At 43.9% G+C, this 258,434-nt stretch overlaps 1 protein-coding gene across 2 annotated transcripts; it reads left to right on the top strand.

Moving 5' to 3' along the window:
* The first annotated feature begins 49,812 nt into the window (after positions 1-49,812).
* Positions 49,813-219,251, top strand: XYLT1 (xylosyltransferase 1). Of its 2 annotated transcripts, XM_069029691.1 has the most exons (12): positions 49,813-50,180; positions 92,618-92,656; positions 128,633-129,158; positions 158,692-158,864; positions 159,499-159,701; positions 180,478-180,558; positions 191,466-191,682; positions 193,746-193,922; positions 195,853-196,115; positions 199,453-199,648; positions 204,804-205,137; positions 212,721-219,251. In XM_069029691.1, the coding sequence occupies exons 1-12, from the start codon at positions 49,959-49,961 to the stop codon at positions 213,041-213,043; spliced, it is 2,754 nt and encodes a 917-aa protein (XP_068885792.1). In that variant the 5' UTR covers positions 49,813-49,958; the 3' UTR covers positions 213,044-219,251. The 2 variants fall into 2 exon arrangements, with proteins under 2 accessions (XP_068885792.1, XP_068885793.1); XM_069029692.1 differs by lacking the exon at positions 92,618-92,656 and having other exon boundaries at positions 49,814-50,180.
* The last annotated feature ends 39,183 nt before the right edge of the window (positions 219,252-258,434 follow it).

The raw sequence follows: 258,434 nt of genomic DNA, 5'->3' as shown, positions 1-258,434 counted from the left end.
ATGCCAGGGTGCTGCTTGCTCCAGAAGGTAAGAGACAGACTCTGCTCTTGCTCTTTAGCAGTTTCCAGAAATTTAAGACAAATTTCATTTAACTTGAGATCCATATGTTCATCATAGCATGATCAATGATAAGTAGTTTTGAGTTATGACTGGTGTTTTGAACATATGACATTCCTCATTGAATTCTTTCGGACACTCTTATTCCAGGCAATGGAGCAGTTTTGATTCAAGGCAAACTACATCAGTCACCAAAATTAGGTGGTTATTGGTAGAGGAAGAAATTCCTTCTTCTTCCCCTAGAAGTCAGCAGTGTATGCCAGAATGTATTTTTACAATATTGGTTTTATAAGAACAGTTTCTCACTTTTACTCATTTGAGAATTGAATTAGTTTTTGCTGCTGCTTCACTGACTTCACAGAACATTTCCCCACAATCATTTAACATGCTATTAAATTCTAGAGTATGTTGTCTGAACATCTGATAATTTGATTTTGAATGATGTTTGTGTCATTACAAAGTATTTTAGTCAGCAACAACAGTGTTGGTAATATGAAGTGATGCTTTTAACAATGAGCTCAAAAAGAGAGGCAGAAGCCCTGGTGTAAAGCTGGCAGCAGCCAGAATGGATGACTCCTGAAGCCATTATCTTCCAACAGCTTCTGAGGTTCAATGCACTTAAACTTGCTGCTTTTGCATTTTCATCAGCTTCTTCATTTCCTTCCATTTAGTCAAACCTGTGCAACACTGGATTTCATAAAGCTATTTTTAAACAGTTTGGAGCTTCCAATCTACAAAACATGAAGTACTCTGAGGATTGCATTTCTCTCTAAATGTCTTTATGTTGCATGTTGTTATTCAGGGGCTACCAAAGCCAGAGAAGACCTAACAGATTATTAACTGTGGCCAGCTATTGGTTCTCCAGTTCTGGGCCTTGTTGCACAGTGCAGCCCATTGCACTGGAAATGAATCCTGTTGAAGCTGTGCCAGTTTGAAAGTACCAAGCATGAGAGAATATTTGGTGTGTCCAAGTACCACATTTGCCAGAGCAGTTACCTTGGCTTAAGCAATTGGTCATGTGGAGGATTTGTACCAAAGGGAAGAAAAAGGAAAATCCTGGTTGCTCAACAGTGCAGATTTATCTTTTTTGCCCATAAACATCCATGTTAAGGCAAAATGTGTTTGTGTTTTGCTCCAGCCTGAAGGGATGGGAACATGGAGTAGCTGGTGCCTCTTCTACCATTTGGTCTTCAGGCCCAGGATCACTCCCTGGCACTCTTCCTTAGCAGGAAGCAGCTAATAGAGACTGTATCATTTGCTTTGCTTTCTCTTGGGGTTCTGGGGATGGCTTGATTGTTTTTCTGGGGATGGGAGAAGTGATACACTGTGATTAGTACAAAACCTCTTAATTTGCTGCTTATTGGGGTTTATGTGTTTTTGGTTTTTCCCTAAAAGTCTTGTCCTAGAGAATTCTCCTGCGGCTTGTGAATGTTTTGCTTTGTGAACATTTAATCCAGCGTGGGCTTCAGCAGTAATTAGTAACATGGATATTTATGGAGACATTCTAACCTGCTTTGTTCATGAATATTCCACCATGGTGGAAATTTCACACCCAATAAATCACTAATGAAAATGTCTTTTCCCAGCTGCATTTACCTGATGTGCTGTTAATCTTGCTGTACCCACTGGAGGCAGAATTACTGTCAGATTTGCAACACAGAAAGGAATTGATTTTTAATTAGTGACCCCAATAGTGTAGGTTAAAAATTATTTTTTAAATGGTGATTTAATAGCCCTTTTCATATAATGGCATCAGCTTCATTGCCTGTACTGATGTTTTCTAGGCTGCCATTCGAGCAGATGCTTTGAAGGACAGCATAACAACCATTGGGATCAAAGGGATCCAGGAGAGCAATGGTGTGGGGAAGGTGGCTCTGAAAGCACAAAGTGTCAGAGAAACCCCATGAAACCCAGCACCCTGTGTATTGACAAATCTCACAAGCCAGAAGTGTCAGTCTGCTTGCATTTGGTCTCTTCCCAAAGCGGTCCTGAACTGGGCCATCCAACTCTTGGATGACATTTCATGAAGGAAATTATTACAAGATAAATCATTGTGTTTGGAAAGATCATAAATTATTTTGCCTGATTGATGAGCTTTACCCATTTTCCCAAAGTAATTTACATCATGGCCAGCATTCCTGTGGTCAGACATCTCTAATTTAAGGGAAAGCAGAATGGCACAGCACAAAAAGAGTGTGGCTTCCCTGAGATTGTCACTGCAGGTTAATTGACTAAATGAAGAATGTTAATGAAATACTAGAATAGGAAGGTCACTATTAAAAATTATCAGGGAAAAGATATGGATCGTGCCATAGGAGGGAGCTATAGCATTCTCCTTTCCTGAAAGTCAGGCTGCATTTTATTATCCTGCATATTGCTGACTGCAGGTGCTCACAATCAAAAAAAAATTATTAAGCACTGGTCAGTGTCAGTGAAGCTGTCAGCTCATTAGATTCTGTCAAAATCTGGATTTGCAGAAATCAAGCCCTGCTTCTGAACTTGCAGGTCTGTGTGCCCCTGTGTAAATGTTACAGTGAGACCTCTGCAGAGAGGCTGGGACTGGGGAACAACACCACCTTGGGATTTTCACCTGGGTTCTGAATGCTGCAGAAGTAAGGCTTGTCTGCATCTGTGTTGATTAAGCTCTTGATAAGGCCATATGTTTCTCATGTGTCTACTGCTGTGACTTTTCCTTCAGGAAGGATAACCCAGACTATCTGTGGGCTAAATTTTGAGGTCTCTTTGTCTTGAATGTTGAACACACAAGTTGAGCAAATATCCAATACGTCTGAAATAAAGCTTTTTTTAATAACTGTTGCTAAAATAGGAATTTTGAACCACTCAGAGTCCACCAAAATCAAACCCAGTTTTTCTATCCACATTGCTAGGTTTTGGAGCAAATCTTAATTCCTGAATTTAGAGCACTTACTGTCTTTCATGACTAACAACTGCATCATGTTGGAGACCATGGAGCTGTGGCATGACTGAACACTCCTCTCCCAGACTGCAGGCTCCTTTATATTTTATAGAGGCTCATAACCATGGCATTGAGATAACTCCTCTCTCTGAGGTGCTTTGTCTGAATCAACACTCCTGCAGCAACTGACTCTCACACGAGTTGTCCTTGCCTTCAGCAGAAACACAGGGCCCTCTGCATTGAGAAGGGAAGGCAAGAGTCTCTTTGAGAAACAGATTAACCATAAGTTACTATGGATGTCTTGAACTGGGTGTAGGGTGGGGGCTGTAAGCTCTCTCAGAGGGAATGCACCAAGTAAGAAAAGCAGCCTCCTCTCTACATCAAATCATGCCACAGGGAGTTGTAGGGTAACATAAAAATGATACAATGCCTCTTTGAGGGCTTGTTCATTTGTATTCTGTCTTAGTGTGCGTTTGCACCGTGGTTTGGTGTTTGCAAAAGCAGTGCTGATTCGGGACTATGTGCTTTCCAAGTCCCCATGCTCCCATGCTGGTGGGACAAACCCACCAGTTCCTTCCTGCTTCCCACAACTTTGAAGGGCACCCCTGCTGTACCTCTGCTTTTAGCCCACTTTTTTTAAAACTAGAGTTAACTATTCTGTGTTGGTGCAGTTTGCCAGCAGATTTGTTCCCCCTGTGCTGATGAGAGAGCTCCGAGCAGCCTGTCTGTGAACTCACCTGAGCAGGCCCTGCAAGGCAAGTGGGGTCTGCAGGAATGGATCCCCAAGCTCACATTGTCAAATGCTTGACAAAATGGCAGATGAAATTCATTGTTGATAAATGTGCAGTGATGCACATGGGAGGAAAAACACACTCGGTGATGGTCTCTGAACTAGCTATTAACTCCAAGATCTCTTTCCTGAGTGGTTTTATAGGACTATCCATTATATTGTCAATTCAGCAGCAAAGCAAAACAAAACAAACCAAAGCCCCACTAGAATGGGAGTAATTACTAGGAAAAGGCTGGAGAATAAAACAGAAAGCATTGCTGTGCAGCTGTATAAATCTGTTGTGTGCCCACATTTTAAACACTTTATCCAGTTTTGATATCCTACAGACCTCCCTCTCCCCTTTCAGAAAGGGATGATACAGCTGGGAACAAGCCACCTTCAGGTAAGATGGTCACATGTAAGATTTACATCAACCAAAAGGAGGTGCTTCTTCACACAGCTGTTCTGAGCTGTGAATCTGCCATTTATCGTCGTGGAGATGGAAGGAGCAGGTAGGTAAATTCTCAGAGCAATGAATTCATGGAAGAGGTCTGTGTGTGCTGCCTCTGGCTCTGCAAGGATCTGAGCTGCTGCTCAGCCCCGAGGTACAGCAGGGAGCCCTGCCTGTATGTGATATATCAGGCACTCTACCCTTGGCACAGGAACCTGGACCTTTGAATGATCCCATATGACTTGTTTTTTGTCTCTGTCAAGCCTAAATCCTTGCTGGACTCTTGAGCAGTGTGGGAGAGATCATCAGCAGGCATTCCTAGAAAGAAGTCTCAGTAATGTCATTCACCCAGGTTTAAGGAGACTGCGTAGCCTGACATCTGTCAGATGCCCTCAGAGCTCAGTACAGGAGCTCATTCTCCAAATATGTCTGCTTTTTAAAAGTTATGAACACAGGGGACTTGGAGCCCAGCGTAATTCGAAGTTTCAGGAAGATATGACTGGTTCCAAGACAAGTATTTGCAAAGACTGTTCCTTTGGAAGCAAGATGGCTTGCTGCTTCACCTTCCCAAGCTGTGAGCTCTCAGCAGTTACTGCTGGAGCATTAATTTTTTACTGTGAAATGCAGTGTCTCATCTTTCATTAATAAATTTTCTCAGGAGAAGAGGTGATGGCATTTAACTGTCAGGACAAACAAGGAAAGCCTTGTGGAAGCTGAAGATTCTGCATGTTCACCACCAAAGACACTGCAAGGGCAACTGAGCTCTCAGATCCCTGTAGAGGTGCAGTCAAATTCAAAAGATCTTTCCCTGAAGGTCTGAACCTTTTCAGAGAACAAAACCAAACCAACAACCAGAGCACTCTGCTTGTGAAAGTTCCTCTGGGATCCCCAGCTGTCCTGGCTCTGCACTGAAACTTCCAGAAGGAAACAAAACAGGCACATCACCTAGTTTGAACTGAAATTGTTGCCTCTCATCTTCAAAACTTTCTACTCTAAAGCCACAGAAAAAAGCTTCTGTGAACCTGAAGTGTCCTCCAAGTCCTGCTCACTTCATAGCTGGGTCTGAGTATGATGGGCTGGGAAATACCCTTGGCCAGGTCATGCTGTCTCCCTGGCTGGGAGACATCTGCATTTGATCCAGAGGGAACCTGGTCCAGGTGCTGGGGCTGGGGGACGTGGGAGGTCTCTCTGACACTGCACACTGCCATGGCTGATGCTCTTCATGTGGGAGAACAGTCAGTTACAGAGAGAGAAGGACTGATCCTAAAATACAGCTTTGCAAATAAAAAGCCTTGAGACACCTGTTTAAGTCTTGGTTATATCACAAGCTAATACAGATATCCTAGACAGAAATCAGATTTTCTGTCTGCTGAGTTAATGAATTATTTTTAAAACAATGTTACTCTTTCAAAAGGGCAGAAGGACACTGTTTTTAAAAGCTATCTTGCATACTAAGAAAAAAAACAAACCAAACCAGACCTTGAAAATAAACTCATTGGCCAAAGTCAATAATGAACTAGAGGTAAAAGGGTTGTTAGGTTGTACACAAGAGGAACTTTCTCACACGGCTGTGCAAGGACTTCTTTGAAAAATTGCAGAGTTTTATTCTTAACTGAGAACTTGGGTGACAGCAATAGGAAGAAAAGATGGCAGTGGCTCCACTGCACGAGGGGCTGAGAACAGCACACAGATTATAATGAATTTTTCCAAGATACTTTTCTTCACACCTCATTGCAGACAGATCTCTGAAAGTTCAGTGGACCAGCCAGTCTCAGCCAGTACTGAGAGAAAAGCAAAATCTTCAGAAAAACAATCTGAGGTTTAAAACTGACGTCAGGGGGTATTTAGCCCTACTTCAACACAAGTGATTCACTGTGCTGCTGCTTGGTTTGTAAGTCCTTACACTGCCCAGAGGAGCTGTGGCTGCCCCAGCCTGGAAGTGTTGGGGGCTGGACGGGGCTTGGAGCAGCCTGGGATAGCGGGAGGTGTCCCTGCCATGGCAGGGGTGGAACAAGATGACCTTTAAGGTCCCTTCCAACCCAAACCATGCTGTGATCCATGATTTTCTACCCTTCTATCTAAATTATTACCTGTCTGGAAGCCACAGTTTTTTCATCTCAGCTTGTGCCCTCTTCTACAGCCAGTCCCACCTTGACTCCAGAGACACACACCTTTGTCCAGGAGGGCAAATCCTCCATCCCTGCCCACAGGATGGCTGCTGCAGCATTTTGCCATTTTTGTAGAGGAAAGTGTTATCTTAAATGTGATCTGGTTTTCTCAGGCATTGACCAGTTTTATTCTATGCTTTTTCCCAAGTCTGATGCAGAGAATTCTGCAGAAGTTTAGCTGTGGGCTAAGCATTTGATCCCTGCCTAAAACAGAATGGAGAAACTGTTGCAGGCATTACCCTTGGTCTTGGTAATCTGAGCTGAGCTTAATTTGTCAGCAAAACAAGCAGGGGAAATGCAGTGTGCCTGAACTGCATGAATGGAGCAGGAGAAAATCACGGCCTTGTGATTTAAATTAATATTGATCCCACTAATAGGAATCAGAGGACCAAAATGAATTACATAAATGGAGTAATCAAGACGAAAAATTTCTAAAGAGTAACCTTGTGTTAATGGAGCTGATTTTTCTGATGTCAGGTAAAGACATAGAGAAGGATAACACACCATTTGTTTGGAAAGATAGTGGGCACTGCTGTCTCCTGCTCTGACTGCCCAGGACTGCTGACATAGGAAATTATTTCTGAGGACCCAAGACAGACTTGAAAAAACTATTTTTTCCTGTTTTGCCTGACTCTCTGTGAAAATACCCAAAAGCCTGAGGCTGCCAACACGTTTTCTGTGTCTGACTGACAGCCCTATTTCCCTTCATTTGGGGAGTGTCCCCAGCTGGCAGGTGTAAGTAACCTTTGCTGGCAGTGCCTGGGAGCTCTGTGCTCCTACAGAGGGGCAGAGCAGCAGTGCAGGTGGAGATGAGCGGGAGCTGGGGCCGAGGGAATCGGTTCAAAGCTTCTTGGCAATGGATGGACAGAGCAGGTAACATTGAAATGCTGCTACTGCTGTGCTCCTCCACCAGCCCTTGCTGCACGAGACAGTGCCAAGCAGATGTTGCTTAACCTGTAACTCCAGCTGCTGAGCTTCAATCCACTGGGGAGGAAGGAAGGGAATGATTGTGGGGAGCACATCCTGGGCACCCTGGCCTGGGACAGGGTCTTCTCACAAGGACCTCATGGACATGTTTTGCCTCAGGGTGTTCTGCAGGTAGCACAGAACAGCAGTGTCTCTCGTAGGATTTGTGCAGGACAGTTTGTGAGCATCTTTGCTCTCTGTGGGCAGCCTCCTACAGAAATAGGGCCCTGTCACTTGTAGGCAGGGCCGAGGAGACAGCTGGTCAGGTCTCTGTTTGCCAGGTGCTGTCTGCTTTGGGAGTCTTTCAGGAAACTTCTCTTGCTGAGGAACTGATCTGCAGAGTGGAAGTGGGACTCAGGCAAACCTGGTCTGCTGTGGGAGAAAATATCATGGTAGAAACACTCAGTCCTGCCCATGCTCACCCCGACGTCTAACACAGCCAGGCACCAGAAGCACTTGGCATATTGTACCCCAGGGTGTTCAGAGTGGGTGTGGCAAGCCCAGGGTTCAAAATGGCAATGGTGCCTAATGAGGTGCTTATTTCAAACTGCTCAAAGCCTGGTTGGAGATGTTCTGTCCCTTCTCCAGCTCAGCAGATCAAGAATTTGTTCCCACTCTGTCACCTGGAGTTCAGAGGTTCACTCGAGGGCTTTCAGTGATATGCTCATCCAGTGTATGTCACTGGGGTTTGCCCAAGAGCAAAGTGGGAATATGGCATCTCCACCTCACCCGTCTGATCTGTGCCCTTCCTTACTGAAATGTTCTGTCACCTTCTCCCACTGCTGTTACCTCTGACAGCAACCATGGTGAAAAACTTTCAGAAAGAGATTGTGGTAAGAAAAAACTTTTAAACAAAGTTTGACATTCACTTAAGTTGCTTCTGGAGACTTTGAAAAAGCTCAGGGAATTTGGATGTGTCATTTTCATTCTTTCTGGTTCTGTTCAATTTTTATTATATAGACTTTATTTAAATGTCTCAGACTGCATCAAACATTGTTATTACTGGATGTGGAACTGTGCTGAATTGTGTCAAATGTATTACACACTGCTGCTTGTTTTTGAAATTTAACATTTTTTCTTGACATTTTTTTGACATTGTAACTTTAGTCATTCAAACTCATGTTACATTAGTACTTTCTTGCATATTTAATACATTTCAGTTCTATCTCTGCAGCAGTTGCCAAAGTTTTCAGACAAAGCTTTCAAAAAATATAGTAAGTATAAATCTTCATTAAAAAGTTTTAAGAAGATTATTCCAGCTATTTTCCCATGGAGATGATCTCCGTGTGTTTGGTAGAGAGCTCGTGTGCTGTGGTGCTCTAGGATGCTGCACACACAAATTCAAGGGACATAAAAGAAAGACTGAGCCAGTGAATCTTTAAAACAATATGGCTTCATAATAGCTGAAAAGCTGCATTATGCCAAATACTCAGAAAATAATCTTTCCTATCCATTAACTGTATTGTTACTAGAAGAATATTTGCTATCAAAAAGAAATACAAACAGTCAATATGGAAAAATATTAGCTGGAGGAATGCCAGGGAGTGCAGAGTGTGCACATATGCAATGTGCAGATGTTCTCTGCTGCATTATGTGGCCAACAGAAGTGTGCAAAGACAGTTCTGTTTATCATCCCATCAAGTCAGTAATTTGCACTTAACACTCAGCAGATCTTCCATCATCCTTCTCTTCCTTCCTCATTTCCATGGAAAACCCTTCCAACCTGAAAATAATTCCTTCCAGCTTTGAAGTAATGTATGTGCCAAATGCCTGCTTGAGGGCAGTGCAAAACGCCACCACCCAATAAAGAAATGAAGTCTCCAGCAGAAGGAATCCGTGTTGCCTGCTCTGAGGGGCCTCTGCCTGTGCATGTGCTGGGAAAACCTCTGCTCTCTGCCACTGCAAAGGCCCTGGTGCTGCTGCACCTCTGTCTCCTTTTGGTGCACGGATGCTTGATCTGTGTGCAACTCCAGCACTGCAGTGCCCCTGTCACTGAGCTCAGCTGAGGGGTAAATATAAAGTGTTTATTGTTTGTGTGTCACAGAGGGCAGCAGCAGGAGGAGGACAGACACATTTGATCAGCAAATTATGTCTTCTGAATTTTAAGTTCTAGAAAATCATTTGGGCTGTCCTAAGAGCTCAGACACTTGAGAAACTCACACAGTAAAAGCAGAATGGATATCTGATCATTCCCCTTCACAGTAAAATCAAGAATTACCAGTTGGAAGAAGAAGACCAGGGTAATTTTTTAGAACTTGACAAAGGAAAACAAAGAAGGGAAAAAAAGGAGAAATATCACAGGTATTTCTTGGGTTTTTAATTACAGAGGAAATCTTTGTGTTCCAGTATTTATGCTTTTGTCCCTCCAGATGAGGCAATCAATTGATCCAGGTTTGTGAGAGGAAGGAGTGTAGAAATTTCTGAGTGAAAGGCAAAGTGAACAGGAACACATTTAGGCTTTGATGTATAATCAGTGGTCCTCACTCTTTGCTGGCACATCTTGTGCCAGCCTTTTTTACCAGTATAAAGAAAGGACAAAATACATTTCTCCTTTGACTCAGAACCTCTTCTGATGCAGCAGCAGAAGGCGAGTGAGAATCAGGATCATCACAAAAACACAGAACATTTAAAATTCTGGCTGTGTCTTACATCCCCTTGTACCAGACCAGCTCAAAGTCTCAGTTATCACAACACTGCCAAGTCTGGAGCCTCTGGTTTTGAGCAGGGACGTGTGGCAGAGCTTTGCCTCCAGTCCTGCAGGCACCAGGTGGCTGCAACAGGACTGGGACCCCAGATCCCTGAGCTCTGGGCCCCTTCTCCTGCCAGACCAGCTCTCTTCCCTTCTTTTTTTATAGGAGGCAGCAGAATAGCTTGACTGAAAGGATGATGTATGAATGTGGGGAGTATTGAGCACATGGCATGAAAAAATAATGTTTCTAGAATTGCTAAATTGACTTAACTGAAACTGTGCCTATAGAATTGCCAGAATATGGAATATTGTAATTAATTGCAATTAATAATTAATGGCAGACATTTAATGAATTGTCATTTGTAGTGAAGTACAGAACAACGATCCACAGCGTCAGAGGCTTGTTAGTTTGGCCAGCTCTTTTAGCCAACTGTGTCACTGTCACAAGGGCTCCAACATACAACAGGCAGGGTCATTACGTGGCAGATACCTGGCAGAGGGTGTGTGGAGGTGTCTGACAGCCAGAAAAAACTTCCTTCAGCTCACTTCACCCTTCCTTTTCACACAGAAAAAGCTAATTATACGAAATTCAAGTATTTGACTTGGCAAGTATTTGAAATGCCTAATCACCTGACATTATGGGGGAGGAAGGAATGATAGAAGTTTCTCCAGACCTGATGTGTTCATGGATATGGACTTGCTGGTCTGAATTTCCACACTAAATATCATAGAAAACTTGACTACAGAAAGGCAAGAAAACATTAATGTTGAAAGCCAAGCCATTCAAAGGGTTATAAAACCTTTCCTTAACCCATAAGTAGGAAGGAACAGTACCCAATGACCTCAGAGCTCACAGCTGCCATGTCCTTCATTTCATTCATACCCTTCACTCTTTTTGGAATCATTTCTATGAGCAGAGGGTTTTTGCTGAATTGAAGATTAGGCTTCTCTTAATTGTATCCCATTATTGTGCATTCAGCACGTGCCTGCCTCGTGTTTGCACGAGCACATCCAGGGAATGCTGCACCAGGGATGCTGATTAGCACCCTGAGCAGCACCTTCTTCCTGCCTCCTGTCACTGCCTGTGTGATGCTGCTGGTGGGAGAAGTGGAATGCAGGGGAGGATTTCATGCCTGAATTTTGAGCTGTGTCAAAGATGAGCTGCCTGCGGTCTGAGGCATCGTTTTCCAGCTATCTGAGCTTTGCTTGACTGAGTGTGGGACTGGCCTAAGCCCCCTTTAGCACTCCCAGCTCTGGTTAAAGGAAAGCTGGCCTGCACTCCCTTCCTTGTTCGTGTGTGTTTGCTGACCAAGGCGTGTTTCCTGGGATGCTGGATGGCAGGGCCAAAGCAGGAAAGTGGGAAGTCAGCACAAAGTCATGGGAAAATTGTGCAAAAATGTGTGGACACATGGGGAAGGAGGTGTGAAGGAAACCAGGATGCTCTGGTGGAGAAGAGGGAATGCAGGGATGGAGCAGCTGGGAGGATCTGGAGGGTGGCCACTGTTGGGAGACAGCGACTGGACATCTGGGTAGGGTCTAAAGAGTTTGCAGAGGTAGAGATGGGCCTGAGGGATATTGAGGGAGATGGAGAAAGCATAAAGGGCAAGAAGCAGTAAGTCCTATGAAAATCTTTACAGAAATATTTGAATATCTTATATAGGAGTCTGTGTGAAAGTCTATATTGCCTGTAACAATAATATATTCATCCTGGGGCCAATAATAATGTTTTAAGGAAAATAAACTCACACTGATTTAATTTCTTCTTCATGCTTCTTAAGGGCAAGTATTCTTTGGTAAATTTTCTGAACAGGTTTTAGAGCTGGACTGCAATTGCTCAATAGTTTGTATTAAAGCTATTGCTAAAATTCAGAATCAATTAATGAGAATGGTGTTAGCTCACTGAATGTTGGAAAAGCAAAAAGGGAGCACAGATAGAAACTGCCTTGCTGTCCTTTTCACTGAGTTTGTGTCTTTTATGTCATAAAGCTGAAAGGCCAAAGCAGCACTGGGGAAATTCTCTGGTGAAGGAGGAAGTCGTTCTTCCCTCCTTAATTAAAGATAATGAACAATTTAAACTCACAGTTGATTGTTAGAGAACCAAAGCCAGACTCATGAACTTTCCAAATGTACTGAAGTTCCCTAAAGTCTGCATCAGGGAACTGGCAGTGGCTCCATGTGTAATTGCTCAGCTGGATTATTTGGTCTATTTTTCTTTCCTCTTCATGTCTGACTCTGGCAAATAACCTCCAGCAGAAGGACCTATTTTTGCTTTTTCTGAGCATGGTCCTATGGCTCAGCAACAATTTCAGTACCCCAGGCAGCACACGCAGCCTGTGCTGGGATTGAGGTGGCACTGGGGCAGCATCAGCATCAGCCCTGGGGTCTGTCCCTGGGGAGGGGCCCCATCCCATGACTGCAGTGAAAGAGTCCTTTGCTGCAGTGTCTCCTGCCTCCCACAGCAAGGGTGGAAAGCTCCTGCAGTCTTTAGCCCTGCTGCCAGCCAGGCTGTTGCACAGCTCTGTGGCCCAGCTGCTCACAAGGAGAACACCACCAGACTGTCAGCAGTGACTGTCAGCAGTGACTGTCAGCAGGGGAAACCCCTCGTGGTCTTGTGAGCCCCAGGTGCTGTGTTAAGGGATACCAGAGACATTTTAGGTATTTCTGATGGGACTGTAATGATTGGAAAATGCCCCAGACCCAAGGAACTCTGTTGTTCTGAGCCATTCTTTAGCTCACATGAGTTCTTCTTTAAAAAAAAAGTAATATTTTAAAAGCTCCCTGACATGCAGTGGAGCTGAATTCAGCAGGTTCAGATTTACTGACTTGAATTCACTGTGCCAGCTTTTGCTGGAGAACAAAGTTGTGTGTTTTTAAATAAAGTTTTTGTGCAAATGCTGTTTAGAAGACCTTTAAATAAATAATAAATATCTTCTATTTAATCTGTGCATATAAATTTACATTAATCTGCAGCTAAGTTAACAAATGCTACTTTTTGCTTTAAATACTGAGTTTGATGAAAACAGTATTTTGTGCCAAACTGGTTATAATGATCGTGTAATTGGGGAAATATATGAGACATTAAAACTCTGTGACATCTCTTTCCCATGCTAAAGACTGTAAGAGGGATTGATGGGACCAATCAATCCTTTCCCATAGGGAAGAATGTAGAAAAAACAGGAAGCAGTACAAAATATAGCCCACCTGGTAGTTTTATGGCCCTATCTGAATGCTGTAATCATTTTAAAGAGATGTTGATTAGTACCAGCAACAGGAGTTGAATTGGCAGCATCAGAAGCATCAATTTCAACAGCAGTACTGGAGGTCCTTAAGTTCCCATTTTGTGGCTTGGATGCAAATGATTCATCCAGTCAGCAGGTGCTGTTCAATCCATACTAAATATATGGAGCTAACAGATGAAGGAATGCCGAATTTGCACTTAGAGAAATAATTGAATGCCTCAAATGTCACTAAAATTCATTTATTTGAGAAGACATTTTACAGTGCAGACAGAAAAGATACGGGCCCAGCTCTTCACAAGAGTGAATGTGGACAGGCCAGTTTATCCTAACCAGGAGTCTGGCATGGAGATGGTTCTTTCCCTTTTGTCATGAGTTTCCATAGTGTTCACATCTGAACCTCTTCCTGCTAAAACCCAGTCAAGCAGCAGTGGTTGGCTCCAGCCAGATCATCAGGATTCATCTGGCTGAGCCTGAAGGAGGAGAGGCAAACCACTGCAACTCAGAGAATTGGGAACACCTTTCCAGAGCTGCATAAATGCTCTTCGTGAACCTGAAAACCAGCAAGATGGCATGATGCCATCGGCAACAAGCGTCAGTGATTATGTTTCGCAAGCAGTTCCTGTCTTTCCATTCAAATCTTGTTGTTGGGGTTTATGTGTTTCAGTTTCTTCCTGCTTGTGGTGTCTGAGGCACACAATTAGAATGAGAATTGGAAGTACACAAGCAGCAGAGTGTGCAGTGTTGTTAATCCAAGGTTCCCTGTTGGTGTTTCGCTTTCCTGCTGGTAAAGGGCTGGCAGATGAACTGCACTGAGGCTCGTTGTCCCCAGCATTTTGACATTCAAGCTGTCCATCAACATTTTTTAAAATGTCAGTTCTATCACATATGAGAAGTAAATTGAGTCTGTAAGCGTTGTGCAGGGCCATCTCTGAACAGTGGGTGTGGAATTCAGAGGGCTCAGCAGCATTTGCAACCACCCTCACCTGGGACAGGCAGGGAAGGTGTGGCCCTTGGACTGAACCAGCCACATTTTCACCTGCAGCAGGCGAAACGAGAGCTGCTGGTCTGCCAGTGTGCACAGGGTCCCAGCACAGTGAAATCCACTTATCCACAGAGTATAAAACATATATTTTTCTCCTCAAAGCCCTTTGATGCTCCAGTGATGTTGTACCATGAATACAACTTTTGCTGTACCTATTAGCCTGGCGCTTTCTTTTTGCACTCTTTTCCGTGGAACCAGTTTCTGCAGAATTTAATGACAAATTGGACTTAGATCAGCAAAGCCTTGAGCGAGCTGGCCATTGATCTTGTGGCAGAATATATCGCTCTGTTATTCCTGGTGGTTCAGTTCCTATCACCATTTCTTTGTTTTGTTTCCTTGTTAATAAAAGAAGGGTGGCAAATACCTACTGTGCTCATTATCTTTTCTACACCCCAATTTTTTCGGCTAATTTCCTGATATATTAATTTCTTTCTTTCTTATTTTAGTACATTTTCCTTTAAGGCATTGTAATTAATAGACTGTACTAATTTCCTTCGAGACAACATTCTTAATTGCTGTAATTCTCACTTATGTCTTTTAGGCATCCCTGCTGGCATTGATTCATTTCAATTTGCATTCCCAAATGCTGTAACTATAAATACCCAATACATGTAGGAGCTAGTCTCTCGTCCTCTGAATGTTATATAGGTTTTTCTTTGCTTTTTTTTTGGTAGCAAAACTAAATGGTGAAGTATGGTGTAGCCTTATCTTGAAAGCTGTCATGTGTGTGCCTTTATCATGTTTGTGCTTTTGGGTTGGTGGCAAAATGCCAGGGTGATGTGTTCCACTATGCACACCTGCCATTTTTGAGTTATTTTGAGAATTATAACCTTTAGGGGTTTTTTAATACCAAATTGTCCAAACAAATGAGTTTTCCAGGGATAGAAGTGACAAGTTATGAATAGGACTTGCAAATCTAGAAAAAAATAACATCTGCTGGTGACACAAGATTTCTTTGTATAGGAGAAGTGTGAACGAGATCATCTGAAGCTGAAGGTCTCCAGCTTGGTGAGGGCAGCAGGAGCAGCAGGAGCAGGCCCCTATGCAGGAACATTTTACCTCTGTGCTCACCCCAGTGCCAGGGATGATCCTGCCCCAGGTCCAGGCTCTCCTGCCACTGCCCCCACCTCACGCTGGCTTTGAACCGAACTCTGGGTAGATATTTTGCTACTTTCTACTCATTTCTTGCAGGCCATCAGAAAAGCCACAGGGAAAGAGATGTTAGTCTGAGCTGTAAATAAAATAGAGCAAAGCAAAGCAGCTCTGTGTCCTGTTCCCAAACTCTGCCTCACTTGGACCTCCAGGTTTCTCATTTGACTTGCACTCTGGTACTTCTTGCAGGCACAGAACTTCAAAATTTGATGAAAATTACTTGGTTACACTTTAGAATAAGTGTATCGAGATTGCTCCAAATGCAGTAAAAATATCCTCCACAGAGAAGTCCTATTTATAGATCAAAGAAATGCAACAAATAATCCACTACTTTGTTAGTATCCCTACAAACACCTTCCCATGGAAGGGAACATGAAATGTGGCTCTGCAATCAGCTGAAGCAGTTGAAGTTTCTGTATTGATGGCAGAGAGTTGCAATGGGAAAAGATTGCTGGATTGCAGGAAAATGGGAAAGGATTAAATAATTGTCTTCTCACCAATTAAGATGATTAATCAATGAATTATGACAAGAATTGAAAGCCTAATGCACTAAAATAACATTGATACTGGTGATTTAAACTGCTTTTATAGATTACTTCTGTTTAAATTTGTGTCCACTGCACATCATCCACAAACAGGTGACGGGCAGCACACGGAGCAGGCAGGAGGCAGAAAGGAGAGAGATTCTCCACTGAAAGGGTGGCCAGGCACTGGAAGGGGCTCCCCAGGGAGGCAGGGGGGTCACCACCCCTGGAAGTGTTCAAGGAATGGCTCAATGTGGCATTTAGGGCCACGGTTCAGCTGATATGGTGGTGTTTTATCAAAGGCTGGACTCAATGGTCTTGGAGGTCTTTTCCAGCCTTAATGATTCTATGATTCTTTGATTTGTGCTAATGTGCAGTTCCAGGGCAACCACTGGCAAATATTTGTTGCATCTTTTTCTTTTTCCACATGTGTTTATTTGGAAGTTTTAACTTGTTTTTCAGTACTCTAATGTCTTTTTATTTAACAGGAAGTATTTCTGAACTGTCATCATGTTCAGCAGAGAATCCCATTTTCCCCTCCCTCATTTGTTATTGTTGTAAATTTTCCATTCACTGACAAAAATGAGTTCTGTTTCCCTTGTTCTTTATGAAGTATAGAGTAAAGGGGTTTCATTGCAATGTCTTCAATGCCAATTAGAATGAAATGCAGCATTGGCTGGCAGGAAGGCTCACCAGCCAGGCAGCCTTAGAGTCCAGATAAGGCTGTAATGTGAGCTGAGAACAGGTTGTGCTGCTTTCACACCTTTTGTTGTCATTGCTCCTAAATGATGGGCTTTTACACTGCCCTGGGCTCCTGGTGCACAGCACCTTTCCCAAGAGGGCTGTCCCTGTGCAGAACTTTGTGTCCCCAGGTCACTTACCTTCAAGTCAGTATTAGCACCAAGCTGGGCACACTGTGATGTGCTGAGTGGACCAGGCTTTCTCTGCACATTTGGTTTGGTTTTAAGTAATAATAACTTGGCTCATTCTCTTTGTGTCTGGGTTTAAAACAGAGATAGATGATTTAAGATGAGAGTGAATTAAAATTCAAGATGTGTTGGGAGCTTGAACAGGCTGGGCTGGGTTCCAGGCTGCTTCACGAAGAGACAAAGACAGGAGGGGAGACAGCAGAAGTGGTGAGAGCAGACAAGAAAAAGTAAAGTGGTGGCTGGCAAGGAGCAGGGAGGGAGTGATTCCCCCCATGCTGAATGGGAAGTGATGTGAAGGAGGTGCTGCTGGGCCTGTGCTCTGTGTAGAGCCAACTTTTGCTTTAAATTGTTTTTAAGTTAATCAAACAAGGAGGAAAATGGTTTAAAAACATTGCCCCTTTTCCCTTTCACTCCTTCTTCCTACAGCTGATGCTACTTCTGTCTTTGCCATTTTCTAATTTTTCTCGTTTCTGCTGGCTCTGTGCAAAATGAAGGAAAATACTCCTTTTTCCTTGATTCCTTCTCCTCCCAAGCAGTCCTCTCTAGGACAAAAATCTGAAAACAGCTGTACATCCCTGGAAGTGTTCAAGGCCAGGTTGGATGGGGCTCTGAGCAACCTGTTCTCATGGAAGGAGAACCTGCCCGAGGCAGGGGGTTGGAACAAGATGATCTTTCAGGTCCCTTCCAACCCAACCCATTCTGTGATTCTGTGACATGGAAAAGGATGCTTCCCTCAGGACAAGCCCAATGTCAGGGAGGTTACTGATGGCCTGTGGGAGCCCTGAGGGCTCACAGCCAGCATGAGGAGCAGGCTGAAAAAGTATCTTTTTTCCCAATTATCTTTTTTTAAAAAGTGTCAATTCTTTTTTTTTTTTTTCTTTATTCCTTCTTTTGTAATTAGTTGGCATTCATTGGTATTTTCTTATGGAGAAAATGATGAATGGCTCTTAGGTTAACACTACTTTGCTTGCAAATGAACTTAAAATAAGTCCATTTAATAAATGATAACAAATGTAATAGAGCTGAAGGGAGGACCAAGTTATGCATAGATCTTTTTTTCCAAATTAATACATAAAATAAATTTGAGCAATATAATTTTCAACTGGCTTCATAAAAATAAATAAGCATATTTTGCAAAGCACTACTAAAGCAGGAAGAGATGTAAACAAGACAACATTGTGCTCTGACTGGGATTCCATTTTTGCAAAAGAATGGTGTACTTTGTCAAGGAAAATTAATAATTAATGATCTCATCCTCTGAAATGTCGAGAGATATGAAAGATGTTCTGTTATTATGCAGGATTTCCATTGGGGAAAGCCTGTGCAAAAGGTAGCCAACCTGCTGCAGCACTGCTCCTCCAGCAGCTCTTGTCTATAAGTTCACAGGACTAACTGTAGTCTGCTGTGCTCCTCGTACCCTGTTAATGCGAACTCGTGTGCCTCAGTTTGTGCCCTGCACTCCGGGAGCCCTGTGAGCTCATTGCTGGATTTGCATGGTGCTGTTGAACAGACCAGAAGCCAGTCTGACCCAGAGGTGGAGGGTGGTTACACTGCTGTCCTCAAGGAACACAAAGAATTAAACCAAATATTGACAACTGCATCCTGGGCTGCATCTCTGGCAGGAGAAATCCACCTCTTCTTCCTTTCCTGAATTCAGCATCTGCCTCATAAATTCTCCTTCCTGGGACTGCCTGACATAGGAGCACACTTATTTAAGGTCAGAGCTAGCTTTTTGATAGCTTCCATAATGGTGACTGCCATTCCTAAGAATATATACTGTAAGAAATATAAATCGACTGGCCTTTGCTGCCTGCTGCTGTTTGTCAGAGTTCTCAGCTCTAAGGAATAAATATGATTGTGCTCCTGCCATCGCTGACTGGAGCTGTGGGCTGAGCAGGGAGTGGGAAATGGGTCTGTTCTGAGCAGCCTGGCTGCTGCCAGGGGGCTGCTGAAGCCATTTGCTTGGGAAGGGAGCTGCTGTCACTTGAGTCTCAGCAAGCACCAGCTTTCCTCAGAAATAGCTGGAAATCTGTATTAAAATCACACAGTAGTTTGCACCAAAGTAACACTGTGGAGCTTTACTGGGCTCTAGAAACCTGCTCCTTCCCCAGCTCTGCTTCTGCCTGGGTATTCTCTTCATGTTAACCTGCACAAGTGGGAGAAGTTAAATAGGGCTTTCTAGATTACACTTCACCAAGGGAAAAAGAAAGCCAGAACCAGTAACTTCAGCAGCTTTTGAGAGCAGCTGAAGAGTCTGAGAGAGTGATGTAATGTGCAAAACACAGTAGAAGTCCACCACGGAGAAAATCATCTGAAGTGCTGGCAAGGAGATCACCCTGTTCTTATGCTAAAGCACCATAGAGATCCACAAAGGTATTTATATGGCTGACAAAATTCAGCCTTCTGTGGGGATATTCCTTCCTTGGCCTTCAGGAGCTGCAGCAAAGATGATGACTGAGACTTGCTCGGGTTCCCTGGAGTGCAGAGCACAGGGTCCTTCCTCTGGCAGCATGGACCTCTCTGGACATGCCACTTCTTCAGCACTTGTTTTTTTGTCCTTTGTGCCCAAACTCTACTCCTGGAATAAGACCAGGATTATAGTAAAGGATGCTGATGCTATGCAGTAAGTGTTCTCGTGTGCTGTGCAAAGTTACTTCTCCAGAAGATTTAGCTGTGCTGGCACAGCAAAACTCTGGATATCTGTGCATGTCCCTCTTGTCCCAGCTGAGTGTAAAGACCAAACTCTGAGATGTGCTGTTGATCCTTACAGACTGATAAAAATGCCTAAGTGACTCATGGATCTTGATTCAGTTGTTCAGAGAAAATTGTTACAGCAAAGGTTGAGATGTACAGATAGTTTAGTCATGTCTTAAATGCAGATGCAGCACCACAGTTAGACATAGCCTGTAGCATTTAAGATTCATCCATGATATGCAGAGCAGCTCAGTAACACATCTCCAGCCCTTGTTCTCCTAAGGAACAGTGAAGATAAGCTTGTGGAAATATCTGTGGGGGGAAAAGCAAAAAATCTGCACATCTGGTCCAAAATTCAAAGTGAATTCAAATTAAAACATCTGGGGCATTTTGGAAAGGTTTGTTAACTTCTGTAAAAATTATTTTCAGGTTTGAAGTTATCTTACATGTAGCTCTTGACAGAAATCTACTCAAGTTGCAGTCTGGATCACTTCGGTCTTCTCACATTCCTCCATCCATACTTGTGTGACACCATGTTCAGATCTGTTGAAGACTCTGCAACTTGGCCACTGATTGCATGAGTAGGTTTTTCTCGAAGTCTCTAGGACAGCTGCCATGCAGAGAGCTCAGCTGTAAAATTCAGTGGCTGAAAGGTGAACTTGGAAACACACCAGTGTGAGGAACACTCCACATCTTTCTGCTGTTGCATTTTATGGTGTACACTTCGTATTCAGCTCCTCAGTGTAGAAGATCGTATGAGGACAAAGCTGTGGGTTTTTTCTATCACAGCTCTTCAGCATGACAACACCCTTATTTTCTTCAAAGCTTCTGACTGCAGCTTAACATAAAGGTTAAGTGAGCTCCGCTGACGGTGTTCCCGTGCCTCCACTCAGAGATGCCGCCCCGTCCCACCGTTCAGGTGTGACTTTTCCCCGGCCGGGCACAGGGTTTGGCTGGGCAGAGAGTGCTGAGATGATGCTGTAGGCAAACTCCAGCTCTGCTGCCGCAGCCGAGGGCGGCTTCAGGAGAGGTTCTTCTCGCGGAAATAGCGCCATGGCTTGTAGGTGTTATAACTACAGCCTGTCTTTTTCGGAGCACCAGGCTCTCCAAGCTCGAGTGGCAGCTCCGTGCTCCCTTCGCGGTCCGTGCCGGAGCCTGCGAGCGGGGCCGCGCCGCCAGCGGGGCTCGCTGCCGAGTGCGCTGAGCTGGGATCCTGCTGGCTGCTGTCCCAGCTGCTGGCCGGGAGGAAGAAACAGGAGGAGGAGGAGGAGGAGGCTGCAGCCAGCAAAGGCGTTTCTGAGCAGCACGGCGGGTGTGAAGCAGGAGCACCGAGGGTGGCTCTCAGCAAGCTGCTCTGGAGCTGGTGGCTTCCCACAGCAAGGCTCCCTGTCTAGCACCAGGTCTGACACCACACCCCGGGTTTCAGGCGCCAGCAGCTTCAGCTGCCCCTCATGGGGACAGATTCCTTTAGTGGGAATGAGGAGGGGCTTTGCTCTTTGCTGGGGTACGGGGCAGTTTCAGGAAAAAATCCCTAATGGGGAAGGAAGCAGTTTATTTCTTGAAGTGAAGAATACAGGGAAGTCTCAGACAGCAAGGTGAGAGCTCTACAAAGACAAGAGGAGCTCTCTGTCAAACTCAATGCAACATCCTCTTGTGAAGACCAGCAGGTGTAAACTCTGCACACTGCAAACCACTGGGAAAGTATTCTTTCCAATTCTGTTGAAAATTTGGAAAGGTTTCAGCTCATGCCTCCATTGCACTCTTATTCATGCAACACACATTGCATTAAAATCACAGTGAAAACACTTAAAGACAAAGAGCAGAGAGAGGAAGGAAGAAAAATCTTGGTGAAGGCTGAAACAGATTTGCTGCATCTGCCCCTCGTTACCCTGTCACCAAGGGGTGCTTTTTGACAGCCTTTATCTGCTTGCATTTCTGCCAAGATGCTTGAGGAAATGCATCTTATTCTGTCCTTTCCTGTGCATCTCTTTGCCTTTATGGTTTCTCAGTATCAGGTGATTGTCAAGGAAACACAAACCCACTCTATTTAGGAAGGAGGGTTTTTAACCTTAGTGTAGGTAAAGCACTGCTTTTGTTAACAGCCAATGGGAAGATCCCAAACCTTTAGAATATTTGTGAAACTTCACAAGTTTTTTCCTAATGACTTAAAATATTTTTTGAGAACTAAAGCTTATTTCTGTCCTCCTTGCTTTGATGTCTTTATAAATGCTGGAAGACTGTCTCCCTGTCTGCTGTGGCTCTACATTTATAGCATGCTTACAGCAAAATCCTGTTTCTGTTTGTAGTTGTAAGAACTCCCAAGCTGATCCTTAAGTAAATCTGATTGCTCTGTAGTCCTTACTGCCTCAATTTGCCTAAAAATATTGGTCTATTCTTTCTAGTTAATAAATGTGTGCCCCTCTGTCTGCCACCAAGGATTTCATTGGTGTAAGTAGTGCAGAATATTTCATATTTTCCACACATGGATTAGAACAGGCTTAATGAGATGTATTTTTATTATTTGAATAAACCAGTTTCTGCTTTTTTTTCTGCTTGTTAATTTTGCTTTTTAATTTTGCTTATTTATTTTGAGTGTTTTGTTCTGCCTAACAGACCTGCCACAGGGATCAGTGAGACCTGACATCAATAATTGCTGGGAGCAAAAGGCTAGAGGCAAGCTGTGGCTACAACAGGTTTTCCAGATCTGATTGGGAATGCTGAAGGGCAGTGCTGGCCTCTTATGTGACAGCTTTTCCTGACATCCTTTGCAGCTCAGGGGAGGTTTCCCTGCTGGAAGGGTCAATGTCACATCTCTGTCACTCCTGCAGGGATGAACCATGAGCTGTAATCGCTTTGGTGCCATTATAAGGTACATTAAATGTACCTTCTCTTCCTTTGTGGTGCAAATTATTACTAATAGGTGTGTTTGGAAAACGGTATTTATACTAAAGAAATTGTTGGCACTTTTCTGCTACTTAAAGCTTTCTTGGTTACTTTCCTTGTGCTCTTTATACTTCTCTCTTAACTCACACTTAGGGCTGAGTGGTTGGGAAAAGGCTCTGGCAGAGTGAACTGAGATCTTTGGGATTACTGGGGAGTTTTGTGTCAGCAAATTATTCAGAATAAAGCTTAAGGAGTACATCTGTCAGATGACTTGAAGAAACTTGAAAGAGTGGAGGGTGCTGGTGAGAAATCAGGTGCTGTTGCAGATAAGACATTTTATTCAAACAAGGACAAATAATCAGGTGTTGAGATCTGTTTTTGTAGAGGCTTTTCTGTCTCGAAGAGAAGAGGGATGCATCTGAGGCCCTGTATTGCTGTGGACTTTACAGATCTGGCCAGGGGAAGCATTGTTTTAGGAGCTGTCACTGTAGATCTTGTGGCCCCTCCAAAGACATCCCCAAAATGTGAGCCCTCCTTCACGAGCAAACCCTGTGGCACCTGCAGTGGCAGCCATTGGGAGTGTGTGTCACCTTTGATACATCTGTTTATGTCACAAACCCCACTGGTTTTTAATAGAAATGCTGTGTGGAATAAAACTCATTAGTTTCTTCTTTTTTAGCTTTTTAATCAGAAATTCTGATTAAAAGGGAGCAATTTGATCCCTGCAGGGTCTCTAGTTGAGGTTCAGTGTCACAGCCCAGGGACGGCTGCAGTTCTCCCAGTACAAGAGCTCCCAGATTATCCAAGGTAGTTCACACCTTGTGTATAACCTTCACCTCTCCCTCTTAAAGAAACAGCTGAAAATATATTTGCATTCACATTTTCTTCCTCTGAGATATTTAAAGCTCAAGCCCTGTGCAGTGTTTTAATATAATTGTTATGTACAGTTTTCCCTGCATACTTGCTCACTTCAGCAAACAAAGAATTGCACATCATTGATGTTCAGAGTCTGCAAAATTTATTCCCCAGGGTTGTTTATGTACTATGCTTGTTTTATTTTTCTCTCCCGATGCTCCTATCTGCCAGATGACAGCTGGGAAATTCAAGATGTGGCTATATGAGATGAGAAACCATTTTCTGTTGGTTTAGTAGACAAGGCAGCAGTTCTAGGAAGGAGGCACCACCTTAAGGCCTGAAAATACACAAATATTTATTTCCTGCTCTGCCCTGAAGTGAGGTTCCTGTGCAGGCAGCAGTGGGATCAGTCCTGGGAGCCCAGGTGGAGCGAGGCCAGTGCCCAGAGGTTTTAGGTAGCAAGCAGAATAATTGTGACACTGAGTGTCTGCTGAAGGCTGGCTCTGAGCCCTGCACCGAACCAGGGACCACATGGAAGATATTTCACACCTGTGCAGGTGATAATGACACACGTGAAGGGTAACACTGTTTTCTGCCAGTCAAGCTGGGTAGGAAATGCTCGGGTCTGCATCCGTGCTGCCCATTCCTGGAGTCGCTAAGGCTGCAGTTCCAGGGCCTGGGCTGTTCCTTATGTGCAGAGGGAATCACTCACACGGTGCACACCACACACCGCCCACGGCACAAGCCACGCACCGACACAGAGTGTGCTCCCATCCGGGGTGACTGCTTCACATGCAGGGCAAACAGAGAGGAGTAAGGCCCATGCAGTGGGCAGCAGCCCAGGAGCCTGGCTGTGCTCTTCTACAAGGCTGTCCTCTCGCTGAGGAAACCCTCCTGGCATGGCCAGAGCTGGCCCCAAGCACAGGGTGTCCCTTTGCCAGCCTGCTTTTGCCTCTTGCATTGTGCTCTTGGGCAATGCAGAGATGTGGCACTGAAACATCCTCATCTGCAGAGGAAAGATAACAACACTTTTCTTCCAAACAGGGATTTTGCTAGGATTAGGCAGTTAATATTGCTGTGTGTCCTTAAAGTGTAAAGTGATGAATGTCCCCGTTAAACACCAGGGACATCAGTTTATTGTATAAATAGCAAGCGATAATAAAAATATTAAATTGAGTAGGCTTCTTAAGTAGTTATTTCTCCAGGCTGCCAGTAACTTCATTTTTAAATCACTCAGAAGCAAATTAGCATGCAAATGTTTCTGCCTCCATTAACAGATGATTTTGACAGTTTTAAGTTTAAAAGACAAACAATGCAAGATGAGAAGTTAGAACCTGTTGTTCTCTGGCTGACAATGGAAAGCAGCTGTCAGAATCATGAGATTTCTGCTTCTAGTTAAAAAATGCCACTGTTGCTTAAAGGAAGTATAAAGGAAAGGGGGAATGTCATCCGGGATCTGGTAACATCAAAGGTGGAAATAGCTAAATACAGAATTGTGTAAAAGCTCACCTACACCCATCATGGGGAGGCAGAGTATCTGGTCATTTCTTTGCATCTGATCTGCCTTTTGAATTTTGCAAGGTTATGTGTGTTCGATCTCACACAAGCACAAAAGTCAATGAAACCCAGCAGAGTTTTTGGGTGGGCTATGAGATTTTGAACAAATCCTAACCAAGTTCAGAACAATGTGAGTGAGGCAGACAGATTTTGCTTGATATGAGCTAAAGGAAAATCAGATTTTTTGCTTGGAATCAGAGTGTATTAATGGATCTCTCTGCTATTTTGAATGCCTTTTCCTGCTTATCTCCAATTTTCACTCTCTTCCTCAGGATTGTTTCTGACTTTCAGATGATATAAACAAACATCCTGTCTGTCCCCATAAGGTGTAGTCTGGTGTTACACCTACTTAATGACAGCTGCTGACAGAAACGCTCCCAGCTCTACTCTTGGCTGTGTGTTCCTGCTGTCCCTTCTGCACTGAATCTTTCAGAGGTGGTTGGCCAAATTTTGTGGAAAACTATCTCAGGAAAAACCCCCACAAAATCCCATACCCTGCCTGTTCCCTCTGACAGCCCAGTTATTGGTTTCAGCATGGGCAAGGGGACAGGGCCCTGGAGCAGGGACAGACTGCGGCAGGGAATGCAAACTGCTGGTTCTGACAGCAGCACCAGGAAAAATATAAGGTGAAGTTCCTGTGGTGACACTCCTTGAGTGGGAAAGGTGTGATGTGAACATGGGTTCAGGCAGATAAACTCACACTTTGACTGAGAGAACACAGCCCCTGCCCTCTCTCAAGTGGAAGATCTCACAGATGTTTTCATTTGTAGTGTCTTAGAGATGTCCTGATTAAAAAATAATCTGTTGATATGAGTTTTTACTTTTGTTAATATTGGGAACTGAGCTCTTGTGTAATATGACTCCTGAAGTTTTCTAAGGTGTACAAAATGCTAGTACTCCTCTAGTAACAGCTACTAACAGCTTGATTGACTGAAGAAGAGCTGTGCAACTTTGTCTTGCAGCAAAGTGTTGGGACTCTCTATGCACTATGTGGTTTCTGTAAATGGCATCAGAGGAAGGAATGAGTTAATCTTTTCCAGTTGAAACCTCTGATACCTGCAAATTGAATGGAGTTTGATGTACTTTTAATTCTTGGCTCCACACAGAGACAAGGTTTGGGATGGTCAGTGGGTGAGAAAGGGATACTATTTTTGAGCTTAGCATAAATCATTCTATTTGCCTTTTTTTCCTGTCAGACTTAAAACTTTACTATTTTCTGCATGCTTTTCATGTCACTTCCTGCACCAGGATGAAATAAAATAATTTCATGCATGATAATGAAATCCCTGGTCAGTTCTGTTCTGCAAGACCACTGTTGGAAGCTTTAGAGTGAGATATGTAAAAGGACAACGTAACTTTTCAATATCTATTTCAAAGACTTTTTTTCCCTGCTTAATCTTCAAAGGCTTTTATTCTGTCACAGCTGACATAGTTTGATCACTAATGTATCCACAGTGCTCTCTGTACAGACTGTGGGCATTCCAAGATGATGGGGGTGGTGTCTGCCGTCACTGACTGGGTTGGAGGCCCCGGGCTCCTGCAAGGAAAACTGTCATCTCTGGTAATTGCAACATCCTCTTATGCACAGGTAAAGCAACAGGAGCTTGGCATTCAGCATAAGCCTGACAACAGTCAGCAAAAAAATCCATACAAGTAACCCCTTCCAACTCCTCAGGAGGCATTAGACTGAAAGCAACTGGTTTGGAGATGAATTTCTTAGAAATTTCTAAATGCAGAAAAATCTTCATGCCTTTCAGTACTAATTGGATGCAAAGCTCACGATTTATGCATTTGTGACCGGCAGTGAGTGACTGCTGAAGGATGTGCCTGGCTGCCGTGTGCCCTCTGGGCTGGCTCTGGGCTCAGGAGATGGGTTTGGTGTCTGCTGGCTGCTCACCCCTCCTGGGCACGGTGCTGGCTCTGGCTGCAGGTCACTGGGACTGTGCCACACTGTCCTGCTCTGGCTGGTGTTTCAGGAACTCCTGTTACACCTGCCAGCAGAGAATTGCAGTGCTTCCCTGAGCTGTGTCTACACAAGTTTCCCAGTCCCATGACACAGGGGGATTCCCAGTGCTCAAATCCTGCCCAGCCTCGGCCCGTGTGTGGCCTGCGGCCGGGAAGGCACGCGCTGGTGCAGGACACCAGGAGCACTGGGCACACCAAGTGACCCCACTGCTCTCTCTCGGAGGTTGATCATTCTCTGCCATAAGCAAGCTCAGGTTCAATCTGTCTTTGAGAGTGAGCAGAGCCTACTCAGCCTTCCTTACAGCTATCCATCAAAACCTCAGCTAGTAATGTTTCCCTGCAAAGTAGGGGCACAGCCTGGCCTCTCCTTTTCCCTTCCTATGTAAAGCAGTAAATCTTCATTTTCTCAGAGCTCTAGGAGCAATTTCTCATCTCCATATATCCCTGTTTATAAAGATGTTACTTATGCAGACATTTCTTCTGCAAAATGTTTTCTGCCTCAAAACACTGAGTACCCTTCGAGCATTCCATTCCCCTTTTAACACACATCTTGTTTCCAGCCCAGCACCCTGCCCAGCCTTCTGCTGTGGCTTTGGCCTTCTACTGACAGCAGGTAATTTGCAACTCATCCCCCTCCATGTGAAAGCAAAGCTGATCATCAGCTTCTTCCAACCCAGCGCCTCTTCCCTGAGATAAAAGGCTGTCCTTCCTCACAAGGCAGCAGGGGAAGCGAGTCAGGAGAGCAGAGGATCACATAGCCACGCTTGTCACATTAGAGGGGAGTCTGGTCCCCTCCTTGGGGACCTGTCATCCCCTGTTACAGACCACCCGAGCAGCTCCAGGACTCTCTCATTAGCATTCCCTGTACTTAATGTGGAATTGTAAAACACTGAACTCAAGGAAAACAGCCTGCCTTAAGCCCGTGGCCAACTGCAAGCTATCATAGCAAGCCATGCTCTTCCTGGGGTGCTGGGGCAGCATTAGGCCAAATCTAAATGCCTGTGCCAACCCCATCTGGGTTTTATTCAGAGATAATTTGGCACTACTCATGGCACTGCAGAAATGAATATCCATGTACCCGCTGGTGTTTGCTGTGGGTATTTTTGGCACACTCTGAAGAGGCTGCTCCAGGACACAGTGGGACAGAGGAGAGAGCTCGGGGTGCCGAGTGCTCCTGGGGTCTGAGTGCCCTCAGCCCCACAGCTCTGCCGGGCGCCTGCTGACCTGCTGTGACTCCACCTTGCACCAGTCTGAGTTCAGTGGCTTCACCAAGGAGGTTTCTTAAGTTACAAAGGTAAGGAAGAGGAAGATTTGAGCCCAGCCATGATCACAGAAGGAATAGCAGAGCAATAAGCCGGCTGCTTACGGGCGGGAGCAGAGCAAGGCCTGCCAGCCGTGCTGTTTGCAGGCTGGCCCTGGTAGCTCCAGTGCTGGCCAAGCCAGGCAGGAAGGAGCTGGAGCTGGCTCAGAGCTGGAGCCCTCCCGGCAGCAGGGAGGCACCGCAGGACGTGCTGGACTCTGCTGGGCTCACCTTGCCCACTGTGTGCTTTCCTGGGGCACGGCGCCTTTGTGTCCCTGCCCTGCCACTCTGCAGAGCCCAGCGGCCCAAGGGAAGCAGAGCAGAGCCACTCCAGCCCCAGCTCAGGGCACAGGCAAGGCTGTGTGGGACTGAGCTTTGCTCTCCCTGCTCAGCTCCTGCTGTGACACCTCCAGCTTTGCAGAGCCTGCCAGCATCCCCAGCTCCTGGACACATTAAACGCCACCACGCTGCAAGTGCACCGAGTTCCCTGGGGCTCAGCTACGCCTGTGAATGGCACGGCTGGTAATTCATCCTGTCGACAAGTGGGTGTGTTAATCAAGGGGAAAATTTGTGCAATTGGCTGATCCTGATTCCAATTAATTTCCCATTAACAGATTTCCGAAATCACTAGCAGAATGCCTAGTTACAGATGATGCCAATAACTCTTGGCACATATGGCCTTCTTGCCATTGTGGGAGGGAGTGGGCTGGTGCAGTCAAAAGGAAGAACTTGGAGCATCCTGGCACCTTTCTTAAAGTAAGGATTGTTACCTGAATATTTTTATAAAGGGGCTTCCTGCTGAAAGATGTGTGTCTTGGTCAAGATTGATCCCTTTGTAAAGTGAAATTAGTTTTGTGTGATAAGAAGCAAAGTTTGCAATAGCATGTGTACTGTGAATTTTGATAATTTTGATTTCTGTCCCAAATGATCACGGCTCTGAGTTAAGATTGTGGCTTCTGATTTAGAAGGCTTTTTACAGGCTCTGATCACTAAAACATGCAGTATTGTGTGTTAGAGAAGGAAGAAACAATTAGCATACGTGGGTATTGTAGAGGGTTTGTAGTGCTTCAGGTTCCTGCTGCTTTGCACTGCTCCACTGTTAAGAGCTGCCTTAACATCACTCTACCAAGGGGACTCTTCCAGCAGAGTGCAAGTTTAGGGAGCTGGGACTTTCTGGATGGGAGCTGCGTGTTTAGACCCTGAGCAGGCTGGTGTAGTAAAAAAGTTAATTTTCATAGAGATCTTTAAGTAGTTCTGGATATTTTTTTAAATCCCTTCTTTAGTACGCTAGGTTTCAGTTGGCAGAAAGAAGGCATTTTTTTCTTCCATGAGGGAGTTCCTGGTGCCTCTGAAGTCAGTGGGAGTCCTGCTGTGACTATAGCTGCTGACCTGTGATTTTATCCTTCAGCTCTGTGGTTTGCAGTGAGCCACCTGAGTTGCCCTCGCTCCTGGACAGTGTGATTTGGGCTGCTCTTGGCTTCTGGCTGTGCCATCGACCCTTGAGTAAGGGCTCTGCTATTGGAAAAGATCCTTAGGGCGAACTCAGTGGAGTTAACAAAGGTATCTTCAGTGGTGGGCACTTCATTCAGTGCTGGTCTCAAAGGAGCTTGATGTCATCTCTCATTTAGGGTTGGCTCTGGCAAGAGTTACTACCCCTATTTGCTACAGGTTTGTTGTTCCTTTCTCCCTGGAAATGTCTGAGCTTTCCTGCTTTTTGGGTATATGGCAGCCCCCACTGTGCTGTACAGGGGCTGGGTGTACACAGAACACCACCAGTCAGCATGCAGTAACTGAAATAATCCTTTGCCTCTGTTAGGAATGGCAGGCCTTAGCTTGGACATGGTTGTCAGCCCCTCTCAGCCCCAGGTGGGGACAAGTGCAGTTTAGGACCATGCAGAGCCTGCGTCCCCTAAGGGACGCTGCGTTACCCACCAGCCCTGGGAGCAGCCACTGAAGTAGGACCCAGAGGATCAGTTACTCAGCCCTGGAATTTAAACAGCAGCATGGGGAAGGAAAAAAAAAAGAAAAATGCAGAGCAAATAGTCTGGCTGGGGGGAAGGAAAATAATTTTATTTTATAATTAAGCTACAAAGCAGGATGACAGACTTCATAAACTGAGTTCTGTTTCCCCAGACAAGCCAATTAATGTACATGGTTGGAATGATATGTGTTTTAACAAGCAGCATGAAGAATAGTGTGTTTCAAGTTAGGAAAGTCACAGTTGAAGCCTTTAACATGCACAGTCAGCTAGATACAAAACACCAACAAATCTATCTTAACAAGCTTTTAAAATGTATTTGGAGTAATGAGGAGAAAATATAGGAAGACTTATAAACACACATGAAAGTAATTTCAGCAGTTATAGATTGCATAGCATAGTGAAAGCATTTTAGTTACTGAGCAGCAGTAAAATGTGTTGACTGTTTAATTTGTACACAGTTTTTTTAATAGCATTTTAAAAGTTGCCTTTTGGCAGAGAGAATACATAAGGATGTCGACTTATTGTAAGGCAGATGGCTGACAAGAGAGCTCAAGCTATGCTCAAGGTTAGAACAATTGTGTGAGAATACTGCTCCCAAGGATCTGGGATGTACGTGGCTGTGGCTGGGATCCCACCAGCAAAGGCAGTCTTGGATTAGCAGCTGGATTTCACATGTTCTGCCAGGGCCTGGTCCTGGCCTCATGCTGGTCAACCTGCTCTTCATTCCATGGCCCATAGAAAGGGCCTAATGAGAAACTGTCTTTTCACCAATGGTGATAATCAAAGAGAACAGGGCCCTCATCACTGTTTGTGAAATGACTGAGATTTCCTGCACATTCTTCTTTTATCCAACAACCATGCAGGAGTCCTACCATCGTTATGAGGCCTGGAAACTTCATCACAGATATTTTTACAGTTGGTATTTTCCGTCATAATTCAGTTTAAAAGTGCTGCACTTTGAATAGTAAGTCTATAGTAGTTCTTCACCCTGGCCAAGAGGTTTGGTTTCTGTGCTTCCATCTGAGAGTCAAATGCTTTCCAGTCCTAAGGGCAGTAGTTAGCATGACAAGAACAAATCGTCCATACGTCTTGGCCATGTACAGAGTCCCCGTAGCAGGGTGGGCAGCAGTTACACCTACTGCACACCAGCAAAGGGAAAGGCAGCGGCAACGCTGGAGCAACTGCAAGTCCCAGGAGAGAAGGAATTGGTCTGTAAGGACTAAACAGCAACATGAATGTGCAAGAGCAGACCCTGCACTGAGCATGGTGCTCTCTCTGCGTGCTGCAAGGCTCCTTCCTGATGATCTGTCTCCTCCCCTACCCTGGCAGTGCCTGAGGAGCATATCTGACTGTAAGGCAGCCTGGCTCAGGCTGAGGGCGGAGCTGAGCTCCTCTGACTCCAGCTGCCCTGGAAGTGCTGTGCTGTACAAGTGCCTCTGACTGTTGTTTTCCCTAAGGAATGCACAGCGGTTTGGACTGATGTCAACTGAATACAGCCATAGGTGTTTGAGTTTGGAAATTGTTAGTTCAGGAGTCACAAATCTCATGCCCTTGTTCCTTGTGTTAGGCTGTTGTTTCTTGACTGCCCATCAATGTGTTTGAATGCACAGGATCAGCAGCAGTGATTTTTATGCTGCTTGGGTGGGGTTCATGTGTGACTCCCAGATTCTGTAGGCACAAGCCAAGGAGTCCTGGAGGAGCTCTGTACTACCAAACCCATGAAAGAATCCATTCAGTTGTGTCATTGCTGCTGAGCTGAGGGCTGGTGAAAAGCTCTGCTACGCTGAAGGCTAATAAGACCTCTCAAAAGAAAGCCCAAAATTTACCTCTTTGTGGCTTGGTGCAATATCCAGTGAATCAGCGGCGGTCAAGGCTTGTTTCCATCTATTTTTTCCCCTCTGTGAGATGAAAGAGCAGGGCCCCACCCTTGACTAATAAAGTTTCACCAGCAGTTCCTGCTGCTCGTGGATGGCCCAACTGCCTTCCCTGAGCAGAGAGCCAGCTCCAGCCGTGTCTGGGCCAAGTTACACTGCACCATCTGCTTGGCATTACACAGGAGCGACTAGCCCTGGTTTTCCATCTCTCTTACACATTAATATAGTACTGCTGCACTCCAAAGTGTGGAGGGAGGCTCTTTGCAGAGGTGGATTGTGCACAGTGCAGCTGAGGAAGTGGCATCAGCGCTCCCGTTCCTCCCAGGGGTTAACCTGCTGCTGCAGCCATAAGCCTGCCTTGGACCCCACAGAAAACACTCCACTGTTACTGTTTGCACGGAGCAGCAGCAGCCTTTCAGGAAAACTACTGAGGAGGAGAGCCACTGCCATGGAGCTGCTCACCCTCATCCCCTGGTCTCTGGGTGTGCAGTGTCCTGAACCTCCTGCAACACAGCTCAGAGGCTTCCCCGCAGCACAGGTGCCCCTCTTTGTCCATGTCATGCCTCGTTTGCTTTCTCCACGGCCTCAAGTATCAAAGAAGCACCAAACCAAACTGCCACAGCCTCCATTCTGTTCTCCTTAAGCCCTAATCCCATAAAACAGCTCTGCATGTGTTTAATGCTCAGCATGGTCTGGTCATCTCACTGGACTCAAAAACCTGCTGTTCAGCCTTGTGCAGGGCTTGTATGGGAATATCAGCATGGAGAGAGTGGTGTAGGCACAAGTGCCACCCACAAAGCCAAATCCAGGAGCTGTCCTCTCTCTTCCCAGCACTTAGCATCCATTGACATCTCCTGCCTATGTCGCTTTTGGAACCACAATGCATTGTGTGCTTTCCGTTACATGAAAGGTAAAATATGGATGTGAGCTCAACTTCCAGGATACAGAGCAGCCTTAAATGTAACCTGGCATCCCTTGACAACAGTCCCTTAAATGCACCCTGAAAAACGAATAGTTTAGATTAAGCTGTAGCTTCATTGCTCTTACTTTCCATGTGTTTAATTTATCTCTACGTTCAGAATCCTTCATGAAAATTATCACTGACTGTTTAACTCTGCTTAACTAATTGGTACTTGTATATGCAAGATTGGTGATCACCTATACTAATATTATTGGCCCCTGTTTGCCCTTTAGTGCTGTTTTTCCCAGGTGAATGCAATTAGAGTGTAATTAATTATCAAATAGCTATGTTCCTTTTATTCCGAACACTGTAACAATTACTGAGATCGGCACAAAATCCTGAATGCATAACACATTGTTTTGTGCCTTCCCTATAGAATCCATTGGAGCGTTCCTGGACAGCAAGCACAAGTAGCGGATACATAATGTATTTGAAGACCTATAAAAGTTTCATACTTGATGGCCCACTGGGAGGAGGATGCTTGAATTTAACTTTTAATTGTAGAGCTGAGAAATGAAATACAGATAAGGGATGGTTACTGTAACTGGCACCAGACCAAAACAAATGTTGGAGCCAGCTATCCGTATCCATGAATACATAAGTAACTTTATGCTCTTGGGTTGTTTAATTGGATTCTGTGGGGCTGTGAATTTGAGTAAACTTATTCATGCGTGGGTGTTTTCTGAGGATGAGGCTGTTGCGAGTACTTTCGGCTGTGGCACAGAGGAAGGATGTCGCGGTGACCGTAGCTGGGGCGGTGGCCGGCCCTGGCGGTGCGGCTCTGCGCACCGCGGCCGCGCTCCCGCACACAGCCCCGCACACAGCCCCGCACACAGCCCCGCACACAGCCCCGCACACAGCCCCGGGCAGCGCTGGGCACTGCGGCCCCGGCAGCGCGAGCAATCGCTTCCCAAGGAAACCGCGGCGCTGCGCCCCGACGGGCGGGCGGGCGGGCTGCGGGCCCTGGGCGGCTCCCCGATCCCGCTCCCGGTCCCCGCTCCCCGGTCCCCGCTCCCCGGTCCCGCTCCCGCTCCCGGTCCCGCTCCCGGTCCCGCTCCCGGTCCCGCTCCCGGTCCCGCTCCCGGTCCCGCTCCCGGTCCCGCTCCCGGTCCCGCTCCCGGTCCCGCTCCCGGGGCTCCGCGCGCCCCCTGAGCCGGTGCTGCGGCGCCACCTGGCGGCGGGCGGGGGCGGAGGCGCGGCAGGAGCTCAGGTGAGCTCCGGCGGCCTCGGGTGGGTTTAGACGAGCTCAGGTGGGCACCGGCCGCCCCTCAGGCCCGGCGCACCCGCACGTGCTGTGGCCGGGGCACCGCCCTCGCCCGCCCACCCCGTGCCTTTGCCCGCCCCGTGCCTTTGCCCACCCCGTGCCTTTGCCCACCCCGTGCCTTTGCCCGCCCCACGCCTTTGCCCGCCCTTCTGGTCTCGGTTAAACACCAGCCGGGAGCGCTGCCCCTCCACAGCACGGGCCCTCCCTGCGCTCCGGCCACAGCATTCTGTCCGTTCGTACTCTCCTGGTATTCCTAACAGCCGGGAATTGGTATTCAAGAGAGAAGAGTGCTACGTGTTTTAATAATTTTCCAAGAGATTTTCCAAGAGCGGTGCTCTAATGCTGAGCTCAGCTTTCCATGGCAGGTTTTACTGGTTTGAGATGGAAAATAGCTGTTAAAAATGAGAAGGTGGAGAGGGAGGAAAAAGAAAACACCCCAAAGTCTAGTGATGACAGGTTAGAATACAATTAGCTGAGCTTCTCCTGGCTGGAAAGCCCTGAAATACTGAGGGCTGCAGGAGACTCTGGTAACGATATTGCAAGAAGCTTGAAAAATACGTTATGTATTGTCCCTCAGTTTTAAGTGGCAGGATGAAAAAACCAAATTTCATTGGTAGAACACATCAGGGAGTTCCTTATGTAATTCTCCTCTCTCATCATGGTATTTTTATGTATGTTTTCTAACAGAAGCACTTACCTGATTATGCCATGGGCATTCTAAAGTATCGCCGTGTACCTGTGGGGGTGCCTGACACAAATTAGGCCAGAGGATTTCAAAACTTCCTTAGGTTACCACTCTTCTTGCCAGCTTATGCAGCTCAGAAATGCTGAACCATGAAGTCCAGCTTTCTAATATCCACAAATGTATCCTGGGGCAGAGAGGCTCATTCCATGTCCATCAGCTGTGAGTCTGGCTTTAATGATTCCTATCAGTTTCCTCTGTCAGAACCTCGACTGAGCAGAGCAAAGAGCCAGTCCATTTTTAACTCCTCCCTCTGATTAACAAAAATAGTAGCATGTGAAGGTAAAGCTTCTTCCCCTAAATCAGGATTTACTCCTTGGCTGCTATGTAAAAATAACTCCAGAACAATATCTGGAGACACCAGACCTCTCCTCTTTCAGTTGTATCACTTGGAAATGGCTCATTTGCTAAATGAAGGTTGTTCCAAATCTTAGTTTGATGCAAGGCTTGGATTACACAGGCTGCTTTTCAGTGAGATTTACATGAGAAAAGACAACGTTCTCCACCCTCACATACTTTCATTTCTGCTTTTCAGAGCTTTTCTTAGCCTCCTGCAATACGGAGAATTGCTTTTCTCTTCATTGAGGGAAGGCTGGTGACTTTGACAGCTGCTGGGGTATCCGTAGTCTGTCACTCACAACAGCAAGTCACAAGAGCTGAAATTCTGCCTGCATCTCTCAAAATAGGTTAGGTAGTTAGCAGAAACATTAACAGAGCCATTCCTTATACATTATGATTAATTGAGCATGAATTATGAATTATAGTTCACATTTGGTGCTCAGCATGCTGCTTAGGAACACTTGTCACATGTGGTACTCTTCCATTTTCCAGAAAGAATTAAAGGATGTTTATAGAGGAGAAGGAAGTATTTTGTTGTTACTGTGGCATAAATTGGAATAGCTTCACTGTTCAGTGATTTTAGTCTGGATTTCATCCAGCATTACTCAAGGGATAATTTTACCCAATTTTTATTGCATTTCTGTCTTCAGATGTTTTGTTGTTTGTGGGTTGTGTGCTCTCTCTCCACACCCATTTCAAAGGAGTTCCCGATACTCTGGTTTGTGACTTCACCTTTGTTCCTGGTCCAGGTGCTGAAGGGCAGGCCAACAATAGCCTGCCTTTGGGGCAAAAATCAGATTGCAGGCTTTTCATCCGCTTGGAGTTTTTTTTAACAAGGCAGAAAATGAGTTTTAAAATCAATGTTCTTTCACTACATCATTAACATGATAGTGGGGATGAAAGAGCTGTACTGAGCACAGAAGAAATATTAAAAATTTAATACACTGCATTACATGTAAATCCAGACAGGTATTTATTGAAAAAGCAGGAAAACATAACTACATACTGGGACTGAAGAGGTTGCTCTGTTCTGGTATTATGCTAACATTAGATTTTTCAGTTGAGTTCTAAACAGAACAATTCTGGTTAAACGCCCCAAAATTGTGGTCATTTCACCAAATTCACCCCAGCCTCTGAATCTTCTAATCCCCCCCAGTTTGTCCTTCCAGCACATTTCTCTGTCATACCTCTTTTCTCTCTGCCCCACCTGTGACCTTCTGCTCCCAAGGAAGCTCCTTATTGCATGTAGAATCCTGGCGGCAGAAATGGGATTGTTTGGGCTGGAGAAAAAAGCAGATTTACATCCAGGGACCTTTACTGGGCAGGTCCTGGGGAGGGCTCTCAGACCAACACAAACATCTTGACTGTGACACAGCAACAGCAGCTTCTACCAGCCTGAAGAGCTCGTCCAGGCCCTTCTTTCACTCTCACAGATTTACACTGCATTGCACATTACAGACGACTTAAATCTTCTCTGGGGTTTCTTCATTTTTGTTGTTATTAAAAGAATCATCCACACTTACAGGTCCACAATGGGATGAAGTGGGGGGAAAAGAGTTCTTCAAGTCTTTGACTTCTTTTGAAAGTAATGCTGCCCTGTGCTTATTTACACAGATAAATCCATTGTTCTAAATAAACCGGCTACAACTGCATGTGCCCATGTAAATGGCTTTTTGCTTTGGCTTTGAAGGTGCTCATACACATGTCTTGAAACTTCTTTGTGAGCCTCACAGCTCTCCCATGGGATGTTCTCCCATAGGCCAACCACAACGCGGGTATTCAATTGTAAAGCACAAATTCTGGCAGTGAAACATCCATTTTTTAAATAACTGTGAAGATCAAATTGAGAAGAGGATGTAGTTTGTCCGTAGGAAACTCCCAAACAGAGAAAGTGATTATGGTTTGGAATTTAGGATTTGTTGAAAAATCTGGGTTTACCCAGTCTTAGAGACCTTATTTTTACAAGCTCTAGTATTTTTGTTTTTGAGAAAGATGTTGCAAAACAAGATCCCCCTACATGTAATCGCCGGAATTTATTTAGAGGCAAATATCTGCCAGACGAATAGAGGATGTAGACCAGAAAATGTAGAATCACAGTGAAATCTGAATGAAATGACTCTGTCAGCAATGAATATGGCATGAAGAATATGGTATCCTTCTTATTCAAGGAAGATGTAAGGAAGGGTCATCCACAGAGCCTCCTAGAGACATGCCTTGACAAGCCTACAAAACTAATGCCATTTATTATCTAATGGTCAAGGGTACTATAGCAGAGGAAACAGTACATATTACATCAAACCTAAATATTTTAGCAGTAGTTATTGTATACAGAGTACAAATATACATTAATAGAATTCCTGAATGGGTGGAACTGGATTGCTCTGAAAATTCTCAGTGTTCCCAGTTCCTACAGACTGCTAACCCATCCCACTTGGTACTCAGTGCCATGTGTTAACTTGTCCTACCTCATAGTTCAATCAATATTTGTTTCTGTAACACTAATTTTAATAGTGCAGCTTTAAGCATATGAACTAATCCAAAATTCTTTATAACTGAAGTAGAACATATCACTAAAAATGGTAATCTTTCCAGAACAACCTTTTTCCTACATTTATAAATTGGGGGGGGAAAAAAAAAATCACAGGGACCATTTTTGTAATCTTCTCTCAGCTTGCACAGACATGAATTAGTTATGTCTTGGACCTTTTAAGGGGAAATTTTTTTTTCTAAACCTGCCTTGATTTGACCTTTAAACTAGAGATGATGACTATTATTCCCTGGGAGTCCAGGGTGAGATGTTCTATCGGCGGTTTCGATCCCAGCCCTTCCTTACAGTGCCCAGCTGCGGAGTCAGCCAGCCCGTTTTGCTGACCTCTGCCGTGCTAAACAACCCAGCCTCAGTTTTTTGGTCTGAATCTTAATTCTCTTTTCTTTTAACAAACGTTTTCAACCCCTAGAGCTCCTCAGCAGAAACGGTGTTCCTCCTATCCCCTGCCCTTTCATTACTGTTTTGGTTTTGACGCCTTTCAGTTTGTTACCTCCCCCCACTGTGGATCTGGTGCTGGATTTAGTATTCTGACAATGCCTGAGACAATATAGAGTCTCTGTAGCTTATTCTTTAAATGCTGAGGCACATCAGGATTGTATTTTGGCCACGAGGAAAGAGGAAGATGCCCATGCCCACAGGATTTCTGCAGTTTCTGTGTCTACTGAGTTTGTCTGAGCCTATATTGTACCTCTGCTGCTGGTACATTTTCTTGCAGAGGGAGGATATACTACAGTACTTATCTTCTCCGTGCTTGTGCTGGCTCTCAGGGGAAATTTGGCCTTTTTAGTATGCAGTTCGAACACTGTCTGAAAAGGAGTCATGGTTTGGATAATAATTTTTCAAACAAATTTAATACACTGATTTCCTTGGGATGAAGATAAAGTACTGTTCCATCCCAGATGCCCCTAAAGGGCAAGTTGTTTGAGTTAAGTTTACTGAAACAGAAGTGACAGAATATAAATTTTTTTCCTTCATGTCATATCTGAGAATCAAATAAGCAATTACACAAGAGTAAATTGGATTTATTTCAGTATCAGATTTGCAGTTCACTTGTTGGTTTATTTGACTGAGATAAAATAGCCCTTCATTTTACAGTAAACATGCTTAAGTATTACATTTCTTTCTTGGCTCCTTCAAGAGCTTGTAGTTTTTGAGCCTAGAATTGAAAACACTCCTGATACATAACATGTGACTGACTTACTTAACACCAGAAGCCCTCCCTGTAGTAAGGTGATGAACAGTCCTAAATATCTCTTGCTTTTCAATGAGGTGACTTTTAAACTGGTGCCAATTTATTCATGTCAACTTCTTCCATCATTTGCATTTACCAAAACACAAAAATTAAGTGCAAAAATAAGACCTCATACATATGTATTTGCTCAGTCTAAGGCGTCAGCCAAGTGTATATACAGATCCAAGTTACATGACCCAAAAAGTGTACAATTTTAACTTTTGTTTTAGAAATATGGCATTTTAAGATTCTTCCTAGATTTTTCCAAGTGTTCAGATGCCTTTAAATAATCCAAATTGTCCTACTAAAAGGAAGCAGATTTCAGCAGGCTTCCCCTTTCTGTTTACCAAAGAGCTCTTACTGTAATTTGCTTTGTTACTAGTTATGATTTACACAAACGTTGCTGCTCCCTAACACCACCTAAGGCTCCCAGACAGCTCCAAGGATTACTGCAAGGAACTGTACGTGCTCACCTCTTGGCCTCCTGCTCAAGGTGTTGGAATTGCTTCCTTCCCCTGCACTCACCCACAATGTATTTTGCAAAATGTGTCAAATCAGACCCCTCCAGTTCCAGTTTCTCAATCTGAATTAATTCCCATGGTGAAGAGGCAAAGATCATGTTGCTTTTGTTTCAGTTCATCTTTTATACAGAATTATTTTGGAACATTTTATTACAAATTACTTCTGTATTAAAAAGCACATTTTTTATCTAGAATTGTAACGCCTCTCTAGGCCAAACAGAATTTCGATGAAATATGTGAAGCTCTTTGCCAAATCCCTGAGCCACTGAGAGTCATTCTATTCTACACAAATCAAATTCGTGCATTTATAGTAAGTGTTAAAGAAAATCCAAACATGACAATTGAGGTTTTACAAGCCTGAAAATTATAGCCCAGCCATGGTAAGTGACGTTCTGACAGCAATGAAACTGAAATTTGGCTGCCAAAAGCTGTATTTAGCTGTTTGCTCTAATGGTTGTGCTCACCATGAATTCTGAAGGAGAGGAGCAGTCTCGGCCCCGTAGCTGCAGTGCATGCAACGTGCAGCAGACAGGGATCTACAGCAGAATAACAACTGCCAGCCAAAGGGATGAGCTCAGTCAATTAAAAGCCATATTAGACTCTAAATGAAGGACACCGAGGAGCTGCCCACACAGGCCTCTGCTGGAGCTCACGAGCACTGCTGGACCTCGTGCTGCCGCTGCCCCTGGGGTGGGAAATGCAGCACTTGCTTCTTGGGTGCTGCCAGCCTTTCACAAACACTGCATTCACATCTCCTGTTTCTGCTGGCTAAATAATGCTCTTTGCAAACATTTCTTAAGCCATGATTGGATCTTCCTATTGCAATTGTTTCTGTAGATCCTTTCAATAAAATAATACTATATATTAATATGTATGGCTGTGTGTATTTTTCTAGCATCCTAACACGTTCATTTGTGTTTCCATGTGGAACTGGCAGGGCTCCTGCCCCTTTGGGTCACCTGCTAGTGTGGGAGGGAAGGGATCCTGAAAATTCATGTTGACCTCAGGGTAAATCAGAAGCACTTAAGCCATTCCGACAGCTTATTCATCTGAACTGTTTTTTGGAGACTTCACGACTTCCCCAAATGATCTTCTCAGTGCTTAGAAAGTTTTATTAATGTCTTTCTAAATCTTTTCCTGTTGTAATTGCAGTCAGAACATTTAATTGCTTTTCTCTTGGTGACAGTCTTATGTATATTTGAAGGCCATAAGCATATCTACTAATATTGTCCCAAGATATATAATACATATTTTCATTTACCTTTTTTTTTCCCTTAAGACACAGCACAGATAGGCTGTGTCGTAGAATTTACCGCCTCCAGTGTTACCCCATGCTGGGTTAAGGACTTGGATAAAGAGTTTGCTCATTTACTTTTAGCAGGGGGTGGTAAAGAGTACAGGGCTTTCTCCTCCACAAGGTTTTTAATCATTCCTGTGACACTTGTGCTCAGTCAAAACTAATATTTTGCAGCTTAGTCCAGAAGAGGAAGCAAATGGCAATGTGAGACCCAGAGCAGCAGAGCCAGAAGTGTTCCTCCTTGTTCAGGGTGCCCACTTTCATTTCTCCATAGTAAGACTAAGCATTTTTTAGCCCTTTTGCACAATTACTTAGAAACCCGGGGAGGGGTTGCTCTTCTCACTCCTTTCCACTTCCTTTCCAGTCCAGCTGTGTCAGAGGACAAGATCACCATGCTCAAATAGTCTTGACTACTGCTCTGAAGGAGAGCAGTGTGTGAGAGTGCTGCCTAATAGGCTTCTGACAGAGCCAGCTGGGTAAGTTTAAAGTTTATAAATGGATAGTCTGTGCTATGTCAGACAAATTTGCTTGAGGAACTGTAGGAGTGTTCCTGTAAATGTTTTCAGTAGAGTTATCTCCACCAGGGAATGGTGACAAGTACTAGCAAGCCCTGGAGGACATAAGAAAAATAAGCTGGACATGTGATTCAAAAATACTGAAGGCTCAGAGCTTGCCACAATACCATTTTTAGGGGAATGTCCAAAAGCCAAGATACTAAGAATAGGCAGCCTTGTTTTGCAAAGGAAGGGTTTGAAATGTTATGCCAGTGTGAAGTTAAGAGCTGGTGCCCCTGAAGCCAGAGACCAGGGTAGGTATGGTACAAGCTGCTGACTGCTCTGGGTCACTTGCATTGCTGTAAGCCAGGAGCCAGCATGGTGAATTCCAAAGATGTGCTGCTGTAAGAGCAAAATCAGGCATCACTTCCATGTGCTGGGATTTATTTGCTGTTCAGGATTTACAGTCATCTCTGGCAATTGCTTCTTGCAGCCACAAAACCAAGTATATCTTATACTGAAGCACAGCAATAACAAGATTTGAATGTCATTAGGGGCTGCTCCTACACATCTTGTATTAAAGCAGCTAAGTGTTTAACCCATGAATAGAACTCCTATTATCTTTGCTTTTGAAACCTCAGTATAGATCACTTAACCACTCTGCAAGAAATCCCGTGAGAGACCAACAACAGCAGGGAACAAAGTCGGGCAAGAAATAGCAGATTGTATCTGCTAGAGCTTTTTAAATACGTTTTTCATATGAGTGCAGTCAACTTGAATATTATTCCTAATATAGATTAACTTAAGACAGATTTTTGCAGAGCATGAGGCTTTGAGAATTTGGCCAGATAGTTTTTTCACTGAAAGGCTCTGCCAATTATTTACAGCACAAAGGAGAGAATAATGCATGAAATGCATAATATGCCTTCTTCTTCACTACATGGGGCTTAAAAATAAATGATACAGATCCTCTTTGCATTTTTCATCTGCGCTCAGGTAAATCTAAGTCTGAGGTAAGATTCTGTTTCAGTGGAGTTCATCTAGCAGAATGAGTGACCAAATTTGTTGGTTCAGTTTCCAGGAAAGAATGTGGCCATTTGAGAAGTTTCAGTGTTGCACAGGATCAGCTAGAGTCTCATCCACAGTTGTGTAAATCTGGAGGATCAGGAGCAGAACGTTCTCCAGGCAAACAAGTTGTCAGATGTGTGTCATACCCACAACTTAATAATAAAATAGGTGGAAAGAACCAGTAATTTCAGCACTGAGCTGTCATGGCAGGGACTGTACTATTCAGAAGGTAGAACTGCAGTCATGTAAGTATCTCCATCTCACAAGTCAGACCTGAATGAAGTAGAAGCAACAGGATTTGGTATCTCCCTCAGTGAGACCACAGAGCAAACAAGCCTCTACCTCCAGCAGCCCTCACTGGAGAGTCAGCACATCCACAGTGCTTCTATGTGAGATGAATATCAATTTTCAAAACTGATGGAGCCACGATGGTGGGCACCAAACCACGCCTTTACCTTAAAAGTGGTCGCAACAGTATGTGCTGTACTGTGGTGTAACGTGGCCATCTCCCTGCACACCTAACCTGTGCAGACAAACCACTGATCCCAAGTGTGTGCAGGTGGGCACTGCGGAGTAGCCTCTGCTCAGGCACAGTCAGCAACACAGCTCTGCAAATTGCAGGGAGCTGGTACGCTTTGTGTGAGGTTGTTGATGTGGTCAGATAGGTTTACCAGCTCTTTTTCCTCCCAGTCCTCAAGTTCATCAAAGCAGAAATCATTATGAAGCCCAAACCATACAGACCAACATTGGGATTAGCTCGGTTGGTTGGAGCATGGTGCTGATAGCATCAAGGTTGTGGCTTGGATCTCTGTATGGGTATGGGCCATTCACTTCAGAATGGACTCGATGATCCTTGTGGGTCCCTTCTAGCTCAGAAGATTCTGTGCTTCTGTGAACAACCAGATGTAGAAGAGCACTTCAAGGTACAGTTCTGTCTGCTCCTGCAAAACTGCTCTTAGTTACCTACCCCACGAGGACTCTTCTCTGGCTCCTCAGTCTCCATACAGCTTCAAGAACCTTCCTATTTGTCTTGCCAAGACAGGAACTTGTTCCTGAGAGGAGCATGTTTGCTAGATTCACATGGAATCTCACATCTTTATGGAGGATTTTCCATTGGGATGGAAGAACCAGGACATGGATAAAGTCAGCGCTGTCAAGAATGGGACTAATTCTCAAAGACTGTAAAGGAGGTGTCAGCTTTACCAAAATCTTCCCTGACTTAGTAACAGGTGTTTACAATATGTTACCACTTCTATGAATTCAAAAGCTGTTAAAATGAGAGATCACACAATGTATGACATAGCCATCTTTGTCATACATGGACTAATGCCTTACTCTTCCAAAAACTGTTTCTTTTAAGGCAAATATCTTGTCTGAAAACTTCCTTTTCTTGTAGCATTCAAATTACAGCCAAACAGGTTTTTGCACCAGCTTTTGCTAGTGACTTTCTAAATACAGAAAGATTAATGATTGTTATCAAGTTTGTTTGCTTAAATTTGTATGGTTGTCTTTGCTCTGTAATATCCTACATAGCCCATGGTGTTGGCAGACCAATGTCAGAGGGAAGCTGAGACATTCCTTTGCCAAAGCTGTTAGGAACTGCAGCAGGAAATCAGGCTACCTGGTCAGCTCCCCTCTCCCAGGGGAAAATGGCACAAATGCACTTCCCCCACTCCCTGCCCTGGGAAACTTTGTCCAAGGGTTTGGAGACTTTATGCAGAAGCTCAGGAAAATGTCACCGTCACACACTGGCAAATAGTCCCAGCTCCACCTGGCATGCTGTGCTGTGTGGGACTGCCCAGCATGGACAAGGGACACGAGTGCATCAGTGGTAGCAAATGATCTGTGAAGGCTGCCAATACTGGGTTTGGCATACCATCATAAACAATGTTTCCTGACAGAAAAGCTTGGATTAGATCAACTACCACAGAATGGCTCTGTTTATGAAGAACAGCCATGCTATTTCATCAGATATGTTTTCAGAGCAAGCTTTCATACAGATGAACTTGTATCATATCTTAGAATCGTAGAAGCTTAAAAATAAAACTTTGTCTTTAAAATATTGTATTTCCAGTGTTAGGCAAAATGAAAGACTACTGAAATCTTTAAAAAGCTGTTACTGTTCCTGCAGCAAGTGATAGTGACATCTCAGTAGAAGTTTAGACGCATAGAACATGTTGTAGGTGACTACTGGGATAAATCTCTACATATACTTTGCACTGGTATGTCATCATAGGAAATACAGTCTAAAAACTATTGGGTGTTCTGAAAAACTGGCTAATCATGTAAACACAACCTACAGTGCGACTCTTTTTTCCTTCTCTTCTCCTTTGATGACCCTTTTTTGTGTAACACTTGTCTTTTTCCATCAAGTGGACAGACAGAAAAAGAAGCAAAACCTAGAATGAAAGCCCAAGCCAAAGAAACCTTCTGCATCTAAACAAAGTGCTATTTGCAACAGGCAGTGGCTGGTTCTAATTTAGATAATCCAAAGTAGGTCACCAGCAGGAATCTTCCAGACCTTCCAACTTAGTAACTCAGATGGATAATAAAATAATTTTTAGTTAATGAGAGACCATCAGAAAAAAAGAACTGCAGGAAGCTGTGAACTGCAGTATCTCCTTACTGAAGACAGAATGACACATGGCAAGAACAGATGGGTAATGCTTCCGTGATTATCCTCGACCACTGGCTGTAAGAAAAAGCTGTCACAACACGGAGGGCTGTACACAGAGTACATATCCCCTCATTGATAGTAAAAGGTTTTATATGCTAAGAGATTATAAAGAAAAAGGGATGCTTTAATGTGATGGTGAAGGGAATAATTCTTCCATTTTCCTTTACATCCTGAAGTGGAGCATACGCCAAGGTCCTGAACTAAATTTATCTCTCAGAAGGAAGGTGTAATATGCATTTCACGTACATATTACATATTTCATACAGACTGAACATAGAACCTGCTTTTATTGTCTTTGGGTCCTGACACGGTATGTTCAGTTGATGATTTATAGACAGTGTCACCAGAATGAAATGTTGGTGTCAAAAATTTGGCTTTTGCATATTCATTGACACCAGAGTTTGCATTTGTGCATTTGTGAAGTATGAAGTGGCAAAATGAAACCAGAGTGGATTAAGAAACGTTTGCTGGGATCTCATGTTTTACAAAACCACCAGAATGAAAGGCATTTCTTGCATGCAGTGGCCACATCTCCATTGACTTTAGTTCCGCCCCCGCACATAAGAGAGAACCTGAATTTTATAACCCACTTGGAGAGTAGCCTGATGTAAAATGAGTACCTGGCAAAGAATCTTGGTTTTGTTTATGAAAAGAAAAAAATGGAAGGGTGAAAATCCATGGTACATTATACCCAAGTGGTGAAGAACATACATGTAAACCATAAAAATGATTGAATTGCAGAACATGAAGTTAATGGTGGTTCTGTGGTTCCAAAAAAATCAAAATACACTTCCTCTACCTTGTAAGTCTAGCAATATACCAGCGTTTAAAACCAAAAAGCAATGTTTTGGGAACTTGTTGCAGAGCAGACAGTGACCTGTAGTCTGAGATAGTGAAATTTTCAAGGAGTAATTCCCTACCCTGTTTTGCTCTTTCAGATTTGATGCTCAGACCAGTAAGACAGCCAGACTCCCAGGGAAAAGGTCTATGTCCTCCATATGCACTGAAATGATTAGGAGTGGTGTGTTGTTCTGCCTAGTGATGGAAGGAAAAGAAAAGAAAGAATTTGTTACTTCAGGGAAGGAGCCCAAACTTCAGAAGACATTGCTACTGCTGCTGCAGATTACTCATTGAACACTGCTCATGGCCTATTTCCAATCTTTTCTATTCCTAAGGCACATTCCTTAGGTGCTATGATTTTTTTGATTTCATAGGAATATACACAAATTCGCTATTTGTTCTGTATTCTTCACAGATTTTCCTTTAAGACTGAGTATATTAGAGATACCCATTCTTAGGCAAATCAGTTCATTCACCTTTTTCCCCTTCAACCTGATAACATATATCCGAAATCTAAATTTTGATGTGATAAGGACATGACTGTTTTTAAGAAAAATGCAAATCTTCACTCTGAAATAACTTAGTCTTCCACTGATTACAGAATGTGCTTCTAAACCGCCTATGAGTCAGGCTGTGAGTTGGAGTTCAGATAAGCCTGCAGTGTTTGTTCACCAGATGGACCATAAGCTCTGCAAAGTAGAGCAAAGGATATTGCTTATTAACACTGCTCTCAACTTCACTTATTTCTTTGTGCAGTCTGGTTACTTGATGCAATTTTAGACTGTATTTACACTGTTAGGAGGAGGAAACAATTTTTTTTTGTAACAGGATAGGTAAATCTAGCAAAGTAGATCAGACTAAAATGGAACTGAGTATGGTTCTTTTTTTACATCATTTTAAGTAGGCAAGATTGATACCCTCCATCTCTCAAACACACCCACACTGAATTTACATACCTGTGCAGTAGCAAAAAATATTTAAATCAATTATCTCTTGGGATTTTAGAGCAAATTAGCCAAGTCACAGTTGTTACCCTCTTTGACAGTTACGTGCAACCAACATAATACTTATGTAAGAACAAATCTGTTTTTTCTCTTATATACTTTGTGTTAGATACTAATTCTCACCTAACACGGGCAACATGGGGAATTTTCAGTGGTAACTCTCTTAAGTGTCCTCTGTGTAACCTGATTAGATATCTTCTGATGCAACACAGCTCAATCAAGCTGCCATTATTCATAAATGTTATAATAAGAAAATTAATTTAACGGTTTTAACTTTTATGCAATTTCTGATTTAGTTTGTTCTTTGGATTGGTACAGTTCACTTCTTCAGTTTCTGTGATTTTTTTTTCATATTCTCAAGATGCTCAGCCTTGCCCTTTTTACTTTTTTGTTTGAATCACACAAGAAAAAAAAGATGTTATTTGCTAAATTCCTTCTATCTGGCTGTTTTCTTTAGCACAGAAGATGGATGTTTTGAGCAGTTAGTGGTAACTGGTTACATCACAGTTTTAAAAGTGAATGCCATACCTACTGCACTGTCCTTTCCAGATTTTACATCTCTAAATATGGGGAAAGGAGGAGGTTGAAGGAGAAGAAGTCTGCTCCTCTGTCTGCTCTTCTTTTTCTGTCAGTGCAGAAGTGTCTCATGCTGGGGCTCCCACCCATACACAGGGCTGACTTTACACTGAAGGCTCAGATCTTTATGGCCTATAAATTATTGTGGTTTGGATACAAATCTTCACTCCAGAAGGGCTTTCAGTAGGACACGTGTGAGACTGAGCATGCACTGCTGTTCCTCACTGCCCTATCAGTCACAGTAATTATATTACAGAGATTAGCAATATCCAGAGACATTTTCCAGCATAAAAATTTCCCCATAAAATCTGGAGGAAATTTTCCAATCGGTCATAAAAATTTTAAGAACCATGGATCACAAGTTCATCACAACTACTGCTGTGCTCCTTTTATAGAAAGCAGTGTTGCCCTGTGCTAAAGTATTGCCTGCCTTGGATGTTGCTGTTAGGGCTTGTAGCCATTTTAGGGTATCCATGGGAATGTGTCTCCCATTTCCCAGTGAGGTATGCAGGATCAGAATCAGGTCCTGAGGCTCTTCAGAGCTCTTGGTCATTTGGCCTGTTCAGAGTCTGTTTCTTTTCTGGCACCATGAGCACTTCCTGCCATCTACAAGCCCAAGGGAAGGCTGCAGAGAGCAACCACTTGCTAAGACCACAACTTCCTTTTGAAGAGAAAAGCATTTAATCCCAAGTGGAAGATGCTTTTATCTTGTATTTGTCAGCAAATTTGCCTGACTGTGTTTATAATGCCCAATTATCTGACAGTTTGGAATACAAAATTATCCATCATCTTCCTGAGCTGTGCAGAGTCTGTCAGAATATTCAGGAACACTTTGAGTCTTTTTCATTTCTTTGTTCTAACAGCTCACTTCACTGTATTGTGGGACCAGCAAATCTGACGCATGTGCAACTGGTGTGGAAGCCTGACACTGTCAAAATTTGTTATCACAGGCTCTCTGCCATCACCCCAGCTGGCAAAAATGGGACACGGTTCCAGTGCATGAACAGGAGGTCAGCCAGACGATGCTCTGCTGTCACACACAGAGGAGCCTTTCCGGGCTGACTTTCCTGGAAGTTACTAAGGATGTGTTCTGACCTCTCTGTTTTAGAGACACACCTCGCAGTGAATGATAGGCAGTGTGGCACTCTTTGAAACTGACACTTTATACTTCATCTGCTTGTGAAATGTTGCAACGAAGGATAGCTCCTGTAAAATTTTATTTCTAGCCTCATTGGATCATGAGGAAAATTCCTTTAATAAAGGATGCTTTGGAATCTTACTACTTGTTTCATTTTCTTCAGATAAGAAACTAAAGCACTTCCAATGGAAACAAAATCTCCCTGGTCTGTGCAAATCCAACCTGGCTGTCATTTAAAAAAGCAACTGTTCTTACTAGGAGATAATATTTTTTTACCTTTGGATTTGGTTTTTAAAGTGGAATTAGGCTTAGAAAAAGAGGCACTGTGCAGGCAGATTAAAAAAACAAAAAACTGCCGACATCAGTCCTATCATCAGATAATGAGATCTTTCAGATTAGAAAGCCAATACCAGTATGGGAGAAAAAGGCAACTGAACTCGTCCATTATATTCAGTTTTTGAGACATTGGGCATGTAGTTACGGTCGCCTTGTGCCTGGTCCCTGCAAACCTGTGCAGGTGTTACACCTTGCTCTCGATCTCATTCCGCTGAAGAGAAATGCTGCCAGGGACCCTTTTGCTTCAGGAAAAAACCCCATCATCTCAGCCTCGGGGAATTTGGGCCCGTTCCGCCCGTGGCCGGTCCGCACGCGGGGGTCGCCGCCCGCCAGGTGCGGCCCGGCCCGGCCCGGCCGTGAGGCCGCGTTCCCTCAGAAGATGGCAGTCGCCGCCCGCCCCGCCGCCGCCGCCCCCTCCCCTCCGTTCCCCTCCTCTCCCCTCCGTTCCCCTCCTCTCCCCTTCCCTCCCCTCCTCTCCCCTCCCCTCCCCTCCCCGCTGCCTCTGCCCGCCCGCGGGAGCCGCCGCCCGCCCCGCTCCGCTCCGGCCCCTTCCCCTAGCGCAGGGCCGGGGCTCGCCCGCCCGCCCGCCGCCGGCAGCAGCCCCCGCCACCGCTCCTCCTCCGCCTCCAGCCCACCCTCCTCCTCCTCCTCCTCCTCCTCCTCCTCCTTCCTCTTCCTCCGCCAACCCCACCCTGGCCCCGGGCTGGCCCGGCCGCGGGCTGCCGCGCCGCCAGGGCTCCCCGCCGGCTTCCCCCATCCCCACGCGCCGCGAACACCTCCTCCTCCTTCCCCCCCCCCTCCTTCCCCACCTCCGCCCTCCTCCTGCTGACGTCTGGCTCTGCCCGGCTGAAAACTCGGTGCCGCGGCGGATGCGGCGGCTCTCGGGAGCGCGGCGGCGGCAGCAGCGAAGATGGTGGCGGCTCCGTGCGCCCGGCGGCTGGCGCGGCGCTCCCGCTCGGCGCTGGTGGCGGCGCTCACCGTGCTGCTCCTGCAGACCCTCCTCGTCTGGAATTTCACCTCCCTCGACGCCGGCGAGGAGCAGCGCGGCGGCCGCGAGAAGCGAGACCGCGGCGGAGAGCAGCGGGGGCAGCCGCAGCGCCGCGGACCCGCCGCCCCGCACGGCAAGGCGATGGTAGGCGGGGGAGCGGGAGCGGCGGCGTCTCACGGCGTCTGGCGGTGCCTCGCTCGTGCCGGGACTGCGGCGCGGGGAAGTTGGGGCGAGCGAGGCGCGGTCGCCCCGGGGCTCGCGTTCCCCGCGTGGGCGCCTCCCGCAGGTGCCGCGCTGCGGGGCCGGTCCTGCCCCGGTCCGGCGGGAGCGCCCGCGGTGCGCAGCCAGAAAATGCATCCGCGGCATCCTCTCCCTTCCCCGAGAGCGGCGTCTCCCGTCCCATTCCCGGCACTGCCTGCCGCGGGATCCCCTGGCATCCCAGCATCCCCGAACTTCGCGGGAGAGCCGCCTGCCCCACACTGTCCTAGGGGTTTGTTTTAGTGCTGCTTGGCTTTTTTCCACCCTGAAAAGCGCACAGGCGCTATTCTTTACTGCACAGCTCTAACAGGCCCAGGAGGTGACGGGCAGTGAAATGTAATGCAATCATTTTATTAACCGCTGACAACTCAGGAACACTGAAACTGTGCCCACACAGGATGAGGACCTTGTCTCTTACCACGTTCTTTTGCAAACTCCCCAGTTTTTATTCAAATGACTCGGGCCTGAAACCACAAGGGGTTGCAAATCTGGCTCTATTGACAGTAGAATTTTCTATTTTTGAATTTTCTATTAGGCATGTGAAAAAGCAAATTAATAGTGTTCTTGCAAACCTCAGATGTATAGCACTAGTATTTTTCAGCTCAAGAGAAGCTTCCTTTGGTTTTTACTTTATTCTTTTAGCAGTAGGCTTATGTTAAGTAAGTGATGCCTCTCAAAGTGCATACTTAGTTTTGTCAGTTTCTGTATTTTTGTTTACATCCTTGAGAGAGAAGGCAAGAACTTGGGGCTCAGAGATGACTTACCCTTGTAAATTACAGTGAGTGGTTTGGCCTCGAAAGGCTGCAAAGAGCTGAGCTCCCAGCACACAAGTACTTTGTCACTAACGTTTGGGACAGCTTGTAGTATGTACCCACCCACTGTGTGCAGATCCTGCTCTACTTTCTAGATGTGAAAATTAAAATTCTAGTTTACTGAATTCAGATTTTGTCTGTACACATAATCTTGTCTTGGTATTTGCTGTGTTCATAAATGTAGCTATTTAGGCTCCACTATTTTTCCTCCAGCACCTTGCCCTCTGCCTCTTTTCCTGTCCATCTAGTCTTTTGTTCTTTCATCTCTCAGTCTTCTCCAGCTTTTTTCCTTGATCTCTCTGCTGTGGGTTATCGAGGTTGGTGGATGCTGGTACCTGGGCAGGCAGGGGGCCGGGAGAGGGCAGGCTGCACCTGGAGCTTCAGCCCTGCTTCCCAGCTCCCCAGACTTTCTAGGAAATGATCCTGTTCTGTGGGCTCTATGCCGTGTTGGAACAGGTACCCTTAGCAGTTGTCCTGGCCGTGTATCCAGTTTGCACCCGATGTGCTGGAGCGAGTGCCGAGTTCGGGGTCGAGAGCTCATTGTTTCCATGCTGGCCACACGCAGACACAGAATATGAGTATTTTGATGCTGGCAGTTATGAATCATGCCTTTTGCATACAGTTTTGATCAAAGACCTAAAGATGGAGCACTGGGGTTCTGAATAGAAAACATGCTTTAAAACACATGCTGAGTGCACCAATTTTCCCCTCGTTATCTAAATGATTGGTATGGATCACACTGGGCTGTGCCACAATGCCTGACTTTGATATCAAAAACAAAAAAGGCAACAATGCTCAAGGCAAGTGGCAGCGTACTTAACGAAGTGCTTTGTCAAGAGGTGATTTGGCAATGCTTCTTCAAGATGACTTTGTGGTACTTGTGGCTTTGCTTGACCTGCACACTGGGAAGTGGCCGCCATCCTTAAAATTACTTTGTCAGAATACAAAACCTCACACTTAAGTATCCATCTGTTGATGGCAATGTGTGCTTGGTTGGAACAGTGATAGGGAAATTGGCTTTGTGCAGCCTTCTGCCTTAAAAACTTGGCACCTGTCCTAAATTGGTAGGTGAAGTTACCAGTCTTAATTTCAGACTGTTCACAAGGAAAATCTCTGATAAACGGAATTGTATATAATCTATATGAAAAAAGATTTATTTTTCCTGTTGCTTTGTTTCCGCATTACAGTGCAATTTATGTAATAGCCAAGCCAAGTTAGCATCCTTCTCAATCCAAGTTTCCCATAGTTTTTGTATGTCAAATTGTTTTGCAACTGTTAGAGGAGCTGGCTGGTGTGAATACAGTAGTTCCATTATACCCACATGGCTTGGGTTAAGTGCATCTGAGGGGCCCCCCAAGGATTTTTCAAAGGCTTCTCAGGCTTGCATTTTAACCAAAAAATAGTATTAATTTCAATTCATCTTTGGTCTGTGAATGGGATGGTGTGTTTTAATACATTTTGAGGAGTATATTTTTTGAAAGGTTGCTAAATGTTTTTCTGGGATGTAGTACTTGATCATGCTTTTTTCACTTTTTTTTCACTTGTCCTGCTAACTACCCTTCTAAGAACCTTTATACTAAATAGTTGTACAAACCAGATTTTGGACACTTGGCAGAAGACACCGCTTTTCAAAGCTATGTCTGAAAGTTGCCATATGAGGCTACAGTGCTTTTATTTATCTTGGTTTTAATTTGTCTCAGCCCTGTGTACAACACTGAAATGGGGGTGCCTCTTTTACTTTACTGAGTTGGACGTAAGTGGTGTGAGGATTTGGTAATTTGTGTCTGCGGGAAGAGAAACACAGTCCTTTGAACCAGGTGTTTAAAAGATATTTAGATTTTTATTAAATGGGATCAGATACATGTAATAAGCACTATCATTTGGTAGATAAAATAACATTGTACCATAGTAAAAGGGTTGCCACTGTACCTGTGCATAATTGAACGGGAATTGCCAACTTGGCAGGAAGAAACAATTTTGAATTGAGCAATTTTGCAACTGAAAACACTTACTGTGCTAGCTCCCCTGACCAGTCACATCTGGGGCTTTCATTAGTCATAAGCAGTTTCCTGCAGTTGTTCCATATTTAATTAAACCAGCTTATAGATACTTCTAAAGAAATATCAACTGTGTCATTAGCAGTGATTTCAGTGGGTACTTGCAACCGTTCTTGCAGCTGCACCCTTTGCACGAGCTTTATTCATGCAGCCTAACTCAAGTGTCAAAAGCACAGAAGAATTACCCTCCCTTCTGAGAATGGGTTGATTTTCATGCAAGGGTCTTTATCTTTGAAAAGCATGCTACAGCTTTTTGTGCAAATACTGCAAGCATACTGCTCAGTCTCGGGCTTCCTTAATGCAGCCTGCTAGCGATGCTGGAAGGGGCTTGTGGATGATGTGTGTTGGGAGCTCAAAGGGAGGAAAATGGGATGCAAATCCCTGCTTTGGGGCTGCTGAGGATGAGAGGGATGTGACAGCAAAGCATGTGCTGCTGTGGTGTTGCACTGACAGGCAGATGTGTGTGCAGGGGTGTGCTTGTGCTGCCCAGCTGCGGCCCTGCCGTGGAATTGGGTGTTGAAGGCCCTGACTGTGGGTACGTGCTGCTCCTTTGTGCCTCCTGCTAGCCTTGGGTTTTCACTGCTGCCTGTTTTGCCATAAAGCAGAAATGCCAGTGCCTGTTACTGTGTAAGTTCGGTGAAATACAGCTCTTGCCTGCTGGTGTGGGATCAAAGCGTTTCTTCAGCCTGAAATTTTGTGTGTTCTTTTAAAGAAATGGTATGTTTCTTTCAGCATGAAGCTGTCAGAGGAACCAAACATATCGACAGCTCAAAATGTTGAGAACTGTAGAATGAAAAGAAAGTCTGTTTGGGGTCAGTGAGCAGTTTTAATTCCAAGCAAAAGTTAAGCTAGGGAGGGCACTCCTGAGGATCACCAATGTTGCTCCTTAATTTCATATCTGTAGGGGGAAATGTGGTATTTCATCTTCTTCTGGCAATGTGGACAGCGAGGCTGGGTCCTCCATGGGTTGATCAGCTGAATGTACTCAAGCCCAGTTTTTCTTGCTTGTTCCTTCCTTGTCACCTCCTGGTGATGCACGCTGAGCTCCGCCAGGTTAAAGGTGCAAAAAGTAATTACAATGTGTGCCTAAACTCTGTAATCCCTGTTGGTTACTGAAGCTAGGAAAGGCATCCAGGGGCTGCTCTGCTCCGCGCTAAGGATTATAAAAACTGTGGTCAGTTGTTGTAACTAAAAGCAAAGAAGCAGCAACTCTAAAGCTGGAAAACACCAGGGGAATCATACAGCAAAGAAAACCCAGGAGGCTTTACTCCACCTCCTCTAAGGTTCATCCATCAGTTATTTCCCCCAGCGTTGTCCAAATGCTTCCCCAAACTACAACCAGTGCAGAATTCACCTTGTGTACCATATAAAAGCTTGGGATTCTTTAAGGTTTGGAAATGAGAGTTTTCTTTTGAAGTGTATTTGCCCCTGGAATGTTTAGATTCTGCAAGTGGATTCCCAGCACTGTTTTGCCAGAAGCAAACACACAGCCCAGACCTACCCTCTGCTGAACATCGTGTGGGAGGTGCAGGACAAGTGAGTTTCTGGATGGAGCACAGCTTTGAGTGCAGCACCAGCACTGCAGCACAGCTCTGCACTGGGGTGGCTGCAGGTGTGCCTCTGCCGTGGGCAAGGAGTTGTGCTGCTGCTGGACGAGTCACTGTGGTCCCTGGGAGTTCACTCTACAGAGTTGCACTTAAGTGTAAAATAAGCTGTTAAGCTCCATAAAACAAATGAGTTTTCAAGAAAAAAGGAACTATTCCACCCCTGATTTATCCTTTTGCTTGAATCAGTAAATGTATAGGTTCCGTATAGGTTCCATATAGGTAAACACAACCAAATAGTACCTATTTAAATATCTTCCCCTCCAAGCAGCTTGTTGATGTAGAACTGTGGCCTCAGCAATTTAATCTGAAGACAAGAAATGAGGGAAAACTAGTTTTCAAAAAAATTTCCAGACCTGAGAGGTGCAAAGAAGCTTAATATGAGCTAATCATTTGTGTGTTAAACTTCAGTCCAGAGTGAATCAATCTCTGGAAATTAAGTCTCTCTTGTTTTAGTACACGGGGCTTAGTGAAACACCTTAGTTAAGGTACCCTGTGTTGTGAATAAAATTATTAGCATCGAGCTACTATGTGGTCAGAAATGATATATTTGTAAGAGAATGGGTCCATAGTACTGACTTGACTGTTAAGTACAGTTCTACTTATTATCAGGAGCTTAATCGTACTGCACTACAGTTTTAATAACAATTGAGAAGGAGAATGGAGACAACTCATCATTTAGTAATGGCAAAGGGGGAGACAATACATCTGCAGCTGGAAGCTGCATAATGATTTTTACAAAGTCTTAGCACTTAACAAGGCACCCGTTAATAAAACAAACAAATCTTTGCAGTAAGAGAACTAATGTATGCATCATTTAAGGGGAGGGTTAGAGCCAGAGTAGATTGTTGGTCTCCTGCAGCAGTTCCCTTGTTCAGCATCTTCTCTGCAGGAATGTGGGAACGTATGATATGAAATGCATCGGAAGCCTTTTTCAGGCCACTGGTGTATCTTTTGTTTTTCATTCCTTAATGTGTGATGGGATTTTGCAGATGTTCCCTTTGAAATAGAAGCGTTTTAATTTTTTAGCAAGAGAAGACCAGCTGTTGTACAGGGGATGTACAAATCCCATTTACTTCCCATCAGCTATTGCAAAATGGGTACTTTTTGGTGTAAAAGGCCTTCATTACCTGCCACATGTTTTGGCTCTATGCAGAAATATTTTTCAAAATATTTCTTCTTTTAAGCATTGGAAGTCTGTGATCTGTGATATGGCATCGTATTAGTGCTTGCTGAAGGACCAGGAGTACAATGAAAGCATGAAGTGATCTTAATTTGTAGGAACAGTCAAATTTTATAACCTCAAGGATTAATTTCAATCAAATACTTCCTAATTTTTCTTTACATTGTTAAAATTAAATCTGGCACTTTCCTGAGGCTTTTGCAGTGACTCTTTAATTGGAATACAATGTCCTGTATTTTTGTCTTTTGGCTATGGCTGATGGGATGTCTGATTCGAGCAGATGCAGGAGCATCCCTGTGCAGACACTCAGAGGGCACACGGGTTCTGGTGGTTATGACTGCTCACATGACTGGAGTTTCAGGACTTGCAGTTTCAAGTGTTTGAGTCTGATTTTTAGACTGGGAACCTCAGTCCTTCAGTTTTTCTAAGTAATGGTAGGCCTTTGATGCTGTTCTACAGAGCACATGTTGAATGGGAGACTGCTCTGTGGGACCGGGGAAAGTCCTGGTTGCCTACTCTCATTAGTAACCTCTTGACATCTTTAGCAGAGTGTTTAAGGCCACATAGCTAAGGGTGACATATAGTTTTGGGTTTTTCAGTTATTGGTGCTCCATACTAGTCCTCTTTGGTCTGATAATTGTGTGTTTTATCTCTTTCCTCCAGAGGAGCCAGGCCCTGGCAGGTCCCAACTTTATTCTTTGCTTTCATATTTGGTGCTGCTGATTATGGCTGTCCCCTTTGGGGTGCTTAAGCCTGGGATCAATCTCACAAGCATGTGGGGTCTGAGGCCTTCTCATGAATAGAGATGAGTGTGTCCAGAAGGCAGTTCAGCTCTTTTGAAGTGTGCATCTGTACAAAAGCCTGCTCCTCTGGGCCGGCAAGGCAGGGGGCCGTGGCAGTGATGCTCAGGTACCTGCCATGCATGTGGGAATCCATTCCTTCAGAGGCCAAGTCTGCAAAGTGTGCTTGATTAACATCCCATCCTTCATGGAAGCAGTGTGGGTTTGAAGGAAGCTGTTCTTGTGAAGCAGTTGAGATCTTCAGCAAGGACCAGGAGCTTGTCAGCTGCCATGCATTGGTATAACTCCATTAAAGTCAGTACAGACCAGCTGGGGATTCTGGACCCACAAATGTAATTATTGTTATAATACTAGCATCAAAGAAGTAATCATTATTTTTACTCTCTCTTTTCATTTCGAAATGAGAAAATTATTTCCTCTTGGATCAGTGAAAGTAATTTACATCATGCACAATAATGGTCTACATGAAAATATAATTATTGTTCATTTGTATGGCACCATCTGGGCACTAGAAGCTTCGCAGACACGTGAGGAAAGGTCCCTGTCTTGAAGAGTTTACAGGCTGAATAGCAAGTTATAGCTGCTAGCAGTTAACAAGAGTCACAAATGGAACTTTGCAGTATCACCTGTTCAGCCCAGGACTTCCACAAACCCTTCCTCAGTGACTTCCAATCAGAATTCCTCTGTGATGGGCACTGTGCAGCCTAAGGATGGGATGAGTCTAAGGATCATTAGCGTGGATGGATCAAGAAAGAATGCAGCAAGAGGCTAGCATTATACATTGACTGCCCAGCTGGTTTTGACCAAGTATACTTGGAAGCATAAAATGGTTTTGATGCCTTGTGGACATGTGCTTCCTGTGGAGTTATTCCCAAGTTTTACATCAAATACAGCTTTATGAATGCTTTACTGAGTGTGAGTATGCACTAAAAGTGAAGAGACCAGGCTTTTATAACTGTATGGATATAAAAATTGAGCAACATTACCTAAACATATATAGTGTAACCTTGCTGAGTACTGAAAGGGTCTGTACAGTACACTGAAATCATGTGACTTCTTATTTTTAGAGATTATTAGAGAATTTCTCCAAGGGACAAACTATTTATAACATGTCTATAATTTGCTGCTTTTCTTTTTTTTTTTTTTGTGATGAAATTAAGCCAATAAATGAATAGTGGTTAATTAAAAAAGTTAGCTAAAAAAGATTTCACACTAGTGTGTGGCTGACTCTGAGGTCAGATCGTGAATGCTTCCCACATACATTTTGTTTTCAAGCTACTGTTCTGTTGCTGTTCTATTATTAGAGAGTAAGTGGGATGCTTATTTAAAACAATTCTACAAAGCTGAATGACACTGCAGACTTCAGTTTAACTTGGATTTGGTTGAATGAGTCATGGACACTCATTCCTGCTTCATGCTGCAGCCTTTGCTTGCCCTTCAGATGTGCTTTTTTGGTTCAGTTATACTGGTGGAATCTGAGTATTTTTCTTCAAGTTGATGCTGTTCACTGACTTTTTGTGGTGGTCAATTTTGGATTTTGTGCTGTCTGAATTTCTGAGAGGTCTCTCATTTTGTTCTTAAAACTCAGCCTGTTTCTAGTTATCTTTGTTCTTTATAATTGCACTCTTTCTGATTCAGGAGCACACACGGTTCAGTTAAAATGTCTTCTTTGAAAGAAAACGCGTTTGAGGTCGTGAGTGTGTTGACTAAAGTGAAGCAAGCTCCCTGAAACTACATCCAGCTGTTGACCCTTACCTGGGAGAGGGTCATGAAAAATGACATTTCCATGGGAATTTTTTTGTTCTTTAGAATTGCACAAGTGCATGTCACAGAGGCAGGTAGAGTCCTACATGCTCTACCTGTGAGCTCAGCGGGGTGACAGCTGCCCCCCACCCTTGATGAGGAGTCCCACAGCTGCCAGTGTCATTAGTTGTTTAAACTAAGGAGCTTTTTTTCTCAGTGTGGCAGTGTACCTGGAGCTGTAACTAAATAAATGGCCATCTGCTAATTATGAAAATGTAAACTGGACTTCTCTGTAGAAATGGAGCGTTACCAGAGATCTGGATTGGAGTCATCTTGAACAAGCATGTAAATAAAAAATAATCTGTTATCAAGCTAATACTGCCTTAGAGAAAAAAATACTCTCACGAAAGGTAGCAACTTGTCTGCAGAGATGCACATTTGGCTAGCTGGAGATAAATCTAGGCACCTAACTATATTGAGTTAGATGCTTACAGGCTTGCTTATGCACTTAAAACTTGCTGTGGGTGCCTGACAGCTGTTTAAATATGTAAATAAGAATTCAGGTGGCTACCTTATGGCTTCTAAGTTCAGCAACTTGGCCTACAGTGTGTAAAACCAAGCAAACAAGCAGAAGAGGAGTGAATGTAGTAAACAAAGCTGTTAGTGTGTATACACTAGGAGAATAATAATACTTTGCACAGCTACTGTGCCTCAAATTGCTTACGTTTTGGCATTCACTTGAATTGAGTTTAGTCACTCAGTGGCATAAATAGAAACTTGGAGGTGCTGCCTGCTAGCAGAGTACATGGAGCAGTACCTCAGCAATGAACTGCCTTTTTGGCAGTCTTACAACAAAAGATGTGCAAGTCTTCAGCGCAATATTTTGATAAGTCATTGGTTCTTATTAAAATAATAATTATAGCAATAATTATAACTGTAGTTGGCTCTGACTGAGCTGCTGAGTAGAGGACAGGGGGAGGAGGATTATGAAACATCTGAGCAAAGCCATCTGAGTCCTGCTCCTTCAGCTCTGTGCACACAAATGAGGTGTTTGTCTGTATTTTTGGCATGTCGTGTGCCAGTACATGGCACTGCCCATGTGCTGGGTGGCTCCCCCCAGAAGAGAGCTGGAGACTCCTGTGCAGCCTGCCCTACAGGCAGCTCATCATCCCTGTGTTCATGTCTCTTATTAGAGATGTGATCAAAATAGGTGGTAGTGTTTTACAGCAGTATGGTGATAAAATGCTGCAATGAGCTCAGGGCCATCTGGCTTTCTGTTGTTAGCTCTGACGTTTGCTGTGTCTCACCTTCATAGCAAGATCACATCATCTCATCCCCAAAGCCCAGGCCAGGTCTCAGTGGTGCTGAAACCAAAGGAAAGTTGGGTGGGTTTTGCAGGTGGCACTGTAGCTATGATGACACTGTCCTGAGCCTCTCTAATGCAATTCAGTATTAAACATTTACACTGGCCAGGCTGCCCCTGCGTGACCTGTGCTACGTGACTGCAAGTGATTAATGACTATTTATTAGGAGACGATGGTCTCAAACCTGCTCACTTCACAGACAGTGTAAACAGTGATTTCACCCTCCAGCCCCAGTTTAAAAATACAGTAGTTTTTCTCCTTGCTTTCTTTTGAAGTTTTTTTTTTTTTCATCCCTGGATGTGTAAGAAAAGCAGACTGCACTGTCCTTTTCCTGCTCCCACTGTGTGAAGCTGCAGTGGGCATCCAGAGTGTGAGTTTTGGGGTGCTTGCTCCCCTTGGTTAGGGCTCCAGTGAAATGCCTCATGAAATGCTCTAGATGCTCTCTGTTTGTGGAGCGGGTGTCACCTGGAAGGGATCAGTGAAGGGAACCCCTTGAATTTCATACTCTCCTGGGTTTGACCTCAGGGGTGTGTTTCCAGTTTAGTTACCAGAACCAGCCAGGCTTTGCTCTGAGTTCTGCCACCTCAGCTTCAGTGCTGTCAAGCCTTTGGTAGGCAATGAACGAGGTGCTGTGTGTTTTGTTTGCTTGTAAATGTTTGTATATTGTTCTTAGTTTTAACACAGTCTCGTGTACTCACTTCCTCCTCGTCCTTGAACAATTCCCTCCTGTTTCTGGGGCTTTTGTCAGTGGTTGCTCCAGCTGGAAGTCCCTGGGAGTTACGGCAGTGACTCCAGTAGCTCAGCTGGGACTGTGTTGGTTAGGAGGTAGATTAATGTAACTGGTGAGGAAAGTACTTCAGGTCTCTATCCCACACTTGGTAAATAGTAACTCCATTATGAAATACTGTTTCACTGTTGAATAAATTGGTGTGGTTTTGTTTTCCTTGCTTGCTGTCATTGGTAAGTTGCTTTCTTCCTAGCTTGTGTTGTCCAGTTTGAAATACTGTTTTCTGTTGGCTTGAAATAACCTGTTCTGCAGCATTTGCCTGTTTTATGTTGCCTACAGAGAGCAAAATATATCCTCAAATGTTTGAATCTGTTGCTAAGGTTAGGATGGTAGTTTCGTAGCAACACAGAGATACCACAGGTGTTAGAATCATTTCTTTAGTAGAGAGTTGGTGGTTTGGTGGTTTCTGTGTTTCTCCCCTTCCTGTTTACTGGAGTAAAACGTGTTCAGGACTCAGTTTTGCAACTCGCCTGCAAACAGAGGCATGCACGCATACCTGTATTCCATAGTGGTCAAATATTTGTGGTCAAATATAAGCAAGAGTTGCTCAGGATAGAATTTCCCAGACTGAGTGTTGCTTAAAAATATTTTTCTTTACAGCATGCAGTTTAAACAAGTCTAGGATGTGGCAAGTCATCACTTCATCAAGTTCGTGCTCTTTTAGTGGCAGATTCTTTTAGAAAATCTTCATGTTTAGGGTTAGTTCCACCTTTGATAATTATCCTGTGTAAGCATAACGTGTGAGAGGTTTTTGTACAGGACTGATTTTGAGACACCTTTGTCAACTAAATTTCACCTTTTTCAGTGTGCTCAGTTGTTTGCTGTAGGATGAAGATGCAGATGTGTAAGAACTCAAGTGAAACAGCACACTGAGAATAACCTGTGGCTCTTCAGAGCCACTGATTGTCTTCATTAGGACGTGGAGAGCAGACATGGGTGTAAAATCAGTCAAGAATAGTCTTACGAATATGATTGTGTTAGGGTGGGTTTTTTATACAGCCTTTGTATTTTCATCTAAATTGTTAAAGTAAAAAGGGTCTTAAAATAAAGGTTATTCTATTGTCCTAAAGTGTTCCATGTCGCTAGAAAAAAAAAGAAAAAAGAAAGTATTTGATAGCAGTACTTCTTTAAGTGGGTTTTATAAATATTGGTTCTTTAAAACTAATATATAATGTTATTTTAATTTGTGTTCTGAATGGAATTACCTGTGATAGGAGAGAGTGATGGTGCTGGGCAGTTACAGCTTGAGTCCCTGCATATTTCTCTTGGCAGTGGTAGAATTATTGAACAATCACTCTCCATTTTTAGTGTTTTTACGAGTGCAAGAACTTAAAATTCAGCTTTTTTTTTTTTTTTTTTTTTTTTTTTCTTTAAGGGCTCTTCATATTCTGCTGGCCTTCTTTGGTCTTGGTGAAATTCGTGCAGTGTTAATAATTTCATCCCATGCTGAATTACTAAGGATGCTCATGCAGGAGGACTGCACTCTTGAGTTTTGCATTATGGAAATAATATGTTGATGGCAAGTGTGTTGAATCCATCTCTGTTACGTTTTGCTTTAGCTCTGATTCTCTCAGTCAGCTTTTTAGAGGTCGTGTGTGTAACTGGTGGACTTCCTTGGGCCAGATTTGGAGGGAATGGGTGGGGTTTCTGAATGGGCTTAAAATGCCTGCTTTGTATTCAAGTGGATTACCTGTGTTAGAATTTAATTTAAATGTATTGATCCCTGCCTAAGGAGATATCCAAATTACCCATAAGTGATGATCAGCCCAGGGATCAGCCAGTGTGAGGCTAAACTGCAAACATTTATGTTGTTGTCTTGTGTTCAGATCAGCTTGTACAGTGTGCCAGCTTCAGTGGCTGGTTTATGGTGTTTTTAACAGTTGGGCTCAAAGATCCTACTGTCTTTTCCAACCTAAATGATGCTATGATTGTATGAACCTAACTTTGATGAAAAATTAAACAAAGCCTCAGGGTCTAGAAGAAAGGTGCTCTGTCTGTGGATGTAGATTCAACTCCCAGCTTTATAGAATGCTGCTTGTGTGGCCTCCTCCTGGAGGAGGAAAACACGGGGCTGGCTGTCTCCGCTTCCCAGTCAAACAGAAGCACTGAGGCACTGGATAGGGACCAGGTTTGTGTGTACCACTGCCTGGCAGACAACAAACACATGTATTGAAGCTGCACTGAGAAGCGACGTTTGCCACACGTCCATGTCTGTTTGTGGTTTGGGGATTTTTTAGTGACAGGGTGACTATCCTGGGTAGACCAGTCACCCAAAGGAGTTTGAAGGTTTAAAGGGCATTCATAACTTGGTAAGTGACTCACTGAGGAATACAGAAGAGAAGGTGTATTTGAAGAAAAGCATGAGATGTTTTTTTGCCTCAATATCTGTTGGGGAGTAAGGAGACTAAGGGGAGTTGTGACTAAGGAGATGGCGTAAATGTACTTTGCTGTGACAAATTCTTATTGCAATGGCAGTGCAAAAAGTGGCTGTTGTGTACAGCTTTTATGTGTAAGTCATGTGCCTGGCATCACCCTGTGCAGGGTTCCCAGAAGCAGGCAGCTCTTCTCTCTGTTTCTGTTTCAGAGTCTTGAATTCGTTTGAGCCCAACCTAAAACTGTCGCCTGCCAGTTCTGACAGAACAGTTGCCAGCCCTTGAGGTACCCAGGTTGGTTGTACAGGGACCTTTCCTGCTACAAGAGAAGAGACCTTCCTGCTTCAGCTGTCTGAAAGGCCGTGATTTGGTGGGATGGATGGTCCAGGTCTGGACAGTGATGGTTAGATTCTGTTACCAGTGCTATGGGCTGGGGTTGTGCCTGGCTTGCTTTGCAGCAGCTGGTTCTGTTTTGGAGCAGTTGGTGGATGGAACCTGTTCTATCTTCTTTCTGCTACATCAGTAATCGGGATAATTTTTCTGTGAGCTGCCACATCTGTGGCCCAAAACCTGTGCTCAGCCCGGGGGAAGTCAGTGAAAGGTGACGTTTCCCACAGCTCAGCGCTCGCTTGCCAGCAGTGGAAGCAGCTTATGCTGCTTCAATTCTGTGCATTTTAAGGATTTAACACAGATATTTATGAAGTCCTTTGGTTTGCATGTATCAGCATAAAGAAAAGTATCTTCTGAACATACCTAGTTGCAAGCCTAATATTTCTTTTAAGATTACCAATCTCCTTAAGTAGTCCTTCTGTGTGTGTATGAAGGGAGAAAAAAAAAACAAACCCCCAAACCTTTGGCCATTCCAGCTGCTGATTGTGAGCATAAGTCCTTGAGAAGAAGCTTTTCTATTATCTCTAATGCTCTAAAGCTTGCTGAATAAACAAAATGAACACAGATGTTTCCTTGCTGGCGATACAATTAAGAAGAAGACGTTACTCAAGGCATTGCTCAGCTGCAACTTAAACTCCTGTGTGCAGAAATCTGTGGACCAAACAACTCAGTCCTCCCCGAGGAAACTTCCTGTGAAGTTGAACAGGCTTGCTGAGTAATACCTTTTGTGTTAAGAGTTTATTAACCACTTAATGAATTACCCAGATACGTTTAAATTAGCCAAAAGCTCATTTCTTGCCATATGGAAATGCTGTGAGGATGCTGCAATGTGCTGCTGAGGACAAGTCCCATCCTTGGAGGAACGACCACGTGAACAGGCATTTGCCTGCAGTTCTGGGGGACAGTTATGTGGCTCATAGTTGGGCAAAACCAGAATCAAAATCAGTACTGTACAGAAACACTTTACAGGTGTTTTAATTCCGGGTAAATACAGGTTGTGCTAGTTTTAACAGTTTTGTAAGAAACTTTCCTCACACGATGAAAGAGGAATAACTGTGAATTGGTTGCAGTCTGTATTTAGTGACAAAGCAACTCTTTGCTATTACTCTGGTCAAGTTGCCTCTCTGCTTACTCTTCTTGCAATTCTTTCCTTGTTTAGGCAATTTCTTGTGAGACTAAGATTTTTAGGTTGATAGAGCAGAGTTTGACCATGTAGGTGTGAAGGGGAAGCCAGAAACGATGTCCAGATCTTCAGTGAAGCTGCGCCACAGCGGTGGATGTGCCCTGGGAGCAGAGGGTGCTTCCAGGATGCCCTGATCTTAGACAGCTTTCACAGCTTGCCTGCAGATGAGGTCATGGTTTGTGGAGGAGAGCAGGAGTACGTTAAGGCTTTAGAGCAAGCTTGAGGAATTTGACCACTTAGACTCTGTCTGTCACTGCAGGACCTGCTGTTGAGTTTAAAAAAAATAAAAAAAGAAAGACTTGGCATATGTTTGCAAGGACTCGTGTTTTAATAATGATTTCAGACTGCGTGTTTCATGGATTTTAGAGGTATCAGTTGCTACTGGAAGGTAACTTTAGTCACTTTGCTCATGAGAAGTTTGAAGCAATTTGTGTAGGATTAAATTATTAAATTAAATTATTAAATAAAGCTGATTTCTGTTACTATGCTACTAGCTGCTGACTTCCTGGTAACTCTGTTGCTGTGCTTATCCTCCAATCCCTTTGTGTTGAAAGCGTGCTGGTTCGTTCCCGGGCAGGCTGAGCTGCAGTGGCCGCTGGCCCCAGGCGGGCTCCGTGCTCGCCCTGCCCCGCAGCTGGCGCAGCTGTGTCGGGAATGCTGCACCTTCAGCCACCCCTCGTCCCGCACAGCGGGGCCGATTCACCTGCGGGACAGCTCATCACTGGTGCACAGATGAACTTGCTGCTTGGGTTCTCCCTTAGCATGCCATGGAAACTTGCTTTCATATCCACGTCTGTGCTCCCTCTCTGCTTGCACCTTTCTTCTTTCTAAAGAGCAGATTTTCTTGTTCTCCCTTTCATTTTTTATTCTCACTGATGTGTATCTCTACTTCTGTTCTTCCGTCCCTTTTCTGAACAGAGATAATTTATTGTTTCTGAGCATTTGAGTAAGTTTTGCCACCTTTTTGCAGAGATAGACCAACTTTGATCAATAGCAAAAGAAAGTGGTTGTAGAAATTCACACTGTGCACTTGCATACTCTGTAGTGTCTTTGTAGCTGGTGCTTAGCATATTGCCTCTGGAAACGGGTTTCTAGCATGTAGCTTTTATTTGTGCAGCAAGGGACCCTGGCAAATGCTTCATGTTTGATATGAACTCACAGTCCTTTCAGATAGTGAATAATATGAATGAGAGTTTATCAACATCGTCTCAAAGAGCACGCAGTTTGTGCCCTACAACGGTGGCACAATATGATTTGGCATAATGGGAAGGTTGCAAACAGCATTTGAAATACTATAAACTGTATTAACAGTAAAAGCAATTCAGTGGGGAAGGAATTTCTTAGGAAAATGGTGAATTTTCTGATGCTGAATTCTCTTAAATGAAGACTAGAGTCTCTAGGGGAACTGGAAGTTAGTACAGGTATCACAGGGTAATATTCTGGCCTTAGTGGGACATGTCTGTGCTTGTGATGTGTTGGAATATCAAAGGGCAGACAGGTAGTTGGAGGCTTTAGGTGAAGTACTGTTCTTGACACATTGTATGTGATTCATCCACATCACTGTGCAGGAGCTTTATATGGTGCTAATATTTCTGTTAGCTGGGCTCAGGGATGCTGTGCTTGATATTTCTAATTTCTATCTTTTCAAGATCACTTATGAATTAAAATAAAATGACAATGTCTGTTATCCTTTAATATGTAGCATCCAATATGTAGCAAATTCTCAACTCCTCTGAAGCTGGTGGAAAATTCCCAATTACAAAATCACAGAATTAACTAGGTTGGAAAGGACCTTTGAGATCATCAAGTCCAACTTATTACTTTGAAGGAGTTAAGATTTCACCTTAAGGCTTGTTTGCTCCAGCATTTGTCCTTTGAGTTATAAAGTCCTGGCACAGCTGTAAGACCTGAAATATTTAGCAGTGATTGGTAGTGACTGACTGCAGTCAAAGTCACCTGGAGCCTTTCACCAAGTTGACATTCTGTTCTCTAAGCTCAGGTTGATGTTTCCTTTAACATTTCTTGCTCGAAATCAAGTTCAGTTTTGGTTCACATCGCCAAAGAGGCAGTACAAGCTCTGCCCTGAGCTAAGGCAGTGCAGTGTGCTGTGCTGTGACATTTATACCATGGCAGATCATCCTGAGCTGATGTTTAGGCTTCTTTTGCCAATGCAAAGCATTTATGGATTTTTCTCCCTGCTTATGAAATGCACTTGTCTCCAGTATGGTATAAACAAATGCACTCAGAATAAATGCTTTTCCCCTGCACCCCATTTGCTGACAAATCAACCACCCTTACTCAAATCTGCATATCTACATATATGCATATACGTACACAGATATGCTTATGTATATATATATATATATGCATATCTGTATGGTGGAGGAGATTTCTTGACGTGTGAAAATCAGAGATCAAGGGGTGAATGCTCTCCCTGAAAGGCAGCAGGGTGCCAGCCCCTCCCAGTTGCTGTATAAAAAGATTGATGTACGACTTTGATGCTGCATGAAGCAGCTTTAGATTCCCAGTGAACATCGTTTTGTTGCACAGAGGAAGACAAGGACACTAAATCTGTGGAGAGTGAATCTTGGGGAAAAAGAACTTCAGCAAATAACAAGATGAAATTTGTATTCATACACAGCTCAGGTGTTTGGAGATACAGGCTGTGTGCAGAGCTGTGCTGCTGTGACAAACCAGCTTTTTATTCTTAACAAAACTGTTGCTATTAGTCTCTTGCAGCACATCCAACAGCTCTTGTCACATTTGATTTCAGGTTAAAACTGTGTAAAGCCTTCAGTTTTTTTTAAAGGAACTTTACATTTTCTTCTGTTAGTTGAGAAGTGGTGTCTGCCTTTTCTTTCTTTCTACTTCATTTTTTTTCCTTTTTGAAAATTTTTTCCTTGGTATTTATAACAAAAACTGCCAGCTAAGTTTTGTTTCAGGTTCACTTCATGACAAAGTATGTAATTGGCACAAATTTTTCTTTTATAGCTGAAAGAGAAAGCACAGTAAAGTAAAGATTTGGAAAGGGAAGTAGTCTGTCTTTATCTAAAACAAATGTTGGTAATCTGGTGACCTTTCTAACAGCATAAAAGTGGAGTATCTTGTATTTATTTGCAGTCTCCTTGGTTATAGAGGTTGTAGTGGGATCCTGCTCATCTCTTGCCAATTTCTGTGTTTTTCCCGCCAGTGCTTGTTTGTGTCATCAGGAGTTTGGAGGATAAACAGTTCGGTTTCTGCAAAGGAGAATGAACTTTTGCTGGTCTGCTAGAAGTTATCAGCAAAATAGATGATAAAGAGGTGAGGAATTATGGGTCTGCAGGATAGTAATGAGCAATTCCATTCCAGAGCTGCTGACAGGACACTGCTAGAGAAAGCTGTCAGAAAGTGAGCAGCAGCATCCTGCCATGACTGGGCATTGCCTGAAAGATTATAAATAAATATTAAAAATAAATTGCCCATTTTTATTGTTGCAGTGCATTTGTTGAGAGTTTCCCCTGAGGTTCTGAAATCTGGAATAAGATTGGTAGCACTTCTTAGTATCACCAAGATGATAGCTTTGTTTAAAAGCTGTTTTAAAAATCTTTGTCAGATAAACAGCTGATCCTCCTTTCTTGGCTTGCTTTTGTTGCTCTACTTTTAAGAGATACTGAAGAAGTGTTTTCCCTGTATGTATGAGTCGGTTTTCAGTAGCAGACAGGGCATGTCTTCATGAAGAAAGGATTGAGTGTGCTCTTGGTAAGGAGTGACTGGAGCATCTTATGGTTGAGTGATACTGGGCAGAACTTTGAAACCTCAGCTGAGGTTACTTACCAGAAGTACCATGTTGGATGGAGGGGGTGATGCCAGTTAAAACCTGATGCACAAAGAAACTCTTAGTTACTTTTTTGGCACCTGTATTTCCGGTTGCCTGTTGGCATCTTTCTAGCTTGAAAAAATTGAAAGGACAGATGGGACAGCAAAATGTAGCATGCAATGGCCTCTGAGCCTTCTCTCAGAAAGCAGAACATGTTTGCAGTTAGAAAAGTATGTTACTTTATGCTCCAGATTAAGTCCTGTAGTAAACTTGGAGAAATACAAGATGACATAGCAAGTGAGGTGCTGACCTTGTTAGTTTTTCTTTGTCATCTGGCAGTTTTTCAGAAACTATCACTGTATTCATTATTTGTTCTCTATTTAAATTAGTTCTTGCTGCCACGTTTCAGTTGGTAATGCCATCTTTAGAATTTTAAACCATATTTAAAATGTATCTTAGGGTAAGAATATATAATGAACCAATCACTATTCATGATAAAGCAGCCAAAGACGGATAAATTAATACTGTGTGAAGAGTCTGTAGTTTTATAATTTCAAATTAACTCATAGCCTGAATTATCTTTTGATTACGAAAGCATTGATAATTTAATAAACCTTGAATTTCTGAGTTCTAGCAAGAATTTCAAATTAATGTTACAAGTTGCACTTCAGGTCTCAGTGAAGTTGTCCAGCACCTCTGCAGTAACTTCACCTCAGTTAAATTAAATATAGAGTGATCTTTGTCTTGGTTCCTGTAGAGAAGTGAACTCGACACTTCAGCCTTGTGAGGCAGACCCTGTATGGATGAGTTTTGTTCTGCACAGTGCAAGAGTAGCTTCTCTCATTGTCCTGTGTCTCCTCCTGACTTCAGAGGATGTTACAGTTTATTACTGGGAGTGGGAGAAAGGATCAGTCGGTGCTGGGAGACCTCTTGACTCTGCAGGGGTAATATGGGATTCAAGGGGACAGAACTCAGAAGTTTTACTCTTGCTGACCTTTTTTTGTGACCTTTGGTGGCCTCTGTGCCTCATTTTCTTTCTGGATTGAGTCTTTTGTCTCTTTGGATCTTGTAAGTTTTCTTTGAAGCAGGAATGTTACTTTACTGTATGTTCAGCACAGAGAGGCCCCCACTCCCAGTGGGGTTATTCAGGGGCTTTTGTGCAACGTGTAATGATGGTGTGTATTGTAAAAAAGGCAAAGCAAACAAACCCAGAGAGGAGAATGTGCTTCTGGTTTGAAGGCAGCTTTGTGCATAAATATCTCTTTGACTTTAGGAAACTGCAGTTTGTTAGAAAAGAAATGTTTAGTTGCAGCTTTCCAAACACTTCCAGATTTTCATTTTTTCTCCCCTTCCTCCCTGTGTTTAAATGGTTCAGGAAAGTGCCTCTTCCAGATGACAGTTCTGCTGTTTTAACAAAGGTAATTGGTCCTAGGACTTTTATGGAGCTAACATCAGAGGCAGGCTGCTCGCTTTCTATTCAAACATCTTGGATTTGACTGCAAGACTCTTAGAGCTTTATTGTTACCTCCTGAAATCGTGCTTAGTGCGGTTTACCTTTACATTGCTCTACCAGTTTGTCTTCAGAGCCCTGTTACTCTATTTGCATCCATCTTTGAAGAGATATTCTACAGCATACTATTTACCAGGAGTTTTGATTCATCTAGCCCTTCTTGTCTCCCAGCAGGTTGATTTGCAGACGTGGGTTGTACATGTTGCTGTTTGCTGCTTTCAGAAATGCAGAGTCATGTTGGCAACAAAATGCTGCGGTTTCCTAACTATGGGAGTTAAACCAAGCCATGAACTGCAGGGATGGTAAACCTTTTAAAAATTGAATTTTATCTCATAGAGGCATATTACTCCGGGAGGAATAAATTACTTCTTTGTAACATTTTCTGCTAAGATGTTCTTCCTTTAGCTTTCTGATTATTCATCAGCTTGTCAAACTTTTCCCGTTGCCTTTTATCCTTTTGTTTTAAATACCTCAAAAGTTCTGATCGAGTTGCCAAATTTTCCTAGTTTGGAAGAGAACAAGTTTGGGAGCTCTGAAACAGTTGCTACAATACCATGAGAAAATGCTGTGGTTTTGAATACAGATTCAAATAAAAATTGGTTGCGAACATTAATTTTCTGTTAAATGCTGTTACATAAAATTCTCAGGGATCTCACCTAAATGCTTAATTCCTACAAACAAAGCCCCGAGAAGACACTTTATCTGACTCATTCAAAGTTAAGAAAAGAGTTAGTGCTCTCTTTGGAGTGAACCTGCAGGAGTTTGGAAAGTTGCAGTGTTAATGTGATTGATTTTTATGTCAAGGGTAAATTTTTCCTTCAACATCCAAGTGCAAAGGTTCACACGCCTGCATGGAATAACTAATAAGTGTGCGTGATTTCAAAGCCTTCAGGAGGCAAAGGAGCAGAGTGTTTCCATACAAAAATGCCTGTTTTGTTTCTCTGGAGAGCAAGATGGCTGGTGTGGACTCTGTCAGGGAGAAACTTGTGTTAGGCTTTATTTCAAGCTCCTGTCAGATGGGTTTGTGTGATGGAGCTGCACAGCTTTCCCCCTTCCAGGATCTCTGGCCTCTGTGGCCTGATCTGCATTCGGACGGTCCTTTACAGGCACTGCTTGGGATGTGCCACTTCAGTCATCGTGTAAAACCAGAGTTATCAATGTTGGCTCGCTCACAGTGTCTCAAAAGCAGCCAGCCTTGTTAAAATTGTACATTGCAAAGCCTGGCACTGCAGAGGCGTGGTGGGGAGCCCATCAGAACTCCACCTGTGTGCACCTGCCTTGGGCAGGCTGTGCCAGTGGGCTCTCAGTGCTCCCAGGGTGCTGCTCCGGGAGCTCCAGCAGCAGCAGGAGCGGGACACCCGCCCCAGAGGGCCAGGGCAGCTGAGCATCGCATCCCTCAGCAGCTCTGCTCAGGCAGGGGGCTCCTTGGAGCGTGTGCAGGCATTAAACACTGTCTCATCTGCATGTGTGTGAGCAGAGAGAACAAAAGCTTTGGAAAAACAAATAAATTTGCTTTTTTTCTGCCCAAACATTCTAGGCATGATGAACAGAAAAATAAATTAACTGGGCTTTGATAACTCTGTCTTCATCTGTGTATTTTTTCTGCCACATCTGAAGTTAACTTCATCTGAAGTTAACAGGCTGTGTGTCCTGCACACCTGCGGGTTTCATTTGTACTCTCCTGCACACGTACCCTGCTCATTGCAAGCACTTTTCTGTTTTACAGCAATGAGTTGGTATGAGCTATCATTGTATTGGTGTTGATGTCTCAGTTGCAGCAGGCTTGTATGTAAGGTGATGATCCCAAGCCCCAAATTAGGATGTACTACTCTTGCTCCTTACTTTGTTATTTGGAAATACTTTCAACATTGCTTACCTGCTTAAAACCTCTGTTTCACATGGTATGGGTTAGTGTGACAGAAGCCTTCCATGCTGCTGCTTAGGTAACAGAAAGATGAACACTTAAATGTGAGTAAATGACAAGGCAAGAGTTTTATTGGGTATAGGGGAGCTGTTCTGTGCTAGAACATTGCTGTTTCACCTGCCTGTTGAGAAAAGGATGGGTTTCTCATGCAGTTTTTCACTGCAAATCTAATTCATGCATGGCTGAAAGTCTTGTGCGGAGGGATTCTAAATGTTATGCAGAGGATTCCCTGAGGAAGTTCGATAAACAAAGCAGCAATATAGGTTATTGCATGCTCATTATGTGTTTGTACGTCTTTTTTTTAAAGGGAGTTTAGATGTGTCCTACATTGCAGATTTTGAGATTCTGATCCTTTGGATAAGGTAGCAGAGGTATTGTTAATGAGAACTGTGTTGGGTACAGCAAGGACTGTGGGTTTCCTAGTGCTCGAAATGATTGATGGAAGGAGACGAGCAGAAAAGCAAACAGCACAGGATTATGTTTCAGGGCAGAGCTTAAGCTTTCAGGAAGAGAAAGATTTTATTTTTGCTGAAGTGCCTGTCATGGAGATGATGCTAGTGTTGGGTGCCTCACTGTGTTCTGCCAGCCCCTGCAGACAGGTAGATGCTCAAGAAGACGAGCTCCCATCTGTGCTTCCTGTAAAAATCTTTCTCAGCTTCCCACTTTTAAACTTACTATCTTATGTCATAGCTCTACCTCTTCCTCCCTTTCCCTGGCTGTTAGCACTGTTCCTCGTCTTCTGACCACTCTTGGTTTTAGTTTTTCTCTTTCTCCCCGTGAATGCCAGCCGTGTGTGCTGCACTCTCGCTGCTGCAGCGCTTCCTCCTTGGGGTTTCTGTGAGGAGCCTCAGCCCAGCTTTGCTGGGTGCTCGTGGCACCCTGCCCCCGAGGCCAGGCCTTGGCTGAGCCAGTTCCTCTTTGCTCCGAGTGCTGCGTGCTGGCCACAAAACAGCACAAAATGGCCCAGCTGTGGAGCCGCCCAGCTCCGGCTCCTGTCACCTTCTGTAGCGGGGGAAATTGGACCAGCAGCACACAGAGTTGGGAGTGTTAAGGGTTAATGTGCCAGGCAAGTTACTGTTGTGGACCCCTAAATGGTCACTCTCAAAAGTGCTGCTTCTGCCTTTCAGAGGGGCAGAGTTGTCTCTGGGGAAGTTTCCTAATGTTTGTTGGCAAATAGAGTGAATTCTTGAAACTGGTAATACTTGCATAAAGTAACTGCCTGAATTTTCAGGGCAGTAAAATCAACCTTAGCCTGTGTCTCAGCCAGAGTATTGAGGAATTTCACATACAGACTGGGCTGTCAGTGTAGAATATCAGACTTACTTATTTATTAACAGAGCAGTTAACATTGGAAAATGCTGTTTTGCTGAGAATAGCACATGTTCACGTGTGAAAACTCACGGTGAGATTTTAAAGAACTCGAGACCAGAAGAGGCACTACTGCACTGCCACTATCCTGGCATTGTTGTCATCTTCTGTTCTACCCTACCACTTACAATATAGTCTGAATATACAGTACCTGGTAATGACTGTACATGTGGGATAATGTGGGCATTAGAGTAAATTCTTTATGTCCTAAAGTGAAAACACAGAAAATGTTCAAGAAATTTTATCTAGAATTTTCATAGAACTAAATTCGAATTTTTCAACTTCATTTGATATTAAGAATTATGGTTAATGTCAGAGCATCAGATTTTCTTTGTGCTGCAAGATCCATTTTCTGTCCTTGTCTGCAACAGTAGCTGAGCAGATACTTACTCGAACTCTAACAGTAGTGTCTGGAGTTTTGTTTTACTGTTTTAGTGTGTGGAAAGGTGTAAGACAATGTCTGTGTTTTTACCAAACGGAAAGAATTTCATCAGGAAATGTCTCCACTCCAAATACGTCCAGGTATTCTTTACTGCAATCAATACAGTTATTCATGGATTTCTGCTCCCCACTCTCTCGTGGCTATATTTAACATGTGTCATTGTACTGGGCGACATCGTTGTAAGAAAGCTGTGATTGTTGTAGAGATGTGTGCTGCAGTGAGGCCAGGGCTGAGCGCAGCCAGGGTGCTGTAGGAACGTCTCCTGCTCCTGTAAACATGAGTGGGGCTGCTCTGTGTGTTGGGTTTCGCTGAGGGCTGGTTTACATTCCTGTAGTGGCTGAAGTTGGCCAGCTCAGCACATCGTCCGTGGTGTACGTTCAGCACCTCACAGCTTTGCATAAATAATTGCTCAGATAATCTGTGTAGTTTGTGTAGTGCTGAAAACAATTTGCTGCTGCTTATGGCATTATGTATCTGCTTGTTGTGATGACATGTCCTCTGTTGACAGAGCAGATTTTATTTTTCAGGAATTTTGAGTATTCTGAAATGAAGTGACTTTATCTTTTAAAGGTCAGTTGTTACACAGACACAATTAGGAGCATCTTGGCTGTTTTTATTGACAGGGATGAGCCCATATCACGTGTGAGAAGCAAATAGTATATTTTATTTTATTTTTCTCTCACTCTTCTGTTGTCTCCAATTGATTTTCTGTTGAAATGTGATGCTAGGCAGTCAAGATACAAGATTTAAAGTGAAGACTGCTCCCAAGCTGAGCTTTGGGATTTTTGGGGTACATATGTGGAGCTCACTTCATTATGGGTGCAGTTACCCACAGTTTTCAAGAACTTCAGTAGAGTGCAGATCTCTGGCACCATCCAGAGGGCATTTGCCACTTTTTAGGTAAGTCCCAGCTGAATATTTGTCAACACTTGTAATTCTGAAGAGTGTTTGACACTTAAGCATACAGATGCCATTAGTTTTGAGTGAAGTTGGCTCCTTTCAAAAACCTCAGCTGTGTGTCCTTCAGTGAGATCCCTTCAGGACAGATCCCTTCACTGGGATCACCATTGCTTCCCACTTACATCATGTTGGGGATGCCCTTCATTCCCTCATGCATTTTCCCACTTAGTGGCCTGCCAGCATTACCTGCAAGAAGTTTTATTGCTCCATTCTACAAACACAGCATTTAAACAACATCAAGTCTGATGTATTGCAGATTTACTCAGGAAATGCTGCCGTGCATGGGATCTGGGGTCAATGCCTGACTTAGCAGTTTGGGTTTGGGATAGGTGTCAGTGTTGTGGTGCCTGTGTGGCTGTGCTTCCTGGGGCAAGGCAGGCGATGAGAGCATGGGCCAGGCACCCTGCAGTGGGTATCAGCTGCAGAGAGCTGGGGCTGGGACATGTCTGACAGGCAGCAGTGCTAGAGCTTGGTTATTTCCACAGTGTTGTTCTAGTAGGATGCAGTTTACTATGGCAGAGAGCAAGGGATGGCTGAAAACTGACTTCAGTTAATACAGTGAAATTTCTACCCAGCTTCAGGTATGAATTAAGTTAATTTTTTATTGCTAACTTTTATCTCCCTACATTTTTGATTTAATAGGCCAATGAGGAGTTGTGATTATATTCATTTCAGGTGTCATCCCTTTAGGGTAAAGCCATATTACATGATTTTAAAAAAGAAGATAAATCTTCTTGCAGAGATTATCACAAAAGTAATGTTTGTCATTTCAGTTGCTCTATTGCAGACAACAGATTGCAACTTGACAAGAAAATGGGGTTGCAGCCTTTTCTGAAATGCTGTCACACCTGTTTTTCTGGTAAGCATTTGAACTCTGAAAGGGCAAAAGCCCTCAGGCAAAGGAGGTACCTCTATGATATTTTGCTGAGATTGGGCTGTGATATGAATTTGAAATATCTGGGGTTTTTTTTCCCATCAAATTGTTTTAAATTGGATTAGGTTAGAGTAATCCACTTCATAGTAATGCTGGAAATCTGTAAAACTATCTGGTAAAAAGATTCCTGATTTTCTTTGACCTCACCACAAGTGTAATGCCTTGTAAATGTGTATGAATATGCTGCCACATCTGATGAGGAAACAAAAGGTATGCCCGAGGCCTCACAAAGGCTTGGTGGCAGATCTGCAATAAGAAATCAAGACCTCATCTCTTGGCTGCCTGAATCTGCCCTCATTTTTCTGGATCCATGCAAAGAGGAGCAGGCCTACTTTGTAGGAGCAACTCGGTTCCTCATGTTTTCAACTTGATCACCTAAACACTATTAACACTATTGTCTTAACCCTCCCCTCCTTTTTTTTAGATGAGCTGACTAAGCCTGAAAGTGGAAGTACAACTTTCACGCTTGAAGTGACAAGGTTATTGCAACAAGGATTTTACTAAATTCACAGCTGGCTGTGGTTTGCATAGTGAGCATAAATTAAACTCAGTGAGCTCTGCTGTGTTACCTCACTGACATAAAAGCTACGTCAGGCAGAAATACTTAAATACACCCTGCAGAAATCCCAAACAAGTCCTCTCCTGCTAAGCACTCTGTGGAGGTTGGTTTAAGTTATTAATAAGTTGCTTATCCTTGTTATTTTCTGATACGTGGGCAGGCAGTTGTGATTTTGTGAGCTACACAATTCAAATTGCTCTTGGCCACAGTTTTTAATGACAGCATGTAGAATATTTTAAGGAGCATGTGTGTGACCCTGAGCTGGCTTCATGGTTAAATGGCCATGGTGTGCCAGGTCATCTGTGACAAGTGGTACCACTGGCTTCCAGCTGTTGGCTGTTGTGGGGAAGGTATGAATAAGAACACATTAATTGATAGTCTGTGAGTGATCAACTTAGCTCTGTTATTTTTGTATGAAGCAAAGTAGAGAGCTTTTGCATTACATATTGAGGTGTAGGAGGGCTTTGCTTCTTTTTAGCTGGAGATCTTTTATCACTTTCAGATTACTCTGTGATGGCATACTTCAGACTCCTTCTCATACTGATATTCATACCTGACAGTAAAAAAGACTTGTAAATTAGGTTGCTTCTCTAACACCACAGTTTTGCTTTGCATTTGTTTATATTTTTGAGCACTAGACCAAGCAGGATGGGGTTAACTCTTGGTCTGCTGACTAGACTGGCCTTGCCTTTGGTTCCTTGGGGAGTGGAGCAGTGCAGAATGTCTCTCCTTCCCCATGCTCCTGCATTAGTGCAGATTGCTTCCACTCCTGCCCTGAGCGTGTCTAGTTACCTTCCACTGCTCTTTGCAACTTGCTCTTGATACAGAAGTTGCCCAGAGGTTTGAGATGTGGGTATCTGCATGGAATTAAGCAGTGTCTGATGTCAGCTCAGAAATAATTTAAATATACTATGGTGCAAAATTTTAGATCTGGTGTACATTGCATATGCGTCTGTTTCATATTGTGAATTTCAATGGGCTGTTTGTGTCTCTGTGTCCATTAAAAAGAACTTGGAAAATACTATTCAAAATGTTATGGTTACACTAAAACTGTTGGTGGCCTCCTAAAAACTGAAAAGCAAATACCTCCGTTGTTTCGTGTAGTGAAAAGTTGTGGCTAGTATTTTGCAAGCACTACAGACAAAATGGTGTGTAAGCAGAGACAATGTGGCAGACGTTCAGCTGGTGTCTCCGGTTAGCTCTGTCTCAGCTGCGTTTTGAGGGTTGGCTCTCTTGGGTAGCTGCTAATTTCAAGAGTCAGTCCCGGCTTCCTTTGGGGTTCAGTCAAGTAACTTTCTGTCCAAGGAAAAGAAAAGCAAGGCCCGGTAACATTCATGACTGCTTTTAAAGCCTCATAATCATCATTTGTTTAACTTGGCCGGCTCCCTGTGCGCTAATGCCGAGTGCTGGCGTCCCCGGGTGTCGCAGGCGAGAGCAGCCGGGCAGGGAGCCCCGTCCGCGCCGCTGTCCCCGCGCTGCTGCCGGGCTCCGGTGCCGCTGGCAGCCGCGGCCGGCGGCCTCCTTTCGCCGGAGCGCAGAACCTGCCTGCGAGGCGCCTTTGGAAGGACACGCTGCCTTGCTGCTGCAGAGAGAATTGCTGCTCCTCGGGGGAATAACAAAGTTAGAGCCCTGGTGCTGATGTTTTGGGATGCCGGCACAGCGAGTGCTTGCATCGTCAGAGCTCTCTGCCTTGCCATTAACAAGGACTGATTGTGCAGGACGGAAGGATTTGCCTTCAAGACCTGTTCTTGAATTGCCATTAGAGTTTATTCATTGCCTGATGCTTGTTCTTTTCCTAAGACACCATCAGCTGCCATACTTGGCTTTAAATTGGAAGGAATTAGTTTGTAGTACGTTGCTGTAAAGTGATACAACAATCTCCCTGTTCAGTAAAAGTCTGATTTATATGGCATTGTTTTCCTCCCAGGATGTACCTGTGAAAGAGCATTCTAATTGCTCTTACATCCCATGCAGTAAGAAAGTGGATTTTGGAGAAGTTAATACAAAAGGCAAAGTTACTGAATAGTTAAAGGGATTTATAAAGTGTTAAGCATTTTTAAAATTACACTTTTTTGGCTCCAAAGGTGATCAACCCACGTTACTGAATGTAGAGGTCTCTCTTAAAATTTAATTTTTAGTTTTTCATGAGAAATTTAGACTTAAGTCTTTTTTACAGCCTTAACAAAGTTATTGACGGCATAAAGGGCTTGCTCTGGTAAATTCAGAGACAGGTTTTCAAAGCTGTTGTGATGCAGAATAGGAAGGAAAATAATCCAGTCCATCTGAAGTTTTGTGAGAGCATTGGTCAAAAAAACTTTGCAGTGTGTCTCCAGGTGGGAAGGGTGTGGACATCTTTAATAGTCACTTACTGCGAGTAATGCTCTGGAGACTTTCATATCTGTGGTGAAGGATTAAAACCTCTTAATGGTAAAGAGGCATTTTGGTTGTATCAGGGTAGCGCTGAGCACATCAGTGTTTGAATGAATGAGTCCCAGTGTCCATGAAGAGTAATGCTTCCTTTCTTCTGCAGTGAAGTACTTATTAATTACATGTTTCAAACCTTACTTTATGGTACTTTTATCTCTTCATCGGTGATCTTCTTATCTGGATGTTTCATTACTTCCAGAAAAGCACGGCCAGGATTGATGTGAGCCGGACCACCCTGGCCTCTGCTCCTGTCCTCCTGAGGGCTGTCTGCAGGTTTTAGCTCTTAATTGCAGTACTCTGAGTCATCTCACTTCAGCATTGTAACTCCTTCTTTTTCGGGCTTTGTGTATTACTTTTCCTCAGCTAGCAATCAAAAATTCACAGGCTCATTTCCTTGCTTCCTTTTTCGGAAATGAGCTGTCTTTTTTAGCAGAACTTGAGGATAAGGCCCATGCATTACTATTTAAAGATCCTGATTAGCATATGTTGAAGAAGGTAATGAAGTTTCTTAACCTTCAGTCCATTAAAACTGATCAGGACATTAATTAAATTGCTGCTTACCTTAGAACAATGGTATTTCTTGCTTACTGAGAAAGCCCTGTCTGCAGATAGTATGAGCTCTGCTTCAGGGGGGGACAGGCATTCTCCTGGCCATTAAGGGATGAATGAATGGAGAGGATGTGTTTGGTTGCTTTCGAAGAGAGCTGTTTAAAAAGCCAGTGATTGCTATTTTGATGATCCTTTTTTTTTACAAACCTACCCCTTATATCCTTTCCAGAGCTGGATCTGGTGACTTGCTCTTTTTAAATTCAGATTAAAAACATAGCCAAAGTCAAATTCTGGTATGATACGTGATAGGCATGAGCAGTGTCAGCTCATACATACATACATACATGCATGATAGGGCAGGAGCAGTGTTGGCTCATATTCAAGTGGACTTATGGTTTATTTCCCCTGAAATGTCCAGTTTATTTTCAATCAGAATAGTACCAATACATGTAATGTTTTCTTTTAAAGGCTTATTAGTAGACCCTTTAAAACAAATAAAGCCATTGCCTTAGACAGAACTGAACCCTGTTGATAATCACATTGACAGATTTTGCTGTGGAAATTTTGTATTTTAAAACTTTTTACCTCTCTAAAAATATAATTACTCTAGGAGGGAGATAATGCTGAAAAATGGTGTTATTTTTCAAATATGGGAATCTTGTTATTTATAGTTTGAGAGGTGTTTGATATGCATTGACTTGACTTAAAGGAACTGTTGCTCTCGGAAGCTACCAGAAGAATGAGCTGGGGTGTGTTTCCTCTCAGATAAAACTGAATTTCCTATCTGCTGCCCAGCAGTCACCTGTCAGTTGCAGAATTGTTAGAATGAGAAATAGTTCAGATTTTTATTTTTTTTTGTCTGAAACACTTGTGTCTTGTGTAATATTGCCATTAGCAATGTAATGTTCAGTCAATTATCTGCCTCTGACAGAGCAACTGTTTATTTACGCTTTAGATCAGTGACGGTATCTTCAAGAAAAGAGATGTTGTACATGTAGCAATCTTTTTATTATTATTTTTTTTACTAAGCCTGGATGATCAGTCTGCACTCTTCTCAGAAGTGTTGGTTTGTTCCAGCAAGTAGGAAACTTTTCCTTATGCTTGGTTGAGAACTTGCCTGCAACTTCCCACTAGTTTACAGTTTCCATGTTGATTTACTTGAAGGTATCATGTCAGAAACTGAGTATGTACTTCTCAGTTTTAGTTTAAAATCAAATAAGCAAACGAACAAAACCCACAGTCATAAAGAAACAAACAATAAACCCAAACCTCTCCTCTGGGTGTTTGGGATGAACTGGCTTCATCCATTCTGCCTGTAGTTCTAGGGGAGTTTTTCTGTGCAGCTGGGGACTCAAGATGCTGGGAAGCACCCTTGAAATCTGTAAAAGTCATTCCTGTCTTGTCATATTTTTAATTTCCACCATAGTAACTCACTGTCCCAGATCTCAGCACTGACTTGCTGACAGAAGGTGCCCATGGTCCGTTTTTGTGGCCAGAGGCAGCCTGAGTGCAGGGAAGTGAGGGCTCTGAGCGATCCCACCTCAGCGATTCCTTGGTGATGGAGGAATTCCTCCCTGAGACAATGATGTGTCTGCATCCCCTCTGTCTGCATGCTCTCACGAATGCTCTGTGTTTTCTTCCACTAACTGAAAGGAAGTTGTAGTTTCACAAGGACCTACTTGGCTTTCATTGCATAAGGAAGATAATTTGCTTTGTTTTGTTCTGTTCTCTTGACAGGGTCAGCAATTATATCATAAAAAGGATACGGCAGTGATTCAAATGAATTAGTCAAAACATTTATCAAGATACTGAAGCCACAAAATCACACAATTAGTGGCGAAGCAGTAACAGCAGATGAAAGTTTGCCTTTCATCTCAATACTGTACAGGTTTTTGATTCAGAGAAGTAGAATAGAGAGTTAAATTCTTGAGCATAGGGGTAATTCTGTAACAAAAACCTCAAGTGACCTGTGTATTTGTAAAATATATATTTTACAAATACTCTGCATCTGCACAGTTGTAGTGAGATGTGCAAACGAGCGCTGTCCAGGCTTGGTAACTTTCTGCTGCAGTGCTCAGCCCAAGACAGACTTAGAAAGGAGCTTCTTCCTATGGAATGTTATGCTTGTATTGTGTTTGTATTCCACAAAGCTACAGCCCTTAAAAATGCAGTCAAGGAGTCAGTAGGAGACGAAAAAGAAATAGACTGATTTCAAATAGGAAAGTTTTAAGTGCTTCTGCTCCAGTGATGTCCCTCGGTCTCTTCTAATGTGTGTTATGCAGGAGCTCTGCGTCTTGAAGCAGGGTACTCTGAGGTCTGACTACTGTAGATTCAGGCCAAAGGCTGAGCCTTTATGGCTGAATTTAAATGCCTGTTTTTGTCTCAGCCATGACTGTTACATGGAGGTTATATGCCTCTGTGCCACAATATGTTGATATCCTTGTAGCCTGTCTTCTGCTCTAACCTGGGAACAGTGTAACTCGGGTCTCCTTAAGCAGCTATTGCACTTATTTAGATGCTTTATTACAGGTTGTACAGAGAGCCTGTATTAGCCTGTAAGTTCAGCCTTCAGCCTCCAGCAAATAAGATACTTTCGGCCCTGGGTTCTAGATGCAACAATAAGGTACTTGTTTATATGGTTTTTCAGGCTGCATTCAGAGATGCTAAAAGTGTAGACAGATTTCAAATGATGATTTAATTGTTTACAAGTGAGTGTTTTCTGCAGCATACAAAAGAGATGAACTAATCCCCAAAGGCTTTTTGATATAACTTGAACAGATGATTTCCTGACATTGTTATATATCCTGGTTTAAGGCGATGAATAATTAGCTATTTAGGTTTAAAAAAAAAAAATACCTTGAGAACTAGATGTCAGCTGAAAAGCTGTCAGTAAATTGGGAACAGCTTTGCATGTCAAGTTGATTATAGCAATGAATAAAAGGAATTACAGGAAAATGAACCATGCAGTGTGCAGTTTTTAACTTCAGTCTCCCCACAGTTTCTCCCGTCTCATTCTCCAGATTCCTAGGGTGCTTGTGATACTATCAAGCTGTGGAGTTCACTTTCACAAAATCTTTTACTGTGGGCAACTTTTTCTTATTATTTACTCCTCTTCATCAATGTGCAGAGACTTGAAACTTTACATTCGAGGATTTCCCCCTCCAGCCCCAAGTGCCATTAATAGCATCTTTTGTCTGAGTTCCTGAAATCTGGAAGGCCACTTAGAGCACAGCTTCAGTTCCAGGCAGCTGCCTGGGATCAGGCAGGCGGCTCGGCCTCCCCTGCACATCCTGCAAGCTGCCAGGTTTGTCCTGCAGTAGCAGAGATCATTTTATGTTTTCCAGAGTGGATTGGATGTAACAGAGCAGTTGCTAGGTCTGAGCTGAGTGTTTGTGAGATGGTACTGAGTGAGTTGCAGTAAAGATTTGTGGGGCCTTTTATTCACAGCCAAATCCAACCCAATGCTCTTGGTAGAAAGGGTCTATGGACATACAAGCTGATTAGGATCTTACAAATCTGTTTCATTTAAGCAGATGGGAGTGAATTAATGTTCTTTGAATTATTCAGCTTGAAAATAAAATTGTGCATCTCTATTAAGGTTATGAATTTAGATGGGCTGAAATCCTCTGACACCTCCACGTGTGGAAGCAGCACTGACTGCAGGGCAGGGAACGGAGATGCTTTGGCAGGAACTGAAGGACTTGTGTTTGTGTTCTTGCATGAGCAATTGCCACCGTGGCATGTGAAGGCCAGTGCAAAGTGAAGCTGCTGTAGGGCCATCTGGATGACAATTGCTGTTTACCAACACACAATACCCGTCTGATGAGTAGACGTGGCAGATTTTGTCTCTCTGTCATCATGGTGACTGTAGTGAACCAAAGCAGTGCTGGGAGTTCCAGGAGAGAGGGGCTTGGAGCCTCTCCTGGCAGAGGCAGATGTGCTGTTCATGCAGAGGTGGCTTATTGAAAATAGATTGCAGATGGTGTGACAGCAGTGCTGCACAGAAGAGGGGTTAGAGGGAAGGAAAAGAAGAAAAACTGGAAATTAAGGATGGGGATGAGAGGTTCCTCACTGACTGCTTTCCCATTCAAGCAATGAGCAGCAGTTGCTTTGCACTGGATATTACTGTAACCCTTTCTTTTGCCTGTGCACATTTCTGCTCATATTATCAAATGTGTGATGTGGAGCAAGGCTTGAGTAAGAATGGCTTGAAATCATGGGGATTGGGTGCTGTTACCGTGTCCCATCTCAGTACAGCGTGTGGACTTCAGCTCGTCACTTGGTCGTGTTGGAAATAAATGATGCTTTGGGGCTGCAGTGATTTTCATAGTGGTGCAACACAAATCCAGTAGCAGTGTGCACTAGTATGGGGATTCAAACCTGAGCTCCTACAGTGTATTATGGAGTACTTGGCTGTTTATGAGGGGCTTAATAGCATCACATGAATGGATTGGTAGCTAAATGAAGGATTGACGAAGCTAATCTCTGTGAGAATCCTCTTTAATGAGTTAATGAGGTGTTCTTATGGGCTCCCTACACACACAGATGCTAATGAGAGTTTTTCTAACTTACCAAGTGATGAAACTTGGATCTGCATCCAGGCTGATAATAAAAATGATGGATAGGTTCTGTTATTTGGGAAAAATATGTTTTAGTTCTGGCATGAAAACTGCAGAAGGGAGCCAAAACTGCTGTTCTATCTGCATATTCTTCATCTTTTCCTGTAGCTTATTGATAAAACTCAAAGTCTAGTGCTAAACCCTCAGTACTTCCAAAGCTGAAAATCAGCAGCTGTACTTAAAAAAAAAAAAAAAAAAGTATCTATTTCATCCTTCAGAGATCAGTGTTACTAAATTCTGTGTCTAAAAATTTCATTCAAAATTTTTCAAAAAGTTGTTTGTTTGTTTGGGGTATTTTTGTCATGTCTGTTGTTTGTCTGTTGGGAGTTTTTGTTTGTTTCTTTCTTTTCTTTTCTCCTCCCCTGTCATAAAGATTGGAATGTACTAAGTTCATGCAGAGGAAGTGTCTGGTCCTAAATGGATTTATCAGGGACTTTAATCCATAAACCCACAATTTTTTAAGCTGTATCAGGGAGATCATGAAAACACAGCTTGGTGGGATTTAAGGCATTGTGTTATTTTTAGTAGTGGGATTTTTTTTTCCTGGCTGTGCTTGAATGGGAGGTCTCAGCCTTCCTCTTGTCAGTGCACTCCTGCATTCCTGGCATGTGCCAAGGGCTGTGTTGCTGCCACACATCTCGTTTGGCTCTCGGGCAGCACAAAGTTCTGTTTATTTTCAGGGTGGCCAGTGAGGGGGAGGAGATGAGCAGTGTGTGGGGCTGTGGGTCGGGGTCAGGGCGATGGATGACAGGCAGCTGTGGCTGGAGCATCTCGGACCTGCCTGCCAAGGATCTGGGAGCAGGATCCTGGTGCTGGACGTGTCTCTTCACCTCACGGCAGCCTTGCATCCATCAGACACAATCGAGCTTTAGTGCAATCATCAGATTTTGTTGGTGTGCTCTTTAATCCTCGTTTCAGCTCATTAATGAATTTGTTCAATATGACCTCCCCTCAGCTCAATACAGTGCCGTTTATCATTATCATTTGTTTACAGTCCTGCAGCCAGCTCTCAATTCCAGAGCTGTGCTTGCCCCTTCCCAAGTCTTTCTGAATTAATTTTTCAATTAGGATTTCGTGAGACACAGATGCTGTCCTAAAATCTGGAAAATATGACCTCTGCTGTGTATCTACTCCCTCTGTAACTCTATCAAAGAACAAATAAAGCAATTAAATTTGTCTGGCAGGCTTTATTCTGTATGAAGCTATACAGGCTTCTTCTCATTCTATTACCCTCAAGATTTTTAGCTGGATTTTCTTAACAAAGCTGATTTTCCCTTGTCTTTTCCCTTTCCCTCTGGAAAGACCCAGGGCTGTGTTCCTAGCCTCTTGGTGTCCTCAGTTTTTTCTTTTGAAAGATCCTTCTCATAAGAATAGCAGGATGGAAAGGCTCAGGGCATGACCCCGGCTCTGTGCCAGGCTGTCCCTCTCTGGAAGGGCCCTGGGTGGTTGCAGAAGGGTTCAGGAGGGTGAAGACCTGAAGCTACTGCTCACAGCAGCATTTGATGACTCCCCAGTGTGGCTGCCACTGGACAGTGGTGCTTTGCTCTGCTTTGAGGGCAGGGACTGCATGGGTGTCTTTTTCTGTGTGCAGTGCAAAATCTGGTGAAAATGTGCTTCCTTTTTGTTGTTGTTATTGGGGTTATGCCAACACCAGTTAAACTGGCCCACCAGCATCTCTCTCTCTCTTTTCCAAGTGCTTTGACATGGATTTCCAGCTCGATTACCTGCGGTAGCTGCAAGTGCAGCTTGTGCTGACCGGCTGACTTCTGCTCACAGCCTAGCAGCGCCCCACTCAACTTTGAAGCTGGCCCTGCCCTCTTCTCTTCAGCTGCTCCTTTAACTTTGGAACATGTTCCTTACTGTGCAGGCTTTAATTTTCTTCTGCTAACTTGTCTGGCAACTTCAGATGAGCCTGATCTTTGATTTTTTTACAGTGTCCTGTTTCAGATAATATTCAGACAGATTGTTCTCATAACGGATGACAACTGGAGTGGTTGTCAGACAGGACATTTTTTCCCCTATAAATGCAATGCTTATGCTCTCAAGTGAATTAGTGTCTCCTTCCATGTGGTTTTTTTATGTAGATGTTTAAGACACTTGGTAACTCTATAAATATAGACTCCTCCAGCTCTATTAAAATGTTGCATAAGGACATGTGTCATTTTTTTTTCCTCCTTTCTGCCACTAGAGCTACAAATAACCCACATCCATGAGTGTAATTACACTCAAAATCATACCCAGGCTGTACCTCCTGGGGTGCCCTCTTGGAGGCTTCCATAGCAGCATCCGCTGGGGAAGTGGGCATGAAGCTGTGGTTCACAGCAGCGAGGGCGTGTGGGGCTTTCAGAGATGAGCTGGGGCACGGGGGAAAAAGATCTTTGTCAGTAGCATCCGGTACGCTTTGCCATCTCTAAACAACCCAATTATATTGATCCATTAGATTAGAGTTCCTTGTCCTGTTACACATTAGCATTTCATGCTGAAATTCATTTGCTGCCTGAAACAAACTGTGCAGTTTGTTAGAACAACTGAACAATGCAGCAAAGCTGTGGCTCCTGCCAGCTCTTAATAAATTATTAAGGAAAGCAGGACAGTTGGCCCTTGCTGTGAGTTGGTCAGATGTATCATTCTTAAGCGCAGATTTGGAAAGTGGTGTTGGAGCAGCTGTGCTGCATTGAGGTGCCAAGGCTGGAAGATAAGTGAGCCTGGAGTTAATAAGTTAAAGCATTAACTGTCTGTCACTCGTACCTGTGAGACAGCTTGTCTGGCCTGGGGAGCTGACATACTCAAAATGTCAAAGCAGTGCTTGGACAGCAGCATCTCAGTGGCCAGACATATTTTACAGACGTCTGGGAAAGCTCCCTGCTGCTATCAATGTGCTGCAGTTGCTGGCCCTGGATATGTTCACAGGTCTGTGCTGAGCTGGCTGCAGCAGATACTTTTCAGGTGGTAAAAGACACCGAAGATAGGAATAATTCCAGCTTCATGTGTAACTGGAACAGTATTTAATAGACAGAAGCTTCAGTGTATGGCTTAAACGTTCAGTAAGATAGTATGGATTAATTTCGGGTAATGGTTTTTATGGAGGTATTAGGGAGTTCTGGGCTGTTTCTGGGCACTGACTGTTATTGCAAGGTAAGGAGTAGTAGGTGTTGCTGCTGCTTAGGTTCTGTAAATGGCTACATTCTTCTGTACAACTCCTGCAGACAAGAAAACAGTTTTATCTTTACTGAAAAGCAAGGAATTAGCAGGTCTTAGATTTAACTGAGCTGCTCTTCCACTGCTGGAGAAGCACGCGATTGTTCATTTGTTACTGCTGCTTGCCTTCTTATCCCGTCCCTTACTGCTGTCTCTTCCTTCCTATCCTCCTTCTCCTGGCATTGCTGGGCACCTCCCTGCTGTGCCAGCACAGCTCTCTTTGCTTAGTGGCATGAGCTGACTGAAAGGACTGATTCAGCTGTAAAGTGACATAGAACAAATCAATAAAACTATAAAAGAACTTTACAAGCCAGTGCCCCTGTGTGTCTCAGGGTCCAGCTGCACAAAAGATGGAAAACCTGCTGCAGTGCAAGTGCTGAGGTTCTGGGGTGAGGGCACCTGTGACTGGCACTGCTGCTGGGGGCCACTGCCTTGTGCCAAGCCACACACAGAGCCGTGCTGCCTCCAGGGATGGAGAGAGGGGACTACAAATGAGTGAAAATTGTCCATCAAGTATAAAAAAATCATTTGAAGTTCCTGGCTCACTGGCCAAAGCTGAACAGAGCTGTGTGGGAGCTAAAGGTGAGCAGTCCAGAGGTGATGGGAGGGGCAGTGAGCAGGAGGTTTGTCTGCAGGAACAAGTCCAGTGCAGCCAGCAGCACTCAGAGTCTGAGCCCTGGGCTTTCCTGCAGTCAGGCTTAGGTCATGTGTGATTGCATTGAAGCAATTCAAACCTGGTGTCTCTTGAAGCCGATGGAAAAACATCTTTTGTGGCATGGGGGAGAGACCTGTCTTGTGGTCAAGGTCCTAGACTTTGCAGGTTTCTCTCCTATTTTCCATGTGACTTTGGAATACTTGGTTTATTCGTCTGTATCTCAGTTCCTCCGAGCCTTCCTGTCCTTTAGTTTTGTTTTGGGAAGGTTGCAAAGTGTTTGAAAACATGTCTGTTTCCTTTATGGGAGTGAGATGTTAACCCATCATGAAAAACACAGTAGCCAAACCCCAGAGCAGAGTTGCTGTTCTCAGTGTCACCTTTCAATAGTAAACAGTCTTACCCTGATCAGTCTTTAAAGGTGATCAATGTGTCAGGCTGTTTATACAGCACTGTCATAGTGTTTACTCTCCAATTCCACTACAGATTTCATTTCATCACAAGTACTGGAGATTAATGATTCATAGCACTTGAAAAATGGCAGTCTGAAATTTCAGATGGGATGATTGCTGACGTCCCCTGAGGTTTAGTTGTCATAACTCTTGTGGTTCTGTGTCAGGCTGCTGAAACCTGCTAGAATTAAAGTGGAACATACACAGACCAACCAAAACTTTGCTTGGAATGCTGCCAGTTATTCTGCTGGTTTTTCCTAAGTGTTTCCATGTGATAATTTGCTCTCTTACCTTTTGTTAGCAGCTAATAGTCAGTGAGAGCCGGCAGGTTGGACAAAGCAGAGGTTGTACCTTTAAAAAAACCAGTGTGTACCCTCATCCCTCACATGTGGGCTATTGCTGTGCACATTGTCATCCATAACCGTGCACAGGAGCTGGAGGAGAGCTCTGGGATTTACCCAAATGTGACATTTACTTGGCACTAGTGATAGGCAGATGATTTTAAGAACGTGCCTCTTTCTGCAGTAAGAGTGAGTCTTTCTTTTAAGTTGCTGACTTTGAGCTTGAATTTTAAAACTATTTTTTGCAGGTGAAAATCCACTTTGACTATATTTATGTCCTCCCACCTTCTCTGCCCTCCTCAGCTTCCTTATTGCCTTGCTTAAAGAGGAGAATTGGGATGGATTTGCTGCAGCTGTGTTTTGGGGACCCTCAGGTCAGCTCCAAGAGCTGTGCTGAGTGTGGTACCTGTAACTGCACGAGTGAAGCAGGAAAGTAGAGTGGGCAGTCGGGAATGGGATGAAAGAAAACACCTCTGTGCAAGGCAGAGGTGGCATCCAGAGGCAACCCAGCCAAGTTTCACAGTCAGTGGAGTGCAGGCTGAGGCAGCAATGTTGTCCTGTGTGAACTGCAGTTGGGAGAAAGCTTTGGGTTTTTCCTCTCACCATCTCTAGCAATTGTGCAAAAAAGTGTGAGCTGGGGGAGGAGCTTACCTGGTTTGTTCCTACTCTTGCCCCTAAAAGCCAAGCTTCATTTTCTTCTCAGGTAATTTGTAAGTGGAGGTGACATTTGAGTTGTGTTCTAATGACGGGGCAGAACAGTCCCCCTTGCAGTGCTGCACAGTGGTGGCAGCACAAGTGAATACCACTTACCACAGCCAAAATGAGGGGGAAAATATACAGGAAAAACTGTAGGTCACAGGCCCATGCTGATACATCATGTTCCACATGGTGAAATAATGCCATTCAAAACCTGGTGTCATAGGTTAGCAAGCGTAGTCCCGGAAGGGATATCCTTGCTAAGGGGTGCTTACAGCTTCCTCTGGGACCTGATAGAACCTATCAGCTGGCCAGTTTGAATATGGACAATTCTTTAAGCCACTTAAAGTTGTGACCGCCTCTGTGATACACACTTAAGAATAGACAAACTCCCCCCCCAAGCTCTCTCTCGTTTCCGGCGCTGGCACAGGTGGCTGCAGGCCCCGTGCAGGGGCCAGTGGGCCCGGCCAGGCCCTGCTTGGGCCAGGCCGGGCCGGGCCACGGCCAGCCTGGAGCCATGGGCCTGTTCCAGCTGTGGAACCCCCCCCCCCACTGCCTTGCCGTGGGCAGCCGGAGCGGCTCGGAATCCCCCCCTCCACTGCGGCCGAGATTCAGCAAAGCGGCGCCTCTGTCCGGCAGAGGTCAGTGACCAACTGCGATAAGCCACATTCCAGCTGTAAGGCCGAGGTGAGATTAACCCTTTTATTGCTGTGAAGAGCTGAAAACCTGAGGGAAGAGAGAGAGGAGATGCTTAAAGCTGAAAGTCTGTTGTGAAGCTATGATATATCAGAGTATCCTGTTGTAATTTCATGAAGATATGGGGGGTGGAGTGTTCAACTCATAAGCAGAAGCACCTGCGCTGAGATAGGCAGATGCTGACGCAGCTGTAATTTCATGAGAAGTTTGGACAGAGAGAGATGAACCAGATGAACCAGATGAGGACTTTTGCTCCAAAGAGGAAAGGAGAAAAACCTCAATTCCTAGAGATGCTTCCAGAGATAGTTTTAAAGATGAAGATGACCCTTTGCTCCCAGGGAAGGAGAAGGGCCTCTGTTTTTCTTTGTTTCTGAACAGCTCAACCTTAAAATTGTACCCCAGAAAACTTTCAAGAGTGGACCCTCGAAAGCAGTTGCGGGAAAAGCTGCAAGTCGGGGGAAGGGACTCACATCGCAAGCAGAGAGACTCCTCTTCCTGAATGGACTGAACAATATTTGGAAGTGGGTGGCTGTCTCGGTGTGATACTGTTTTCATAGCATGAGCAAAGAGACTTCTCTTTCTAAATGGACTGAACAAGGTTATTATGGAAGTGGTAAACAGACTGAACATCTTAAGGGTTGTCTTTACATTGTCAGTGGGAGAAGGGAGGAAGGTGGGAGGAGGAGGAGAGTTCTAAAGGTGGTATAATTTTTTTCTTTTCTTCTTTTAGGTCTGTTAATAAACTTCTTTATATTCATTCAAGTTGGTGCCTGCTTTGCATTTCTCCTAATTCTTATCTCACAGAAGATAAACAGTAATGAGTATTTTAGACCAAACCACTACACTAAATTGGTGTTTCCGCCCGGTTACAAACCCAACCCGCGACACCTGGTTTATATTTACAGCTTTCATTGGGCCAGGAAGCTTTGGAAATTAGTAAATACCATAAGAAGTCCGTTCTATTCAGGAGATACTGGACTGAGTTTGTCTAGCTTTTAAGGAGTCTGAAGCCTTATCTGTTACAGGAATCCCCTGATCTTTCCAGGATGTTTTATACATTCAGTAGTAGCTACTTCCTCTTATGGAAATATTGCCATTTGGAAGGGAACAGTACATGTTGAAAAAGCTTTTGTCTGCAATCAAATTGGCACTGACTGAGAAAATCCAGATGATCTCCCAAGGGGGAGCCTGTGCAGCTGAGCTGTTCTTTGTTACAGCAGTATTCTGCTTGTTGTATTTAAACACACTCTGTATTCTATCTGCCCCACACACCTGCTAATGTTGTGAGCCTCCTGCTATGATATAAATGTTGTGACCAGACTAGCACTGCTTAAGAGTCCAGCTGCAAAATGGATGTGTTTGTCCCTGCTAAGTCCATATGAGAAGAGCTGCAAGTGTTGCCATCATTTGTTTTAGAGTAAGGCTGCCCAAGGACAAGAGTCCTCTCACCTTCAGATGATTTTTCCCTCTTCTAGCTTAGCTGATGACATGATATTTGGATTTCATTGAGGTTTCTCAGTTTCCTTCCAGTCTTGGTGTCAGATAATATCTACTACATCTGTGTCCTAATGGTACTCTGGTGCTAAATGCAACCTTTCATCAGCCTGTTCTAAGCTAGCAGTGGGACAGAGGTAATCATGGGCTTCTTCACCTGTGCACACTGTGCTGCCTGACCCATGACTTGCTGAGTGGGGAAAAGGTGTGTCAAGGCTTTCAAGGCCAATTTCCTCCTTAACCTTTTTTTCCTGGATTGATAGCTTGTTTCTTCATTAGTATATTTATGGTGATTGTTAAAACAAAAGCTGCTTTATAGGCATAATTAAAAGTAAAAGGAATATATTGTTTCTTGGAGGAAGCCCACTTTTTTTTTTTCATTCTATTCTGTGATTTAGCCAAAATGAGAATCACAATGGCTCAAAACTCAAAATTAGTCTCAGGAGCCTGATAATCTCATAAACAAGAATTTTCTAAACTAAAAGTGTCTAATTGAGACAGATGTGATGGATTTAAGAGAGAGCACCATTGACCTGGTTCTGCTCTGTTAGGCTTTCCAATTAAACAGGATGTGGAGAGCAAGACCTTGCAGAGTAATACCTGGACCAGCAGGACTGAGGTTTTAAATGTTCCTTATACTTTAAAAGATGTGCTTTTAAAGATTTTGCTTGAGTGCTAATCCCAGAACACTAATGATGGGATTTCCTACAGGGATGCTATCTCTTGCTAACCTTTTAATTAACAGGCTAAATAGACGATTTTGTGCTTTTGTGTTTATAAGTTCTTTAATGAGGTTTGAATCCTCTTGCCAAGCTAAGCTAAGAGTTCAGGTTTTGACACCAAGGAAGATGCTAGATTGCAGAAAATGTACAGTGCACATGCATTATAATGTGCAGAGCTGGAGAGGAGTGTTCCTTAGGAAGAAATTTAATGGAAAACAAAATAACCACAGCTAACTGCAGCTGTTGGGAGGAAAAATTTTGCCAAGGATGTGGCCAACCTTTTCACCATCAAGTCTTTATCAGCTTTCTGAAAAAGTCCTAATGCCTTGAAATTACAGGAGCACCAGTCAAATATTGATCTGATCCAAAACCAGTCAGCTGCAATCTAAGAATTGTAAAAGAGCATCAAATCAAAGATGTGAGGGCCTGCACATGGCCCTTTGGTATACTCCTGTTACTGCAACTTTTTTTGCTCATCCAAATATTGTAGAGATTCTGTAAATTCTGTGTGATTTCCAGATGTCTGGAAAAGTGGTAAATCTTGAAAGAAAATGAAAAAATAATCCTGCCATCCTTGTTGAAGCAGGTGTGTTTGTCCTTGATATCACTACTTTAGACCACTAACAGCTCAGAACACTTCTCTTCCGCTGTTCCAGAGTAATGGCTGTTTCTGTCTGCTCTCTTTGTAGATTGAACCTCCTAGTCCCTACACCAGCTTGGAGACTCAGGTTAGTACTACCCTCCATCCCACTTCTTTCTGAAAGAGAGGGCTGGGCTGGTGCTGCCCACCATATTTATGGTATCTGCCCCTGCTGGTGTTCCTGGAGAGGGTGCAGGTGTAGCAGCCATAGCAATAACTCCTGGCATGACTGGCTGGGCAAGGAGAGAACCAGATTCCTGACAGGAAACAGTAGGTGCAGATGGTGAGGAAGGACCTGGTGTGAAGCTGGACGACAGCAGAACTGACTTGTATGTGTTGGAAGAGAGGACACAGTCTTCCAGGCAGAGTGAGCATCCTTTCACGGTGTTCTCATTTCTTTTTGTACACTTTTTGTACACTCCCAGCATTTTCCCAATCCCTGCTGCTGGTTTGTTACGCTCAAACATTTGTGCTGCTGATTTTTTCTTTAGACATTACAATGAACGGTAATGAATCTGTGGAGCTGCCTGGCACCAGAAGGTCAAAGTGACAGAAGGGATTTTACAAAGTCACTGATGCTTTGATTTGTGTTTTCTAACAAGGCAGCATCATTGATTTCCATTCTCGCTGATCTTTGGGAGACAGCAAGGGCTATGGAACTTGCATACTGAAGATGAGTGTTTATTCAGGACACATTGCCAATGCCCCTGAGTTACGGCATAAATATTTCTACCTTTGTCTTCTGCTGGCCTTTCTCTGGGGAAAGCTTTTGACTGTTTTGTTATTTGTTTCAACAAGCCTACTACATCTATTTTATGGACCTCTCTTCAGAGCCAAGTCCTTGTGAGTCAAAACTGGCAAGGAAGGATCACACAGAGTTTGTTATACACAGCGGCATTGTAAAGTGGTATCAAAACACAGCACATATAATAAAGTACTGATCTGTGCATGACGTAGAAATAGAAATATACAGTAATAATGAAGACTTACTTGTGATGCTGCTTTTTTCCCCCAACACCCCCCTGCAATTTTCTCTTCCTCAGGTTATGCTGGGAATAGACCTCAATGGCATAAATAGCTTTTGTATAGCAAAGTGATATAAAGTGTTAATTCCCTTTCTGGGATGGAGAAGCATAGCACAGAAAACAAAAATGCACAAAGAATTTCTTAAAAACAGTCAGATAATTGGATAAATACACACGTGCACAGCTGTGTTTTACATGCAGCAGTTTCCAGGTCTAGTTACAGTAATTTTGTAGCCAGGGCAGCTTTGAAGTGGCTATGCCCACCTCCATGTAACACACTGAGAGTTGTGTCTGTTTCTGTAGTTGCCTACTCCCTTGTGTCCTGGAGCCCCCAGCACAAGCAGAACCTACTCCTGGAACTGTTGTTCCCCACGCACAGAGTGGGACGAGTTATGTGTAAGATTCACCTGCCTGGTGATCACGGGCATTGCTCACACTCACCTTGCTCCTCCTCTGACTGCCCTGTGTGACAGCCTTGTTGCAGCTGTGCAGTCCCTGGAGTGTGGCTCCCTGTCAGCATTCCCAGCATCACTCGAGGAGGAATTAATGGGGCTGTAAGCTGACAGTAAAAGTGTAGCAGTAGCTGGTAAATCCCATGGAGATACGGAGGTCTGTGTCACCTGCTCCCGTGTTCTGGCTTCTGGTTGGGAAAATGACTGCAACTGGATGGATTGTAGTGCTGAAGCCAAAGCAAGATTTAAAAGAAAAAGACACCAATGTTTGACTGTCTTGCCTTACAGCAGCGTTTATTGCCACAGTTGATGATGATGCTGAGGCAGTGGGCAGTCTGTCAGCTCCCACTCCCAGAGCTGCTAGCTGGACATTTGTGGAAGTGGTAGAATTTGTCTGGAAACATGTTCCTGTGGGAAATTAAGGAAGGAAGCTAATAGTCTTGGATTACTTGAAATGTTCCCTGTATTTCCTCGTCAGGAAAAAGAAACCAAAATTGTGACTTGCTGGTATGGGCCCTTGTTGGTACTGGTGGGAAATGTGTGGTTCAGTGTCATGTCCAGGGCTGAAAATCCTGTGCTGGCCCAGGGCGAACAGGTGCCTTTGGCCATGCAAATGGTGTGTCCCAGATGCACCAGCTCCTCCCCCTTCCCTCCAGCACCTTTTTGTGGCATCCCAGTCACGGTGACAGGGACAGCCTGTAGATGCTAAGAGAGGTGGCAGAGAATTTTTCCTATTTTTACAGCCGCCTGTGAAAGTCTCCTTTCTCACGCTAACCAGCTGGGAAAGCGGTCTGTGTTTTTGTAAACTATCTCACAGGTGCACAAGCTGTTTGTGCCTTTGTTTCCACACTGGGAAAAATATTTAGAAAATGGGTGTTAGGCCGTTCAGCCAATCCCTCTGGGAGGCGGATGGTCAAGCATCCAATGGTTTTATGCCACCCTTGCGAATAAAGCTATAAAAGCTGAATCATATAATTAAATAGGGCCATTCTCTGGACTTTGAACCCCATCCTGAATTCGTATCGTTCTTTGTGCCGTCTTGGTACAACAGCGACAGCAGCCCTGGCTGTGAACTGTCCCATGCAGTCACACAGGCAGCCTTGCACTCCTCTATCAGTTCTGTTTCCAGCCACAGCAGGCCGTGCATTAGGCAAGGCTGTATGAGGAGTGAGCTTTTGGAGGCTGTGTCCAGTGAGCGACAGAGCATCTGAATGTGAGGTTTGCCTTTCAAAGCTCCAGCCAGAGCCTGCCTTACTGCCCGAGCTCAGTGCACTCTGTGTGTGTGTAGAGAGCTGTCAGCCTCAGAACAGGATTAGCAAAACCTGTCATGCAGCAAAAGCACCGAGGCTGTGAGTTCTGCTGCTCACACCCGCACAGCCCTGGGGCAGAGCCAGAGTGTGCCTCTCTGCTGTTTGGCACTCACAGCCCGTCACCCCAAAGCGTTGCTTGTGCCCATCCCCGAAGCAAAACAAAGCCAAACACAGCACCCTGCCAAGGCTGCTTCTTTCTATGAAAGGGATGGGGTTTTCTCCCATGGGGAGCCCTTGTCTGAGAGGTGGGAGCCGCAGAGGGACCCTCTCCTTAGGCTGGGATGGCACAACCCCTCTGTGACCACATCCCAGGGTGGCCTGGCCACGCTGCCCTGTGCGTCACAAGTGGGCACTGACACTTTGGAGAGTGCAAGCTGTGCTGTCCCTTGCAGGACAGGTCAGTTCCCTGCTCCTTGTTGCAGGACTGTTTCTCTACTTTATATGTGCTGCAAAACTGGAGGAAAAAATCAGCAGTTTTAAGATTGAAATCATGGCTGGAGCCTGTGGTGCTGGCTTCTGTTAGGTAGCAGGTGCCAGGTGCTGCCATTGGTGATGGGTTAGTAATTTGCATTACAGTAAGACCAGGCTTGAAGTGGAGCCTCCAAGAAAGGTTTTTGCTACAAGTGGCAGGTTTGATGAGCTCCTTGCTCTACTTAGAGTGTCATCTTTAAAACAATTGTAAACCTAAAATAGTTTTCATCTTGCTGCTTATGCACAATACAATTTATTATACATGTTATTCCATGACTCCACAGGAATCAGAAAGAATTATTATTATTATTATTATTATTATTATTATTATTATTATTATTATTACTATTTCTTTGTTCCCGTGTCTTTTAGCATTTAATTTTGCATTATCCTGTGTAGTAAATGTTACCTGCATTTCTAATTGCTTTTCACCGTCTTCTAATGTCTGAGTTTACGTACAGCAAACAAAATATTTTTAATAAATGCTGATAATTAAATCATGATATTAGAAGAGCAAGCACTTAGTGCCTATGAAATGACACTAAGTTAATTATTTACAAATTATCTCGATGCTAATTTGGCTGTGGTCTTCGGCAGTGTTTGGTTTCTTGGCAGGAAACATGCAACATTTGATCGCTGCTTACAGAGCACCTTTCTGGCAGCTCAGCTTTGAACCTGTGTTGGCACTGTTATCACAGTGCTTGCTAGCTGAGCATGGTGTCTTACAAAGGTCAAAAAAGTTAGTCTTGACTAATAGCTGGTTTGTTGTTTTTTTTAAGGGCAAAAAAGCAAAAGACAATTTGAATAACAAATGAGGCACCAAATCAGCCTTTTCTCAAGGTGTGCTGCCTGTTCCTTTGCCTATGAGAACACAGAAATGTTGTGTAAATGGAGGTCATTACCATTTTATTTTAGACATCAAACTGACATATTCTTCACGTTCATTTTTTTTCTGTTGTTGAATAACTTTGTGTTCTTTATAGCCCAGCCTTTCAAAACTGACACACATAAAACTGTTGATGTTTTTATCCTGTCTTTAAATTTCTGATGCAGAGCCTAAGTTAAAACATGGTCCCTGCTCCAGATTTCTTGTGTTGCCCTGTGCAGGAGTCCCCTTCTGTCTCTCCTGGCAGTTGGGTAGCCTGGCACAGAAAGTGCTGGTGATGTGCCAGCTCCTGTCAGTGAATTGGCGTTTGTGTGGCAGGCTTAGCACACGTAAAACTTGGCCATTCATAAGGAAATTATTTAGTTCAGCATTTTTATTTAAAAGGTCCCTGACAGATGCAGGTTGTGCCATGCAGGAGGAGCTGCCCTGGCTGCAGCTGGGGAGGTCGGTGTGGTTTCAGTGGGTGCATGGTTGCTGGGCAGAGCTCCTCTGGCTTTCCTGCAGGAAGGCTGCAAATCCCAGCATGGCTCCAGCTGGCCTGAGGCAAACTGATGGACTTGGAAAGCCCAAAAGCTTCAGAGAAGCTAAAACTCAAGTGAAACTCTTGTTGGGGATCATACTCTGCAGCAGTGACCATGAGGATCTCTCTACAAGAGATATGTGTGAGTACCTGCATTTTTGATGGAGTCACTGGCTTCCATCTCCACAGCAAACAGGGTTCTGGCATGTTTCTGTTTCTTGTGCCAGAGGGTGGAAATCCAGGTTGTGTCCATTGCCTGTAAGATGCCTGAGGTCACAGCAAAATGCTGAGTAGCTTCTGCAGAGTTGGTGGAGCTGGTGTGGTGCCTGTGAAATCCCGGGGTGTGCAGATCTCATTCATGTTAAAGACATTCAGAGATTTTGTCTGGGTATGTACTATATTTAAAAATATCTTAAATATAAATATTTAGAAAGATCTTTAATATAAATATCCCACTGTTCCAGCTTGTACTAAACATTGATGTTTTGGGTAAATTGTGGTTCCAGCTTAGAAGTAACCATTTTTCCTTGTAGACCCCTCACCATGATGCACTGGTTTGGAAGCTGTTCCTTTACTGTGCAATGAAAGAAGTTAGTAAAGACCTGTTTTGATTTATTGTTACACAAAGTGCCAGCATCATGACTGATCCATAGGTCTGTGCCACTTCTGACCATTACTTGAAAATTCACTCTGAAGTCCATGCTGTTCAAATATGAGAACATCACTTCAAATTGCATTTGCTGCAGAGTGGATTGGGAGGCTTTGGCATAGTGCCTAGTTTACACTAAGCCTGCCAGCAAAGGAAGTTAATCAGGAATTGTTGGTCCAAGGTGAATTCTTGCTCTGTTATAGCTTAAATGACTTTCCACAGTAGACAGTCCTACATCTTGAGCTAATCCATTCAGCTCCAGGATTAGGTTGTGTATTTTCAAAAGCATGATTTCCTTGAAGAGGCTCCTGAAACAGCTATCTGAGGCTGTGTGCTCTCTCCAACACCAGTTCAAATATTGGCGTAATTCAGAAAATGTCATTCATCCATTTGTTGAATAGGAGTGTGGGCATTACAGTCAGTCAAGGACCACAGGTGTCTCAGCTGGTAATTTTCATTTTCATTGGGATCATCAAATCCTCTCCTGCCCCTCACCCCCATGATCTCAGCTGGTCATGAAAATGCAGCGTTAGAAAGCTGGGGAAGGTAATCCTGGAAATTGAAACTGTAGAGGGTCAGCAGGGCTCGCCTGTGTGGCAAGGTGGGCTGCCAGACACATGTGCTGTCTGGCAGAGATGCTCTGCTCCCAAAACAGTGTTTATTGTTTCTCTAAGTGTTTACTATTTCTCTAAATGTCCCTGTTCCTCTTCAGATTTTCCTTCTCTCCCTTGTCACCTCCGGATGTAACTGCTGTGGCTCTGACAGCATATGCTTTTCCTCCTAGGTTTCACGTTCTTAATTAGAATTTAACTTGTAGTTTGATGTGTCCCATTTTCTGAATGTTTTTCAGACTGAGATTCCTTGTGCCTAATGTCTGTGTTCCCTCTGTGGCAGTTGATTTTGTTCCAGTAATATTTGTAAATATGCTGCCTGGAGTAGAACACTTTCTTGATGTCCTTATTTCCATTATTGTCTGCCTTTGTGATATTGTATGTATCTGAATAACTTAAGTATTTTGATGTCTGAAAAAATACAGTGGAGGCTAAATTCTGTCAGTACTATTTGTTTTTTCTATCCAGATTCAAAATTGTAGGACTTAGGCTGAAATCAGACTTGTCTTTTCAGTTATGAAACTGTTGTTTTTGCTAGATATTTTGAAATCTTGAATAACTGTATGTTTCCACAAGAGAAAGTAATTTGCAGAGCTGAGTAATAGCCCTTACTCAGTAAAACACAAGACTTCCAAGTCAGGCAGTTGCATCAATGTGAATGCTCACATGCTTTGGATTGAAGGTGCTGTTTAAGTGTTTTCCCAAGTCTGGGCCCTGCTGCAAAAATATTTGCTTATAATTTCAGTGAATTGGCTTTTACTGTCTTAATAGGCTTTTTAATTATTTATTGGCAGTAATGCTGAAAGGCAGTGGATTTCCAGGATGTGTGCACTTCGAGTCAACGCATGCGAACAACTGCATTTAAAATGCCTGCTTCAGCATTCAGTAAGAAAGAAGGATCCATTAGGCTGGTCACAATCACAGGAGTGCAAATGCTGTGCAAAGATAGAGTGAAATTCCTAAAAATGCTGAAGGGTGTGTGCCAGAGTGCTTGAAGGCATCCAGCTGTCCTTGCCTGTGAAGGAGAGTCCCATAGAGCTGAGTAGGAAAAGCTTTTCTTAGCAGTTATAGTGTTTAGAGATTTGAGGTGGTTTTTCACTTCAAAACAAAACCAAACCTTTAGATATTTTCATAAAAGGTGAGCAGAAGATACTCCTTAAGCCCAGGGCTGTGTTATGTGTGCACATAGCAGAGGAATCCTAGAGGTTCGGGGGTTCTCCCTGCTGACCTGCTGCTGAGCAGGAGTGAATTAGGCAGTCGCCAGCTGATACAAATTTCAGAGGTTTTTTTCTTTACCAGTGTTTGGAGCATAGTGGAAATGTGTGCTATTGAGAAGTAGCATGTGTGCTGCAAACTGCTGGTCTTAAACATCCATGTACTCCCCCAGCGAAATTCCTTGTTAAAAAAGGAGAGATTAGAGCAGGAGTTTTATTTTCTCAGTCTCCTAGTTGTAATATGTTTCTGATGAACCTCAGCCATGCAGTAGCAAGGTGCAGTGTCTGCCCAAAGCACCAGTCTGCCTCAGCCTGAGCAGTACCAGAAATGCCCATGGCTCGGGGTCCAGCTGAGGCTGGGCAGTGCTGCCTGGTGAGTGGTGCCTCTGGAAGTGGAAGTGCCAGGTTCTGTGACCAATAGCCAGAGGCAAAGTCTTACACTGCAGCTTTAATTAAAGCATCTCGGGGAATTTGCATCGTCTAAACATTATAACGCTCAGCAGGAACTTTGAGTCAAAGCCAAAGGATAATAAGAATTAAACCACATTTTACCCATGTACATTACAAGGATTTATATTCTTTGCTGGCACTGAATAATGCATTACTGTGGTGTCATAACTGGTGTTACACATGACCTTATAAAATGCTGTGATCCTTTCAAGCATTTATTATTAAGTAAAAAATGAAGTATTTTTTTTTTTTCCCAGCTGTCTCACTTTCATGTTTTTTTCAAGTTTAAAATTGGTTTTGGAACATAGCCTAGAAAGAACAGTTACACTTGCATCATTATTTTTAGAAAAATTTGCATGGCTTGCTTTTACACAGGTATATAAAGACATAATGGTACTAGATGTAGAAGGATAGCTGTGAAATGCTTTGCTTTTCTTTGCCAAAATTTCATTTAAGCATGAGATACCATCTCAGGGATTGAGAACAAACTCGTAATTTCAGAGAAAAAATATGAAAGCTGCCTCTCCAGAATAAACTTCTGTTATGTGTTACCAGGGACTAACAAAAGCAATAGGAGATAACAAATAGCTTAAAATAAAGAATATCTTGTGTATTATGTAATAAAGCATATGTGCATCTAAGCAAGAAAGTGGACAAAAAAGAATCAGCACAGTCATTGTCAGTCACTGTTTGATCAGGTGGAGGAGAAGCCTTCAAGACCACACTGCAAGTCGCCAGCAAGGCCACTAAGTTTCTTTACTTGGCTTTTTGGTTCTCTTCTCCTGTTACTGGTGTTCAACAGCCACTTCTCCTTGCAGCCCTTTGTAAGGGTGATGTCTTCTTTTACTGCTTGCTGGTGTTGATTTCCAGGCAGTGCAGGCTGCTAAAATGATTTTTGAAGTTTGTCTTAGGCAAATAAGGTTAATGAAATGGAGGGAAATGCAAAAATTACTCTGTCTGAGGTAATGAAGAGAGTAAAAGGTGGCAGTTCAGGCCGACTCTGGGTGAAATAGAAGTGAAGCCTCAGTGGAATCTCTGGGGTCTCCAGAGTTTAAGGTCTGAACATCCTCTGTGAACTTTGAAAATGTCACCAAATTCACACACTGAGCTGAGGCAGGGCTGTGATTGTTCACGTGTGTACCTGTCTGCCTCTGCACAGAGCGCTGACACTGGGCTGGCAGAGAGCTGCCCTGGCAGAGGGTGGTGGCCAGGCACTGGCCAGGCGTGTTCCCTGGGGGCAGAGGGCAGGGGAGGGCTCTCAGGAGATGCTCCCCACTGTCACTGCGCTGGGACTTCCCTAACAAAAGCCAGCACAATGTCTGTAACACCTCTGTGCCCAGGCTGAGTACCTGAGCATTTCCTCTGAAGTACTACTGTGCTAACTGGGCTTTTTCCACAAGGACCTTTAGCATAATTTTATTCTTAATTAACTCTGAGCCAGCCTTCCAAACTGTTCCCATGACATGTGGCTGAAGCAGGACTGCTGTGTAATCTGTGCACCAGATGTAGGTGGGTAGAAGGCATGTGTATTTGTGTATTTCCCTTTTTGGTCTCTGATTCTTTAGCAGATTTTCTGTCCTGTACCCCAAACTCTCAAATGCTTACCAAAAACTTGAAAGGGCCTTGTCTTAGAAAACTTAGTTATATGCCTTCCTCTGCATCTGCTGGCATCAGCACCCCATCCCTTAAGCACTTTGCTTTAGTGCACGTATTGCAGGTGCCAAGTGCAGCCTCCCTGCTCTTTATTATTATTTGTTGCTGTTAAATATATTTGGTTAATATATAAAGCTAAAAATAGTTGTGCTCCTGAAGGAATGTGGTGCTCTTGCTGGTTTACAGACTCGGTGTAGCTAAACTGTACCAGTATCAAATTCATATGAGGTATGTGGGCTCACTGAAGGTGAGTTAATACTGATGTTTCTCCACAGAGCTGCATGAATACAAAATTTCTTGGCATTAGTTAAAAAATTTTAACAGGATCCCCTTGTTGTTTAACAAAGCATTAAGTACTTGTCCAGAGAGCACAGTAACAACCTTCAGGCAGATTTTCAAACACCCAAAGAATCTTAAGGCTTGGTATTTTTGTATCACCTTTCATGTCTTGTTCTTTGGGTTTGCTTGTGTTCTTACTGCTCGTGTGACTCAAAAGTATACAGGCAAATGCTAGCCAAGAGTAAACATTATTGTTTCTGTTATCATAATTATAAAGTTAAGCTGTGTAAGTCTCTCTGGGTAACTGCACGTTGACCCCAGGTGATGCTGGGACCTGAGCAGGACAGAGGGATGCTCTGACTGCTCTTCTGTAGGTGGTGTCTTACAGCAGAGTTCCAGATAATCTTGGGCAGGGCTTAATTCTGCTTACACTTCTGCCTTAACTGGGCAGCTGCAAATTTGTCTTGAACCTCGTAGCTGTCATAAAACAGCTGCTCTTCAGCAACTCATCCACCCTCCAGAGTCTCACTGGAAGAGGTTTTAGCCCTGTCTTACTCTTCAGTAACAACCTGAGGTGTCACTGGGTGCAATTCTGCATTTTCCACAGGGGTCTTCCAAATTTTTATGCTGGTGTTTGTCTGAGCTCTGTTGCTTCTAGTGTGATGTTTTGAACACAATGCTGCCTTTGAAAGGGCCATGGATGATTCAAGTGGCTCACCAGGCCCTGCAGTAATGAGTGTCCCATGCTCTGTGCAAGAGACAGTGAGCTGTGAAGCAACTGCAGTGAAGACTATATCCAGCTTCAGCTAAATAATTTGTTGTGCGCTGTTTCTCTGTTTATGATTCAGTTTTAAAGACCCTTTTAAGTGAAATTGGATACACTACAAAGTGTTGGTTTCATGTGTTTTATTTGCAGTTTAATCAGTGTGATCCAGCTGCCAGTGCAGGGGAAACCAGAGCTCGATTTTTAATTATCCCTGCTTTGCCTGAGTTAGGAATTCCCAATAGTGCTGTCTGAGAAAAGATGCCAAAAACCGCATTGTTCTTTAATTAGCTGTTGTAATTGTTTCAGTCTAATCTCCATGATTAGCAGCAGCATTAAATACAGCAGTAAGAATAGGCCTGCCCTCTTTGTGCTGCCCTAGTAAACACAGTATTCTTACTTCTGGTAAGGGACGTAATATAAAATCAATTAGAAGCCAACTAGTGTTGATTGGAAAATGATAAAGAGCAGTTACCATGAAGTGCAGATTGCTTTGTAAAGTTGGTTTATAACCATTCTTCTGGGATGGCTTTACTGCCCAGTTTTGGGGAAAACACCAGAATAACAAGCTCTGTTGCAGAGAAGCCTTTGGGGGTCTTGCAGAGACTCCATCCTGTGTGAAGCTCTAATACAAGCTTGACAATAATCTTTGCTGGAACTAAGCTTAGTGCTCATCCAGTTTTAATCAAAGAGTCATTTTTACCCCCGTGCAAAACAGTTGCATTGTTAAATATGGACAATTGCAGAATATTCCCCCAAAAGGCATTTTTTTATTCAAGGTTTAGGAGTGACTTTTATTCTGAGGTTCAAAGCTGCTCTGCAGTGGTGCATCTGTAGTGGGGAATTTTGCTTTGCAAAGAACATTTCTGCACAAGCATATGTGTTAGATCTGTTTCAGAATGGATTATGATACACAGACAAGTAAAGATACAGGAAAAGTACTTAAAGACAGGGAAGTACAACTCCCATGCCTGCTTTGATGGTGTTGACCTACCTGCTAAAGTACCAGTTATTACTTCTAAGTTCCTAAATACCTTTGTAAATTTGGCTTTAAGTATCAATGCATGTGGGAAAAGTAGGAATAATGCTCGTGGAAAATGCAGATTTAAGTTAGGTCATGCAGTTTAAAGTGAGCATTTGTGAGTGTAAAATGAGCACTTCTAGAGAAATGTAATTGCTGTAGTAATGGTTGTAGTCACAGACTGTGGAAATGTGAATATTTTGGCTGGTGCTATGTTTTGTAAAGTAATTGATACAACCTTTTATGTCTTCTGCTGACAGGTGAGACCCGCTGTGCTCCAGTGTCACCAGCAGGACTGGCAGCATGGGCTCAGGTTTTGTATGTCAGAGGGCAGGTGTGACACAGACCTGGGAGAGGCTTCCTCTGGGCAGACACCCACGAGTGCTCCGGGGCTTGCAGAGTTTGTTCTTGCTTGAGGCCCATGAAGTAAGGTGATGTCACCCTCATTAGGAGAGTAGAGAGAGAAGGTTTTGTTGCACCTAAACCCGTATTTCCTGAGTCTAAACCCAGTGCTTGGGATGAAGAAAACTAAAATCAATCCAACTAAACTTGCAGAAAAACAACTATAAATTATGGGTGAGGTGGTGAAAGAACAGAAGTGAGCTTATGTCTGTATCAGATTATTCTGTGTGTATCAAAATTACTCTAGTTTGCAAATGTAAAAAATTAGCATTTTCTTGTCAATGAAACTGAAGAAAACTGCAGTTCTTTTATTCAATGCCTTGAGGTTATCTGAAGTGTTCTCCCTAATTCTTAAGGGTCAGATTAATACCTCTGATGGTTTGTTTGAATGGCACTGTAAAAGAGTTCATCCTGGTTTACAGTAGAAATCCACTTCAGTTAAACCACTAAAAAACATCAGGTATTTTTCCAATGGGAAAACAACTAAAATCTAAATGTATTTATTAGATTATTCATCTGAAGATACAGTGTTTGAACAACAAAAGCTACCCATGCACTCAGCTGAGTCTTAACTGGGGAAGTCACTGTGCAAGTGCTCGATGTTGTGAAGTTGGGTATTACTGAAATGTGAAACTGCCCCCAGCAAAGCACTGATTAAACAGGCTTGGCTTTATACAAGTCTCTTATTCTTTCTGCCTGTAATATACATGTGGAAGGAGAGAAGAAAGATGCCATTTTTTTCTCATCAGTTTATCAATAATTTTCCAGTTTATACACCCGCTTAAAAGTAGAAAGAGGAAATAACCATATGTGATCCCAGTGACCTTAAAAACACGTAACCATGTTTGTTCTATCAAAAGCAGTACTTGATAGATTCAATTTACTGATAATTTCACTCCCTGATTTGCAGTAACAGCATTAAAATTGATCCACTGAAGTAGGTCTGTACCTGGGAGGGTCTGAAAGCTAAATACTGCAGAGTAATGACACAATCTTCCCATATTTTTCATGGATTCTTCTATTTTCTTTTCATGCTGGTGCAAAACCTCAGCCTATTTAGGAAAAGTGTGTGATTGTCTCTCATGATACTGGCTGGTTTTCAGTATGAGTAGGATAAGCTCCAGCATGTGTGACCACTGCTGCTGCACAGGGGACCATTCCTCCACCAGAGTGCCCCTCTGTCCAGCTGAACTTCACTACCAACACAGTTCAGCTACCAGCAGAATTCTGCTGTTGTTTCATTTCACGTAGAGCTTAAACCTGGTAATGAGCCAGAACACAGCTAGGTCTAACACAATGTAGGCAGCAATGGGACACCCCCTTACCCTGTAAGAGGTGTTAAACAATACAGGCTGGTTAAAGTATTGAAATCAGAAGAGTTGAATCAATATAAGATGGAAAAGGCTGGAGAATTAAGTCTGGTTTCTCTGCAAGAAGCAGTTACTGCTTTCCATCAGTCACACGAGGAGGCTGACCTAGGCATTAATTAATTATTGATATTGATGCTGGGGTGTAATCCCATAAAGATTTCTTTAAATCACTGTAAATAGGCTGGGTTACTGTTAGTGCTTCCACACATAGAAGCAGGGGCGGTCAGAATAGAGGAATTCTGAGGTTGCAGTACCTGTGTGACCTGCTGCACCCCTCGGGTTTCTGCCTGCATTTCTGGCAGTGTGTTGGAACCAGTGACTGACAGGCCTTGTGGAATCAGGATGTCTTCCTACCAGCTCTGTAATCACAGCAAATGGAACCAACTCTTTCCTTTTACTGCTTCTGACAGTACGTTCACAGTGTTCTGAATTCCCATAAGAGAAAATACAGACTTAGCAGACTACATGCCAGAGATGTGAAGTTCTCTGCTCAAAAGCATGGAGCTGTGTTAATTACTAAGTTCCCTTCCTCCATTGTCAGTCTCTGGTTTCTCTGGAAGTAAAAATGGTTGCAGCATTTCCTTAACTTCATATTTCAGGAAATGTAATGAAAACAGCAAAAAAAAGTTGGGAGAGTTAGTGAGCTCAGTTACCACTGATACCACTGGGATGAGCTGAAAATGGGCAGGGAATTTGAAGGCAGGTACAGAGAGCACAGCAGCATCAGAGGTTTACATTAATCCTTTCACCTCAGAGGTAAGGCAAAACAGTCCTCTCGTGATGGAAGCTGCTGTTATTCCTACTAGAGAGGAGGGATTTTTCTGTCATGGCTTTCTGTTGGTACATTTAAGAGAATTTCTTTTGTAAACCAAGCCCTGAAATGTCTGAAGGGAATGAATGGAGAGCACTGGAGTACCACTGAGCACTTAAGGGATCATTAGCTTTACAAATACTTAACCTATCAGACACAGATACATTCTACGTAGCATAAATGATCTCATTGTTATAAATGTACATTGATTCTGTACATTCACATTCTGCAGAGCACTTCTAGAAACTGAAGCCAAAGTTGCCCAAAAGAAACTGAAGGGAAGAGGCCAGCTGGCAGGTTTGCTGCTGGCAGCAATGGCCTGTGCTCAAGTGGGTTTGAGGAATTGCCCAGCTTTGGGGCAGCAGAAGGCAAATCCTGCCACATCCCTTCTGACAGTAAGGGCTCTCCAGCATTTGTCTATCCCCCTGAGACACCTTGGAAATTACCTTGGAGTGGTGGACTGATAGTACCTGTAGATTTTAAATATGCACATGTGAATAATTAATTCTAATCTCTCTGTCTCACCAGCAGTGCATATAAACAGCAGGATTGTAAAACCTGCTTTAGGGTTGGTGAAAAATCACCTGCAGTGTCATTGCACTTGTATAATCCTGTCTTGTGTTTCTGAACATGAATTTAAATCAATAGCTACCATGCAAGCACTGATTGCATAAATGCTGTTGTAGAGGTTCTCCTGCGGCTGTCAGCCATGGCCAATCCATGTCTGGGCCAAGGGGAGGATGTGCCATCCTTGCAGCAGCTCCAGCAGCCTTGGCAGCTGCTCCTGGAAATTCTCATTGCCTGATCTTGCATTTAGAAACAAGCTCAGTGCAGTAATTGGCTGCCAAATTTTTTGCAACTGTTATTTTTAAAGATTTTTAGGTAGCAACAAAGAACATGAAACTTTCTGTTCTTTGCTTCTTGGGTTGCTGTGCAATTATGCCACTGATGTGCTCATTATAATTTGTCTCCACTACTCCTTAGGGACTACAGAGAGCTGCTTCCTTTAGACAGTGAAGTTCAGGCTGTACCAGCTATGTCAACCAGCAGAACTTCTCTTTAGAGATAAAACTGCATTAGAATTGGAATATGTTTATTTTAAATCTCACATATGCATGTCTTGCTGTGGGAGCTGGTTAAAAAGGTAATATTCTGTTTTTCACTTAAACAGTCATCACTTTTCTTCTTGTTTAGTTGTGGGCTGCCATGAGCTGAGGGTGTGGAAGGGATGATTTCATCAGTCCCAGAGCCAGGTCCTTTCTCAGCCAGGACACACCCCACCCCTTCCAGTACAGAGAGCTCCTGCAGCGATGAAATGCACAAGAGTCTTCCCTAATAAATACCATTTGGCCTTGAATCTGTGGGGTTCTAGCTGTCAAAGGGATCTGTAGTGGTTTTGTTTCATAAGGTACCCCAGAAGGTTTGGTGTGTGTGACTGAGAGAAGCCACCCCCTTTGAGAGCAGGCACAAATCAGAAGTGACCGAGGGCTCCGAGGCTCCCAGCTGGTGCCATTGCCACGTGAGGTGGAGCAAAAGCCCGTCAGGCCACCTGGCAGGACCCGGAAAATTTGACTTTCTTCTTTTTCTCCCAAAATTTCTGCCTATAAAAGAGTTGGATGGAAGAAAAGAAAATCAATTTACTCCATCCAAGCATTTTTCTGGTTTTAATTAAATTCTTTACTGAGCAGTAGAACTTCTTTGATTTACTAACTGAAGATCTGCCCTGACAGAGAAGGCCTTGTTTGGGTGGGGCTTTTTGACTTTTTTTTTTTTGTTTCTGTGTGTGGTGTTTTTCTGTAGGTTATTTTATTTTATAAGCATAACTACTGAGTTGTTATTTGAATTCCTGAATTATTGTGGGAGCAATCGAATGTTGAAGGATTCAATGGAAAGAAGCTATTTTTTAGAGAATTACACTGAGAATTCCCCTGAAAGGGCTCATGGTGAGATTATTTTCCTGCAGCTCCAGGGGACAGTAACAGAACTGGTGATTCTGATGCTGGTGATTCTTGGAGCTGGGCTGCATTTGGGGCTCGTTCCCCTCCCAGCAGGACCCCATCAGTGCCGAGCCGGGCTCTGCCTGCACGAGCCCTGCTGGGCACTGAAAGCACCTCTGTGCTCCTGCACAGGCCCTTTTTGTCCAGAGGCTGTCCCGAGACAGCCAGGGCTGTGCAGGGCTGTGCAGGGAACGTGGGGAGGGTAACGATTGCACCGCGGCTGCAGCTGCGGACAGGGCGCTCTTTCAGCTGCTGCAGGACAGTCACGTTATTCTTGCAGGGAAAACAGGGCCCTGAGCAAAATCTCCCAGGTACATCTGGGAAAGAATTCCTCTTCTGTACTAAAAATAAATTTAAAAATTAGCAGTGAATGTAATTTTTCAGTTGAGTCAGAAAAGTATACTGTAGCAAAGGAAACTTTTTTGGTCTTTGGTTTGCCACTAACACCAAAAGATGTTTCTTTTAACTCTGAACATGTTTGCATTGATCTGCTCTGTGTTTGTACTTCAGCCACTTAATGGCATCCCAGTCTTAAAATCTCAAAATCCAGATTGCCCTCTTGCCTCCTTTGCTGTCACATTGTGGTGGTTACAGTTTTGCCTCTGTCTTGGGTCACATTTTCAGGTCTCTCTCTGCTCAAAATACCAACTACAAAGTGTTTTGAAACAAATGAGGAAGAAAGGGTGAGGTAAAATTGGCAGACTGGTTAACCAGAGGATACAGCAATGACTTCATATTTTATAGCCTGCATGGCCTCGGTATGAAAGTTAAGATCTTTAACTAGAGTTATAAACCTGTCATTGCTTGGCATATTATCCATTGGATGTACCACTTCATAGTGTCTTTCCTGGCCTTCTAGCAGGGGTGAAAGGCAAATGCAGAAAATCCCAGAGCTTTTGAATAAGAAAAGGGATCTTCATTTTCCTGGTGGTCTTTATTTCACATAAAGTAAGGCTGGAAGAAAATATTTTTTTGATTATAATTTTATTGCGATCTTCCTGGTAATCATAGTGGGGTTTTAAAAAAAAATATTGTGTGTTTCTCATTTATCTTACTGTTTGAAAAAGCCATTAAATTAGTTGCAGGGAAATCTTACAAGAGTCTTTATAGCTTGTGTATAAGCTGTAGGTTTGCTGAAGATCTAGAAAAGGCAGAGCCTGTGGAAATGTGCTGGTGCTGAGCCCCAGGTCGTGTCAGGCTCCTCCTGGCACCACAGAAAGGTGGCTTTTGGCTATTGCTCTGTTAAGAACAATACTGTTAAGAGTAACAATAGCATGTAATTTCATTTAGTCAAAGATATTAACCAGGAGAAATAGCATGAGCATGTTTTCTCCTTCAGGTTTTCCCACATCCCTCCTACTTAAGGGATAATTTGCAGGGATGTGCTACATGTATCTCCTCTCTGGATTTGTAGGTAGTTTCATAGCCTTGAACATCATCCTTTGAGTATATATTTATGTAAATAAGGTAGAGAGTGTTTAGGGGACACATATCTCATAGACTAACTGTTAAAATTCAGTATGTATTAGGACCTACTTGGTTAATTCTTTTTCTGTATTAGGAAACTCCTTCCCATGGAAGAAGTCCTTGTGTGGCCTTAAAAAGCATTGCAACAGCTGAGCTGTTAAAAACCCAGGAGCTGCAAACAACATATTGTCATTTGTTAGCTCTAAATGAGCCCTTGTGCTCCTTCAAATGGCAACAGGAATTCAGAGCCATGTGTAAATATGATTTTGTGGCTTGTTTCAGTTATCTCCCAATTTGTGTCATTCTTCTTGCATAGCAGATTACACATCTTAAATGATCACATTTCCATCATTTCCAAAAGAAAATCTAAACAAAGAAAGACAACTGGGCAAGGGTTATGGTCGGAGATAGGAACTGGGAAGTTCATATGTTCCTGTCCATATGCTTTTTGTAATAGCTGCTAGGAGGTTATCAGGTGAAGAGAATCATGTTAATGAGGCATATAGATAATTCCAGGAAAATACCTAATTTTGATACTATTTTCTATTTAACCATCCTAACCATGTAGGGAAATACAGTTCTCTGTGCTTTACCTGTGGGAAATACAGCATCCCATGTTTTCTGTTGGTATTCGGGAACGGTGCAGCTCCTGAAGTGTGCCGGCAGTTTCCCCGGGCAGGGGCTGCTGTGCTCACTGGTTTGTGGGGCAGATCAATGGCAGAGGCAGTAGGGACACCAGGGCTGCTGGTGGCAGGAGCTGAGGAAGGGCTGGCTGAGGGGAGGAGCGGTGGAGAGCGGCCGTGGGCAGCAGCTCCTGGGTTTGGCTCAGGTGTGCAGAGCTGGGCTGTGTCATACACAGTGACGTGTGTATGTGACATGATAGCTACAGACACCCTCTCCACAGCTGCTCAGCCCAGCAGTGAGTGATTTTGTCCCATTTGTTGTCCACAAAACTTCTCTGTGTGTGCTGTGGCAGTGCAGCTGTCTGATCTCCGTTGCTCTTGGGGCCAGGCAGTGCTGGCAGCGAGGCACGGAAGCTGCAGTACAGCGTGGCAGCTACCCTGTTCTGGATGTTAGCTGGAGAGACTTCAGACTCATCTGAAATTGTCTTCTCGAGGCCCTGAGACACGCACAATCTCCCTGTTTTCTTTTCTCTTACGTTCCTACCTGCTGTCACTTCTTTATGTGCCTGTGTGGTTGGTTTTCTGTCTCTTCACGTGGCACTGAGCAGCAGTACCGACCACAACAATTCAGTGGCCATGAGCTGTTGAAAAGCTGCGTGGTCCCAGTTTGTATGCCATTGAGTAACCAGTGTGGCTCACTTGACAAGTCATTCTGTGCTGCAGATGAGCAGTCAGGATAGCAGGGCCTGCTTGCTGCTCAGTAGTTTCTAAATTAATGGTGTCATCTGAATGCAGCAGTTGCATCTCTTATTACAGCAACATACAGTTGCTTTACTGGTGGCTAAAATCAGCTGTGGACCATATGGGTAGCTTCTAAGCTCTTTTGGATTTGCTAAAGTATTGCTTAATGATCATGTACTCAAATGTCTGGCATCAGAATGTCTATTATTTGACCGATAAAATCAGTGAAACACAAACTAGCAGCTGCCAGAACTCTGTCAGAAAGACTTCATGAGTTATCTAAATTTAATATTGGCACACATTCTCATTTATAGACTTTGTGAGTTGGTTCTGAAGCCTCCCATATGTAAAACGAACTGTCAGCCCAAATGAGATTTTGTTTAGATTTTTTAGAAAGGGAATGTTGGTTAAAGGAGTCCTGTTTTGATACTTATGTAGGATATCTTATTTGCCCACAGCTTTCTGAAGCAGTTCAGGAAGATACTTTGTGTTAATTTTTTGGTAGGAATTCCTTATTGCTTGTGCTAATAGTTAAATGTCCAATATTTCACAGTGGAGCTGTGTGTCGTGGAGTGTTTGGGATGGAAGATGCTGTATAAGCATTAGGCACATTGCATTTTTGTGAGAGCTGGCCACAGACTGCAGCAAGAACACGGAGATAAATCATCCTTGTTTTCTCCCTCTGAATTTGCTGAATCTGCAAATTGCATTTGCTGCCTCCTGTTTTGCTTTAGATGAGCTGTAGTTTTCCCATGGAAAATGCCTTCTGTTTCACTTACAGGTCTGGACAACTCTCTCACCTGACTATTATCATTGAATTTTGAATTCTCACAGTACTGTGGGTCAGCCCTGCTTAGCTGTATTTGTGCTACTTCATGATTGTTCTCCCTGCGTAGTGCTGTGCTGCCACATTCATGTGCCTCAGGCCTCGGAGTGACCTGTGCCTGTGTCCAGAGCTGTGCTCCTGAAGGAAACGCCTTCTGGCTGGAAGTGAGCTGCTGGAAAACCAGTGGGAACTGGTAGCCTCCCCAAGCTGCTGCTGGGCTGTGCAGGCTGCACAGAACCGGCCCCATAACCAGCTCTCATCTAGCTCTAACTTATTTGTTTTATTAGCTGTTTTATGCACATACTAGTTTTAGTGGGATGAGTGTCAGCTGCATGATAATTACAGCTATTCTCACTTCAAAATTAAAAAAATTAGACCAAAAAGCCTTAGGCTTTCTCGGGAGCCCAGGCTTTGTCAGCAGCCATGAATCACCCTGGACTGAGTGAGCGTCAGAGATGAAGCAAACCTGCACATTTTTCCTTTGTTCCCTTAACCTTTTCTGAACAAACAGCAGGAGTTCTCTCTCTGTGCCTTAGCACCTAAAATTTCACTGGGGCAGGAAAAGCTTCCAAACACAAACCTTGTAATTCTTAGCACTGGGAAGGTGCCACATCAGCAGCTTTATCTGGTGCCATTGCAAAACATGGAATTTTTTTTACATTTTAGCCACTTGTCTGAATATCCAGCTTCCTTTAACTGGATCAGCAAAGGGACATCTGTCAAAAAAGGTTTTTTCCTTCCATCCACTCCTTTGCTTACTTTGTTGCAAAACAGATCTTCATGAGAGATGTTGCAAATTTATGAGGTTGTAGAGAAGACAAACAGGTTTTTTCCAGGCTTTTGTTTAAAAATCAATATTTGATACGTGTGTTGATATTTGAAAAATAATCAGGAAGTGTGTAATTTGTAAATTATATATAAAATATAAACATATAATAAGTATGCATAATAATGGCATCTGCTGTTTTTACTTTAGTCTTCAGCATATGTAGCATATTTCAGTTTCACAGTTTTATAAATATTTCCATTTTGTGTGCATCTTCATAAGGACTTTAATGGTACTTGAGAAGTAGGAGGAAGATCTCCAGTGTCAATACAAGCCTGTTTGAGGAGTGATAATTCAAGAGCGACTTGGGACTGCTGATGTTAGAGATGGTGAATTAAAGGAAGGCAGAAAGTTGTGAAAACATTCAGTGCTCTTCCATGCCCGGTCTCCTGGCTGAAGGCCATTACCAGGGGGACAGGCAGAGACTTGCAGGGAGTCAAAAATTTTATTGAAATGTCTGGAAAAGGAACAAGGAATCCATTTTTATTTGTTTTCTGTGATAACATAAGCCAGATTTTAGAGGGACAGAAACTTTTTGTATTGGAGTAGCTTTATCCTGACTGTGAATTGCTTGGTTAACTATTCATTTTACACACATGAAAATATTCCTGTTAAACAGTATATGCAGTCTGCATGCATTTTTGAATGCCTCTTTCTTGTCTTTCCAAGACCACCATCACATATGCAGGAGGGAGTTTGGGTAATAAAACCCTGTGAGGGATGTTCAGCGTAAACATTGGGACGGTGTTACCATGCAGGGAGCGTAACCCCGGCCCGCTTTATTTGTAACAGGAAAAAATACGTGTTCCTTTGAACATCATGGACTGCCCAGCCCTGTGCTGGGGGGGTGATAAACACACGATAGGCCTTGTCAGATGCTTGCAGCTGTGGTTTGCTGCCTCAGCAGTGCCACAACGCACAAGACTTCCCGACTGGATTTGGGTTAGGGCACTGTAGCCTTTCCAGTGACTTCCATTGGATTTTGCCTCCACTGCCAGTGTCACAGCCACGATGGCTGTGGTTGCAGAAGCACTTGAATCTGCTCTTGTGCCAGCCGGGTCAGTCTGTGCCCTGTGCACCAACACCTGCAGGTTCATTTGACATGGCAGGGGGAGGAGGCTCTGTTGTTCCCGTGGGTGTCTCGGGCACACCGCAGCGTGGGGCCCGTGTATTTGGGAAACCCGAGGAGCCCTCAGCCCATCCTTGTTTCAGCTTTGTGTGGTGCAGTCTTGAAGCTTGTTCCAGCACTTTGACAACAATGGAAATGCAGCAATGTCCTGGGGAGTTAACTGCTAAAAATGTCAAACCCGTGTTTTCAGTTATACTCGGCTCTTTTCCAGTTTGACTAATAAGCTCTAAACTACTAAACTCATTGTGAAAATGTAATTTTATCTGGAACTTTGGAAAGAATAGTAAGAGAAGAAGAAAGCAAACTGTTGATCCCAATTTGTTGTGTTACTCTGAGAAAGAAGAGGTAAGATGTTGATGGTTATTAGGGACAGGCTTTGAAGTTTTGTTTGATGACTTTCATGGCTGACAAAGAACTGGAAAATATTGGTGGCTTGATCCCAGTCAGGGCTCCTGAGCCAGGCCAACATGAGGCCTCCCTGTTGATACAGCTGTGCCAGTCCAGCAGTGCAAGAGGCAGCCTCACTGAGCTGGATGGAGGGTAAAGATGGGCGGGGTGGAGAAACAGTGCAGTCCTTGGTCCTTGCCTGAAGCTGTATTAGAGCTTTAAGGCTGAAAAGTTTTTTGGGACATTTCACATACTTTCACCAGCAAGGCAGCAGAGGAGGAAGCCTGACTCATCTTGGCAGCACTTCACAAAACCTACTGTCCTAACTTCAGGCAGAACCTGACCCATGGCTGTTCTTACGTTCCCTTATCTATTTAGAAATGAGTTTTTTGTTCCTTGTCTGACAGGTTTGCAGCTCTGCAAAGGTTGGAACCCAAGCAAGGGCAGCAATGAGACAAAAGGTGAACTACTGAACACCAAAGCAGAAGCTGAGAGATAAGATTAAAAGACAAACATAAAACACATTGTATTTGCCATGGATGGAATCTGAGGGGACAGGTGCCCAGCAGCAAAGTTCAGGATGAGGTCAGAAATTACAGTCTGAAGGAGACTGAGGCTAAGTAAGTGTTTAATACACTTAATCCAGAGCTCATGTCTTCAAACTGCCCATATTTTCTAGAGAATAACCTAAGTATTGATCAAACTCATTCTTTCTCATTGTCTATACCATATATGTCCTGAGTAATGTGTAAAACTTCTGCTACCTATACATTTACACTTATCTTTTAGAAAGCTGCTCTGTTTTCCTTACTTCTCTTCCAATTTTTGTAAAATGCTCAGGGTCCTGGAGGTCTGGGCCCTTTGTTTAACATTTCTGAAAGCTGACTGTCTACTTTCACATCCATGTGTGCTGATGTCACAGTCTGCACTTGCTTGACATAAGTTATTATTGAAGATTGGGTTTCTTCCCCTGTAATTCCCTTTTCTGAGCCATGCATTACTCTGGCCTTTGTACATTTTGTCATTAAGTCTGCTTGATCATTTTTTTACTACCAAGAACTAAAATCTTTAACTGCTGGAAATTCCACTGATCTTCAGTCAGTCAGTTTTCCTTAAGTAAACAATACCTGCCATACACTTGAGGTTGTACCATCATCTGCATGAGAGGTAGGTTGAATAGTCAGCCTACCATGGGCTTACTTACCAACCCAGAACTGAACTCTGAACAAGGGAACATTACATCTTGTTTTCAGGATTCCTGGAAAAATTTAGCCCTTGAAAAAATGCTCTTAGAAAAAGTGTGGCATGGATTTTTCTAAATCTGGAAAATTGTTTTAGCCTTGTTATTTCAGTGTTCCTTTTGCTTCATATTCTTTGTAATGAATAGTGACAGTTATTTTACATACTGGAAAATCTTGCATGATTGGTCTCAGTTCAGTATCTGCAGGAGGAAATTAAGATTACACTGCTTGCACATTAATGATGAAGTTCCCATGGCTTTTTACTGACATTTTACTTCAAATACAAAGATACTATTGTTGGTGAACGAGATCACTACAATTAATCCTAATGATCAGGATCAGATCATATTTGTATTAATGTGATCTGTAATTAAAAACAACTGCTTTGTGATAGCAATTAAAACATTCCATGAGTAATTAAATGCTGCTTTTTAAAGACTTTTTCTTTGCACTTAATGAACGTCAGGCTGACAGTCAAGAGGGCTGGTATTAAACAATTTCCTACAAATACTTGTCAGTTACGTTTTCCATGTCAGATAGTTGCCTTTCAGTTTGCACTCTTGGCTCTGCCCTTTTCCTGTGCCCTGAGCTGTGTATCTGCAGTTTTACTCTTAAGTGCAGTGGGGAGGCCATTTCCTTGCTCAGACTCTATTTTTATATTCATGCATGTATTTAATGCATGTTTTTTTCTGGTGTTGGATATTCTTTATTTCACCATTCTCCCCTGCTCTGCCCCTCCAAATGCCTGGAACAGCAGTGAAAGTAAATTTACTTTCCTGCCCCAAGCAATATTGTCCTTTTTTTGTTCCTTGCTCAGCAGCCTGTTGCTTCGTACATACTTGGAGACAATTTTCAAAGTAGATGTGTTTAGAGCTTCAGAAATTTCATTGCCAACCAGTTCACAACATAAATGGAATTATATTGTAAAAAGGAATAGTTTCTTTATAGGAGATTGCATTAGAATATGGGCATTGCATAGAATAATTAGCATTGCAAGCAACTGTAGCTCATCACCTAGATTTGCTGTGAGTTCAGTCCCTGCCCACAAGGAATGCTGTTGTGTGTTTTGTGAGCAGGACTGTGCTGGAACGTGCTGGATCCGTGGGGGGCTGATGTGGCTCGCCAGGAGTGAAAGACTTTCTCCTGTCCATTGACTTCTGGGTGGGCACTGCCAGAATTCCACCTTATCTGTAAAGCCAGCACAGAAGTAATACCCTTATTCGTGGGAACAGTCTTGTTGACTGTAGAGAAGAGGAATTTGTATTTATGGATGTTGTGTAACAATGCAATTGTCATTCCCTCTCTCTGTGGACAATTGATGGCAGATAAGATGAACAGGGGTTTTTCCAACCACTACTGTCTTGCAGCAATATTCTGTGTCAGTGGGGACTTTTGGCCAACTAGTCCACATTTATTCACTAACTGCAAAGGAAAAAATAATCCAAGTGCCTCTTTACTTATTTTAATCACGTCTATAAAATTAACACGAACCACTTGTTTACTGGAAGCAGCCCAGCTCATGCCTTCGGCCAAAGAGTTAAGGATGATAACAATCTTGTTGCTCTTTCCAAGACATTCATTATCTTGGAGATTTCAACGCAAAGAGAAAATGTTGCCTAATAGATTCCTAAGTCTGGTCTTTTTAAAGTTCCTTGAGCAATTCGAGGAGCCAATAATAGCCCATGTACATTTTAACAGTCATTCAAAGCCTTTACTTTCAGAAGAATGTAAAATTTATTTGGGCATAAACTGAGAATCTGGGGCATAGACAGAGACGCTCGTTGTTTCTTCTTGATGAAGGCTTGTGCTGCTCAAAAGGGCACACAGGAATTAAACTAAGTGAAGACGACAGCTCGTTCTCGGCTTTCACCGCCTGCGAAATGCATCCTTTCGCATGCGGATTTACAGCAGGCTTCGGCTTGCATCAGATTTCTTCAGATCTGCTCGGCTTACATAATTTCAAGCTAATAAGGAGTAAGAAAGGGCCGCACTCCGAGGTGCGCTGGCGACGGTCGCTGCCCGTGTCCGGCGGTGCCGCCCGCCTGGAGCTCGCTGGGTTCGCGTGCGGAACCTGCTGGGAGCGCTCATCTCGGGCTCTGTGTTCCCTCTGTGCCCCAGGGCTTTCCCTCCGTCCTGTGTGCCGTGCAGCTCGCTGCACTGCTGCACTGCTGCTTGGGGCTGCACTGCTGTTCGGGGCTGCATTGCTGTTCCAGGGCTGCATTGATGTTCCAGAGCTGCACTGCTGTTCCAGGGCTGCACTGCTGTTCCAGGGCTGCACTGCTGTTCCAGGGCTGCACTGCTGCTTGGGGCTGCACTGCTGTTCGGGGCTGCACTGCTGTTCCAGGGCTGCACTGCTGTTCCAGAGCTGCATTGCTGTTTGGGGCTGCATTGCTGTTCCAGGACTGCATTGCTGCTCGGGGCTGCATTGCTGTTCGGGGCTGCATTGCTGTTCCAGGACTGCATTGCTGCTCGGGGCTGCATTGCTGTTCCAGAGCTGCATTGCTGTTCGGGGCTGCACTGCTGCTCGGGGCTGCATTGCTGTTCCAGGGCTGCACTGCTGTTCCAGGGCTGCACTGCTGTTCCAGAGCTGCATTGCTGTTCGGGGCTGCATTGCTGTTCCAGGGCTGCATTGCTGCTCGGGGCTGCACTGCTGTTCCAGGGCTGCATTGCTGTTCCAGGGCTGCACTGCTGTTTGGGGCTGCACTGCTGTTCCAGGGCTGCACTGCTGTTCCAGGGCTGCACTGCTGTTTGGGGCTGCACTGCTGTTCCAGGGCTGCACTGCTGTTCCAGGGCTGCATTGCTGTTTGGGGCTGCACTGCTGTTCCAGGGCTGCACTGCTGTTCCAGGGCTGCATTGCTGTTTGGGGCTGCACTGCTGTTCCAGGGCTGCATTGCTGTTCCAGGGCTGCATTGCTGTTCCAGGGCTGCACTGCTGTTCCAGGGCTGCATTGCTGTTCCAGGGCTGCACTGCTGTTCCAGAGCTGCATTGCTGTTCCAGGGCTGCACTGCTGTTCCAGGGCTGCACTGCTGTTTGGGGCTGCACTGCTGTTCCAGGGCTGCACTGCTGTTCCAGAGCTGCACTGCTGTTCCAGAGCTGCATTGCTGTTCCAGGGCTGCACTGCTGTTCCAGGGCTGCACTGCTGTTTGGGGCTGCACTGCTGTTTGGGGCTGCATTGCTGTTCCAGGGCTGCACTGCTGTTCCAGAGCTGCACTGCTGTTCCAGGGCTGCACTGCTGTTCGGGGCTGCACTGCTGTTCCAGGGCTGCATTGCTGTTCCAGGGCTGCATTGCTGTTCCAGAGCTGCACTGCTGTTCCAGGGCTGCATTCCTGTTCCAGGGCTGCACTGCTGTTTGGGGCTGCACTGCTGCTCGGGGCTGCACTGCTGTTCCAGGGCTGCACTGCTGTTCCAGGGCTGCACTGCTGTTCCAGGGCTGCACTGCTGTTTGGGGCTGCACTGCTGTTCCAGGGCTGCACTGCTGTTCCAGGGCTGCACTGCTGTTCGGGCAGCTCCAGCGAACGGCGCTGGCCCGGCGGGGCGCTGGCCCAAGGCCGCCTTTCCGCATCTTTCCCGGCCGCTTCTCCCGGCACATCCCGCTCTCAGAGAGGGAATGGAGTGCCGCCTGTCCCCACACGGGGCTTTTCCAGGGAAGTGTTGAGGCGTCCGTGGGGTTTCCGGGCTGCTGCCGTGGGAAGTGATGCTGCCGGCAGCTGGGCACAAGGACCCGGGGTGTGGGCACTTGCTGGATTTGCGTCTTTCGCAGCAGCATCGTGTCACTGAGAGAGAGTAGTTCATCAGGCAAAAGAGGATACTGAAAGTCTTTTCTCTTGGATATATAAAAAGCACCAACCAAAGGGCCAAAGCCTGCAAAATGACAGTACTTAATCTGCCCCCGTTACTAAGGGGGCACAGAGTCTCCTTTGTATTGCTTCATGTGGATATATCCGTCCTTACAAGCCATGGATTAGAAGGTGTTAGCTTTGAATCTGTGATACCAACAGTTCCCTTAGGCTGATTTCTGGCAGTGCCCTCATCCCTGCAGTTTATGCATCCTACGCGAGATCTTAGGCAGAGATTTTCTTCCTTTCAAACCCTTGCAAATATCACTCTGCTGAAGCGTTATTATGATGTTGTTGAACATCTAGCATTATAATTGTCAGGTGTCACTTTGATATTTGGAATGGTTGGCATAGTAAAATTACTAATGAGAAATACATGTTTTGAAAGATACACATAGCGTGATGTGTGAGCTATCATTGTGCTGTCTTTGCAAATGAAACTGTGTTCCAGCAATCAGAAAATTCTCAAAACAGTTTCTTTCTAAAGAATTACAGTGCATTACAGTAGTAGTATGTGCAGCAAGGTGGCTGTAGGTTATTAAATATGCTTGTAAAAGAGAACTCTCCTGTGTATAAAAGACTAAATCCTGTCCTGCACACCAGGTTTGAGATATAAAAACAGAGAGGGAAACCTGTGATTGAATTTCCCATTGACTCCATGAGAGAAAGCACCACTGAATGTGTGGAGTCACTGAGAGCTTGTCCCTGGAACTGAAATGTGTCTTTGCCTTTCACCCTATCACAGTGCTTGGTGTGACTTGATGAGTGCTGCAAAATCAAGAAAAAAATCCAAAGGGCAACTGTTTAGAAAGCCAAAGGTAGTAATCTCATCCTGCAATCATCCTTCCACTGCCCATTTAATTCCAATTAAGTGGAAATAGTGCCACTGCTGAGTATTGCCACTGGTATAATCCCTCACAGCATGTTTTTGACCAGTGCTGATGCTATAGAAGGCAACTTACCAAAATCTCTGATACATCTGGTTAAATTCCCACATTATCTATTTGTAGATGCAGATTTAAAGTTTCCAGCTCACTTTACATTATTTTTCTGGTTTAGAATAGCAAGGTATGAGGAAGACACAAGCAAGAATTTCTTGATAGGCCCCATTTTTCATCACTGTTTCTCTGCCTTCCATTTTTTTCTGCTCTAACATAATGATGTTCATTAAAACAATGGAGTATATTGTGATTTGATTTTTCTGCGTGGCATAGTCTATGAGCAGTGACTAAGTTAACATTATGCTGTGCTGTTCATCTGGTTCTGCTGGATATGCTGGGATATGATCACTGCCTGTGTGTGGAGGGAGTCCTTGTTTCTGACAACTGTAAGTGAGGAGTTGTGGAAATACAACCGTTGTTAAATGCAGTGTGGTTACAAATAACTGCTTTGACAGCACTGTGCTTACAGCATGAGAGGAAAGCTGCTCTGGGGCTGAAGAAAGTTGGGCACTGTACAGTCTGGTGTTTGGCTCAGATGTAGTCAGTATGTTTAGTACGGTACGGAAAAAGGGTTTGGTCTCCAAAATGAGTATCTATGCAAGTAAGAGAGGAGGGCAGTTTCCTAGAAAACTTTTTGATGTCTTTTCCTAATGCACATATTCTTCATGATCTTTGCTGAAGCCAGTAAAATGACAAGTTTTGGAACTTAAAGGTGCATCGTTTTTGGTATCAGAAATTTTTATTTTGCTCTATCTTTTAACTCCAGCACTCTCATCTCTCATCATGTTGTTAAAACTGTTCCTTTGTATAGCTCTGAATGAATTTGCAAGAACTGAGAATGCAGTACCACATACACCACCCTTGCCGGTGTGGTGCCGCGTCCCAGGCTGAATTTTCAGGAAGGCTGAACTGCTGGCAGGGTAGCTAAGGAAGTAGGTGGCAGAGCCCATAGTAATCCCCTGGCTTTTTCAGTTTTTATTTTATGAATGTAACTACTGGTCCTGCAGAAGAACTTTCTGTGAAGACACGAGCCAGTGTGTAGCACACCCACCAATGCAGCAGCGGGTGGCTGCTGCTCGTCTGCAGTGCCCCTGCAGTAAGCACGTGTGTGGGAGTGTTAATATTTCAGTCTCGCCCAAAGCAAGAGGAAACACGGAGTCCTTTCATTTCTGTGTGCTTGGTTCAAAGACTCCTTGTGATGCTGGGGAAAATGGATGTGAATGAATCCGTTTCTTTCAGTGTTGCTCATATTAATAGGCTTTGCTCTTCATGCTTGTTGTATTGTAATTCTGATTCAACAACATTTATCAGTAGAAGATCACTGCAGGGCCTTTAATGATTATAGTTGTTGGAGCTGATAGTCTGAGACTATTGAATAAGGTCCAATTACTTCCCGTTTATTTGTGTTGTTTTTTCCCTCCAAGTTACAAAATGTAATCCTGAAGTTCATTATTATTCTTTGCATTATATTCATCTAAATAGATTTTCTACCTAATTAAGGCTGAATACGTTTCTGCTAAACTGACTGTATTTTACAGGGGTGTTTCCATTTGTATGTGAGGGTGTCTTTGGTTTCTACCATCCATATTTTGATTATGTTTAATTTCTATAGCTGCCAGAGATCTATTGTGTGTCTCAGCAATTCACCCTGGGCTGCTCAAGATTGTTTAGATTGGAGTTAGAATAGGCCTCCTGATGAGTTTAGCTGGAATCTAGTTAATAACAAGTCACCAGGAAACAATTTCAAGTGTTTACTACTGCTCTGAAAGATATAAAATCTATATTGGCTGAATTCTGGATGAAAGAAATAGAGATGAAAGGAGGGGAATTCAGTTCAGATTAACCATGTTATTTTTTGATGGGGTTGGCCATTGAGAGGGGAAGGTAAAAAAATAAAAATGAAGGGTTGGCTGGTAATGGGTATTCAGTGTGGTTGTTGTGTCTGTATTTTAAACATGCAAATGATTAAGCTTTACTCCATTCTTAATTTGTGTTATTTATTTACATAACATCTCTTTGGGGCACCTTTGCCAAATAATGAAGCAGTACAATTTGGTGAGAAATAAAAACACAGAACATCTCACATTTTCCTTTCAGTATCGGAATAGCCACCAGGAAAAACAACCATGTAGATTTATCAGTTCTTGACCTTACCTGCTGAACTCCCGTTAATAAGCTGTGGGGCATTAATTAGTGTCTGCTGCTGCTCTATCACGTCTTTGCCTCACTGAGGGTCCTGTTCAAGGATCGCAAAGTATAGACATTATTATAAAAAGTCACTTAAATACCTTTCCCTTGAGAGAAGGCTGACTTCCTTGTAAGCTCCTTCATGTCTGAGCTCTGTGTTGGAAGGACTGTAAGATCCACCTTCTCTTGGAGAGAAGCTGTAGGAAAATAAACCTCCAGGGTTTTCCTGAGCTTCCTCAGAAGCTGCATTTTGCACTGTCAGGCCAGTCCTCCTCCATCTCTTTCCTAGCTTTGCGGTGAATTCTGTTTGAAGATGTGGTTATGCTGATGTGGATCCAGGAGGCTTAATAAGAGTGGTTATTGTTCCAGGACAGATGCTCAAGTGAGCAGTCTTTTGAGGGCTTGTTTGCCTGGGAGCTGAGCAGTGTGTTGTATCACGGGGTGGGTTCCACGGTCCACACCCAGGCAGAGCTAAAGCTGCTGCAGAGCAGAGGTGGGAACTGTTAAACTGTGTGTGTATGCAGGCAAAAGAACTTCCACTCTCTCAGGGAGTGCTGCTCTTCCTGTTGGTCAGTGGCACCGGGAGGGACCTGTGCCAAAAGAAGGGCTTGTGCCCGGTCTGGAGTCTTAATGAGATCCAGCGCCCTCTGAAAGGGAACAAAATGTGTGAAGTGGGGGCAGTTCCTGGTTATAAATCAAGTTCTGTTACGGATTGAATGAATTTGACTGGTCTGTGCTGTCAAAGTCCAAACTTTCCCGAGAAGTTTAAACTAGCAGAAAACAAAGCGGTCAGTTTTGGAAGCACTATGGATATGTTCTTTCACAGCTCCCTCTAGCAGTATTCCAAACTTTTTAATAACTGGATGACCATCTGAAATTACTGTTGATACAATATGGCTTTTTGTACAGCTACTGTGCTAAGCTGGAACAAATGTGAAAAGCTGTTTGGTCTCTTGAGGGATGCAATATTATTTTACTCCCTAATCTAAATCACTCTCAAAGTAAGTCATATGTTAGTAAAAAACAGAAAAACTCTTTTGAGGAGAGCAGCCAAAGTTTTGAAGCTGTTTTAATTCGATTTCAAACCAGAACATCTTCCCTTAATGTATATATGTCAAAAGGGATAAAAGCAACTTCTATTAATGATGTTTTCATGATGTTGTTTCTAGTGTTTTGGATCACACTGCTGAAATTGATGTTAAGGAAAAATGAAAATGGATGGTAACGATTTTGGAAAGGAAGGGGAAAATAATCCTCCAGACAATCACTTCCCAATGCAGATGTTCCACTGAGGGGTCCCCTGTGCACTTGGTGGTGGTCCATCTGTTACTCTGCATTTTGAAATGCCAGGTGTTGCAATAGTTTTGGGCTGGCTGTGCCTGTATCTGTTAGTGCTGAACCTGAAGGACTCATGCTTTTTCAAGCATCAGAATCCCCTTTTAAACCCAAATGATTGCTTTGTTTCATTTTCCTTTTACGTAACAGAAAGCACTGTGTTTGAAGCAATTACATCTTTTATCGTTGCTACTTTGCAAGTCAATAAACCTATTTTCACCTTTTGCATCTCCCTCTCTAATGAGAGGCATAAGTAATATATTCCTCACAAAATGTTTCTCCCAAGTCTTCAGCCAGTGACAATTAGAAGTACAATGTAGTTATTACAGCAAAACAGAAAAACATATGGAAATATATAACTACATTAACATCTGCTGCCTTTCCTCCATCTGCTGTCTTTGGCCACATTTTTGTTCAAACCTGCCAAACATACTCATTTTCCAAGGGTCTCATGGCACATCAACCACATCTTCAATTAAAGTTCCCAATTTCTTCTTTGTTTTGATGGCACAATGGGATGTCTGCTCTGCATCCATGTGGCTGCACAAGGGCTTCAAGCAGAGCAGTGGTGGTTTTACAGTTTGAAAGATGTGAGTGTGGTAGGACAGGAGACAATGGGGTGACCACAGCATAAAGTTTGTAGTTCTGGAGGCAAAAGGTTTTGATTTCAACTAAGAAACAGCCCTCAAATGCACAAACATAAGAGCAGAAAAAAAACATTTAATTGTTGAGATGCCATCCTCTGACTCCTCTGGCAATTAGAAGGTGTCATTATTGGAATAATTAACAAGCACTACAAAATAATATGTCACAGCTGTGATTAATATTGAACAGAAACTTGTTTTAATTATCTTTTCATAGTTCTGTTTAAATTCTTCTCGGTCACAGGACAGGTAAAATAGATGGTCCTGTGAAAGCTGACCAGGTCTCTGAGGCTTTGACATGTGATACAGATTTTGCAGCTATTCCCCACCTCTGGGAGCTGTTAGCTGGATCCTGAACAGCTCACCCAGCGAGTGCCTGTCCCAGCTCTGGGGGCCTCAGCTGTGTGTGATCCTGCATGACTGCCCAGGCATTGCATATTTTCACATGAGGTCAATAATTATGTGCTTTACTATGTGAAAGGAGGAAAAATATGTAGTTTTCATAGTACAGATGTTTGATTTATAACTGGTCCTCAAGGCCAGCATGTCCAGTACTTTGTATTTAGAGGAAGACCTGTGTGTTTTGTTGTTGCTCTGTGTGTGCATATGCATATTTCTGGTTTGTTTTGCTGTGTCTTTGAGGTACCAAGCTTTGCCAGAGGAAGAATATGAGAAAATGTTCTCAGTACAAAAAGACAGCAAATCCTTCCATGCTGGGGAGAAAATGAGTTGTCAGATAAACTGTAACTGTGAATATTTGCCATTCAGGGCTTGGTGGCACATGGTCCATCCATCTGTGTAGTATTTATAGGACTTTGTTGATAAAGAAATCGTACAATGAGTAACTTGTCCTGAGAAGGGAGCATTGTCTTATGGTCAGGAGGAAGTGCTCTGCACAACGCAGTGAGCACCTCTGGCAGGTGAATGCAAGCTCCTATTGTGTGCCTTTGAGAACTGATTAGGGTTTTCTTTAAGGTTCCCTACAAAGCCTTTCCAACAGGAGCCTTCAGCAGCCCTGTGCCTCCGCAGGTGTGGGGCAGGTGATGCTGGAGCAGTCCCTGCCTGCACGGTGTGGGCTCTCCCTTGGCTTTGGTGCCTCGAGCTGCATCCCTCAGCCACAGCCTGTGTGCCCTTGCTGTCTGCAGAGCTGGTGCACCCCACTCTGCTGATGTTTGGGTCTCTGCTGATTCAAATGCGCATTAGGTTCTCTCTCTGAAAGCAGATTTGAAATTGGTCTAGTGCTGGCTTTTTGTGTATTGTAAAAATTACCAGTCACATTGCCTGGTGCAGGCTGGTGGCAGAGGGGCTCCTTCAGGGGCAGTGGGAAACTCTGTGAATTGTACCTCATGGCTGTGTGGTGTATCCTGCAGTGGACACCCCACTGAGAAAGGGCTGCCTTGTTGGAATTTTGGAGCCATAGTCTTTAACCTCCTGCCTTTGGCACGCAGGATACAGAACTGTACCTGAAAGATTACAGGAGAGTTGTGACCTGGGCAACCCCAAATGTGTGTTTATGCTTGAACATGCTTGGCTTGGATGCAAGCAGAGGTGACAGATGCAAGTGAAACACATGAGGAGAGGCAGTCTGCAGGTGTGTGAACCTGCTGGGGTCTGGCTGAACTGCTGTGGGTTGTGCTTGCAGAAGCCTCTGAGAGTGTTAACAGGCTGTCATTAAAATCCATTTGTCATTACAGACAGCTGTGAAGTTCTTCCAAATTCTCTGTATTTGTGCCAGGTACAGCGAGCAGCAGCAGCTGCTGTTGGGGCTGTAGTAGGTGACAGCAGCGATTTATTCTATGGTTTCCTCAGTAGACTGCAAAGTCTCTGCAGAAACCCAGGCTTTCCCTCCTGAGATAGATGGGACTTCGAATTCCATCAGGCTCAGAGTACTTAAGCCCCAGACCCCGACTCTCTGCAGATACAGCAGCTAATACACCAAAGAGCATATGTTGTGTCTGACAAACTTTAGTACAACACACCAGAGGGAGAGTTTGGAGAATTTAAATCTGTGTGTTCAACAGGAAGCAGAATTTGGAGCTGAACTCAAATTCTCTCATAACATTTTAAGCTCAGAGCCATTTTATGGTCTTTTTGCATTAATATTATAGTATTATTTTTAGCATCAATGGCAATCAGTATGTAATTGGCAGTGATCTCATGCACACTCCTGGGTACAGACTGTTCTTTCCCAGTTTTGGAGTATTTGCTTGTTATTGCTGAACTGCAGCTTGCACACACTCAGAAGAGGCCCCACAGTCATTAAAACTTCCCTGCCAGGGCTCTTGCCTTTGAGCACTCAGCAGTTAACCTCTCCTTGTATCTTCTGAGAACCAGATAAAGTTAGGACAGAACATTTCTGCTTGTGGAAATCCTTCTCTTAGGCCTGTGCTCTGTGCCATCCACAGTGTCACACTTCATCTTGGAAAAATGGTCCTATAAAGTCTCCAGAGGTTTCTTTATAGCATCTTCCAGTTCCTAAAGCAGCTACAAGAGAGCTGGAGAGGGACTTCTTGCAAGGGCATGGAGTGATTGGTCGAGCTCTGATTGTTTTTCTACTTAAATGACCCTGTGTTTCTACAAAATGCTACTCTTTTCTTTTCCCTAAATAAGTAAGACTGAGAGAAGAAACTGCTTTCGTGCTTGCCCTTAAACGTTAGAATTTTATTTTAAAAAAAAATATTTCTTCCCAAACTAAAAATATTTTGTTTGTTTGAAAAATGTTTGGATTTTGGTTTGTGAGTTGTTGTCTGGTGTGGGTTTTTTTTTAAACTCCTTTGCATTCCTCTGTGCCAGACAGCTAGAGCTAGGTGCAAACTAGACATTTTCATGGAGAGAGAATCACTCTATTCACTCACTAAACAACCTCTTCTAATGAATAAACTATTCAAACATTTCTCATTGCTGAGCTGTAGAGGTCAAACTGATACTGACTCCCTGCATGGCCTGGGATAAGTCATTATCTCCCTCTCCTTTCTCTACAAACCCTGACTGTTAAATGCTTCCTCCCAGAAGAGGTGTGAGAAACAATTAGCTCATGCTGATAAAAAGTTTTGAATACAAAATGTGGTTGATAGGTGCTAAAAGATGCTCCCATCAGTCATCATTAGTGAAGCTGTCATTTCCCAGCCTCTGATTTTTGGTTAGGTGTTCCACCAGGGGAAAGGAAACAGGACAGACTCAAAAAGTCTATCAGTATTTTTACTCCTGTCTTCAGACGTTTTAATAACAATTCATCATCGAATTTATCTGCTACTGATCACTTCTGCAAACAGATATTTCCGTGTCCATGGGTCTAAAAATTGTGTCCCCCACAAGTTTCCACCGTTGGAGCAAAGGCAGCTCAACCTCACCCACCCCTGATGCAGACAAATATTTTACATGGTCTGTTCCTTTTCCTTTATATGATAGGTTTTGAATGTTACAACGTTATGGGCTGTGTATTTATCTAAGAGCATCAAGAGGAGGAACGTGGTGGTTAAGAGCTGACACCAGAGCCTGGCTCTGACCCTCCCAGGGAGGGTTCAAATGTGTGGAAACTAAAAAAAACAAAACAAAAAACAAGCTCAGGCTGTAGTCAGGTGCTGCTTTCTGCAGAGCAACGAAGCAGTTCTGGGATACCAAACTGTGATTGTTAATCACAAGGAGTGGAGGAAAGCATTGAAGGACCTGCCTTTGCTCCCTTGAAACCTGTGACTGTTTTCTCATGGATATTTAATGGTGTCAGGGTGAAGTGTCTGGTTAATCACTGCTCACAAACCTGTGTAAAACCTCCCTGCTCCATCTGAGATAGGGTTTGGACTGTGGCCCAGTGAGCAAGAGATGCCAGTGCAGGTGACCCCAGAGGCCTCTCAGCTTCTGCTGCTGTGAGCCCCAACACAGGGATTTTCTGCAGTGTGTTGGATTGTAATTGATCTATGTTTTCGTGTAAGAAATGCTCGTAATGCATGGGATGTGGCTGTTTCAGTAAGATGAGTGTAATTTTTCTCCCCATTTGTAGGACGGCTATTTTTCCCACCGACCGAAAGAGAAAATGCGAACAGACAGCAATAATGAAAATTCGGTCCCCAAGGACTTTGAAACTATTGATAACAGTAACTTTGCTCCCAGGACTCAGAGGCAAAAACACCAGTCTGAGCTGGTGAAAAAACCCCTTAGCAAACAAAAGGAGCACTTGAGAAAGAAACTGGAAGAGGAGAAGATGAAGGAGAACTTGCTGCTGGGGAAGAACTCCAACGAGGCGGTGCAGGTCAGTGATCACCCTGGGAAAAACAGCAGCGTCAGCAACAATCTGAAGGAGATTGACAGGTCTCCCAAACAGCATCTTTTAAAAAAAGTGGAGAACAGTTCCCCCGAGCTGAAATACGACCAACCAGCCCGGTGTGAGGTGACGGGCAAGGAGGCCGTGTCAGCCGTGTCCCGGGCCAAGTCCAAGCAGTGTCGCCAGGAGATCGCCGACGCCTACTGCCAGCACAAGCTCGGGAAGCTGATGCCGGAGCAGGTGACGCGTTTCTGTGCCCTGGAGGGTAAGTTGGGAGATGGAGAAGGAGAAATGACAGCTGTGTTGGGGGAAGCATTCTGTGCAGTTGGAATGGCCCTTCTGATGGCAAAAACGGCTTTACTGCAGGAATGTGTAACGGACTCAGTCTGGGAAAACAAGGGAGGCTTTGAGGGTGCTTTTAACAGGGAATTATACGGATGTCTCAAGATCCTTGGTGGGTTCCTGTAGAATTCACTTCCACCAGATTTTTATTGCACAATGTGATCTAGGTATTCAGATGCTACTCCTGCTCTTTCAGTTCTGAATCTATAGACACTGAGAAGTGTAGTCAAAGTCTTGTTATGCTGTGCAGGAGTTGTGTGCTTTTGGTAGTCAGAGAACAGCCAGTGTGAATTTTGGAGCTTTATGCTAACCAATAGATGAGTGGCACTGCTGTTATGGCCGTATGGCTATTTTCCTGTCACAGTGGAGTCCTAAGCATTTTGATAAGCCAGGTAATAATCAGAAGTATAGTAAAAAAAATTCCAAAAGCACAGGGAAAATCCAATTTTGTGGCTGACTTCTATTTTTAATGTTCTTGAATCAGCAAAAGTTATTTTTAAAATCACTGCTGGAGAGTCAGTTACCTCTGCTGGCCTAAGCCAAGCTTTGATTTGTTGTTTTGGTGTCTCCATGTCCTCAGATCACGAGTTACCTCTCAGCTTGCTGTCAGCTTGCATGTCCAAGCTGACCTTTTTCTACTTTTCAAAGAGTGCTTCATGTGCCACCATTCATCCAGCTGTAAACTCTCTGTAAAGTGCCTTTAAAAAAAAAGTAGCATTGATCAGTTGATCAAAGTGGTTATCGATCAAGGAGCAGCGTTACCCACAGCAGCATTTGTTTACACAACAGCCCAGAGTCCCCACCCTGTAACTGGCACTTCCAGCCCCTGCACAGAAGGATATGCCATGTCTTTGTCCAAGCTGAAAGTGCAGAGGGAATTTATAAACTAGGGAATGGGTCTTGCTTTGAGACTGTAGAATAAACATGGGGATCCATGGGAACCAGGGGGTGTTTAGTTCCTTTCATTGAGAACATCCTCTAATGGCTTGTTTGCTGCATCATCACAAAGCAGTGGTTAGGGTGATTTCAGTGTGGTAGAGAGAAGGATAGTCTTGCTGTTACTGAGATTAGGAGGTTAAATTTCCTGTACAGACAGTGAAAAAGAGGAGCTGCCCCAGAGAATGTATCTAAAAAAGCACATCTCCCTGTAACAAGATTCATAGGCTTTTAATTTAGAGAGGGTGCATCTTGCCAGGATGAATAGTCTGAGCACCCCCATTCCCCACCCCAGCGCATCTGTGACTGCTTTGTTTTGGTTTTTTACCATGTCTCTTTTGGTGTTTTTTCTCCCTTTCTTATCATGGTAATACTCCAAATTGTTAAGCTGGGTGGGCAGGCACTGGGAACAAAGAATTAGTGGAGCAGGCAGAAGACATGGTGTTCAGTGGGAAGAAGGGAAGAGGGACAGTAAAGGCAGCACAAGTTGGAGGGAAGATAAGAGAACAGTAGAGAGTTAATGACTGAGCAGAAGCAGACATCAGTGACAGGATGAGCATCAGCGAGTACTGCTGGGCACTGCTGAGGTGCCACTGGTGGAATCCACTGTGATAAGCATGTCCTTGCTATTCCTTCCCTCTCCTTCCCCCTTCTTCCCTCAGGGCAGGGCAGTCAGCTCCGCTCTGTGAGAAAGCTGAGGGAGGTCAGCACCTTGCAGACACTGTCCTACACTTTTGGGATCAGGGACGTGTCTTAGTAATGGGATCAGTGCTGTAAATCTTGTGTAGGTAAGTGGATCCCATACACAAATATGCAAGGGGTATCCTGGCCTGAGCTGGAAGGTGTAGTGCCGTTAGTGTGGGCAGACACTGCAGCTGTGCAATTTTGTACACACCTCTGATTCCATGCCCTGCTTGGCAATCTGTCTCCCAGGGATGCAGGGTGAGTTTCCAGAAGTTTTAAACAACTGCCGTCCTTAAAAACAGGTTTCTCAAGAAATATTTATGGCTTCTTTTTTAAATACAGGATTTCTCTTATGCCCTGCCGTCAGGATAACAGTGTGGTCTTAGAACACTTTACACTTGAAGCCTTTCAGCATGTATGTACACTGCACATTGGTATAAATGCTTCCATTGTAATGTCATAGCAAAATTCTTAGGAAAACTGAGTGCTACAAAATAGGACTAGAAAAATGAAGAAATTGTCTAAATATGATATATTTATAAAAAAATTCATGTGGTATGGATATATACCACATTTAAAAAATTAGGTGTAAAAGGACTGTGTCTAAAATTTTTAGGTTTTCTAAAGCTAGAGTTTAATTTAGTTTTTTGAGTGGTGACACTTGTTTAAAAAGAATAATTGAGAGACATGTTAACCTAGCCAGATGGATACACCTGGAAAATGTTGACTTTTCTTTGCCTCAAGGTTATTTCCTCCTGCCCATGCTGACAGCTGAAGTTAAGCACTTCAACTGCCAGATTTCCTTGGCAGAAGCTCTGGACATCCTGTGTTCCATACGAGGTTGCTCTGGGGCAGATTGGGGAGCTTTGCTGTGGGGAAGTGGCAGTGCAGCAGTGTTTGGCATGGGGCACGAGTCGCTCATGCAGGAAGCACCAGTGCACGAGGAGACGGGGTCATCAAACCTACGGAGGAGATCCAGACCCTGAAGTCATTTCCCAAATGTTTGAATACAGAGCTGTCAAGACAGACAGAGGGGAACCCCAAAACTGAAAGCACCCAGTGCCTACTGGAAGGCCTTATATGTGTATAACTTGGTAGGTCCCTTGAATTTTATAGCCCTTGATAAAGATACATGGTCTGAGTTTCAGTGTGTTGTGGTCCCAGATCTCTCCTCCCACTGTAGAACATAAATACTGCTGTTCTTCACTCCCAGAGTGACTCCATCCCTCATGAAGCACCCTTTGAAAGGTGCTTCATGAAAGGTGACTTCATTAACTCTGGAGGTCCTTGGGAGGAGTTGAGCTTGGTTAGGTGTTTGTGAAGTACTGGACATCAGCTTTTGAGGATGTAAGACACCCCATTGTTAGGATTGCTGGTAGGGGGAGATGTGGGTAGAGGCCTTGGCACTTTATGTTTTAAAAAAGCGATCTGGTGGTTTTTAGCAACAGTCAGACATCTGGGGTCTGAGTCTGTGTATTCAGCATGTGAGTGTTGTTCCCTTCCATTTGGTTTGAACAAAGGTTTCCTGTCTGTTTCCAGCAAAATTGTGAAGTATAAATATTTATGCATTGGAGCAGCACATTCATCCATTATCCCAGCATATAAACGTGTTCCCAGTGCTGTGGTTTCCATTGAGATGTCATCCAGTGTTTAATCCCCTTGGATCTTGTCTCAGCTGATCAAAACCATGATGTTGCTAAGTGTAGCTATCAATCATGGACAGGACTCCATCCAGCTGGATTGTCATAAATGTTAAGTGATACATTCACTTCAGTGGTTATCAATGAGAACAGGATCATACAAGCCGTTTCTTTTTTAGGTATTTTATTGTTTCCAGAAGCAGCAGGCAAAGGAAGTTGATCATAAGGATCTTCAGTGATAAGAGAAAGGATTGTTAGAACCAAGAGCGTGGTGTTCCCAATCTGACGTGCAGGTGTTGTTTCCGTGAGGGCTGCAGTCCCTCTGAGGGCATTGCTGCTGAAGCAGTGGAACAGGACATGGCACCTTCACCAGTTACCTGACTTGCAGAGCAGGTGAGCTGGCATTTCCCTGCAAGCTGGTCCTAAAAACATGCCACAAATGCTATGGCACAGGAGATGGGTGTCAAAGGCTTTAGGTGCAGCCTTACCCAGTCACGGCTGAGATCAGGGCAACGGGCAGCTTGCAAATCCTTCACTCACAAGGGAATGTTGGCCTTCGTAGAAGTGTGTTCTGGGGAAAACGCATTCAGCAAATGTAAGAGGGGAAGTGTAGGTTCAGCACAAGGTTAGATGAGGAAATAGCACATCCAGTCCTGTGCAGGTGGAGGAGAAGATACAAGGGAGACAGACGTCCTTTGGGGAGCTCCTTTCTTCTCAGGAGATCAGCAACCTGTGGACAATGTGGCAGATGTTTCCTTGCTGGGGCCATGTCTGGCCTAGTCCTGTACAGGCCAGACTACAGACAACGATTCTCCTGGTGTGCCAGACTGTCTTCTGCTCACCAAAGCTGTCAGTGGATGTGCAGCAGCTGCCTCTCTTCTTTGTCCGTCATCATGCGTGGTCCTCCTCTGGTGCAGAGGTACTGGGAAGAAGCAGAAGTTTAAAAGAGAATTCTTGGCTCTGAAATACCCATCACTCTGTACCTAGACAAAATCCCCTTGGACAGAGCACGAGTGACCTGACCTGTGCCACGTTACCCCCCGCAGAATCCACTGTTACTGTGGGCAGGAGCACAGTCCCAGAACGGCCACTGGCACCCTGCCCAACAGCAATGGGCAGCAGTGCAACTGCAATTACACCACTCCCCATTTCAACATGGTATTGAAGTTGTGATTTCTGCTTACTGTCCTCCTCCTGAGATGGAAAAAGCCCAGCTGCTGGCCCAGTGGCTGGATTCCATCCCCAAGTTCTCTGGTTTTCCCTTCCATGTGGACCATGGCAGTTTGCAGCTCTGTACCCCTTGCCTTGGAGGGTTGCTGGATGGACATAGAGCACAATTCCTTCTTGGGCACTGCCACCAGGTCCAGGAGTCATTGCAGGCACTGTCCCAGGTGGTATCTGCACCAGGCCTCCTCTGGGCCAGCCTCTCTCAGCTGCCATATCCCCAGGGCAGACTCTGGCCTAATCCTTATTAATTACCCAACTGGCTTTATTCTTGACCCAGACCTGTGGCACTAGATAGATCAAAGGTACACAGCAGGGTTTTTTGAGAAGTGTTTTCTAAGATGTATTTCTAACAAATGAAAAGTCCATTGGAAAGCAAAGAGGCTCAAGTGATCCTGATTTATTTCCCCTGGGCTTTTCTGTTGTCTTTTCTTAGTTTTTCAGTAAAACAGGTTTTCCGCTACCTTCATCCCTGTGGGGTAAACCCAACTTATAATAAAGTAGGAAAATAATCAAGCTACCCTCATTCAAAATCATTTATCAGCACTGAAAGAGTTTTTTGCAGATCAGACTTCCTTCTCCCTGGTTGCTTATTGATAATGCTGCTCTGGCACACTGAAGCAAGTGCTTTCAGCTTCTTAGAGGCTGCTGGGAAGAAAATTTCCCATTTTATTTTAGAAAACACAACCTGTTGGTTTTCAAACTGAGAGAAAAGGGCTCTGGAGCTCTGCTTACCGAATAACACACAGGTAATAGCAATCTGAATGTCTACAATGTTTTGGTCTGACAGCTTCAAAGCACTCAGCAGAAAGAGGTGTGGTTTGCAGGAAGGGAGAGGATAAGCCACTAAGATGCCAAATACTTGTGGGGTGGAGCAGAGCTGTTCTTCAAGGCATGGAAATGAAAGCATCCTCTACAGAATTTTAAAAGCATGGGAGCTGTAACGAAGCAAATAGAGGATTTCATCTGCTCAATATGCATGTGTGCACACAGTGACACATAAATGCGTGGTTTGTTTAGCTTTTAAGGTTTTGGCAGTGCATTTTTGGACTCACTGGGTTTGATCTACAGATCATTGAACCTCAGATTTATCTTTTTCTGCTGGTTTCAGGATTCCAAATGGCATTGGCTGCTGCTGCTTTCCTGTGTGTTTGATCTGTTAGTGTGACAGAATCACTGTGGTGAGCTCTACACGGTTTAAGGAGCATGTAAGAGCCACTGCACTTGCAGCCCAGACAGCATTTTAATTTGCTGCACCACAGATGACTCTGGTTGCAGTAAATTTACTGTGAGTAGACTAATTGCAAAATAACCCTAATTGAGTAGTTATCAGCAAACAACATCCTGTGGAACAAAACTGCTTACAATTAATAGCATTTAAGCCTTGCCCTGGTATTCTGCAGAACGCTAGGATGTAATTACACCGTGTACAGAGATTGTGTTGTGTTCTGGAAACCATGTTTCCAGCACTGCTTTCATTATAAAGGACCATTTCAAGATTCTGTACTTGCATTTTAGGCAAAATGAATTTATGAAATAAGTGACGTGTCTCTCCCCTTACGTGTGTGAAGCAGAACCAACTCTAATAAAATCAGTGAAGCTGTGGCACTGTCAGGAGAAAAATGAGATCTCAGGAAGAGTGTATGTTGCCAATGATTCTCAGATTAACTTTTATTATGGCCACGTGCAAGTTTGGATAGTTAAAAGTGGGATGTAAGGAATGAAAAGATACTCTGTTGTTCTGGCTGAAGATGGGCCCTACTTCCTGGCATGGATGGGGAATGCAGTCTCTCTCCCATGTAAGTGGTGGCAGTGTGTGTCAGTGCACGGGCCCAAAGGGCACACAAGCCCCTGTCAGCAGTCTGGACGTGCAGGCAGCCCCTGGCTTGCTGTTGGGTCACTCTGGTCATTTGAAGGGACTGATGAGGCAACCCCGCTGTAAGAGCTGACAAAACACTCACCCCTGCTCACAGCTGATCTCTTCCCTGGGCAGAGGGCCAAATGGATGAATTATCCTTAGAAACTGGATCTGGCCAGTGGGTCAGAAACTGGACAAGTTTCTTTACCAAAGGAAGATGTGTGTACATCTTGTAAGGGAACTGGAATTGCTAGAAATGTCCTTGTGGCATCCTGAAGTAGGGTGACACTGTTTTGCCACCTCTCTGCATCTCTGGGGACAGCTGCACTGTAGAAAACAGGGGACTGGTGTTTCTCAGGGATGTGTGAGATTGTGGCATTGCAGAGCTGAGGGCTTCTTCCTCCAAAAATAAAGCTGTGATGAGCACAGGCTGGCTCTGTCAGTGCTGTCTTGCATAGACAGCTTTGGTTTTAGAAGAAATTCAGTGAGGGGAAAGCTGTTGGGTGTCTGCGCCAATTAATCCTTTCATTTAAATACAGATAGCTCCTGTCTAGATCATCCTCAAGTTTAGAAGTGGGAGAATGAAATCAGCCTGATGTTCCTCTTGTTTTTTTCTCCTGATGCTACTGTCTGGTCACCTGTGGGTCTGGAGGCTGCAGACTTGGTCCCTGAGAGCAGACTTGCAGAAATCATCTGGCACATGACATCTCAAGGAAATGCTGGGTGCAGTTCATGACACAAGGAGTGGGGGGCAGAAGGGATGGAAAATTTATGGTCAGCAGTCTCCTAGTTCTCACCAAGCCTCTGTTTTGGAAAATGTTATCGTTTTGTGGAGCATTAAAGGAGGAGCGTGGGCAAGCGTGGGAGAGGATAATGGCTGAGTATGTCCTTGCTGCAAACCTCCTGGGAGGAGAGCGCGAGCGTAGCAGAAGCTGAGTGAATATTTTGATAAAGATTACTGTGTGTGTAGAGAGATGGAAGAAAAGTACTTAAGTACTCGTTAGTGTTTCTCAGTGATCCTGAAATGTGTGGACAGAGTGTTGGTGGAGAAAGTCAAATACAACTATGGCTAAAGAAAATTGTTGGTACGAAGCTATGAGCTGGGGGCAGTGGGGAGAAGAATCAGGAGGGCCAAGAAACCCAACCCAAAACAGAAACACCAAACCCAACCTCCCCCCTGTACAGGGAAAACTTGAGCCCTACACCTTTTCATACTTAATGTTTTTCATATTAAATGGTTGTTGGACCTCTGGAGTGGACTCATTATGATGATTTTGGTAGACAGACCCTGGATAGGAAACATGGCATCTAATTATCTTAGTTTTATTCAATGTTAAGCAAGCAGCTGTGTGCATTAGTGCTGGACGGAGCTTGAGCTGGCTGCACAACACCTTTAATGTTATTCTTTCCTAATTTGACATTGCAGCCATAACAAAACTGTGTTGGGGTGTCAGTGTAACAGACTAACTGTAAGCAGGCAGCTTTTAGATTTGCTGTTTGTTTTAAGCCTAAAATGCCATCGAGGACAAAGGAGCACAGATTCAGTTTTGTCTTTCTAACCATTGCACTTCTCCAAATACCATTACGTAGCAAATTCTCAGTTTTCACAGGAATCTGCAGCTGATGATCTGTTATTTTGAGAATGGGGATGTTCCAGAAATGCCTTGCTAGCTGCAGCTCGAGGCTGCCATGGTTTAGTTTGAAGCCAGTGGCACTGACTGTATTACTTTAAAATAACTAGGGGGGAAAGTATTGACATTCAATTTCTTCCTCCTGAGCCAAGGCAAAGAATTTTCCTCTTTTGTGGCTTCTAGAAACAATACCTTAAATATATACAGAGTTTGTTACAGTATTAAAAATATAATTAAAGGGAATGCACCCTGTTTCAGGAAGGTTTTTGAAAGGGTACATTTATTTGATGTATTTCTGGAGTCACTGAGCTTTATGAGACCACTGGTTTGTAATGTCTTCCCCTGGAAATGAGGAAGAGTTGTTTAAGAGATCTAACTCTGAATTAAAATGCCAGCAATCTAGGCATGAATCCAATCTTACAGGACATTATTGCCATTTTAAGATTCCATACCATAATTTACTTGTTTCTGTTGTGAATATTTCTTATGCAGAAGGTAGTTTTAAAACATCCATCTTTTTTCTCCGTGGGTAATCATGACTTCTATAGAAAAACTGAATGACAAGAATCTGTAGCTGAGCAACCTTGAAAAAGATTTTGAAATTGCTCATTGTATATTTAGTCTTCCAAGTAAATGCTTGTCTTTGATATTTTGAGAGCGTGTTAGAAGTGAATAGCCCTGATTCGCTGCTCACACTACTTTAATATCCACGGTACCTCACTGATGTATCATTTAGTTGTGTCAAATAAGTTACTCCTGATTGGCACCTTTGTAAGGAGGAACAGAGCTCCCACCTCCCAGTCCCTGCTGCTGTCACCAACAGGCTCAGCTGAATGCGCAGTAAAGTCTGAAGCATTTTACAGTTTTACTCTAAAATAAGATACTGGTTTAAAGTCCTGGCCCTACTGAAAGGCCCATGGCAAAAGTCCATCGTTTTTCCTCTCTAGTTTTCTCACCAGCCCCCAGGGAGGCCAAAGAATTTTTCAGTCCTTTCTCCTAGAGCTTGCGGCAGCTGAATGACCTCTACCATCTCTTGTCAGTGCTCACCCATCCGTCTTCATCCATGGATGTTGCTGTAAAAATGGTGGAAGATTTAAGCCAAAAAGCAAAATTACACTGCAGGAAAATCATTATCTAATACCTTGCACTCTGTGGTTTCTCAAAAACAATTTGAATAGCAGTTGTATGTGCTTTCGAATTGGGAAATTTGTAGGATTTGTTCTGCAGGACTGAATTGCTCGTTGCCTTTTGAAACAGAATTTCTCAATGATGAAGCCCAGTATTCTGCAGACAGTGCTGTCAGGAGACAATCAACCATGTTCCCCTTCCACACCACCTTCTCCTGGGCTGCTACAACTTTTCTGGGTGCTGAAGACTTTGAAGAAAGACCCTTCTACTTCCTAATGATGTCCTTTGTCTAGACTAAGGAGCGTGAGCGCATTTGGGTTGTCAGTGGGTGGTACATGCTAAGCTCCTCATTAAGCTTATAAAGGCCTGGTTCAGACATGGGTTCAAGTTCCCTGTTCACCATCAGCAGATGCACACTGTTCATGTTGTAGAGGGAGCATGTTGTTCTCCACAGGCAATGAAATTCAGTGCCAACTTCAACCTCGCACATTTTCATTAACAGAGGTTTGGATACTGCCTTTGAGTTGTGCCAAAAGCCTGTGAATCAACAGCTTTTATTGAGACACCACTCTCCTTACTTTACATTGTTCTCTACTACCATGGCAAATGAAGGTCCTTGCAGGAGATCACCCTCCTGGCCTCTGTAATGCTGATGGTTTGTGATTCAGAACATAAAATCTTTATGATGCTGTACGTGTATCACATCTTCGTGTGAATCAGCTTGAAGAAGTTATGAGCTACAGAGCTCATTTCCCACTTTCTTGCCAATTCCTCCATCTTGTGTTTGCTTCCTTTAATGACCAGCAGTCCTTCAGGCATGTTCACAGAATAGCCTGTGTTGGAAGGGACGCACAAGGATCGTTGAATCCAACCCCAAGAATCCCAACCTGTGCCTGAGAGCATTGTCCAAACACTCCCTGAACTCTGCCAGCATTGGAGCCCTGACCACCTCCCTGGGGAGCCTGCTCCAGTGCCCAACCACCCTCTGGGTGAAGAACCTTTTCCTAATATCCAACCTAAACCTCCCCCAATAGTCTGCAACAGTTGTAGGTCCACCAAAAAAACCTGTCAATCAAAAGGATCTTCTACAAATCTCATTGGAAACCTCACTACTCAGCTGAAGTTCAGGGCAGCCCTGGGTGTAACTAGAATTGTATCATTCTCTTTGTTGCAAGGTGATTGTGCCTCTTTTTGGAGACTTCCTTACCCATACTAATGGAAGTGCTTTGTTGAAGTCTTGGTTAATTTCTGTAACTCATTAAAAGTTGTAGGAGAAACACTTTGCTGGTGAGAATGCAGCATTGCTGGTGACTGGCTGTAAACAGCAGCTTAAGCAGTCTGGCTGCTTACTCACCTGTAGTTTTAAGTGCAAATGAAGGCTTCCAGCCAGCCAATGGATATTGCTGTGCTGTGGAGCATTGCAAACCCTGCTTCTCTCAGACTGAAAGCTCTGTGTGTGCCTTGTGTTACTGTGCTGCATAATAGTGTGGAGCTCGACAGTAGTATGACTAACCAGAACCATCCATTTGCATGTTCTTCATCTATTTGTGGGCTGTGATTCATTCTGGGCAATTTACTGAATAGTAGAGAGGAAAAGGGAAGTTCAAAAGAGAAATTTACTGCAATATGTATTTTACCCATTTGTACTTTCTCTTTTGCATGGGACTGAGGTGGAGCTGCTCTGGAAGAATTTCACTGTGACACTCTGAGCTGCTTTGGGGATCTATCCCCAAGTCATTCTCTCTGTCTGAGAGAGTCACTTCCTTTGGTCATTATTTAAAAGCCATGTGAGGAATATACCCCTGTACAGAAGGGAAAGCTGGACTGAGAACCCAGCCTGGCTCATTTGGCCACCTTGGCAGAGAAACAAATGGCTGAGGACAGGTGTGGTTGAGATTAACTGGGAGTAGAGCTACCAAGAGTAATTGTGGAAAAGGCTTCTATGTAACCCACTCTGGATTTGCTGATCCAGAGCAGATGGAGGCTACATGGAGCTGATGTGGTTTTGTAAACAAATCTATCACTTCTGCCAGGAGGTGATCACAAACCCAAGCTTCCTGTGAAGTGTTAAAAGCAAAGTGGGCTAGAGGTTTAACTGATGTAATAAAGTAGCTTTGCTGACCCCTCTTTAATGATGTCTCACTTCAGTAAATTTATTCAGTAACCTCTATCAGTGAACCATAAAAGGTCTCTATGCACTGCTATCACCAAAATTTTAAGTTCACTGAGAAATAAACAAGACAATTTTGTTCTTATAGGAGCAAGCAAAGATAAGGAGGTAGGGATTTCTGTCTTACCAGTCTATGGAAGTTTATAGTCCAAAGCAAAGCCCAGCATTTGGGAATAAGAACAGTTTTATGGCAGTTCTGATTCTGAAAATGTTCTGCCTTGCAGACCCCTGAAAAACAAATGGGAAAATCACTTCTGACAAACTCATGAGGAATATTACAAGGAAGCTTCAGACATCTCTGACATTCTTAACCTGGTCATCAAAAATGGAAATCTTAATGAGAAATCCCGCTAGACTCAGCTCCATCATTTACAATTGAACAAGCTGCAGTTAACACACAAGTTCACTCATTTTCATTTCTCTCAATCATTTCTGGCCATTTGTAGACATAATTTGCCAAACATGCAAACATTCTGTTTTCATGATGTTTGCTTTATATTGCTGCAGCCTGCAAAATTTTAGGAAGTAAATTAGTGACGTTAGGGGGCCCCAGTGCAAACTTGAAATTACTCAGATGGTTCTACTGGAATCCATCCAAGCAGAAGGATCACTTAGAGAAGGAGAAAAAGGAAAGATGCAGTGTGATTGCTCTAGAAGTTATTAAAGAGCTCTCAGCTAAGGAGGGACAGCAAGAATATGTTCCATTACACCATATATGGGCCAACCAGATAAGCACTAAATAGAAATTAAGTCCTAGACTAGTACTGGGGAAGCTTGGGTTTCATTCTTTGGTGTGTGACAGGCTCGTTGGGACACCTCAGCTCATGTCATGTACAGACCAGGTATTTAACTCCACTGCAAATGTATGCTGAGGAAAAGTGGTGGTGGTGATGTTACTGCTAGTTTGGTATTTATGTGGATTTTAAATCCTGTTTATCAAGAGACTTGGAAATAATTTTGTTACAAAATAACAGGGTTTTTTTCTGAGTTCCCTAAGGGAGTTTGCTGAACAAAAGTATCTTTAAGGAGGAAAAATTCTCTCCTTTCTCTCTTTCTCTCTTTTTCTGGTCGCTATTAGTATGTCTGATATTCTTGTACGAGACCAAATCAGTTCCCTTTGTTTCAGGGTGCTTAGGAAGGGAACTGTGGTTTTACTTATCATATATTTCAAAGCCTGGCTGGTGCTATATTAGTTTCCACAATAAATTTCCCAAGGTAAAGTGACAAACCAGTAATTTTTCATTATGAATCAGCTATCCATGAAAGATTGGATTTAGGTCAAAATTTATTACCCTATGGAACTGAAGCCAATATTTAACATAATGTCAGCTATCTTGATATTAGAGAATTTTAATGGCTATGCAATTTTGTTCAATGATGAAGTTATTTCAGTTGCGTAGTGTATGTCTGGGCAATTTGATATACAGAGCCTTGAGATGAAAATTGGATAAACATGGAAAATGGTGATTGATTGGTAGTAGGCTGCAATAATGTCTGCCTTGATATACCTTTTATTGTTAAATTATTTATCTAATGCAATCTCCTACACTTTTAGGAGTCTTTAAGTTGGCATTAAATCGATGTTTAAGTCTTCACAGTCAGAAAGGCCTCATAACTCAAACTGATAAATATCTTCTAACACATCAGGAGGAATAATGATCCATCTTAATACTCAAAGTAAGAAAGGTATTATTCTTTCTATTTTCTACGAATCCCTGTAGAAGGACTGAGCCATAAACCGGAAGAATTAAGATTAGTAGACAGAGAGAAATATCAGAAAGAAAAACCATAGCAGTAGTTTGTCGGTGGAATCGAGAGCAAATTCAGTCTGCTTTGAGTAAAACTTGTCCCCAGGACTGAGCAGAGCAGTGTGAGCTGGCCTTGCCGTGCTGGCTGTGCCCAGAGGGCACAGCGGGGCCGGGCAGGGCTCTGCAGGCGCACAGGGCGGTGGGCACGGCTCTGCTGTGTGCCAGGGCACCCACAGCACCTGCTGCAGGTGGCTGAGCCTTCCTCCCCTGTGCTGGGGTGCAGAAGGGGCAGGGCGGATCAGCAGAGCAGGAGCGCCTGGCTGGGGAAGCGCTGGCAGCCAAAGCGCTGGGATTTGCCCCGGGAGCCGCGGCTGGTGCCGTGCCCAGGGCCGGGCTCTGCCCCTGTGCTGGGGAGCTCTGCCCTCATGGCCTCTCACTTGTGCCCTTTCGTCTGGGCTTTGTCTAAATACAGATTAATAACCTGGTATTTCATTGTTCAGAAAATGGTGTAGGTAACTTGTTTTCTACCCCGTCTACCAAGTGTTATATGGCAAGGGCCTGGATTATTTGTCTAGAAGGCAGACAAAAGGATCAGCAAGCACAGCTGAAGCTGCCTTTCTGCTGTGTATGTACCAGTTTAAACACCAGAAAGAAATATTAAACATAGTCTACAGGCAAAAAAAAATTAAATCCTTATTCAGATAGTGACTAAATCAAGTGAAGAGTGAATAGGAATGTGAGTTCCCTTCTGCCTTAAAGGCAGCAATATTGTTGAAAACTAATGCTGCAATTTTATTCAATTAGTAGGAGGATTTTCATTTTTTGAAGTAGAAATAAGAAAAAATTATCCTATGGATAAATAGAATCTCCAAATGAGTTTTCATCTTAAAGCATTACAAATTTATTTCAACTATACCTAAAACTATCCAGCTGCAGTAGCACAGAGGTGCCCTAAGTACACCTTCAGTACTTTGTAAGTTTGTCCAGAATTCAAGTGAAAGGTGAAAACCTTGCATCATCCCTGAATAATACATTTCAGAGCTGCTGAAATATTTTTCATCATTTACATAAATCTTGAGTAGAAATAATAGTGATTTGACAATTTTCTTTTCCTTATCTGAGTTGAGAACTGAAAACTTTAATTGTTAGCTGGCCTAAATTGGTGTAGCTTTGTTTGGATAAATCAGTAAACTGAACCAACCCTGAAGCTTTTCTAAAATGTCATCATCTCCCTTTCAAACAGCATTTGCCTGTGCTGAGGCAAAATGGAGGAAATCCTACATTTCTTCAGATTAACTGGATTAAGCTAGACTGGAATTGTGTAACACTACACAGGAGACACTTAGCATGCCTAAAACCTCAGGCTTCAAAGGGCAGATTTTGTAGCAGCTCAGGCTCCCTACCCGGGCTTGTTTATTGCCTTGGACATTCAGACATACTTTTATGATTCATAATCGTCCATAAAGAAATTCAGCTGTTACTTGAAATGCTCTGTTGGGAACACTCAGTAGTTATTAATTAATAATGCATCAGTAAAGCAACAAAAAGGCAGGTAAAGATGCAGTTAGAAGTATTGGCTGGGTCTCTGCTGCCTTCAGAATTGTGGTTATGTCTCGTTTCCCCAGGGTTAGCTCATCCTCGTGGCTCTGGGTTCTCCTCTTCATACTCCAGGCACTTTCTGTAGAAAATACTGACTGATGCATGAATTTACCCATAATTAAAAGTAAACCAAGATGCCTGTTAGCATTAAGAGGTATAAACAGACGCTTAACATTTTTTTCAGTGCCAGAAACCTGTCAGGGAGTTGTGAGAAGAGAACACAAAACCACTCAGTAATTTATTTTAAATGAAGAAAATTCAAGGCTAAGTGTAAGAAGGGAAAAAAAAAAAGCACACTAAAATCTACTTTGAACTGCTGATATATGTTGCTAAAGAGTTTTATAGATCTGTGCCACTTTATTACAGTGCCAGTGAGGATCCATGCTGTGAAAGTCAGTGCAAACCTGGTGTCAGTGGGGTTAGAGATGGACCAACTGAATGTTGCTGCTTTTGAAGATAAAAGATGGACTGTTGGGACATTTCCTATACCCACTGCTGGCCCAGAGCTGAGCCCTGTTTGGTGATATTTTTTTTGTATTTTTGCTTTCATGCTCATTACATTTGCAATGTGTCCTGTTTTTGTGTGGTAATTGGTAATCTGGAAAATTTACTTGGTGTGCAAGATTTAATATTAGGTTCTGCTGTCATGCTGACAGTGAATTAGCTTTTTGGACTCTATCATAAGTTCTCAGCAGGCACATATGTAATTAAAATGAGCCCACGTTGAGTTTCATATTAACACTCAAATCACCTTTGGCAAAAGGTCTCTGTGTTCTTTCGGGATTATACTCTAGGGCAATGTAATTACAGTGTCAAATGTAATTTTTACTTTTAAATACTCCTTCATTTACAATAATATTAAACTTTTCCATGCTAGTTCACTTTTGGATTTGTAAAATGATTTGTTCTAATAAAAAGGTTGCCAGCACAGGCATTCTATTTCAGATGTTATCTTCAACTCTAAGAAAGTTGTCCTGTTGAACAGCAAGCATCTTGTGTCAGGAGACATTGGATTGGTTTACATAAAAAGTCATTCCCAAAATAAAGTGTTCTTTCGTTAGGGAAAAGATGGTACTTGCTGTGACAGTAAGGTCAGGGTGGTCCAGTCTCATAAAAGAAGGGGTGAGAATGAATGGTGTGTGTGTGGATAAGCAGTTCACCTTCCAGCACGAGTGTCTTGAGAAATAATAATGAAGAGATTTTTCATCATTCTTCTAATGTCAAAACAAAGATGGGGAAATTGCAACTCAGATGTTTTTGATTCTTTTAGGTAGAATGGGGGATTGTTAAGGAGGCTCAAAGTTAATCTGCATTTATATAGATCAGGAATTGTTCAGAACTGGAACATGAAGCAGCATTTAGTTCAGACATGCTAATTCTTTTTTGATACTGATTTTACACTGTCCATTCTCCACTGATTTCAGAGGGGCTGCAGAGTGGGAGATGGACTGAAATGAGTTCAGCAGACAAACTGAATAAAGTTAAGTTCCTACTCTCCATTAACTCCTTGCCTTAACAATTAATATTTCTTCTTGGCTCAATTACAAAAAATCTTCAGGGGGTTTTGGCTTTTAAGGTGTGAGGAGGTCAGGTTCCTGCCAGGCAGAGGCTCATTGGAGTGTTTGCAGCAGCAGCTGCTGCGGTGAGAGGAGACCTTGCTGGAGACCTCCGTCCGTGTTTCCTGGTTCCCTGGGTTTCTGTGGGTTTCTCTGGGTTTCTCTGGGTTTGTACCTCTGTACTGAGCTGCTGCATCGGGGTCCTTGCTGCCCCTGCCCCTCTGGATAGTGAAGTACAGAACTATTTCTGCAACAAACCCACTGGGGCTTCTTTCCTGTCTCCTTCTCTGAGGTGCTCAGGGTCTGAGGGCTGTGCAGCACCTGCCCCTGGCCTGGGAGTGTGCAGGTCGTGGGCAGCTCTGCCCACCTGGCAGCCAGGGAGCCTTTGGGCTGTTACTGCAATCCTCTGCCAATGTTTCTTATTTCTCCTGGTCTCTTTTTTTAAATAAACATGTCATTTTACAATCTGTGAGATGTTTCTTGCGTTTCACACATTTTCATCTTCTAAATGAGGTTTACTTAGCAGTTTTGCAGCCAGTTGATGATTTTCATGCCCTGCTGTACCATAAAGGCCAAGTTGTGAATGAATTTGTTTGGGGCTCTGTCTTTTTAGAGGAGGAGGAACTGAATTACATCTCAAAACAAGTTGTTTGGGTTTTTTTTTTATTTTTCTCTTTTAAGCCTCCCCTTGTGATAGAGATGATCAAATAGCTTGTGTATGAATGAGAGATGGCAGGAGGAAAACCCAAATATTGGAAACCAATGCTACTGGATTACATCTAGACCTTCAAAGCAGTTTTTAGCACTTGCTTTACCTAATTAAAATGCATAACAACTTGGATGTGTGCCCTGTCTCACAGTGTGCTGCACCATTAAGTTATTCCTGGAGATCCACACTAATGCACAGCTCTCTTCAGCCAAGCTCCCCAAATTCAGTGGGGTGGGATAAGCTGTGCACAAGCAGAGCCTTCCAGTGCCAAGGTCCTGCTCAAACCTTGCCAGCAGAGAGGCAGCAGCCTTGGAAGGCAGGATCAGTCCCAGCTGCAGGAACTGGGAAGTGCCTGGGGCCAAATTTAGTACCTCTGACTGCTGACATGAAATGGAGAGTTGCAGAATGGAAAGAGACTCTGAGGGGCAGAGTTAAGATAATTTTAGAAATAATGTCCAGAATTATTTTTGTCTGTGAAAAATCAGCATTAATTTTTTGTTTCAGACATTGCACAGATACTCCTCTTGTGCAGTATAGAGCACACCCTTCTACAAGTTACTGTTTCAGCAGCTCCTTGACATCCAAGGGCATCATGGACCTGTTAAAACCGGAGAGAAATCTATAACTTATTTATAAATTATGGTTAAGAATGTATTTTGCATACAAATTCTCCCCAGATGCTTTTAGCAGAAGCCAGTAACTTATTTAGTCAATAAAGTGATGTTTTCTGAACACTGGATTTTTAAACTAAACTGTAATGTCTACTGAAATACAGAAGAATCGCTTTATGTTGCTTTTGTTGAACAGTTTCTGATGCCAGCAGTTTGATATTTCCTTTGTTTTCCTTTAGTGGTATGTTACTGGGATCCTTTTGTTTTGGAGTGAAAGTCCTTTATTTTAGCAACAAGACTATGCTGTTTCATTCTGTCCTTTGCCCATCACTTTAGGTGTGAACATACATCCTCGTGAGTACCAGTCCAAATAATTTTCATGAGAACATTTCAAAAACCAAGCTCAGTTAATTCATAGTAATTTGTTCCTTGCTGGCAAAACCTTTGTATTAGGAGTTGTTTTCCCTGTTGTTTCAAGAGGGTGAATGTTAAAAGTGCTGACCCTGCCAGATGTGTCAGGGCACAGGTTTGGTGCTGATGCAGCTGGAGTGGGGCTGCTCCAGGCAGGGCTCAGTTCAGAGGGTGGGGAGGGGGCTGTGGAGCAGAGCAGGTGCTCAGCAGCTCTTTGCTGAGTGGATGTTTCACTCGCACAGAACCCATCACAATGAAGCATGGAATTCAAGATATGATTTTCAAGGCACCCTAATTGGATTAGAGGGATTGTATTAACGATACGTTGGCTATGAAATGTTTAGAGGATTAATGCCCGATGGTTTTTTTTTTTCCCTTCTTAAACCACCTTTACTAATCCCTCTTGATCAGAAGCAGCTTCTGGAAAGCATTCCAGCCAGGAAGGAGAGCCCAGCCCTACCTTTCCCATCTCCAGGAGGAGAGACACAGGTTGTTACATGCACTGCACAGACCAAAATTCTCCATTTTGGTTAGATCCAGAGTACTCATTGTCACTGGTGCTTGTTTTTTCTAAAAATGTGAATCTTTATGCCCTTAATATTTTACATGTTAGTGAACAATTTTGGGGTGTAAGGGTGGCCTGTGCAAGAATTAGCATCCATCTGTTTCTCCTGTGTTTTAACCTGTCTCTGTATGCTAAAATCTAGCTGAAGTAGTGCAGTGTCATTTATTATTCAGATGTTATTGTAACTGAGCATACCATAAAATTACATTTTTGAAGTCTGCTGAAGGAACCAGTGTTAATTGCTTACAGTAGAATCTATTTGCTAGTGGAAATATCACAATATAATTATGTTGCGTTCTTCTGTCTGACAAGCAATATACCCGGAGAAGATTGGTCCTTTTTTTCTTCTCTGTTGAGTGAAATTATTCATGTGGAATACCACATTCATCCTGTAAGTAGTACACAGGTGCTTTCTGGAAGCACATAAACTGATCAATGATAAAATAATTCATGTGTTACTATGCACACGGGCAAAAGAGAAGTCCTTTGGGTCATTTGACAAAACCATTGCTCACCAGTGTCCTTTGACATAAAGGATATTTGACAATAGTTATGTGTCAAAAAATTAGTTATGCTGAAAAATGTATACTCTGAGTGCAGAAACTGCATTTGTTTCTGGGAGAAGCTTGTTTTTTAAGTGTGCTGTTTTACTTTAAATGTTTCAATTCCCACCGTTTCCTAGCTAATCTACCAGTGTATACAAACTCGAGGCATATATGTATGTATGGTACTTACACATATGTGAATCTGATGTCTCACACAGCTTTTATTGCCACAGTGTGAGATTCTTAGCAGAGCTTAGTCCCAGCCCTGCAGTCTTTGAAATCCATAAAGTTTAACTCAAAGGGGTGCAGAGGAAGCAGATCCTGACACCTTTGGAGTGAATCTGCACAGACCTGTGCTATTTATCTTTTCTCTCCCTTTTGACTGTATTGTGAAATTCCTATTAATTTCACTTGCACTGCAAGTGCCAGCTAAAGCATGAGGCTAAACTTTCCCATTTTGCCACACGTTGACACAGGGAACAGGTATGAGGGTTGAGTTTTGCTTTTGCTAGTGCAGCCTTTGTTCTCAGTACCTAACCTGACCTTTTCAAACTAGCTATAAAAAATACATGTGAAAGTCTTCACTTTTTTGGTCTGTTTCCAACATTATGTTCATAATTATCTTGAGCAGAGAATAAAGGCAAACTCTGTCCTTCCAATTCTACATTCAAAAAATAGGAGACAGATGTAATGGAATCTCAGAGGGAGGATTAACTTCGAGTTAACAGACCAGATACTCATATGGTATAAATTAACTTGGTTCTGGCCTTACACCAGCTGATTATAATGATTAACTGTTAATTTCTTAAGATTATTTGGAGGAAGCGATACTTTACATAGGACTTGAAAGAGGACAGCACAGTAAAACAGAAAGGGAAGACATTGATCAGGCAGGTAACAAACATGCTTTTATCTACCTATTCATTCCTTGGTAGTCTCAGCAGTACACAATGTCTCCTGGGAGGTTATGTGGAGTAGAGACGTGTGTAATTGCTTGTGTTTTCACTCCTTATTGATTATTCTTGCTGTGAGCATGAGAGGAAGAGATGGTGTAAAGGTTACGGTGTGCCAGTCTCCAAACACACTGGAACAGACACTCCAATCAGCAAAGGCTGTTTCAAATGCTAATTTGAAGTATAAGCCTTGATATACTTCTGTTGCTATTTTGCTTAGGATTTGTTATGTTGATACTGTTCCTTTCTTGTTTGCTGTCTGCCTTGGTTGCTCCGTAGTAACTGATTGGCTTTCAAGATTCTGTTCTTTGAAGGCTTAAACTTCCTGATGATTTGAGGCAGAAGAGAAAGTCTGAACTGAAATAAGGACATTTTCTACATTGTCTTCTTGTCCTGAACAAGAAATCTAAAGGCTTTTCCAGGAGAGAAGGGAGTGAGGTTCTTCAGAGAAGAGCTGGCCCCAAAGCTCCTTGTTGGTTTTGGCGTGAACGGTGGTGGGCCTGTCACTGGTGTCCCAGCTGGGATGTAATCCATCTGCAGCAAGAGGGCTGGCAGCCTCTGGAGGGCAATTCAGGCCACCTAAATCAGCAGTTGATTGTCCAGAAAATGCAAATTGTGAATGAGGTTTTATAAATGCTTCAGTCTGGGTTTGTGTCATCAGTTTTCTTGGGAGTGGTGGGATGACTTATCTTGTATGACAAATTCCTGTTCTCATCAGTTTGGGGCTGTTGATAGGAGCATCCTTAGCAACAACCAGTGGTGGATAACTAAACACATGCTTCATTTCAATCCTTTCACTTCTTGCCTTCTGTAACCTCTCCTCTCCTAATGAGCACAAGTCATCTTGGAGCACAGGAGCTGAATGAAGGGTCTCCTCCTGCAGTGGCTCACTGTCAGAGGAGGGTGTCTCCACACAGTAGGAAAACTCTCACACCTTATGTGTTAGCCATAAAAGACAGGACTGCTGTTTTTCCTTTTATCGTGGGTGTACTGTCATGGCACTGGTGCATTTAGGAGTTGTCCCTGGTTGCAGTGATGAGCTGGTTGGGCTCCACAAGTCTTGACTCTGAGCTGGGAATGGGCTGTGGGTATGTCCCAAGAGCCAAGCTGGAAAATCTCTTTTATTTGAGTGTCTTCTTAGGGCTGTATGACACAAGCACCCGTATATGGTGGTCTTCCTCTTTTTTTGTGGTTCCCAAGAGTGTTATCCCTCAGATGTTAAATCACAGAACCCAAGAATGGTTTGGGTTGGAAGGGACCTTAAAGATCATCCAGTCCCAAGCCCCCTGCCAAAGGCAGGGATGCCTTCCACTAGACCAGGCTGCCCAAGACCTTATCCAACCTGGCCTTGAACACTTCCAGGGTTGGGGCATCCTCAGTCTCCCTGGGCAAACTTGTTCCAGTATCCCACCACCTTCACAGTAAAGAATTTCTTCCCCATATCAAACCCAAATTTCCCTTCTTTCAGTTTGTACCCATTACTCCTTGTCCTGTCACCACAGTTCCTGACAAAGGCTCCCTCTCCTTGTAGGTCCCCTTCAGATACTGGAAGGTTCCTGTGAGGCCTCCACAGAGCCTTCTCTTCTCCAGGCTGAACAGCCCCAACTCTCCCAGCCTGTCTCCCCAGGGAAGGTGTTCCAGTCCTCTTATCAACCCCATGGCCTCCTGGACTTGCTCCGACAGCTCCATGTCCTTCTGCTGTTGGGGGCATCAGAACTGGCTGCAGCACTTCTGGTGGGGTCTCAGCAGAGCAGAGCAGAGGGGCAGAATCCCCTCCCTCGAGCTGCTGGCCACGCTGCTTTGGATGCAGCCCAGGATTTGGCTGGGTTTTGGACTGTGAAGTCAAAGGTGTAAGGTGCAAGAGGTATGAATGGTCTTTGCAAGGAAAATTTGTGTCTGTTCTTGTATCTGCTTTATGCTGTATCTCTGAAGTCCAATAATGTCACTGAATATAGTAAAAATAGCCTGATGCTCATTTAAAAGGCATTTTGTATTCACCCTAATAACACTGATCATGATGTGCTAATTGGCTGTTAATTGATATGATAAATACTATTATTATGAGATTTATTCTAATTCAACATTAATTAATGTACTGTTGCTTTTGAGTGTTATTTATTCATGGCAGTCAGTAGGAATAGGGAGAAGATGCTTGACTAACACACTCCAGCAAAACTACAAATAATTGAGATTTGTCTCCCAGGAATGCTACCATTTTCATAATTAGAATAGTCAGAAAAGCAAGCTTGTTAGAGAGATGATTGGCCTGCCTAGATAAGTATTGTAGTAAATTAAGTTTAGTGTGTGTTGCAAGTGCAGTATAGTGGAATCTGATAATTAGTCGGTCATTTGCAAATCATAAAAATGGTTTGAGTAATGACTCAATACTGACTGCAAGATAGAACAAATTTTTTGTTTGAAATATGGTAGGCTGCTTCAAACCAATGCTGCCTGCTTTTGCTAGAAATTTAGTGAATAGGAGTGTGCTGCTGCACACACACACGTACATGGACCCTGAAGGTTGATTTTGAACAGTTCTGTGTTATCCCAACTGCTTTTGCATGTTTTGTGGTAAAAAAAATTCTGTCCTTGATCTCAAGGTTTTTATATTTTTTCATTTACAATTAATTCTGCAAATCAGGTGAAAAAAGATATATTCACCGAATTTTCTGGTGCAGGGTGTCCTTTTGGATTTTTTTAATGGATGATGTCTGCCCCAATGGAAGTGGTGCATGCAGCACGAATGTAGCTGTAACAGGAGGATGACAAAGCTGGGAGGGAAATGTTTTCTTTTAAATTCCAAAACAGAGAAATATCTTCTGGATTTTTTCCCTTGGGATAAAATAGAAAAAATCATCTTCTTATGATCCAGCTGTGAATATGAAACAGTTCTACCTGTGTCCTCTATCTTTCTACCTTTCTTCTTCCATGCCCTTTATTTTTCTGTTCATGAACAGCAGAACTGAACCTACATCTGTAATTACAGTGAGTTTCCCTTTTTATATAAATTCTGCAGGGATGCAGAGCTGCTTATCAGCTCAACCTCACTGTAGAGAAACTTCCAGTGATCTCGTGAAGGGAATTTCCATCTGTAAGGCAGTGACTCTTCTCCTCTGACTGCCATAAGTTGATGCTGTCACCCTCTGAAATGATTAAAGAAGACTGAAAATACCCACATCAGCAGCTCCTTTGTTCCAAGCCAGGGCTTCTTCTCAGCATGGAAAGAACATTACTGAAATCTGTCTCTTTAATGTTAAATGCAGTAGCCACTGAGTGCTTCTAAATTATGCCTCACTGCTTGCCTCCTACCTTGCATTGATTTTTTGCTTATGGGTTACTGATCATATGAAGTTACACAGGATCATAAATTGCTGTAATTCTTGATAGAGTCTGAGACTGAAAAGTAGTAGAACAGGGTTGTTGAGATAAAACATTGCTGCCAAAAAATTGAATATCCACTCTTCAATAGCAGCGTGATTTTGGAAATTTTTTCCAAAGTGCTCAATGCTAACTCAGAGATAAAAAGTACAGGTAACAGCAATTTTAAGGAAATCTACAGAACAAACTAGCAATACTTCTTTAATTCTGTAAATCATAACCATCCCTTTCAAATCCCCATGCCTGGGGACAGGTGTGCAGAAGATCATCTCAACTGATTTCACCTCACCTACTTTGCTAAGCAAGTTAAAACCCACTGGGAGAAGCCAAACCTTGACCAGTCATGGTAATGATCTTCCTCAGGAGCTTGGTTTGCTTCCCTAGAGCCCCTCACGGACCTGGGCAGTGGATGTGCTGGGCTCAGTGGGCACTCAAGGTGCTGATTCCTTTTCATGGTAGATATCTTATTTTCCAGAGGGGTCTTCTGCACAGTGAACAGACTAGTGACCAGTGGGCATTTTACTGGAGGTGAAAATTGGCATCCCAAAGTTGGGGTTAATGTTGCTAAAGATAGTTTTCTAGGTTCTGGCATAGGAAAAATTGTCTTTTCATCTGACTGACACACGCTGTGCTTCAGAAGTTGCCTCTCCTGTGCAAGGTGTCCTCAGTGGAGGGTACTGCAGCAGGACAGGCCATCCCCTCTGGAGCGATGCTCCTGCTGTATGGGACCACTGGGGCTTAGCTCCAGCAAGAGTTCTGCCTCAGGCCAGGAGAACGTCGCTGTTATCAAACCCTCAGACCAGGACTTCTTATCAGGTCCTGATGGCTCTCTGGTAAACTGCTCAGTGACACTTTCTGTTGTTTTTATATAACTCCCAACTACTTCTATTACTAGGTCTGATACAAAATTTTTGTGTTCTAAATGAAAATGTTGTATTTATTTATTTGGTTTTGGTCTTGCCACCATTTGAACAAGGCAAACCTGTTTCTGCTCTAATCAAAATGGAAAACATTTTCGGATGAAAGCCAAGCCTGGAAATTTTCAACCTGCTGTGTTGTTGAGTTGTGAGCAATTGAAAAGGAGTTTATAGTGGAAATCTGAGTTCAGCAGCTACACTCAGCTGGCTGCTGCAGAAATGGTCCCTGCCTCTTTGGAGCGATTATGTCTCATACTCCTGCTGTAATGACAGGGCTTCTGATTGCATTTATGGATGTAATAGCAGTAAATAGTGTGCTGAACTACACAGCAATAACTCTACTAATGTCCTCCATCCATTGACTCAGGGATCAAGGCACAGTGTATGCACACAGCTGTGCTCAGATGAAGTCAGCAGCATCCAGGTATCTCTGTGCAGAGGAAATCTGTTGGACAGCCAGGACAATACCAAACTGAGAACAGAAGGTGATGGATTGATTAACAAAACATAAGATGGCTCACAAGATGGATTGAAAGGCTGCTTTGTGCTGCTGGGGAAGTATGATGCCATTAATTAACAGTAGAGGTAAGAGATCAGCAGGCTGGCTCTGAGTTACATTGTGGAATGATTGAACATAATGTGGCATCACAACAAATGTGAAAATGATTGCACTGTCTTCATTATTCTGGCATTTAGTAATACGGCAACAGTTGAAGATTAAACCCTTAATTATGAGTATTGATTTCTCTTGGCACAGAAAGTACAAGTTAAAATTGCACTAGAGCTGAGATTCTCCTGTTATCTTCAGAAACAGGTACCAGTTTTCCTGCTAACACACTGATGCCAGGCCTTGAGCAGAAAAGAGCAGCTTTCACTTTTCTCAGTAAGTTTGTGAAAGACATTTGGTGACAGAGCAAAGTGCCATGGTTTGTTTTCAGTGGAGGACAGCACAATAAATACTCTGATACAAGGGCTGGAAGATGTTTGTTATGAGCTGGGTGTGCACTTCCCCTTCCGTTGAGGCTCCAGTTTCTCTGGAGCAAGGCCATGTGAGAAGTCGCTCTTCTATCCTCTGTTCCTATCGTGTAATGAAACAGCAAACTTTGAGGAAGCCTAAGACAAGTCCTGCTTCAAGGCCAGAGCTGTTTCACCTGTGCCAGCTGGCCACAAAGAGGATGTTCATTTGCTCTCCCCACTGACTCGTGTGCAAAGCAATTTTGAGGGTAGAGCTGTGCTCTCAAGATGGAACTGTAACAATCATATTCTTCACGGGTTTTACTTTGTATTCACATTGTGGGGTTTTGATTATGGTTTATAAAGCACTGATGGTTTCTGTTTTATTTTGTATTGACTTCGTGGGCTTTTTATTGGGGTTTGTAAAGCACTGATCTGTGTAAATCATCCTAGAAAGAAGGAATTCCCTAAACATGTAGGAAACTTCATTCAACAGGCAATACCCACACTCAGAGAAGCTTTCTAGGTGAGATGGAGTGCAGCTCCAGTTCCACTGAGACTGCACCAAGTGCCATAGGAGATGGAAATTCTCTTGTGTTGGCTTGACTCATTTTTCTTGGAAAGGCAGGCGATGGAATGTTGAGAGGTGACAAGTGTAGTGAAGGCTGGGGAGTGCTGCAGAGGAGAGAATCCGCCCATGAATCCTCTGTACCTGGTGGGTGAGAAGAAGGTGGTTTTGACAGCTGCTTTTTGCAGGACTGAAGTGACTGAGGGTGGAGGCCAGTGGAATCAGCACCCGGATTGAGCCTTAGTGCACGGGGGGAAGGCAGTGTCGTGATGCACTGAAGGAGCTGTCTTCCTTAAAAGTGCTTCCTTAAAATGCTCTTAGATTTTTATCACCAGTGAATGGTAGGATGTTGAGTGAAATCCCCTGATGCATTTTCTGCATATCCTGTCCCAACAGCCAGCAGAGGATGCGCTCCTACCTGAGGCAGGTCATTAACATGCCAGCCCTGACATGATGTGCTAGGCTTTGGTCTGCACAAGTTTTACAGAAGTGAAGTGGATGGAGCTATCCAGGTCTTGACATTGGTCATACAGATCTGAAGTCCTACTGTTGCTTTTAGTAAGCAGATCCTCAGTTGAAGGTTTCCTGCCCATTTCATCTTCTTTGCAAACCAGGCTGGTTCTTTTTCAGTGGTCTGCAAAACAGAGGGTGCTAAGCAGCCATGAGCTAAAACCAGGGAAGTGACAGTATAGAGCAAAGTAGCAGATAGTCTGATGGAAAAAGTGTAACATTCTTCCTTTGTGAAACTCTAAGCAGCCAAGAATAGGATTATATTTAAAAAGCCATAATAATATCGAGGTGGTAAATGCAGGTGTAAAACTCTAAACCTAAAAGAGAAGGAAGGAACAGGCACATAAAAAAAAAAAAGGTTAGAGAAGGAAAACAGCAGAGAGCAAAATAAGTCACTGCAGGAATTTATTAGAGAAAACTGATGCAGTGAGGTGGCATTTCAGGTGAAAATTTGAGAGGATTTTGTTCTCAGTAATTGCTAGATAAATGATAGTGTAGGTATTGAAAGCAAGTTAGATTAAAATAAAAGACCCACTATATGACTATTTTAAATTCCCCTCACCTTCTGCATATCATTGCAGAAAGCCACTGATTTCGGAAGGGAGGTATCCAAAAATGTAATGAAAACCACTAAAAATATTTGAGTCCATTGATGGGAATCATCAGCTTGAAATCAAAGCAGTTTAAAAGAAAAATGGCTTGTTTTTGGAATTGCAATTGCCCTTCATTCCCCTGTCAGTTCTCTTTGCAAGCACATTTTCTTTCTCTCACAGTGCCTTTTTGTCCCTGTCACTGTGCAGAAACCCTGAGCATGTGTGTGGTGAAGCTCATCAGCTGCACAGGAGAAGCAGTAGAACTGGGCATAGGCTAATGGCCATAATAAACAAACTGAAAATTATAGAATAAATTAAATTTAAGCTTTCTTTCTAATATTTTAATATTCATCTGAGTCTTACTGAACCAGTGGTGGAGGGTATTTTAAAGAAATACCATTTAAGTTGTTTGAGTTCCTGTGTAAAGTTAAGAGTGACTTACGGGGCTTGGAATTTCCTAATGTCTGGTCTGAATACAGCTGGGGCAATAAAGTCGCACTAATTTATGAGCAGTGCTACTGCAAAGGGATGTTCCTTGAGGGGCTGTGGACAGGAAGGGTCTGCTCTCTGGGGCAGGGGGCCTCTGGGACTTCACAGGCTCTTTGGTGTTCTGGATCTGTGTGTGTTCCTGTTCAGGGATGGAGCTGCCTTTTAGCCTTTTATGTAGTCCAGCAAAGAGCCTAATGCTTGGCACAAGGCAGCCCTGTGACATGTGCAGCTGTCCTGGGGCTCCAGGATGGGAAGAATGGACTCTGACTTAAAGAAGTGTGCTAGGGAAGCACTGCTGAGGAGAAACTTGAAGGGAGAGTTGGGGGAGATGCTGAAACCATTCCCTTCTGAGATGTGCTGCTCCCACGTTGCAGCAGGATCTCTCTCTCATGGTTGTCTGAAAGGAGTGTTTCAATTACTCAAGGGCATTTCAGTACAATTAAGGGGATTGTTTGATCACCTAAACAGTGATCATTCTTGCTCTGCAAACATTCAGTTGGTCTGGTTTTTCCAAATTTATACTACTCCCTTGAATAAGAAGATGCACAGGAAGGATTAGGCAAAGGTCTTTTTTCTGTGTCCAGCATTTGTTTTGTAATTATTACATTTTGGAAAAAAAGAAAGCTTTTGATATTGTTTACTTTTATCAACATATGTTTCCAGTTTCAAAAACCTGGGGAAAAGCGTCTTTCTCTTACTCTCACTTCATACTTGGCAAATGTCTTCTTTGTTGCTCCTTATATCCGATCAAACAGACATGAGCATGTGTTTTTAATAACTGCAGGAGATGTTTTGGAAGGTGCAGTGGGCTTTGTAGATGTACTCTGGCTGTCTGATAACTGAGCCCAGAACAGCCTCAAATTTGTCCTGCAGCCTAGAGCAAGTGTCTCCACTGTCTGCAAAAGGAGTCTTGAGGTGGTGGGGATGTGGAGGTGAGAGGAGAAAGGGGCATCACAAAAGGCACTAAGTGCAGAAACTGGGTAACAGCTCAGATCTTAGGAATTTGAAATTGTACCCCTGGCAGGGGGGATGTACACCAAGTAATTCTTAAGACAATGCTATTCCTTTCATTTAAAAAAGGAATAAAGTTAAAATATGCAAGAGGAACATTTGGGCAGGAGGAATTTTTTTGGCTTTGAGGTACTTTCCTTCTTTGTCTGCTAATATTCAAAATTTCAGGTTCTTTTTTTTGTTGTTCTTGAGAAAGGTCCTTGCAAGGTCAGAGCACTGAAGAATGGTGTTGTTTCACTGAAGAACGAATGTTAGGTTTTGGATAAAATGGTGGTTTTCTTACATTGTGTTCAGGTTTTTGAATTGCAAAGTGGGTACACAAACCAAAACCAAAGCACTTTAAATTCCTTATTAGAAATGTCCCTCCACCTCTTCAGTTTATCAGCACATCCTGTCTGAACCTCACACTGCGGTGTTTGCTTTAGAAAAGGAAGACCAGAAATTACTCTGTTAAAATAAAAATGAACAGGAATTTTAAATAGTACTGGAAGACCCCCCCCCCCCATGAAGAAGTGAAGATATGCAGGTTGCATTTAAATGCTCCAGGGCACATCTGCTGCTACAAATAAATGCTATCAGTCAGTAATCCTCAGCAGCTGTTCGGTAGCAGAGTTCCCCCAGCTTCTCAGCAGAGCTGTGCTGATCATGGGAACGAGCAGCTTTGGCTCAACAGGCTGTTTCCTTCTGGGGGAATGCCGGCCTTGTCATTGTTTGAATACTTCACACACTGCTTACAAACTTGGAGGTGATTCCTTTGAAGGTTCAAATGTCTGTACTCAGGTGGGGCTTGGTCCAGCTCATAAACACCCGGGTGTTTGTCCGTGCTCCTGCAGCCTTGTTCAGCATGAGGCCCACGGGCATGGGCTGCTGCCCAAGGGGTGATGGTCCCGTGTGGGGACAGAGGAGAGGGCTACAAACTGGATGGGACACAGGCTGGCACCCCTCATGAGTTCTCACCCTGCCTTACAAAGGGCTTTGAAGAAAGAGCCCCGGTGGAATGTGTACTGCTCTCTGCACCCCTGCCCCGTGGATACACTCAGAGATGTCCTGTGTTTTGTTTTTGAACAGGAAAAGCCAACAACAATGTACAGTGGGATGAGGACTCCGTAGAATACATGCCAGCCAACCCAGTCAGGATCGCATTTGTCTTGGTTGTTCATGGCAGAGCTTCTCGGCAGCTCCAGCGCATGTTTAAGGCTATTTACCATAAAGACCATTTTTATTACATTCATGTTGACAAGGTAATATATCACTGGTTATAAATTGCCTGTCTCACCATCTGTCAGTCTACCCATCTTTGTCATCTTCTTCATCTTCCTTTTACCTCTGCTGCATAAAGTGCACGTCACTTTTCGTCTCTCCATCTATTACGTGTTTGGAGCCTCTTTTTTTTTTTTCCTTGAATTTTCTTTCTTGTTATCTTCTTTATGTAACAGCCTTCATTTCTCCTTCTATGTCAATGAGTATCTCCCCTTGTCTCTCTGTTGAACATTTAGTTAGCAGTAATTGATAAGTTGTGCAGACTGAGGTGGTGGCCCATTGGATGGAGAGCTGACCTGAGGTGCCTTGGGCAAGAGACACACTGTGAAAGGGAGGTGGTAGCAGTCACCTCTTTACAAGAGCCCTTTGGGATCTACAATGACAAATGATGAATAAAGCTAATCACCCTGGTTAGCGATTACTGTAGTTGTAATAAAAAATGTTAAACAAGGTACTCTGTACATTTAGCAAAAGAAGGGTGTAGACCATAGTAAGTGAGGGCAAAGCAATGGCAGCACTCAGTGAGTCAAGAAGTAGGGTTGGCCTTTAGTGAATACAGGGAGAGTTAATTTTGGACAGAATAACTTGAATGTATTGCTCTTTTCTCCTGTGAAGCGATCCAATTACTTGCACCGGCAAGTGCTCCAGTTTGCCAGCCAGTACCCAAATGTGAGAGTCACCCCTTGGAGAATGGCCACTATCTGGGGAGGAGCGAGTCTTCTGACCACCTACCTGCAGACCATGAAGGACTTAATGGAGATGAGTGACTGGCCCTGGGATTTCTTCATTAACCTCAGTGCTGCCGACTATCCAATCAGGTACAATGAGTATTTTAAGAATGTACATGTTTTGTTCCTAAAGAAACTAAGTATGGCTGTAAGTCATGACGTGTCTGTGCTGCAAGGAGCAGAGGTGCAGTTTCTTTTGTTTCACAGCAGAAAACTCCCGTTGTGAGCTGGTGTCTGACAGCCACACTTTAGCCAAGGATTCAGTCACCTGTCTGTACCTTGTGTGTCTTCCATTTGCCTGGGGGGGAATTGCACTGAGAGGCTGCTCTAGTTAGTCATTATTTCCAGCACAAGGGGCACCTGCAAGAGGGGATGAGTAAAGTGGCCAGAAGTGCTGGAGCTCAGCAAATGAATCCCAGGCATGGAGAGATTCCACCCTCCCAGGGCTCTGATTAACAGTTTGATTTGATGTCTCAGCAAGTATTGAAGGTACTCCTCTCCCTTTTTTCAGTACTTTTTCTGTGGAGGATAATGGTTGTAGAAGTGACAAGTAAGTTGCTAGGAGTCAATTATATCTTCAGCACCAATCGTTGCCTGAATATCTTTATTCAGATGGCATCAGGCAAAGAATTTCACACACAATCACATGCTAAGGCTTGTGATTTTGAGTGAAATTATATTCTTTCTGGATTTACATCACCCAGGCCTCAGAGCTGCATTCTGTAAGTTTGCTACATTGTGCAAAAGTAGATGGTCCATAAAAAAAACCAACCCAAACAAACAAAAAAAACCACCAACAAGAAAACCCACCCAAAAACCCCCAAGTGTCCTTAAACTCTTTTTAGGTTTAGGCTGTAAGAGTTACTAAGAAGAAGGAAACATGAAATTCTCCTTGTGGCTTCTGTTTCCCTCTGTGCTGAAATGAATCAGTGAAAGGGGAAGTGACTTTCTTGGGTGGTTGCCTGATGAGTGATGATACAACATGGTTTTAATACTCCTGCAAGAGAAATATGCTTCCACTGGTTAGGTTTCTCCAAGATCTCTCCCAAAGTATGAATCCCTTCCTGAAGGTGCTCCTCGGACAGAAATCACCACTGAAGTGAGCAATGACAAAACCCCTGAGGAAGGATTTTGTGAGGACTGACAAAAGGCTTTATTGCTGGTGCCCATTTCTAAGCACTCTTGGTGAAATGCAGCACATTTTGGGGAGAAAGATTAGAGCACTAGAGTTACTGAGACTGCCTTGATATTAGAACATGGGGATTTGAATTAAGAAATCACAGTACTTAAACACTTCTGGTGTCCAACAGGAAGAGAATGAATAATTTTGACATATCAACCTTGTTTATAAGGGAGAGTATGCAGTTTTCTGTATATCTGTTGAGTTACAGGAAAAGCTAGTTAATCCCTATTATTCACTTTCCTGATGAGGAATGCTGTATTGATGCTAAAAAGTGGACTAATGCAAGACCATAAAGGAAGAGGTAGGTGATGGCACTGTGAATCAAACAAGATAAATTGTAGGAGAATGACTGCTGAAGGTCTGGTATGGTTACAGACTAGTGCCAGCAGGTGAGTCCAGTCATCCTGTGGTGTTGAGTCCACCCTAGCCACCGTGTAACGCTGAGGCCATGACCTGGGGCAGTCTGAACTGCTCCTAGTTCCCTGTGGAACAAGTCAAACCACAGGGCCAGGTGGGGTTGGTGGCTGGCAGACCGGGCCACAGCGAGCACAGGCTTTGTGGAGCAGCCTGCAGTCGGTTCAGTGTTAAGGGATGTAATAATGCTGGGCTGCCTTGGTCATTCCAGCTCTGCCCGAGTGCCATCCAGCTGCAGCCATTCCAGCTGCTTGTTCCTTCAGAGGGGCTGTTCTTGGAGTTCTGTGAGTGCTTCCCCCTTGCTCTCAGAGCTCTGTGCTGGGCTCCTGGTGGCTCTCAGCCCCCGGGCAGGTCTGGAGCGCTCCCTTCCCTTTCTGCCAAGCACTCTGTCACCAGAACTGAAGGGAACGTGCTTCCTCTTCACACCATGATGCACTTCAACACAAATTAAGAGAACTTTTTCAGTGCTGCAACTTCAATGACAGTGACTTACAAGCAATGTTGCGTATTTTTTAAATACGGAATATTACTGCTATAAACCCTGGAAAATCTTATCTCATCAAATATATATATGAGTCCATTTCATTTTCATGATGAAGGTGCCATAAATTATTATTATTTATAATCTTTAGGAAGGCATTACCTCCCTACATACCCCAGGGAGAGCTGATTGTTTTTCCAGGAAATAGTAAATAGGGTGTTTGAGGGATTCTTTTTGTTCTTTCGGACCCCATGCCATGATTTGTCAGATAATGGGCTAGGGACACTTTACACTTCTCTCTGGTTAGTCATATTGCAGTGGGTTTTGCTAGGTTTCCCTGCATAAGAACATATGAATTTTGTGGATTAATAGTTTTTATCCAGAGCTGCTTCATATTAAGCTTTTGCTTCCCATCTGCCATTCCATCTGTAATACTGAAACCTTTACTACTTCTCTTCTGATAATAAAAGCTAATCCAGCCTTCTAAGTCAAAAAAACATACTCAATATGTGGGGTTAATACAATATGATGAAGCCTAAATCTGCCGAGGGAGTAGTCTGGTATGTTCACAGACTACAGCAGAATTGCCAGGAGCCTTTCATCCTTCAGAAGAGATGTCCAGAAGCAGATGTTAAGCATCATACGATATAAAGGCATGGGGGAAAATATTAGAACTATTCATTTTGTGAGGGAAACAATTAAAAATGTGTAAAATAAAACATATGCAAGCCAGAAAAATCCAGATACCCTTATTATTCCTCCTCATGCCTGAATGTTTTGTTTGTGGAGTCTGTAGGTCCAGCAGTAGCACAGAGGAGGTGTCCTAATCCATGTGCTTCTCCCTGTTACTGCAGTACAAACCACTGGCAAGCAGTCTGGACATAAAGGTGCCTCCAACAAAAGCTCTGCATTTCCCTCTAATCATGAGGCTGTTTATTGGCCTAGGTGAAATGATGTGGTGCACTACCCAACCTTGACTTCATTCAGCTCTGTTAAACATTCTCAGCAGGAAAAGGAGGGATGGAATGGCTAAAGACAAACCTCCACAAGCAGCTCAGAGGTGGGAGGTTGTGTGACTGCCCCCCTTTTGCTTGGGCTGGTGAATAAAAAAGGAACACATGCTTACAGGGTTCTCAAGAAATCATCTCTCACAGTCATTGCATTCATAAAAAAGTGAAAGAAAACAGCACCTTCCTTCCCTTTCCTTGACTTTTTAAATTTTAGTGGTATTTTTTCATAATTTAAGATCTTTCGAGAGCCTCTTTCAAGACCATGTGGGAAAGGTATTGATGTCTTCAACCTCTTACTTTACATGGGTATCTATTTGCATTATTTATTGTCTCTGACAAACAGCATAAAGTAGTCAACCTTATGTTCAGGGACTGAAATTTCACTCCCAACAAGGTGAACTGTGGTAGAGCATCTATTCATGCTGAATGTTTAATGTGATTGCAGGAGTCCTTGGATAATGTGGCAGGTGAAGTGTTGCACCACTTAAATTAAGAAGTTTAATGAGATCGTTTAACAGTGAATGTCATGTCAGTGCTTACCTGGCCACAGAGCTTGTATAAAGAATAAACATAATGAAACATTTGAACTATTTATAATTTACAGTAAATCACTGAGCCTCAATCACCAAAGGGATCACCAAATATAATTGCCAGCTAATGCTTGGTCTTCAATAAAGGTCAAGCAAAATTATAGGCACAAGCTTGGGGAGTGCTTCAGAATAGTAAGAGAATAAAGTGTCTTCTTGATGGAGCCAGGAATGCAGATACAACTGCATTTTCCATTATGGGCAATCAGGTATAACAAAGGAACTTAAACCCAGTGAAACTGCTTCTGTTTTGCTGCTTGACATTAATTTAGGATGAAGTTGTGTAGCCCTGCTTTCCATAAAATCCTGTGTTGTGAAGACTCAAGTAAATGAGACACATTCAGTAGAAGTTTTGGTCTGGCACTTGAATGAAATGTCTGTCACAATACAAATAGCACCTGAGGTTCTACACTCTGCAGGGAGGAGATGGGATGATCTGACTGGGCCTGGTGCTTTAAACAGGTGCCAGTATGGAGATTATCTTTGCCAATCAGAATAACACTCAGAAATTAGGAAAAGTGAGCTGACAAATCACTGTTGACTGACCTGCGCTTGCTTCGTGGTGTTGCCCTCTGTTGGTCGAGGTAACATTGGCTGATACAAAACCAAAGTGATGACTTCTAAATGAGGGCCCTGGGCCAGAGAATATTTGCCAAGAGTGAAGAGGTGGGAGTGCAGGGAAGAGGTGGGAGTGCAGGGAAGAGGCCTTCAGGTTTTCGTTCTTTTGGTAGAAAATAATTAAACCAACAGATTTTAGAAAGAAGGTCAACCTTTGGAAAAAATGCTTCAGCACTTTTTCAAGTTATTTTTCGGGTGCTAGAACTACCTGGAAGATCATTTCCTTGTTTCTGCCACTGGCTCAGTTTCATCCCCTGCAAAGCATGGGTGACCACCACTCTATAGAAACTACATCAGGGATGATTTCTGTTCTGTCCGATTTACCGTGACCTGCCCCGATTTCCCCTGTGACAAATGACACAACCTTTGGAGCAGGTGACTGGAAAAAAAGTGAGAGAATACAGTTTGCATGGAGTGGGTACACCAGACTGGAGCTATCCAGCTGCTCTTGCAAAACATCTCAGCTTTTGCAGGCTTGAAATGCAATATTGGAAATACAGGAAAATCTCCTCTTAGAACTGAAACAAAGCACTTAGATTCCACATACAGCACTCTAGCTTTGTGAGAAATGTCTGAGACCCAGTTGTGCCCTCTTGGTGGCTGTGAACTTAGAAATCCCAAAGCCAGCAGGGCTCATGAGAGCTGTGTCATGGCAAACAAGGCAAAGCCATTGGCTCAGAAGGCAGTTCCACTTTCTCTCTCTCACTTCTCATCATTTTGACTTGACTTAATTGAACAATTCTGTTTCTCACTGCGATTCAGACTTCAGAGCTGTCCTCCACAAATATCTCCTTCCTGGCACTACATAAATTGGTGCTGGACATGAAAGCCTGGCTAAAGGATACTGACTTTCCAGGGCTGAATTTGAGCTTACACCCCATGTGAAGTGTTGCAGCGCTGATCTGAAGGCCGTGCCACTAGAATAATGTACCAGGCACGAGGCAAATAGTACAGTGTTCTCTGAAGGGCCCTTTGGAATGTTATCCTGGGCTGCAGCACTGCTCAGTCGTCTGCCTACATCGAGATGGGAGTGCAGCACAGGTCGCTGTTGCACTACAACATCTGTTCAGATGCTGGCGCCTGAGGTTTTTATCTCAGGATTGTCACTGACACTGAATGTGGTTTTGTTTGCTCGGAATATCTTTATCTGGCAAGCCAGATGTCAATCCACTCTTAATGCTTCACAGGGAATCTTTTTTCCTGTCCAAAAGGAACTTTATCAGTGTTTTTCTTGAATCTGCATTCTCTGAGAATTTCAGATTTGCTTCTATCTTTAATCCCTCAAATAACCTTTTCTCCTCTTCTTTCCTCACTTTGCTAGCACATTTGCTTGAGATTTATATATATTTTGAATGTTACCTTTTTGATCTGCTGTTCCATTTCTCTGTTTTGCTGTTAAATTATCAATGGTTGGCAAAGCAGTGGTTTGTGGGTTTTTTTGGTCACAAATGGGTGGGGTGGAATGTGGAAATTATTGTGGCTTAAAAATTTTATTTACATCTGATGTTAACATAATGTTTTCTTCAAGCTGGCAAATGTTAGTGATGGGAGGCCCACCCTTTCTCTGTGCAGCCACAGCAGCTGAGGTTACTCCTTCTGCCCTCCCCTCCTGGATTTAAGGATTTAAAGCAGCTTTTGCTTTGGGGAACTGTAACAGCTGCAGCTCGTAGTAACTCTTCGGATATTTAGTATTTCTGAGATGTGCTCCATAGCCTCAGTCTGGCAGCAGAAATAAATGCACCCCAAACTGGAACTGGTTTGTCTATCCAGGCATCTTTACAGTGCCTGGAGAACAAAGATGCATCAATAAGGGACAGTTCTAGAATAGGATTTTTACTCAAAGTACCCTTGTACTTGGCAGCATCTTACCCTGTTGATTACAGTGCTAAACATGGAGCCCTTTATGTCTTTCTCTGAGAACTGAGACATCTGAGCCAGTGCCTGGACCCCTGGGGGAACTGCCTGGCAGATGAAAGCCCCAGATGCCAAACCTGCAGTCTGACGGGCGCTGCAGCCCCTGAGCCCACGTTGGGCTGCCTGGCTGGTGTCCCCTTCTCTTCTGGTTTGGCTCTGGGGCTGCTCACAGGGAGGTCCTCAAGCAAAGAGCCAAAGGGTTTTCATCTGTTTGCCATTTGCTTTCTGGATGTAATTTATTTTTTACTTATTTATGACTGAGAAAAATGTCTGTCTCCTAAAAGAGAGTTAAATGTGAGTCTTGCCTGGATTCATTCAGCAATCGGCCTGATCCGTACACAGTAACAGCACAAACGTTGTGATAACCATCATTTCCTAGGCTACAGTTGCATCTTCTGTCTTCAGGATGCTACAGCAATGCCTGGAACAGTATTTTTGTGAGGCGAAGTGGTGGGGCAGAGGAAGGCATTGAGCAGCATGAGGGATCTCACCAGCTCCATAGTTCTCCTTCACAGCTCCAGGGATATTTACCAAACCTGTTCTTCACTTACAGCTTGTCTTTGCAGACAAACGGCGTGGGGGGACCGAGTCAAGAAAAGAGTCCTTTGTGCAGAATGGCTCCTGTACTTTAAATCCATGGTTAGCAGAGTTCCCCACTGGCTGCCCCGTACTGGCAAACCCTTCCCGTGGTGTTTAGCTGCTCACTGCGTTCCTGGGCAGGGAGCTCCAGGGGGGGTTGAGCTCTGGTGGGATGTTGATCGTCAGGGAATTCCCAGGTGTGACTTTCTCTCTTGCGTGCTCTCCCACAACTTTGCTCCAAGAGACTTTTACTGTGGATTAAGTGTGAGGTGGGTAACAAAAGCTGCAGAGAAACAGGTCCTTGTCATGCTTACCTGGGATGAGCAGAAACGTTAATGTCTCTTCAACTCACTTGTGTTTTGTCTTTTTTTTTTTTTTCCCCCCAGAAAGTTCAGTGAAATCATTGTCAATTCCAAAAGCTAAAAGTTCTTGAAAGAGGGAAACATTCCTATTATGGCATTGCATTTTAAACCTGCTCTTCCTTTGTGGTCTCACTGAATACTCTCAGGAAATTAAAACCTGCTGAAATTGACATTAAGACACTCTTTTGTTTAGATTTCAGGATGCCACTTACAATAAAACAGCTGCAAAATAATATCTGGTGGCAGTTCAAAGTGAAGATAACACAACCTGTGCTATTATACCTTTCCCAAGTCACTCTTAAATAGCTGAGAACCAAAAGGCCGTTAAAGGGTGAGCCAAAATGTTGTTCTGATTCAGCCCTTTAGGGGTGATATTGAAATAGGAAGGAGAAGGAGAGATGAATAGATAAATTCTTCTCCTTGAAACTGTAAGAGTTGAATGGTATTTGATGTTGAAGCTTTTTCAGCTCTCACAGCTCTGTAGACCAAATGCAGGCTCTGTGAGCGTGCCCAGTGCTGCAGAGCTTGGGTGGTTCACAGGCGAGTAGGGCACCTCTGTGTGTGGTGTTCCTCATCTTCAGGGATGGGCTGCAGAATGTGTCTCTCTTGCTAAAGCTTCTTCTTATTTTTCTTTGTAGTCCTGACTAGTACTAAGTGGTCAAAACTTTGTACCTTGGGATGCTGTGGAAGCTTTGACCTGGTAGTGCAGAAATCCCAGACCTGCATTCTGCTGTGCAGTCCCAGGTAGAATCAGGGACTAGTTGGCTTTTACAGTTGCACCTTATTGCACTTGAGTACTCTTCTGCTCGTCGTGCACAGCACTACCAGAGCATTTGTGTGGTACCTCTGAATCTCTGTATAAACAGCAGTGCTGGAAGCCACTGCCTGGCCCATCTGTAGTTCCAGGCTGATGGGAGGGGACGAGGCCCTAAATGGTTCATCGTAGCACATTCCACTCTGCTGCACACAGTTTAATTATATCCATCACTCAGCATTACTTGATGAACCAGCTGTAGGCACGAGCATCCCTAAGCTTTCATCAGGATAATTGCACTCTTTGCCGCATTAGGAACTGGTTTGGGGCCAAGTCTTTTCCAAATTCAGAGTTGATCTTGGTTTAAAAGTTTGCTGCCACAAAGTCACTTCTAGCAGGTCATCTTGCAACAATGCATTCTTGGGGCAGCTGAAGGCTAAAAGGTCTATAAATCCTAATTGGTTATTTGTGTCACCTTCTGGCTTTAACTGGAGCAGCCCCAGATGTTTTAGCAGTGGCTCAGATCATTGTATTCTGCTGATGAGATGCATGGTGCCAGTCAGGTGCAAGGCAGCTTCCAAATGATTTCCATGGCAAGGGCTTGCAGGGACCGTGTCTCTGCTTGCTCTGTGAGGGTCAATGTCATTGCTGAATCCCTGTGCAGCTGGTGTTGTGTAGGCACTGAAGCTGTTCCTGTGGGGCTCAAGTCACGTTGCAGTGGCAGCTGCAGAGCTACAGCTGAAGGCTAAAACACCCTGATCTTTGTTCTCTGTGGGAAACTGGTACATGTGGTGTGTCAAGAGATACCAGTGCTGGGTATCATCACAAAGTGCCTGGAGAATCATTTGTGAGCCATTGCAGCCCAGGAGGGGCGAGGCAGCCGGGACATGGCTCCAGGTCACAGCCTGTCCACTTGGCAGTGCCAGGAGATCACTGGTGGCAGACTGCCTACCTTAAGTTCACATGCCTTTTCTAGAGTCTTTTCTTGAGTTGAAGTGAATCACTGGTTCTCTTCTGATGGAATAAGACTGTGTTGGTTGCAGCTGTGTTGAGCACAGCAGTGAGCAGGAACATCAGCCTCCCACCCTCCCAGCTGTTTTCTCTGCAGCCCAGTTACATCAGTTAGTGGATCTGTACATTCCCCTTGCAGACACCCTCTCTGCCACACATATGTGCCTCATATCCCAGCTCTGCATTCTTCACTGACTTACTCCAAAACAGTCCCAACCAAGAGTAGGGCAAGTCATCAGCTGGCACAAATTGTCAAAATAAGATCACTGCTCAACCCAAATAAAGGTAACAAAATGTGACCTTCTGTTGTTAAAACCAATTAAGTTTCCTTCCATCAACTCTCAGTTCATTATCCCTTTCACCCCCCAGGCCCTGTTCTTCCATCTTTTCAGGCTTGGTGCAGAATTAATGTTAAATCCCATTAGCCTGACCCCATTTTCCCTGTTTTCCCTTCTGGTCCTTTGAATTGATGCACTCCGACAGGTTGATTCAGCAGCTCAGGGATCAAAGGGAGTGGCAGGCCCAGGAGGAGCTTCAGGAAAGGCCTGGTTTATAACAATTCACTTTTAATGGAGTTTGTGGAAGTGCCTCAGCAGCGGGGTCTCACCGGGTGGATGAGGAGCCCTGGGCTGCATCCCTGGCACAGAGAGCACCACAGGGACCTTGTGCCCGGGGAGTCCCACCCCTGCTCCCTTGGGATCACTCCAGCTAGGAGACTGAAGCTGCTCACTGGATGAGTGTACATTCCCTCTGGCCTTTCCCTTAGCAAGTGTGAGATGGGGGAGAGCAGTTACCCAGGTCCATCTTTGCATCAGAAGAGCCATCTGCTCTCAGGGCTGTGCCCGACCCCGCTGACACCTGAGGACACCCGAGGGTCTCTGCTGTGACAGGACAGCAGGACTGCACCCCCAGACTGACAGACTCCACCAGGCACAGCTCTGCGATGATCAGCAGGGGGAAGGAGGTTTCTTTCTTGCCACTTTCTTGGAAGAAAACGAGCATTTTTGATTATAATTGCTCAACAACTATCAAATCATTTTTCAACAGTTAGCAAATCATTTTTCTTACTGACTTGTACAAATAAAATTTCAGATGCATGTGGGAATGTATGAATTGGATGAAGTGAATAGTTGCTTTAAATATGAGCTCATATTTGATTTTAATTTCTTCTCTTTTTGCACAAAACTCTTGATAAATTAATTTTAGACATGGTGAAGAAAACTGCTGAACATAAACTATGCCATGTAAAATATACATGGTATAAACAAACAAAAAGATCCTATTCAGCCCAATATCTAGATTTTTTTCTTTTTATACAAAGTCTCACTAATTTGAGTAATGAACTTGATCATTTCTGCAGCTCATTCCACTTGCTTATTTAATCAGTGATTATTGTTTTCATCAAAATGGGATGTATCGTGTAGGCAGATGAGGTTTTACATGAATATGCAGCAGCAGACAAACACTGGAAAAACACAAAGCAGTGAGCATCATTCTGTACTAAATAAAATCCCAGTGCTTTTATGAAGCTAAAATTATATCATGTTTAGTTTTAATAATTAAATATCCTTGGGTATTAGCAGCTGGTTATTCAAATATTTCAGTACTCTTCAGATACTTTTCAGCAGATATTAAGTGGACTCAGATGTTTTTGTGAGATAGGATAATCCTGTCTGTCTTAACTCTTTGTAGTGCTGCATCCTCACAAGTGATATGCTGGCATCCACAGGACCATGGCCCATCAAGAATTCGTGGTAGTTAAATGTGGGAGTTTTCTGTGAGGCAGTGGTTAGAAATGGAATGGTTTGTTATTATAATAACAGGTAAAGGCAACTTCGTGAAAAGTAAATTATCTTGGCAAATACTTTTCACCAGCTTTAGAAGTCATGCAGTAATTGGCAGCAATTACCTTTGCTGACACAATGGATGGGCCTTACGGAAAGAAGTGGTTGCTCAGGAATTTTTCCTGTGGAGAATTACCTGCCATGAGACAAGGCAAGGAAAGACAGAGCAGCTCTCAGACTGAGAGGAAGACAGTGCTGATTCTCATCTATTAACATGCTGTCACACATGGAACAACACATTTTCACAGCCTCTAAACTGGGAAACACCACAAAGCCTTTGTTATGATTTCCTGTAGCCTGTTCCAGCAGCACAGAGCTGGCTTTCTGCTCTGGCTTACACAAGCATGAACTGAGTGCACTGCACTGATTTTGGAGCATTACAGATATGAAAACAGAGTAAAGTCCTTTGCATAGTGTTTTATCAGTAGGAAAGAGGATAGAAAAAAGGGTTTTTTTCATTGATTAAAGGACTTGCAAGAGGGAACTTGACTCACTATTGAAGACACTAAAAATATTTGAAGGAAAAAAATGTGGTTAATTTGTGTACTGGGTTCTTCAAAGATGCACTTTGGGCAGAAAGTGCATTTACCAATGTTTCTGTCACTCCATAGGTTTTTTTTCTAGTGAGAGAAAGCTCTTATTGTCATAAAAGCTTTTAAATAGAAATATGCTGAAAAGAGAGATTTTTTTTTTTCCTTACAGGATTAAAACTAAGTAAATAACCTCATTAAATTTAGACATTCTGGGCATGAATCCTCTTTAGATGTGTCTCAGTGTAAATAGCAGTGTGGCTTGAAGCTGTGGAGGTAACCTCTTCAGGTGCACTGCTGCTTCCTGCTCACTGTCTGTCAAAATGATCATTTACGTCAAGGCTCAGCTTCCTTATTGATGGAAATGAAAAATGTGATAGACCTTTGACAGTGTGATATTAAAACAGCCTTCCTGTGCCAAATTGTCAGCAGATAGTGTGTGTTCATTAGCTCCACACTCTGCATTCAATCAGTCCTTACACTCTTAATAGAAAAAGGTTAAAAATATTCACATTTGGACTTGTTGATGTCATCCACCTAACTGGTGCATTTTTACCATGAAAATCACAATTCTTTCCATTTATCCTAAGCACAGCTACCTTGGAAAGTTGCTGACTGAAGTGTTAGTGGCAGCTTTTAGTGGAAGGTCAGCTAAAGTGACTAAGAGGAGCATTGGCCTCATTGTGCTTTGTGTGAGCCCATCTGCCTGCGTGTGAGGAGTTTCCCAGGAGTTCTTCTGGTGTGGGCAGGCTCACCTGCCCCTGCCTGTGCTGCTGCTTCTCCTCCATTGTATCATCAATTTGGGAAGAATTCAGCTTGAACCAGAGTGGTGACTGTTGCTGGCTTGTCTTCTGAAAGCCTGCCACGTGCATGGAGAGCAAATATGGACAGGAGCCATCACTGATGGTGCTGCTCAGGGGAGAGCAGAGCTGAGCTGGTGCTGCCAGGGATCCTGGCACAGCTCCAGAGCAGCACCTGTGCCCCTCCATGGACCAGAGGGAGACACCTTCCACTCTAATGCTGGGGGATGTTGCAAAAGAGACCCCAAACACACCTATGGCTCATCCTTTTCATGCCTGTTAACCCCAGCAGGGGTGGGAATATTTAACCAATGATCCTACCAGGGAACAACAATTAAAACAGAAGATGTGTGTTAGGCTATTTTTTTTTTTTTTTTTTTTTTTTTTTTTTTTTTTTTTTTTTAGATTTTTGTTGGTGGGATCAAAGGCCAAAAACAAACAAACAATTTGGAAACAAACTGTGAACGTGCCAGAGATGAACAGGCTAGAATATAGAATATAGAATATAGAATATAGAATATAGAATATAGAATATAGAATATAGAATATAATATGACTGCACAAACTGCCTGAGCTCCAGACAGGCATGCTGAAGAGGGGACCAGGCAGATCTGGCAGCTCTCTCTCTTAAACAGCTCCCACAAGGCCCTGCACAGAAACTTCTGCTGTGAACGTGACCTGCCTGGTGCCAGGAGGAAATCTGCTGGCACCTTAGGTCAGCAGAGTGGCACTGGGGGATGTGGTTTGGTGATGGGCTTGGCAGTGCTGGACTCAATGATCTCAAAGGTCTTTTTCAAATGAAGCATTCCTATGATTCTGTGTTTGGAGCTGACATAATGCTGAGTAATCACTGATTCTGTGAATCTCTGGGTCACTTATCGAAACAGGCTAACATTTGAGATCAGAGTGTAAGTTGAAGAGTCTAAACCCCACATTGCTGTATTTTTTCTGCAGTAATCTGCATTATTTTAATTTCCAAAGATGAATAATGCAAATGCCAGCAAGGCTTGATAAACAGTTTTTGCCAGCACTGATAAAAATGAGCATTTTTTTCATACATGCAGTTCAATAAACTGGCATCTCTCGTGAATGTGGTGGGAGAGGAATTTTGCTTCACTATAGTATATACCTTTAACAAGTTTTCTAGCCCTTATCGAAGTTAGACACACATCTGTGCCTTTACTTAAAAATATTTATTTGAAATAGGCATTTATAGGTCTTTCTAGTAAAGGCTGTCAGACACTCAGGTTCTGGGCTAGCAAGATGAAAAAAAAAAAAATAATGGTGGTGATGTGCTGATGATTCATAAACTTAAATAGAAAAATAAATAGAAAATTGTTTAACAAATCAGGGTGAAACATTTCCTTCCTTTCTAGCAAAATACCTCTGAGCTGCATGCATCAATACCAGCTTATTTAGGGAATAAGTCATCCTGCACGTAACTGATTTTCTTTGATTATTTTCATGTGTACCAGGTCTTGTGCAGTTGCACATTTGGAAGGTGCTTTAGAAGCTTTTGTTATTCAAGTATTTTTCAGTGCATTTGTTGTTGTTAAGCATACAAATAATCTAGACATAGCAATTGCATACAATTAAATTTATGAAAGGAAAATGACCTTAATGCATTTCATAGTTTTTTACTCTAAAATACAGTAACTTGCAAATTGTAGTGGCTTTAAAATCAGAGAAAAAGGGCTGCATATGACATGGTATTAGAGGGTAGTGTTTTCCTTATTTACTTTTTATTGCAGCAGCAGGGATGCTGAGAAAATGTCATTGCCACAGACAAATGAATTCCTAGGATCAATTCAAAGGTACTCCTGGGACTGAGGGGATTTTTAAAAAATGTTTTGTAGACACCAGTGAGTTAAATCTCAAAGCAGTGCTGAGTTGGGGACATACCTGTGGTAGAGGTGGACAATCTGAGTTCTAACTGGATTGGCCTCCTGGGAGAAATCTCCTTAATAAATGTACTTGTGCACGCAAGAGATGGAAGATGAGGTGAAGGACAGCTCTCAGCTCTTCACCTCGTGTGTAATCATTGCACATTCTGCTTCTGAACACATGGACATGGACCCTTACCCCTAAAGTAATCTGTGACAGTCCAGTGTGAAAATTGCATTGTTTTGGGAGAGCTCCAAGTGTGCCATAGTTCAGCACATGCTGTTCAGTGCTTCACCAGATCAGAGACACAGTGATTGCACCGTTGTATGGTGTGTTTGATAAGGCCCTGGAGATTAGATTTTAAATGCTGATGTTGAAATTGTGACATAAAGTAATTGGAAATTGAGTAATTTACTTTTTTCTCAGTGAATGTTTATTTTAAAGACAGTCAAAAGCAACAAGTTGCAAAGTTTTAATGAGTGCATGCAGTGAGAATTTTATTATCATAAAAGCTGTAGGGTTTATTAGCTGATATAGGGCTGGAGTTTGTCATTAGCTAAAGGCCTTTCAGGGTTTCATGGGATATAGCTGCAAAACATTCCAAACAAATGAATATTCTATTTTAAAAGAATAATGAGACATTGAGGGTTTTTATAGACTCCAAAGTTTGCTAAACCAATATCTCTAATTAGATGGAGAAACTCTCTATAGATGCTTTGCATCAACGGCAGTACACACAGCAAATGTTTTAAGTATTTACATATCAAATACTGCTGGCAGCGTTTTGGCAGCAGTCCAGAGCTGTAGATAGTTTTAATCACATTTGTTCATTAATCCTTGGTGGAATTCTCTTATAAGGTCTCTTTAGGATTTTCATTTAAGTGTGTGCTGCTGCTTCTCAGCAGTGGGCTTATTTATTTATTTTATAAATGCTGTCTGAAGCCTTGAATTTATAGAAAAGAGGTTGTGGAGTGGCTCAGGAAGCAGACTATGGAGTATATTCTATTTTCTCTCAGTAGATCTCCTTTGTACCCAGGCATTTATGTACTCTCACTGGGAGGAGGTTTATTCAGCAGTGTGACATCTAAAAAAGACTTCCACTCTTTTTTGACTGTGCTAGTTCTTTTCTTTTCCATAGGAAACCGACAGTGGTTGAATGGGAAGCAGTAATTGAAAGTACAGCAAAGGGGGCTGTATTGCTAACAGAACGTCTGGAGCATCACACAGCACTGGCAAAGCTGCACTGAGAGCTGCATCCCTTGTGATGACTGATCAGTGCCTGCAGCTCCAAATGCAGGAGGCTGACACTTTGAAATACACAGGTGTGGATTCCCAGCCCAGATGGCAGCGCTGGTGCTGGAGCACAACTCTCATCTCCCAAGCACTCCAGCGAGCTCAGCTGCTAAGGCAATAGCTTCCTTCCATTATCGTGTTCCTCTGTTGAACCTGACTTGAAAGACAAAACAAACCATTTAAGACAGCACTGTTGCAAAAGCAGAGGTATTAACTGTCACCCAGAGCCTTCCTCATGCAGTTGGCCCCTGAAATTATATCTGTTGTTCTCATTTTTATGGTACATTTTATGAACAACTGTTGTTACAGGAATCAGCTTTGCTGAGAGAGGCCTGCCGTGCTAACCTCTGTTCTGTGATGGATAGCAAAGGCTAAATACAGCCTTCCCCTTTCTTTGCATTTTTAGATGGCAGACTTGTTTGGGATTTTTTCCTTACTACAGCCTGGGTCAGGCTCCTCTGAGCCTCCCCTTGCAGTAAATTGCCTTTGGAGAGGCAGGAGGACTTGGGAGCATCAGTGAGAGGGTCAGGCTGCCTATCCAAGGTCTGAAAGCTGAACCTTGCAAAGTTTTTCCTGTATTCTCCTCATGCTGCGTTTGTGTGGTTGGTCATCTTGCTGGTAGTGTTCCAGAAGGAGGTTTTGTAGGTTTTTGCTTTTTTCTGTTGGATTCATCCATTGCATCCTTTTGTAAGGCTACGTGCTGTGCCCACGTGTGTGCCAGCTGGCCTGGTGGAAGGGCCAGAACAGGTCAGGGTCCCTTTCTGGGGTGGGAAGATGCCACGAGTGCTGCTGTGTCCCAGCAGACACAGGAGTGCAGCTTCCAGAGTGCAGCAGGTGCTGTGCAGGTGTGTGCAGGACCTGGCAACCCCCCTTCCCTGGCTCCTGGGCTGCTCTCCTTCCTCCCCAGCTCCTCTGTGCCCCGCAGTGATGCAGAACCTGGGGAGCCAGTCTGAGCACAGGCACTCCTTATGTGAGAGGGAGAGGGATAGCCCCGGGCTGGGGATAACCAGGGAAGGAACTCTCCTGCCACGGGGGCTTGGTAGTGATGGCATGTCCTGATATTCTACAATACTGGGTTAATGACTATGAAATTAATAACTTACTGAAATCAGTGAGCTTAAGCATCATTATAAGAATTTATTGAAAAGAAGATAGCAGAATTTAAGGCTCTCAGTTCTTCCACTTCCAGGCTCCTGTGTGCACATCTGCATGTTTAACCGTGTTTAGCCACATTAACCATTAATATCATGCTTCACTCTGAATAGATGAGTTTTGTCCCATAATTCTGGTTCTCTTCTCTGAAGTCTTTTCCTTCTCTAACAGCGACCTTGCTGGGGTTGCTGTAGGTCTGGGTTCTGTGGGGCTGGGCCTTCACACAGTCACAGGAGTCCTGGGAAAGGAAACTGTGGAGATGAGTCAGGCGGGTATGGGTGGAAATACCAAAGCTTTGGGCACTGGGAGAACTTGTAACAGTTTTGACTTTTCTCTTCTGACTGTGTGTTTGCCTTCATCATCCTTGCTTCAGAGCTTTCATTGCTGCTTCAAACCACATTAGCCTCCTTGCCCTATTCTCCCAAACCCTTTTGCCTTTGTGTTTCTTTTTTGCCTGTTCAGCTGCTCTTGTGATCCTTGCCTGGCTCTCCAGCACTCCACACCAAGCAGAACTGCTGCTGTGTTTGCTGCCACCGCTGCTCACCACAGGCAGGGCTGATCCCCTCCTTGCACTCATTCCTCCTGGGCAGCAGCCACCAGGCTTGTCATTAGATAGCCCTAAGTTAATCAAGATAAATAATTAATAAACTCAGAGCAGTTCTCTTTCCTTCATCTGATTCTTACACAGAATCAAACCATCTTGTTTCCATACCTGTGTGCTGCCAAAAGCTTCTGAACTTTTGATCCAACTTAGCCAAATTGTTACTAAATGGAATAGGTTTTGACATTCTAATAATCCCATTGAAATGTCTGCTATTCCATACATCCTTGAAATTGCCTGTGAGTTAAAGTATCTTGCTAAATCAAGAACATTTTTATTAGCCATCACTATCTTCCAGAAGTAACAATCTCTTGTTTTCCTTTTCTCCTAGTCTCCAAAGACTTTCCAGATCTATTTTCACAGCTGCAGACTGAGGGCATCTCTGCTCTTTGCTTGGATTAGTCACCAGGGTTGGAGGGTTTGCTTAAAACCAGCAAGAGCAGCACTGCCCTTTGTTCTGGGCAGTGTCTGGCCATGGCTGTGTGCAGGGCTTCTTGTGCTGCTTTCTGCACAGCCCTCCAGCGTGTTCAGACAGTGCAAAAACAGTCAGTGTTTCTCTTTCAGTTTTTCATTTCAGTCCCCAGTGTACAGGCCATGTTCTGAAGTTATTGCCATGCTCAGCATGTGTGTGTGCTTGCTGAGTGCCTGGTTTGCCTGCTCACACCCTGGGACTGCTCAGTCCCAGGCCAGGGGCTGCTCATGAGGAAACACTGGTAGCAGACTTTGCTTTGCTTTGGCAATACCTTCTGAATTTCCTTCTGCATGTAGGACTGCCCTTTTTCTCTTCCTTAGACCTGTAACTCTAATCTTGACCCGAACCCCAAGCAGAGCCCCAGCCCAGGGGCTCAGCCATGTCCCCAGTTGAGCAGTGCCGTGGCTGAGCTTTGCTGGGTGGCATCTCAGCAGGTGGGCACAGTGCTCTGCCCCCACCACCCCCGTCCCCCCTTGCTGCAGGACCTGACCGAGGTGGCCTCAGCAAAGGTCTGGGGGAGATGGGCACCCCCGTCCCAGCTGGCAGACCTGCCCTTGCTGAACACCAGATCTGCACCAGTGAACTCAAAGGTGCTTTTGTTTCCCATCACTCTTCTTCACTTGTCACCTTCTCGTGGCAGCCCTCCCACATGCACAGGCGTTCTCCACTCTCAGAGTTCACTGGAGGATCAGTTCTGCATTTCTCCCTGTGCTGCACACCTGGAAATGCCCATTTTCTCTCAGCCTCTCTACACTCACACCACCCTCCCTCCCTGCTAATGATACAGGTAACCAGCTGACTAATCCTTCTCCCTGGTGCCTTGCCCTCCAAGTGAGTTTAATAGCAAAAGGAAATAGAAGTGGGAGCTGTGTGGATGCATCCATCAGGCCCAGCCTCAGGCACCAACTGCAGAAGGGCTTTTTCCTCCATCTGTATTCGTGCTGAGTTACACGCTGGGGAAACTGGTAGGAATGTGATATGTAATATCAGTGTATTTTTAATCAGTAGCATGAACTACCCTCCCTCTCCCCATGACTTGATTTCCTTCTTAGGAAGGCTCTGTTGCACTTGTTACTTTTCTGTTTCACCATGATAGTTAGTAAAAGATTTTGTGCCAAATTTATGCTCAGTGAATTATCCCTGAAATTTGTGGAGCTACAGCAGAATTTAATTTGGCAGTGTGAGTTGCTCTTGCTCCCAGTGATGTCTTCAGCTGAAAATCTCAGCTTTCTATTGCCTTACTTAGAGAAAAAATGGGCTCATGTCTCCAGTCTTTGTCCAAAGGAGTGCCAGAGGCATTGGAAATAGCTGGTGCCAGAGGCTCTGCCGTGGCAGAGACTCCACTGCTGCTCTGTGTGAAGTGTGGCAGCAATCTGTGCCAGAGGCATTTAGGAAATCTACCCCGAAGGCAAAGTTTTCTGAAAGGTGAGGAGGATTTTAACAAATACATTAAAATCTAAGGCATGTTCAATACCTTTGATTTTCTTCTTAGTATCTTCTGGTGGAATAAGTCAGAGGTGATGTGCAGCATCCTCATGATGTTGGGGCCAGAAGGAGCACTTTGAATGAAAGCTTAATGGAAATTCAGTGTGCTGCCATGCTGAGCATGGAATTGGTTGGCTGCATAAATCTAAATGTCAATTAACTAGAAAGTTTTACCAAATGGAACTATGATGTTTTAGTTCCATGTTGTCAACACATGAAAAGAAGCATATTAATTGACAAGGAGTAAAACTCTGTATGAGTTCTTTAAAACAAACAATTAAAAATATTCAAAGTAGGACCAAGATAACAGCAATGTTTTCAAGAAGAGGGAAAATGTCAATTATTGATTACTTTGAGAACTAAGCATTATTTGGACATTTACAAGAATTATCTAAAAGCTGAGAAGCAATGAGTTTGTGTGGCAGCCCCAATACCCAATACACTTGGTAGAGTACTGCTGAATAGCAAAATACAGGTTGGTGAGCAATCTAGAAATGGTGATGTTTTATTGAGTGGTGTGGATTGTTACTTTGGTTGATTTCCTTTTTATCCTGTAAGGAAATTAAAGCTCAAGCACTTCCAAACTTGATTATATTTCTAAAGATCATCTTTGCATGCCAGCTTTTGCCTAGAAACTCACTTGAAGACGTCAGCCATTGAAACCATTTCATGTGGAAGCATTGCTAAGTAAATTCACTAAATGCCTATTCATCCCAGTAAGATGGAGAGTCACTGGAGCAGCAAATGTGAAAATCTGCACAGCTTACTATACAGAAAGCAGTTTCTGAGTTTGTCAAATTGAGATGCAGAGTCTGACCCTGGGAGGTATTGCAGCTCACATGAGGGAGTAAAGGAGGAGGGTCTCAGGGCCTGGTCTGTCAGGATGGTTGATTGACAGATAATTCATTTGGTCTGGATAAAATCAGTGAGTTTATGAAAATAGTTTACTTGGCTGATAACATTTCCAGGTTGCAGCCTGACCCCAGAAGTTAAACACATTTTGTACAGTTAAACACATTCAGGTTTAACTTGGTTTTCTGTGGCTTATAATAATGGAATGTTTTCAAAATACAGTACTATTGACAGCTCTTTTATCTTGAGTTTTTCTGCCATCAACTTCATTACAGACCATTGCTTAAATGGCGTTGTATCCATAAGGTTGTGGGTTTGAATGCTGTTCAGGAGATTAGGATCTTTTTAATGTGATTTATTCAGTTTTCCTAAATATGCTGACCTAGATAAATAGAGAACATTTTTGTTCCATTGTTAAAGAAATAACAGACCACAAAAGCTGTCAAGCGTAAATACATTCTTGGACATGTCAGCTGAAATGCTGAAAATGCTGGTGTCAGATTGCCTGTCATACTAATTGGAATTAACCTTCCAAATTCCTTTGTTCCTATTAATTATATTGCCTTTTTGACATCAGAATTCTCTTGCTTTATGCATTCCAACCTTGGCCTCATCTCTATTACACAATGAAAACAAATAAAATGCCAATAGATACTGAACCAAATTCCCTAGGAAATGTCTGGCAAAGCGTGTAAAATGGGACTATCAGCGCAGTCATCTTGCAGCTGGATTTTCATACTTAACAGGTGTTGAGCAGTATTACTTCATACATACTCTGTTATAGTGCTTAAAATACCTGCCAAGGGTTGATAAGAAATTTGTTAAGGTGTGTTAAAGAAAAAGCTGTGCTTCCTTCCAAGTATGCTTTCCTGAGCAGAGGGAGTCATTGAAGTCCAGCAGCAGGATGGGAGGTTTTTTTGGAACCACCTCCTTCAGAATCTGAGAATGGTCCCCAAATGAGAACAATAAGTATGTCAATTGCTCTAGACACAGTGGTTTTCACAGTGTGATTTGTGCACCTTTTGTTCTTTCTCCTGCAGGACAAACGATCAGCTCGTGGCATTCCTGTCCAGATACCGTGATATGAACTTCTTGAAATCACATGGGAGGGACAATGCAAGGTGAGTTGGCCCTTTCCTCACCCTATTTTAACCAAAGCACTGAGAATTATTGTATGGTGATGGTTTTCCAGCACTACCTGACTGAAGAAATCCCTAGTCCAGGAAAGAGAAGGGAAGGAGGAGGAAACCCTTTCCTGAGGATGGTTGTTTCTTTTTCCAGAATGACTTCTTCCCAAAGATGCTTTTGTGGGGAGAGAGGCACTAAGCAGACTGATGTTGCTTCCTCATGGGGACTTGGCACAGATCAATGTTTTGTGAGCAAGTGGCAACTGCCCCCCACTCCAGCACTGCCCAGGTGGCCCCAGGCACTCTGGTGAGCAAGAGCTGTGTTAGCTGAGGTCTGCAGCAAAGCCTGGCATGGGCAGAGCCCCGGCTGTGGGAGCCTGTAGCAGCCTGCAGTGCCAGTAAGAGTGACGATAGTGGCTGGAGCTTATCACAATCTACTAAAGTTTGGAGGTCCTTAAATCAAATCCTTCTTCATTCACCCTGCACGGGTCTCAGGGAGAAGAGAATGTGCTGTGTTTCCCACCAGTCATCAGTAATACTTAAACTTGCCACTGTGGTTTGAGGGAGCAGCAGTGACCAAACACCATCTTCCAAAGATTTCAACAACCTCTGCACATGAAAGAACTTTCCCATCTGACTGCTGTGGTCCTGTTTTCCTATTAATTCATAGTTCTGCTGTTCCTCTTTTTCGCCAGTTTTGTACCATAACATCAGTCCTACTGCGCTTCCAGCAACTCCATATGCTGAGTCCCAGTGGCTTTGCATCTAAAAATACTGTTTTATTCTGCTTGGGTCACCAGGTCTTCCCTTTATTCTGTAAAATGTCAAGTGTACCCAGAGAATGGGACACCCTGAGTCGTGTGCTCAGCACAGCAGGCAGACAGGATAACTCACAGGGCTCTCTCTCTTCTTGGCCGTTCTTACTCTTGTCACTAGATTTATCAATTCTGTCGTGTTCCTGTTTAAATTAAGTCCTCACAAGCATTCATCTTGTGCATGCAGAAATTCTGTAGCAGGTAGTAAAAAATAATCCTGTGAGGAGTAATATTTAAAGCCAAGTCAACAGTTTTCACAGGAGAGTCCCTGGTTTGGGAAATGCAGAGTGTCAGAGTGATGGGCAGGCTGAGCTGTAGCTGGCAATAGTGATCCACAGCAGAGTTAGTGAAAGAGGAGAGAAAGAACCAGGGAGAAGCAGCCGGTCTCTTAAGCCTCCTTGCTCCTCTGGTGCACCTGAGTCTTCTCAAATTCCCTGAGCTGGCTAAGGAAAATAACTAATGAATGATGACACACTAACATCAGGCTGGTTCAAATATGCCAAGTTCAGCTGGATCAGAGCAATTTAGATCAATAAAACACACTACGCTGATACGAATTTAATAATGAAATGAGCTAAGGTGCCACTTGTCCTTCCACCACAGGAATAACAAACTCCTTTAGTAGTTCAATGGTTCTCTTTGTATGAACAACTAAATACGTTTTAGCTTATTACAAGATGTCACTGTGTTTTGTTTTTTTTCCTGGATTTCTACCATAAATTCCCTGTGCATCAGGGAACATGCTTTGGGACACAAGTGCAGATTTGCCATCCCTGTCTGCCTAATCCCCACGTCCCATAAGTGCTCCCACTGCTGACCACTGGATGAATGGATCCTTTCACATTACCCCTTGGCATGTCCCCAGATGTTCTACCAGGGAGATAGAGTGACTTCCCTCCTCCTGCACAGCCCAGGCAGCTGCAGACACACTCAAGCCAGCAGCTGCAAACACCTCTGAGTAATGCTGGTGTTTGGTAAAAATTCATTCCATTGTTTCCAAAAGCTGATCAAAAAGTAGTTATCCCCTGTTTGTATTGTGGGTGAATTTCCAGCTCTGCATCTACCTGTTGAGAGAGAAATATCTAAAGTGAAGATTTCTAGCCTGATATTTCATGTTTAGTGTTGGAGTGAGTCAGTCTTGTCTAAGCTGGTCAGTGTACCCTCTGCTCTCCCCATCTGACACACAATTCCCACCTGACTTTCACTGTGTGCCCGGGGGTGTGAGCTGTGCTCATACCAGTGAGGTTTATCCCTGTGGTTGGAATGGTGAAGTCCTCTGGGCTGAAATACCTTCTTCAAGCTCAGGCAGGTGAGACAAGAGCAAAGGCCCACCTAGGCTGTCACCCTGTGTCCATGTCCTACAGCCAGTGTCCCCAGGGAGCAGGAGGATGTGGTGTTGCTTTACAGTATTGTCCCAGCCTCTTGTGACCTTTGCCTGGGGAATTTCCACAGCTCAACTCAGTGACTTGCTCATTTTAAGAGTAAGGGATGACTATTTTTTTCTATTAATTTTTCCAGTTTTTAAATTTTGCTCTTTGCTTTGTCCTATCACAGCCCAGGGGAAAAGAAATACCCATGAAGAGAATGGTATGGCCAAGAGCTTAGTAAGGTCTGGAAGAGAAGCAACAGCCTCGAGGATTGGCAGCAAAAAGTTAAGAAAAAAAGGACAGCTTTTAGAACACAGGCCAGTGTCCATGTTATTGGGCAACAGAAGAAAACTCCCTTAGGATATTCTATCTCAAAACACACTGTAACAGAATTTTTCATTTAAAACAACTAATTGAAGCCATGGTAAGGGAGAGGACACTGGACTATACTGGCTGCTGCCCTGTGTACAGTAATGATTGAGCTGGTCCAAGGTCTTTTTCTCAAAACGTGAACTAATGATACAGGAGCACAGCATCTAAACCAAATTGAAAGCAATGTATGAACCTTGCTAATACTTTCAATTTTGATTTATGGATGAATAGTGGTTCCTAATCAATAAGCTTTTCAACTATCTAAACAACTGAAAACTCTTGTTTTGTAAACAAGAAAACAACTTGTAAACAACTGAAAACTCTTAATTTTAAGTCATCATAGTCTTTGGATCACACAACAGAGAAAGTTTAGAAGGGCTATCTTAAAGCTGAAATGCTTGTACAGCTCAATTACATTGTACTTTGTATTCCAGCCATCACAGTATCAGTATCAGTACATGTTTTACTGCCAAATAAGGAGAGAAACCAGGCTTCCTTTTATAGAGTTAAGTTTTGTTTTAGTTATGCCAAAGTAATGAAAAAGTGCATCGCTCTGATTTTCCTTTAGTGGCTTCAGCAGAGAGAATGGACATGAAAATGGCTCCTTCACTCAGCTGGAGAAGCATTATTTCCTGACAGAGGTGGATGTATGAAATGAAATTGTACACAGTGGCTGGGGTTATTACCTAGTGCTTAGTGGGCAACACATTTCCTCCTCTTTTCAGTGTCTTAGACTATTAAAAGCAAGTGAATAACCTGGTGGTTGTAAAAGCTGTTGCAATTTGGAATACGCAGAAGATTTTTTCTTTTTTGGCAGGAGCAGCACCTGGCTGATGTATTATAAAATAGAAAGACAGTCAAATGTGACATCTTCAAAGACAGGCAGGAAAAGGGGGACTTTGCATAGAAACCTTTCCCCAGCAGTCATTTGGGAGCAGTGTAAAAATGCTGTGAAGGCTGGATGCTGTTAGATCTTAGAGGAATCTTGAGCTCATAGGCAGAATACAAACAGCTAAAGAAAAGGCCCTTAAAAGTTTGGTGTGTATCCATATTCTTTTCTTCTGCTGATGTTTTCTCCTCATTAATGCTATTCTTTGCAGTTGTCTTATGCCCTTTCTGGCTTCTGGGTTACAGATAATTTTAGAGGTGTTGGTGAACTGTACCAAGGAGCATCACAATTCCAGTTCTCAGAGGCTAGAGAAACCCTAGCTCCAAAGAACTGGAGCACGTTCCCAAAATCTCCACTGCTGGCACACATCTGTTGCACCCACCCCCATTTCAGAGGTGCCTTTTTTCTTCAGTGGCACACGCTCTTTGTTGGTGTGCTGTACACGGGTTTGATGGGGGTTTGGTGGTCAGTTAGGAAAATGGATCACACAGTAAATGCTGTTGTGTATTGCACTGATGAATTGCCCAGTAAGTACCCAAATACTAGGGAAAAAAAAGGATTAATTATCACTGGTGTTGGAGTAGTTTAACTGCATGTCCTCGCAGCACTTACACTGCTGCTCATGTAACACATCTGGTGGTTCCTTTGGCACAAATCACCCTCAGGCTCATACTTTTTTTGCTAAAATTTTTAGAACACTTGAGTGTTCTGGAGCACATGGACTAAGAGCTATTTTTTGCTTGGAAGCAGTTCAGCCCAACAGTTGCATGAGAAGTGTAGCGACTGAAATAGCAACATGCATCTTCTGTGCAAAGAGACTGCACTTCAAAAATTCAGACATTACAGCTAACTTTCAAATGTTCTTAGTGCTTTATGCTAAGCATTAGGGGAGCCATAAAGCCTTTACTGCTTCAGCTTGACAATTTGCCTCCTTGTAGGGCTTTTATTTCTGCTCGGCTTTAGAAAACAGTGCTCTAAGCTGTCAGTGCAAAGAGAAACAAAAACAGCCATGTGTCTTGACGTGGGACTAAGTAGGATGTTCTTTGTTCTTAGAGTGTACAAGCAAGATCATCCACTGGTTCAGGAAGGTGCTTTAAGTGAGAAGGTTTGAAGTAGCCATACTTTATGGGGCAAGGATTAATTAGGAAGGAGGTGAAAATTGAGATACTGGTAAAATAATCAGGAGTCTTACTGCTATCTGAGAACACTGAGATGCACACTTCATTTGCAGCCATGTGAACAGTAACTTTTGTGCCCTGTCATCTGAGCTCCTGAGGTGTTTTATAAAATGGTTATGACAGGGAACATCATTTTAAGCTGCACAGATGATGTTGGCCCTGGTGTATCCACAGGTCAGTGGCCTGATGTGGTAGCTTGAAAACCTGTATAGAAGGGGCTCACACTTGCCCTCAGTCACTAGAAAGGAGATGAGACAAGAAACCTTCTAGAGAAGACATTTATTGGAGACAAACAGATAGCAAAATGTCAGGTTTCAAATCATTGAGTCTGTGTGTGGTGAGTTCATGCTACATGTCTGCATACTATCATTTTCAGTTTTGCTTATTTAATATAAAAATAAACAGAATAACCTGAGTTGTGGCCTTCCTGATGGTGAGAGGAAACTATTTCATTTTGGACCTTCTAAAAGCTGTTTCAGTATTGCTTAAGATTCTGTGTAAGTGAAGAGTGGTGGGAAGAAACCCACAGGAAAGTCTTTGAAAGTGTCTCTCAAGCTTTATGCTCACAAGGAAATGCATGGAACTGTTGACAAAACAAGGCAATTCCTAGTAGAGTCATTATGGCAAAAAATAGACATTGTGAGTTTCCTACAACTAAAAGAATTTTAGAGGTTTTTTCATTTTGCTCCCTGGCCTGTGACATTAAAACACTAAGAAATATTGAGGCTTTTTAAGACTTTCTCTGAAAAAGAGACTTCTCCCTTAAAAGAGAGAAGGTGGAAAGTAAAGTTTTTCAAAACTAAGCTAATGTGTAGGAAAAGGTGGAGAAGAAGAAAGAATCATGAGAAATTTCTTCTAAATAGAGTGCAAAGATGTGCTAGGACTAAAGCATTAAATGGGTATTCTGGGAACATTACATATGAAAGAAGCAGAAACATCATATAGCATATGAGGTACCTTTTGTAAGCTTGGAAAGTCTAATCATGTCCATATAGAGATGGAATAATGACCAGATAAAATATGTGTATTCATCAGCTTTCAACAGCATCTCATGTGGAACACCCTAAGGCTGCTTGACTTCCATAAAGATGCCATTGATTGAGAAGGGACACATTGAACATAATATTTCAAGGTGAACTTGTATCTTGAAAGAGATACTCAAATTACTGTACCATTTTTGCTGCACTGTAGATGATCTGGACTCTGTACTGCCCGCTGTGTGTGGCAGCAGTAGTCTGCCCCAGGTTTAATTGCATGCTGAACACAGAAGTGTTTAAACTTACATTGGAAACAGCTGTGGTAACATGGACTGTCAAAAACTCCTTCCAGCAGACCTGCTTGTTCCCATGAGTTGCAGTGCATCTTGTGCAGACCCAGAGAAACTCCAGGAACAAACATCACAAGCTGCATCTCTCAGCTCTGTCGTCCCTTGGGTGGCTGTGTCACCTGGGTTTTCTGCTGGGGAATCCCTGTGCTCCCAGGGGCCAGGTGTGGCCCTCCCCCCCCTGCACACCCTCCGTGCTCAGCTGCCCCTCCAGCTCTGCTGTGGGACGTGCAGAGATACAGGTGACAAACACTAATCACATTTTAAAGGTAAGATTTCCCTGTGTTCCGTGGTAACTCCTGAGCATTTAGCACAGTGGGCAAAACGGCTAAAAGCATTTCAATCATTTCAATTTGTGTGCTTATTTACAGCTTTGGCTTTTGCTCCTGAAGCCCAATCAGGAAATAAGCCCAATCTCAGTAGAGAAAATTCAGTCAAGAGAGAAACTCTTTCTGGTATTGTTGATGTTTGTTTCTGCGTTGGCCCTAAAGCTTAGGGGGTTTGTTGAGATAGTAATGTGTTTAAATATTTCCTTCTGAGTAAGGGAATTAACAAAAGATAAGAATTCTGCCCTCGTAACGTTTTTGACCTCATAACGTTTGCAATTAGGATGCCACAGTTAAAGCACGTTGAAAAGCAAGTTGCAATTATTCTTCTCATTCCTTCCATCATTTCTGTCTGTACTGAGAATTATTTTCAAGGCCTTTTGAAACAGCAGGAATTGTGTGTTCTATGCTTTCCACATGATGCCTGTCATACTGGGTAGAAATCTTCCTCATCTTGACAGACTAAGTAGGTACTGTTTCTGTTTGACACTGTTCCCCTTTTCAAGCTTCAATTCTATTTTGGGAGCAGGGGGTCAGCATGACAGGAAGAGGTCTCAGGAAACATACTGCAAGATCCTATCCTTAGAAAAACAGATGAGTATCTGGTACCATACAGACTCTTGGCTTAAATAGCCAATTGTTAATTATTTCAGATGTTGTAAATATTGTTTAACCCTTGGCAGAATAGAGTTCCTCATGGAAGTGGAGTGAAATCAGGGTCAGCTGGACCCAGCATGCTCAGTGGAGACCAGGATTTCTACCCTGAGCAGGCAGGGAACGATTCTGCTCTGCACAGGTTTGGGATTCATGAATATGCTTATTATAAAGAAAGTTTCAGTGCCTGGTTTGTGGAGATGTACAGTAACCTAGAGATTGCTCACAAATTACTTCTTACAACTGCTACACTCAAGATTGTCAAATTATTGTTCTGCACTTTCTAGTTGGTCACCTAAACTGCAAATTACTGTTTGGTGCCTCCCAACTGATTGACTCTGGTAAGTGTTCCCAGGGTGGCTGTGCAAACACTGCTGGCAAGTGACTCTCACATTTCTCATCTGTAAAAATATTTACTTGACTTTTCGCACTGAAATCGACTTTCTTCCTCCAATTTTCGTCTAAAGACAATTAAAAGAGGAGCAGATAAAGTCAGAGCATGCAGAGCTTGTCCACAGACACTCAGGGAAACATGGACGTGGTGCTAGTGGGGCTCCTGGCTCTACAGATTCTTGCTTTGACGTTGACTTTTGACTCGTGATGAATTGTTTTGCTAGTGTTTTGTAACTTTTATTCATAGCTCTTATTCTTAAATCCTGAGTAATGACGATGAGGTCCTGGGTAGGTGCACCTGGTTAACAGTGAAATGTCAATGGGAGGTTTTCTAGGCAACAGGCCAGAAGCAGGAAACGTTTAGGAAGAAACCTTTTCACCTTAAAAATATATATTTTCCAGAAAAAAACTTTTTAGTGACGAAGTTACTGATAAGTGTCATTTAGCAAGCTGATAGCCTCTGATACTTTAGGAAGTTTTACTCATTCATAAACTTCAGAAAACAGCAAACTCTCTGACTTACAACTGTGTAAGTAGAGCATTCAGGAGCAGGGGTCTCTCCAAGTTTCTGTGGTTTGCACTGTCCCTTGGAGGAAACTATCCAAAAGGAGGATATTTGATTGTGATGTTTTTGCTGATATTAAGTGACTGTGCAACAATATTTATTAGCAGTTAAAACATCTGATTAGAGCTGAGCTGTGTTTATATTCATGTTGGAGGAGTATGTGCTACACAAGTTACAAATGCTTTATGTGTTACACAGTCCTAGAATCTTGTCTGAAATGCATTTATAAATATTTGAATAAACTACAAAGTAAGAGGAGTTCCCTGAGATGGATTGCAATCGTGAGCTGCCTGGACTGACATCTATACTCAGTGACAGACCACATGCTGCAGGCAGTAGAGGTTTTTTAGCAAGATATGAAAATAACTCTCTGGAACCGTGTAAACCCTGAGGCTGCATCCACACACAGTCAGGGCACAGTGGCACCTTTCACCTGTGTCAGTGTCTGTTTGGTGAGCTCAGGTGCCAACACACCTTCATAATATCCTGTGTTTCCTGCTTACTTTTGAGTGTAATCCCAGGCCCTCAAAACTGGAGGCTCTTTAGGAAGAATTAAAATTGATAAGGGGAAGCATAAGATGTCTTAGATGGAGTGTTCTATGAAATGAGGCAAAATGGCATGCTTTTCTTTACCCAAGTCTTATTTTAATTCTGTTTTCTCCTGGTTGACTCTTTTCATCATTATTTTCCTCCTGTTGTTTGTTTTAGCTTAGGAGAAAGGTCAGTTGTCTTCAGCTGATGATAGTCTCTGTTGTATTTGGCCAACCATACCGTGGTTCAGTTCTGTATCTGAAACCTGGTCTGATGTTTCTAGGAAGGTTTCAAGAAGCACAAGCAAAAGGGCCATTTCTCTGGAGATCTCCAAAGGCATTGCAGCTCTTCAGTTGGGCTGTGCTGCCTTGCTGGAGGGTGAGTGATTGGAAAGTACATTTACTTTCTTCTAATAGCCCAGTTGTATAAGATTTGGGGGCTGGAGGTTTGTTGTGAAAACAGTTTTACTCCCAGGAATTGGTTTGTTTCACTCCATATCCTGAGATTTGCTTTTCCAAGCCATTAGCTCCAAAAAACCATAGAACTGTGCATGAATAGAATAAAAGGAGCCTGTCAACTATTTTGGAAGACATGAAGCTGTGAGTCAGGATTTGCTGGGACCTTCTCATCTGGAGTGTGGTCATGCTGTTCTGCTGCCAAGGTCAGACAATCAGGCTGAAGCTGTTGCAGTACCAGGGAGCTGTGAGCTGTACCATGTCATACTGAGGCTGAGGGAGTTTCTACGTAGAGCAGTTTTTGAAATAGCCAGGTGGTTTTTTTGTTCGAGGGTTCCTATTGCAGTCAAAGAACCTTCTATTTGAAAATGAGAGTGAAGGGTGATAAATTGGTAGAGATGGCAGTTGAAAGAAATTACTTCGTGGAAAAGAACTTTATGTTCCTATCTAAATAGAGCTGATAAAGTTCTGGCTTTTTCTTAAAATAATTAACTCTAATGAGCATTTAGTTTTGAGAGAAATAAATAAACGACCAAACTTTCAGGCACATTAATATTTGATTTGGAGATAACTGCATAAATATTGAATTTGAAGATTACATTCCAGAGCACTGCATTAAAATTGCAAGACTTTTCTATTATCCTTCATAATGGAACATGAAATTAGAAACTTGTTCATGGAAAGAAAAATTTTTCAACTCTCATTCACACGTTTTCTGCACTGTTGTGTTAACAGAGGAGCTCTTCTCATACTGTGAAAAGAGACACAGCTATCAGTAGGACATAGACCCTGAAGTCATTTACGGTCCTTTTGAAAATTAATATGCACCATTTCATAATTGCATCTCCATTCTTTGATTGGTATAGAACAGAACTTGAACCAGAGCGTTGGCCTACGGGGTTAAGGCTCATGTTTCCAGATGCAGGACTCCAGAAAGCTTTGGTGGTGTTCCTTAACTTTTATTTCTTTTCCCTTTCCTTCAGTAGCATGTGTTTGAGGACCACTAAAATGTCCTCTGGACTTGCTGACCCTGAAACACCCTGGCACAGCTCAGTGGGGTTCAGGAAGGGAGCGCGGTGCCCCTCTCGCTGTAGGGGCTGTTGTTCTCCTGCAGGTCCTGCACCCTCAGGGGTCTGGGGGCTGTAGTGGGTGGTCAGTGAGCATTGGCTGCTGCTCAGAGCACGTGGGATGTGTCCAGTGCTCACATCCAGCCAGGGTGGACAGTGCTCAGCCCCCCTCGCTGCTAATTCACGGCTGCCCTGCTTCTCCTTCAGGGAAGTCATTCCCAAATGGAGTAACAAACAGGAACCTGGATCAGACAGTCTCAAAACACGAGTGGGCATCCAGGCCAAAGTGCTTTCAAACACAGATAGATTTCCCAGTTTTTATTCTCTTATATTGGTTTCAAATAATGCATTTCCATAACTTTGCAGTTCTGCAGTTGCTCCTTTTATTCATGGTTCAGCAATAACAAAACACTGTTCCCCAGAGACTTGAAAATGGAGCAAACTTGCTCATTCTACAGCAAAGACCAACACAATGGTATTTCTTCCTAATTGGCTATATCCATATAGAAAAATTAATGGAATAGTAGCATAGGAGAAAATTGGTCATTTTACCTTTGTGTACATTTTCCTGTTTTTGAAAAACTGAATTTATTTAGAGAGAGAAGCCTCTCACACAGATTGTGTTTGTTCCTGTTCATGTTGCAGTTCTTCTGCAGTGGTTTGTTCAGAGTTAATGAACATTATGGACTTTCCTGCCCTACAGCTCTGTCACCTGCACAGCCTTAGGACAGCAGAACGTGGAAATGATGTTTAAAAGCAATCTGTTGCTCTTTGCCTCTGTAACTGAACATATAACTGATTAATCATTTATTAAACCTCTCTACATTATTTATGAGTAGAACAGAAATATAAATAAGTGACCTTTTGACCCTTTTTTGTTTGAGAAAGTAGCTTTTTGTTTAAAAAGCTCCCAATAATAACAAAATACAACTCAACTTTTAATGGCTCCCCTTGTATTCCCTCAGATTCATCAGAAAGCAAGGGCTGGATCGGCTCTTCCTGGAGTGTGATACACACATGTGGCGCCTGGGGGACCGCAAGATCCCAGAAGGAATCACAGTCGATGGAGGGTCGGACTGGTTCCTCCTGAACAGGAAGTTTGTGGAATATGTGACTTTTTCTAATGATGATCTGGTGACAAAGATGAAGAGGTTTTACTCTTACACGCTGCTTCCTGCTGAGGTATGGGAATGCAAAGAATCCCTCTCTGTGTTCAAACCTGCAGTGTTTGTGCTTGTCCCAAAGATCTGACCGAAATCAGAGGGGCTTTCACCTGATGTCAGTGGGCTTTGGAGCATCCCACAGTGGGTAATGAAAATTTTACTTCTATGACAAGTAAGCCCTTTAGGGTTAGAACATCTCTTGCAGTTGTTTATTGCTTTGTTTATTTATCTTTTTTGCAAAGAGCGGCTTTGTTTTATACTTCTAAGCCTATTAATCTGTTACTGAACAACCAAAAATCCAGCTGCCCTTTGCTTGCAAATTTTTCCTGCACAAAGCTTTTGAAGGATATTAGAGATGGCGAATTCTCTTCATAAGTAGCTTTCCTTGCTATTATCCAGCGCTTTTCTTTAAAAATATAAACCCTGCAAACAAAGGTTTATTGTTCTTTTCAAAACTCAGCTAGAAGGCAGAGTCACAAATCATTTCGATCACTCAGGAGTCGCTCTGGCCGCAAGTGATGCAGAAGGGGAGTGCACACCAGAGTGGGGCTTTGCCCGGCGTGCAGCAGTGCGTCAGGAGCGCGCTGTCTGCGGGAGAGCACAGAGCCGTGGCAGCGCAGGTTGGCAGCCTGGGCTACACCTGCCCCCTGGGTACTCTGCTCCCCTGGCTTGCCAGGCTCTGCCCCACAGGCTGCAGCAGCCAGCCAGCCCAAGGAAGACCTGATGACTGCCTTTAAACCAATAACTGCCTTGGCTCCTGAACATTTGAGGGATGGATGGCACCGATCTCGCAAATCTGGGCTCGTTAGCTTGTGGTGGAGCACAGCGATTGTTATCTTTTGGTAGGAGTTCATTATTCCACACACATGTTGCATAATCTTCTTTTAATCCCGTTTCTGTTAAAAATCACCTTTTCTCTCTACTCTGATAACCTTTTCATCCATTATCTAGAGAAATTCCTGTATTGCTATAAAAGGACACAGGGCAATGGGTAATTGGGTAGGGTTTTTTTTCCCCTCTCGCTTGAATGAGAATGGATGCCTTTATGGGTTTAACCAAACAGTTCAAGCATAAAATCCATATTCACTGGGCTGTCATTTAACATTAAAAAGGGTAGGGGGATTATTTGGGGGCCAGCCATGCTAATGTTATGCTGGTTATTTATAGATCTTACTATTGGTGATTTTAAAGAGAAGCCACTGCTCTCTTGCAGGGCTACATTTGATGATATTCCATAGCTTTTTTCCACAAGGTTTTCTTTGCAAGATACATAGCTGGCTTTGTAAAATGGCCCTGCCTTCACTGACCTGTTAACCTGCTGTATCAGTCCCCATTACACATGGTTTATGTAATAGCTGATATTACGATGATATAATTAGGATTGCCCAATAGGAATTCCATGCTGCCATGAGTCAGCAAATACTTATAATTTCAGACGTAAATGCAGGAGGCACAATGTCCTTTTGGTGCCTAGGATGAACTGTGTATTTCAGAACAAAAGCCACTCAACTAGCAATGCATTTCAGAGTGCTGGAGATAGACACCCACAGAAGAGCTGTCTGGGACTGTATTTTTATCAAAGCAACCAGGGTGATGGTGTAGTTTTGAGAATTGTTTTGGGAAACAACTTGAAATGTGCCGTTAGCACATTGCTCAGAAAAATAGTCCTAAATCTGGTAGACCAGGGAGTAACTTACAGAAGGGAAATAATGGGAATTTCTTAGAACTGCTGGGGCAGCTGAAATAAAAATAAAATGATAGATGGCACTGGTGCCTTTCCTGGAGTCCTTTGGACTCCCAGTGCCCAAAGCTGGTCATTGCAGAAGTGCAGTTATTCTGTGCCAGGTTGTTGGAGCAGGACCTCAGCTGTGTGTTGGGTCTGTTGAGTGTGGTGATTTTTCCATGCTCTAGGGAATACAGGCACATAGAGTGTGTTTCATATGTGGCAGAACAATAGAGCTTGTTAATTCTGTCATTTCAAACAAAAATAGGTCACCTGCATTAGGTTTGGGCACATGGGGTGAAGGAGAAAATGGTATTTTGAGGAGCTAAATGCAGTGATCTGCTGTGTGTTTGTTGCAGTCCTTCTTTCACACTGTGCTGGAGAACAGCCCGTTCTGTGACTCCATGGTGGACAACAACCTGCGCATCACCAACTGGAACCGCAAGCTCGGCTGCAAGTGTCAGTACAAGCACATTGTTGACTGGTGTGGCTGTTCACCCAATGACTTCAAACCAGCAGACTTCCACCGGTTCCAGGTAACTGAACACACCTGCAGAGAGGCTCTTCCCGCTGTGCTGGGTGGGGAGAGCTGGCTGAATGCGTGGGTGCAGCAGGGAGAGGGAAGGCAAGCTTTGACTCTGTCAGGCAGGTGGAGAAGAAGATGTGAGGAAGCTCTGATCTTAATTTCAGGAGAATGAAAGATTAGTTCTCCTATGTTTTGGCCCTGGAGACATAGCGCTGCGTGGTAAGGTCACACAGCAACTCTTTGGGCTCCTTGGCATTGGTAATCCACTGTGCCAGAAAGGAGGGAAGCTTAATGCATCTCTGACTGCACCACTATTACTTGGTAACTCTCCTGAGTTTATTGCAAAGGGTTTTTTTCCAATGTTCCAGCTCAGGTGCTTTCATCATTTCACGAAACTCCTGACTTTCAGTGTTAAGCAATGTTTATAATCTTTTAAAAAAGCTTAGAAGTTGACCAGTGTGCCTGCTAGAGACTTAAACACACAAGGCAAATCCATTTTCATTATTATATTCAACAGCATGATCATATTAAAGTTTATCTCGTGGTTCTGGGAGCCTTAGTCACGAGGTTTTGATCACCCAGGTTTGGCAGGACTGTCTTAAAAAGTTAAATCGGTTCCTTTGTGATAGTTTCCTCAAGGCAGACATGAGAGCAAGTCCTGTGCTCCAGGGTGCACTCAGTCTCAAGGCTGTGTCCTGCCTGTGTATCTTCTATTAAGAATGAACAGCCGCTTGTTTCAAGGTCACCAGATTTGCAATTCCATCCCTCCGGCTCCTCGGGGTTCCCTGCATAAAGCATGTTTGTTCAGGCTTTGTGTGGGATGGGGAATGTGTTACCCTACAGCACAGAAATGATGACTGCTCTGAAACAGAGACCTTTTCTTTGCTGTGATGTGCTGCCTACCAGGCACGCTTGAAGTCACTGGCACAGGCACTCACAAAAAGAGCAAATGAGACGTTATCTAAGAGAGGCTCTGCTGTCCCAAACACCAATCCCAGGGAAGTCTCCAACACAGAATAAATGGCAAGTCTTAAAAACCTCCTGCCAGACTGCAGAGCCTGACCTGCTCCAGGCTGTGAACCCACAACCATATTTCAGAAAACAATCAGGTAAACTGAGCTGGAAAGGAAAATTCAAAATTAGAATAGATGTAAAGGCAGCTTCTGACACTTTCTGGTGAGAGAGCCCATCACACGAGCACACAGCACCAGAAAGCCAGGGCTTTCTGTTCCCACAGAGGCACGAAGCAAGCTGAGATCACAAAGCCCACAGCATGCGCCGTCTCAGAGCAAAACCGAGCATCCTCAAAAGAATTTTCCAACCATCTGGGGCACTCCTGAACTCCTTGGCACCTCAGAACCCATGCTCAAATATGAGCAAGGCAAAACAAAGACTTTTTGAAAGTTAATGGTAGTTGAGTAGCATATAAAGCAGTAATATGCCCAAGATTGTGTCAAGCACAGAGAAAAAATCTGGGCAGGACCACTCAGAAGGGGAGAAACCTCAGCCACAAATGGCACCTCTCCCAGAGACCTCTTACCACCTCCTAGCAGCAAGTCCATACACAGAAAGTGCTGCTCTGCCTCCTCTGAGCCCCTGTGCCCCAGCACACTCGTCTCCCTGCCTGGCACGTGCCAGTGCTGCACTGTCTCCAGGCTAACATGGGGGTTTGGAGAGCGTTCCCCACCCCTCCTGCACTTGGAGAAGGGGGGGTGGCTGTTGCTCTGAAGGGATTGACACAGCTACATTTTCACTGAGTAATTACGTAGTTTTTAGCTGAATCTTGACATCACTCCTAGCGATGAACGGTCCCGAAGGTGACCTTTTAAGTCATCTTTGCCCATGGAGAGTTCATGTCCTCAACTGCAACCCATTGCTTAAGACAAAGTGTCGTGTCTGAAAATGGGAACTCAGCGTCTTTTCCTGTCCTGTCCCAACAGCAGACTGCCAGGCCAACTTTCTTCGCCCGCAAGTTTGAAGCCGTGGTGAACCAGGAGATCATTGGCCAGCTGGACTACTACCTGTACGGGAATTACCCGTCAGGCACGCCGGGCCTGCGCTCCTACTGGGAGAACGTGTACGAGGAGCCCGACGGCGTGGGCGCCCTCAGCGACGTGGCCCTCACCATGTTCCACTCCTTCTCCCGCCTGGGCCTGCGCAGGGCCGAGACCTCGTTCCACGCTGCTGGAGACAACAGCTGCCGGTCAGTCCTGCCTCGCCCGGCGCTGGGGCACAGGGCCCGCCGAGCCTGGGGAGGCTCCTCGGGCTTGGCTCTGCTGGCTGAGCCTACGGCCACGAGCGGGGCCAGCCAGCTGCAAGTGTGCAGCGCTCATTTCCAGGAGTATTTATGTCCATAATAAAGCGTTGGTTGTTCCGGGTTGACATTACGTGACCTGTTTGCTGCACTTTTAAGGAGCTCCTCTCCAGCCTGATGAAGACTGACAGGATCCAGTTGGGCAGTGCTACCCCCACTGCTGCGTTTCCCTTGATTAATTTCAGCAAGTGTATTATAGCCTCAGCTCCTAAACCCTCCGTGTGATTGCAGCAGAGGTCATGTTCACCTCTATTATGCTTACCAAAAGCAGAGGACAGGATTTCAGAACAAATCTGAACACAGGCAGGTTAATGGTCCTTGCTTGTTTGTTCCCCTGGGAGCACACATGGAGCACTGAGAGCTTGCTTGGCTCAGTTTGCCTGCTTGGTGCAGCTCTCTGTGCCAAAAGTGCAACTGGTAAGATCTATTAGCATCAAATACATAACATATATGTAGGTGTTTGTATATCTTTATATATATAGAGAGAGATATAGATATATATATTTATCTCAAATAAAGGTCCTTATTCTGAAACAGGAATTTCCCCCTACATTCTAGATTCCTTTTTCACCTATAAGCCTGGCTAAGAAGAATTCCTGAAGTTAGACTTGCACAGAAAATGCTCTCTTCATGGTAGCTGTTTGCTGCCTGCAAACACATCTGAAGCTGTTTAGATTCAAAGTAGAGAGGATTCATCTTTTAAAGTCTTACCTTGCCATCTCTTAATTCCTTCCTCAGAACGTATTTCTGGAGCCTGCCTTTTTTTTATCCTAATAGAAAACACATAGAGCCTAAGTCAGCAAACACTGAAGATGCTCCATGTGCTTTGATGGATGGATGTTGCCCCTCTTGTGTTCTCCAGAGGGAACCAAATGTGCCTTGACCTTCCTAAATTAGTCATGGAAGTGCTCAGCAATGTCCCATTTAGAAAGATGTGGCCATAAGTGCTCCAGATTCCTATTAGAGTTTTGTCAGTGAAGGTTACCAGTGCAAAGCAATAAAAGATCAATAACAATTAGATAGAAATAATCGCTAGTAGCATGCCTTCCTTATATGAAATAAAGGCAGACCTAAGGAAGTCCTGGGTCATTTGTCCTGCAGAGTGAAGCCAGCAAAGAGGATGGGGACTATGTATAACCAGTACTGAAATAATTTGACAATTTTGTTCTCACTCCTTTTGCCAGTGTTCTGATGCTGATTTATATCAATTATCACTTTCATTTCTGAGGAACTTGCCATTGCACAGGAACTCAAGGTGCTTTTCAAGCTTGCTCAGATTATAGATGGGGCACTGTGACTGCAGCTGTCTCCAGGATAAAGCACAGCTCCTTTACAGCAGGCTGGAGCCTCATGAAACAGTGCAGGGAGGAATTGCAAACCATGATACGGAGCAGAGGCTTCGTTTTCATACCTGCCTGAGTCCCCTCAAGCCACTGTGAGTCAGCATCCAGTTCAGATCAGAGCAAGATGGATAATCCTCAGGTTTATGATTCACATCTCTTCTCTTTTGATACTGCGCTGTCCTTGTGGGTGTTTGCATCTATACCTTTCCTCTTTCCCTCTTGTGGTTTTGCATGTGTCTAATGGAGTAATGGAAGGATGGATTTGGGCTGAGCACCTCGACAGTGTTCCCTTTGCTGTGAGGCTGAGAGCAGCACCAAGCTGGCTGATCCTGCAGTCACCACCCCAGCTCATGCTGTGAGGAAAGCCGCTCCCGCCTCGGATCCCCCTTGGAGTCAGTCCCATGCTGCCACCCGCAGCGGCCCAGGAGATGTTTATAAGAGCAGCTGCCTTGCACACTTTGCTAACGAGGCCAGCTCACAGCCTCAGAAAGCTGTGCCCCCTGCAGACTGCTCGGGTACCAAAGGAGATTGAGAGTCAGCATCTTCCGTGGGAGCAGCATTAATGTGTGATTGAGATTTAATTCATTTCTTCCATCTCCAGGCATTTTTACTCTCTGCTGCCAAGAGGCAATTTACTCAGACTATTTCAAGGATATTGTAAATATTTGCTGCTGCACACATATAAAACAGGAGGTCTTAGTACTCAGAACAGAAGTCAGATTGTTGCTGGCATTGGCTGTGTAGCTTTACAGTGGTTTTGCTCGGTCCATCAGTGCTGGCCCTTTTGGTACCCTGTCTTCTTACGCTGATTTCTCCAGCTCTGGTGACTTCCTTCTGGGTGTTGCTGACCTCGTGCAATAGAAAGTCCTCCTTGGTCAGCTCCTCTTAGCGCTCATCCTTTAATTGTGGTAACAGCCTGAGGAGTCAGACGTAGCTGCCTTACTGGGAAGGTGTGATGCTGGTTGGTTTAACTTGTTTTGCAGTTAATGTCAGTGCTGTAAAGGAGCAAAATACTTGATTTCTGAGCTATGAATGACACGTTTTTAATTATTTATGCATCCATATGTACCCAAACATCGTTACAGATGTTTCTGAGACTATAGCAGACAATCAACTGTACATTTTAATTATTTGAAGCTGTGACTGCAATGTCTTTAAATCTGAACTGCAACTGAGCACTTCCAGATCTGCTAATGACTGGTTTTGCCCAGTTGTTTGACCTTTCTTCAAGGTGTTTTTTTTTTAATAATGAGTAAAAAAAATCACAGCAAAAGCAATCTCAAGTCTTTAAAGAATGTGAAGTTTTCTTCCTAAGATAAGGAGACGTAAAATGGGGACGGGATCCTGGTGTCCTTTGCTGCAGTGCCACCCTGCAGAGCCCTGCCCTTGGGGAAGGGGTTTGGGAATGGAGGGGGCCCAGGGGTCAGTGCCTGCTCACGCAGCATTCCCTGCTGTCCTGTGCAGGCAGGCACTGACCCTGGCAGCTCTGGAACACAGGACAATCCTGGGGTATCCTTTATCCTACAGTTTATCCAAGCAAACAGTGCTGCAGCCTAATCTGTGTGTGTCTCTGGGTGCCAGTTTCTGCCAGGAGAGGTGGCGAGGGAGAGGAGCCCTCTGGCACACAGAGGGACCTCCTAAAGAGCTTAGAGCTGTGCATAGGAGATTAATGACCCTATATTCTTAGTAACATATTTTTACATTTTGGGGTATTCGGAACAGCCTAAGAATATCTGATAATGAGTCATGGACACATTTGAAATCTCTTAATGTACAGTGGTGCATTTTCTAGTTGAAATGAATGCTTCTTAAGCCATTAGCTCCAAGTAAATGGAGATTTCATGTCTCTCTTGTGTAACTGATGAGCATGTGCTGTTTTATAGATACTACCCCATGGGCCATCCAGTTTCCATCCACCTTTACTTCCTTGCTGACCGTTTCCAAGGCTTCCTGATCAGGCACCACGCAACCAACCTGGCTGTCAGTAAACTGGAAACTTTGGAAACGTGGGTGATGCCCAAGAAAGTCTTCAAGATCGCAAGTCCACCGAGTGATTTTGGGAGGTTGCAGTTCTCAGAGGTGAGTGTTTGTAGCCACCCATGCTCAGTGTCATGAGCCTCTGGCATCACGAGAGTGAACACTAAATCAAGCAGCCTCTAGAAACTGTATTTCCATGTAAATTTGAGGTGAGAGTGGCCTTCTAGCATAGTGCACATCCTCGTCATAGAAGGACATACTGTTGCCAGTTCAGATCTCTGGTCAACCCTCATTTCTTACATTGAGTGTCCTCACTCCCTTCTGTTCTAAAAACAAATGGAAGGCTTTTGTTATTGTCAAAGGGGCTTTTTAAGTTAAAGTAGCTTAAAAGTTTTGTCACTGTGATTGTTGTGAGTGCTGTTAAAGGCTCCTGGGGAAAATGCCTTTTTTCTGCAATTCCAGATGTAAATAGTGATGTGTTTAAATGTTTCTCTCAAGAGTATGCTGAAAAAAACCTCATAAAATTAGTGGTAGTCAGGTACTGATACCACATGTGAGCAGAATATCGATGTTGTAACACAAAAGAGAAAATTATCACAGCAGTGGCTGAGATTTCCCACAAATCCTGTTACTTTTCTAGAAATTTGTCCCAGTGTCTGTCACAGGGAATAAAAAGTCTACTCTAAAATATATCAGGAAAGTTGACCACTAATAGGACCTGACATCTGTGTTCTGTTTTAAAGATACAACTGTCTGAGCAGTTAATTTCATGATTTTTCTTGTTAAGCCACAAATTTCAATTAAGGTATAAAATTGATTGAACAAATGTGTTCCAGTCATTATGGCTAAGTCCATAAATTACCATCTTCTTGGGCAATTAAGAAATGCCTAGGTGGGATTCAGTGTTTTGGTGTGCATGGCAAATCCATGACACTAATGTGCCATTAAAGAGATGGATGGAAAGTGTGTTTCATTTATCAACGTGTCGGATGGTAGGCCTGCCATTTCGTGCAGTGATAAATGTTCATACAAGCTCCAATTCTTGTGATTTGTAGGAGTATTTCTGCTGTTTATTTAGTACTTCTAAGAATCTCATCACTGGTGAGCTTTTTTGAGCATAAGGAAACATTTTCTTCTATTTGAAACTCAACAAAAAGAGTTTTGGTGGCTGCTTACATGTTTTCATTCTATTTTCTCACCTGATCTCTATAATTGTCCTCTCCTTTCATAGATGATTCATATTTTAAAAGACCGAGAGGTACAATGTAAATAATTCAATCTTATTTTAATTGTTTATTTTACTTTCTGCCTTCCCTTGGCCTGCAGGGATCTCTGCCTCTGGGCCAAATAATTCTCTGTGTTACCCTGCTATAAATCCAGCATTAACTTTTTCTGCTTCAGTGTGGCTGGAAAGCTCTGATCTGCTACTGCGTATTAAAATGCCCCTGCTTTGTCAAGGTCCAGCAAGTGGAAAACAAACTTAGCAGTTTAGCTAAGATGGAAGCATCAGTGTTTGCAGAAAATAAGAGTTGTGCTTATTGGGACATAGAATTCCTTGTTCTTCAATGAATTTCACCCCATGATCTGGCAGGAATTTAAAACTGAATGGGGCTATTTTAGCTGGGAGCTTTCTCCTCTGTCCCAGCTCACACCACTGGGGCCAGCAAGAAGAGCACAAATATGCTGCATTGAATGTGCTCCCGAGTGCATTTGTGACCCTGATGCACAACTGAGATTGCAGCAGAGATGGTGGGATCTCTCAGCCCCTGCCCTCTGCTCCTCTGCTCCTCTCAGACCTCACTTCCCAAGGAGCGGATTGCACCCCACACCCTGGAAGGACAAGCGGGAAGCCATCAGCCAGCTGGGCTGCCCCACAGCTGGGGCAGAGTTAATGACAGCATTGCGATGGCACACGGCTCCTGCAGCCTGAGTCAAATAAAATAAACTTACAGGAAATCCAAGAGAGATGATTTCCAAGCATGGAACTCCCACACCTCCTAAAATTGGCTGGTGCACAATGCACACACTATGTGTCCTGCCAGCCTGGGTTCAGGCAGCTTCTCCGTGGAGGACAGGAGATTGATTTGCTGCACAGAACTAAAAGTCACAGCTCACCGTCTATTAGTTGAGCACTAAGTTCATTTTTGGTCTTGTTAAGACTTGTGATTCATCACAGAGAATAAAATAAACTAGGTGGCAGGCAATTAGTGTGCATTGTGTGAACCTAATGGTCCTGTTTGTGGTGAGCAATGAGACACGAACCCATAATCAGGGTATAATTTATCTTGGGAAAATTTTATCTTGGGTTCGAACAGACATAGAAACAGAAGTTTTGAGCCAATGAGAGATTTCCAGCTTTCCAAATGTTCCCTGGGCACAGTGCTTGCTCTTGAAGCCCAAAATAAAGGTGATTAAAATAATGATGTGGGAAATGTCAGTTTCTGTGCCACATCCCTTCATAATTTATCAGATATTCATTACTGCTTGATTCCATCCCATACTTTGTGTATTCTATTTGAAAGCAAAAGCCTACTCACAATGTTTTAAAGAGCTGTGAAAATTGTTATAGGGCTGTAGTATCTCTTGCCCTGTAAAATCGGACACTCAGTACTGGGAACTCAGCTGTGTAAAGTTCAAGGGTTATAAACCTCTAACCAGTGCTTTAAGTGAAATTCCCTATAAAATACTGTGCTTCTAGAAGCAGCTGGTACTGCAAGCTGTGCAGCATGGGAAAGAATGTCCCCAGCTGGAAAGCAGACATAAAGGGCAGATCCCATGAACGGTGTACAGCTCCCTGCCTTTCCCTCCCCAAGGTGCCTGTGGAGCCCTGGGGTGAGCCCTGGCCCTGGGGCACACGGGGACCTGGGGGTGCCTTTGTGTTGCCAAGGGCCTGCTCTGCAGCCCTGTTGGTGCTGCTGTTCCCTGGCCCTGCACACCCTAACCGTGGGGGACAGGCTCCCATGGAGGCCACTGCCACCAGCCCCAGAACTGTCCCCTCCTCTCTTCCCCCGCCCTTTGGCTGTAACTTTTGGTTTGCTCTAAGGGAATCCAGTGCCACGCCTGCACAAAGCTTATCAACCAGACAACAATTGTGGTACAATTTTTCCCCCAAAGCGGCCTTAGCTCTTCTACAGAGCAGTCCAATAAACCTTTGTGCATGTGAACACATCTCAACATCTTCTGTGCAGCCTGGTGTGGAGCAGTGTCACCTGGAGGTTGGAGCAAGGGGACTGTAACTTTCTGATTTCCTTTTTCAGGGATGAGAAACTAAAGAGAGGGGAAATAGTTGAATGTCAGGAGTCAATGTTTAATTTCTGAGGATGAAGTAAGTCTTCTGCAATGAGTTCTTCAGTAAGAAATATTGAATGTGGTGGAAAGAGCTTCCTTACAGACTTTTCTTTGCCCAGGAGGGTGTAGATTTGTTTCACATGTTGTGACTATTATTTTCAGGTCCCTTGAGCACCAGTAAGTGTGATATGGCCACAGCTCAGTGAAGGTTGGCAGAGTAGATAGTAAGGTCTGGTCAGGAAATTTTCTTTCTCAGCTTATTTCCATACACATTCAGTGAGTCTTGTCACGAGAGCATGCACTGACAGCTCCTCGAGGCAGTCGATGCTTGGGTCTGATATCTGGGCTATGCTGTCTGGTTTGATTAGCTGGTGTGCTGGGTGAAATACCTCTGAAATACCAGCAATGCTGTGTTGATTGCAGAGTAGTGGAAGGCTCATTTTGTCTCATATTCTGCAGTGTCATAGTCCAGTAGGAGGAATTCGTGTGGTTACAGATGGATTTAGGATGGTAGGGTTTTGTTTTACTGACCTTGTAGCTTTTTGCTTGCAGTCCTCCTGTAATTTGTCTGCCAACCACAGGGATTTATTTAGAAGGGACTGGAGACTGGACAGTTTCCAGTACAGGTAATAGGCGTCAGGTAATCATTATGTTTTGGGGATTTGGGAGGATTTAGGCATTATATTGGAATCACTTATTCTCATGAAGTGAAACAAAATTAGAACAAAAATCTCTGAAGTAAATGATCTACAGTTATTTCTTATACTTTCAGGAAAGCAGGTTCTGACCATGCCCTTGTGAGGTGAAGCTTAGGGACAAGGACAGCTCAGTGTGGGGAAAATCTGCAATATGCACATACACTTTAAAAGTGGGGATCCTGCCTGTGTGTGCATGGGTCTCCAGAGGTCACCCACAGAGGCTTTCTATACAGAGAACAAATCAACTCCGTGGTCATCTGCAGTGTCTGGAGATCAGGGCAAAAGAAGACCAGAAGGACTTTGAGGGGTTTCATACCAGAACTGCCTCCAGAAGCAGAAGTGCAGCCATCAGTCCTGTGGTCACAGGAAAGTGGATTGAAAGGTTCGGCAGTCCTCAGCCTCATAAACACATGCTGGCTTTAGTGCTGGGATACTGAAGTCTTCCCATTGGCCTAAGAAAGCCAGTTACTCCATTTCCATGCTGTCTGGTCAGAGATGCTGTTTTCAGTAGTGCACAAGCATTAGTGGCAACAGCTTGGAAGTTTGTGTCATCCCCCAGCTTATGGGTGAAATTCATGTAAAGAGCACTGGAATATGAAAGCTGCTAGGAAAAAAGAAAGATCCATTAAATATTTACACTAGATTGTGAATCATCTGGTTTAATGTTAGTGAATAAATAAAAAACAATGTCACTATTATGACAATAAGAAAAGAGTTTACAAGAAATAAATTCCCACATGAGGCAGGAAGGGAGTGCAAGGAGACAGCATCTCATGGGTGGATTGTAGTAAAGGACCTGATGTGACTTGTTCTAAAGTCAGCAGCCAAAGCATCTTCCCTGGTCTCAGCAGCAGCTGGTCAGGTCTCTACTGCAGGATCCTTCTCTCAAATGTGTAATACATTTTCATGACCCAGGAGATGATGAGTCCCATTTTTTTCCTGTGCATAGGCTGTGTCCAGCCACTAGGCTTGGTCCCTTGTTGACTGCTTCTGTGAAGAGAGAGCTGCTCTAGCCTGTTGTGTCTCTCTTAAGATAAATACCTTTTTATCAATCAAAAGTGGACTGAAAAAGCAAGCCTTGCATTCTAGGTTGCCTCACAATTTGTGTGCACATTATGATCGTAGATCATGTTGCTGCCAGCTTTTATATGTATGTATAATTCATGTGATTAGAGAAATATGATTTGAGTCTCTTGAGAGCCCATATTTGCTATAAGGGTCTCAGATGCTTACAGAGATGATGCTACCAGCACTGTGTTCTTTAATTTCAGATTGGCACCGAGTGGGATGCCAAGGAAAGGCTTTTCCGGAATTTTGGAGGACTCCTTGGGCCAACAGATGAGCCAGTTGGGATGCAGAAATGGGGGAAAGGCCCCAATGTCACCGTGACTGTCATTTGGGTGGATCCCATTAATGTCATTGCAGCAACATATGATATTCTTATTGAATCCAGCGCCGAGTTTACTCACTACAAACCACCTCTGAATTTGCCCCTGCGACCTGGTGTATGGACAATAAAAATTCTGCACCACTGGGTACAAGTAGCTGAAACCAAATTCCTTGTTACCCCTCTCACCTTTTCAAATCAGCAGCCTATCAAACAAGGTAAGTTCTATTATTTGCTACAGGAATGAAACAGTTACTGTGTCTGTATTCACTGTAAATGCTGCTGATAAAAATAAGTAGCGCTGTATTGGAAAAGGATTAAAGAAAGGGATTTTATAGATATAAGTCAGAAGACACTTTTGCACTGAGGCAAGTGGAAGTGTCTGCATTTATTCTGTAAAAGACAGCCACTTCGAACAAAAGACTATTTGTATCTTTAAATTATGCACATTTCAGAATCCAGAGAGCTTCAGACTCTCAATGATCTAACAGCTATCATAAAAGCCATCATTTAGAAATGGAAAGAAAAATTGACCTTTCACTGCTGCTTTTCATTCATGTTTCCTCTTAGAGACTTACATGTGTTTAAACTGTTTTCTTGACAAAACCTGTGTGTTTAACAATAAAAGCATTAATATACACAATGCTGGATTAGACAGAATTACCCTAGGCCAGAGCTCACCTGACATATTGTCAGGTCCGGGCATTCACTCCTGCCTGATACCTGCCAAAACCTGCTCAGTACTTGCCAAGCAGCTGTGTTACAGAAATATCTACAAATACAGCCCTGGGACCAGACCCACACTGACAGTATTTAGAAAGAAACCATTTTCTTCCTTGCCACAGCAGCCCTGAGCCATCCAAATACAGAGGCCATTCTGGGGCTGCCAGGCTCTGCAGGCTCCCATGTTTGCATGGCATAGGCATCATCCAAATGCTTGGGTCTGCAGACAGTGCCCAGGACACTGTGCTGGGAGAAAAGGAAGCATTTTTCAGCCACGCCTGTTTTTTTATTCTGTAAGATCAAAACAAGCTTGTTGCTCTGCCATTCTTCTTAAAGTGCTCAAGTGCGTCCATCTGCCCAGTATTAATATTCATAACTTTAGACATCTTAAATTTGCTAGATACATGAACGATCCTATTAAGTTTTCAAAAGTTCTTCTTCCTGACAAGGCAGCAAATAAACTGAGTCAGGCATTTACCTTCCAGCATAACGTGCTGCTTCTGTAATGCAAACACCAGCAGACAACTGCTGAGAGCTAATGCAGCCCTTATCTCGCTCAACAGGAGTTTGATTCCCACATTTCCAGCAGAAGAGTGAACTTACTGATTTCTGCTGCTAACATTTGGTGGCATCGTTTCTTAAGCAGAAACTAAACCTCCTCCAACCCACTGCTGTTATTTGCTAATAGGCAATGATGAATTGTGAACAGACATCATGTGTAGAAGGAATTCATTTTCAAAGTTTGAGGCAGCCTGCTTCTGAATGCAGCTGCTACCAACTCGTCTGCTGGAAATCAATGAATTCCGTGTTCTTTGGTAATTTAACATTTAAGGCATAAATTGCACAAGAAACGTGGCATGTAGCCAGCAGCCTTGCTGCTTTTCCCTACAATGTGAGGGCCCCACGGACAGGTAAACATGTCTCAGGCTTCAAAAATAAGCCCACACTTCATGGTGTAAAGGCAATGCTCCCTTTGGTCCAAACTCTGAATCTGGAATAATTCCACTGAAATTGTGTAGTTACGCTGTGTTGCCCATTGGTACGCTGGGCTCACTGTTCTTGCTAAAAAGCCTTTATTTATGTGGTAACTAGAATCTGCTACCAGAAGGAAATACAAAGCTTGGGAACAATATTGTCTAGGAAAAAAGTCTCAAGGAGTGATTTTTTACTGATGATGTGATGTGTAATCTCTAGATGACTGAGGCATGGAGGTAGAGAGGAAAGTTAATTACAGGGGCAGGTAGTGACACTCCACTGTAGTTAGAATTGTATTTACAATGCAAATTCCTGTTGTTTGTTTTTGTAAGGCTTTCTGTCTCAGTGACGCTGTTGTGCTCTGTGCAGGCAGTCGTCATTTAGCTTTGATTTCCAGCTTTTGTCAGTTTGTCACCACTTTATTCTTTAAATACATTTTTCTCTGCCAAATAAAGGCACTTTGAGAGTATGACAGAAGAATTAGAACTTCTAAAAGAGCTATTTCTGGTACTGTAAACAATGTAAAAACTGCCAAAAATCTTCTAAAATGGAGGAATCGTATTATTTAATTGTCTTAACATTGAAAATAAAACATCCATCAGACTTAGCCAGGAGTTGTCAGTAGAAGAGGGGAATATGTTTTGTTAGGGATTTCTTTAAAATTTTCTTTTTTTCTGACCATCCTTCCTCACCACCAGCCCCCACCCTGCCCTCCCCTGCCCTGATGAAAAAACAGCTCTTGTCAGAAAGATTGCCCTGGACTGATACATTTCCTAGCACTTTGCATGTCATTTCCTCTATAATGATTCGGCCCCCTCTGCCTCATGCACTCCAGATGTAGAAAGTGGAGTCCACAAAGTTTCAGACATAAAAATCTCTCCATGATCTCGTGTGCAGTTTGCTTGTGCCCTTCTAAAAAGCGTTTGCACAGAACTGGCAGCAGCCACTGACATCTTGTATCCTGAGAACATGGGCATGACAACAATCCTGGATTTCCTAAATCACTGCTTATCTACACGTCGCTTCAGCCCAGAGCACAACACAGAAAGGTTGTTTTGGTTTCCCAGCATCATGAAGGGAGACACTGGCTCTTCTTTTGACTAATCAAAGTAAAACACATTCATTCCTGTATCATGACTCTCAGAATTTATAATTGCATTCAAAATAAAAAAATAATCATGGGACAGCTGCCAGCAAAGATGTTCTGTTTAGCAGTTTATAAAAACAGCATATGCCACTAGTTTATTCATTTTTCTATTTCCATTTATTTATTAATTTTGGCCTAAATTCTGTGCTTGCAAGTAGAATCATAAAGAGAATCAAGAGAGTGTTTTCTTTGGTGCTGTGTCCAGATGTGAGCAACTGATAGAATGTGAATTGTTTTAAAAATACGGATTCACTGACCTTTTCAAAACCTGAAGCTGTAAGAGATCAGATCTTACATGGAATTACTGACTATGCTGTTCGGGGTATTTCCACTGTAAATACGGCTCCCTAAGCTATTTCAGTGGAGAGTCTATAATCTAATGTTACTTATTCCTTCCTGCTCCTTTTCCCCCTCCAGTCATCCAAATCTGTGTCTATTTTCCCTATTTTGACTTGTGCCACTGATCAGCTCTGCCTTCAGCCGATACTCTGGCTCAAGAGTGCCTCCAAGTATTTGCCTGGCTGGAGAAAGTAAAAAAGAAAAGAAAAGGAAATTAGGTGAATTTGTTAAATAAATCCTTTGGAGAAATCAGGTTCACTCTCTCCATCAGAGTCTGCTTCCCTCTACCTCCTGCACAGACAGATTCCTGTTTATTCTTCTAAACAACAGTTTTGAGGTTCTCACCATATGGTCGAGTGTGTGAAAGCCAAGTACTCTATGCTTGTTGTAAGGACACAGGAGGGCTGCCAAGGACCAGCAGGGTGCTCTAGGAATAATTGTGCCGAGACAAAGAGGGAATGGAACGTGGAGAAGACAAAACAGGGAGCAGACCTGTGTAAGATCACTGGCAGTGGTGACACACGGGCGTGGGGGGCTCTTGCAGGCAGCTTTAGGCAACGGGGATTTGAGTACTTGGACACTCAAGAGCAGATGTCCAGCTCCCCTGTGAAGAGACTGCAGAGGCAGAACCAAACAACAGGTATCATTCAGAGCACTTAGCCAGCAGCTCACAGACTATAATCCAAGCTACCCAGCAGACTTCAAGTCCTAAGAAAACAGCAAATTCAGTAGATGTCTCTGCATCTGCATCATCCCACTTTACCCCCTTCCCTGCTCTTTAAAGGCTGAGTATGGTCAATTCACAGGGTCACAGTGAGGGGAAGAGAAAAAGCCAAAGCAATTTCATTTTTAAATTTGAGTTTATATTCACAGCAAAGTTTCCCCAGTGCTTTCCCAGCTGGAGTGCCGATAATGAGTTGTCGTCCATTTAATGGATAGTACCTGTTCCATTAAAGCCAAATAGGTTATTGTGAGCCAGTAGCAGGTTCACTTGTGGGGCAGAAAAAGCCCCAAAACCTCAAGATGATAGTAAACCCTGGATTGTAAATAAATGAATACATAAAAAGCCCTTCCTCATTCAAGCAAGGAGGGCACTGAAAAAGAGCAACCTCCTTTTTTGCTTTGCTCCTTTCCCACGCTGTTCCCAGCTTGATGGCATGTCCTGGACATGGGGCTGCTGATCTTTGCTGCTCCCATGGAGCCTGAAATACCAGTGCCTGGTCCCTGTGCCCCCAAACTGCAGCCACCCCTTTCAAGGATGAGGGCATTAGCAGACATGGGCGATGCACTCGGGCACCTCAACGGCCTTTTAACCTAATCCATATTTATAGATCATCTCAATTAGCAGATACTGGGAAACCTTTGTTTTGCCCTTGGTTGTTTGCAGTGGCTCAATCAATTCTAATTGCATCTATACGGATTATAAAGTGGGTGGCAACTTGTGTCAGAACTGCTGTGATTTCTTTAAATTAACCAGAGGTAACATGACATGTTCTTGATAAATGCAGTAATAGCAGCAGGCAGGCGTATGACTGCAGAAGAGCAGACATGCCCTGGAATCATCATTCCGAGAAAAACCCTGAAGACAGGGATTTGCTTTGAAATTTAGTTCAGATCCAGCTGACAAGGAGTCGATTAGCTCCACAATGAGCAAATGAAGCACTGTCTTGTTTGCTGCAAGAGAAAACAAACAAAATGTCAATAAAAAATTACCTCTTTGCCAGAGGGTTTCAACACAATTCAAGTAAAGAAATAAAGCTGTATGTTCTGTGTTGCTTTAAAAAACCCACAGGTCTAGCGCCTTAATATGTACCAAGGTAACCACATTTTTCATTCCTTAGCACACTCTCTGTCTAAACTAATTTGCTTTTTCTGCAAAATGATGAACATACCCACACAAAGATGCTGAAATCCCAGCCTGTGTGGCTGCCTATAGGTTGTGTGTTTAATCCAAAGAAGTTAGACCAAGAAAAGTCAATTGAGAATGTGTCCTCACATGTGAGTGAGGAGCAAATAAAATGTGAGTGAAGAGCAAATACAAATAGAGGTCAAAAATAACCAACTTTTTTAAAGTTTTATTTCAAGTCAGTGGAATATATTCTGCATTGATAACACGTCCTCCTGAAGTCACAGGGCTGGCAAAAAAAGTCTGGCTTAATGTCTGCAATTCAGCTAATTTTGAATTGTTTTTTCTAACCATACGGATTTAAATGTCTAAGCATTTAGAGGCAAGCCTTACCTTCTTCATTGTTTCTTCATGAGCTCTTCCTCTTGACACTTGACTGGAAGTGTCAGTGCTTCAAGAGCACACCCAGTAGCTCCAGCCTCCTTTTTACAGCATTTCAGGCCTTGGGAGCCTCACTGTCTCTCTTCTGTACCAGCTCAGTACGTTACAGAGCATGGTTCCCTGTCATTTTTCCTTTAATGCAAAGAGGAACAGCCCATCTGCCATTGCTTGGATGAGCAGCATCCTCCCTACTTTCTCCTATGAACTGTTCAACAAAGACTCAGAGGCTCCAGAAGAGGGTTCTGAGTCCAGTCCCCAGCATCTCCTGTGGATGAGTATGTGTGACTCCGCAGTCAGGTTGCTGTTACCCAGCTTTTTCTTTCTAGGATGTGCTGAGACCTAACTTGGGGTGCTGTTCTATGTGGGGCAGACAGTCCCCACTAGCACCAGGTCAGGGGTCTCCGTGTGTCTTGACTGCAGCAGCACCTTTCACTGTGGGCAGTGGTAGCCCTTAACACAGCCTCTGCTGCTTTGCCAAGCACTGAGTCCTGCAGTTTCTGCAGGTTTTGTTCTTTCCAGTCCTGATAAGCCCCCAAGTCCCAAGGCCTGGGACAAGCGCGAGGCTGAGCCAGGGAGAACAGCAAGTTCTGTTTCACTGTTTCTTGTCTGAATAAAGATCTCTCTTGTTCCGTGCACCAAACACATGCGCGGCAGGCTTTGATTCAACAAGCTCGCTGAATTGCCTGTTTCAATCAGATGATCCTGCTAGTAATGCCAACTCGTATTTATTTGGGGATTTTTACTCAGAATGTTCCTATTTAATTAATATGTTGACAAACAGTCTTCCATATTTAATTGCTTCCAAAGGAGGAAATTTAATCATGTGTACTTGTTCTGTTTCTTAAACTGCAGAGCTCTGGCAGAGCACATTCCTGACACATGTGCACAGATTGAACTCACTTTGACTATGGGTTATTGTGGATATCTACCATTTAAAATAAAAAGAGGGGTTTAGATAAATGCAGGAACAGTGAAATGATGTATAATGGTGATGGGCATGTGCTGAACCACTTTAACTGGGGATTCAAAGTGACGGACTTGCACAGTGTTTGACGTTAAAGACTTTGCTGCAAATGTAGTAGCAAAGCTCCAATTAAACGTCCCTTTTTCCCTCTAAATAAATACACGGATTTATTTCCAGCACCTGAGATACTGTCCTCTGCATGGAAGAAAGGACTCAGTGTCAGGCTGCAGTGCGAGCAGCAAGGACATGTGGAAGGAATTGTAGCTGTGAATGTGTAATTCCTGGCCTCTGACGCTCGCAGGGCGCAGTGGCTTTCCTCGCCTGCAGCACCCTGAATGGGCCCATTTTCTGTTCTAGACAGTGTGTCTGTTGGCAGAGCTAAACACATCCTCCGTGCTGCCAGAGCGAGGATGCTGGGGAAGGCAGCTGAGAGCAAAAAGAAATGGTTGGAAATTTGCTCCGGACAGGCACTTGGCAAACATTTGAAGTCAGGCGACCTTTGACAGGGGCAGCCTGACCCACAGTGTCCAGTTTAGGTCTCTGAAAGCATTGTCACAGCCTGATACTGATTTTTACTGCAATATTGCAAATTTGGGGTATTGCACTATATTTTGCTGAGATAGAAGGGTTGCTGTATGAAAAGCAACCACAATGCAAAGTGTCATTAGGGAATGGTTTTGATCTACTGTTCAGCACAGGAGCTTGAAGTGTAACTGTCATGAGAGAATACTTTCCCAGTGAGACTGGAGCACTTCCAGGAGTCATGTTGGGGCTACACCTGCTTGTGGGTCTGGTCTGTCCAAAACCATGGTGTTGTCCTTTTAGTGCTACAAATGGCACCACCTGGGTTTTGCAGGCAGATAGAGCTAACAAATGTTGTGGCTTTTCCACAGCAGGGCAAGGTTCATCTGTTTAGGGTAAAAAACCCCATAACAAAACAGGCTGAGGTCTTGGCTCTTTCTCCTAGACAAATCAATGATAGCATTTGGATGTCTGACAGGAGTTGGCAGACTTCTCACACCAGGTGTCCTTGAACTGTTTTCTCATTTCAAGGTGCAGCCAGTCCTGGATGTCCTGCAGCTCTGGGGATGCCAGTTGTACATGTTGAAAATAAGGGTGACTCTGTTTTCAGGGTCAGAGCTTTGCCTCCTAAGGCAGCACTTGCAGGGTGAGAATCACAGTGAACAGAATCTGTAGTGCTGAGCACGAGGAGTGCCAAAGCTGAGCACAACCCCTGGGATGCAGTGTGTGGGAAATGGGCTACAGCTCACCCCTAAACCTTGGTCTTTTTGTTTACTGTAGCTTTCGATCCTTAGTGGTGGCTATTTTAATGCACTAACTTTGGGGTTTGCTTCTGCCTTTGCAGAGGAAGCCATCAAGTTTCACAGCGGGCCTCCGAAGAACGCGTACATGGAGCAGAGCTTCCAGGGCCTGAACCCCGTGCTGAACATCCCCATCAGCGCCGCCCGCCTGGACCAGGCCAAGCGCAACGCGGGGCTCGTGGGCGCCCGCCTGGAGGCCTGGGTGGACTCTCTGGTCAGCAGCGTCTGGTCAGCCGTGGACATCTGCAGCGTGGGTCCCACAGCCTGCCCCGTCCTGCAGGGCTGTGCCCAGACAGCCTGGAGCTCCCTGAGCCCCGACCCCAAATCCGAGCTGGGCCCCGTCAAACCCGACGGCCGCCTGAGGTAGCGTCCGCTGCGCTCTGTCCCGGCATAGGTTTTTAAAAGGGAATTGAACCTTGCTTCTCTGTGAATCTCACACCAGGTTTCAGAAACCTAAGGGAAAGTTACATTTTTTTTGTTACTTACTGCAATAGAATTCATTTAAAAAAACAAAAACAAAACAAAACAAAAGTTCTGAAGTTCTGACAAGGCCTTTGGCACTGCCCTCTCCATCAGCTCTGTTGGGAGCAGCTTGCTTCATCCCACGGCCTGTGCTGTCCAGTGGGCACCCAGCCATTCCATGTGCCACTGCACCCACCATTCTGTGGGCTTGGAAACAGTAGCACCAAGCCATGGAGAGGGCAGTGAAGGAGCAGCTGCTAAATGGGTTTTTTTTAAAATAAATTTGTCTGTACCTCTGCTGTTTCATAGGCTTTTGTTATTTTGCTATCATGAATAAATCACAGCAAAATTCCCTTCTGCTTACACGTCCTGGGGAGGTTGGTTCCTGCAGGCTGGAGCCTGTATGGCCACATGACCTCAGAGAATGCAAAGTAATTATGGTACAGCCTCACTTGGGTTTTTAATAACACAAAGTAATTCTGGACACAGCTGATATCTGTTATCCTAGTTAGGGAAAACAAGCAAAAGCAAAAACTTTCAGATCACTTTCAGAGGTTTTTTCAGACCAATTTAATGATAAACTCTAAATGAAACCAGTGTTTTGCTATAATAGTCTTTTATGTCTTATGCAGTCGGGTTCAGGGTCAGTGTACTAAGAGTATTTATTAAAGAACAAAGAAGTATTTTGAATTTCAGCCCTTTCAAATGTGCAGGTATTTTTGGAAGCCACCAGTACCTGAGTGTTTTCACAGACTGCCAGGAGAGCAGGTGTGTGTGTGTAGGCTGGGGTGGGTTGTGATGTGTCTGCTCACACCCTTGGCTGATTTTGCTCATGAGCTGAGCTGAGTTTTTTCTCAGGCAGTGGAGTTGTAAACCAGTAAAATAGTAAATTTGGGACCTAAACTGCAACAACAGGTTTCTTCCCTAATTTGAGTAGTGGCTAGTAAGTCATAACACTAATTCCCTCCCTTGGTCTCAGATCTCCATCTCTTCCTAAAGTTGGATCCTTCCAGGCTTTGCCAGGGCATCTGGAAGGCTGTGCAGGATGTGGGTCTCTGCCCACAGCCAGGGGAAGGAGAACAATGCCGTGTTTCTCTGTGCTTTTACTTTATTCTGTCAACAGTCTATCCTTGCCTGTCTTCAGAATTCCTAGCAGGCTGCATCCTGTTTTAAATAGGCATATTTTGCATCATTTCAACCTGCATTTTCTACAGTAGGGAAAAATTAATTTACATTCCAAGAACTTTTAAAATACAGGTTTTATATGCAAATTCACCTCCAAATAATGTATTTTACATTAGCAAAAACATGCACTTCGTTGTTGTTGCTGTGTTAATCTCTAGTTAGCAACAGAACCAAAAAAGGCCATTAAAAGCTATTGGGTTAATTAGGAAAGAAGTCCTGTTGCTGTAATAAAGGAAGGTATCTGTTCATCCTTCTGTGTGCATGGATAACTTTCTGCTGAGAGTAAGTGTCCACATCAGGAGGGAAACAGACCTCTAAATCATCCCATAATCACGTCTCACAGGAAGGTTGAATTCCCTTTTAAACAACACTTGCAGTAGGACTGTAACACACAGATCCCCGTGGCTTGTAGTGTCTCTGTTGTATTGGTTTAAAGCTACTTCAGTTTGCTTTGGACTTGAAATTGTGGTGTCAGCTGTGCTGGCATTAAGGCAGAGCATTGAAATGTTTATCTGGCACAAAAATGGATGCATAGAAGGAAAAATTTAGGTATTTATTATTTATGTTTTAGTCAATGACTAATTAGTAGGTGCTGCTTTTGCAGCTTGAAGATCATGTTATTTTACTAACTGAAGCTGCCTTTATTAAGAAAAGGCCTTCCTCCCCTCACACCTCCTTTTCTTTTTTTGTCTTGATTTTGTCAGTCATGAGTGGTAGCTTTAGGAAAGTTTGTAGCAATGAGAGCTGATTGGAATATTCCAGTCAAGATAACGTTCCAGCTTTTCAACCAGCTCTGGAGGCAAGCATGTGTGAAACCAGGGTTGCCAACAGGTTTATGTGGTAGAATCACAGTGTTATTACTTATTCAGTAGGGTTTTTAACAGTGTTTGTTTTTAATATAACATTCCTTTGTGAAGTTGTATTTTCTGGGGACCTCCAATCCTCACTGTGAAGTCCAGGGCTTTAGTCACACTGATGCAGTGGCGACTGCACGGTTCGAGCCCTGCAGATCAAATGAAGAACATCATATTTAGGGCACACAATAAAATTCATTACAAGCCCAGGCAGTGCTTGTTCTCAATAAGGCTCCTGGGTTAGTCACAAAACCTTCAGTCTGTCTTGCACATGAGCACATGTGTAGGGGTGCACCCACGCACACGCATGCAGATAACTTAGTTTTTAAATTTGATACTTGTTTTTATTCTTAAGCAGGAATGTTTTTAAGTGCTTTTTTGGTAAGTTTTCATTAACTAGACCAAGCAGAAGGTGACAACAATCACGTCTTCTGTGGTTAGGAAAAAATCTGCCACTTTTATCATTTAAAATATAAGGTGCAAATTATTTTGTTTTAGTACAAAAAAGGGAAAGAAAACAGATGGTTGCTGATATATCCATTTGCATTATATGCTAGGTTTAAAATATCTCAAAGAAAATTTATATGAGTTTATTTTCTGAAAGGCAAGAAGCATTTAAACAGTGAAGTTTTGTAGCAAGCTGGCAACCCCAGTGCTGCTGTTAAAATACAGGATGCAGAGCTGAAGGGGTTGATGCTGCAGTCCTTTCTTAGGAAAAATTTCCACAGAGTGCTAGTGCTAAATGAGGACTTCAGAGTCAAGTCCAGCATAAATAAAAGGTGTGACAGTATGCTAGGGGTAAATGCTGTCTGTTTGAAGTCATCAAAGGATAAGCTGCCATGTTTGGAACATCTTTTGGGGGCAGTGTCAAGTTCTGGACCTAAACAGCCCCTCTACTATAGCTGCTATCATGCAGACGTGGATCCAAGAGATATATATGAGATTCTGTGTCTGAGTTACAAAGTCCAGTAGTTGTGAATAAAAAACATGTAAAGCCAGACTCTGCATCAGGGATTAGAGCTGGCTCCAAACTGATGCTGCTAAGCCCGACTTAGTCCGGCTTAGTGGCTTCTCTGGTTTGAAATGGCAGCACTGGGAGCCTGTGATGAACATTGTCAGTGGTCAGAAGAGAATAACTTCACAGATCTTACATTTGGTGAAAAGGAGAATTCAGAGCAGGGACCCACAGCTGGTACAAAACGAGAGTTACACATCTTCATCTGAGTGTGCAGGTGTTCTTTTCCAGTCACACTGGCCAGTCCTTGCTGAACAGGATCCCAGCCGAAAGCCTGCTTTGATCAAAATTCATTTCAGTGGGAGGGGTTTATATTTCCATATGCACATGTTTGTCCTCTGTGTGTAATGCTTTGCTTATTTAAATTCCCTGCCCATTCTGCATGACAGCCATGTAACACTCCTGTGATCAATCCGTATTACACAGAAAGGGAATGTGGCAAAATGAGAACATCTGCATATGTGATTTAATGAATTATGTCCAAAGTCAGTCTTAGCATTATGCAAACCTGTTTATATGGTAATGTTAAACCCCAAGGCTAAACGAAATAGCTCAAATGACAGTTTATTTTCAGATTTGTCCAATTCTTTCTTTGATGACATTTGGACCTTGGGTAGTAATATTTGCATTTTCATTTTCTGATATTCAAGGGGGTTGTTTTTAGAATTGAAATTATGTCTTCATTTTTTGTGCTTGGCAAGCAGAGAATTTTAACAATTCCTTCATGATAGCAAGTGTTATACAAGAAAGTCCCTCTGTATCTCTGTTGTTAAGCCTTCATTATAGCTAAGCCTAGAGATACAGGAATGTGCATTCGTGCATTACAAATTGACTTTCCTGGGTGTTGGCTTCAGTGCACAATGCCTGTACAGTTGTTTAATGGTGTATTAACAGTGATCCTGCAGCACCTTCAAAAGTACCAACTAATGTGCATTCACTTTCCCTCCACCTCCTGCAGCACTAATTGCCACCCTAATGAAGCCTCCATCACTCTTAGCCACGATTATAGTGAGCACAGTAGTGAAGTCAGTGAATCAGAACAGGGACAGTGTAAACCTGACTGAAGGGAGAGAGAAAGGCTAAAGAAGATGCTGAAACTTTGCAAAAGTTTGACACAACTGTGTTGCAACAAACCTTTGAACAAACTGGGCTCCTTCTGCACAGCAAGGCTGAGAACCATTGATGCCCTGAGATCTCAGTTTTGACTTCCCATATAAAGAAGATCCAGGTGTTTCTTGTGGCCCAGCAATGAGGACCATCTTTCTGTTGATTTCTCTAGTTCTTTTTCATCACAGCCATCAGAGAATTGCCAGCTTACCGCTGGCTAGCACACCCTCCTCGTTGTCTTCCCAGCTCCCAAAGCTTCAGGAGCTGGCCACATGAAACCTTGGCCAGCACCAGCACTTTCTGCAGAGCAGGTAGTTTTATACTTGTGTGAGCCAAACCCCCTAGGCTTCTTCAGAAACCCAGATGCAGATGAGCAAAGTTTGCTTTTCAGAGCAGCCTTCAGTCGGTTCAGTACCTGTGCACAGGAGGGTGTGGGTGAAAGCCAGCAGTTACCTTGTCCTGATTTTCAGGCATGGGAGTCTGATGTATGTAAGAGGAGACTTGGTTATTTGGTATTTCAGCAACAGAGTAAGACAGACGTGGTAGGAAGTGGTTGGCAACCGTTCCCACTGGCCTTTGCTTCCATCCGGTTGTCAAAGATAATGATCCAGATGTGTCTTTACTTCTACCATTCAGACCTCCACTATAGTCTTAAGGATTAGTAGGACATTACCTTAAGCCCATAATAAATGACAATTGAAAACATCATGTAAAAAAGCTTCTCCAAACCAAGCCCTCAGGCTTCTGCCAAGGCAGCTCCAGGGGTGATGCCTACAGAGAGGGTAGGGAGTGATGCAGCGTTAGAGAGGACAGAGCGCTGCTTTTCCAGAGGCCCAGGAGGAGTTCCTGAGAGCAGGAATACCTGCTGCAGAGCCCTGAAGGCAGCTGCTGCTGCAGCCAGGCACAGAGGAGCCAAAGAAATGTGAATTAGGGTAAAGGGCAGCAAGGAAAATTTTGTAGGACAGCACATTTTCCTGCAGAATCTTCAAAAGCAAGCAAACACTCTGATTTTTAATTCCCTCCGAAAGGTGTATTGTAGAAGAGACTGACCTTCAAAACCTTCACCACCACCATCACAGTAAGGGAAAGAATAATCAGGCTGAGAGCATTTAAAATTGAGGCTACAAGACCTTGCAGCCCATGTTACCCAGGACCACGGCAGCATTAGGGTGTCTCAGTTACGTGTGGCGTTGGGAGCAGTTACCCTTCATGATGTGACACTGCAGGTACCACGTTGATTCCGTTCCTTCTTACTAACAGTAGTGTGTTCATCACTCTGCTCTTTGCTTCTGCCTTGGTTACCTTCTTTTGCTCATGGGTGCTACCACAGCTGCTACCTCACTGTGTCTGCAAACACGTTTACCTGAGAACAACAAAAAAAGGTACCAGAAATCTCCTCGAACTGAATGTACAATCTATGCAAATTCTCTTTCTACTTTGTTAAAACCTAGAAGTATTACTTCTAACCTTGCCAAATAAACAGCAAGATACTGTACAGGTGCCTCTGATACCAGAGTGACAATTCTAGGCGCGGTTCATGGCGCTGCATTTGTATATTGTAATGACTCGCCTTGTCTTTGGTTCTGTTGTAATTAACACCCTCAACTGAGACAATAGCACTCCTGCTAGGGGAGCACCTTCAGTTTGCTGGGAATATTCCAGAGGAAGATGTCTATGGCATTTCATTTTATTTTCCTGCTTAGATCCAAAAAAAGGCACAGACCTGCTGGTTAGAACTAGGGTGTTATTTCAGCTTTTCTGTGGGTGAATCCTATCAGCTTTGGATCGCTCAGTGTCTGTTCCCATTGTGGCATCCAGTGTGTTGCCCCTTAAAGAAAGCCTTACTTCCATCCTTTCTAAATGTGGCCTTAAACTGTGTTAGGAACTTTGGTGTTGTCTGTGTCTTGCTCACTTTCTCTGTTGTGGAATGAATAAAAGGCACCTTGAGATTTCTATTACAGCTCAGTTGTGTTGCTGTCAGCTTACACTTCACAAATACAATAGAAATTGCTTACAAATGCAGTCTTTAAGGAAAGAAAATGACCTTCCCTTCGGGCAAAAGGAAGTCTCAGACATTCATATAAACCGCAGGAAATTATGAGCTCTGTCCTTTGCAACTCACTGTAGATAAGGAAGGTTGGTTTAATTACAAAGTACAAACTTAGTAACTTTTAATTTATCTTCAGACCACAACAGGACAGACTGCTCTCAGATGCACAAGGCAAACTGTAGAGTAATTTCGCTCATTCTAACATGACATAGTAGCATTCCTCTCAGATTTGTACTGGTAGCTGGGAGAAGAAATATCCTCCAATGGTATGGTCTTAAAATCTGAAGAACGTCACCACATGGGGCCAGATTTTGGCTGTTGGTTGAGAATATAGCAGTACATTTAGAACATAGTGGAGTCTGGTTGTTTTGTCTTAAGTCATAAATGCATTTCTGAAAATCTGGCTTTTGGAGCTTCATTCGAAGGTTGTCAAAGTCAGCAGAAACCAATGACTTCTGCTAAGGCTTGTATATGTTGGGTTTCCTTAATCCTTTTCTCCATGAGAACTGTTGTGTTTCAGTGAGTAGCACCAATATTCCCGGCAGGCTGCAGGGCTTTAGGCATCCCAAATCCTGTCCTGTGTTGGTATTCAGATGTGGATATAACCCAAAGGCAACTGAAAAGGGTTTACATATAGAAAAAGGTTTGTGAAACTAAAATAATTAATTCAATGTAATGAAATTATTTTTCTGACTTTGTCCTTTTGGTTCTGTTCTGGTTTGATTGGATTTTTCTATTGCCTAACATAGTCCATAATAAGTTATTCCTATTCTGTCATTTTCAAAGACTGGTGGTAATATAGTTTTAAGAAATAACTATTTTGTTATAGATCATAATATGCATAAAATTGTACAGAAATATTTTGTAATCTATTGAATAAGAAAAAAGAAAACCATGTATATACAGGAAAGTTTAAAAAAGAATTGGAAATTCAAATGGAACACACTGAAAGATGTAGATATTTTGCTATTTATTTAAAGGAGTATTTTATGAGATATTGAAATGTCTTAAATTGACCAGTAATCAAAGTTCAAAGTCAGAATGCTTTTCTTGTAGTAGAATGTGATTTTCAGCAATTATTGCACTACCCGTTTTTGCACCCTTTTGTCTTTCATTTAGCAGAAACAATGTGCCTTAGCTGTATTCTTTGTCAATGGGAGTTTGGTTGTTTGTCCGACAAAGCAAATTTTTTTGCAGAAAAAGAAATGGATGTATGAAATACTGTATTATACCAAAAACACTGCAGTGTATATAAATGCTTTCTGTCATACGGTGTTTTCAGATGCAGAGTTTTAAAATAAAATTTAAAAAAAGGCTGTCTTTAGGAGCGCATGTGCACCTTGGATTGTTTTCAACCCCACTGATGTGTGTCTTATTTGAAAGAACTTTGCTGCTTGGTGATTTTTAGGAGGAAGAACGGGCCTGAGCACTTTCCAGCCTGTGATCCCAGTGCTGCTGCCTGGTCAGTCATTTCTCAGCCCTAGCAATTACAGAGGAAGCATTCATGGGTGCCTTTTGGAAATGAGTGTCACTGGTCAGAGCTCGCTCACAGGCACTGCTGCAGCCTCACCTGGGGGCTGCCCCAGTGCAGGGGTGGAAGGTGGATGAACTTTGCAGGGCTCCCAGCACTGCTGGCACAGTGGCACCCAGAGACACGTCCAGATTCTTGTTTTCAAGCCCAGGTGTCTGCTTTTGGGCCAGAGCCTCCCTGCCTTTTCCAGCGATGGCAAGGAACGGCAGGCAGAGCATCAGAAGGGATTAACAAGGAGCTCAAGTTAAGTCTGTTTTCTGAAGGCCATTAACCATGAGAAGTGCAGGAGCAGTGTCTTCCCTGCGTCCCCAAAGGGTGCATCAGCCAAGGAGAAAGGACTCTCTGATGGGCTTAGGGATGTCCAGCTGGGTGCAGGAATCCGAATTAATGCAAGGGCTGGCTGGTTCCAAGAGCAGCAGAATACGTGTCCTTTTCCTGAAGTGCAAGGATGAGCTCAGAAAGATGCATTTCTTCCGTAGTTCCCTGCTGGGTTATGGAGCCAAACCAGCCATTGCCCAATGTTCACTCAGTGTGAGCACTTACATTTATTTCCATACCCCTGGTCTCCACACAGCACTGATTTCTTAGAGCTGCTTCCATAGATGTGATGGGGGAAAAGTTGAATTCTCCTAAAAGTGTGTGATTGGTATCTTTTGCACCATCCTCCTGATGTATTGCAGGTTTGTCTCTCTGCACGGCTTTTTGATGTGGGATGCTTGAAAATAACTCCTTGACGACCTTCCAGAAGTCTTTGACAGCACCAGGAGCTGCCTGACTTTTCATGCACCCCCAAGCCGTGCTGCAGGTTCTCTTGGCAGCCAGAACTGCGTTTGATCTTGTGTTTTCTTTTCACCTGCTGTTCAGGAATTCCACTTTTTTGGCACTTAGATGCAACGAGGTCTGTTTAAACAGAGGAGGGAACACAGCGCTAATATTTTAGTCTTGGCACAAAGAAAAGATTTTCTGTGGAGGGGAAAAAGGAAAAAAAATCCCGCTTTCAAAGTTGAAGTCTGGTTTTATTTATAGCTGGTATAAGAAGTATGCTGCTTTTGTGCTGGCTTATTGCTAATCCAGCTGCTGATGGCATATTTAAAAAACCCTCAACCTCTGTTTTAATTATCTCCAAATGTGTCATTGGCCACTACTTTAAAGAAAAGGGGGAGGCTGGGGGGGAAATCAGGCTACCAGGTGCTCAAGTGTTTTGTTTGCTTTGTAGACTTCAGTAAGAATCTGCCCTGTAAGGCACAGGAATCCCAGTTCACCACGGAGAGGATGGTCTGGGACAGTGTCACACTGGCAGTGCCACAGTGGCAGGAAAGGCTGTGCCTCTCTGTCTGCTGGAAACACCAGCACCACATCTGTGCATCTGCCATGCCTAAGGTGTCTTATTGTAATTATTTAAAGTCTAGAACATGGGTAATTCACACAATGACAAAAGACCTGGGGCAGAGCAGTTTGCCAATAGCTGCACAGTAAGCCAAGTGCAACAGGAACGAGGTATTTAATTGCCTTGACAATGGGGATTTTGATACTTGACATTTCTTCATCTGATACTAAAGAATCTGTAACCTATTTTCTAAAAATCAGAAGCTGTTAGCAATCTGAGGCTTCACAAATACAAACAGCTGTAAATCTTTGCTGTCTATGAATGATTAAAAAACAGGAGATGCATGAGGTTGTGCTGTAGTCAAAACCAGACACAGATGGCAATTTTTCATTCTAGGAAAGGTGATCTTGGCTACTCTGGTGCCAAATCAGCCCTTCAGCGTGGGTTGGTCCCTGTGCTGACTGCAGGGCTCTGAGCTAGGGCACAGCCAAGGCACCAACTGTGAATCCCACCCAGATGGGAAAGGCTGAGCCTGGAGCTGGGGGACTCAGGGGGGACCAGCTCAGACACTGCATGTCCTGGAGTAAACTGCCAAACACCACTTTGTTCTGGCCAGCTCTCAATCAAAGCAGAGTCATGCCAGGATCCTAAATTCATGGGCAAGGAGTTTCAGGTTAATTTATTAATAGTGTTAATATGATCTGAAAGTATCCTGCTTTTTGCAGATTCAAGCCTCAAGCTGCACCCTCTTCTGGAAGAGACCAGATTGGACTTTTCAGCTAAAGCATGATGTCAATGTACCCATTCATTGTACACCATGGCTGCCCCATCCTGGGGAAGCATTTGGATCCACAGCATTGGTGAATCTGGAAGCAAAGCTTTCTGCTCCAGCAGCGTGACAGCAGACGCTGTGGCCCCTGCTGGGTGTCTGTCAGGCTGCTTGAATGGAAATGAGAAGACGTTTGAGAAGCAGCAGGAATGGTTTGTGTGCCCAGATTTGAAGGTTTAAAATGCATTTGTGCCTAAGCAGCCAAAGTGAGTTATAAGATATAAAGCACCTTTTCCTTCTCACCCTGAAGCATCCATCATGATGCTCGGTGCTGGTCCTGGGCTGCCAGTGGTCTCTTCTCTGAATTAATGCCTCCAGCAGTGCAGCTCTGCAAAGCCCCAGCCCCAGCCCAGCTGGGCTGACACAGTCCCTGCACGTGTCCACAGGCAGCACCAGGGCAGCAGAGCCTCCCTGGCCACATGGAAACTTCCTAAAACACTTGTCTGCCCGTGGTGCAGAGTGTCAGGAGTGACAGCTCGCATTAATTATGGACCATCCATGAAATGTATTTGATTTCAGTAAGACAGAGGCCAAATGTAATACTTCAATATGAATATAATACTTTGAAATAAATACACTTCATATAAAAATACATATTATATATGTGTGTATATACATATAGCAGCACCCCACACCACATGAGCTGTTTTAGACTCAGTTTGTATTTCCACTGCCTGTAAATTATCCCCCATCTGGTATCATGGCTGCAATGGAGCAACGTCTTCCCAAGGTATTTAGTAGTGCACAATGTACAGCCTTCAAGAAGGAGAGCAGTATTTCACTTACATAAATGAGTTAAAATAATGTGCTCTTCTTAGTCTGCTTCTGTAATTGTTTTGGTTTTTTTCCTAACTAGGACTTGCATAATAATAAAAGAGATTTGACTAGAAACACAAAGTACATTTTAATGTGATCTCATTTATGAAAGTCTATCACTGGATACATATGGCAAGGAAATGAAAGTATTCTTAAAACAGATTAATAGCCAAGATCAAATATTTCACTTTCTAATAGAGTCTGCCTATATGTGCTTTAAATTCTTTGCTAAATTTAAATTTAAAAGGGCGTTTTTGGTGCATTGAAAGGAAGCCACTGCCTGCCACGTCATCCCCGATTTTCCATTACTGCTCACTGATGGTTTACATTCATTAGCAGAGGGCAGCTCCAGCCCTGGCCTTCAGAGGAAGAAATTACTTTTTGCCTCAAGTAAAAAAGAAAAAGTGCTGTGAGCTACTTCCCAGCAGCCCGACCACAGCAGGACCAGCCAACCCTTGGCAGAGGCAGGTGTCCCTGGGGAGGGACAGTCCAGGGACCACTGTGGCCACCCCCTGGGCAATTGATGCAATGTCTGAATGCGTTTAAAAGCATGCATTTCTTTCCAGAATTCCCTGTTTAGAAGCTTTTTTGTTGGATTTAGTCCTTCTCTCCACAGATCCAGTAAGTCCCTAACCCGAGGTCTGCTGGATCAACACCTCACATTCCCCAGGTCTCTCTTTGGGGTGCCAGCACTCGGCTACTTGCTGACTCCAAGCTGCAATGCAGCCCCTTCCTTACATATGGATAGGTAAGTGCTGATTTAATTTGTCCATTCCTTTAATTAATTAACATCAGTTAAATTGGTGTCAATATAATAATGCATTAAGAATTAGCACAAGCTGTATAGTTCTTATTTAGAATGCATCAGCACGAGTGTGACCCAGCACCACAGTGACTGCAATGCTCTGTATCCACTCAGTGAAATGACATGATTTCTACCAGCTTGCTCTTAATCCAGCCTCAAAAAGCCAAAATTCTCTCTTTTTTGTTTTTTCCCCCACACTTGACTGGCCTTGAAGATGTCCTAAAACAAACCAAGAAATATCAACAGGAGGCTAACACAGCAGCGACACTCCGGGTTTATTTTTAGCCCAACTCTCTGCCTGGCACATCTCAGCTCATGCCCAATGTGCGTCACACAGAACCAAAGGAATTTGAAAGTGGCACTGCCATAAATGAACCCAGAATCCCCCAAGCCCCTCTTTCTCATCCTTATCAAAGGCAGATGGAGAGACTGCCTGTGCTGGGAAGGGGGGATCAGGACACAGTCTCTTCACCCCACAGAGAAGATTTAGGATGGGGAGAACCCTTAAACCACCTGTGTTTGAAGTGCTGCCTGCCTCATCCTGCTCTCTGGGCACGGAAAATGGGAAATGATGGTTGGCTGAACAAACTTAACAATGTATTTACCCTTAAACCAGGGCCAAGAGCAGGGCTGAGCCAGGAGCTGGTCCTGCTGCTGGGAACTTTGCAGCCCACCTGCCCTTCCCAAATTACCTCTGTGCTGTCAAGACACTTGGCTTCTCTGCATCTTTGAGCTGATTAATTGAAAAAAGGAAAAAAAAAAAAACAAACAGATGAGATGAGATGAGAAAGATGAGAAATAGTGAGGCAGTGATCTGAGCCTGCATCCACACTTGAACGTTGGTGTGTGAGCATCCCTGCACGCCTGGGAAATGCATTTTAGAAACTCAGCGTTAAAGGTTTTGGGTTTCAGGCTGCAGAGCAGGGCTGGCACTGCCCATGGGAACCGGCAGAGTTCCTTTGCTGGGCTCCAAATGCCTCCAGTCCCGGTGCCCAGACAGCCCAGGCACTGCCACGTGTGAGGCAATGACCGCATTTGAAACTCCAAATTAGTCATGGCAAATAAATAACTTCAGAACAAGAGCTGGCTGAGAACTGTGGTTCACATTACAGCAATATTTTTAAGTCTTGAGAATTTCCTTTTCTCGGCCCCAGTCTGGACAAAAAGTGTCATTAACCCCAAATACTGCTGCTCGCACACAGGCAGGCTGGGTTTCTTTATTTGCCTAATGTTTTGGCTGGATTTCTGACCACCTTTCACTTCCTTTCCTCCCTCTGATTCTTTTGTTATTTTAGATGGATTGAGCTGAACCAACAGCAAAACGAATTAACTATTTAAAATGCATTGAAATAACTCAAATAGTTGTGAAAATAAGAGCTGAGTCTGGCCCCTTTCCATGTCCATGTTACATTGCAGTATAGTTTGTGTCTTCTGACAAGTTCATCGTGTTTTGTAGTGTGGCTCCACAGAAACCCAAGCATTATCTGGTAGCTCCCACTGAAAACCACCAATTATTGCCAAAACCCCCGTGGCAGCCCGGAAAGCCTGGCAGGGTGGCATCAGCTCAGCCATCCCACAGCCCCTGGAGCATGCGGGACCCCGCCTCGCCCCACTGCGTCTGGATGGGGACGAACAAGAGTTCTGGAGCGGCCGGAGGAAAGCCGGGCAAGATTGACTCCCCCCGCAGGGAGGTGGGGACACAGCCCCTGGGAAGTGGAGTGGGAGACTGGGAGCACTTTGTCGCAGCTCAGCCCTGCATTTGGTGCCGAGAGGGCGCACGCAGGGGTGGCCACCGCAGCCGCGGGGCTCCCCGGCAGCCGGGCGGGGCGAGGATGCCGCGCACAGCGGAGGCGCCGGCCCTGGCCGGGGGATTCTGCTGCCACGCCGAGCAGCTCTGTCTCCCACCGGGACGAGAGTCTGTGTTGACTCAGTTCTTTTGGTCTCATTTCCAAGCAGGCTTAATATTCCTTTTCAAGTGATTCATTCCCTGCTTTGCAAGTGGTTCTCCTCCCACAGCCGGCAGCAGGACTAATTCAGATGAGTTACACTGGGGGATGTTTAAAGGAATTTTTTCTGACATGCTGGAGGAACCACAGTGCTGTGAAAGTTCCTGTCCATGCACAGGGCTGATGAAGGGCTCTGGAGCAACCCTTGAAGGTCTTCTAGAGCATTTATAAAATAAGGAGGGATGGGGAAAGTATGAGACACAGTTCCTTAAAGGTCAATAAAGTCACCTCAAGCGCCTGATAGAGGGAGAGCATGGTCTGTAAGTCTGGGGTATTTTTTTGTTTAGTTTGGTTTTCTCTAGTTCTTAATATTTTTTCTCTGGGAGTTCAGTGGGAAAAGGTGATACAGGGTGTATGGGCTCAATTTCTGGTGGTAGAGGGTTCAGCCCCCCCCTCGTGCAGATGCTGTTAAGTTGAATGACTTTGAATGGCATGAAATTCTCTCTGTGACATTTCTGATCATGTTAGGATCAGAATTTCACTTACCTCAACCCCACAGACTATTTCAGCAACATGTAATTCCAAGGAGTCCCCTTTTCTTCTGGATTTCAGCAAAGTTGGGGCTAGAGTTACCTGGAGAGCTGGGTTTTAATATATGCCTTTTATCAGGACACCAGTCAGTACTCTGGTGAGAAAACTCCCTCCTGAGACAGGTGTCATCAGGAGCTTGGGAACTTTGCTTACTATCTGGCTTTTAAACTACTGTGAAAAAGCACAGCTGAGTGACAGCACTGTCATCTCCAAACCTAGCTGGGAAATCAGCTGCAGCATCACAATGTGTCAGAAGGGAAAGAAGCCTTTGCTGGCTGGGGACCCCAAGCTGTGCTCCTAAAGCCAGAGCCCAGGGTGGTGACCCTGTCCTGCACTGGGTTTTGCTTCATATCTCATGAAATCTCATGTAAAGCTCTTTTGTGCTGTAACTTTCTTATTCAGTCTTTTTGGAGGTGTTTTGTCACCCATCCATCGCTGCATGGCAAGGGTGGTGAGGTATGTCCACCCACACTGAAGAGCACCTGTCCCTGCATGAAAATTTCCAGGGAAGGCTCCTTTCTTCTCCCTCAGGTCTGATGCACCACCAGTCACTGCAGCTGCTCTCTCTGGATGCTGTTATTCAGACTGAATTATTTGTAAGTCCCTGAGGGATGAATCAATACCAGAAAAGTGATAAATATTAGCACATGCCGCACATGCTGCCTTGGGGCTTTCCTGCCTGCAGTGGGGCCAGAGCTGGAGCGTGCTGGGGACACACACATGTACACATATGGAAAGGAAAAGGCACTGGTGTCTCTGAAACAATGACAGTCCTTTGGGTGATGCCAGTGTCACATGAGAAAAACCCTCAGAAGATCTCTGCGACATGGATACAATGAGAGATACAGATCAGTGGATAAAGATGAAGGGTCCTGTCATCCCAGGCCAGTTGTAGGTCACGTCCACAGCTTCCTGCTGCTGTTTTATTCCTAATGATTTTCAGTGTTGCATTTATATGCTGACAAATATGCAGTTTAAAAACATTTTGCAAGTGTGAGCCTGTGTAGCAGCTCCCTCGTGAATTCCACGTGCTCCAGCGTCGCCTCTTCCCGTCTGTCCCCGCAGGGGCCTGCACTGCTTTAGCTGGGTGCAAATGAAACATTAGAAAATGAACCTTACTTGGAGAAGCTGAAAGATGATGTGAGGGTTCAGGCCATGCTGTGTCTCCATGTTTGTCCCATCCTTTCTCCTGCTCCTGTGCTTTGAGCCCATTCCTCTTCTGACCCAGCAGGCGCTTTGCCAACGCCTGTGATCTGCAGCCTGGCAGGTTCACACCCAGAGGTGCCCTCGCTGCCCTCCCTGGGGCCGGCTGAGCTGAGCTCCCGCTGCCAGGGGAGCACATCCATCCTCATCTCCTGGCAGTGATGGAACAGCCCTGCTACTTCTCCTGGCTGCACAAATATCGAATAACCCGCTAGGTTGCTCCAGCACATGGAGTGATTTTGGTTTCTTGTCCCACTGGAGGCACAGTGGCTGTTGTTAGCAGGGTGCAGCTGGCAAGGGAAGGGAAGGAGCTCGTGGCTCCTCTCTTCAGCTCTTTGCACCAGGAGGAGTGGCCACAGCACTCCCTGAGGTATGTACATTGTGTTGGGTCTGGCAGGAGGGTCTGGTATAAAAGATCACATCTAATGAGAAATAAATGACTGGTTTTCCCAGGAATTGTTACATGCAATTGATCAGCTCCTCAGGAGATTGCCATCCTGGGACCCCAAGTCTTATTTGAGGTTTTGGCACTAGCAATGTTTGCATAAAAGCACCAGTGGTTCCCAGCCTGATTGTTTGGAATTACCCCAGGGCTGGTTCATCGCAGGCAGCAGCAAACACCTCCTGGCAGGAGGATGCTCTGTCTCCAAGGCTTCACGTGGCAGAGACCTGAGACCTTCCCCAAACCTCGTGGCAGATGGAGAAGTAATTTTGGGATCACTCATTTTCCAGTCTCATTCTCTGCCTGCTGCATCATCCCCTGCCTGTTTGCATAAGGCACAAGGACTATTTATAACAGGCAATTTGGTTTTATTAGTGACAAGGAGATAAATAAACACCCTGAACTCTTGGTTCCTGTGGAAATAGCTTTTGATTCAAAATCTTTCCATTTAAGGACACAGTCAAAATAAAGTCCCCCAAAGAAGAATGGCATTTTCTGAATTTTTTTTCCCCAGTAGCCTCAGGGTCAGGTGCCTGCAGGGATGGGGGAACACAGCAGATGGAGAAGCAATGCTCCCCTTGGAGCTCTGCGCTGCCCAAGAGCTCAGCTCTGCTCTGTGCACACCCCAGAACACTTTTAGATGGGATAAATCAGTCCTGGATTCCTTCAGATAACCAAAACCTGTCCTTTCCACTGTGTAACATCTGTACCATCTCAGGGGCTGAGAAATAGCCCCTAAGCCCGGCAGTGCCCCTAAAGCTCCCAGAAAAGCTTTGGGAGGCTGCACAGAGCAGGAAAAGAGGATTATTTTTTCTTGAGCTGGTAACTGTGGATGTTTTAGTCCCCTAGATCAAATCTCACTACATCTAGCTCTGCTGGACTCTTTTACCCTCTAAACATTATTTGTAGGCAGATATGTTTGTAGCAAAACATCACCGAGCTCATGCACCTAATGTATTTCTTATTACAAAATTTATTTTTTGGAGGGCAGAACAAAAAATTATTCCAATTTATATTAATTCTTCTAATCCTGGATAAAATGGATGAAAGAAATATATAAAGAAATACTGGAAATTTACATTCCCCCATGAGCCTCGAGGCTTTCCCATCCAGAGAAACAGGGCTTGGCTCTGCACCATTTTACAAGGATTTAACCAACATTTAAAGGTTCATTGTCTGAAATCAGTCCAAAAACCCAGCAAGCTGCATGGCTTGGGTTTCTCCAGCCCTGGTTACCTGCACACCCAGCAGCACCCAGCCCTGCCTCTCGCACAGAGCCACCAGGAGCTGGGGCTTTGTCCTGCTGTACTTTGGGGGAAATGAGGCTTTCTTCCTGTAAATATTAACATGAAGCAGCTGGATCTGCCTTCCCCATAGCAAGGACTGCCCCCTGGCTGGGATTAGTCCTGTTCACTCCAAGACCCAGAGCACCTGAGGGATGGGCAGGGGCCCCACGGCCCAGGAGCCTGGGCAGGGCTCGTGTGCTTGCTCAGGGCTTGTGATCAGTGCAGTTCAGCTCCAGCACGTCTCTGCTTCTCAGCCTCGACAACACTGCAGGAATATTTTCTTTCTTCAGGTAAAACACACAATATCTCGGCTTTTAACCTGGCTGCTGGGTTCTAAAGTAAATTCCTTTGGAATCGAGTTTAATGTCTGTTTTAAGGAAGGATAAAAGACAACAATAAAACAATAAAACAAAAACAAAAACAAACCCAGACAAACATCATTTTAATTTCAATCTGACAAAAAAATTATCCTGTCTGATCCCAAATGGGAACTGTTGGCTGTTTATTTTCCCTTTTTTTTTAATCAGCCCCACATTAACTCACAGAAATATTTTATTATTCTCCATTTACCCATTAAACTGAAAGATCTGTCTGATCTAGATCCTAAAATGATGTAGATGGAAATACAGATGGAAATACATCCCTCAGTGCACAGAACAGAGCACTGGGTTGCTCGCAGTGGATCAGCTCACACCAAGCAGGACCCTGCCTTTGCTTTTTGACCACCCCACACAATATTGAAGGGGGAAAGTCCTCGGGGGTGTGAGGTACTCACTGCTGTGGCTTCCTCTGTATTTCTGGAGCAGAAATAGCTGGCTGTAAAATTTGCTAGTTATTTTCCCCCTCGGACTGTTCACATCATAGACAGCAGGAATGAATTTGGCCCTCATTTGTTTCCAAATACTGCAGCTGCAGCAGGCTTGCTCACTCAGTATCAATCTGCTTTGCTTGGGACATTCCCAAAGCTAAGACACAGCCTCAACATTTGATCAACCATGCACTGTCCATTGCTTTTCCCAAATAATCCCTACTTACAACCAAAAAGCTGACCCATACTTCCTTAAACAACACCATCTGTAATGCTTTAAGTCGTTTATTTTCTTCTAGGTAATTGGAAATAAAGAGAGATGGGCAAAAGTGTGAACAAATTCACACCCTCTCAGCCATGAGAGCCTGGTCCTCAACTCCAGTGGGCTTAGAATCAAGCCTTATATATCTGAGCAATTTATAACCTGATTTACTGGTGCTGTACAGTTCTCTCCTCCTCATGAGGGGGAAAGTATATATCCTTTACAATGCAATAATGGCCCTGTCTGATAAAGCAATAAAAAATGGGAGATTTAACAATATGTGCCCTTTCTGTGTGCCCTGCAGGTTTAGACTTTGATGCAAATATTTATGCACTTAATTTATTGCCTTGATTTTCTGCCATTTGGGGGAACTCCCACCACAGGAGGATTAATTTTCTTTACATAATGTTCTGTCCATCTGCTGTCCCTGTGGCAAGTGGCATCTCTCCCAAGGGTGCAGCAGGATGCAGCAATGCAACATGAGCACAACACAACAACCATCACCGTACAGAAACCCCAGGAACGGCAAAAGGCCGGGAGAGGCACAGGTGAGATGCACTGAACAAGAGATCTGAGCGGGGAGAAAGAAGCACATTATGTCCTTTTTCAAGAGCTGGAGGTTTAGTTAGCAATTCTTAGCAGTGTGTGGATTAGCAGGGTGTACTGATTTCCAAGATGGGGAAAAGTGCCCAAGGAAAGAAGGGCAGCAGGGAGGAGCAGCACTGCCGGTCCCATCGCACAGGCAGTGATGGATGTGCCACGTGTGCAGTGGCTGTGCTGGGGACACAGCCAGGCCAGTGCCAGGCATGAGGCATGACCTAAATGCACCAAACATTCATGTACAGTGCACTTTACACCTGCTAAGAAGGAGGTGGGCTTTGCTATAAGGGCTTGGTAAGCCAAAAAAGCACAAAAAACCTTAAAGATTGGCAGGAAAGAAGAAGAGGGCAGAAGTCATAAGCTAAACATGAATTAATGCAAGGCAGCCCTGGGAACAGGACGTGGGACTTGTGTTATCCCCATGGCTCAGCTCCTGCAGCCCCACGAGCTCCTCCCAGCAGGAGCAGCAAACCCTGGGGCTCCACCCCAGTGCTGTGTGCCCCAGGAGCAGCAAACCCTGAGTGCTGCTGTGCTGCCCCCTCCACAGGACACGCTGACACCAAGGGCAACGGCCTCGCCACAGCTGAATGCCCTACCGAGAGATTGGCTCTGTATGTTTATACACAGAACTCCAGGTATTCATGTATAGTTGCATTTCTCTGCCTCCAGACTCCAGATACATACACATGCACATTTACACTGTATTCTACACTCTGCATAAAGTGCAGGATATATATGTGTGGGTATAGAGAGAGAGTGAAATAAAGCCCTAGGCAAAAACAGGGGGCAAAGCAGCTTGTTACATCTGCCTTGAAGGAACAGGACCCCTAAAAGGCATGAGTCATTTATTCCCCTATGCAAGAGCAATCTGATTGCTTGCAGGCCATGTTATTAAAAGCAGACACTGAAGCTTCATGAAAAACCCAAATACGAAACTGTTCCATGTGGTACACAAACACAACCAGGCTTGTTTCTAAAGCCACCCCAACCTCTGGGCATGTGACAGCTTCCCAAGCTCAACACAGATAAAACCAAGTTCCAGCAAAAGGACAACCTACAGCAGCTCTGGCTTCTGGGGAAGTTCCTGTTTCCATTGGCCTTAGAGACGAAATCATCTTGTCCTTCTTCAGTGCAGGGCTGCACCGCTGGCTGTGAGTGCTTCACCTCTTCAGTTCTCTTTATCTCAGCCCACGAGTTCTCTCATTTCTGCACTTCTGATTCTCCCCCTATCCCGCTGGGGGAGAGTGAGGGATGGAGTGGCTTTGTGGGGCTGGGTTACCCCTGGAGCTAAGCCATGGTGTATGCACAGAGGAGCGACATCCACGGGGCACTGGTGGATGCAAATGGCACCTCTCCTGCTGAGCTGTGTGCCCAATTAGTACACTAATTGCAAACAGGTATTACGCAGGCTTCTGTGCCTTTGACCAGCTAAATGCCTCTGGACAAACCTGTGTAACTGAAAATGTGAGCAGCTCCACTGAGACCCGAGTCTGTGTGTGTTTAATGGCTCCAGGACTTCTGGAGCTTCATGCAAGAAATCCAGGGAAGATAAGGGTTTATCTTTAACTTCAGCTTGAGCTACAGGGGTATTATTGTACAGAACCACACAAGGCACCCATTTCCTTTATGATGCAGAGGGCCTAAAAAGACAGGTGTAATGAGGAAAGGAAGCAGCACAGCATTTCTATGGGAGGCTATGGCAAAGCCAAGCCAGTCCTTACAGCCCTGTGAAAACTCTGCCAGCCCCAGAGTGTTATGTAGAGAATACTGCCACTGTATTTTCCTCTATTTAGCTGCACATTTTTCACATAATTCTGACGAAGTCCTACAATATGAGCAACTGCAGCCTGTTGTACTGACCTGTGCACTGAGATTTTGAGTGCTTGGAATGACAGAGTTGTGTTAATGCCAGTAAGAAGTTTCAGAGAGGGAGTGTTTTTCTGGCATGATTCTGTCACAGTAAGACCTCGATAGCTGTAGGTGTCCCTCCCTGCAGAAGAAAGCCATGAATGGCAGTGGGATCCCTCTGAGTCACACCACAGCCCAACACCGATGGAAGCACATTGGGAGCAAGCACACAGCCCGTGATGTACGAACACCCCCATCCATCCCCAGGGAAAGTGCTGCTGCTTTGGCTTTGTTCCTGCTGAGTTTCCTGTCTGGAGAAGCCTGTGCCAAGGTTCTGTAAACTCTAATTGTTACTGTGGCTGCAAAGCAAGCTGTGTATTCCCAATACTGTCCCACCCCTGCAAAATAACATGGTAGTTGTACTCACGGCGTAGCAGAGTCACCTCAGAGTGCTCACAGGTACTCTCAGTGGGGAAGAAGAGAGGAGGGACAGCATTCAGCCTTTGCTCTGACAGCCTGGATCCTGGTGGACACAGGTGGCTCTGAACTGACAGGTCTGACAGCACCCACAAAGCAGCACAGCACGGCAGGCCATGGCTCGGACGTAAAGATGAAAATGCGTCATGTACCTTTTCCCTCTTAGAAACCAATGGGGTAATGAGCATTGTGGCTGGGTACAGGAACACTCCTTTGCCTCACCTTCAAGCCCCTGCTTTGTGCTCTTCTACTGATGGGAGGTGCATGAATTTTACCCTCAACACAGTGACAGAAATCACACACCGGCAGTTACCAGGGGATTTCATGTGACTGCCACTGGTGACAATGTTATAGGCAATATGATGTGGAAAATACACAGAGATGCTCTCAAAGGATATTTTTTCCTGCCCTGTGGATAGCTTCTTTTGTTAATAATTTCCTTGTGATAACTGGGACATCAAATTATTTTGGAGTTGTTCTCAAAGGTGTATAGATACTTCATTTTTGTGCTGACAGCTTTAATTATTCAGCGCCGCTGCAGCACCGGATGAAATATAATCGCAACAAAGGGCTCCTAACACCACAAGTAATAGCCAATTGTGAGGATGGCATGTTAAAATCAGCAGTGAAAAACAGCTTATACTCTCTGACCTCTACCCAGTCAAATCCTCCTGTTGCTATAGTTGCTGTTCTAGAAAGAGTGTTGTTTCTCTCAGCTGAGAGTCACTTATGAGACAAAAGGAAAACACTGCCTTTGCCTGAATCTTTTCTGTGGTCCCAAGTCATTATATCTTATCAGTGGACTGATTACTCATTTACAACACAAACCTATTAAAAAATGTAATTTTCTGTCCTACTTCACTTGACACATATATCCCATTTACTCCCGTGGAGATGCAGTGACTCTTTAACATCTTGAAAATTCAAATGGAATAGAAATAAGCTCAGTCTCAAGTGTGATGTGGGCAATGGACCTTCCTCAGAACTGAGCTCCCCCAGTCCTTGGTGGGCGGCCTCACAGCTGCAGAGGTTGAACTCACCGTGCAGGAAAAGGAGTGTCCCAGGGGATCCAAACCCCTCTGAAATGACCCCAAAGTTCACAAGTGTCCCACATTGAGGAAGTACGTGGAAGCTCAAACATGAGTGGGAAAACATTGCTGAGTGCTCGTAAAAGCTTGCAGAAACTGGGTACAGCAGAACCAGTGGCAGGACCTTTGTCTACAGCCAGGGGGATGAGGTCAAGGAACACAGAGGAACAGCAAAGGACATCCCAACTGACAGAGGAGCAGGGCCTTACAGCATCTGAGCCACTCCCTGGGCTGCTCATAAATACCTTTTAAAGTGATTTTCAGTATGGGAGCAGGTAGAAGGCCAGGCTGGAAAATAATTAAATCTAAAGAAAAACGGAAAGAAGAACGTGCTGAGGAAGAGGACCTCGCCAAAGCCCTTGGTTGAAATGTGCAGTTGGGTTCCTGTCTGGCAAAACTCAAAAATACTGTCTGGGAAATTCACTTAGTTAAGAGATGGAAGAGTAAGAGTAAGTAATTAAGGTTCGCATTATCCTTTGAGCCTGGCATCTGCTTAAATTAGCTCATTTGATCTCTGCTTTCTCCTTTAATCTGAGTAGTTCTGAAAGAGTTATTACAGGACACGGGTCTCTGTTCTGGTTTGCCTTTTTTTGTCCAACTATTTATCCAATTAATTTATTTTTTCTGCATTTTAGATTCCTTTGTCTGCTTTTACCAATTTTCCCTTCATGCATGGTCTCATCTTTCTGCCCTTGCTCTCACTTCCTTCCCACATGGGCTTGTTTCGAATCTATTTGTTTTTTTAGTAATGAAATTTCCAAAGTTTTTCTGAAGGTTGAAACAGTTATGTCATGGCCAGAGGACAACGCCAGCCCAGATGCCCTGCAGAGCTAGAACCCAGGGTGTTGCAGGGCGGGCATCAGCTGTTTGCTCTCCTGGGTCCCACCCTGCTCTGACCCCAGTCTCCTCACCCCCAGCTCACCCAGGTTTCTGATTCCTCCTCCAAGCTCTGCAGATTCATTGGGAGCCTGGATAATTTTAGAGCTGTCCAGAGCAATACACAGAAGTGAACAAGATGTGCCCAAAAGCTAAATTTTCCGCCCATTCTTGTTGTCACTGTATGACCAGAGAGCCCCGAGTCTTGGGGAGGCTTGGGTAAGTGCTCCCGTTGGTTTCCACACAGGTAACACATTCAGACAGTGTTCAGCCCTTCCTGGATTATTTGAAAGCCTGGCAATTCTCACTTTCCATGTGCCAAGGGTCACTTTGCAGGAGGAAAAGCAGTGTAAGAGTTCAGAAGCATGGCAGCCTCGGGCTCTGTGCCGAAAATCCCACTGCTGGCTCTGTGGAAAGGGGCTCTCAAGGCTAGATACATCACCAAAGTTTAAATTAGGTCCATTGAATTTTATCAGCAATTTTTTACTTTGTTAGCCATTTCATGCTGCCTATTAACATTTGTTTTTAATATATTGTTATCACTCATCACAAAAGGCTAATGCTGTTAGTGCTTTCCATATTGTATTACAGAAAACAAACCAGAAGGCTTTGATTCCTCACCCTGCCATTTCCATATATAGACACATATCTCTCCCTGAGCGCTCCCAGCCAGCTCTGCCCAAGATGCCAAGTCCAAGGCATGGCTGGTTGGAAAACGCCACACAAAACACGCTCAAGGAGTGTGAAAATGAGAGATGAGCTCTTTGTAGGTGAAGTTGTGAGATGCTCTTCTGTGGACAGGAGCATCCTACCAAATCTGATCAAAAGTGATCTATTTCCAGTTAGGATTTAAAAGAAAAAAAGGTACATATTCCCCACAGCCAATACTATCATAATTAAGTTTGATTCTTAAAGTAAAATACAAACAGATTAATTTTAGTGAAATCACCAATGAAATATCCATGGATGTCTAAATGATTCACCCACTACTAAATAGTACAAGACATTTCCCATAAGAGACGTTCATGCCCATGGATACACTTACAAAATACACTGAATGCAGTATTTGAGATGGAAGTGTAATACTCCTGCTCATCATGAGCAGAGAATGTAGGTCAGACTTTGGGATACATGTCCGTCTCTGAATTCTTCTTTTCCTTTCTTTTCTCTTTTTCACCCTGGAATTCATTATGGGGTGTAAAACAGTAACATCAGAAGACAGCAGTTACTGACACCCTCTGCAAGAGGTGGCCTGTGCTCTTGGGATGGGAACTGGAACCTCCTTGTGCCACGTGTACTGAGCTGAGCCCTGTGCTGGTAAATAGGCACATAGCACTAAAACATGTGAAGAAACCACTGTGATATACTGCAGTACCTCACAAAAAAAGGCCCAAGTGTTTGTCCTACACAGCAGAGTCAGTTTTCACCTTGGTGGTGTATCTGCATTCAGAGCTTTTAGGTTTCCTAATGTTGTTTTCACTGTCACAACTGGGACCACACTAACATGGCTCCCATTTAATCCAGGGGCTATCAAGAGCAGGAGAAAGGGGTATATCTTCTGCACAGTGCCTGTGAAATTACCCTTATCCTTTGATATATTAAAATTGAAGTGCTATAAATTTCTGTTGTCATGGAGATATTTTCCATGCCACTTCATGATTGGCCATCGGAATTCACTTTCCTTTGGGTTTTCCAGCCTAATTAACTGTTATATTTTTGCTGGCAGAGAGGAAAAACCCACATGAACAGTTTTTGGACTGTGACTGCCTCCCTTACGGAACAAATTTCATTTCTGTATACTATTAAAGGTAAAATGCATAAGCGTGGCTTGCATTCCTAGTGCAGAAAAGGCAGCGGTGCTCTGGCAGGAGTGGGTTTGAGCATGGAGCTGCTGTTTGGATCTCCTGAGCAGGAAGCCTTGGGTAGGGCTGCACGCTCCCAAGGCAGGGAGAGGGGATGGAGCAGGGCACAGCCACAGAAACCTGGGCATGTTCCCTGCAGCCACTGCCATGGGGTGACCTTAAACCCCACCAGAACAACAGCAGCACTCCCGACACGTACAGACAAACTCAGGATCCAGGGACCTCTGGGCAGGGTCCAAAGCTGACTTCTGCCAATTAAAACAATGTTGTGTTTACTCCTGTCTTTGTTTTCTTTGCCCTTGTGTCTCTGGCTTCTCCTAAATGTATTTTGGAGTTCAAGGATGATTGATCAAGTCTGTCAGATTTGGACAGCGGGCAGGAACAAACTCACTCATTTAAATTGATATCTCCACAAAATTTCAGGCTACCTGTACCCTTCCAAAACCTGCATGGTCAAGTGCTATTTCAAGAAAATGCCTGTTGGTAGAGGTTCACCCTACCCACTCCCTAGTGCTGTGATTTGTTATAAATTCAAAGCTAATTTATCTGCTGCTGTACAGTCTGTAACACGGACAGGCCTGGAGATCAGCTTCCCCTATGCTTTTCAAATTAAACTGTGTTTGATGCACTTCTCTTCCTGCCTTTGAACACTTAGAGTCCATTGGCAATGGACTGAATGATTTGGTACTAAATAGACACCCCTCTCTTTCCCCCCCAAGAGAATTAGCATCAGGTCTTAATTTACTAATGGACTATAGACATCCATTAATGTAGTAATTAATTCAGTGCTAAAGTGCCTGTAAGACAGAACCATGCTGAGTGCACGGGGAAAAAATTACAAGTGACATCTTCCCAGCGAGCATCACAGGGTTTTGGTGGAAAAGTTAATTTAACAAAGAAATAATGGCGTACTTTATTCCTTGTCTACAGCTCTGTGTCTAATTACAGCATTTGACAACAATCCTATGCTCAAGTCTCAATTTTTGGACAGGGGTCCAGTTTTTTCCATCTTGCAGAAATCAAACATGGAGGTGGTTCAGGCCAGCCTAAACAGCTCCCTCAGAGTTTGGCAGAGCCTCCTCGGCAGCGGGGCAGGGTGCTGGCTCCCAGCCCGGATAATGAACCAGACAGCACAGGCAGCCACTGCCTCTCAGCCACGGCAACAAAAGCAAGGATATTGTGTGCACATCCCCTGTCAGTGCCTTACACCCACACCTTCCCAAAGCAGCCAGTCCTGCAGCCTCTGGGCTGGCAGCACCTTTCATTGCTCCCTCTCCATCTGCTTTTGGGGCTGCTGCTGGAGGAGGTGGGTTCAAGGGCCTGGGAGTGGATCCTCAGCTTCTCCAAACCTCACCCTTGCTCCTATAAAGCAATTCCCAGTATTTGTCACACTGGCGTGCAGCTGCTTTTATTGGTGCTACAAAAAGACAGGACACGTGCTCCTCACCTTTCAGATTCCCTCTGCTGATTGAAATTAGCTGCCTTCCTGAAAATAATTACTGCCAGTGGCAATTATTACAATTAAAGTGTTTACTAATGGCTTGCAATGCTCAGGCTAAGACAGGCATCACGTGCCAGGTCAGGAATGAATTTAATTAGGCATTATTTAGAACTGCATCTTGGTTCATAAATTAAACACCTTTCCAGTCCTGTTCATTTGTGAGGTATCCATTGCATTCCAATGAGAAAGACAAATGAGCAACAGAGCAGTTTTTACTTAGAGCCATTCAAAGCTCCGTGAAGCAATCAGATTTTTTTTTTTTTAAATGCTAGATTACGTATCTTAGGAACACACCAGCCAATTTAAATAAACACACCAAATTAATGAGGCATAACAATTATGTGAGTTCAGGGTTGACATGAGCTTTCCAATGGATTTCACGTGGTAGAATTTCATTTGGATGAAGAAGGGGCTACAGAGTATACCAGAAAAAACTGCACCAGGTTATTATTGCTGCCTTTACGGGTGCTGTTTGTATGGCTTCTATCATCACTTGCTCTTCAGCTCAGAACACAAGCATGCTCTTGTGCTGCACAAGATTAACACTTAACTGATTGCTCTTAACTGCTAGAACTCTGCAGGCATTGACAACGTGCCTGGTCTGATTGCATCAACAGAACAATGATTTCATTAAGGCTTTTCATGCTGCACTATCAATATGAGGGGATGGTTATGGGTTCTTCAGGCTCTATGTTACCTGTGCTGCTTATAGTGACTGCTTGGGCAGGATTGTGGAACTACACAGAGGAAAGGGTATGAGCAACCCACCATCTGTTGATGATCTATTGTGTGCACAAAGCAAGCAGCATCGGTTGTGCTATGCCTTGTTCAGCCTCAATACTGAGCACAAAATGACACTCTGGGTGCGTAAATACATGCAGCATGGGAAAGGTTCGTGAGCTGAGAAGTTTTTGATCATCCAGCACCAGATGAATGGTCTGGCTGCCTCTGAGCCACACCCTGAGCATGCCCTGCTTTGTGCTCGGCACAAATCCCTCATGAACACCTTTGCTTTAAGACCAGGTTTTCTTTTAAAAACGGGCAAAGGAGTTGCGCGTGGTGTGGCTGCACGGAACAGGTGTGAAGGCACCGTTTGGGTGGGGATGGTAACCTTGGTTACTGTGTGCCTTGGCACCATGTGCTCAAGAAACTCAGTTTCAGCCTTACTCAAGAGTCTGTGGTCTCCCAGGCTTTAGCCAAGGTATTTTGGAGGGACCATGCTATTTTCTTCTCTGAACATCTCTTGCACTGTGCTCCTTCCCCTCGCTGCCCGTGGTACCTTGCCAAGCAGAGGCACCAGCCTCCCCTGCTCATGGCACAGCTCCCTCCTCCAGACACCAGCAGCAATTCCAGCGACAGGGAGCTGCCTTTGTCTCCAGGTTATCAGCTGCTGAGTGCCACCCAACCACAGGAACCTTCGTACCACTCTGCTTTCATACTGTGCTGCAGCAAAAGCAGCTCAGCTCCCAAGAACGCTTTGCCTTCCGAGTTGCTGTGATCCATGTGTGACATACATAGATTAATTAGAAATCCGTTTGTCAGTCAGAGCTGAGGATGGTGCTGGCTGCACCGAGCATTTTGGCACGTCGTGGGTGTGCACGGCAGGGTGAGCATGCTTGGTACAAATGTGTTTCCATCAGATGGGCTCCAGCGGGGACTTGGTGTGCTAGGTGGGAGTGTGTGTGATAACCTCCGAGCCTGGCACTACAGAGACACGTTAGCCATAACCTCATGAGGAGTAGGATCTGCTGCTGCTTTCCTTACCCATGTCTGCTGCTGGATCAGGCCCTCAGATACTTTTAGGCGCTAAAATAAATATTAAAGGCATCAGAAGTGTTTCACAATTTGGTGTCTTGGCATTTTTCTCTAATTCTGCCACTGAAGGGAGGAACACGGTGGTTTTTTTTCAAGTAACAGCTTATTCGAATGGATAGAACGGATCAGAAGAGAGCAGAGATGTCTGTAAATATCAAATTTGCTGCAAACAGAAAGCAACTGTGTGTCAACTGGAGCTGTGTTTACTCCTAATTCTACCAACAGCCACAGCTGGGCTGGGACAGAGCCGAGCAGGGAAATCTCCCCGGGGGCTCTTGCCTCTGCAATTTTAACAGACTACTCAGGCAAACTTTATCGAGTACCTAGTAAATAATTTTAAGAGGTTATTTGCAGCTTGAGCCAGCTATTCTCAGCACTCTGGTGTTTTTTCTTCCAATCAATTGTCCGTAAAGTTGTAAGCTGATTTTTATCTTCCTAGCACACTTACCTAGTGTTAATGGGACAGGGGTAGAGGAAATTAAAAACCCAGAGAAGATGATGAGAGTGTGATAGCCGAAAAGGAGCCTCTTCCTACTTTGCAAAGTTCATTCTGGGCTGAGAAAGGAATAGCCCAGACAGAAATGAGCCCCCTCCCTGCACACTTGGCTGGGTGCAATATTCACACAGCTTATCAGTCACAGTGCACTCACAACCCACGAGCCCTCCAGCCCAGCTGCAGCCAGCCCTGCTCCTGCCCTGCTTGTCCCACCCCCACATCAGCTCCAGTCCTAAGTAGAAATGCCCCAAAATGCCCGTGAACACAGCACTGTGTCCCAGAACCACCCAGGTCACTTCAGCCTGAGATGGGGGTGGTGATAGCACAGTTCTTCATAACACACCAGTGAAACTGAGTTTTACACCCACCAAAGCCCAAGCCAGGGAGATGACTCTCTTACCACAGCAGAAGAGGGCTTACCCTGTGGCAGCTGATCACTCCACAACCTGCAGGAACTGGTAAAGTTGCTCTCCTCTGGCCTTTGATTTCTGTTTTTAACAGGGACCAAACACATTGTTTTTAAATCTCAAGCCTTGAAAGCCAAAATTCACCCAAAGAATGTCCTGAATCACAAAGCTTCAGTGACTGCCTCCAAACCATCCCAGTGTTATCAGAGGGAGCCAGGGACCCTCCTCACCCACGCTCTCCTGGCGTTTGGTGACACGAGCAGTGCGAGGGGCCACGGTGCGAGTGCAGCACAAAGGGGAGCAGGACACATCTTCTCAGGGGCTCCTGAGCCCTGCAGCAGCGTCTCACAGCCTGCTCCCTGTGAACTGTGCACAGCCATCAAACACAAGCCAGAAGCAAAAGATCTGTGAAGTTTAAAAATCTCCCACAAAAGCTTTCCCCCCACTTCAAGGCCAAGGAAAGAAGCCAGCCTTGCAGCACGCAGCGGAGAGGAGAACAGAGACCAAAAAAAGACCTCCTAATTAGAGCAAAATTCAATAAGCCCTGGGCTTGTTTTAAAATGAAAATGCTACCACTTCTTCTGCAGCAGTGACCTTACTTTTGCCTTGAGGATTAATACAAAGCACAGAGGCATTTGCAGTCAATATTTTTGGTGGAATTGCCCGGGAGCATGTGAAGTCTGGAGGATACTGTCTTTCTGGGTCAGGTTGGAGTTTTCTCACAGAGATTTCAATTCATTTTCTTCCATTTTCTTTAACTGTCTATCAGCTTTGCATTGATCACAATGCTCGTTTCAGTACCCAGCCTTTGTGGCTCCCAAATATCTTATAAACACCCATTAAATCCCACAGCTCCCTATGGGGACAGAGGAAACATCACTCCCTTCCAGGTGCAATGTGAAGCTGCAGGCTGCAGCTGTGCCGGCCTGCAGAGGCAGAGCCAGGACTAAATCAGATTTAAATCAGACATTTTTTTCTCTTCAGACCTGGTTGCTATGTATGACAGCAGCTAATTTATGCACCCCTGACCCAGGTATAATTAGCTGAGTGTATGAGATATTATTCAATATATTATTAAGTGAATGAGATAATAATTTTCCTATGGGTTTGCATAACATAGCAGGATGAGGAGGAACTAATCTCTACATCCAGCTCTCACCTGCCAGCTCAATATTAATATAATTACTTAATATATTATATGTTATATCAATGATATATTAATACATATATTAATGCAATAAAAATACCCATAATATTTGCAATTACAAACCCTCAGGACTCACATAACCACGCACCTATCTCCTTCCTGAAGAGCCATTCATCCACCGTGATGTGACCATGGGCACAATCTGATCTACTGTAATTTCACCTTCTTCTCCATAGCCTCACACTGCTCAAATTCCCAGAGTTTTCCAAAGATCCCACTCACTCCCTCATGCCAGGCTATGCTTTCATGATTCTGCACTGATGACTGAAGTGTTCCTGCCCAGGGTTGCTCAGCCTGCCCCGCTCTGCAGGTTGGGTCACGGGCCCCTCTCCTGCAGGGCTCAGCCGTGTGTGGTGCAGTGCCCGGCAGTGTCCTGAGCGTGCAGGGGGTTACTCACAGCACTCTCCTGTTATTTCATAGCCACACGGACTCCTGCCCCTTGCCCAGTGCCAGCAGCACAGGCTGATGATGCCCTGCCTGACTTTGGGGTCAGGGCAGGACGCTGCATCATCCGGATGTGGTGTGATGCTCCTGAACCCCACAGCCGGAGCCCAGGGGGTGCAACCCACCCCGAGCTCCAAAGGCACCTGCACAACCTGCAGCTGGGGCTGCCAGAGGAGTGGGCACCACGTGTCCCTGGCAGTGCTCACAGCCCTGTGTCTGCTGCGGGTGATGGGGTGAGTTGCACCACTGCCCACATTCCGCGGTTTCTCGTGGAGCTCAGTACGGAACGCGTCATCCAACTCTGGACACACGACACTGTCTCTGTGTCACAGTGCAACGGGCAATGAGAGCCTTGAAGCAACAGTGCCACCCTGGGCATCCCCAAAATTCACTCAGGAACCTGCTGGCGGGTGACAGAAGGATAAAATATTGAAGCGAGGAAAAAAACAAGGTCAAAATCTGTGGCAATATTACAGAAGCAGCTGAGCAGACCGGAAGCTTGTTACCAGGTACTGCTTTTTTCCAGCTGTGAAACTCCATTTGAAGGGGCAGTCAGAGGCCTTTTTTTTCTCCTCAGTTTTCTATTATGTGTTATTCACATTTTCATGTGGTAGTTCCTATGAGAAATGCACACCTTCCAGCAACTAATAGAAAATTCAGATAATGAAGACTGCAGCTCCTGATAAAAAATTTCCAGGAATGAATTAGCCCTAGATGGTTTTACTCTCTGCTTTTAAATTCATGTTTATAATGAGGGAAGAAAGCTAGCTGACTTGAGAAATCAAAACCCCACTGCAAATTACAAGCCAGGAAATACTTTACCTTGAAGGTGAAAGTTGGACTATTTTACACCAAAGATAAAGAAGCCACATGTCTTTGTTTAACCTGCCCAGACGTGTTTTTGTAATAGAGCAGCCTGGTGTAATGACATTTCGTATTTCAACTGTCCATTTGTCACAGTGGGTTTTCTTCCTGGTGTAATAGCACAGAAAAAGACCAGGACTGGGAACTTAATGTCTTTGTTCTTTGTTCCTGTCTGTAATTCTCAGATTCTTGTGTTTCTTGATACTACATGAATCCCAGCAAAGGGATTTTTGCCTTTTGGGCTGTGCAGTCCATTTCTTGAGACGAAGAGCAGAAATCCCTGTGTCTGGCAGATGCCTGGAAGCTGTTCTGGCATCCTCTGGCCAGACACAAGAGACAGCCTGAGGAGCAGGGGCACTCCTCAGTTCAAAACCCAGTCTGTGGGCTCAGCCTGTGCTGCAGCCTTGATGTGGGAGAAGGCAGGGAGGGAAAGCTTTTTGCTGTGAATTTTTGTAAGCACATCAGGGAATTGTGTAAGCATCTCATTTGTGCTGTGTGGGATGTCACCTCTGCTGGCTCCGAAGGCAGAACGTTTCTGTGGCGCTGGCAGTCATGCACACATGTAGAAACACCCTCATCAATGAAAAGCTCTCTAAGGCATCTGAAAAAAAAGTTCAGGTTCAGGCTGTTCAGACATATTCTGAATTGCCTCTGTGGCTTTGCAGAAAGAGGGTCTGGAAGGTGTAATTTCCTTTCTCCCACCTTGTCATACTTCAGAGAGTGTCCATATATGTTCACTGAACCTGGCTGCTGCAGGCTTTGGGCAGCTCTGCTGAAGAACAGGGTGAGGGCAACAGGTACTGAGGCCACAGGGGCCTCTGCATCCGTTGTAGTCCCCTAAAAGCTTGTCTTTCCACAGGGTCGTGTGCCTGTTTACCCTCTCTTTCACCTACTGAAAAAGCTGGACCAGTAAAATGCTCTCCACTGAATTTTACAGAGGGACCGAGGAGGGAATAAACAGATGTCTCTGGAAATCCAACCTTAATACTCACCAATTCATAGCCCCAGGCTGTCCCCACATTTCGTGGTGCCATTTGTTGTGGGCTTTTTCCGGAGTAAAACACTTCAAAACTCTCCTGGGGACAAGCAGAAGCCCAAATTCTGATTCAACCCCTCTGCCAGAGTTCATTCTCTGGGTCACTGTCATTCCTCGCTAATCTAATGAATTTTCCAAGCTGATTAATTCAGGCTCCTGTAACAAGTGTCCGCGCTGCGAGCGCGGGGATGCAGCACCGGCACCGGCTGCAGGGCTGGGGCGGTGCTGCCAGCACACACCGGGCACGCTGCTGTGGCACTGCACAGCCAGCCCTCGGAGCGTGCCTTCCCTCCGGGGCACAGAGATGGAAACGCCGAGATGTGAGGAGCCTCCGTATTTCATCACGGACTTTTCTGCGTTTTGTTCTCCATTTACGCTGGTAAGTTACACACGCTTTTAAACTGAAAAAAACCAATAAAGTATTCTTTGTTGGGGTGTCAAAGTGCACCTACTTGCACCCCCTACATCCCAGGGGTAATGAATAAGCATCACCTAAACGGGTCTCCCCTGGGAATGAATGGCTGTGTCACAGAGCTCCCCCAGCAGCCACAGGCCATTTGCAGGGATATTTCTCTGAGATTCAAAGCCAGGCCTCTCTGTAAACAAAAAGCACTGCAGCCTACACCTGAGTGAGTAACTCTGTGTGCTGAAGTAGCAGATGCTCCTTCAGAGCCATCTGAATGCTTCACCCAGTGCAGGACAGGGACACCACAAGCACGTGTCTCAGCGCTGCCATGCAGACCTTCAGCCCAGCCGTGCCAGGGCATGGCAAGGCTCTTGGCATGGCATCCTCAGGGGAAGGAGAGGGGCTGTGGGCAGAAATATCATAGTTAATCATGGCAACTCTTTTATAGAGGAGTTTTTTCTTTTACAGGGAAAGGTTGGGAACAAATTAGAAACGGGGAAGAAAGGTCAAGCTAATAATGGAGCATGGAATAACAATGGAATATAAAAAAATAGCTTATGTCTTAAAAAATTCAATCTCTCCTTTGGAATCAGTGCCTGAAGCAGGAGTTGCCCAGTGTGTTTACACCACCTTTCTAAATTATCCTGGGATTCCAGGAGAAAATACTCTGTCCCCAAACAGCTTTTCAAAGGGCTGCTGCACAATTGCAGCTTCAAAGGGTAACCAGCAGCAGTCAACTGAACACTTCACCTGTACAAACTCCAGCACCATTCTGGTGACAACAGAAAACATCAAAACCACCTTTATACAGCAGAAAACCCTGGAGCAGGGCTCAGTAGCTTGGACCAGGGAGGACCATTCAATTGTTAGTATCAGTTAGTTATTTATGACCCTTTTCAATGGTCACTGACATCTCCTGGTAGTGTTTTCAAGGCTTCTTAGCTTTCTCCCACTGCAGCTCTGTGCCAAGAGTAGAGTTCAACACTTAAAATTACCTGCCTTGATCAAGGGGTTGTAAACAGTGACCTCAGAATTCCCTTTTAGCCTCCATTTTTTATGATTCTAGGAAAAATCAATTTTCTTTCAGTGAAATCTAACAGGGACATTTTTAAATTTCCACAGATGAATGAAGAAATAGAAGGTGGGAGGTGGTGTATCATAGGGGATGAAGAAAAATATCTGACCACTCCTTAATTTTATCCAACACCATGCAGACAAGATCCACCCCACAGACATCCCCTGGGACACTGATACGCCCTCCTGAACCCACTGGAGTGACACCACGAGCTGGCTCAGCCTCCTTTGCTCACTCTGGGAAGATGAGGCTGAGCAAAGCTGCCCAGCCCAGCTGTCTCCCCAGCACTGACAGAAAGTGCAGACACCCGGCGTGAGTCATCTGCAGGCTGATGTAAGAGCCTGGAGAGATTCCAGTGCCGCCCCTGATGGAGACCTAAGAATACCCACGGTAGTGAGAACTTCCATGGGGTCCTTCCTGAGTTCTTTTTTGAGTGACAGAAAGTTCAAACTGGGCAGGAAAGTCTCTTAGTGCTAAGATTATTCCTGAATGGGACACATTCCGGGAGCTCTGGGCTTTGGATGGGCACATCCTCATGGGCAGGTAACTGCTCACTTGTGAGTGGGGGTGAGGGACACCAAGAGGAGGGAACAGGCAGCTGTGTGTGCTGCTCACTGCCCCAGCATCTACTGAGAGTGAGCTGGTGGCCTCCCGGCGCACACGTGGTGGGGGTGCTCTCGTGTTTTCAGCAGCTTTGTTTCCGTAGGAGCAGTGTCATGACTGGGGCACACACAGATCCACGGAGGCAGGCCATCCAGAGGGGTCACCACCCGAAGAGAAGAGAGGAGGAAAGACAAGGGTAGGGCCAGGTAGATGGAAGACTACAAAGAACTGACAAGGTGATGCCTAAATTAACGAGCATCGAGCGTTTCCACCACAGAAGCACTGTCAGGTTGCTGGGGGGGGGGGGGGGGGGGGTGGAGAACAAGCTGGGAGCTTGAACAGACTTCAGAGAACAATTGCTTGCAACAGGCACATCAGTTTTGGAGAAACACAGGCCGAAGTCCCTGGAGGTCCAGGCAACACCCAGGCGTTACTGCTGGATTAAAAATTTCATGTTGAAATATAAGAGTTCAACCCTGGGAAAAACAAAAGTTGCAAATGCCTGTCTTAGCTCTCATATTAAAAGCCCTTGATGAAGAGGGAGAGAAAATACATGATATTTGTGATTGAACCAAATGGGACAAGTCCCCTGGGCACACACAGCTGGGGTCAGGCTGTCCTGCAGCAACAGCTGAAAGGGAATGCCGTGAGTTGGGGTGATTTATAGCAAACCTTTCAAAGCCCACCAACTACTGTAGTTAACGTACAGACTGCTGTTAATGTGACTGCGTCATTTCAGCCTCAAACTTTCCTTAGCCAGAGAATTAAAAAAAAATTTTTTTAAAACCCCCCACAAAAACTGTGCCAAAATTAAAACTTGTAAACAGAAGTCACCAGATGTTGAAGCCGAGTTCGCACATGCAGTGAGCAGACACCTTGAAGTCCAGGTGCTTCCTGAAGCCAGAAGCGGCCGGCGCAGTGGGGCGCGGGGAGGTCTGAGCCGCCCGGCGCAGGGAGCGCGGTGCCGGAGCGCTGCCCGCGGCTGCCCCGCACACACGGGCCCGGCCTCCCCGCCCGCCGAGAGCTCCAGGCAGCGGCACAGGGCCTCTGCAGGCTCTGCAGGGAAGGGACAGCGTGGCAGGGATGTGGCCCCTGCTCTGAGAGGGGACGTGTGCCGCTCACGGGGACACAGCCCGTCCCACCCCGCACACAGCCCCTGCCGCGGATCTTCGCATCCCCCCGAGCAAGGGCAGCCTTGGAGGAAGGCAGTGGGAAAGCCGCAGAGAAAGGCCAGGGAGCAATGCCTCTGCTCAGGAGGAACAAAGTCACTGGAGATTAGGATTTCATGGCTCTTTGACTCACAGAGCTGCAACACTTGGGAGCGTCCCAGTGAACCCGGGCTGTGAGCAGGTTGCCCCGCTTAGGAAGGTGGGGTGAGGTTTTGCAGTGGGAAGTTTAAAATATTCAGACAGGCAGCTGCCAGGGTTACGTGGCTCACTTAGGTCGCTGTAGATTTCTTCTTATTTGCCAGTGAAGTTTCCCAGTGCCTTTAGCTAAACCAAAACAAGAAGCCAAAGAAACAAAAGCCCTGCCCATCTGTGTCTCCCATCACTCCCTCCACAGAAACATAGCAATTAGTATTTTCCTTTTCAAATATCCTCAAGGGTCATACCCCTTCTCCATCAGTCACCACCAAGCCAGGCAGAACCCTCTGCTATTTCCCAATACTGTGACCAACATTTGGCATCTGAATTGCTTTCAAGAGTGCATCAAGAGTTTCAGAGCCTGACACTTCCCTTAAGGCTACTTCAAGGAGATCCCAAAATGTTTAGAAATTGAAACTATGTCATGAAGTGGCAATTGCATGAAAGAATCACTGCAGGAAGCACCTTCAAAACTAGAGCAGTGAGCTCATCACTAGGCATAGATGAAGCTTCAAGTGCTATAAAATGCCTTTTGAGTAATTTCCCCACAGGTCAGTAGGCTTCAGCCTGCAGAATTGCTGTGAAATGATAAGTAGCTCCCACCTGGTAAATGTGAATGAGCAGACGGTACCTCGACAGGAGAGCAGCAAGGCTGGTTGAGGCTCCCTCTTGTCTGGCAGGCTTCCAGGTATGAAATTCAGGGGTGCAGCTTTCCTCCCTGTCGTGCTTTAGTTAGCAGTGCAATTCTGTGCCATCCCAGCACCAGGGGCCCTTTCCACGTGTCTTTCCTGGGAGCCTAGGAAATAGTTAAATATCTGGGAGCGAGGGATGCTGTTGGCAAGGGGCTGACATCTGCCCTTCAATAAGCACACCCTGCTCCCACTGCCAAGGTAGATCAATGTTTAATGCAACAGACTTGACAGAGCGCTGTTAATAAAGATGCAGAGAGAAAACAACAAAAACGTTTGAAATAGCAAGGCCACATCACAGAGCTTGCTCTTCAGAGATCTGCAGTGAATTTATGGGAGGCATCTTGAAAATGTCTGATTGAAGGCCCCATCCTGGATCTCTACCTCAGGTGATGCTCTCCACCTCCCACCACAGCTCGGGGCAGTGTGGAATGCAGGAGAGACGTGGCCACCCACTTGTCCTGACCACTGGTGCACGAGAGAAAGGGGACGGTGGCACAGGACCTGGTGTCCCTGCACTGCATGAGGGAAAGGGAAGGGGGGCAGTGGGAGCCTGGTGTCCCTGCACTCTGTCCTGACACTGACAGTGCTGGGCTGCATGTGGAGGCCATTCCCTGAGCGGTGTGGGAGAGGTGAGAAAAACTGAACACACATCTGTCATACATGAAATCCCTATTTGTGCTTGGTCTTTGCATATTAAGTGCTTTAATTAATTTGAGCTTAATATTTTTAAATTGAATGTTAAAATCAATCCATCAGTCCAGGTACACTAATCAAGTTTTTATGATCTTCCTGTGTTTACTGTATACCTTTACAAGTGTTTTAAGATGTGTTGGATGTATTTTTTTTTATGTTTTACTTGTATCTTGGTTTCAAGGCAGATTTTAAAAACCCCAGTTGCAACAAACAGCCCAGCCCCCCATAAGCACATGACCCTTATCTCAACTAATATCACCCCTCTGACCAGGAGGAGCCATTGGTGGACAGAGGTGGTCTGTCAAGGGGAAAACACCAACCGCCTTGAACCAGGGGGGTGGGCTGTGGGTGGGCTGTGGGCGGACTGTGGGCGGAGCAAAAGTTATAAAAGGAAGAAAAAGACACGTGGTCAGTCTCATTCTTCCATCCTCTCCAGCTTGCTAAGGCAGTGCTGGAGAAGCCTACCCCTTTCTAGGGGCTTTTTAGAAATAGATTTCTTTTTGACCAGCCTAAACTGCAAGTTTATTTTTTTCTCTACCTGAGGTTCAGAGCTGTCTTAAGCCTAAAGTTCCTGAATCCCTGCGCTCCTGGGGCATATCTCTCGAGCCATCTGGATCCCAAATTTTTATATTTTGTTAGTTTTTTGCAATTTTTCAACTTTTTTTCTGTTTTAATAAATTGTTTTAATTTCTACAAAGAGTTGTCTCATTCCTCACAACTCTTTTGGGGGCTCTCCGGGATCCTATTTTTGCCCTAAAATCCAGGTATTTTGGTTAATTTTACTATTTTTGAATTTTTGCGATTTTTTTGTTTTTTTTTCTCCTTGGATTTTCTGGGCTCCCACAAGGATTACTGCAGCAGAGAAAGGACACCTCCGGTGGAGAAAGACTTGTGGTAAGGCTTGAACCCTTCTTAAAGGGAACTTAGTTAGGGACTTACCCTTTTTAAGGGCTATTAGTTTTTGGGGAACCTCCGAGTGGAATTCCTTTTGTGAGAGAGTGTGTGGGGGGGTTGGCCACCCCCAGTGTGTGTGTGAGTGTGCTTGAAAGGGTTCATTTTTAAGGGCACCACGAGGGATCACCCTTTAGAGACACAGAGGGGAAGATCGAGTGTGGTGATCAGCCTTTCTGGGGGGAGGTTTCCACGTTTTAGGGGTGTGCGCAGCCCCAAATTCATTTTTATTAGTGTCTCAGTCTCCTCGGGTCTAGAACTGAGGAGAAACCTCATTTTAAACCCCTCTCTTTTCCTTTTTCGCCGCGTGGTCGGCGGCCATTTTGAAATTTCGGGCTGCCGCGTGGTCGGCGGCCATTTTGAAATTTCGCGCCGCCGCGTGGTCGGCCGCCATTTTGAAATTTCGGGCCGCCACGTGGTCGGCCGCCATTTTGTGTCCTTTTAATTTGAACTGCACCCCTTTGCCGTTTTAAGTGCATGTGTGAACTTGTTTTAGCTGCACTCTTGTGGTCAGTGCTATCTAGCACCTTTATACTTCCTGTTTGTTTGGAGTGTTTGGGTTATTGGATTGTAGTTGTAATTTGCTTTATCTGCTTTAATCATAAGACACTACTTTGATATTTTGAATTACTGCTTGTGTTATTCATTATAATCTTTTTCCTTTAATTTGGTTATAAATATTTTAATCTATCTCTCCTTTGCTAATAAAGACAACTCTTGTTTCTTAAATTTTAAGTATATATGTATAAAACTATCTAAATTTCAGTCATACTTTAACCAATTTAAATATTCACTAATTATTCTTTTTATAATTAAAATTAATATTTCTTGCACCATATTTGTTTCTCACCAGCCTGCCATATTTAATTTTTTTCCCACAGATTCGCCATCATATATCTACTAACCCTGCTTGCTCTTCTCTACATTAGTTGTATTGTATTTTATGCTTATAACTTTATTATCATTCTTTTTATTGTGATAGTGTATTGAATTTAGGTTATTTTGTAATATTATTTCCTTATGCAATATTTTAATTGTTTTATATAATACAATACTTTGGTTTATTTAATTAGAAAAAAAAAAAAAAAAAAAAAAAAAATTTTTTTCTTCTGCACTAGCTGCTTGTTTGCTTCCCAGTAACAAAATGGGACAAGCGAATAGCAAAAAGAAAGACCTAATGAAGAAATACAAAATCTTCCCAGACAGTCCGTTAGGGCAAATGCTCCTAAAGTGGGAAGAAAATCTTTTAACTAAAGAAAAAGACCAGTGTCAAATGATTAGGTACTGTGTTTTTAAGTGGCCAAAACATAAAATTAACAAAGATGGACTCAGATGGCCCAAGTATGGGTCTTCTGAAAAATGGCTTTGTGAGGCTTTGCATTCTTATGTACATTACAAAGCTCCAAAACATTCTGATGAATTAGACTATGCTAAAATTTGGTTAAATTATTGGCAAAAACAAAATGAAGACCAAAGCAAAAAAATAGAATTGGAAGAGGAAACTAAATCTAATTCAATTGGACTTAATAAAAATTCAAACCAAATTTTTTCCATTGCAGAAGAACACAAACAGAAAGAAAAACAAAAACCTAAATTAAATAAACCAAAGTGGGACCCCCTAGACTACCTTCCTCCAGTAACTCCTCCAGAAAGGAGGGTCCAAATTGAACAAGAAAGGGTCCTTCCTTCCTCAAGCCACCCAATCGAAAGGGACTCAGAAAATGAAAATGAAAGTGAAAAAGAAAATTCTGTTCCTTCCTGCTCTCACAAAAAGACAACCAGACAAAGGATTTCTTCTAGCCAGGATGGCCCAGCATCTTGCACTAGAAAGAAATCATTTAAAACACCTGACTGTCCCACCTGCCTGAGCACTCCCCATGAGTCTAAAATTTTACCTCTTAGGGAGGTACCCATGGGAAATGCTTAAGGAGGAATTGGTTATGTAGTTGTACCTCTAGCTTCATCTGAGGTACGGGAATTTAAAAAGGAAATGAAAAGCCTGATGGCTGACCCCATTGGTCTAGCTGACCAATTTGATCAATTCCTCGGCCCTAATATTTATAATTGGGGAGAGATACAATCCATCCTTCACTCCTTATTCACCATTGAGGAAAGAAAATTGATTAGAGCTGCAGGAGTGACAGTCTGGGACAGAGAAAATAATTCTAATCAGGGCCCAATTGGAGAACAAAAATTACCACTGACAGACCCTGAATGGAACCCAAATTCAGAAGAGGGCAGGAGGAACATGAAAGACTACAGAAATTTAATTATAAAAGGGATTAGAGAAGCTGTTCCTCGAGTTAATAATATGAAAAAAGCATTTTGTGGGGAACAGGAAAAGGATGAGTCCCCAACAGCTTGGATGGCTCGGTTAAGGAATAACATTCAACTTTATTCTGTCATTGACTTAGACAGTGAGGGAGGCAAAACTATGCTAAAGGTACATTTTGTGCTTCACTCCTGGCCTGACATCAGGAAAAAATTAGAAAAATTGGAAAAATGGCCAGAGAGGGAACTAGATGAATTACTGGAGGAAGCCCAAAAAGTCTTTGTTAGGAGGGATGAAGAGAGGATGAAGGCTAAAAGCCGAATAATGAATAACAGTACTAATGCTCCAATCCACAACCCTCCTACACAAAGAACTTCCCAAAGGGGCATCCCACAACAGCAAACCCAAATCTGCTCTCAGCAACAGCCACAGGTTTGTGTTTGCAATAAACAACCTAACCCAATTGTTCAAAGACCTGAGAGGTTAATTTGCACATACTGTAATAAACCAGGCCACGGGCAGTGGTACTGTTTTAAAAAGCAGAGAGATCAAGGAGTCCTTCAAATGGAGGGACAAATTTTGAACAACTGAAGGGGTCAGGGGCTTTATTCTCTGGGGCAAAAACATCTTAAAGAGCCCTTGATAAAATTAGAAGCTGGACCCCAGAGACAACAAGTGGAGTTTTTAGTGGACACAGGTGCTGAAAGAACCTGTGTCACTGAAACACCTCCAGGATGTTTTATTTCTCAAGATACATTAGATATATATGGTGCTAATGGTGAAAGCTTTGCTGTTCCTGTAATTAAAAATGTAATCCTTTCCATACAAGGACGTACCCATACAGGGGATGTGCTATACCTACCTCAAGCTGGGATCAATCTTTTAGGACGTGACTTCCAAATACCTCTGAGGGTTGGGGTGGTACCGCAGGGTGGAAAAATGACCACTAAATTGTTTGTTTTATCTTTAGTAGATGAGCAACACATTGACCCGGTGGTGTGGGCCAAACCTGGCAACCGGGGAAAAATGGACATCACACCTCTAACAATTGAGTTGCTCCCAAATAGCCAGCCAGTACGTGTACCACAATATCCCCTCTCCAAGGACAAAAGAAAGGGCCTGAAGCCTGTTATCATGGACTTATTACAAGATGGAATTCTTGAGACCTGCAAATCCAGTTACAACACTCCAATTTTGGCTGTCCAGAAACCAGATAAGTCATTCCGGCTTGTACAAGATCTGCGTGAGGTCAATAAGAGAGTCCAAACCAGGTACCCACTGGTGCAGGACCCCTATACACTCCTGAGTCGGGTACCCCCAGCACATGCCTGGTTCTCTGTTATTGACCTTAAAGATGCTTTCTGGTCATGTCCTCTAGATTCTCATTGCAGAGACATCTTTGCATTTACCTGGGAGGATCCAGACACTGGACGGAGGCAGCAGCTGCGCTGGACTCGCCTGCCTCAAGGGTACACCGAGGCACCCACACTCTTTGGCCAAGCGCTAGAAGATTTGCTAAGTTCCTTTTCTCCACCCGAAGGGATTCAGGTAACTCAGTACGTAGACGACCTGCTCCTCTCTGGGGAACAGGAGTCTACGGTAAGAACTGCTACAATTCAGTTACTGAATTTTCTAGGGAGGAACGGGCTGAGGGTGTCAAAACCTAAATTACAATTTGTGCTACAGGAGGTGAAGTATTTGGGACATCTAATTGGCCATGGCACAAAAAAACTCAGTGCTGAAAGAGTAGAAGGGATCCTAAATTTACCACCTCCAACTTCAAAACGAGAAATTCGGCAATTATTAGGCCTATTTGGATACTGCAGACTGTGGATTGATCAGTATTCACAATCTGCCAAATTTTTATATGAAAAACTAATAGAAGAAGAACCTTTTAATTGGACTAATTCAGACACACAAAAATTACAAAATCTGAAAGAGAAATTAACAAAAGCACCTGTTTTAAGCCTTCCTTCACTAGAAAAACCCTTCGATCTATTTGTTAATGTGGAGAAGGGAATTGCCTATGGCGTCTTGACCCAGGAGTGGGGAGGAGTCAGGAAGCCGGTTGCTTTTCTTTCCAAATTACTAGATCCAGTGTCCAGAGGATGGCCCGTCTGCATCCAGTCCATCGCCGCAGCAGCCGTTCTGGTCTCGGAGAGTCAAAAACTCATTTTTGGTGGAGACTTGACAGTGCATACACCACACTCAGTCAAAACCATTTTAGCTCACAGGGCTGCAGAGTGGTTAACTGACCCAAGAATAGTCAAATATGAAGCCATTCTCATGCACTCAGACCACCTGAGGTTAGTTGTGTGTACACACCAAAATCCAGCTCAATTTCTTTATGGGACCCCATCAGAAAAAGAAATTGAACACAATTGCATTGAGATAATTGATATCCAAACAAAAGTCAGAGAGGACCTGGTGGACTGTCCCCTCAATGAAGGGGAAATCCTCTTCATTGACGGGTCATCTCGAGTGGTGAATGGAAAGCGATGCTCTGGCTATTCAGTGGTCGATGGACACCAAATGTGTGTGCTAGAAAAGGGCAGATTGCCACCAACCTGGTCAGCTCAGGTCTGTGAGCTCTATGCCCTAGAAAAAGCACTCCACCGACTAGCAGGAAGCATCGGGACCATTTACACTGACTCCAGATACGCTTATGGCGTAGTCCACACCTTTGGAAAAATCTGGTCCGAAAGGGGGTTCCTAAACACCAAAGGAAAAGATATCCTACATAAGGAATTGATCCTAAAAATTCTAAAAGCACTGCAACTGCCTCAGGTGATCTCAGTGGTGCATATTCCAGGTCATCAATCGGGAACCACAAAAGAAGCTCGGGGGAACAACCTAGCAGACTTGGCAGCAAAAGAAGCAGCAGTGGAAGAAGAGGTAAAAGTGATGGAAGTAAACCAAATTCCAACTAACACCACCACATCTGACACTATTCCACAAACTAACATTTTACCCACGCCCATTTTTACTGATCAGGAAAAACAGAAATTAGTTTTAATTGGTGCCAATGAGGATTCTCAAGGCCGCTGGTATTTACCAGATAAACGCCAAATTTTAAACAAAAATTTAACCCGAGAAATTCTACAAAATATCCACCAAAGCAATCATTGGGGTTCAAAGGCTCTGGCAGATCACTACCTCAGAACCTTTGGATGCACTGGTGTTTATGAAATAGCCAACCAAATAACCCGGGACTGTGTAATCTGTCAAAAAGTTAACAAAAAGGTAATGAAAAAGAACACTGGCGGAGGAATTGAATTAGCAATCAGGCCTTTCCAAAACATTCAAATTGACTTTACAGAAATGCCTCCTGTCCAGAGGTGGAAATACCTATTGGTAATCGTTGATCACCTTACCCACTGGGTGGAAGCTATTCCAACTGTCAATGCAACAGCCCAGACAGTGAGTAAGGTGATCCTCGAGCAAATTATCCCCCGTTATGGGATAGTCCACCGCATAGATTCAGATCGAGGTACTCATTTTACCTCCCAAATTGTACAACAATTGGCTCAGCAATTAGGAACAAATTGGAGATTACACACCCCGTGGCATCCACAGAGCTCTGGGAGAGTGGAACGGATGAACCAGACAATCAAGAACACCCTCACAAAATTAATGCTGGAAACAAAATGGACCTGGGTAAAATGCCTTCCACTTGCTCTTCTTAGAATTAGGACACAGCCAAGATCTGATTTGGGTTGTTCACCATATGAGATGCTGTATGGATTACCCTACCTTGCTACACCACAAGAGTTGAATGTGAAAGAGTGTGGAAACACCAATGTACAACAATATGTACAGATAATTGCCAAAAATCTAGAGTTGCTAAGGGAAAGAGGTTTTCTACCACAAACTCCCCCACTTGATTTTAATTTACATCACATCAATCCAGGTGACTGGGTGTTAATAAAATCCTGGAAAGAAAAGTCATTAACCCCATCCTGGGAAGGTCCATTTCAGGTCCAGCTAACCACTGAAACAGCTGTCCGGACATTTGAAAAGGGCTGGACGCATGTCAAGAGGGTGAAGGGTCCGGTGGCACCACCAATTGAAGAGAAGAAACCTCCAGACAAACCATCAAACTAAACACCCTGTTTGAAAGCTCCACTCAGCATCCCTCACTCCAAGTTAATAAAATCCTGTACTCCCAGTTCTTCCCCAGTTATACCTCAGTAATAAGTGCTAGCTACAAGTTGTTAAACTAAGTTGAAAATATTTTGCTGTTAATTCTGTTCTTTGTTATTCCCTTTTACAGATTCTGCCTTCACACAACCATATTGTCACATCAACTGTATAGTAAGGCTCCATTTGAAGCCAGCATTCTCTTCCAATAACAGTCCAATCAGACTCCAAAATTATGGGCACGATAACTCTAATCTTTGACAAGGCCAACCCTAAAATAACCATGAGTTTCCAGAAGCCTGAGGTCACTGAAGAACCATCTGAAGGTGAGATGCCTAAAGAAAGGACAGAAGAAGCAAAGATGACAACCCCCACCAGCAGAGGCAACCCAAATGCTGACAGCTCCTCTCGGGTATGCCTAAAGGGGAAAGTGAGCAACATCCTGCTACTGAGTGTCATCTGTCTCTGGGTCCTCTGGCCTCCCTTTACACAAGCAGCCGACAGCCGCTGTAACAGATGTTA

The sequence above is a fragment of the Aphelocoma coerulescens genome, chromosome 14 (assembly GCF_041296385.1).
Source record: "Aphelocoma coerulescens isolate FSJ_1873_10779 chromosome 14, UR_Acoe_1.0, whole genome shotgun sequence".
Lineage (NCBI taxonomy): Eukaryota > Metazoa > Chordata > Aves > Passeriformes > Corvidae > Aphelocoma > Aphelocoma coerulescens.
Note: the sequence above shows the minus strand (reverse complement) of the source record. Positions and strands in the feature narration are given on the sequence as shown.

Excerpts from the sequence above, each read along its gene's own strand:
- XYLT1 (XM_069029691.1), top strand. The coding sequence starts at position 49,959 with ATGGTGGCGGCTCCGTGCGCCCGGCGGCTGGCGCGGCGCTCCCGCTCG. Across the intron at positions 199,649-204,803 it reads GGAGGTTGCAGTTCTCAGAG|ATTGGCACCGAGTGGGATGC; the intron begins GTGAGTGTTTGT and ends CTTTAATTTCAG. Across the intron at positions 205,138-212,720 it reads TCAGCAGCCTATCAAACAAG|AGGAAGCCATCAAGTTTCAC; the intron begins GTAAGTTCTATT and ends CTGCCTTTGCAG.